Source organism: Pelecanus crispus, chromosome 5 (assembly GCF_030463565.1).
Source record: "Pelecanus crispus isolate bPelCri1 chromosome 5, bPelCri1.pri, whole genome shotgun sequence".
Lineage (NCBI taxonomy): Eukaryota > Metazoa > Chordata > Aves > Pelecaniformes > Pelecanidae > Pelecanus > Pelecanus crispus.
In genome coordinates, this window is record NC_134647.1 from 77,429,137 (window position 1) to 77,687,440 (window position 258,304).

A 258,304-nucleotide genomic window follows, 5' to 3' on the forward strand; every position below is an offset into this window, starting at 1 on the left:
CTGGGAATATTAGTTTGTTGCCAATATGCCACATTGTAAACCTGTTTCCTAATTGCTAGCCCATGTTAAAGATCCTTTCTTTTCTTCTTGGGCTTTCGAAAATTATCATAAGAGATGTTAAAATAATGGAAATTTGCTTGATTGCTGGCAGTAAGTTATGCTGCTATACTCAAGGTATTTTCAGATACTCCCTTTAGGATGCTGTGGTGCTATTTTATAGTTGTGTTTCAGCATACATTTATCTGAACAAACTCTCTTAATAAACAGCCTTTTTTCTGAATGACTTCTTAAAAATTCTTTCCCAGCTTACATGTCTACAGTCTATCTGGTGACAAGTGGAGTCCCTCGGGGTCCGTACTGGGACCAGTGTACTGGGACCACCTTCATCAATGACATAGTGGGATCGAGTGCACCCTCAGCAAGTTTGCAGATGACACCAAGCTGAGTGGTACGGTTGACACGCCAGAAGGACGAGGTGTCATCCAAAGGGACCTGGACAAGCTGGAGAGGTGGGCCTGTGTGAACCTCATGAGGTTCAGCAAGGCCAAGTGCAAGGTGCTGCACCTGGGGTGGGGCAACCCCCGATATCAGCACAGGCTGGGGGATGAAGGGATTGAGAGCAGCCCTGCAGAGAAGGACTTGGGGGTACTGGGGGATGAAAAGCTGGACATGAGCCGGCAATGTGCGCTTGCAGCCCAGAAAGCCAACCCCATCCTGGGCTGCATCCCCAGCAGCGTGGCTAGCAGGTCGAGGGAGGTGATTCTGCCCCTCTGCTCTGCTCTGGTGAGAGCTCATCTGGAGCCCTGCGTCCAGCTCTGGGGCCCTCAGCACAAGAAGGACAGGGACCTGTTGGAGTGGGGCCAGAGGAGGCCACAGAAATGATCCGAGGGCTGGAGCCCCTCTGCTGCGGGGCCAGGCGGGGGGAGCTGGGGGTGCTCAGCCTGGAGAGGAGGGGGCTGCGGGGAGGCCTGAGTGCGGCCTGGCAGTGCTGAGAGGGGCCTGTAGGGAGGGTGGGGGCAAGCTTTTTAGCAAGGCCTGTTGTGACAGGACAAGGAGTAATGGATTTAAACTAAAGAAGAAGAGATTTAGACTGGGTGTAAGGCAGAAATTTTTCACACTGAGGGTGGTGAGGCACTGGCACAGGTTGCCCAGAGAGGCGGTGGAGGCCCCATCCCTGGAAACATCCCAGGCCAGGTTGGACGGGGCTCTGAGCACCCTGGGCTGGTTAGAGCTGTCCCTGCTCGCTGCAGGGGCTGGGCTGGATGATCCCTAAAGGTCCCTTCCAACCCAAAGCATTCTGTGATTCTATGGTTCTATCTGAAAAATATTTTCCACAAAGCCCAACAAGGTTTGACGGACAAAACGGCACTCAAGAAATGGCGGGGGGCGAGAACCCGTCCTCTCAGAGCCGGGGCCGAGGGTGCCAGCCCCGGCCGGACAGGCCGGGCCGGAGCCCTCCGGGGCGGCGGCGTTTCCACGCGTCGGGTGGCGGACAAACGCACCCCGGGCGGGCCATCACCGCCCGCACAAGGGGGCTCGGCCTCTTCCTCCCGCCCGGCTAGCTGGTCTTTACGGTAAAGGCCGTGACCGGCTCCGGGGAGCCCCCCTTCCCGCACGGCCGGCCGGCGGGCCGACCCCGGCCCCGCAGACAGCGGCCGGAGCCGCCTGAAGCGGGGACGCGCCCCAGGGCCCCGCGGGGCCGCCGCCCCTCACGGCGGGGCGGGGCGGGGCGGGGCGGGGCGGACGCCGCCGCCGCCGCCGCCGCCACCTCCCCGGCCGATCCGGGCTCTGCTGCTGACGCCACGGCCGCGGCCAATCCGCTGCGGCGCCGGGCCGGGGCTGGCACCGCCCCCCCGGCGGCTCCCCACAGGGACGGGCCGGAGCGGCCGCCGCCGCCGGTGCCCGGGCTGAGCCAGCGCCAACCCCCCCCGCCGAAGATGAACATCATGGACTTCAATGTGAAGAAGCTGGCGGCCGACGCGGGCACCTTCCTCAGCCGCGCCGTGCAGGTACGCCCCGCCCGCCTCTGCGGGGGCCTCCGCTGGGCTTCGCCGCCGCGGCCCCGGCTGAGGGAGGTGGGCGAGGCCGCCGGCTGGTTCCGCGGGGCCGCCGCCGGGCCCGGCGCGGGGCGTTGGCCGGGGAGCTCGGCTCCGCCCCGGGCCGCGGGAGAGGGGCCTGGGCCGGCGGCTGGGCCCGCCGCGGGCTTCCAGCTCCGAGGGAGCGCCAGGCCCGGCCGCGCTGGCGAGCGGCGAGCCCGGACGTGTGGCCTTGGCCGGGCAGCGCCGTGCTGCTGTGCGGTGCCTCCGCCTCCGGCCAGCTCCTTCCCCCGCGGCCCCCTGCTAGCCCCGGGCTTGGCAGGAGCCGGGGATTTCGTCCGGGCTGGGTGCGGAGCTGGCGGCCTCGGGGGTGGCGGGGGGAGGCTGAGGCAGCCCAAGGTCAGGACGGGCCAAGAGGGGAGAAGGCGCCTGGGCCGGGGGGGTCGAGGTGAGGCATCAGCTGCGGGGAGATGCGCTCGGAATTTACCTCTGAAAAGGACAAAGGTGCCCCTAGCCTGGCATAAGCTGGTGTTTTTACTGGCTGCTAAAAATGCATCCCGCTGCCTGCTCGGTAAAATTCGAGCTCTGCTGTGGCACTTGAAAGTGTCTGCCTGCTTCGGCTTTTTGGTTTGGTTTTTTTTTTCGCTTTAGTATCGTTTCTAAGCTTGTTTGATAGCCCATTGTTTCTGAACCGGTCTTCCCCTTTCTTCACGCTAAGGGCACTGTAATTGGCCTTTGTTCCTTGGCTGTTGTCTTGAGCCGTAATCCCCTTTCTTTATATAATCAAACCTGAACGGATTTCCTGTCGGGAGGTGGACATCCAAGCAGTGCGTAGTAATCCACTTTGGTTTCCCATGAGTTCTCCCTGGGTCGCAGTCAGGTTTGGAACGTGAATAAAGTTGTTATCCGATGCGATCGGTCTGATGTATTGCCCTAAATCTCAATATTCAAGCAGAACCAATGATCAGCAGCACAGCAGGGCTCTGAAAGTGCAAACTCATCAGCAAACGTTGTTGTTCGAGCGTAAATGAACTTAAAGCAGCCCTTGTGGCTTCTCATTGTGATGGAGGTCTTTCCATCCGCCCCCCTCCCCCGGCTTCTTCCAGGTCTACATGTTTCCCAGACCACCTCTTCCTTTCCAGCCTCCACCCCTTTCCCTTTTCTTGCTGGACAAGGAAAAAAGAGAGATGCTGTTCACCCTTCCTTGTAAGGTCCTGTGATAGGACATTGTGATTTTTGGCTCTCTTATCTTGACTTTTTACATGAAAACCAGCTTATTGCGCTAAATCTAGTGGTTTCTGCAGTCACAGTTTAAAGGTATTGGGAACTGTGTTTTACTCCAGTATGCTCTACCTGCATTGTTGGTTTACATCTGAATAGCTACATTAGTTACATGCTTAATATAAACTAAAATTCAGTGGAAATGTGGAAGTAATAATTTTGCTCTACCCGCTGCCATTTTCCTGTAAAACGAGAAGTTTAACGAAGCCGTTGAGGGGCAGAGCAAATCCTTAACATGTTCTTATAATCTGAGTAACCCATGTTCTGTGTGCTACTGTTGCTTCCCCTGTTTTTGTATTAAGTTACCATGTAAGGCCTACAGATAATATTAAGGGGTCATAATTTTGTGGATTTTTTTTAATATCATCTGAGTGTAGATTTTGTGTCCTCCAGTAAAAATTACAGTTCTGTATATTGAGTTTGATTGATATACTCTTACGTTCAGGCATCGTTGGATGACGTGGTATGACGTGACACTAATTGCTTTGGGTTATTAGAAACAAACACACACACATCCCCCAAACCCTATGAAACAGTTCAGCAGCATAAAATGGTATGTAGGAAAACCACTTAAAATTTCCATTTTGACTCTACTTCAGCTGTTCTACAAGATGGTGAACATCTTGTTAGTGTTTCACCGGCTTATCAGACTGTTCTGTTGCAAGGGGATTGGGGCTGTTTTACCCCAAACCACCTGATATTCGTGTTCTAGGAAACCTGTTCCTTCTGTGGATGAGATTATACAGTGTTCAGACTGTCATATTCTAGTTAGTGATCTACAGAAAAATCAGGCCTACTGGCCATCTTCATCCAAAATCTACCCTTCCTTCTGGCAGGCAGAAAATGCTTTGAAGGAGTCATTCTCAGTAAGTCTTGCAGTAGTTGCAATTTGTGGAACAAAGTAGCAAATAGTTACAGTTAGTGGTATTTGAGGTGAAATAAATAATGCCATAGAGTGTAGTAATAGGAATGTGAGTCCTTCCTCTTGCCAGGCTCTGTGATCGACAAGCTGCCTGTGTAGCGGTCAGGAATGAGCTGGGCTTGTACTCTTGGGTAGCAGAAACACTTTTATTGTTCGTGACTTCTACCTGAAGTTAGAGGCTTATCTTAGTGTAATTTCTCCTTCTAGTAATTTTGCAGTGTAAACTGGAAATGTCAGTTGGGCTGTGATAACCTGGTTGTATACAGAACAGTACAATTGCCTTCTGCGTGAGCCGGTTACACTCAGGCAACTTGTGTATATATTTTGAATTTAATAAAGATAGACGTATGCATTAGATGGCTTACTGATATGATTTGTTCCAGCAAGCACTTACATTAAGTATCTCTGTATGATGTGTTTTAAGCTTTAATAAAAAGGAAAACAAAACTTTTAGAGCTCTAATCAAAGTAGAAAATCATTAGTATCTGCTTATCTTGGAACAGTTTTTCTAAGCAGAAGAAAAATTCTTCATTCGTAGCATCACCTTCCTTATTTTGTTCTTATCCTTAAGGGATGGAGTAATGTCTGAAAAAGGACGTGACACAGAAAGACCAATTAAAATTTAGATTTCAGGGTAACTGAGATGGGAAATCAGAGCGGCAGCATTGTTGCATTACATTGATGCTGGAAACCATACTCCTGTCAAACTACTCTTTACCACGCTGCTCAGTATTGCTGAAATTAACTTTTTCCTTTAAATGTATATGTGAAACCTAACATTGTGATCTTCACTAAGCAATCTTCGTACTGCTGAGAAGATTTATGGAAATATTGAGAGGAAAGCCCATTTTATATACAAATACTCTTCTCTGCAATCAGTAAAAAATAATTTCAAAACCATTAATATTGTATTATGATGAGTCTATATGAAGTTTTTGAGAACAACTTACAGTACCTGACGTCTTTTTAAAGAGCCTTATAAACAGTGTTAGTAATACATCCATAAATTCCATTCTTCCCTATGCTGCAACTGAACTTTCTCATGAAGGCAGTTTGCTTTTATGTAGAAATGCAAATGCCACAGCATTTATCTACATTTTAGATGTGCATGCTGTCAAAGTTGGTTTTATTCTACGTGTGATGGAAATGAAAACAAACTTGGATGATGCAATTTACATGTATTGTACTCTTGTTTCTTACTGCAAGTTTAAGTATCCCACCAAAGAACTTGGTAAGAATGAAGTTTGACAGTCAAAAATGCTTCCAGTCCTATTATGTTCTTAATTGGTAAGCTCGTTAGGGATTTAATCATAAGCCAGGTTCTTCTGAAAATGCCTGACTGAAGAGGCTGAGTGATGAGGTCATCGCTGTCATGAGGAAATACTGCTCTGAAGAGAGGCAGGCATAACCCTCGGTTCCGGTTTTGCTTGGTTGCCTGGTGTGAAACGCGTGGCTTCCCCCTTTCCCAGAGAACTGGGATTGAAGTACAAGCTGCCTGTGGATTAATAAGAGTTGGCTTGAATTTAATACCAAGTGAAATGAATTGTCTGCTGGATTTATTTAGCTAAATGGAGTTACATTGTATTTCATTGTCACTGAAAACACAGCTTGGAAGAGAACAGCAGAGGTCATCTGGCTGTTTCTGTAAGGTGTAACAAGATCAGTTACATCTAAACAGTTCATCAAACATTCATTTGTCCTATTCTAACAAGCAAGACGATGCCCCCCCCCCCCCCCCCCCCAAAAAAAAAATCCACAACTTCCCAGGGAAGTCTATTTTAGCTTTTAATCCTTGTCTTTAAAAGCTTTCTCTAATGTCTAATTCTAATTTAAATCTTCATGCCGAAGTTTAAACTCGCTACTTTTTGTCCTGTTTGCTGTGGACAGGATGACATTTTTTTAAACGCATTAAAGGTAGCTGCAATGAGAATCTGTTGCGTCTTCAGGTTTTACTGTGGGAGAAGGGACAAACTTCATTAGAAAATACACAAGACTGAAGTAATCTTTTAATTGCTTTTGTTACCTCTGGACTTTCTTTCCTTTTGGCTCACGTTTCAAGGAGCACTATGGTGAAATTGGACAAAATGCTTCAAGTGAGAACTCTCAGTACCTAGAGCAGAGGATTTCTTCATAATGTTGTAAATTACCTTCCTCACCTTGGTCTGATTAACACCCTCCCACCTTTTTTTTTTTTTTTTCCCCTGATAGTAAGGGTGTGTTGTTGAACTTAACTTCCAAATTCATCTTTAGGTTTTTACTGATGACTGGATAATGATTATATTTTTGAGAACATGATCTGCAACTAATATGAGTGAATAGTTACTGTCTTAAACTTGTCCTGGGAAATTATTTCTGTGAACTAACTATTTTCAACCTGTTTGACTAACTCATAGTTCACGGAAGAAAAGCTTGGTCAAGCAGAGAAGACTGAACTGGATGCTCACCTGGAGAACCTTCTCAGCAAAGCAGAATGCACTAAATTATGGACAGAAAAAATAATGAAACAAACAGAAGTATTATTGCAGCCAAATCCAAGTAAGGACCCCTTCAAGTTCTTGTTTGTAATGTTTGAATTAATAGATTTGCCAATGTAAATGTTTACTGCAATAGGTATTGCATAAGTTATGACTAAATATAGCAGTTTTAAAATTTGAAGGCTGGAGTTAGGGAAAGCATATTTTGGAGAGCTACTCAGAATGAGGGACACTGTACCAATTGCTGGTACTTCTTTAACCCTTCAAATGGGAAAAGCTTTAGCCAGAGCTCTTTAAACTCTAGCATGAGTTCCATACTCTGGTCCGTCTCAGGTTGACTGGGTTTTGAGTTGTTTCCCATTTAATTGATTTTCCCACTCTAATTCCAGAACTCTTAGGTAGCTGTAAGAACTCTGAAGTTCTTCATGGAGTAGACGGAGCAGCTCAAGAAATTTCATTACTATAAACTGTCTGCACAATACAATTCAGCTTGAAGCAGGCAAGATGAACTGAAATGCCTGTCTTGAATGGTTCTTTTACTAAAGAATGATTTTCTCCAGATGCTGAATCTTTATCATTTGCCAGCATTTTATACACCATACTTAGGCAATACAATAGAGTTTCAAATATGCTTTCATCACTGGTGAATCTCTTACTGTAACAATAAGAGAAAAAATATAGATAGAAGAAATGTAGTTTTCTGGTGTTAATCTTATTTGTTTCCAAAATTTCTGCTATGAGTAGTAATGTTGAGGATATCTCTTTCAGACTCACATCCTACAGTTATCTATGCCATTTGTAGCAGTTGTACTGGAGTTGGCAGCTATAGGAATTTGCTTAGTGTATAGATCAAGTCAAGACCTGGTCGCTAGCCACTGGGCAAACTACTATTACCAAAAAAAAAACCCCTAAACCTCCTTTAGGTTTGCTTGAATGATAAAATTATAATACCGCTAATAACTCTGCACTGAAAACATAAATATTCTCCTTGTAGTGACATACTGAGTTAGGATTTATTAGTACAGGTAAATTACATGCTGATAGCACTTCTCGAATGCCAAATAGATAAATTCTTCATAATGCTGATCCTTGAAGTATTATTTTGGAAGTCTGTTGCATCCTTTAGTTGCATAAAAGCAGTATTTAAAAAAGACATAAAACCCAAGACAAGTAATCCTGTGGGAAGGATGCAATAGAATTTACAGAATATTCCAGCTCAAATTTCTGCTATTGTCTAGGAAATAGTCATCTTGTTCATTTAATTCACTATTTGCAATATGTATTGACTTTTTCAGAAACTTGTCATTGTAGAATATTGAATAATTATCTGTAGGCTGGTAGAACTGCATGAGGAAGATTCAGTAGAAGGATAGTACATGGTAATATCAGTTATGCTGACCAGTCATTTTTCTGATGGCTAAAAATACTCAGCGTTAAGCAGCGGTCTTTGTCTGTGAATGTAACTTCAGCTGTCTGGCAGCCTACTTGGGAGAACTATCACATGCTGTAGAGAGCTGCTTTTGGTTGTTGATGGAGTCGCCCTGTCTGGGGGAGGAAGAACAACCTTCAATCACATTTTTAACTGTACCTTTAGGTCAGACCCATGTAATAGTCCAATAATTTTAGATTACTTTGCAGTTCTTTTGTCACTTAGTCAAAAATAAATATTATGGATAGAGTAAAGAAAAAACAATGAATTTGGATTATTTTTGGTTCACCCTTGGTGCCAGGGAATGCACTGGTACCCACATTTGTCTGTGTCAGGTTAATTTTTGTGGCCTTCATGAGAGAGTGGTTATTTAATCCAGTGCTGATGAAAGTTGTCTAATTAATAGTATTATTTTTGGTTGCATCAAAGCGGTGGCAGGTTTGTTCATTGGAGAGCTGCTTTGTGGCTGTCTGTACTGTTGCAGGCTGAAATTAGTTCATACTGACTCCATAAATAAAGTGAGCTAATTATGAAGCCAAAACAAGTGGTCAGAGAAGTCAGGTGTTGTACCTGAGGAGTTTGCTATTGTAATTAACAGTGTCCCTGTTTATGTCTGAGGCTTTTTCACCTAAGAGGCATACTGTGGCTTAATATTATGATAGCTGGGTATTAATGATTGTATAGTCACGACAAGTCTTTTTGATAATTTTCTTGCTCAAACTAAGGAAAGATGGGAATACAAAATGAAACACTTTCTGATATCTTCAGTGGTTTGTTTCAGAGCATTTCAAGGAAGCAGAGGGAGTGGGAAAGAGAGGATACATTTTCTGGGGCTACCAAACTTTCAAAATGTCTTATTAGGGAACCTACAGTAGCTGTTGAACTTAATTCCTATACTGCTAACTCTAATGAACAATTCTCACATTTTTTTCCTGGAGGGGGAAAAAAAAGACTGGTTTTGTTAAGGAGAAGTGTTCTATTATGCTCTTACAATGAAGACTTCTGGACAAAACTTTGAAAAACTGTATAAATGTGCTGATAGTAGGGAGAGGAAAAGTATAATTTTTCACTTTCACAGATGGCTGTAAGAAACACTTCAACATAGCATGGCAAACATGGAATACAGTCAGTTTCCAAGAACAGTATCTTCAGCTTAATGTTGTTCACTTAATGTTGAGTTTAATGTCCAGATTTGGAAATTCTTTTTTCTTTTACCTTTTTTTGTTTGTTTGTTTCTATTTCTAACTTGTGTTTTGAATGATAGTAATAATTTCAAATAAACATTTTTTTAGATGCCAGAATAGAAGAATTTGTCTATGAGAAGCTGGATCGCAAAGCACCAAGTCGCATGAATAATCCAGAGTTACTAGGCCAGTATATGATTGATGCTGGAAATGAATTTGGCCCAGGAACAGCCTATGGTAAGTAGTAGCTAAAAATGTATTGTGTTGCAGAAATAGGGGGGGGGGGGGGGGGGGGGGGGCAAAAATCATAGAATGCTTTGGGTTGGAAGGAACCTTGAGAGATCATCTAGCCCAACCCCCCTGCAGTGAGCAGGGATTGAACCTGTGAACTTGGCATTATTAGCACCACACTCTAACCAACTGAGCTAACCCGGCTGGTCAAAATGCACAGATCCAGTTTTTCTTAACAATGTAAAGTGATATTTCTTGTCTTCCTCTAGATAAAACAGTTCAATGACTTTTATATCACTTTGAGATGACCTGCTGTATAACTTTGAGCATTAGGAGATCAGTGATGAAGTTTCTATCCAAATCTAAAATAGAACCTGCTGTTGGAATGATAACAGTCTTTGTGGATGGATAATTTTCTTACCAGAATAAATAATTCTGGGATTTAGCTTCCTCCTTAAAGGAACACATTTGCACATCTGACAACACTTACACATTTTATTTATGGTGTGGAGCAAAAATGTTATACAAAATTAACTTCTTTAGTAAGAAGCCTCTCTAACTTTACAGTATTCCTGCTTTTCTTAATATATAATATTTTGCTGAAAATGAGAGTGTAGAACATAATCTAAATTTTCTTCCTTCTCCAGCAAATTTATATACCTATGACAGGAGGGTTGGGGGTGTTATATCTAATGTTTTTACACTGGCATTAATTATGAAGCCTAATTCTAGTGTTCTCTACAACTCTTAAAGTTGCTGATAACAGATTTAGCTGTTAATTTAACTTAACCAACTGAAATGCATAGGTGTCTGTATATATAATATAGTCTGCAATCAAAGTGTGATAGCTCTCTTCAGTTGCTTTCTTCAAAATTGCAGTGGGAGGGAAAACTTTTGTTCTGGGAGGAATGAGTTCTTTATATCTGGAAATAATGGGGCTCCTTTTCAAAAGAAGGAAAGTAAGACGTGGCACTCTGGGGCATGGTTTAGTGGGCATGGTGGTGTTGGGTTGATGATTGGACTGATGATCTTAGAGGTCCTTTCCAATCTTAATGATTCCTAGTTTTTACTTTCATTATAAATAGCCCAGCCACCAAGCCAGGAAACAAGAAATTGCTACTCTACCCTTAATTGGTTTAGTGGTGGACTTGGTAATGTTAGGTTAATGGTTGGACTGGATGATCTTAAAGGTCTTTTCCAACCTAAACGATTCTATGATTCTATACACCAAAAAAAAAAAAAAAAAGTAAATGTTTTACAGAAGACTTATGGATACAAAATCAGTAATGGCAAGCTTTATTCCTCTTACTTCCACATGGTTTTATGCCGTTATCTGCGGCCTTCCTTCTGATCATCAGCCTCAAGTCTTGCTTTTTAACATCAGAGTGGTACTTACAGGCACACTGTCCCTTAACTTGCAGAATTTTTAGAATTCAGGCAAGTAACAAACTATTAGCATGAAGGTAGATACACTGTTAGCTTTCATGTGGTATCACAAAATATTTTAGTTCTCTGAAAACTTACTGTCTTTTCTAATGCAGCCATGTCAGTCTGTTGAAACACAACTGTATTCTTGATACACTAACTTCAGTTTCAATACGTAACTCACAACAAAATTTCCAAGTATTGTTCAGTTAATGTACAAATGTGTATTCAGAAGTTGGAGTTGATGGGGGCGGGGAAAAGCACATGATTTTCCAGTAGTTAAGTGAGCTTTTTCCTTGGTACCAACTACGCCTGATTTAAACAAAAGTGTGGTATAAGGGAAGGAGGTTGTCGGATTAAAATAATTAGGTGTGATATCCAGCTATAAAATAGGTGATCACAATGGAGTTGTCATAGTTAGTGTCACTTCTACAATGCTGTATCTGTTCTCATTGTTATTAATAAAAATGGTTTGATTTGGTGTGTGGGTTTGTTTGGTTTGGATGGTGGGTTTTTTGGGGGTGTGTGGGGGGTTTATTTGGTTTGGTGGGGTTTTCTTGGGGTGGTTTTTTTGGTAGCTGATTTGGATTTCCTTTGAAAGCCCTTGCAATGGCATTGGATTATATTTCAAACTGCTGGCCTAAACTTTCCTGCTTGTAGAAACTTGTTTTGTTAACCACCTGCCTGAATTGCTATGAAACTAACATTTTATTTTTTAACTTTGCAGGAAATGCACTCATTAAATGTGGAGAAACACAAAAGCGAATTGGGACAGCAGACAGAGAACTAATTCAAACTTCTGCTATAAACTTTCTCACTCCCCTAAGAAACTTTATTGAAGGAGACTACAAAACTATTACTGTAAGTTGAATTGTGCATTCTTCAGCATTTCACAACAATTGTAACTGTAGATCTTCAAAATAAAGTTCTAGATAATTGTGCATTATTGCTTTCCCCAAACTAATGTAGAAAAAGTCAGGTAGAATTTGTGCCGTTGGTGTATTTTTCTTCCTTTTGACCAGGTAAAATCAAAATAATCCTGAAAACTTGCTTTTTATGACTATTGTTCTATTAAAAGTACATATTGTGAACATAAAATGTGTGAGAATAACTAACATCTAATTCTGCCTCTCTGTTCAACTGAAGAACCTTTTTGTATGTGATACTTCGTTAAAAAAAATTTCCAAGTAGACAGGCTTTTGCTTTTGAGTATGTGTACCTATTCTCACAAACAAACCTAACTCGTTTTCAGAAAGAACGTAAACTATTACAAAATAAAAGACTAGATTTGGATGCAGCAAAAACCAGATTGAAGAAGGCAAAAGTTGCAGAAGCTCGAGCTGCAGTAAGTAGATTGATTTTTTTTTTTTTTTTAATTTGTCCATAACTTTCAAACTTATTGATCTATATTTATAAACTTGACTGCTTGGTTATGTTTCCAGTCCTAGCTGCTTACCCTCACTATTTTTCTAGATACTTTGTAAGAAATGCCTTGGTACACAAGGAAAAGAAAGCAAATTGCTGATCAAGGTGTTAGTCTTCTATTTTTAGATATTCCATCAAGTTGAACTTAACTTGAACCAAGTAAATATTCTCCCCATGTTCTATACTAGATGAGCCTGTACTGCCAAAAATGACTTGCTACAATCTGCCAAGATGGTTGTAAACACAAATCATTCAGAGGTCAAGTTTTGGCATTTGAATTGCTACAAGTGTTGAAGCATATGTATAATTATTTCCAGCTGATGAACCTATCTGGACTTAACTTCTCCATATCAAAAATATTTGTAGTTTACTCTTTCTATATTGTTTACTACTTCACACCACCAAACAAGGTGAGACTGTCAAACTCTCATTTCTTAACCATTCTTATGCCCTCAGGAAATGCTTGTTCAAGATTAAAATTTTAATTTTAAACTCTTAAAATGCCTGTAAATGGAGGAATAGATAATTGAATGTATGCAATTTCAGCAGGGTATGCTTATAGTATTTTCATAGCTATCTTTTGACTGCATTCCTAAAAGTGCAGCAGTTAATCATGGATAGTGAAGTGATTTTTCCCATAAGGCTTAATGCGGTAGGGGTCATGCACACAGATGCTGAAGGCATACAGGCAATTTAAATACACCTGGACTGTGTACATGATGAAGAGGCAGAAGCGGGACTGTCAGATTTTGCTGGCTTTTCCAAATGGATCACTGTCCTGAAAGATCTTAGAAGTGTTGTCTCTGAGACTGAGCTTCGTAGATGACGCACCTCACATCTTTGGGATGGTGATCCTTCTAAAAACCAACATAATCTCTACCTGACAGTTCTGCTTCCGTGTCTCAATCTCCATGTCATGCACATGGTCCCTGTGTATTTAAATTGTCTTCATTTCTTATGTCCATGCATGCATTTCCCCTTATATTATGTAAATTTTATGCCAAAAGGTACTTCTCTACTTGTCAAACTTTCTTAATTTGTAAGACTAACAATGGAGAGCAGAGAAGGATTTTAGTCAGCTAGTAGTGGAATTTGGAAGAAATGGGTAGTATTCCTTTGCTTGGATTTGTTCAGTTAAGTTTCCAAAAAAAACCCAGAAAAAGTATTTTGGTTATTAACTTCCCTGTGGTGTGGTAGCAGGTATATATGTCACTTTCTAAAGCAATAGAAAGAACATAAGGAAATTGTTCCCCTTAAGCTTACTATTAAAAGAAAGGCTCTATACTTGAGTTTTAGTTCCATGAACAGTGTAATCATCCAGAGCTTGGTGCTTGGACAAAAGTATTGCCAGTTGCTGCTGCTACTACTTGGCCAGTCTTAAATATTCATATAGCAAGTAATACAGAGTTTTATTCACAAATAATTTAGTGCTGGTAGAGCATGAAACTTTAGGCCTGTTACTTCACTACCTTGCCAATACTTCAATTTTAATTACATTTTAACAGCAGTGTGCATATTTAAGAAGTAATGGATTGTAGAATTCCCAGAGAAGTGAAAAAATTGCATCTCTACTTTATCCTCTGCAATATAGAAGTGAAGACTAACCTAGATATAGGTGTGACGCAAATGGTTCATGTTCTGCTGGCTCACTTATTTGTGAAGGAAGATATCTGACATGGTGCTGAACTGATAGGTTAGCAAAGTGTATTGAGTTATGATGCAAACTCTTGTGTTTCACTGCTGTCTTTGACAGGCTAAAGTAATAAATTGCACCTACATTTGATTATTTTTTCCCTGTTATAAAAATATTTAATATTTGATGAAATTACATTCTCACATGTTTACTGTACAACCAAAGTAGCTGAGATCAGTATTTAAAACAGAAATCTAAACAGTTTTATTTATCTATATTCAGTTCACAGTCTTGCTTAACTTAAGCTTACAGTGCTTTGTGCCAGTAATCTGTTCACCTGCTATATTCACAGTGTTGTAACTTGCTCTTGTCTTTTATCTATGCACTTAAGCAACTAAACACCTCTCAGCCTGAAGAGAATAACATTATGGTAAATGTCTCTTACGTGCTCAACTTGCTGCATGTAAAATGGCTAAAGGTTTGTTGGCCTTCTGTGTTCATTCATTTTCCTATCAAATGTTTCCTCTTGCTATCCAGCTCATTTGGTCTTGTTTCAGATGTTTTCCATTCCAAACTGGATTGGTATAGTGTACTAAATACACGTATGTCAGTACAGCATTAGATGTTGTTTTTATCGGAATATCTCTGATAATCCAAAGTGCGCAGTATTCTAATTTCTGTGAGTTTACGAAAGGAAAGTTAAGGTGCAAAGGAGTTGATTTTTTTTATCACTTCTGAAATTAATTTCACCCATTGGAGGGAAAAGAATTATTTCATTTTCCTAATTTTTTTTTAATATGAGTAGGAGTGAATTATGTGAAATAGCCAGGAATATGTAGAAATTATTCCCTTCAAGCAATGTTTTACAAATAACTGAAACTCAATAATGTAACATAAATTAATGTCTTAACTTAGAGTACAGTATATCCTAAACTTGTTGCAAGGACTCATTAATGCAGCTGGTTTTAGCACCGTCACTGTGAAAGTGGAAAAGGAAGGGGTTAATTAATTATGTACAACATAGACTGTGCTGTTCAGCCTGTCCTGGTGTGGGTCTTGGATCTGCACAGCATAGTGGGTCTGATCTGAATTAGTGTTTCAGATTTCTCAGTCATGATCAGATAAAAGAACAAATAAACTTGTTTGTTACAACTTGCTTCTGCAACCTTTATGCACATTCTTCCTATCGAAGTCCTGATTGTGCCATCATCTTACAACTGCAGAAAATGAAGGTTAAAGAACTGCATTGCAAGAGGGAATTGGAACAGCAAGCTGAAGTAATTAACTTTCAGAGTAAATTCCTTGCAGTTCTATGATTTTGCTGTACTACTCGCTACTGCTTTAATACTCAGTTTGAGAGACCTCTGTAGCATTTTTAATTAAATTTAGGTTTCAATAAAAATGCTTGTGAAGTAGGAAACCGGTAATGGAATTAGCAAGAGGAATCATTCATTTGTCTGTTTCAGTCTTTACTTAATGTGGTGTTAAAATGAGAATAGCTTTCCATAGTTTTCCAGTATTTTAACATATTAAGGTAACTTAAATTCCTCCATGAGGTGATGTAGTTTGTCCAATTCATGTCATTTTCTAAGTAGTTATGTCTTATGTTGTAATAGCTTGTTTTAAATAGCAACATGTAAATTCCAGAAGTCATACAGTCCTCAGTATCTACTTTATTTCACAGATGTAGTGCTATCCTTACTCATTGTAGTTCCATTGTATGTGAAGGGGTTTGGGCAACCAACTTATAACACTCCTCAAATCCCTGTGAAGTTCTGAGGGCAGGAGAGTAGTTAAAAGCTGAAGTATGGTTGCATCCTGTATTAAAGTACCACCAATGTCTAAGTTTGTATGTTTTTATTCCCTCCCACCCCCCCCTTAATGCTGACTAGATATGGGCTGAGGAAGTGACAAAAGTAAGTAAACGATTTAGAAATTGCAGAATTTTGAAACTGTAACTTGTGCTGGTCTAATGTAATAAAGGATATTGCATGTTGTTGATTTCAGTCTCATGCTGGCAGCCCGGTGCATCACACCAGAAGGTACTGGTTCCCTTTAGGGCCTTTCAAACTCCAGTGGTGAAACAATGCCTGGGGCTTGTTTTATAGTAAGCTGTTCCTGGCTAACTCACTTGGTACCATATGATTCTCATGTGACAAGATACACTAGAAAAAGAACTACAGGGCTTGTCTCTCAAAATTTACTGGTATGGCATCCTGTTGAAAGTGACCTATTAAGAATGAGCTTATTTGAAAATTTTCAGAAAGGGTGGGGTCCAGTAATCTAAACTGTCCTGAAAAACACTGATCTTCAACTTTTACCCAGAACATGGAACAGGAACTAAAATGCTGGAATGCATGCAAGAATCTTAGAGAAAACTCTGTTTTGAAGGGGTGGGGTGTTTTTTTTTTGTTCCTCGCCTTTCTCCTCAGTGTCACTAGAGAATGCTGTGCAACTGAAATTAGGAGATAGGCACTTCTGAAAACTGCACCTGGGCTGAAGGCTGGTTCATAAATACGGCATGAGCCCTGGGGTGGGGGCTGCAGCCTTCTCTTGTCATGCCATCTCTTGCACAGGGACAAACTCGTCAGAGCTAACGGAGTGGTAGGAGGTAGCTGCTCCCGTGCTGTGAAAAAGGCTGTTCTTGGGCTTGCTGGCTCTGACAAAGCAGTGTTGGGAACAGTCTGTTAGAGGCTGTGCTAACAAGTAAGAAGAAATTTCTTAGGGGATTTCTGTGGAGGAGGGGAAATAAAAAATTAAGGGTAGCGATAGAAAGTAAGGGTAGTGGGAGGGCAGGGGCTTTGGAGTATGGTTTTTAAAGGGGGACTAGATAGGCGGCTGTGGGAGGTGTAGGGAGTGGCTGTTAGCTGGGATATGGAGCTTTGGGTGAAATCGTGGGGGTTTTGAGAGAAAACAAATGAAGACTTTCTCACTTTCTGTGAGTTACGGTGCAAACGGGGGAGTATATGTGTAGAGTGTAAGGTGAGAGTTTAGGAGGAAGAAGGAGTTTAGAGATTGAACTGTGAAAGGAGGGTTAGGTCAACTTTGATCCCAGAGTGTGAGAATTATTTTACCATTTAAGTAAAGTAACAATTTGGAAGCAGCCAACCTTTCTGCTGGAGTACTTGGTACTGTTTTGGGAAAAAGATGGCAGGGGAGCAGTACTGCGGTAACAAAAACTAATCTTGAAGGTATAAGACAATGATGAATAAAACAATTTGCTTTTTCAGAGACAATGACAAGGAACTTTAAGGATAGTGAAATCTAATGGATTGTGTCTAGGAGAGAAAAAGAAGTAATACAAAGTGCTTAACCATAGCATAAAGGAGAGTAAAAGCTTTAAATCTTGGAATAAATTATGTAATTCAAGGTTCCCTTTTTTTATTAAGCATATAAAAAGCAGAGACTGTTGAGAAGAAAATACAACACACGTGTTCTGGCAGAGGAATGGTAATTCATCCAGGTTTCTGAAGGCAATCCGTCCTTCTGTGCCTGAAAGCAGGAGGAGGAGATTTGTAGATGTTTTCAATTTAAGACGCTTCCCAATAAGGATTTCAGACTGTCCAGTAATCTTTAGATCAATAACAGGGGGGTTTTTTGAGTTGGGACAAAAGATCTGCATGGTGTCAATGACAAACTTTCTTCAGCTTAACTTCCCCACTGAAATGTGGAATTAGGGGATATTAAATACTGTACTATAAAACACAGGGGGTAGTTACCAATGTTACTTTATAAACTTGTTAGGAGTCTTCTGAGGTGTCCGGTGTAGTCAAGGGAAAGAGCAGAGGCTTTTAGCGTGTGTTCAGCACGTTGAGGTTAGACTGGTTTTGAGCATCAAGAGCTGCTCCTGTCTGTCTTTGACTACAAAAGAAGCAAGGAGGCCCTGCGATATTGGATAGCATGAGTATATCCATTATCACTGTTTTACTAATAGCGTGTCTAATAAAACAGCATCAAGAAGGTGATTTTCTTCCCTGTGCTCTTACGATTGTGTGTTACCCCTTAGCTGCAGGATTGCACAGTATTTCTGAGAGATCATGTATTCTTATGTGAAATGCGGGGTATGAACTTCTGAATATTCAGAAACTGCGTTCATATTCTGAACTTGGGGAGCAAATACCACTTTGAGGGATTGTCATGAGAGATCCCACGGAGGCCTTCTAATTGTTCTAAACCCAAAATATGACTGCAGCTGGCAGTCACTGGAAAGTTTAGGCTTGTATTTTGAGCTCTTCATTCTGGTCAGAAACAAAGGTGATCAGGCCATAAGCTTCCCAGATTGAAAGTCAGCTGTGTTCCACGTTTACCACAAGGTGTAGATATGCTGTCCATATCGTTCACCTAGTAGTACTGAAAATAGGGACGGGCAAATAAAAACATCATCACATAATTCAGTTTATGTAAATCTCTACAAAACCAGCACACTGGGCTTTTGTAAAGCAATGTATTTAAAGTCACTCTGTACTGTTACCACATGTTACCACATTACTTGCTTTGCCCTTTCTATAAGAAAGTAGTTGATTTGCTAATTCTGTTTGTTTCAACAATACTTTATTCTCATGGATATTTCCCCTTCTTATAAGTTCCTGTTCTCCTGGATTTACTTACCTGGTGGGAAGAAAGAAACACATTAGCTTCAGAGAAGCAAAAGACTAGACTATTTATCTCCAGATAAATGGTTTACCTATGATTTTGCTGGTTTTTTTTAAGGAAATTAAGATGTTGCTGATACAGAAGGGAGTGCTTTTCTTCCCCTCTTGGCTATCACATTTGCTTTTTTCCCCCTGTTTGTTCTTACATTTCTCTCAGGGACTGCCAGATGGATTTCACTGATATTAATACAGGTTTAATAGGAAAATTCCAAGCAAAGATTCTTGCCTCAACAAACTTTGAAAACCTAATTAGTTTGTAACTTGATACAGACACTGGTATCTCAGTTTTAAGTAAGAAACACACAGTAGTCTATAGTTGCTTCCTCACTGTTTAATTAATGTGTAAGCCTTCCCAGCTGCAGTGACTTCACATGAAAAACATTTCTTGGGTAACTGCATCGTTCTTCTGTGCTCGTTTCTGAGATTAAGATCCTTCCATGCGACTTTTCGTATTGATTAACATTAGTGGAATGCAAGAGCAGAATGTTTGCAAACACATAAAATCCTTTTGAACCCAATGTTTTATCTGTATCACCTCATTAAGTTTCCTGAAAACATATTTCCTTAGTTTTGTTGGGAACGGTAAGTGCTGTATCTTGGGTCTTCACGCAGATTTTTGCCCTTCGGTTTGTTTTTAGAAACAAGGTACTAAACGCATATAAGCATCGAGGCAAGGTAATCCAGATTCCAGGCTGAGGACATTCTGTCTTGGAACAGTAAATCTTAGATGTTACAACACATATTTTTATATATTTGTGTGTTTTGAGTAGTGTCCATTTTTTTTTCCCAAAACAAATACTCTGAAGTAATTTCAGCTTGTGCTGGAGGGGAGTTCTTTAAAACTGCTATAGCGTTGTTAACGAACGTAAAAATTGCTGATAACAATATGTAACAAGGAATAAATACGAAACTTAAATCCAATCATTTAAATAGAAATTTTACTCTAATTGAAGTTAGAACATTTGCTATAGTTTGGATTTATTTATTTTTAAACACACCTCGATTACAAGCTCCAGAAATAGTTGTAGTAGCTTGGTGGCCAGTATGAGACATTGATTTGTGAAATAGCCCATTAAAACTTACCATCAAAAGTTTATGTACGGCTGATTGCCGTGCAGTTACCTGACCAAATAATATGAGGTTTACCCTAAATTATTTGGTCAGAGCCCAGTTAACTTAAGTATGGAAAAAAATGACATTGTCCTTGGCTGCCACTGCTATGCTGGCAGAAAAATGCCTTCCTTCTGCATGCATTGACTCTATGTGTCTGATGATAAAGCTGTTTGTTGTGTATACAGGGCCTGACCATTTCTGAACCCAAAATGCAATTACTCGTGTTGCTTAGTAAAGATCTGCAAAGAAAAGTACATGTGTCAAATACCTAAGCTTGTGGTTAAGGCATTTCTATGAGTAGCTCTGAATAAAATGGAACTGTTGCAGTCGGAAGGTGTAATAGAGTGCATTGTACAAATACCTAAGGTGCATCCTTACTTTTAGTCTGAACAGGAAGTACGAATTACTCAGAGTGAATTTGACCGTCAAGCGGAGATTACCAGACTTCTGCTGGAAGGAATCAGCAGCACACATGTGAGTACCCTGACGGGGTAGAAGGGGAGTGTCAAAATCAGGGCACTTTCTAAAAATAACTACAGTAAGCTCCTTGGGAACTTTGGGCTACAAGTTTTCACTTTAATGCCTTAAAGCATCGAACAACTGTGGGGTCTTTATATTTTTTAATTCTAGTTTAGTATCCACTGAATTTAACTTTAGTTTCCTGTTAACCTTGACAATGCAGGCACTTTAATTTTTATCCTTTAAACACAACTTCCCATTCATCAGACCAACTGAGTGTTGAAACCACAAAAATGTGCTAAAATACTGATTCTGTTGTGGAAACAATATAAGTAAATGCTTATGTAAAGCATTAATTAAATGCTTAAGTAAATGCTTGTACAGCACATATTTTTTGTGCTCAAATATGTTAATTTTTGTGACATTTTATCCCAGTTACCTGGTAAATCCAGGCACTATGCCTACGTGGTATAAATCCCTATGTGCCAATATTGGCATTAGCACCTGATTAGGAGACCAGTCTTTCTAATGCAGCATAGTACTTTTACAGACTAAAAACTTGAATTCTTTGCTGTATTCTAGGCACATCATCTTCGCTGTCTGAATGATTTTGTTGAAGCTCAGATGACCTATTATGCACAATGTTACCAATATATGTTGGATCTCCAGAAACAACTTGGAAGGTAGTAACACTGTAAAAACTTCAGAAAAAAACCCCATTTTTTTCTAAGTGCTTATGAATAGTAGGAAAACTTACACCGATATAACAGTGGTGAACACACAGGCATGCTGGACTGAAAGGAAATATATCTGTTCTCAGGTAATTTATATGTAATTACCTCAGTGCAACTACTTCCCTAAGCCTACACACAGCACTAATGCCTTTTGAGGGTTGATTCACTGAGATTTTGTATATTTTGTAGTTGAGGAAGGTGAGCCAGTGGTAACCTCATTTAATGGCACAAAAAAGAATTTCTAGATGTTTACTTGTAATCATTCAGTTGTCTTATGCTTCGTGCTACAAAACTGCTGTGCAATGTGGGAAAAGCTTTTGTACTGCCCATAAATTCCTGTTACCTCATTTGCTACAGGGCACTACCTGATTTTCAATGAAACAGCATTCTCTGCTGTTAAGTGAGTTGCCAGCATAGATATTGTATCTAGGCAGAAACGTACTTCATAGTATCTATAGTCAGGAATCCAAAGCACTCACGGTGGAATGAGGAAGTTTGTCCAGTTTTACTGTTTCTTGGGTTTAGCATTTTTAAAGTAACAGAAGACACTGGCTGACATTAGTTTGTGCTCATAATCCTTTTTTTGTGATTGGTGGTGATACAAAGAGATCTACATGCTTACTTTTCATGAAGTTTCCCTATTCTAATTCTTCTTCACAAATCAGCCTTTCTTAGGGTTGTACCAGACCATGTTATTTAGGTGAGCATATGCATCGAAGGATTATCTGTACTTAGAAGTTTACAGTAGTGTCTATTCTAAATAGCTGTCTCTACAAAGTATCTCTGTTTGTTTTTCGTGACCAGGAAGTAAAAACAAAAGTGTTCTTGAGTCCTGTCCTTTTCCTGACTTGCAACTTCCTGTGGCATTTGATTTCCTTCCCTTGGTTTGTTTGAATGGGTAGTTTAAAGAATCTTTAAAAAAAGCCTTTAAACTGTGATTTTTAAAAAAAGCTACGTCTTTGAAGTTACATTCCATTGAAAGAAGTATTCAACTATAAAATTTGGTAGCACATAAATGCAAGTTGTAGAACTGAAAGCTTGAAAATAAACATTTACTGGATTAAGGACAAGCGCCTCTTAAATTAGAAATTAAGTGAAGTACATTTATACAACTATTTTGAGAGAATGTTTTTAAAATCTGTACTCTTATCCTAGTACGTTTACCAAACAGAAAGCTTTAGGCATAATACCCTCAACCTAAGGAAGAACATCTGCCTCTTTAAAAATCTTGCTTTAGGACGTATAGCATGTCCAGAACAGCTGTCACAGCTGTCTTTGTTTAAAATTTATGTAAACTACTACCAGGTATAAAAAAGTATATTTGAAGAATATACTGCCTTTAGGAAAACAGAAGGATGTATCTTTATGTGGCTATGATCTGATTAGTATTTTTGATAAGATTACTGTGACTGCCGGAAGACCAAAAGCATGGAAGCTTTGCAAAAACCTAAGTGCCTTAAACAGCCAAATGAAGTTTCTCTACCTATATGGAGTAACAGTATTAAATCTTGGGTGTGCCTTTCCTTCCTTGTGCACGGACGTCCCACTAAACTATAATGGAGAGCACTGGGACAGGGCCTCAAGCTGCACTCCATGTTTTGGAAGAGTTCCTCAGTTGATAGGCATATGGTGCATAGCACTTGCATTAAATAAACAGATGAGCAGGATATGTGTAGTGTTCTTCCTATGTTACGCATAGGCCAATAGAGACCCAAATAAATAGCTTAGGCAGCCCAACTAGGTTTTGGTTGTATTTGCCAGCGCTCTGTTGGCTAACAAGGGCTATATAGTGCTGAGTTACACATGCTCTTTTCACACATCTAAGAATGGCATTGTGCTGTATGCTGCTTGCTCTGAGGAGGTTATTTTTGTTTTGAGATCATTGGTGAACCAAAGGTCTTCAACCTCTATGGAATAGTTGGTTGCTTGAAAGAGAAACCTGGTTCTCAGAGTAGGTGCATGTTATATGTTTTATGTGGGTCAGAATCTAGGGCATAAAGCCTAACCCGGTTCACACTGAGACTTTTCAGGTTCCAAAGCTGAGCACTGATTTTCCTGATGTACTCTCCAGAGTCAGCTGCAGGGAAGGTGGCGGGAAAACTTGTGCTCAGTTCTCTTTAAATAAATAGATGTGGTTTTATGGATGTTTCTCTTCAAGGCAGTATCAGGTGCTTATCCCTCTACTGCCTCCCCCTCTTGTGGGGCTGCTGAAAGAGTCAAATCTCCCAGGTTAAAAGCAATTTCTCTTCTCTTTTTTTTTTCCTGTAGTTCCCGAGAATGAACTAAACAAATCTATTTCAAATATCCTGCTTTTTGTTTTTTCTTGCTGATAACTGCTTTTGCTTTGAATTTTCTCAGCTTCCCTGACAACCAAGCCTAAGCTTTGGCATCATTATTTTTTTCAAATTACCCACTACTAGTCCCCTACTCTACAAGCTGTGAAACTCCTACTACTCCAGTGTCCAAAAAAAATCCCAGACAGCCTCTGTACAGCTGAGGCTCTCCAGTAACAGGCCTACATATGGCTTTGCAAAAAGAGTGAGACTTAACGCTTTACTGATTGACAGAGTGGTTATAAAGCTTTGGCTTTCTTTTCCACTAGCTGTACAAACCAGTGACCCTTTGAACTGAGCAGAGTGATTTACAGGTAATTACTGTGTGTCGTGCTTTAACCCCAACTGGCAACTAAGCCCCACACAGCCTCTTGCTCGCTCCCCCTGCCCTGGTGGGATGGGGGAGAGAATCAGAAGAGTAAAAGTGAGAAAACTCGTGGGTTGAGATAAAGACAGTTTCATAGGTAAAGCAAAAGCCACTCATGCAAGCAAAGCAAAACAAGGAATTCATTCCCTGCTCCCCATGGGCAGGCAGGTGTTCAGCCATCTCCAGGAGAGCAGGGCTCCATCACGCGTAACGGTTACTTGGGAAGACAAACGCCATCGCTCCCAACATCCCTCCCTTCCTTCTTCTTCCCCCAGCTCTATATGCTGAGCATGATGTCGTATGGTGTGGAATATCCCTTGGGTCAGCTGGGGTCAGCTGTCCCAGCTGTGTCCCCTCCCAAATCCTTGTGCCTCCCCAGCCTGCTCGCTGCTGGGGTGGGGTGAGGAGCAGAAAAGGCCTTGACTCTGTGTGAGCACTGCTCAGCAGGAACGAGAACGGGCCCCTGTATTACCAACACTGTTTCCAGCACAAATCCAGACCATAGCCCCATCCTAGCTACTATGAAGAAACTTAACTGTACCCCAGCCAAAACCAGCACACTGTGTTAACAGAGAACAGGCTTAGCAGTAAACTAAACTAATTTAGCAATATTGAGAAACAGCTGATTGTCATTTAAAATTAAATCCCTCTGCCAGCTAATCAAATAATAAACACATCGTGAGGCACAGCTGAGTTATACCTAGAAAAATGTGGGGTTTTATATATATATAAATATATAAATATATATATATACCTAGAAAAAAAGCTCTTCGGAGCTATACGGAGTTGCAGTCTCTTCTTGGTGAGTTGAACCAGTTCTTTATGATCAATGAGGTCAAGGTAAGCCAGAGGGGGAAGAGGAATTTCCTCCCTTTGATGGTAGTAAACTGCTAACTAAACTCAGAACAGTTGCCTGAAAGTCTACCCAATGTTTTATATGCAATTTGGTCTAACTGTCAAGGGGCTAGTTCTGTCCTTCACAATATACTCCTGCTGTTTGCCTTCAGTCAGATGATATAACTGCAGGGTGAACATGTTTAACAAGCTGTTCTGATGGAAAGTTAGCAATCTTCTTGATGACTTTTGTTAGATCAGATTGTTGAATCAACTCAAAAGCAACAGATTGCTAGATCTGACTCAAATGACAGAGAATGAACATTCGCGCGATAAAGGGGTAGAGGAGTGGGTCCACCCTGGTTGGTGGCAGTGTAAATTTACCAGATTAAGTATAGTGTGAAACTGTAAACTTGCGTGCAGTACTGCTACAGCTGATACAGATTTGAGCTGCCTTAATTCCAGCTACGTTCATGGCCACACAATCCAAAAACTAGTCACTGTATTGATAGATTCAGTTTTCACCTGCATCAGCTCCCTAAACTAGCTCCTCTTTTGATTATATGAGCACCAACAATGCTGCAGACATAGGTGTGGGAATATACTGGTCTTGATTTATATGGTTAAAGTTGCCCCTGAACTGCATCTTCAAGAAGAACTTAACTGGGGAGCATAGGTGGGAAAGGATGAGATGAGACTGGGTTTTCTGACAGGTTCATACACAATATGAATAGATCTTCATTATGTCAAAAGAATAAGCAAAAAAAAAAAAGGGTGGTGGTAATATATCCACATCCCGATGTTAATGATAAAGCATTGCTGTAGAAGGACCGATGAGGAAAGTTATGTGTGGGAATTGACTGACTAGTTGATGTATAGACTGGTCAAAAGAATGGAAGGAAATGCAGCTACAGCTCCACGTCATTCTGACTCAGTCTGATTCCTACCTGCTGACCCTTTTTCACTGCATCAGCTCTGCCACTTTTCAAAACCTTCATTGACCTGCTTTTGAGGTAGGATCAGATGAGTGTTGGAACAAGGAAGGTGGCAAAGATGACAAGGAATGACTACATCAGCTGCTAAATAAAGAAGTTTAGTCTGCCATGGAACTGCATGCCAGGATGTAGGGCAGAATGACATCAGACAGTGACCCAGTCTCACAGCTCATCAATGCCCCCCATGCTGTCCCATTCCCCCTACCCCATTGCCCCAAAATTTCTTGCTTCTTCGGTCTCCTCTCTGGTCTTTCCACTTTTCAGCCACGTTATTCTGTCCTTTCCCTTGTATCTGCTCTGGTTCTCATCACAGTTTTTTGTGATTTGCCTCATTAACTTAGTAGAAGATTATACACCTTTTTTTTCCCTACCTTTTTTTTTCCTCCAGGCAGGTTAATGAGTTGAACTGACTTCATGGAAGGGTCTGGCAAACACTACAGCTGGCACAGAACAAGCAGCAGCCTGACTTAGAAAGGAGGGGCTTAAGATGATCTAAGTTCATCTTTAGTATAACAAATATTTTTGGTTTACAGCATGCAGTGAGCTGAATCAACAAACTGATTTAGATTACAAAAAATAGTTGTGGGGGTTTTTTTTGCTTCTTTTGGAGGGAGGCTGTGTTTTTAACCTGCATTATTTTTCCCTCATCTGGTTCACCAGCACAATCTTTTGTGTAGCCACATAATTGAGGAATGAGCTACAGGAGGTGGAGGCTACTTTCCCTGCCAGAGCTGTCAAAAGAAATGTTTATTAAAATACAGTCTGAATCAAGCCTGGCCAACAGTGCTTTCCTGGTTTTGCCTTTTTTTTTTTTTTTTTAAGACAATTATCAAGTTTTTTTAAGGTGGCAGTATTTCTTTTAAAGCATATTGGTTTGATTTATACTGCAGGTCAGGAACAAGTATCTTTATTTAGGTTTATACAAATATCAGTGCTGTTCTGTTACTGCTGTCTGCTGGTGTTTATTCTGTAGCTGATGAAAGCAAGAATGCTAATTTAGGCATGGAGGCTTGTATAAGCCCCCCTGTAGAACTGATTCACTCAGAAAGCTTTTCATTTTGTCTTCTCCCACAGCTTTCCATCTACTTTCCTCTCTAACAATAATCAGTCTTCCTCAACTCCTGTGCAGAGTGTTTCTACTCCCTCAGTCCTGGCCTCAGCCTCTGCTTCATTGCCTTCAGTAAGCAATTCAATAGTTACTTCAGGCATCAGTGAACTGAAGTCATCAAGTGGCAACAGGAAAGCTAGAGTTCTCTATGATTACGATGCTGCAAACAGCAGTGAATTATCACTACTTGCAGATGAGGTAAGAGTTTTCTATGTACCTTGATCATTTAAAAGTAAAATCAGAATGCTTGTGACTAGCCAGTTAATATGTGCTACATCAAGAAGTCTGTGTAGTTGGTTTTTTTAATTAAATGTCAGTAGTACTCTTAGAGCATTGTCCTGTGCCTATATACCCTAATATTCTATAGGGAGACTTAACGTTTGTTACACCAGCTTAGCTTGCAAGAACATTTGCTAGACAATCAAGATGCAATTCAGCTGTCTTCTTTTTACCACACCTTTAGCAGTGTTATCAATACAGTTAGTCTTTCAAACATGAAATATTGCAGTCTAGGAAGAATATGAAAATACAGCCACTTCTTATTTTGATGGTGGTGGTAGTGCTGTGTTTATTCCTGTTCCAGTTCAATTGCACTCTTAAGTCAGAGCCTATGCAGAGCAGGTGGAGACAGATAATGAAGCAGGGTGCTGGAACTGAGTTCCACCTAGTATTGTGACTGTAGTTTAACCCTGAAGAAGAGCATCCACAAAAAAAGTTTTCAGACTTTTTGGTTTTTTTAAATGTGCTTTACTTAAATACTTGTATTTGACTTTTTTCTTATCTAGACAGTGACTTAGAAGCTGTGGCCTTTTGTTGCGATGTAGTACATCATAGAATCATAGAATCTTTTAGGTTGGAAAATATCTTTAAGATCATCCAGTCCAACCATTAACCTAACATTACCAAGTCCACCACTGAACCAATTAAGGCATCAACACCATCTGTCTTTCTATCATGCACTTGAAGATCCAACGAACTTTCTTTTAGATTGCCTGTTAAAGTTGATGGCGACCTACAAGATTTATAGATAAAGAAATAATAGAAAAGAAACAGTAATGAATAGAATTTCATCAGTAGAAAGGGACTTTAAAATATGCTACTATATCTGATTCTTTTCTATGGGCCAGTAAAATAATTTTTATGAGCACTAGATTATGTTCCATGGATGCTTATATTAAATGCTCTATTTAACTTGGTTAATCTCACTTCTAAGGCCTTGGAAATCACATGAAGGTAGACTGTAATTTTTTTCCAGGCAAGGCAAGGTTATAATAATGTGTTTCTGTTTTTTAGGTGATAACAGTGTACAGTATCCCTGGCATGGATTCAGACTGGCTGATGGGTGAAAGGGGAAATCAGAAAGGCAAAGTGCCTATTACTTATTTAGAACTGCTAAACTAGATGGGTGGCCTGAATAAAGACTGTCAATTATGGTGACACCATATTTATATACAATTAATGTTATGTAAGCAGGTTTAAATGTCTTCCATGTTACTGTCTTGAGGGACAAATACCAGCCATTACAAACTGGCTTTTCTGCCAGCATGGCTGCATGGTAAATACTCTATTCAAACTTAATGTGTTTAAAGCTTTTACTTCATGTGCCAAGAACATGTTTCCTACAGATTTGTTTCTACTGAAGTTTTCACTAATACAAGCTTCTACTTTTGAGTAATCTAGATTGAAAGCAGGAGGTACTGTTTTCTACTGAAATTTTTCATTAATGGCAAGCTTTTCTTCACATAAAATAAACTTATTGTGAACTGATGCAGGTGTAGTGCACGTTATTTGAATAACCAAAACCAAACATGAAACATAAACCCCAAAGAAATCCATATGGTTCTGTTTCCAACACTTGTGGAGTACAAATGCACTGAGGCATATATGGCTATCTGCTGAGTAACTTGGCCATTTGATCACCTTTGAAAAATGAAAACAGTTGTTTTCTCTCTGTTGAAAATTTAAGGCAAATTGCTAGTATGTTGAGATTTTAAACTGCACCTAAGTTTGACTAGGATTGACACGAGCTAGTGACATATGTTCTGACTTGTTTTTAATCTTGCCTTGTATTTTCTTCTCTTTAATTGCTTTCCAGAAAAGAGGCTAATTCACTTTGATTAGTAATTACTAAGATTCTTTCAACTGCAAATCAGCCTTTATGTTAAATTAAGCACTGCATTTTGCTAACCAAATACGCAGTCTCCCTACATTTAAGTAGTTCTATAGATGAGCATACATTTGTTCAGATTATGGGTTTTAATGAAAATCTGCATTCACAATACTTATGCAACAGTTTATTGTCATGTTCTAATTGGATTCAATTAGCATTACCCTTTTTTGTTTTGCAAGAGGACCTCCTTTAAATATGTGGGAAGGAAAAAAAATGGTTTGAATCTAAAAATGGCTTTAACAAAGGTAGTATTATTTGCAAAGAACATAACTTTTTCCTAAGCATTGCACCCTTTAATAGCCGATTTTTAAGGCTGTAAAAAGACTAAAAGGATAAGTTGAGGGGATTTTTTTTTTCTTTGAAGTTCCAGTGTATTTAATTGGGTTGGACTGGTTGAAGGGAATTCCTTGTGTTGAGAAGGGAATTATTCCCCTTGCAGAAGATGCACCATTGACAGAAGTCCACTTTAGCTCTCGGGGATCACTGGTAGCAGGTGCTTAGCTAACTGCTTCTGATCAGCAAGTTTGTTTGCAATGACAGTTCTTTAAAGAATTTTTTAACATTATCATTGCAAACATGTGGTGATGAAACTTTCAGTGATACAGATTACTTCAGTGGGATGGATAAAACTGTATTCATTTAGGTGATGTGGTTGTTTAATTAAAAAGTGATGATCTTTATTTTGAATTGCACTTCCAGAAATAGTCTCTTTCATTTTTAGAGTGCAGAGGTTACATTAAAACGAATACATTGAATTGGTCCATCAGTTGCAACCTTCTTGGGGTAACTACCAAGAAAATCCTAGATTTATTCAGTCTGTTAAATGCAAAGATGAGAGGAAACAATAGTAGTAATTACTGATGAATTAGAAATAACCATGAATAATTCATGATGCATTAAATAAAATTAATAGGAAGATAAAGCGCTACAGTTTAGAAGGAAGACGACCGAACACTTCAACCACAGTGGTGGTCTTCTCCAGTCCTCTGTAATGTCAGCTGATATCAAATGTGTTTAAAGTCAAATCAATGTTATTAATTTGACTTAATTTACAGAACATTCAAGAATACATATGTAAAATAATTAAAAAATGTAATTGACTCTTTGCTATACCGGACTGTTCACTTCCTATTTAAATGCAATAAAATGTTACAGAGCAGCATTTAAAAAGATGGTGGGGATTTGGTGAAATATAAGTAGTACAGCTATGTGAAGGCAACATTTGGCAGCAGTCGAAATTACTTCTTGTTATATGTCAGCAGCTTAAGCTATGTGTGAGAGAAATTGCAATTGACCCCTCTGTCTAACAAACCTGCAAATCCATATTCTCAGTTCTCCCTGTTTCTGTTTAATTTCAAACCAAAAGTAATTTTCCTCTTAAGTAAAGAAAGTTGTTACTGTTTTCTTAAGCTCATCTATCCTGAGGTTCTCTGTTGTACCATTGAGAGGGGAAGCTGGTAGAAAAGTGCTCGTTTAACACTAGTATTAAATTGAATAGAACTTTATTGTAGGTAGTCCCAAAACTCAGCCTCTTTAAATGTCATTTGGTGGGGAACTTTCAAACAAAAATTGACTGCACTTCTTTGGTTTTGCTTTCTGACTCAATAATTTTTGCAACAAACATGAAAGTAACTGAAGTTGGCTTTGGGTGTCTCATTTCTTTGGTTAATTCCCTGTTTTCTTAGAACAAGCTGTATTGATTGAAAGAAAGGAAGAAAGCTAAACCAGACCAGAAAAACCCTATATGAAAGTTCCAGACATTTGGGAAACCAGATTTCAAACATGGAAAAAGCTGTAGAATATGCATTACCTTATATTTAATAACTGGTTTGGCAAGATAAGTGCATTCTGAATTGATACCTAAGGATGTGTGCATGGGGGGATAAATACTTCCATTGCTGTTCAATGCATACCTTTTTTTCTATATTTACTGGCATTTTACTTCATTTTTCTAATTAATGCTAAGATTTGGGGCAATTTTAACCAGAATAGCCATCCCATGTACACTCTGTAACAAACCTGAGTGAGTTTTCATCAAAGACTATCAGCTTTTGTGGCAGGTGGGATAATGTACGGCATCATTAGTGTGAGTAAATGAATGCTTTTAAAACTAAATACTAGCTTTAAATAGTTTCTACCATAATTGCTGGTTTTAATGCTTTCTTAGTCAGGCTAAGCTTGAAAAGTAACTCCTACAGATTCTTAACAGAAAACCTGTTTTGGACTTTTTGCAAACCATGAGATTCTTATAATGGTTATATAGCTTCTGTTTCTTTCTAGAGTAGTGCTGTATCTTGGAGCAGAATTCTCTACCATCTGGAAATTTTGGCTACAGGTAAAACCATCAGTATATAGTGTCTTAATTCAGGCAAATGTGTGTGGGAAAGTGGAGGAAGGAAAGAACTATATCCATGAGGTACATCACTGTGCAAAGACACCGAACTTAGCACAGGCTCTGCCCAAAGGAATTAGTCTTCTGAAATGCAAGCATAGTTAGCCCACAAACAACAGTGCGTTATTACAGCTCCACTGCCTCTGGGATTGGAGCTAGCATCTCTGGATCTCGCGTATAGGATGTGAATTAGTACGCTGCCATATTAATTCTTACATGTCACTAGCTCAGGTACCGCTATAATGTGCAATTTATGGAACATTACGGAAGTTGCAAGAAAGGATAGAGTTAAGCCCGTATATTCTTGTTGTCGGGATATCCCATACCTTTAAGGAACACCATAAGAAGAGTGTCTGTCGTGTTACAATGAAGATACTATAGCAGTAGACTAAAGCAGTAATATGAAGATTTTAAAAATAGGAAGTTTAATAACTAGGTGCTCTGCTGAAACAGAACTTGAGAGAATTACTTACAAGCTGCTTAGGCAATGACCATGAAGTCCACATCCATCAGAAGCTTCCAGAAGATGGTTTTGATGTACTTGGGGAAGAGAAGCAAAATGGGAAATGCCCAAATGTCAAACCTAAAGATATTTTGACAAAGCCATGCAAGTAATTGGAATGTATGTATATGCTTAGCATATGGCTTACAGTAAGTAACCGCTGAAAAAGTATAGGTGTATTCTGGAACAAAACACTGGCATAATGACATGGTAAGAGTGATTCAGATTAAATACTCGCATATGGTAGTTGTAGCTTGAATTTTTTGCATGTAGGTAGCTGTACAATTGGACTCTAAGCTTGGCCACAGGATGCAGCTTCATAATTGCAATTTGCTGTGTTGTTCTCAGTAGAAGAAACAGGCATGACAGTTCCACTTCTAAATCTGGCCCAGGGAAGAGGTAGCATTAAAACCATTTTGGTTCTGCTATCAATAATACATTTAATCTGGGAATGAATTGTAAGGCATCAATAGATCAAATAGAAATCAATTAATTCCTGAGTGTTTGATTATTAGCACTGAATAATGGCCTCTCAGATCTCAACTCAGTTCTTTTTGGAAGATTGTGCAAGAGTGGCCTGAGGTGTATTCTAGGAGCCTAGGTGTGATAATATATGGAAAATTAGTTAATTTGCTTCAAAATAATTAGCAATACAAAAACTTGATGTACTGTATGCAACTTCAGTGCATCTGTGTAGAATGTGGCTTTTCATATGTTACGTCTGGCCTTTCCGGTCTCCTCTTAAAAGAGAATGCTTTCTACCAAGCAGCTTCATTAAAGTTCATTCTGTGAGTTTGACAAATGTTTTCTGTCCATCCTTAATAGTTGCACTGATGCATCCATAGAGCTGCTTTTAACGCCAGTTGTCATTTTCATATCCCATGACAATGCTTTTTACTATTGTCTCAATCAGTCATGCCACAAAAAGAGCATCGGAAGTACAATGTATGTGGCTGTTTTTGCCAGGAGATTATGGTCATGATTGCTCGGTTCCAGCAACAAGTTTCTGCCGTCAGCAGTCTGTCCATCTGGCTTTTAGACTTGGCAACAACACAGACATGATAATGATGTTCCCTTTCTAGCACAGGCATCTGAGAATATATGCTGACTCCAACAAGTACCGGTAATTACATGGTACTATTAAATACAAGGTACTACGCAAGGCAGCCTAGCAGAATCTGCTGGGGATATGGGTTGCTTCATAATGATTCTGCTCTTTCTTCAGAAGTCATTATACCTTTAAATATTCAGATGTTCATGTTAAAATTTAAGGTTTAGTATGACAAGAAGTCTCCTTTATATAGAACTTTTGCAGCATGCCAGTAATCACTGGGAGAAACATTTTAAGACCTAATATATTGAACAGAACCAAATTAGTGGTGTATTTTTTAGGTTAGTAGTGCCTAAGGTCTGGGTTTCTAGGAATCTGGCCACACTATCTCATCTGTCTTTGAATAATTCTCCTGTTTTTCTCTGTATCTGGTGGTACTGAATATAGAGATGCCTTGAATTTATGTTTTGCTTTGTTTGTCTTCCTTTCTTAGCCTACTCACAGGTCTGACTCTTGCTATGAAACTGGCCATCAAGGCTTTCAGAAAACTCCCCCCCCAAACAAACTCAAGTATTTAGAAGTAAATAAGCAGCTCAAAAAGGCAGGAATTGCTAATTCCTAAAGACTGCAGTGTTGGAAGAAAGCCTGAGTGCAGTCTGTTGTGGATTTTTTACAGAGCGGTGAAGGACAGGGGGCACATGCACCGATCAGCAAGATACGTGAGAGAGAAATTCTTCCTCGCAGTGTATAGTACAAAAAGTTCCTCTAGTGTAGGATATAGTCTCCTATGTCCATACAGGTCTGTGGGTCAAACCTAGAGGAAAACTATATTTAAGACTTACTTTGCTGTACGTTAAAGGATTCCTGTCAGCTTTGGTGAGGGCTGAGCTGGTCTGGTAGCTTAACTGATAGTCTAACTGTGCTAGGCCTGATCTTTACTCATGCATGTGGCATCATAGCCAGGGCTTTATGTATGATGACTCAGGAAAACAAATTGGGCAGGATTGGCCTTCATCTGTATTTTGTACAGTGAAGATGCAGGTACTCCAGATTTTACAAGGAGCTGGCGCGGGCTTCCTGAGTGATAGAACATACCAAGACTATATTGCAATTTGGAAAACATAAGAGCAAATATAAAACTTGTTAGGACTTATGCTGGCTATGTCTGTACTGTGCAAACACCTTGTCTGGGATTTCAGACTCAAAACTATTATTCACTGTAAAGAATTTTAGTACTGGTGTCCACATAATACTGTCTGAATCGATTGGAATAGCTGAACTGTGCTTCATCTGACCTTGAAAGTGGGGAGGGCTTAAAAACTGACATTGTGAATAGATGATTGGTCTGGGGTTGAAGCCAGGTGCTGCAGTACTGGGAATGTATGGGAACAGCAACAGACTGCTCCTTCCTTTGTTTTCATTTTAAAAGCCCAAGAATTTGCCATTTCAATGTTGTACACAGAAAGGCACTCATGACAGCCCACAAACACGAAAGGCTTATGAAACGAATGCTCTCCATTCAAAAGACATCATACTACTTCTCTGACTCAAATTTCTAGCCAGAGTCCCATTAGTAATTTTTGTGCTTCCACCTGGAAGGAACAGGCAAAAATATTCCCATCTGTGTTCAGCACAAAATATTTGAGCATAAAGGGAAACAGGGTTTCAGTTCCCCAAAAATGGAGACTGAAATTGTCAGTGGAAGGTAGTGAAGCCCTGTGAAATTCTGCAGTGCAACCTGGTACCTTTTAATCCATCTTTCAGAATTTGTGGAACGTCTCCACCTAGCCATGCAAGTCCACATTAAACTTAGAGCAAAAGCATTTAAAGTTTAAATGTCTAATCAGTAGCTGATGATAATATGTTTGTGGCTTCCCTTATCCCAATTCAAAGCTAATCTTTTAGAGGGTCAGGTAGTCATCTGGTCTGAAGGAAATACTTCTGGGAAAGGGAATGGGGTTATCAAAGCCCCATCAGCCATAAATAAAGTCCAGTCCTGAATCTTGTTTAACAAAAACTGCTTGGAGAGTTTGCAGATTATGTTTGTCCCTATATGAGGTGATGAGAAGTTAGTCATTGCCTTTCTGGCACTGTGGTTACAAGTGCGTCTAATTAGTGCAGAATTAGGCCGTCTTATTTTCCACAGACTGCCAAATGTACGTATTTATTTAGGGTCAAGGTCTACCGAGCCCTGTGAGACTAGACTTGAATCCTCATATCTCAGACCTGCTTGAAACCTTTTTAGTTTTTTTTCTCCATTTTGTTCACCTTAAGAATTTATGAATCGCTGAAAATCCTTGCTGAGCTTGGCCTGCAGCCCAATCCTGATCCACTTCCTTTTTCTTTAAGTAGAATTCCTAACCGGGTATGTTCTAATATAATGGGCTGTAACCAATTAATCACACAGCTATTAACGGAAGTACAAGGCAGTACATTGCAAGCTTGTTAGCTTCACTTAGCCATGCGAATTTGTGTTTGGTGAAAATGCAAAGACATCAGTCAAGCTGACAGACACAACCTCAGTTGTCTTCTATGCTACTGCCCTTGCCATTGTTCAGTGACGTGGAGCAGTCAGCGTGGCATCTGGCAGTGAGAAACCCCTCCAAACAAATTGGGCAGCTTGGTGAGTTCTGTACCTTAGCTGAGGGAATGGCAAGAAAATGTAGCATGAATGCAAACCCTAAATTACTGTATGAATGTTATGCCTTTTATAAATAGTTTCCTGCCAGAAGTGAACGATAGGAAACACATTAGCATGGGGAGCTTGCATGCAGTTAATAATCTGAATGCTAGGAAATTTCTTCCTCCTGACAACACAGAATTGTTTTATAAATCTTTTAAAAATGTGAAATAGGTGTTTGACATGAGCGATTAAGGGAAGCTATTTAGAATTGCAAAATGAATTAAAGCTTTAAAATGTCTTTACACAGTTATAGGCAGAAGCAAAAGTACTGGAATTGGAATAATGAGCTAGGAAATTGCTTCTTCGAAAGGAGAAACATTTGAAACCAGAAATAATCTTCCAATTTTACTTCTCTGAGTTAAATTGCTTTTAATTCTAGATACTCAACAGTGATGTTGATATACATCCAAAGTCTCGCAAAGGGGGGGGGGGTTTGTATGTTAGAAGTTTTTGAAATGTTGAAATCCCCATTTTGGAGATTTTAGGGAGTTACGTTTTATGCTTCTTTGGAAAAGGGAAAGGCCGATGCCATTAAGGCTTAATTTCACATTTCCCACATCAACCTTTACATGCCTTCCAGTGGAGATAGCATTGATGTTTCTCCATTGAGAATATTAAGCATCTAGGAGAGTTTCTAGGTTTCTAATCCTGTTCCCTCTGCAGAGAAACTATTCATTATTTTCAGTGTAATGCCTCCATATTGCTGATCATAAACTTCCTTTACGAAGGTGAGTGGCGTTGTCTCTGTTTACCTGGGAGAAACTGCAGCATAGAAATGGGGGATGATTCATCCATGTTGTCTTAGTGATGTGGTGATTGAGCCCACTGTTTCCCCATGGCTTGTGCCTTAGTCATATCCTCCCGTAAAGGTTGGCTCAGAGATGACCTCTCAAGGGCTATGCTCACATTTTGTATTAATAGCAGGAGCGAAAAATACTTCAGACTGAATTCATGCTCACTCATTGTCCTGAAAGGAGACCCTGACATTATTTTATCATTTTCCCAAACTTTCATTTTGCTCTGTTTCTTTGGTTCTTGGACAACCTGTGGTTTTTTTTTTTCCAAAAGAAAAAAATTGTTCAGCACCAGTTGTGAGAAGGTCTGGCAGCCACTTGGGGAACACAGAAGTAGACAGGTTCTAACCTGGATCAGAACAGACATATTTGCCATGTGCTAATAGAATAACTGCTAGTGTCGACTTAATAGGATTTTTTTTTTTTTCCCTGTCAATGTAAAGCTTTCTAGCCTTTTTAGATCTGTAGATTTTAATATTAAGATACTTCTAGAGACAGGAGTATTTCTCTCAAAAGCAGTATACAGTGACTCTAGTCCATCAGGTGAAGATACACAAGTTACCATGGCTACCCTAAGGCTTTTCCAAGTCGCGCTTGACTGAGCTTGCACAGCTGGTAGCACTTGAGCTTGCGGCTGTGAACGACAGGAACCAAAAGACGGGCTGGGTTCTGCCTTCAGCAGACCTGCTCTGTTGCTGTACCACCGGAGTCTGAAGTTTCTCTGCACCATTTGTGCCGCAGGAGATGGCTTCTTGGAAGTGCAGATTCTTCTTCCCTCCAGCTTCCCAGACAGGCTCAAACCCTGCCATTATTGGTGAGCAAGAAGGTAAGAGGTTGTAGGGCTACAGATGGTGAGAAATGAATGATTAGAAAACCAAAATCCAAACTCCACCTGTCAGTGTCCAGTGGAAACCCCATGGTTCCAGTTGCAATCCCAGGCGGGGTCATTAGGTAGCATGTGTTTGCTCATATGCTGAGAGGCTCACAGAAACCTGTGGCAACAAGGGAGGAACATAAAGCTTTTTGGTAATTGTGTTAATCCTATTAAAAAAGTCTGTAGATCACACCCTTTTTTTTTTTTTTTTTTTTAATTTAAGACATGCTTAAGGATAAATAATGTTCAGCTAAATCTGGCATGGAATGGCTGATGGAATAAATAAGGAACCTGGTTAAGATTAGAAATGAGGGGAGTCTGGTTGAATGTGAGTTCATGGGTAGGGTGTGATGGGCTAGACTGGTAGCTTAATGTCTTTAAAGCATTGTAGAATTTGACTGCAGAGGTATTTAAGTTTTGGTGCCAGATGAATATTGAGCGGGTGTGCAGGTAGTTTCATTTAATTCTTCTGGAGACTTCAATCGCTATGTATGTGAGGCTGGTATAGATGGTAGCTCTTCCTAGACTGGACATTTCCAGACCCTTTCTGTCCCAACAAGCCCTGTAGGCTACTGCTCCCCTGACCATAGAGGACCAGAGCCTGCGGCTTTAGTTTCTGTGCTCCGCTGAACTGCTGTCAGCTTATGCAAAATCCTGCATATTTTGAATCTAACCTTTATTTGCTCTAGTTTAAAAAAAATGCTGATGTGTCTGTTCTTTGCACTTGCAAGGTATAGCATATGTATGAGTTTGAGCCCGGCAAACCTTTTAAACCTGCCTATATGAGTAGGATGGTTTGTGCATTCAGATTGTGTGTATTTGTAAGGTCTTTGCTGGATGGAATCAAATGCTAGCTGCTTTGCAGCAGTAACCATTTGGGAAAAAAAAGTGGAGAACAGTGTGTTATTTTAGCCCACTCTGTGGCACTGCTGCCAAATGCCGATTCTGTCTTGATGGTGATTACTGTAGCTATTTGTCATCCTACCAATTCTGCAGCAAAAATCAGTGTAACAAATATGCTAAATCTAATTTTTAAAACCACACAGTAGGATCATGAACAATGGTGACAGGGGTGTCCATCCTTAAATGTGTATCTGCAGGGATCGGGTGCCGTTCTTTGTCAAATGGCTGTGCTCAGGGGAAGGGAGACTTGGACTGTGGAGTTGGGAAGGGACAGATTGCCTGCAGTAGTGTTCTGGTTCACAAGGGGAGTGTGCTTCTGACGCAAATTTCCCAGTTGTCCTTGCTTAGTGTGCTTTGTTTCACATCATCATGGTCTTAGAGTATGTGGTCTGGATTCCTTTAAAGTGAAATGAAAGCAGGAGATGTTTCCTAGGAGCACACCTGGAATGTGCTATTGTGTAGGTGTTGGAGTCTCAGCACCAGCTCTCTTGCTCTGTAATCCTCTCCCTCTGTGCCATGCTAATGTACACAGAGGTGGTGAGTGGCACCAGAGCAGTCAAAACTCTCTTCAGAAAGTTTCACAGCTCTCTGAGCTTGGATGAAGGTTTTTACCTGAGTTTTTAAATCATTCTTGAGATGATACTGCTTTAAGCAAGATCACAACTTTTGCTTGTTTCACCAGCACTGGCATTCAACACAGGCAAACAGCCTCCCTTCTCCATAACTAACCATAACTAACACACTTTAAAAACCATTTAAAATGCCAGCATCTTCATACTGTGCTCCTATGTCAACAGAAGACCTGTTAGAGGTGTGCTGACAGGCTCTGCCTCTTGTTTAAGGCTCTTCCTCCTTAGGGGTGAGGCTTGTGGGTGTTGCTCCATGCCTGAACAAGAGGAGGCTGCTAACAGGCAACTTGTCACTTCACTGCAGGGCCGTTCACATATGCGCCTTTCTACATATAGAATTTAGCTGCTAATGATAGCAATTTTTACCTGGGTGGTGAACTTTAGATGAGATGAAAACCGTTGACCCTGCCACAGAAATTAATCCAGAGAGTTTCGCAGTGGCTGTTTCAGTAGCCTGTTTCAATACAGAGTTTATATACCAATACTGTCGTTACGACAAGTAACCCATGAAAGATGTCTGTAATCATGCAGCTCTGGTGCAGACACATCTGTCGTGCGCATGTGATCTTCATGGTCCAAATGGTCCTTTCCTCCATCCCTGGTTGACACTGTTAATGCTCTCAGCTTGGGGGAACTGATGATGAAGTGATGCTGTCCTTCCGATTTTGCAACCAAAGATGCAAAATTAAACCGGGGTAAAATTTCTCACTGAATACAGATACACTGTGTAAGAATCATAGAATCATAGAATGCTTTGGGTTGGAAGGGTCCTTTAGAGACCATCCAGCCCAACCCCTGCAGCGAGCAGGGACAGCTCTAACCAGCCCAGGGTGCTCAGAGCCCCGTCCAGCCTGGCCTGGGATGTTTCCAGGGATGGGGCCTCCACCGCCTCTCTGGGCAACCTGTGCCAGTGCCTCACCACCCTCAGTGTGAAAAATTTCTTCCTTATATCCAGTCTAAATCTCTTCTTCTTTAGTTTAAAACCATTACTCCTTGTCCTGTCACAACAGGCCTTGCTAAAAAAACTGCCCCCTTCCTTCCTATAAGGTGCCCTTTAAGTACTGAAAGGAAGGCAATGTTCCTTGTGAGTATATTTTAAAGGAATAATTATCTGCTAGAAAGGAAGAGGGATATGATTATGTGTGTTTTGACTTAAACCGGAGAAGTTCAGGCTCAGGAACCCTGTGAGGGGGAGAGCGGTAGCAGAGCCGGGGCACGGCCTGTGCGTACCGAGCAGCAGGTGGCAGCCAGCGTTTTGCCGAGAGCAGGGTTGCTCCTTGTCACCACGCTCCCATCCCGAGCAGGACCTGGCCGGGGCCCAGTCCCAGAAAAGGTGAGAAATGGGGGAACAAATGCTCCTGGTATTATTAAATTTTGTGGCTGCTACACGCAGGGATGGTGAACAGCAGCAATGCTCACGTTAGGCTAAGGGGCGAGTTTTGCTTTCACAGAAATAATTTATGGCAATCCCCAGCTGTTACAATGCTAAATGACGATAAATGGAATAGTTTCGCGGTGAAGAATCTGTCAGTAAACTAGGAAAAGGGTGAGCCAGGGACGCTGCAGCTGGTTAGAGCTGAAGCAGTGCACAGCTCTGAAGCCTAGGACAAGCAAACTGAATGTCCCAAAGACTTTATTTCTTTTAAATACAAAAAGATAAGAAAAGCCTGCTCTTATACCCGCTTCCTTACGTGATTGTGGCTCCGAGATCACCTTAGGAAAACATGTCAACCTGGCATTAATCGCTGCCCTCAGTTGCTGCGGAGACCTTGGCGGTGGTCAGCGCACCGGCAGGAGCCGGGGGCAGCCAAGATGGCGCCGGGCAGCCAAAATGGCGCCAGGCAGCCCACAGCGGGGCCGCAAAAGCGCAGATAAAAGTCGCTCTCTGCCTTTATACGTACACACACCTCTTCGTGTGGGCGTCAAATGTCCGCTAATATTTGTTTCATGGCAATATGTGCTTTGCCTGATGGCAGGATGTGCCTTTTGTTCCAGTGATGCAGAAATCATCAGTAAGGCTTATTTCTTGGCCTGGTAAATCTGTTTGAGGGCCAGTGACAGCTACCATGCTTTTCTTCGGGAAATCCCGAATCTTTGCAGCCAGGATTAAGTAAGAGCTCTGCTTTGATTTAGTTTCTCCGGATTTGCTGTTCTGATGGGCCTGAGGGACGGGCTGGCTCCAGAGGGAGCTGCTGCGGACGGCACAGGCCCAGGCCGAGTCGGGGGGTCATGGGGAGGCTGTCCCACAGCCGGTGACACACGTCTGCCTACTCCACACAACGGGGAAAATCAGATTATGGAGCTTCTTTGTCACAGTCCCTTCAGCGACCTTTCGGCACGACGAAGGCGGCACTTGGCCGTTCCCCCGGGGACTCGCTGCACGCCATGGCCAAGCACCCTGCCTGCGGAAAGGCTGGCCGGGCTCCCAGGGACGCGCGTGGCGTGGAGGGCAGCGGAGTTCAGAAGTGAAAAGTCATAAAACTAGATACACTGTGACCGATGCAGATAATCTAATAAAAGCATTAGTGAGACTCCCCTCTGGAGACATGGCTGCTTAGTTTGGGGCATGCATGGCTGACTAATGCTGGAGCGTGAATGCCGGTGTTTCCTCACTGCTGGGAGTGGAGGGAAGCTGCAGTTTGTCACCTTGTCACAGCTGGTTAGCTCTGCTCTGTCAGACCCAGGAGGGGAAAAAACAAGCTGGCAGCGTTAGGAGTCATACAGTCTGACTGGAAACTCTGCAGGTTGGAGCCTGGCTGCACTGAGTAAGTGCAGAGGCTCTGAGGTGTTTCGCCATGAGCCACCTAAACCCGCTAGTTAGAGATGTGTCTGTCTGTTCTCAAGTCCTCTCCTTATCACAGATCAGTGCTTTCCAGAAACAGGTAGGCTATGATCTAGGGTAACACTGGAGAAACCAAGTCATTGATTGCAGGGGGAAAAGGTAGGGTGACAACTTATTGCTAACTATCGTGTTCTCTTGCTTATCCTCCTGCACCAAAAATCTATGTTTGCCCTTGGAATTTACAGCCTAGTCAGGAACTGTAGCCTAGCTAGGAACTGTAGCCTAGAGGTAGGTTTGATAGACATCCTGCCTTAAAATTACATACATCCTACAGCAGAGAAAAGTGGACATTTTTCTCTGCCCATATTTAAGGTGAGGAATGCTTTAGTCTGTGCTTTGAGCCATTGTTCCACTGAAATTAACTACATGAAGATAATACGGATTTAAAAGAATTAAACTATACCAAAACATGAATTGCCCTCCTAACCATAGCTTGGCCCCAAGCATGCAGAAGGAAACACTAAATGATGTGCTTTCCTACCAGTCTCACTTTAAACTTGGGCGGGGGGAGTCAGAAAGGCTCCTAGCTAAGCAAATTAAATCCAACCTCAAAAGATCATCGTCAAGACAACATCTCCCAGTGTCTTTTCAGGATAGAAAACTTAGAAATAATGGTATTAAAATTACTGAGGGATGAACCTAGAAGTACTTCTAAGGAAAAATTTGGAGCTGACCTTCAAGTTTATATCCCAGAAAACAAAAGCCAGAGGTCCCTTTACAGGTCTTCCACTTTTAGGTACCACTGGGACTCTCTTCTGATAAGGTTTTACCCATCCATAGCCCTGATTTTCTGTTTCTCAGAGACCAGTTGAAGTTACCTGGGAGAGACTGTTACACTGCTCTGTGCCACAAAGCTGTGCAGTCCCAATGTCTTCCTGCTTCCTTCTTGTTTAGTGGGATTCCTGAATAACGGTGACTTCAGAAACCATTTATTTTGTGCTTGATGCACTCAGCCACAAGGGGATGTATTCCCAGCTCCAGGATATGTACTGTACTGCGGTGCCGGATGCTGGCTGAGAAGGTCAAGGTATGGAACTGCTCTAGTGAATCATTTTGGAAATGTTAAGACTTCTACACTGAAAATCCATTATCCAGTTATTCCTATATATCAAATACCAACATAGCCGCCAGTGAGGATTTCCGTTATACAGAGGCTAGGAAATATATTTGCAGATGAATTTGTGGTTTTACAGTAAGACTGATTTACTCCTTCCCATTCCATCCGGCATGACTTATAGTGGGATTTCACCACAGTAAAATTTTCTCAGTATTCTTCCGAACTGGAAAACTCTCATACTGTGCTGTTACGATGTTGACTCACTAGAGTGATTGCTTTCCTGCTGCTGCTCAGTAAATCAGGCACTTACAACTAAGACAAAGCAGAAGTACCCCAGTCTCTGGAGGTCAGTTCTGCTAGTTTGATTGTTAGCCCTTATTTTCTTGTGATATATTTTGTACGGCACATGAACATACAACTACTTTTCTTTAGAAGACCAACTTGTTGAAAGCCTATGTAATGAATATAGCAGTAATTTAAGCATGGCTTTTAAACGTAGAAATTAAGGTGCTCTATTTTGTGTACAAATCTTTGCTGGTTTATTGAAATTGAAGCCCTGAGTTATTTATGAGAAAATACTACATTGTTTCATAGCTTTGTAGTATCCATTGATTTTTACTAAACAACTTAATTCTTACTCAAATTACTGCTCGGTTGCTACTGTCCTCTGCCTTCAGTTCATACCCTTGTTCCTACTAAATATAAAACACTGTTAAGTGTTCCTATGAAAATATGAATTTTTTCTCCCCTCCACTCCATTTCTAATATGTTTTTTTTTATTTGCTGTCACTTCTCGGAGATGTTCAGAGCAAAGAGTATTGTTGTATTCCAGAAATGGATAAGGACATAACTTTATATCTAGGCAAGTGACCTGATCTTAATCTCAGTCTGAAAGCAGTGAACAGGTAACCCTCAGGGAGGCAATGCAGCAGCACTGGAGGCACAACTGCAGCACGCTGTAGCAAAGATGCCGTTTAAACTTGGATTATGTGTGCTTGGCAACTCTGGTATATACTCAAAGATCCCCTCACAATATTTATAGTTTGTAATGACACTCATACCACTGTGTCTTATTTTTTTGAAGCTAGTCAGCCTACAACTTCCCAAGGCACAACAACATGTGCTCTGACCTACCTTTGATGTGGTACAGACCTACCCAAACTTCTCATGACCACCAAAGTGCTCATTCTGGCAGGTTTCCACAAGTCTAACTAAACTCCTATGCACTAGGCTCAATTCCCTTTCTACAAAATGTTTAAACTATACTAGGCATCATATATGGCCTCTGAAGGCTGTCAGGATAAAATACTAGTATTTCTAGAAACTTCCAAATGGTACACAATTAATATGTCATTAATACAGCCTTGTACTGGGCCCCTGTAGAATATACGTGTGGTGTGTATTTTCAAGGAAGACAATTACTGTAGGAATACCCATATGAGGGTATATATGTCACCACTGTCTACTTGAAGCTTACGCATTAGGCCGTCTAGGTCATCTGCAGCCACTGCATTGCTGCAAGTGCTTTGAATCAAATATGCTTGACAACATAGCCTGAGAGCAGACAAAATGAACTATGATTCAAAAGAAGTGCTTGCTCGATGCAATGGTAAATCATGGTCAACTATTTTGATCTTGGTTGCCTTAGTAGTGGGAAGTGTTGAGAGACGCGTTCCATTTCTCAGTGTTTAGAAGCTTTGTTTAACTTGTCCATCAGTGGGCGTAAGTGCTGCTGTATGTAAGGCTTTCAGCATACAAAGGTGCAACTGAAACACATAGTTTAATACCTTGCTTCTCGGACAGCAACAAAGCTGACTGATAGGCCTCGTTCAGCCCCAGGAATCCATTTCAAAACATAACAGATAATCACGTGCTCTTTGAGACAGTCTGTGTTCACCTGGTGCCATGGTTCCTATTTAAATCAATAAATGCAGGAATACTCTGACTGCTTCTGTAGTTTGTCTCCTGTCTGAGCTCACTAGGTGAGTAATTTCATAATGCGTTTCCTCCTGTCCATCCTTTATGACAAGTGATAAGGAAAAAAAAAAGAATTACTGAAAATATTCTCCAGCTACCCTCTGCTTAGACTTTTTATGAGAGTGCATTTGGGAGGGAAGCTGGTGTTCTGAACCACCAGTGTTCAATAACATCACGTATCAGCGGGCTGTCTGTTCTTTGTCTCCTTGGCTATCTTGTCCCTTGGGCTCTTCCTCTTTTAGACGTGCCAGCAAATTTGTTTGAAAGGAATTGGGTTAGGTGTTAACAACTCAAGGAAAACCACACAAAGTCAGAAGGTGGTATTTTCTTTAGCTGCTTTTGATATAAATATTCTGTGTTTTAGCATTTGATGGACCCTTGTCAGGCACACTTGACGAATTTCAAAGTCCATTTTAAGTGGTCAAAGCATCCCTAGCAAAGACAATTTTGTGCTTTGTCTAACCTTCCTTACACACTGCAAGTACCAGCAAATGATGATGTTCCTTGCACCGCACTCTTGAAACTATCTCAAGTTAGATTTGAGCCTGTTTGCCTTTATGAGTAGGATGTAGGGACGTTCTAATGCAGCTCTAAAAATCCAGCTTCCATGCTAATGAAGTAGAATGGCAATAAAGCATTTTTTGGCTTTTTATTTCTTTTTTTTTTTTTTTTTTTTGGTGGGGGCAGGGGGGGGAAGGGAGATCTAATCTCCCTGGCTGAAGAGGAACACCAGAAGCTTTCCTTTGCTTCTGAAAGCTCAGGTTCAAAACCAGTTACATTCTCAACAGGAGCCCAGGTTTCTGAACACCCATACTTTCTTTTGTGTGCACTTTTCATTAAGTTGGCAATCTGTTCTTGTTCTATCTATGTGATGAAACAATAAAACAAAGACTGAGTTGAATGCTTCCTTTCTTTTCATGATTTTAATGTCTGCTGGAAGGTTTCCTTTAGCTCTGAAACAGATTTTTGCCTGCTACAATCATTTTGTTCCGGTTCACATTGCAGGAATCTATGACTAAGCAGGTACCCAGGAAACTTCCAAGTATCTTGTACACTATGCTTCCAAATTCATCTACATACCATATGTAGAAAATGGAATGTACAACACATTTTTTCCCTTTTTTTTTTTTTTTTGTTAAAGCATTTATACTGTCTCCTGCAAGACGAGTTGCCTTTTTTTTTCCTTCTAAAAAGACAAGAGGGGTAGATGGACACTTCGTGTTTCAACTCAGTCATGCATGCTTGCTGCTTTTATGCTTCCTTTCATTAACTCTCTCAAGGTTTGGCACAACAAGAGCATTATATAAGACTAAATAATTCTTACATAAATCTGAGTGAATGCCTTTCATGAAGTACTGGGTGCTTATCATGGCTATAAGTAAAAATGAATCACTTCCTTTTTAAACGGGAGCTTTAAACCTTGTATTTTATGTAGTTAATTGCCACAAGCCAAAATAACCTTTTGAGCTCTATGAATTTTCACAGCTGCAGACTGGAGGAAAAAAAACCCCACACTGATAAATAGAAACTTAATAATTTCCAAAAGAAATTATTCCCCACTCCAACTGCCTCTTTTAGCACAAAGCCCAGCTCATTTTTGCCAGAATGTTAAATGCTCCTAGCACGTGGTTGTAGAGCCAAGAACCAGAGTATCATCGAAAGGATAGCATGACAAAGAATAAAGCAAGGACAGTATGAATTTGACACTTCAAGAACAGCACGGAGAACAGTCGAGAGGTCAGGAAGCATACATAATTAAGCTGTTGCTAGAGGCTAACAGATCGAGTAGGTTCAGGGCACAGCAGTCCACTAACAGAATCATGGAAGACTTTTGACGTGTTCCTATATCTATAAACAAATACAGGGATGTACCTTGTGCATGCTTTTAAGTTAAGAGAATAAATATCTGTCTTACAAGGCAAGATTAGTGTTTGGAATAGGAATCAGCAAATTGGGAACCTAGTTGGAAAACTGGGAGACAAGATAATTTCCAGTCTCCTTGATGAAATAAGTGAGAACTAGTACCGGGAAAGGTCAGTGGCTGCAGAAACAGTATTGGGACTGCAGTCATAAAACCCAGTTATGCTGGAGAAGAATGCTTTGGCCTGTCACCCTCCTCCACTATGGGCTGGTTACCTCCTGGTATAAGAGTGAGTTCCTTGCTTCAGTGAAGACAAGCAAGAGCAGGAGCGAAGGACCTGGCGTTGGAAGAGGAAGTTTGCATAGGGAAGTAGTGGGCTGGCAGTAGGAAGACTTGGAAAGAAAAGCAAGGTTGAAGGTCAGAAACCCACTGGCCATCATGTTAAGGAAGAAGCAGAAGGAAATACTGCGAGAGAAGCAGAGAGAAATATTTGGTAAATATCAAATGAAGCAAACAATCTCTCCACTGACTGGTAAAGAGGACCTAAGCTGGGGAGAAAGACAAGGTTAAAATATTCTGCTAAAACAGCCCGATAAATCATCAAGACAGAAACTGGAATCCCTTGTTGGCAAACACAGGAACAAGAAGTATGGGATACAGTCAGTATATTGAAAGACCAGTGGATGGCAGCGTATTTTTACTACCAAAATACTGGGTTATCATGCCACATGTTTTGGTTGTAGCTCCTCTGCTGACTAATACATCACATGTCCCAAGAACAAACCCATGTTTGATAAGTTGACACAAGCTGCAAAGATTTGTGCAGCGTTCATATTTCTCTAAGACAGTGGCGACCGCTGTTGTAGCTGTCCCACACTGAGTCATCTGGGAGGTGAGCAGCATGTTTTACAAGGATAGGAGCAAAAGGCACAGCATAAGAGTGAGAGAGAACAATGAGGATCACATCCTGGGACCTAGCTGTATGCACCTTCTAAGAGTTTATCAGAATATTTCAGGAATAAAAACTCAGAAGGCTATGCCCAAGGAATCACCTTAGTGTATTACTTCTGATAAGCTTGGGACTGAGACCACGCTAAGTTATTGTTCTGCTGTGAAGCTGATGATTTTTTCTCAAGTTGGGAATAATTTCTCTACAACTTACAGAATTTTCCTGAGATATAAAATTATGTATGAAGAGAAAAACTGAGTACCAATGCAGGCCGTAGCATAACACCCATCCAACCAAAACCTGGTGTGCATGAAGTAGTTAAAGGGAAGACTTATTTGCTAATTAGAATTCAGAAAAAAAACACATTACTGTTGCTTACCGTATTTATTCACTCTAAGTGGAAAAAACCTGACAAGTCATAATGGATTTGACTCATTACCATACGCACTGTCTATATTCCCTGTTCACATAAATTCCAACTGAGAAAGAAAAATATACATTTTAAAAGAACAGTTTATAAATTCATTTGATAAACAGATTTCCAATAAACATGTGAAAGCTAGAAGGAAAGGTTTTTCAAGACTTCTCTCTCATGTTTTCTGAAGCAAAACACTTAACGTAAAGTACACCTGACATCGGACTTCCATACACCTCAGAGGTTTTCTATGTAGTCTTCACTAAAGTGTACTTACTAAATGTTTCACAGTACCAGAGCATGAGTTCCTCCATCAGCTTTAAAACCTGTGAACTAGATACTCACTGTAAACAATGCTTCTATAAAAAGGACAGTTCAAATACAAAAAAAGAGGGCATTAGCAGTCAAGTTTCTTTGGGAGATAGTACATTGCATTTGGTTCTGACTTTCTTACAAACAGCAGCAGACAAAAAGCATGGTAATCACTTCTATTATTTGAAGCTCTTCAGTTTTAAGAGCATTTGTAAAAACAGGTCCAATTATAACAAACTGATATTTGCATAATTAACTTTGAAACAAAGCATTTTGTTAGTGATAAATGCATTAAGAGCTGAAATGTATTAAGACAAGCTATTCTGTTTGTCAACTTGTCAGATACGTGTGCTGAAGCTTCCCCTTCTAATTACAAGATGTTTAGTACAGCACAACAGATATTTTAAAATTAATATAGAAGCTGGAATGTTTTTTCAGTTGTAGCACACCACATCTGAGAAGATTACCATGACAAAACATGAAAAGGAAAGAGGACCGAAAGTGATGATTTATAGACGTTCTAATTTTTCACTTAGAAATTCTTCCACACTATCTGTATTCCACTTGAGGATGCTCAGTTCTTCTGCAATGTTCCCACTGTCGTCCAGCAGCTTTAGTACAGGGTCAGAACCACGCACATACTGCAGGGAAAAAAAGCCAAAGCGTCAGTTACCTTGGGCTGGGAAATGCATTCTTCATATTAACACTTCTCCCCCGCCTTCCATTTGATTTAGATCAGTTAAAAAGATGTCAAAGCAAGAACAGTAAAAAGTCCAAAGAGCGACACCATGAAGTATGAATACTTAAGAACAGAGCACTAAATTAAATGAGAGTATTCTGGGCAAACTTTGGCAATACAATTTGTGCTAAGAAATCAACCTAAGCTTTGGCTTTTTAAAGCTCAGAATTCATAAAAAACAAACAGACAAGCTTGGTTGTTCCCGACAATGCTCGATGCTATAAGTATTCCAGTGCCACGTATTGTGTTCTGATTTTATGAATTTCATTACTAGAGTGTTTAACAACAATGTGTTCTACTTTTCTTGAAGAAAACAGATCTATAAAAATCAAATTAAGCTTGTGAGATCAGTCTTTCAGTGTGTTCTCTCCTATGCTGCTACCTCCTCTCCTCCAATATTTTTTCACCTACTGTCCAGACTCAAAGGAGAAGTAGTTGTTCCAAGCTAGTTTGTGTGCATGTTGTGTATGCAAAGGAAGAGCCGGTAAGAGGGGAGACACCATACTGAAGCTTTAAAGGCAGAGATATGCTGTAGGTTGCACGCTCCACCAGCAGCGGCTGGCCGGTGTTTGCAGTTCTCGATTAGATGCTTTCTTGCCTAGTCCTAAGGAACGAGGGGGCAAAGAAATGAAGGAAGCGTAAGGGACAGAGAGACCTCATTTCACAGGAAATTAAAACACATTAAGAGCAGTAAATGCTCATCTTGAGATCCAGAACAGAGTTACTTAAGTAAAACAGGTAGGAAACAGCTTCAGTTCAGGCTTCTGACTTGCATTTAATGTCAAAGAGAGGGAAGTGGAGGAACAAGTCAAATAAAGAGAGGGGGAGGTGTGTGAGAAACATCTACTGCTTGTTCTTGGCCCACTACAGAAGCTAATGCACATGCAGGGGAGCAGTGCCAGAAGCCTAGCTTTGAAAGATGGTATCCTCCTTCAACTGTTTTAAAGTTACTGAAGTTGGATTTCTGAATCAAGCAGCTGAATGATTTTTCTCATATAATCAATAGCCTTTTTAGCATTTTAGAAATTTCCAGTCACTTTAACAGCTCGAAGTTCTACTATCAATTTCTAACATAATCATATTCTTTCCTGCTGTGTTGAATCTGTGCCTACTAGGCTTTGCTGGTAACATAATACTTTAATGCTTCTAAAGACTCACTAAGGTACCAAACACGTAATGCAAATAAAAGCTTTTAACAGTATTAGAAGGCTCTAACCATTTAAGTTTATGGAAGGATTTCCCCAGGAGTGTTTTACTTTACCCTACTGAGCTAACCTAGTTTGTTTTATTTAATGAAGCTAGTAGCATCTCTAATCAGTTTTCCAAAAGTCTTATAAAATAAAAACCAGATCTATTTGCACTAATTTTTTTCTGGTAGTGCTCTGTACCAATTGTAGTCTAGACTGCTTTGATGTTCAATACAGCTATAAAGTTTAAAATAAAAATGAAACAGTCAGACATGCAGGAGGAGAGAAAGCTTTTGGAATAAATCAGAGGACACAGAGAGAGACATGAATGCATGAGACAGACAGAGGAAATCTGTTTTAGATGGAATCTGCTGCTGAGAAGACAAATCACTTATTGCAGCCATGCATAGCTATGAAGTGATTCCAGATGGTGCCATTTGGTGAATAGAGATGGGAGCACAAGATGTGAGAATCAAGATGTATATCTGTGAAGTACGCTGGAAGTTCACACAGCATTTTAAGAGGAAGGTGAAGTCAAACCAAAGAATTGTTTCAGCTTAAGGCAGTGCAGCTTATGCAGCTTTGCATATATGCAAGTCATTAGAAATACCATTCAGTATATGCATTTCTATAAAGCTGGATGTTTGAAGACTATAAAGGAAAACAGAATCATAGAACACAGCAAGGAAATTCTGAGAGGGAGTAGAAAAATCTAAGAATCACTGATGTTTGGAAATGACAGCTCCATCAGCAAATGAGGGGAGAACAGAACAGGATAAGAGGAAACTAGGGCATAATAAGCTTGAGTAAATCCAAGATATCTACAGACTAAGGACAGAACGCAAGCATTCCTCACATTCTTTTGCCATCTGCTATTACTTATGGGATCCAGTATATTTTTTTCTTGGATTAAAAACAAACAACAACAAAAAACCCCAAACCCCCAACAACAACAACAAAGAATTGGTACCAAACAGTTACTGAGCAATAACCCAATTAACATTAGCGGCAGGAACTTGTAAAGATTTATACTGGCAATGCAAATATATGTCCTCTGCTAAAGGATTACTTGATCAGCAAATACAGAACAGTCCACAGAAGGACTGCCTCCAACAAGCTTAATTCTTCTTAACATCCCAAATAAAAAAGTTAGACTACTACTCACCTTGATTTGCAGTCCCCTGAAGAGTTTTGGCTTATCGCTCCTGACAAAAGCTATGGTTTGGAGAAAAGAAAGAAAGATAATCAAACTCTTCTCCACTTCCATAAAGTAGATTTACATTCAAGCTAGTATTCCCTGAATTATTTCTTTTTGGAGTGATGCTTTAGAAGGTATTTTAATGTTAAAATTCTTAATATCCTCACAAAATCAATACTACTAAACCTGCTATGCCTAAGGAACACGCTATTTTTGCTAGTATTCCAAACAAGCTTCATACCTGCTTGGATTTTCCTCAAACACTACTGCAACTGTCTAAATCAGTTTATCTGCACGTACAACTGACAGGCTTCAGTAGACTGGCCCATATGCTGCTGCAATACACAAATGTGAAGAAGAGCGTTAGAGCAATCAAAATCTGGCTGAAGATAAGCTTTGTGAGGGAGGCTACATACAACACGCACCCCATCAGCACACTCCACACAAGCTGCCGCAGCGCGGGTGAAAGGGCACAGAGGAAACCGTGGGTAGAGGTGTTATTCTTGCAAACAAGATGGACAATCTTCTCTTGCAGAGATATCCGAGATTACATGTTGAAAAACCAGCAAGAAACCAAGAACAGAAAACAAGAAGAGAAGCTGGTATCTTCTATTCTCCTGACACTCCTAAAGGCAATCAGCATTAAGATGGACTTTATGGCCTGTCACGTAGCTACAAGGACAGAAGTTCAGGTCTGAGGTGGGCTGCTGCTGAACAATTCTTCGCTGGAAGCGCTAGTCAGCAAACAGCAAGCATTAATAGCAGCATAGTCCCTGTATCCCTACAGCACAACCCAAGCCTTGTAACATTAACTTTAAGAAGAAGAGACGATATGAATTATTTCAAGACAAAGTGTGAGCATAATCCCCTACTTCCAAACACTTTAGCCTAATGAATGTCTGAGTTCTAGAAGTATTTAAAATTTATTTAGAAAATAGCATAGTCTACATTCAGGCTATGCTGAAGGCTGATTTTGGTATCTGTACTGCCTTTAAGCGGATTCAGGACACTCCTGCAGCATGTCAGTAGAGTCTCCCCAAGGATGAACCGTCAGTACGGATTGACTCTTACAGAGGTACTAGCTGCATGTTAAAGCTGCTTTTTCAAGGTTAGACAACAATGAGTCTCTCACAAATTGCGGTGCATCCAGCTGGTGCACGGAGACGAGTGCAACCTCAGGACGAATGTTTCATTCTGCCTCACAAAGTGTAGTGTTTTCCACAGTAATTGTAAAGATGTCCCCTGGCATCTTTGTACCTAGCCTTGTATTACCGTAGATGGCTACCTTACCACTTTCTCAGTATGTATATACTCAGTGGCATTTATTTGCTTCCCTCTTCCACTGTGCTCCTGCTACAGATCAAAATCATATACTCTGCTTGCTGCACCAACCACTAAACAAGTTGAAAAAATACCAATGGCCCATGAGCGGGCTGCCAGATATACTAGACCCCTGAAGAAGAAAATAAGGCTTGTTTTCATTCTTTCTATAGAACTGTACACTAATGACATATTGTAAGCTGTACTTGTACAACAATTTCAAATAGCACTAAATAACCAGTACTTGTTCACATACTGCAGTTCAATTCTGATCTAAACTCAAAGACATCATTTTCAACTTCAGTGTTTCCCACGTCCTTGTGACCTGTCAGTTGTCTTGGCTGTCGCCAACAGTAACATGCAAAAAAAGTGGCAAAGATATTTCTTATTCTTTGTTAAGTCCACAGCACATTGAACTATTTCATGGGGAACTTTTCCACTTTTTTTTCAATTTAAATCTAAAGCTGAAATCAGTCTCTAGGGCTTTACATGAAAAGGAACTGTAAGAAGCAGTCAGTAGTACAGCGGGCAACTTTAATTGCAAAACTTAAAGAAAAACTGTAAGAGCACAGTAAAATGGATAAAGTTTCAGAAGCAAATCTGAACTGTGGAACTCCACTGTACTAAAGAATAGCCTTTGGGGGTTAACTCAGGTTACAGCACTTTAAGCTCGTAACAGGTATGAGGATTTGTTCCTTGAGTGACAGATGAAAGCTCATTTGGACATGAGTGGCTGTTCTCTGGCTGCAGCGTTGGACTGAACAGGCTCGCATAAAATGGGAACAGAATTAGGTGGAAGAAGAAAGTATTCTGTAGGCAGTATTACATTTTGTCACTTTAAAAGTAGCTATTACACACTTGTATCAATGTCAAATGTCTAAATCTTCTGAAAGCTGAAGCACTACAGAACGCTTTTCCTGAAATTTTAGACAGCTGGAACAAAATTGGTTTCTGTTAATGGCATATTTATTTCTAATGCTGATCATAGTGACTTTCTGCATTAGTCACTTGAATTTGCAATGCAGTAGAGAAAAACACTCACTGTACAAATAACTTAATTTGTACATTCTCGATTTTGGAAGCTAAAGTGAGAAACTAATATACTGACGTGCATTAAAAATACAGATTATCCCATCAAACACTTTCTTTTTTTTTTCCTTTCCATGAAATCATGCCCTAAGTTGAATAACCAGCCTTTGAATGGAATTGATGGGGTTAGGAAGTCAGATGCAGCTACAGTGCACATTTTGGGACAGGTGGCTGCTTGCTTATCATGGGATGTGGTGCACATGCTCCACCTCCAGCACTGCCCCAACAGTTTCCCCTCTATACCCTGACACCAACATTGTTGCTTCCTATGATCCTATGTCTGAAGGCTACCTGCAAGTCTTTACACCGCTATTTAATAGTTTGACATTAAATACTAAAATCCCAGCTATCTCCCCATTTTCCTCTCCCTGCAGCAGCTTTAGAAATTACACACTGAAGAGAAACAGGCATTTATATAATCTAACCATGGGTGAGCGAGGAAGGCATTTTCCACTTTGACTTCCGTAAGATGAACTCTGAGCTTGGTGCCATGACACCATGTTCTGGTGAATTAAACATCAGACTAGAAGTCAGAGCTGTTCTGCTGCCAGCTTTGCAACTGTCCTTTCACATAATGTTAAGAAAATTACTTCACCTTATGCTCTTATACAACATGTGCAATACCAAAGCATATGCCTTCCCTTTGAAGGCAACCCTGAGGTGAGCCTACAGAGCAGACTCGATTGCCATGCAATCAATGACAACTAAAAGGTCAGAGAAAAAGATCAAGTGTGTATGGGCATTTTAAAGCCTGCCCAGCGCCAAACTGTTTTGCAAAGAGAGGTAATACTGAACAGTGCTTTTAAAGACCTAAGAGCAGCCTCTGCCTGTGAACACAGTAGAATGGAGAAATTCACTGCTATCGTTACAATGTCACTTTGCTTTGATATGTAACGCCTCTTTGTTTTGAGAAAGTCTGTGAAAACTAGTCTGTTGGAATTAAAGCTTAGAGTCCTAAGTGGAGATTACTAAGGAATCTAAGAATCACTCATGCCCTCACGGCAAGTCTATGTATACACATGCACATACCTGCACTATTCTCTGAGGTACAGTAGGATATACCACAAGAAAACTTCCTGACCCAAAATGGACATGATGCCACATCTCTCCATGCGGAGTTGCAGATATGCTAGGCATAGCTTCTTTGTTAACAGAGTTGACTACCTACTGTTAATATACTAAGGGCATGATCCAGACTACCAAGGATATCTACATTCAGGAATATTCACATTACTTAGATTCCTGTTTTAGGAGCAAAGGTCTCCTGCTTGATCTGTAACTGAAAAAATACAAAATGGTGTTGAGAAAAAAAAATAAACTTACCTCTTAATACTTGAATGACAGCCAATATACAACAGCAGTAAAATCTCACACTAGTTTTCAGACGACTACGCACACAGACAAGCATTTTTTAACCTTGTCTGTCTCTACATGCATCAGAAGGATTATAATGGCCTCAAATCAGAAAGGCCTGGAGCAGATTGAAAAACGTTACTGTCTCTATTATATCAGTTTCAGATTTTAATGGCAGAAAAGCACAAGTCAGAGCTAGTCAAATCTTCAGCACAAGGTCAGCAATGAATTTTTACTGCACAATTTTTCCTCCTGGTAAGCTACAACATGTCTTTTAGCGAGAATCTAATGTGATTAAATATCTGCCAGTAATGGAAAAGTCCACTTGCTCAAACTTCTCATCCTTTTGTTATTTAAAAAGCTGTGTTTTTAGTTTAGATCTATTCCATTGCTTACTGTTGTAACACTTATGAGGACTCTGTATGCCCATGGGGATTCATCCAACTTTTTAAACTGGACCTACCCTTCTCAGTTTATGCTATTTTTCTAGTAAACAGAACCCTTTAGCTTCTTCTAAACTCTTCACAGCTTCATACTATACATAAGTCTCATCAAAAATGCCGACTGTGCACTGAAAAGCAGCAGCACACTTTTCTGATGAAGGTGACTATCCCTCCTGTCCCTCAGTACTACACCAAAAGAGCCCATTATGTGATCAGGGCAAAGAATTGTTAGTGCTCCGAGAGCAACATCAGAAAGGAATGCTTCCATCATCATTCATGAGGAAGGAGGAATGTTTCAAAATTAGTATAAAGGAGGATCTATTTTTAGAGAAATATTTAAAGTCTTTTTGTGATGTATTTAAAGGTTTCACACATTGAGTTAGCAATACGAAGCACATGAGTTACTCCTATTTTTCAGAAGACTTACATTTTATCAAACAGTAGGCATGGTACTTTGTGCAACTCAATGCAGCGCATACAACTGATTTTTAAAACTCAGAAGTAAGAAAGACTAAACGTATACAAAATATGTTATAGGAAATAACTGAAGTGATCTAATACTAACACACAAGAGGATGATTAAAGTACATCTAAGTTTATCTATAAATAGTTGTTCTGAGTTAATTTCAATATACAGAAAGCAAATGTAGTATTACTTAGCACAAACCAATGAAATAAGGGGTATTTTGCTTAACTTGGCCCTGAATTATTAGACACAAGCAGTTTGAAAGTAAAAAATAAATTACTGGAAACACAAGTTTGTGCAGAATGTCACAGATTTGTACATAAAAGGCAAAAAGGACTTGACCACACCACAGACTTGACCATTTTGTACCTGAAATGGACTCAAATAAAATAATGGTTTTATTGAGGCATTGCTAATTACCAAGTGTTAAACCTATGGAAGAGAAAAGGAACCAAAACAAAAGGAAGAGTAGCAGAGTGACATTTTATAAAGACAGGAAAACCTAACATTTAACTTACATCACAAATATCTAACCATTGCTAACACAACTGGCAATATTTGCTAAAAATGTGAACGTGTAAATCACTGGGGATACAGGCAAACCAAAAGCATTAATTTCTTTCCTCAGACTCTTTTATCATTTGTTTTGGGGACAAATACATGCTATGCAGTTTTGAAGATCACACGAGCCTGCTTCAAAAGATACCATGAGGGCCTAGGAAAAAGACAGAACTACAGCAGACATCAAACACTCATTTACATTTTAATGGCTAGAGCTCTTCACCTTTTGGGGACCCCAGTTTGAGATAAGAATTTAAGTTTCAGAATTCATATGGCACATCAGTAACTACTATTTGTAGTCTATTAATCAAGTTACAATGCAGCTGTTCATGATTTTATACAAGCACCGCATGCTTTCAAAAGCAAATCCAAGGCAGAGCTTCCATCAAGCCTGAAGGAACTGTTTCACAAAAACCCAAAAGACAGGGTACTTTGTAGAAGCAGTAGCATGACAGACATTTCTAAATCTGAAGAGAAGTATTGTTTTGGTTGGCGTATCATCTGTTTACAAAAGATTATGATAAAACGATGCATGTCTCCTACTACAATATCCTACATTTCTTAGAAAGTGTTTTACTAACATTTTTACCAATGCAAGATTTAAGGTTAATATAACTAAGTTACTTTCACCAGCATTTAAGAATTACAGATTAAAATAGACAGGAAATACGTGATCTTACCCAAAAATACAATCCCATAACAAATTACATTTCAGTAGCTAAAAGAATCCCCCTCACACTTGCAGAACTTGGGCAATATAATAGAGTGCTTACTGACTCTGAAGTCAGAGGATCTAACGTAGTTGCATACTGCATGAGTTCAAGGATTAAGGACCTTGTTTCTGTAACAGATTTGCTGGGAGCACGTCCAGTTCTTAACTAAGAGAGTCACACAGGGAGAGGTGAGAGTTATTCTATTATGGTTGGACTGGATGATCTTAAAGGTTTTTTCCAACCTAAACGATTCTATGATTCTATTGATGAACAAAAAGAATGCAGAGAAATATGAAAGAAATGTTCAATGAAAAAACCCCAGCCTAATTCAGTTTTTGTTAAACAAACTGGAAAGAACGTAGGAGTCTAGACACTGTGATCTCCTATCTCACCATGAACAGAACAAGGCTGCCACTGAGAAGTCATCTTAAAACAAATATGCTAGATTAATCACTGACCCAGCTAATTTATTATTCTATTCCAGAGCCTTAGTTTTCTGGATGTCAGCCAAAACCTGTCACATTTTCTGTGTTACCTGGTATAATAAGATACTGCTTCATCTATGAATCTTGTCACATGTTTTCAATGTTCTACTTTGATGGAGTGCTTTTAAATGATAAATATTTAAGAACAGTTTTATACAGAACAATTTCAAAACATATGTAATATAGGAATTAATTTTAAAGTACAGCATTTCTAATGGAGCAATTTATTTCTAAGGGAAACTTAGGAAAAATATTTCAGTACTGAATTTATTAAAGACACTTACAGAAATGCGGTCTGTTACCTGACTTATCACAAGAAGCTGTATTTGAAAAACACAAAAGACATCCTTGGCCATATTCACAAAAGCATTTCGTAGTTTTTTTATGATATTACAAAGAATAACATTCAGTTTCAGATTGAGATAATCTTGCTGAGGACTAGATTTTTTTCATCACTTGTCACTTCTTTGCTTTCTCAGTATCTATAAATATATTCCATATGTAATGATTCTCACATTTTAGGCACACAGGTGTATTCAGCAACTATTTGTAGCTAAAAATTACATAACCAGTAATTTTGATAGAAATTTTGATACAGAAGGAACACAGAATATTGCATTTAGTAACCATAAGCAACGCGCAGGTTTTTCCAACTGTGTAACTTCCTTACTGTGTAACTTTTACAAACCTTTATTAATTAAACAGATTTTAATCCTTAACTATTTTAAGATGTGAATCTCATTATAAAAAAAAAAAACCACTGTTCATCCTTTGGCCAAATAAAATATAATCCAGAAGTAGTCCATGACAAATCGAGCGTGTAGGCGTAAATCAAGTGACAAAACAATTTGCACAGGTACTTAAAGGTGAAGGCTTCATGGTCAGATACAGAAGTAACACATACTAGTCCAAGAAATTCTAATACATACAGTCTTGCAATTTGTGGTGCCATTTTGTGTATATACTGGGGAAAAAAAAAACCCCAACAAAATCCCAGCAGAAGCTATGGGAAAGGAATCGGAGTTATTTGCAATGAGACATTGTCAATGACAGGCTACACAGTTCAATGAAGCCTACAAAGACAATGCCTCAAAAGCAGCAGCACGACCTTCAGGCAACCTAACTTCACTTGGATGTTTGCTACAGAAAAGTGGAAATAAAAACACTTCTTGAATGTTAATGTCTTAAGATGGAGATACTAAATACTGCTTCTGGTAGAAGTTAAAATCAAAGGGAAAAATCTAAGTGTTCTGAGATTAATACTAATGTGAGGACAAATACCAGCTGGAAGAACATATTCTACTGCTTTTTAAAATTTCTAAATATTCTCTTAAAATTTATCCCATCTTCCAACCTGTTCTAATACCCTAGCAGTAAAATTGGTCAAGATAAATTTAGATTGGGTAACTGCAGAAATTGCTGATGAAAAGGCAAAAGAGATCTTTAAGTGCACTAGTCAGTCCTTTTTTCTTCTGACTGTACCAAAGAAGAACTGGTAGGCAAAATGGAGAACCTACTGAAAAACCACTGAAATTTATTCAGTCATTTTAAAAAGCAAGCCATATTGATTAATAGAATGTAAATCTTTGAGCAGGTTTAGATAACCAAGGATTGAAAGAAAAAAAAAAAAGAATCTGTAAAATTTTCAAGTTTTTCCTTTTGTACTGTGAGCTTTCGGAACATGTTTCATGGTGTGGACGCAGCAGAAATGGAGGGCCAGCCCCTTTTAGGACCTACAGATGAAGATAACTGAGGTCATAATGCAGGCTGGAGTCAGGCTAACAGGCTGACCTTTTCCTTCAAACCTGTAGCTCAAAAGAGCGCTTAACTGTTACAAATTCACAACCATAAAGAAGCTAAGTGAATGGGCAACAACAGTTGGGAATGCTTTTACATTTGCTAAATTTGAATGGTCATGGAGATAATATGGACTCCTGGGCTAACAAAGTTAATCTCCTCACGCCCCCGTAGTAGGACAAATCATTTAAACCATTCTTGTTTCGGCATTTTAAACAGTGGGAAAGAGAAAATAGCTTTGCTCTGGTCTTGCAGTCAATTAACTGAAACATGTGCGGGTAGAGGTAGCAGCAGAGGATCTAAAGCAGCAAAACATGTTAATTGTAACCTTTTTTTTTTTTTACTTGTTTGTCAGTCAGCCTTCAAACAGGGAGTTATTAATACTGGCCATGGTAGATGGAGGTGTGCTGTTTGTGCACTTTTATAAGTCTATAGCTAGTTTAGCCTTTCTTCTTTATGTCCAACTATATCCAAAGTACAGTATTAGGATCTTCATTACGGGGGGTGGGGGAGAAATCAAAGTACTGCTATCACCTAAGCTCTTCCCCCATTTATGAGAAAATTCCAGTTTTAAATTTCTCGCAGATGTTTTTTCCGCAGCTTCCTCCCACCACACCCTGATGGTACTGAATTTTGTTTTACACTACTGTATTCCATTCACTTTAGTTGACTGTCATTATCCACTGACACAACAATTACACTGCAGGATCTGTGAAAAGAAAGTATTTCCATAAGCGCACAACATAATTCCATCTATCAATTATCGGAGACCAGTTCCGTCAGTCGCAGGTCAATGCAACTTTCCTGATATAATACACGAAATTTATGACTACTTGTAGTAGTACTTAAAAGCACATTTTGTCATTCAGCTGTGACACTATTTCATATTTGAAAGAACAGTAGTGGCTTTACTTACCCTGGACTTGAGGGAACCTTCCCAATTTTCATCCACATACCTCTAGGACAGCTCCTGCATAAAGCTGTAATAAACAAACACAAGCTGTTAATGACATCAAAAATCAGAATTACTAGTTTACTTATGGTGTTTTACCTGTTGAACTATTTTTCTTTGAGGAGACAGCATGCTATTGTGTTGATGGTAACTACAGACAAGTAAGATCCTAAATAGAATCACAGTTCCAGACCTGTCTCTGATTTATGCAGCAATTGACTGTTCACTCAAGATACATGATAATTTCCATTCATTCCACTAAAAACGTAAAACCAGGAAAAAAGATCATTTGAGATCTACTGTTGCTGGAAGCAAAGCTTCATTTAAAAAAAAAAAAAAAAGGAGCAATCGGACATGTTACAATGGGAATTATGGACTAGTAATAGGAAAACTTTATTTCTCCCTCCCCAAAGATGCTAAGAAGGTCTCATTAAGTGAAATTTTTGTTTCCATGTTAAACCTAACTTGGACAGTGAAATACTGTTTATAATAAAGATAATGCAGTGACTTTGGACTTCTCATTTGGGCTAACTATTAGTAGTTTATTGTAGTTAATTATGACTGCAGAAAGAGGACAGATCACATTAATAGGCCTTAGCTGAAGTAATATATACAGGCTGGACTAACTTTGGTGCTTGCACTTAGATGTCAATCACTTCTGTCAGCTATGCAAGATACTCGGAATCAAGATACTCGGAATCAATGTTCTTAAAGCAAAGTTTAAGTTCATTTCAATTTTATGTAGTATCTAAAAAAAAAAACCTTATTGATCTTGTATACTGTCACGTTTTTAAAACTTTTTGGTTTTTTTCTGGCAACATGCAATTGATTCTATAGTTTGCTGAATCTTAAATATAAATTAACAACAGATTTTTCTGGCTACTAAAATAGAAAGAACTTCATACTGTAAAGTTAGGCATTTTAATCTTGCACATTAGTTGTCAATACTGTATACCAAATCACGTCCTTCTAACCCTGAAACCCCACTGTTTATAGAGAAGCTGACAGAGTAAGCTTCAGTTAAAAAATTTTAATTCAATTCATTGCCTTCTATAAACAATTAAGACCTCTGCTTTCATTTTCTTTTAGACTGTATTTTCATAACAAATGTGCAAGTCTGGACATGGAAAAAATATAACCTTACTGAAACGAAGCAAATTCACATTTCACTTAAAATATGAACTGTGAATACATGTAATCAAGAATAAGCTTTCGCTATGAAATTTAATGAGTACTAACCCCTCTGAAAAAGGAGTGACAAGTCACAGAAGCAAACCACAGGTAATACAACAAAAGTCTCAAAGACAATTTTATTAACCCTTTGTCACCTATCTATGTAGGCATTATGGACAGCCCGGAATACATCTTCATTTCAGAATATTAATCTTCTGAATTCAGGTCCAACTCAGTATTTGCCTAAAGACTACAAATTACAACATAAGAAATACTAATCATTTGCAGGGAAATCACAACTTCTTTCCTGATGTGAACTAATCAGTAATCATTACTTCCACAGGAAACAGAACTAAAAATGTTACATTGCATTATCTGTTCAGAACAGCATCTCAGAAGCTTGCTTAATTACATTTACATTTTCAACTAGACATTAGATTTAAGATAAAAACTAAGATTTGACTGTTAAACCCCAGAATTGCTATGAAACAATACTTGAGAGATCAAAAATACCAGATTTTTTGAAAGCTTTTTTTCACCACCCAAATAAAGATTTTAATTAAAAAAGGCACTGATAAACAGCTCAGATATTACCTTGCATAATTAAAGTTCCTCTGGACTTAAAACATGAAATAATTACAAAGATGGAGGAAACATGGAATAGTGAGATTATAAACTTCACTTACCTTGTCTCTATTCACTAGTCTTTAAAAAACATTCAGCAACAATTATATCAGCAATGCTAGATTTAGATATTAGTTTGCACGCTCACTAATACACTGAACATTTACACCGATTCTCCAATACTGACAGTTATCTGCATTTTTCTATCAAGAAGTTAATATAAAGAAGCAGACAAAGGAACAAACAGCCTTTTTCTCTCTAGTTAACTGATTATTTTATGTATGTATATAAAGAACTAAGTACACCCAAATTTAGGACAACAGTAAAATGAGTATTTTTCAATTCTCATTACTGCAAGTAATTCTTACAGTTTATTTCTTCCTTTCAAACAAGGATTTCTATGGAACAAGATCAGTGTAGGCATCTAAAATATGTAAGACATCTTGTAATTACAAACTACTCCCAGTTTGTAACTCCTAGCCAGTATCTTATAGAAGTTTAACAAAGAAAACAGCTCAATCATTGATGTCTATATTTTGAGCTTATAACTCTGCTCTAATTGAAGCCCAACTGTGCTGGCAGAAAAAAGTTGAGATTCATGCTGGGACAAACAGCTGCTCTCTAGATGGCTAGACAAGAAAAAAAGAAAAGTCAATTGGATTCATTTATAACTCTAAACAAAGGTGTCTTTTGCATGAAACACAGGTTTATTTGCATCACTTAGCCCACAACAAAAGCATACTTGTTGATATCTACTGCTGCTACCATCCCATCACGTCCAAAGCAGACGTCCTCCAAACTTCCTTGTGAAGGCATTTACTGTGCTCAAGTATTACTAAGAATGACATGTATCACTCAGTGTGGAGGCATACAAACATGACGAGCCAGTTCATTACACAACGCTTAACTCATAAGTTAGTCCATTTTAAAATAATGCTTCACTTGTTTTAGTGCTCATGAAAGTGAGTTTAGTACTATAAGCAATGAAATAAAGACTCTCTAAACTATTACTAGTGTCCATTTTAACATCCAAAACAAGCGCTCTTATGATTTCCAGGCTGATTCATGTCTGCATCTATAAAAATAACTTAGCTTCTTTTAAAACATTCTAACAGTATGCTTTCTAAGGCTATTGTGACAAAATCTGAACTTCTCCCTCATCTTTTACAAAGCACCAACTTGAGTTAAATTCCATTCAAAAGCTTTTTGTAAGCACCTGAATGTCTTGTAATAGTTCACACTGATGTAATGAAGATGGCTCTTCACATCTGAGAGGAGGAAAACCACACTATCAGTCCTGCCTGCTTTAATGATGAAGGAAAGTGGTAATTATAACAGAATAAACCACCATTTACGTAAGAATAGTTAGATAAAAATATGTATTGTAAAAATAATTGTTCCAGCAGTTAAAACCAAGGAACCTTAACTTAGGTGAAAGAAGACATTTCACCTGTTACTAGGAAGGGAACTGAAGTAATTTCTGCAAGACAAAATTCCAGCAGTGCTTCATTTATAAATGGATACGGTATTGTTACCACAATTACTGATGGTGAGAACACCAGAAGAAAAATTACATTCCTGCTATGAAGCTGCTATATAACTGTTAGTGTTTACAGCCAAGCAGGAATTCAGATCAAACCGAACTGAAAAAAAATGGTACTTAACAGTGATTGCTCCTTAATCATAATAAAATGGTGTTAGGTCAAAGGTGACAAAAAAAAGTTTTGTAAAATACAATAAATTATCCCTAATTTTACTTCTATAGTACCTATACTTCACACACTGGTTTCTTCTAACTCCTGACTAAGCCTGACCCTGCACAGGTTACAAAGTGTCACTCAAACTGGATTTGTACAGCTGTTTGCAATCAGCTGAAAACATTATAGTACCACCATGTCTTAAAACATGCAATGAAACAGGCTGTTGAGATAAAGCCACACAACGGTAAACAGCTATCTTATATTATCTGGATTTTCTCCGATATCTGCATCTTTTCCTCTCCTAATACCAAACAGTTTAAAAAATAAAGTTAAGCTCTGAGAAAAAGCAGTAAAAGACAACTTATGACTACTACTAACACTCTGGAATTTTCACTTGCCTCAGGTACAAGACAATCTTCCACTAAATATTTACCAACAACTAATCTCTTTCGAATGCAAACAAATTTTGGTTTTATGAAATTCACTGTAATTTTGATTTCATATTACTATATAAGCAGATCTGCCAAAGAAACCCCCTCATCCCCTATCAACTCATACCATTGTTTTACTTCCAAGGAAAGTCAGGAAAAATACAGGTATTATTATTCTTATTGGCCAAAGTTGCTTGCTATGTGCAAACTGGTATTGTTTTAAAATAGGGTGCATGATCTCTTTTTTTGAGAGGCATGCAAATTAATTTTTAGTGTGTCCCTCCCACCCACCCAGGAAGCAAAACAACAAGTTAATAATTGATACTTGTTCTTCTGAGAAATGATGTCACGAAGAAAAGAGATTTTGGTGCAAGTTTCTTCTGCTCTTTCCTAAACTCTTAGAACTACCAATTCATTTGTTACTTTTACTAGAAAACTAGATTAGTTAAAGGAATATACACTGAGATATAAACTATAAGATATTTTCTCTTCTATGGGGGAGAGAATGCAGGGTATTTGTAGGGACAGTGAGAAGTTTTCAAAAATCACTCTAGTCTTCCCCTTCCCTGGAGACAGAAAATGAGCAAGAATCTGTGGGTTAACAGAGGGGAGTCAGAAAGCCTCACTGCCAGGAACATTATGAATTACTGTTCTGTAATGCAGAAAGCCAATAAAGTCATGCTACACACACACATCATTCCGAACTGATGTCATCAGTAAATTTAGCAACAAAGAAACTGCTCCCATTCACAACTCATTATCCTGTGAAGGGAGATGCCTAACTCTAAATAAGAGTTTGGAAACAAAGAGTCAAACAGCCAAAAACCAGTTATCGGAATTTGTGCTATTCCTGTGATTAGTGCTGTGTATTACAGGCATATTCCTCTGAACAAAGCTGAAGCAGAATCTAAGTTCTCCCTTAATTTGCAGGGAAGGAAATTCCAACTGAATATAAGGGTGCAAAAAAAGTCACAATAGGGTGTTTAAGCACTGAACTAATTTACTAAGAAAGGCTGTAGAATCTGTACAGGTTCTAGAATCTGTATCTCTGGAGATCTTCAGAACTTTGAGTTCTGCTTTGAGTAGGAGATTCAACTTCTTTTTATTCTGTATGTACATAACATAGTTGTGCATTACTATTACAATCTTCAGCATACAGATAATGTATGATCCACCTAAGCGTTTTATTTTTGGTGTTAAACAATCTCCTCCTTGCAGTATTATGTGAACATTTTCACTCTTTAAATCCAACAACCACCAAAAAGCTCCAAAACTTCCCCTCCTGGCAGACTACTTTTTGTTAACTTTGCTCCCTGAAACAGTTCGGTGCAAGGTCACGTGAGCAGGAGAGCTGGTGCAAGATCTGAAGCTGAGCAATCATCAACTTTAGACCTCTGGAGCTGTAGCATGGATTGGGTGGTGTGAACGCCCAATTTACTTGAGTGGGGATGGGGGGCAGAGTGGAATAAGGGAGAAGGGTGGCAGAAAAAGGGCTCCTACATACAGGCTCTCACTTGGACCTAGTGAACAGAATTATGTAAGCTAAAACATACAGACAGAAAGTTAACAGTAGGTTCCAATTTTGGAATGTACTGTTCAACTAACTTTGCCATCTAACCATCTACTTACCTCTCTAAGTAGAATCCCTGAACATCTCTTTTATTCTCCAGAATCTGTGCTTTTATTAAAAAAGAAAGCATCTTAGAAGAGTTGCAAGGAAAACATTGAGAATGAAACTCATCAACTATTTAGTTGACTTTGCATACGTAAGTGATTTGGAGACTTTGTACTTTTTGAAAGTGTTTCAACAAACATAGAAACAAATGCCAGTATTTTATCCAGATGAAGGAGGTCAGACTTAGTTAGCTAAACCTATCCATTTGCCAGCACAGATGCACATCAACAACTTTAACTCACAGTTAACAAATCCACATTTATAATTTCCCTAACCTTTTCTTTTTCACTGATAAGACTAGAAAGAGGTCTTCCATAAAGTAAGGCTTGCCCTACTACAGCCAGATAACGTATTTTATCTGAGTTTATCTGACAGAGATGAACCTCTGGTGAATGTGATCCAAACAAAAGATGGTACATTTCTGTCTTAGGCATTGACTAGCTAGCTGCACCTTCCTTATCTAGGACTACTGTTTGTCAACATTAATTTTCATTGCTGATAACATCATGTACAGAAGGAAGGGAAAGAGTGTACATGGTAAAGTTCTTGAAAAGGACATCCACTTCAGCACATTTTCAGTACAAGGAATGGCTGTGCATAATAGTCTGAATTGGCAGTACTCTGATAAGAGACTTTCTCAATTAGAGAGAACACAATCATCTCAATTCCTCAACTTCCCTATCAATATTCACCATAAAATTATTCCTCTGTGAACTGTATGGGACACTTTTTAGTTAAAAACAAACTTTGAAGGGAGATCATCTGACATATTAGCCTTAATTATTTACTTGAGTGTTAAATAAAATACGCTGTCATTGAACTATGCTATTTTTAAAAAGTCACACTTGGTAAAAACAATGAACATGAAACATTTTTACGTAGTATGTTAGAAATAAGGAATACAGCTATGTAAAGGCACAAAGCAGACAAAGGATTTTATGGAACACATCAAAAGACAGAAAAAGCTACAAGTCAACTAAAATTCTAATTCATTTATACAAGTATTGATATGACTTACACTTACATTACACTACTAAGATGTCAATGAATTCTAAGTAGTTCTCTATTTTTACCCACCGAGTTAAAAACCAAGATGAGACTGCTTCATTAGAACTATTCATATTAAGAGCCTCTGGTAGAACAAGCAGGCAGCCAATAGTAATTTTTGAGTGTAGCACTTTAATTAGTGAAATGAAAAGAAAAAAAACCCTGAAAAATGAAACTAAATTGGGTCACACAAGAGTAGCCTAAAGCATTAAAAGCATTTCAAGTTATTCTAGTTTCAGTAATTATTGTAAACTACTTTTAGTTTTAAAAAGTAAGTCTGAACAACAATGTCACCTTATTCCTCCTTGTAATTCATAACAGCACATTTAAAAGGTCTGTACATGTAAAAAGGTGGAGTTTTAAAACAGCTTTCAATTTGATTTTTTATTAAAAGTAGCACACAGTCATAATTACAGTGGACATATTTATTACTACTATTACACTAAAATATTTATTTAATTTCCAGGAGGGGTCTAACACTAACTCCACCCAAAAAAGTGGTTTTAAGTTATGGTCAAACTACATCATAAGGAGAATATAAGTATTATCCAATACGATTTAAATAACGCATTCTGAGAAACAGTTTCTGCATACATGCTCATCTCCTACCCTATAATGTTTAAAGGCCTGAGTGACAATTTTGTTGTGAGTGACAGATAAGGTAGACCACAGAAAACTGAATTTGTATAGGCATATTTTTTTACCTTTCAGTGAAATTGAGAGTCATATTTTCTTCAGATTAGACCAAGCTGAATGTTAGCAGCTACTTATTCCATGGGCTAAATAGGTATGATTTACTCTTCTTTTGTATGTCGTCCCTCACCTCCATGTTTTTCACCCACAAAAACCTCTCAAATTGTGTGATAGTATCAGAAACAGGTGGCTGATGTGTAAAAAGGGGTCAGAGCCCAGGTTTCACTTTCAACAAACTAAAAGTTCTGTGGTTTTGCAGTGTTGAAACAGGCCGAATCATTCATGTCTTAAAATGACTTCCCACAATTTCAAGTACCAAGGACTTGCAAGGAGAAGAATCTCAGCTTGATGCAGCGAAAACATGATATGATCTTCCTGCAGAAGTGTCAAAGTACAGCTCCAGTTACAATGGAATAACTAGGGAACAGGTCTGCAACATGCCTACCTGCCGCATGTTTTGTCAATCTAACTGCAATGAAGACATCCCTATCCGACTGGCCAGTGGAAATCCATAATAAAACTCTAGGAAAGGTTCCTCTGCTGTGCTTTGACTTTTCTCCCCATTTTCTAGAGTGTTTTAGTATGCATTCTTAGGATTTTCTCCCCAGTTGGTTCTAGGTTTTCAGCATTTTTCAAAATGCTGAGAAAACACAATACTTAAAGGTCACTAAATACCACTATTTTCTAAATCTCATCCATTCTGTTTGCCTGCAGCTAATGGGGTTATGTCCATAGACTTGCAGTAACTTTCAAACAACAGTCATAAATACTAAAAATCATTTTAGGTCCAGGTAGCATGTAGAATGGGGATCTGAATGTAAAGCAACCTTAAGACAGGCTTTAAGATTTTTTGGAAAAAGTAATAGCCAAAGTTTAAGCTGCCCACATTTATTTCAGGTTAATATTTCACAATACTTTCATGTCAAAATGAAAGGAAACTTATATTTACTGGTGCAGGAAGAACATCAAGTTGGAAACCTCCCCTCGAACAGCACAATAATCCATTTCAAGTTTCTGAAATATTTTAGTTATTTGTATTACCACCTCTAGTACAAGTTTGGTGAAAAATAATCCTAAATTTCTCATGATCTTAGCAACGCAGAGGCCAGATATTCCAATAAATTATCAAACCATGCTTTGACAGCTTATCATATTTTGACAACCCTGAATATGTGCACAAGAAAGTTGCTAAAAATCTCAAGATTTTAGATGGTTTTGCTTAAATTTGTACAGTGGAGCATTTATTACCCATCTCTATGTAACTTTAAAAGTATGCATATAGACTTCTCTATTGCTACGTTAGCCTTGTTTTACAGTGGAATCATAAACTATTCAGAAATAGCGTACGATAGACACGTGTGATGTTACCCATGACAACTTGCCATCTAAACCATCCATTTTCATGTCTCAAATTTCCTGGCCAACTTTTGCTTACACCTGATGTCACACTACCTAATTCACCAAACAGCATAACGTTACAACATGACAAATACTTGACAACAGAAATTTAAAATGCTGAAATTCAACACATCTTAGTGAGCAAAATATATCTCAAAGCTCCATTTAGAAATATTGATGACTTTTAAGCGTTGTAGCAATCCTGCACAGTGCAACTGTGAAATTTAACGTATTACAAATTTCATCACAGAGTTGATTCTTAAAATCAATTTGGATTTTGCCACGCATATATTGTCAAGATAAATCTAAGATTATAGTATACAATTAATGGAATATGCTTATAGCTATGTCTGAAATGATCACACAGCATAAGTGAAGCTGCAGATGGAGTGCGGCTATTTTCAGCTACTGCAAAATATGGACAATCTCTCCTGCTACTACAATTTCACGCACAGTTAGCTTCACCTCCATTTCATCCTTCTACGTTTTACACACCAGCAGTACTCTGCATCTGACAGACTGAGGCTTAAAACTTGCAGCTGTCTAAAGCAATACTGTTTAAGCTAGCTTCTAAATTAGTCTGAAAGTGAATACAAAATCTCTACAAGAGGAGAAAATAACCAAAATATTTTTTTCGTTTTACCCACAGTACAATTATGAAGTAATTAAAATGTTTCACTGGACAGGTGTCAGCAGAAGTTAAGAGCAAGACAAATACTGGGTAACACGAGAACCTCACAGCTATTTTCCGCAATGTCAATTCACAGAATACTGGACCAATAACAAGACCAGGATTAATAAACATCTTTCAAGGACATGAAACAGTTGAAATCTGTAAACATCTCATTTGAGGTTGCACTGATGCTATGCAGCACAAAGTATTTTTAGGACTGGGCATATTTCACAGATCATTTGTGAAAAGTAGCAACGATACACAACAGTTCTCAGATACACATGCTATCCCCTTACCTTTCATTTTAAATTCTCATTTAAAACTCAAGCGCAAGTCATGCAATAAACTAACTCTTGCTTTCTCTATTTCTAACACTTGCCACACACTTACAAGGAGAATTAACTTAAAATCCTGAAGTCTGTCCTGGAATTCTAATAGTTTCTAAGTCTGTTTGCAGCACAGACTACCAACACACTGTCACATGATAGAAACAAATATCTGCTAACCTAATAAACAAGCTAGGTCATGTACTGGAATCATGGTTCAGGGAAAAAAAAAAAGATTCATGTACTTGGAGGATGTTCAAGCATGTAGTCACAGCATTCACAAAACCCAGAACACCACTGCTCTGGAACTCAGCAACATGTAAGGTTGCTAATCAGCAAGTCCGACATCTTACATCTAGATGCAGGTTTTTAGAGTAAGATTAAAAAATTCTTCAAGCAAGAGGGTACAACTTTTAAGATTTTCAACATCCATTCACTCTCGACTATCAAATTTTCATTAGAAAGAAGATTTCTATGGTAACCTGAAAAAAACTAGGGAAAGGGGGAAAATACAGCAAAAGGCAGCATTTAGATTTTCTATTCTGCACATATATCATGAAAATACTACTTCAGCAAGAAGCTACTATAAATTAGATTGTTAATTTTTATGTAAGAGTGAAATCAAACTACAGACACCTATTACAACCAGCACTATGTTAAAACACAAGTCAATCCAAAATGTGATGATTCTGAATACAATCTGTTGAGATAATATTCGTGGTCATTTCTCCCGACACTAATTTTCCACTGGCTAGTCTTCAAGGGAAATTACTCAGCACAAAGTTAAAAAAAAAAAATTAACAAAACCAATCAGCAAATCCAAAATATACATTTCCAAGCACTGGTAACAGCATAAAAAAATTTCCACCTTCTGAAACAGCATTCAAAAGAATATTGGAAAGGATGCTATAATTTAGCATTCAACCATATAAACACAATGTTAAAACAATCCAATATTTCCATTCATGCACACAGTACAGAAAGCCTGCATTCAAACTTGGATATGGAAATGCATGGAAATAGTATCATAATCACTCCTATAACTCAAGCTGATACTTAACATGCTAGCTCCAAATCTGAAGTATCACTTGGATTAAATTTTTTCAAAAATGCCACAGCAGAAAGAAAAGGTAATAATAATCAAGACGTACACTGAATTGTGCTATAACAGCAAATTGTTCATATATACTACAAAGCACAAGCAGAAAATGAAACTAGGTAAACCAATACAAATAGATTAAAAAACCAACAACTTATAATACATGATCTCTTCTTTCCTGTGAATATACAACAAATTCTGGTTCACTGTGAAGGGATTTGTCAAACAACTGTGAGACCCTGTCCAGCCCTATGCTATTTGTTCTACTACATTCAGCATGACTAAAATAGAAAAAGTTTTGCGACTAAAAATATTTACAATGTAAAGCCCTGACCACAAAATGGCATTTGATTAGTCTTACACAAAAAGTGTGATTATCCATACAGTGAAATCTAGGTCTGATTGGGGATAATCAGAAAAACATCTATTGATTTAAATTCTGTTCTTCAATCCAACTTTTATTAATGCAATGTTTACAACACAAACCAAGTTACATCCTTGAGTAAATTACTGATAAATTGATAAAAGAGTTTTTTTTTTTTTTTTTCCCCTCAGAAGTCACATTGACAGAAATGCAAGATAAATCCTATAGTTTATTTTACCAACAAATGAGGACAGGAAGACTTGCTGCTGCCACCACAACTGTTACTGATTGTGGTACACAACCACAGCACAGCTGGAGACCCTCTCCTATTTTGCCATTCCCTTTTAGTACATTTCATTAGATTTTATTCTGAAACTTTTCAGCTTTTGTGTGTGCACATGTAAATGTATAGATATGTACATGCATATATATGTAAGAACTGAAGCATTTTCCAGAGACAAACTTTTCCTTTTTAAGATTCATGTATCTAGCAAAGAAAAAGTCTTCAATATCAAGTCCCATTAGGACTGTACTGAAATGTTACTGCAAGCATTCTTTTGACAATATATGAAACAGCACAATTTCCAGTCTTACCTCTTACCGTAAGTGTCTCAATATTACGGAACTACTAATCATTAATTCTCTCCAAATCTCAAACACTTGCTTCTTGATATTTAATATATTGTACCTGATCAGTGATTTTGTTAAAAATTATAGGCAGACTTTTTTTTTTTTTTAATATTATGCTGAATTTAATTGACAGGAGAAACCTGTCAATTTCCTCACTAATTTTGTGTTGTCAGTTGTTTAGCTATCTCCTAGCCATTAAAAATAATTTCAGCATCTCTTCTTCTTGAAATCACTACTTTCTGGTAATTGATTGGTCTTCTACGTATTCTAGAGTACTCTTAAATCACAACATATTTGAAAGCATGTATTCTTTTCAAGAGCTCTGTAAAAACTCTTCCTTGCCGACATACCTTAAGCAAGGTAGATATCTATTTACTACAGATAAAGGAAAGGTTTTGCCTTAGGCTAACTGATTGAAGCACAGCACAGGCTCTGAGCAAGACCATTCCCAATATTTCCAGCTGTTAGAACCTAGCTGTTCTCACTGCTGCAGAATGGAGTTGAGCAACCCTGCTTCTGTCAGGTTTGTGCCACTTCAGGAGCTGACCTGACGGCTGCACCAGCCTTTTGTTCCTAGGGACTGAACTGAACTATCCTGACATTACATTATGGGTCAGTGACCAAGCAAGAACACCAGTCTCCTTAGCCTCTTTTTGCACCCTCTTCAAATCCCATACATCTTTCAATTTAAAGCTGGACATAGCTCCCATTAGTCACTTCGCACTAGAGAAGGGCTGTCACAGAACCAAAGGTTCCTCTGCTCAAAACAGGGACGTTATTTTAGAGCAGCATGGCACGCCTGTCAATCTAGATGCTATGTATATTGGACTATCAAGAAACGTTGCATTTTCCTCTTGAGATTATAATCCAGATTCTCATATGTTTTTAAAATAAAAAGTTTCATAAACGTAACATAATGTATTAAATTATTCCACATAGGATTTGGTCCAAAACCCACCTTTCTAGTTTCCAACTGAGCTTCTTCTTGGCAGCACTGCCTGCAGAACGGATCCAACTGATTCAGATTGAACTGTCCAAGAAGGTTGCAAGAACTGCACAGCAAGTTACTGGAGAAGCCCAGCTCCCTGCAAGCTTCTGATGACAACTGTGCTCCGTATACACTTATCTGAAAATCAATAAAGTGTTATACTTTAGTATTAAATTAGTTGTTTAAAAAAAGGAAGATTTTAAATGCTTTAATGATTAGGAAGAACAAATAAGTCTCTTGTGACCATTTTGCAATAACGCCTAATGGTCTGCCCGTAAGTGCAAAACACCACCTTATTTTGAACAATGGTCTCAAACTAAGAGTGAATTCTAGACACTCATAATACGTATATTTCAAGATATCAGACCTGCCAAAACTCATTTATATGTACTTCCAACAACTCTACTGCTTTCCTATTGCTAGCTCCAAATTAAGAAAAACACAAACATAATGAATCAGCTGAAATGCACATGGCTACAGCTCTCTAAAGCCTGCTCTTTCAAAAGAATTTCAGTAAATTTCATACCACTGAAACCGCACTTGGAAAATAAGTATAACACCTAAGCTTGGGAAAAGCACAACCAGGGAGTGATGAAACGGACCAAACTGCTCAACAAGGCATACAAGTAGCATTTTAATTTCACGTTTGCCTTAATGTTACAGGAAAATCGCATACTAAAAGTGGAAGTGTAGATAAAAACCTGCAATTCTGATTTACTAGTAATACATTAAAATAGGCAACTCAATTACACGCCTTCTATGTAAAATACCAGTTCTGTTTTTAACGAGCAGCAAAAACAATTTTACCAACTATCCCAGCACTTAAATGATATTTGGGTTTTAGTTTTCACATTCCCACTTCCCTACCCAGGGATTTCTCACACCCTAGCTTAAAACCTTTCCTTCCAGCTGCATGGTGGGGGGCAGGGGGAAGGGAGAAGACATTAAGCAAGCAGAGAAAGGAGACAGTTTTCCCAGATGCTTCTTAGTCTGGGTGAAAGACCTTGGGCAAAACCCACATCTAAAGCACCAACAAAACAATCAGCAAGAATCTCTGTGTTCAGAGATGATACCAGCAAACTGGACTGGATGATAACAGACCAAGAGTCAGAATTATTATGCTGGGCCAAACAGAAAAATACAGAAGAAAAAACAAGTTTGTCCTTCAGCAAATCAGACTGCTCTTCACATTCACCCATCATTTAATATATACAGCATACCCAAGTAAGGCACAGACAAAACCCACTTCCTCCCCTGAAGCGGCCAACCTATAGCCAAAGACATGTCACTGATGTGACAGATAGGAAATGTTATGGATTAGGAATTGGTAGAAAATATATTAGGTGCCTCATTATTCTGTTTCTCTGTATCTGCTAAAAAAGTTAAAGCATGAACAGAAAAGTATAATATACAGACAATTATTTTGAACTTACTAGTCTGTCATGCAGAAAGCTATTTTTCTCCTTCCTACAGCACTCTGCTAAAGGAATTTCTATATACGACAGCAGGCAAGCAAAAATGGGACCCTATTCTACTGGAAAAATCTATTATTTATTTATTATTATTTCTGAGGGATTCTGGCAATAAAAGAATATAACAAGACCACAGCAGTATGGAAAATCCAAGGAGGATGCCAAACAGTGCCAAAGCTGCATTTTAATTATTGTTCACTTATTCATGATGATGACAGTAGTTAAGACAGTTTTCTTGCACCTTGCTGCTTGCCATCCACCCCTTTTATGCTTTACTGTCATCATTGCCTCACTTTTGAATCCATTCACCTGGGAGCAAAAATGGTATTACTGGCATTGCCATTTTGCTTCCACCAGCAACACTCCTCACACCTGTCCCCAGCCCAGCTCTAGAGCATCTGTGTATATAATGCCAATACTCTCCTGTTTTTTGGGAGAGGACACACCAACCAAAAACAAACAGCGTACGAAAGCAAGTCAAGGCTCCATTACAAGAGAAATCGTCAGTGAAGAAGTTCTGGTTACATAGGAAGGTCAAAAGAGTTTGAGAATAAGACCACAGAGAGGGGGAGGAGGGAGGAAAAAAAGAAAAAAAGAAGAGGAAGAAACTGGCTCTCCCTAGGATTTTTCCTCAGTTTTTAGTACCATAACTATTGTACTATCCTGAAATAATAATACTAATTATAATAAACGTCTCTGTTTAGGATTAGGAAAGAACCCTCACATTTCTGAAGCTAGTTTCCCATCAGAACAAGATAATTCCAGCTACTTAGCCAGTGATGCGCCTCATTTCAGCAGCACGCTCTCCTTTACAGCTTTGACTACAAATACACGTTACGTGACTGCTTTGCTTTCACATTAGATAATTTAATATATTAAAACAAATGCAGCATCGCTACAAATTACTTTAGGGAGTACTTAACAGTTATTAGAGTGAAACATTGGTACGGGTCTTTTGTATAAACTCATGTCTCTGGAGCTCAGGTGGGTCAGAACTTCATCAGGGGCACTAAAATAGAGAAAGCTGACCTGTCTGGAAAACCTCGAGGGACAGCCTTTCACAGAAATCAAAAGCCACCTAGCTTCGCTTTCCAAGCCCATTCTCAACTGTGTTACCCGGGTCACGAGGTTTATAACACCACACAAATCCCATTAAGAAAATGGGCGAGGAAGCCTGTAAATTTCTTTCAACAGTCACTGCAACACCCACACCGATCGCCGCGTTTTCCGAGCTAACAGGGCAAACGGGGCCGCGGCGAGGGAGAAGGCGGAGGGGCGCTTGGGCTTCCAAACGCGGCCCTCGCAGCCTGGAGGAGTAGAGGCAGCGGCAGCAGGAGGGAAGAGGGCAGGAGCAGAGAACAGCCTCCGACAAACAGAGCAAACGAGGCGGCCACAGAGGCAGGAGGGGGACGAGGCACGGGACGACGCCTCGGGGATGGGACGGGCAGGGCAGGGCCCGCTGCCTCCGCCTCCCGCTATGGGACACGTCTCCCTCCCGCCCCAGCCCCCCGTACACCCTCTCTCTTTCTCTCAGGAAATCGCAGCCGCACTCAGCCCCAAGCGCGAATAAACCGGGAGGGCCTCTCACCGCCTGCAGCCCCATTAACAACCACAACCAGCAACGCCCCGGCGCCGCTAGCTCGGCGGCCGCCGCCATCTCGGTGTCGGAAGGCTCCTGCCAGCGTCGCCGGGAGGCCGCTCAAGGACCTCACCCACCGCGGATGCCCCACACGCTGCCTGATGCGGGAGAGGGCAGACTCGCTCCCAACCCCCGGCACCACAAGCAGAAACAGCTAACTCGGGACCTCTGCGGGAAGTCTAGAGCAAAGCTACTTTGGTCTGTTCAGAGCAGCGCTGCACAGCGCGGCTAGAGGAGCTGCCGCTCCCCAGGCACTGCAGCCACCACCCCCAGTAAGAGCCTGCCTCGTTCCGGAGAGGTGCTGCCAACCGGCAAAACGGCATCCAGGCCCCTAGACCCGGCGATTGACAACCGCTCTGAGCAATACGATTGTGTCTTTCCCAAGTGCCGCGGTGCCTGTGCCCAATGAGAGTGGGCAGATGGGCGGGACTTCAAGAAGGGTCACCCAATCACCAAGGGTCGCATGTAGGCGGGACATCGCCTCGATCCGGCAGCTGAGAGCTGAGGAGGGGAGGAGGGGGAGGTGTCAACACCCGGTGGGCGGGGCGTCGCCGGAGCGGGGCCAATCCAGTTTGCGGGAGAGGCGGGGTGGCGGTAGCACCGCCCAATGGCGGAGGGCGCGGGGGCGGGTCCCGCCGCCGGGAATCAGCGGCGGCGGCGGTGGCGGCGGGCGCGCGGCTGGGCGTTCGGTTGCTGAGCAGCGCACGCAGGCGGGGGAGGGGCGCGCCGGTGAGCCGCCGCGCGGCGGTTGGTGACGGGCGGCGGGGGCCGGTCTGTCTGTCTGTCTGTCTGTCTGCCTGCGGGGCGATGTGAGAGCGGCGGCGGCGGGCCCTGTCGCGCGCCCCCGGCCGCGCTCCCTTCGCCTCCCCTCGCTCGCGCCGTCCCTGCGGCGGCGGCGGCGGCGGCGGCGGCGGCTCCCGCCGGGCCTCGGCGGCCGGGCCCCGCGTTATGTCGTGATCCCGGGCGGGCGGCGCTGCTGCTGCTGCTCATGGGGCTGCTCAGGATTATGCTGCCGCCCAAGTTGCAGCTGCTGGCGGTGCTGGTCTTCGGGGTGGCCGTGCTCTTCCTGGAGAACCAGATCCAGAAGCTGGAGGAGTCCCGCGGCAAGCTGGGTGAGCGGCGGCGGGGCGCGGCCGGGGGGGCCTGGGGCGGAGCGGAGCGGGCCGGCGGCCGGGGCAGGGCGAGGGGAGGCCGGGGAGGCGGCAGCGCGGCGGCCGGAGCGGCGGCGGGAGCGCGGAGGTTGGGCAGCCCGGCCCGCCCCGCTCGCCGTGCCGCCCGGCCGGGGGCGGGGGCCGCGCCCCGCTGGCTGCCGCTCCCCTACGGCTCCTCGTGTTTACACGCCCGAAACGATCGGCACGGCCTGGGGACGCTGCAGGGGGGGCTGCCGGCAGCGGAAGGCAGCAGCCTTGGCCTTTGAGTTCATCTGTGTGTGTGTTTTGCGAGGTCATGAGACCCGGGAGAGGTCGGTGTTGGAAAGATAAATGTTTCTGTAGCGTGTCTAAATGGGTTTTCCTCAAAGAGCAGCGGTGCTGCAGGCTGTGAGGGGCAGCGGCTGGCCTGCCTGTGCCTCTGGCAGGCACCTGGCAAGGCAGAGGAGCAGCAGTCCTGGTGCAGAAAGTGAGTCCAGTTCTGCTGCCTGCTGCTGCAACGAGTTATCCTCTTCCTCACGTTTAATTTCTACTTTAAACGTTTTACTGATGCTTGGCATTGTAAAGGAAAGCGCAGTGTTTAAAAAAAAAAAAAAAAAAAAGCTAAAGACATTGTTCTTAATGACAAATGGGTAATTTGGTTTACTCTCATTGATCGTAAGATGTTATTTTTTGCAGTTTACTGAGTGTAGTCAGTGATCTCCTAGAGTGTCACTGAGCTGTAGTTAAACAGAGTAATGATGAACTTGGAAACTCTTGTGTAAGATTTCTTTTGCTTTTCCTGCCTTAAAAAGACCTTTTTAGAGTAATGTCTGCCTGGTAGGTAACATCTCACTACTTTGTCTCTTGTAAGGCTGCAGAACTTGTATAGCTTTTACATTACTTAATTAAGGGTCTCAGGAATGTGAAAAAATACCATTCTGAACCTAGTTTGTTCTGCCTAGGAGCTGTAAAAACAGAGCACTGAGACTTCTGGTGTATACACGTGCAGGGCTGGTTTACAGACATTGTTGATTTGTTTCATCAGATGAATTGACTGTAGTAAGATATTCAGACTATGAACCCTTCGAGTCTGTAGGAAGAAAAGCGCACTTGTCATGTTCCTACTGGCATTAAAACTAGAAGTGGACTTTGAGTGATGTGGGAAGTTTAACAGCGAGCTTCTAACAAAGCCAGAGTCGGCATAACTTAATGTGGAGCTGTATGAATGCCACTGTGATTTTACTTCTCAGCATTTCTTTTCCATTTCGCTGTCTCTGAACTGGTTATTAGAGATTAGGACCCTGGAAATGGCAGTGGTTGACTGCTTGAGTTATGGGATGCTCTTAACTCTGCATATTTTTCAACTTGAAGTTCATACCAATTATAATAGTGGCATCATTTTTGCAGGGTCTCAGTAACTGTAAATAAAATTTGAAGAAGAAAATGAAATAAATTGGAAGATAATTCAAGCAGGTGTTAACGTAGTGCTCAAGGTTCAGTGGAATTTTGTATCCACCTGCTTTAAACTGGTTGGTATCCGTGGGTTCAGTGCCTCTGTTGCTGACAGTGTATGTTACTTTAGGGAAATCTACCCCCTGGCATGAAAAGATTAACATAATGCATGTGAGAATAAAGAATTTTGCTGGTAAAACTTCCTCTTCCTCCTTAATCATGCCCATTGCATATATATTAAGTTACATATTTAGAGGATTAAAATACAGAGCTCATACTGCTTTGGGACAAGAATCTAATTACTATGTTCTGCTCATTTTATTTCTTAAGGAGAAGGGAATACTATTATAAAGTTTATTAAAAGTCTGATGGAAAGATTTGCTTTCTGAGCAACTTACTAGTGATTCTCTAAAACCTGTGTAAGGGGGGGGGAAGGGCTTTCTGCAACAGCTTTGAACTCTGGTTCTGGTTTTTTAATGTGAGACTATGTTTTATTTAAAAAGCTACTAGCTCTCTGAATGTCTCCCTTTTTACGTGTTTGGTGTGTATTTTATGGCTAGCAAATGTGAAGGTTTCATTACAGAAAATTTTTTACCATCACGGCTGGTGATATTTCTACTGAGCTGCAATATGGAGAATGGTTTTCTCTGAATCAGAGTACTTAGCTGGCCTAATGCACTTGAATTCCGATCTTTCTCCCTGCCCCCCAAAAGAATGAGGTGTGTGTGAGTGAAGAGGCAGCGATACTACAATTTGATGATAACTGATGATAGCGACAAAGTAGTTCTTTTGGTCTTTCAGTTGTGTTTCAGCGGGCGCTTTACATTAGAAGTCACACTGCGTATTGTTTGCATAGTGGGTTTTGAACAGTGCTATGCATTTGTGTTGATATATATCGTATGATAAACTATCTTGGAAAGTAGTTGTAAGAATTAGATGCTAACTAGGAAAACCGAATGACTTCAGATTTGATAGCAAATAAAATAATTCTGCGGTCTTATCAGCAGTTCTAATAATATTCAGCCATACTTTTGGGTAGAAGGGGTTTTATCCGATTTCCTCACGTATGAGCAACTCGTGATTTTGTACTGAACAATTGGGTGTGGGGGGGTTAATTTCAGTTCAACATCTTAAAATATGTTGCCTGTAACATGAAATTGGAGCATGTTTCTGGGCAAAAAAAGAACTGGAACCTCTTCCCTCCTGTAAGACTTTATACAGGTAAAACTCAGTCACCCCAGCAAACTTTTTAAAGTTGAGAAATACAGGAGATAGAAGCAAATGACCATCATAAATGCTGATGCTGCTTTTTTCCCTCTGTGATGAGATTATCATGATCCTAATATCATTTAAAAAGGTATTTGTAAACCTGTGTGTTTCTTCATCTTATGAAAGATAACTCCCTAATTAAAAAAATAAAGAAAAACAAAATATTCATTGTAACATCTCTGCAGCTGTTGGACTTCTTAAGCTCTTTACAAATAGTTCGTAGTGGTGAGATCACCAGCAGAGCCCAGTCAGAACCCAGTTTCAAGTACTTTTTTGGTGAGATTTGTACGTACAGCTATTAATCTTTCATATTATTTTCAAGTTTACATGTAGGGGCAGCTAAACTGGCATTCTCTCAAGGCTAAGCTGTCCCTAGTTGCCAGTGAGAACTTTAATGTTTTTATTTAAGCCTGGTGTGGTACTTGCCCATTAGCTCTAGGAATGTGCAGCCCTAATAGAGAATATTGCATGTGAAAGGCAAATGTTGAGGTTTGCACTATTGTTCCTGGAACAGAAATAATGTCTGACAACCCCCTTTGGTTTTTGCAAGCCTGGTGGGTGCAGCTCTGCCTCTGGTTTAAACTGACCGAGCCTTAAACACGTGCCATGCCATCAGTGGTTGTGGTGAGTTGGGTCAAAAAACTTACCCAGCTGGAAGTAACACATCCACCTCTTCTCTTCCCTCCCCAAAATTTTGTAACGCATTGGTGGGGAGAAGGAAGAGAAGAGGGAAGTTTGGATGCATTCTAGTTCTTCTGTGAAATTAATTTTATTCTACAATAGCAAGTACTAGAAGCACCTCAAGGTTGGGCAGAGGGGTGGGGGGAGACAGTGCCTCGTTCAAGGAAGAGTCTGTAGGATTGAGCAGAGGTGAGGATAGTAGATGGGGAAGGATTACTCTTTGGTGGGGTGGAAGTGAAGTAATACTGCTACTTTCTAGCTGTTTAGTGATAGTTACATACCGGATTTTGAAAATAGTCCATGTCTGAGTAACATAATAGTACCTTAGCAGGGAGAGCAAGGATCGAACAACTTTATTACCGTTTCAGATTTTTGCTTCAGATCGTGTTGAAACACTGGTTAGCTGTACTGTGGGAGTATTTCTTCTGCTAAGTGATAAACAAACTTAGGGCTCATATCTGTTAATTCAGCACCTTGAATTCAGCATACAGAATTCTGTGTTTTGAAAGAAATTCTTAATATTTCACTTTTTAATTTTTTTTTCGTTTGTTTGTTTGAAGATATATGAATTTGAAAGGCTGAGGCTCTTTTCCTAAGCCCAGGGAAGAAAATTTAATTGATGATTAACTGATTGCCAGATTTTTTTTTTTTTTTTTTTAAGGTAGTTTCCTAGCGCCTGTGGCCCTTGCTGGGGTAGTATCCTTCTAAGCACTGTGCAAGTACCTAACAAACCACTGTTCCTTTGAAGTTAAATGATTTAACTTCCCAGTGGTTAAACCTGATGCTTTCTAGAAATACAAGAGTGTCTACTTTTTGGGGATGTTGAAAAATAGGCGTCTTATGTTTCCTTCATTTAGGGGAAAAAAAAAAATGTCCCGTCAGTAGGCCTGCCAGTTGCATGTGTTTGGAAAATCCCTCAGAAAACTTCTTAAATAGTCTCTCATAATATAGCATGCATGGTTCCTTAGTATATTATTCATACTTGAACTTCATTTATAAAGAGTAGTTTGTGATTGTTGGCAGTTCTGGCTGCACAGAGCTATGCAAATAATTTACTAGCATTTCTTTTAAATATAGCTCTGTTGCCCAGTAGTTATTATTTTCCACTGAGTAGCCTGAGGCATTCTTTCAGAAGCTGTTTTCTTGTGCACTGGGTTTCCTGAAATAAGAGTTTTAATGCTGCTTCCTCAGTATATCTCCAGCCAGTGAAACATTCTTCCACTTTGCCTTGCTGGTTCTATCGTACCTTTTCATTTAGTTCCCCCTTACCGTTCCCCTTGACCATGCCCCCGGTCATTCCAGATGCTTTCAGAATAAATTTTAAACTACTCCCGTGCTATGCTTGTACTTCCCTTTGAAAAGTGTGATATAGAGCAATTATATGAATTTTATTTTATTTATTTATTATGTTATTGTTTGTGATTTTATATTTATTTATAACTTTTTTGGGAGTAAGTGTTGCAGCTGCTGCTGCTGCATTTTCTGGGAAATTGGTGATGTCTGAATTTTGACTAATACACAATTGTGCACGTTCCCAAGCACGTACCAAGACAGGTCAGACTTGCTAATGGGCTCTCAGGCTTGATCTCACCCCTTTTTGCTGGCACTCCAACATCTGTTTCTAACAGTGGAAATAAGAGGCACAACTTTTTAAAATTGCTTTCCTCTTCTGGAAGGCTGCACATGAGAAACTTCAGTATTGTTGTACCTAGTTTGCAGGCTTCATGCTTTTAGTGAAATAGGTTTGAGAATTAGTGATGTGGTGACAGCTATGCCTTCGCTTCTAATAGCAGATGCTGTTCTGAAGAGTTATCTGGCAAGGGGATATTTTTGTTAGAGGTATTTTGAGAGCAGTTCGGAGAGGTGGAATGGACTGCAGGGGATGAAGTAATCGCCAGGTAAGGCACTGCATCTTTCTAGATTCTCCATTGGAAAAGGTCAGGTTTGGGCCCGTACATATCTATGTATGTTACTTTTTAACGCACAAATTTAAGTTGAAGAGCACAAAGACTTACAGTACCATCCTCCAGGGAAATCCTGGAAAATAGCCACGATTACAGTCAGCCGTTTAGGGTAGAAAAGGCTTGTTGGACAGCCAAAGAAATGCAAGTGCCATGTTCCTCCTCTTTGTGACTTAATGCATTATTACAGATTTGGTAATGGTAGCTATGAGGTAGGGAGTCAGTTCAAGGCTGAGAACCTCAAGAGAAAGTATTTAGAGGAGTTCCAGGTCCAGTTCTTCCATATAATTGTTTTTCTACATAGGAAGGGAGATTGGGTTATTTCAATAATGAAATACCTGTCAGGTTTCAATAATGTGCTTGGCACTGTACAAGGAAAAGTGGTAGCACTACTGGAATCAGAAAAAGCTACATTTAATGCCTTTATTTACTCTCTGATAAAGCAACTAAAACAATGACATCATGGCATAATGCTGTGCCAATGCTCCCTTTCTTTTTCTTGTCTATTTTCTACTTCTGAGCATGGCAAAAGTAAGTAAAATTTTCATGTCTGCAGTGTGCCTTTGAAATTGAATGATTGGAAGTTACTATGTCTTTTTTTTTTAATTCTCACTGGAGGTCATTATCAAATTAATACTGCTGAGGTTTAAACTGCTTTTAAACTGAGGTTTAACACACAGCAAAACCCTAACAAAACCAGAGACCCCCAAATATTCCACTAAATTAAAATTGACTGGTTGTGCATTTTCTATATGTATGTGTGTATGTATGTATGTAAACACATATAAAATGTATATATATTTAAGACAAAAAAAAAAAAAAAAAAGCCTCAAACAGCCCTTGCTAAACTACTTAAAGTTTGGAGTTAGTATAACAGGTGAAATAAAAATCAGGTGAAATGAAATAAATGGTAGGGATTTTTTTTTTTCCTTATTTCAGAAAATTGACATATTTGCAGCTGGATTCTTTTTTTGCACAGCTTTGTATTGCCCCTGGCTGTTGAAGTTAGGGACACTTGAACAGTTCATGAACAAGTCATTTCCATATCTACTGACTGGCAACCATGAGTCACTCACTGTTGCACTTATTCTGGCCAAACTTGTCTTGTCTTCTAATAATGGATGCCTTCTCTCAAGTTCTTGCTCCTCTTTAGGAAATAGATGGCTTTTGCATATGGAATCCGCCATGTATTATCACTTAATTGGGTCAAAAGACAGCCTTTTTGTGTAATAGTGTGCAATCTGTAGTTTTTGTCACTTATCTTGCAGTGTATTTAAACCTTGTCAAAGCAGTATTAAAATAGTGGTAAGTGCTTTGCTTGAAATGTGGTGCTATTTATCTGTTTATATGGCTGAAATACTAGCTTAGCAAGCATAATAAAAGTGCCATGCTGTAGAAAAGTAGCTGAACTGTTACGTGTATTTACATTATTTTTTCAACCAGAAATAAAAGACTGAGTGAAGGGAGTCCAGTGTGGAGAGAGGCATCTGAAATTTGGCCAGCTGGCTGCAGCCTTTCATAAATATGTACAGACTCTTAGCTGCAATCTGTCCTGCTCGCTATCTAGATGCGGGGCAGGCAGTATCTTACTCAGACCCTTAGCTTAATGAGATGCTCAAGCCCATCAATTCTGTTGGATTTGCCCACTCCCCCTAAAAACTTGTGTCCCCGTGAAGTTGCTGTGTTCAAAGTCCAGCATCTTGAGAAAGGCGGTGTTCAGAGAAGTCTTCAGTCGCTTAGGAGAGAAAAGCCAACCTCTTTCCTTCCTGGAATTTGGTCAGCTGGTTCTCTATTCACCCCCCGACTCCCCTCCACTTGATCTTTTAAGTTTTGGAGAACTGAAGTCCCTCCATTTGGCATTCCTATCAGTAATTGCCTGTATTGAAATTACTGCTAGTGCTGATTATAGTTGGTATGCTCAGGAACTTCACTAAAGATATAAATTCTCAATACTTGTGGAGGCATTCGTGTTGCACATATGTGTATGTTTTTGTGTCAGGAATACGCTACCAGGACATCAGTGTTACTGCAGGATGTGCCCTCGCGTGTCAGGATCTGGCTTCATATTGAGTGTCTGTAGGTTCCCAAGTAATTAATTCAGTGCTGTAGTTTAGATTTTTATGGCTATGAATGAAGAGCATATTTTTACCATAGAGGTATTGTTTGCAAATGTGTCTGCAGGAAGCCCAAGTACCTCTGCATGTCTTTTTATTGTCTCTAGTATTCAGTGTGTTATTGTTGTCCTTACTTTGCAGTATCCTTGTGTCATCATGGTTCCAATAACATTACCGCTATAATAATTATTATTCAAGCTTTCCAGCAGTGATAAAATTCATCATGAATAGCTAGGAGTCTAGGGCAGTAAGAGAATTAATAAGATAATTAAATTACAAAAAGTATTTGGAAAGAAGCTGTCTATCACTTTGGCCCCATCTTTGCCTGCCTTTATGTCCATTCTCTCTCTAGATCTGGTTAGAGTTCAAAATGACAGCTGACATCCTTTTTATATCAACTTGCTGTTTAATTCTGAATACTAATTTGTGTTGAAACATATGTAAAACTTAAGTGCTGTTTTGATAAAACAGCTTTTGATGATTTTGAAGTGTTTATGCAAACCTTGTGCGTAATTGCTGTAAAACTGTAAAGAGTGTGGGGATGGGATCTTAGGTTCCTTAGATTAAAATGCAGATCTTCCCCATTTACTTCTGTAGTGTTTTTTCTCTCAGAATATCTTATTTTATTCTATTTTTAAAATATACATAAAAAAATACATAGGGGAGAGTAAGGCATATATAAATTCATAATGTATATGTTTATAATAAATAAAAATATTATGTATGTATATATTCCTCACCCTCGTTGTCTATATTTTCCAACATTGTAGTATAGGACTGATCTTTCTTGGACAACAGATTTGAAAGGCAGTAGCATTTCATTTCACTTTGAAAAAGGTGCAGAAAGGCTGTTGAGAACAGGAAGGAACTTGGAGCTATGAGAGCAACTGAACAGACATTCTGCTTGTTCCTCTCACTTTCTGCAAAGTGGAGAGGGAAATCCAGCTAATTTAATTTTTTTTTTTTCCCTCCTGAATCTTTTCTCCACGTATCTTTCCATTTTCAGTATTTCTATTATCTTCTTTTCTGGATATATATATTGTTGTTGAACATCTTCAGAAAGACTGAATAAATAGTATATCTGTGTTTTCTTTGAAATACTTTAATTTCTTTACATTGGTTCTGTGGGGGGCTTCGGAGGAGGTTTTGCAGTAGTAGAAGTCTCTTTTTGCAAAACGTGGCATTCACAATGGGTTTGAATATACAAAACATTAATCAGCAATTGATTGTATTATATTGGAGTTGGTTTTGATAATTCATGATGAGCAAGGGATTTCTGTAATTCTGAGAAGGATTTACAAATTTAGAGTAAAAGGGAATGGAATCAGAAAGTAGGGCGTGAAAATGATAGAATCTTATTCTGACACATGAAATAGACCAAAAAGTGTCTCCAGAACAAAACAAAAGCAGTCGGAGATTTTGACTCCTTTAGCATTTGAATGACAGCTGTAAATTGAGGAGAAGATAACTTTTTGGAAGATCTAATTTCAAATTTTTGATTCCTTCAAAAAATGGGATTCATTTTTACAAAAGCTGAGTCCAGCCATGTCCTTCCATTGTCTGTGGTAATAGTGTCGCACAGGGTTTTATTCCCATGCCGAAGGACAAAAATACTGCATCTTGTCTATTGACCAAAGCACTCTTGAGCACAAGTGTATGATCACTTTCTGAAGATGTGGTTTTGCACCCGGTACATAAAATATCTTGTGTGAGGATTCATGTTCTCGGAAACCAAGTTTGATTTCTTTGTATCCTGGTGTTGTATGAAGTGTTTCATAGGTAGAATCCTATTCCAGCTGCACTCCCACTGACAACTTCAGAGCCAAGATTTTTCAGCATCTCATTTGTCAGTAAACCTTCGGCAGTGTGTGCTCTTAAAAGTGAGAAAAGTCAAAATATCTGTAATTGCATGCTATTCTTGATGTGTTACCCTATGAGCTGTGCTGAGATGACCAGAGCACTAAAATGCTTTCCCTTAATCAAGTTAGTGGCTTTGGGAATATTGAATGTCTTATGGTTTGCCCCTCTTATTTTTGTATTTATTTAAAAAAAAAAAAAAGCTAAACAAAAGCTTACAAAAGCCCTCCCCTTATCTGAGAATAATTTAGTCTGTTTTAATTGGGGTTTAGGCAAATTAACTATTTTGTATTAACTTCGGCGATGCTGCCAACAAGGCAAGCTTTTGAAGATAAGTACCTAATAAATAGTTTGCTGTCTTATGATGAAGCAATTAGATCTTGCTGTCCAATTTGATGACTTCAAAGTGTGTAAAGTGGGATTGGACTGAGTGTGTTTTTGAACTTCATTTCACTTAAAAAGACAGCATTTCAAGACTAGATGTATATTTGCTTTTTGGAGAATGTTCTTGTCTACAAAATGATCTTTTGGAGTATGATCATTTAGTAGGAGTTGGAATGTTTTAAATTTTTACTATCTTCCTACTTTTATTAAAACAAATTTTATTTTTTAAATACTTCTGGGCTTCCCTCCCTGTGCTCTCTAAATTGTTAATCCTAATGTGCTACTCGTACAGCTGCTGTTGGTTTGAGTGAAGACAAAACTTGCAGTAGCTCCGATGTTTTAGCAGGACTTGTTTAAGGTTTAAAGTTATCTTCAACGGGAGTGCACATCATGTTTTTGTTTGATCAAGCTGTAAAAAAACAAACAAAAACCAAAAAGCCCCCCAAAACCCTAGAAAATTTCTGGCATACTTCTTGATTTATATTTTCAAATTGGAGTTTATAGTCTGTGTTTAATGTATACACAGTAGTCTAGGTGTTTTCTGCCGTGAGAAGTACCAGAACGCCTTACTACTTAGTAGGCTAGTAGTATTTATTCTAGTCCTTGAACTGCCTCACAAACATGCTTTCTGAGCCAAAAGCAAAGCTGAATGACCAGAAATACCTGTCTAAGCTTACAGTTAAACATAGCAGGGTTCATAACCTCTCATGTCTGGTACAAATGTGAATTTTATCTTTGAAACTATTCAATGGCCAAAGCAGTTAGGGTTACATAAAAACTTTTCCACGGAATTCAGTTGGAGCAACTTTTATTCCAAAGGTTTGAATTTTGAGGAGAGATTTTTGGAGGGGTTGATGAAGTAAAATTGCTGCCAGTCACGGAGGCGCGCAAGAGGGCTTGAGAAGTCACAAGGGCCAACAGATGAGCTGTCAAAGTTAGCAGCGGGCGCATAAAACGTTGTTCCCCGAGGACTGTGCCCGGCGCTCTCGTGGGAGAGCATCACCCCATTGCTAGCCAGGGTGGTAACCAGAGGTGTGCCCAGCTCCTCCGCCAGCAGAGATCAAAGCATGGAGCATGAAGTTAAAGCACTCTTGATTTCAGTTTAGTTCAATGCTTTGGGCTTTGAGCTGCAGAGATGGCGTATGTTTGCTTCTGGACAGGAAAGGATAGCCACCCCTTCATCCAACTCAAAAAAAAATTGGTAGAGGATATTTTTCAGGCTTCTTAGTTATTCATGGGGCATGTTAAATGCATTTGACCTGAAGGCAAATTTATCTTGTAAGCGCGTGGTCAAGCTCAGAGGAGAATATTAAAGATGAACTTTTGAAGAGGGGAAATGAGTAGAAAGCATGTGTATGTGAGGATCAGTGCAACTTTTGGATGTGTGAGCTATCCACAGTCTGTCTGATCGCAAGAAAAAGGCAGAAAGTACTGGAGAATGCGCTTATTTTCAAGGCTGGGTTCGCTCTAGCTTAACAGTCTGAAAATATACTTGCTTCTGATTCCTATTGCTTTGTCATTTACCCTCTACAATACTATTGAACCCTCCTCTCCTTTCTGATGTGAAAAAACAACATAAAACTGAGGTGGTGGTTTAGCAGAAAGAAACGATAAGTCAAAGAGTAAAAAATTTATATGTATCCTCTTCTGGTTTTCCTGTCTGTGCTTTCCAAACCATACTCTGAAAAACATGGTCTTGCTAACATGTTTGTGGGAGCATTTTTCTAAACATTTGTGGTCACTGGAGCAACCCAAAGCGTTGTTTCTAGTGATTTTTATGTGCCTACTTATGTGTGATTGCATAGTGCAGGTGGCAAGGCAGTCTTAATAGGAGAATTAGGAAAGAGAAATAGATGACACATTATTTACATATCAAGTTTAAAGAAAAAAACACATGTGAAGCAGGAATGAAGTTATTGAAAGAAGTTTTCTTTTTTTTTTTTTCTTTGTTCTAAGCTACAGAAAAAAAGCCCTTAGAAAGTGAATGACCATTTTTATGTTTTCCAAGAGCATTAGTGGTGATTATGTGTAAGTTTTAAATATGTGCACTCTTTGACTGGTGGAAGCTTGCATTAAGGTTGCAGTTAAAAGCACATACAGTTTTGTGATAAGTAATGGGATGTAATAAACTTAAATTTTGTAAACTGGTGCTATAAAATTTACATACAAAATACTTGTTTAGCTGGAGATGATGAGAAAAGGTTTTAAATGTTAACTGAGACTGAAATACTAGTTTTCAAGAATGAATGTTGGAAAACAGGGTCAACTTTTTTTGGACTTGCTTCTTCTCATTGTTATGCCATCTTAAAACAATATGGAAATAAAAATAGCACTTACATCATGTGCTTTTCAAGTATAAAATAACCTACTAAATGTCTGACAACACGACACTTAACAAAATCTGTCTAGTCATATTGCTATATATATATAATATATATATATATAAATATATATATATATATATATATATTGCATATATATATATACTAGACAGGAACGTGAAATACAGTGATTGTTCCTACATCTCTTTTACTTTATTTAATATATATTAAGTATGTGCATGTAAATGTAAACATGAGATGGCACTCTAGAGACTACTAGTATGCAAGAGAAACCAGTATGAAAATCTTCTCAGATATCCAGGAATTAATTTGGATGAGTTTTCTGCCCTTGGTGGAATTGCGTATCTACGAACTCCCCGCAAATTCTGTTAATCCTTCAACTTTTGCTGTATCAGGTTCCACAATTAAATAGTGACCTAGATTGGCAAGGATATTTGGCTTCTCGATAGAAAAATGTCTAGACCTCGTAAGTACATATCAGGCAGAACTACCAGGTAGTTTAAAGCTTTACCAACTGGTAAGGATTAACCAAGTACAGATGTAAAACCGTAAAAAAGGATTGTTCTTTTTCAGTTGTTCAGAACTTTGTTGCAAGGAATTTGAGGAGCTAAAAAACCTGTAATATTTAAGGATTAGAGATGCATTGATTTCAAACTTGACTAAACTTGTTGTCTTACGTAATTTCAGTAGCACCCTTCATAATTTTCCTGCAGTATTTAATATACGGCATTTTGTGGTGACAAGATTTTAAGCAACTGCATGGTGTACAAGGCGGAATATGGGAACGTAGTGAATGCTACTGGGTTGTGTGTGTGTCCTCGTCTTGTCCCAGGGAGACTCTCATACAGGTTTTGTGTGTTTGGTTTGGTTTCAGAGGAAAGAATCCTTGGTTTAGGCAGTTTGTAGACAGAAAGAACTTAATGATTTGAAGGTAATTATTTTCTTAAGTTTATCACTGCTTCCTGTTTGATCTAAATGCAAGGTCAAAATTAGCTAAAAATATCCCAATGTTCCTTGAAAAGTATGGCGCTTAAATTATTACCAAATGTGAAGTTTTTAGGAGGTGTATCATTCAAGAACTGTTAACGTATGTCAAAGAGCATATGAATGAGTTACCCAAAGTATTCTTGGATAATGGTGGCTGTTTTTCACTAACAATTTCTTTAGAAAACAAGTAACAGTTGACAGACACTTTTCCAAACTATGACTGGGCTTACTGCAATAATTACACATTTTAGTACTATTGTTTTATTGTAGTCTGCTGCCTTGACAGCAGTACCGATTTTATAAATGTAAAAATTAGTTATGTTTTGATTCCTTTTTTTTTGAATAAAAGATAGTCTGATCTAAAGCAAACTTCCTAAATTGCACTTTAGTACTTATCAATCATTCTGTGACTGTAACCTCCAGTAGGCATCACAGAATGCTTGTTAAATGTAGCAGTTGTGTTTCCAAACTAGAATCAGACACAATTTTGTGTAGGGTAGTGGTTAAAGCATTAACTAGATGCTTAGCAGTCTAAATTTTATTTTTGAGGGGTTTTTTTTTGTTTTGTTAACTGCAGGCTTATTTTAGGTGAATTTAGAGTGCTTTGGATTTTTTTTTTTTAAAGGGATTGCTTTGACCAGAAAATTTCAGTGTAACTTGTACTTGAGAATTTTATGCAGTAGACTCACATATTAATAATCCTGGTGGCAGTCTTATGACTAGTATTTTTTATTTTATAATAGTTGGAATAAAACTATGCAGTGACGCTCTCTTTCATGATTGTTTGCTAAAGAGCTAAACGTTGTTTTGGCATAGAAGTGACTATTGGGTTTGGAGAGGTTTTTTTTGGGGGGGGGTTGTTTGGGTTTTTTTAAAGTGAACATCAAAGAACATTTACTAATGCCAGCTGCTGGAGTGGCATTTTCTAATGAAAATTTAAGGTCTTGAGTGGTCTAGCAACCACTGGATCAACAAAGTGCATGTGGCTTTCCTTGTTTGTGTGTTTTGTGGAGATTTTCCCTTTTATGCTCTGTGAGCCTTGGCTACGACGTTAGAATGAAGAACATTTTTTATTGAGCTTTTTGCCATTTTACAGGTTAATTTGTCAACCACTGACTGAACAGAACAACTTTTACAGACTATAAAGTGCAGCCTTGTAACATGGAGTAACAATCAAATAAAACAGAGTCTGTTGGGGAAAGTAATTTTCCGCCATCTTTTAAAGAGTCCGTACTTGAAGCAGGGGGAAGGTTGGGGCTGTAGGGTCTTGTGATGATTCCTAGATTCATCCCGTCTCCATAGATGACAGGGTGGGAGAAGGTTAGTACTAATGGTGTGGGCCACTAATGGCCATCGAGCTTGGAAACATTCAGTAACACTTCTGCCTCTGCTCCCCCTACCCCCAGGGATACAGCTTGGTTTATATGAGGGGGAAAAAAATAAATGAGAAAGTCTTCATATTTCAGATGGAAAATATTTTTTAAAATATCCATAGGGACCACCCTAATACAGAAATGATACAGTCTGTCGGTCTGATCCATGTCCTTCACAGGTGTATTGCAGGTATGTGACATTATAAACTTCTACATGCACAAAAAGCCACTGTTTGTATTTATACTCGCGTTTAAACTTGGTGTTCCTTCATACAAATTTGAGAAATACTGCTATGGATAGAAAACTGTGTTGGTATCCTTGTGTCGCCTGACAGAGAACCACTTGGGCTACGTGAGTTAGGTTTGAACGAGCCAGGATGTTGACTCGGGCTACTGCAGCCTCTGGAAGATCTGAACTTGGCTTCTCTAAGCATGTTTCTGCCCAGGTATTTTTTTCCACAGCTCGCTTGCGTGTTTCTGAGGTGCTGCATTGACGATGTAGATTTAAGCATCAGTCTGTTCATGATGCGTGTTGCCCTGATGTTAATACAAAATAGAGGTTTATGGGTCTTCTCTTCTCTCTATGCCATTTGTTCCGTTGTGCATCACACCAAATACAGAGCGATTTCTTCCCTTGGAGTCCTGCACCCATCTTAGAGCCGAGAGACTCTTTATAGTTGGGGTTAAAGGATTTCCTGAAATATTTTTAGTTAGTAGTCCGTGTGGATTGTTAATTATTGGAGTAACTATGTTCAGTAGGCATTAAAATAAAACCTTTATAGAGTTAGTTACTTTTTAGATTAATTGGAATTAAGCTCATTAAACTAACGTTTCAGAGGAGAGAGCGTATGTTTACAAGACTGATGACTGTTTCAGGGACACTATATAATTTCTGTGCAGTACCTCATAATGAAATCGTGCTATTAAATACTTTCCTATGTTTAACGTGTATACGGACAAATGTGTTATGCTTATTATTCTATTCCTTAAATAAGCAGTAGTCTGTCGGCCTTGGGAGCTCACTGGCTATTTCAAGAATTTAACCTGCTTTGACACTTCCATGGTTTCTTCCTGTGAGCAGCTTGAATACCACTTACTCAGCAGTAAGTTAAATAAAATCAGCTAAGGAGAGCAGCATACTGTAAATGATGCTGGTAACAGAAAAGACATGTAAAATTGCTTGTAAGATGATAACATTTCATAACATTCTGGAAAACAACCTCTCGTGTATTGATCCCCCCCTGTTTTTTTTGTCCCCCCCCCCGTCTGCAAAGATGAAATGTAGTCTTTCAAGGAGTCTTATTCCTTCCTTGAAGACTTGCTATATTGATCTGAAACCACAGAGCTGAGATTGGCCGTATTTTAACAGTGTTCCTTCTCTAATGACAATATATGGCCCTGCTGTTTAAGTGGAAAACTTGCTGCAGTATTTCTGTTACTGGAATTTGTGGAACAGTCAGTGAGGGACTTCTCTAAAAATCCCTTATGAGATACTGCAAATGGAATACGTCACTGACATCTGTGTGAATGGATAGCAGACCTCTGCAGACGTGGTTCCTTAGTCGTGCTTCTTGGAAGCATGCCACCAACTTGCTCTAGAATAAAGTAGTGTGAGAGAAGAGATGTTGAGTAGCCACTGTGTGAATATAGATTTTTGTGTCTTCTTTTTGGCCTGGTGCTCCACTTATCGCAGGCCAGCTAATGGACACGCTTCTTCTTAGTGCAACTTCAGGTTTCTCAATTAGTGATAAATACAAGAAAACTTATCATCTCCCTCAGAGCAAGGGACAAGACAATTTCTCCTCCTCTTCTACCCCCTGTGCCAGATGATGAATTTAAAAGCTGCTGCATATTAATTATTCGCCACGATAACTATGTTAGCTGTTGTTGCAAGGCCTTGCTATTACTCTAAATATGTGGTAAGTTTAAAAAAGTATAGGACTTACCATTAATGAGAGAGCTTTTCCCTCTCTCTGGAAAAAAAGGGGAGAAAAAATTAATAACTAAGCATACACAAAGGCTTGTGGTGATTTTTTTGAAGTCTGGTTCTGGAAACGAAAGTAGTACAGATGGTCAGACAGTATAGAATTTTTGGTGCTTTCCAGCCTCACCGGTTATTTTACCTCTGCTGTCATGAACCTCTTGCTTCAGAACATGACAATACGTAATCTCTCAGTGGAACTAAAGATAACTTAATGTAAGTTTGAGAGAAACAAATACCCTCTTAAGCTAATTTAGCTGGGCCATTCAAACTTACGGCACTGCATATGCAAGAATAGAATGACTGTGTTTTTTAGACATAACAATCTGCAGGGTGAGGATAAACAACTGAAGGGTGTCAAAAGTCTGTGCAAGCTTGGCTTTAGGGAAGAATAGGAACTCAGTAGGTCTCAGTAACTTAGAATCATAGAATCATGGAATCGTTTAGGTTGGAAAAGACCTTTAAGATCATCCAGTCCAACCATTAACCTACACTACCAAGTCTACTCTAAGCCAATCAAGGGTAGACTAGACTAAACCATGTCCCCAAGTGCCACATCTACCCGTTTTCACTTTTTAACTTAAACCAAGCCTGTTAAATTTACAGTCTCTGAACAGATTTTTCTATTTTGGAAACCACGCAATATAAAATTAACATTAAATCAACAAATAATTTAACTGTAGACATGTCTGCATGAACCATGTTTTTAAATCCTACTGTAGTGAAATTTATGCCAGGAAAATGGGCCTCAAATGAAACAACCAAACAAAGAGAACCATTATAAAACACACAGTTTGAAGTTTTGAAAACTTTAAATGTCCAAAATGTTTGTTCTTATCCAATGCACAGGAAAACCAGTTGGTTAATAATGTCACAAATGGTTGGGAACAAAATGAATTCGGGATGATGCACTCTGGTGTAATATAAACTCTTGCAGAAAGTGGTGTTATCAAGAGAACATAAAGCACTAAGCAGATGTATTGTTGCACAGAAATTATAAAGGCATGTTAGGCACAGATTTACTGAAATGAGACAGGAGCTAGACAGTGAATTTGATATTCCTCCCCTCCCCTATTGCCATTGTGCTGTTCTCATGTTGATCACAGGAGAAATTGTTACTGGGTGGTTTCACAGCCCTTTCACTTAGGGAGGACAGTGTTACCTCGACACTAACTGAAACTGTACGGTCTCATTATTTGCATATTAAATAGTAAAAGTTTTTGAAGCTAAAGTTTCAACAGCAAAAAAACCCAATTGCCCTGCCAGTCTTTAATAAAGCCACATGGTAGGGTTGGTTTAAATCTAGGAGTTTTGGTGTCTTGTGAGGAGTAGACAGTTGTTAATAGTAAAATTGATTAATCTGGAATGTTCTTCTGCAATTAGATTTCTTAAGTTTCTAATACAGTCACAGTGGATACAGTAGTATTTAGGGAATGCTTTTGCTACTTATTTGAGTGTATATGCGTATGTATCTTTAAACTTAAATTCTCATGAAATCTGTTTAAAAAAAACCCTGAAAATAAAAAACCCTCTATTGCTGGGAAACTGCTTTAATGTATTTTGGAATAGTGCAGTTTAAGTCATCGAGTGTTGGGGCCTCTGGGGGCTTTTAAAAAATAACCACATGGTGTGACCTCTGCAGGTATCTCCTCCTTTACATCTGATTCCTGCTCCTTCTAATGCTTTGGAGAGAGGGCTGAATGGTAGTTGAGTGAGATTTGTAATGTTTTTTAAAAGCCTTTCTGTACTGTTAATTACCTGAAAAAAATCTGAATCTTTTGAGGATTGTGATTAGAATTGTTACTTGTATTTTTTACCGAGCATTAATTCATGGTTTGAACTTGTGATATGCACTTTTCTGTTTGTTTTAGAGATTATTGTGCGTTGTGGGATGACAGCATTATGACAACAAGCTGTTCAGGGGAAGAATCCTTAATACAAGGTGACTGGGTAGTGGCAGGTGAAACCCAATTTTGTCAAATCTAAATGTATTTGGAGAAAAACAACCCCGAATATACGTATGTTAGATTCTGAATTGGCTGTCCTGACTGAGGAAGGCAGTTTTGGAGTTACAGAAGTTAGCTTTATGAAAACATCAGATCAATTCTCAACAGTCGTCAAAAATGCATGTAGCATGCTGGAAGCCATTAAAAACTAATGAAGAACCATATGAGGATTTTTTTTTTTTTTAATCCATTGGATACAGCAATTCTGCCCTTTCTTGCCCTTCATATCAGAAAAGGTTATAGCAGAGTTGGAAAAGATACATGAGTGGTGAGGATAATCAAAGGAACAAAGCATCTCCCATGTAGGGAATGATTAAGTAGACCAAGGCTCGTCAGACGTGAGAAAACATGTTAGGAAATGAAAAGTAGTAGCCTGTAAATCAGGAGTAGTATGGCAAAAGTGAGCAAGGAATGCTTATTATACAAGTGTAGGAAACTATCAGAAATAAACTATTGGTTGATAGCTTCAAAAATACTGAAACAAACTGGTGAACTGTAGAGCACAATGCCACAGCATATAGCGATTATTGAAATGCTTAGACAAAGTAGGGGTGGAAAAATTGTTGATCTAAAAATTCATTAATCTACTAAGTTGCGAGTAGGTAGACAATGGTAAATATGTCAGGGAGATATGAGTGTGCTTGACCTGTTTTTATGTCTTCTCCAGACACTGTTGGCCTTTGTCAGGAACAGGACATTGGAGCTTTGGTGTGAACCAGTAAAGCCCGTTAGGTAATGTATGCACCAGGCCACTTCCCTGAAGTACCACGTGTCCCGTGATGGAGCCTATTCATCCTTTTCATGCGAGGTCTTGCCTGACAGTTCTTCAGCATTGTGTAGATTCATAGCTTTTGCCTCTTCAGAAGGCAATTAAAGACTTAGACTGACCTTTTTTTTGTCATTAGTCACTTAAATTTCAAGTGGTACCTAGCAAAAGTTTTGCTAATCTGTTTCTTCCAGCAGAGCAACCAATCTTGCTTTGAAGATACCATCAAGAAATGGAGCATTTCCTTTGTTCATTTATGAATGACCTTTGGAGCCTTTCACTATTTCAAAATAAGGCCTCAATTTCTTAAAATCTGGACATGGTTGGTCTCGTGTTACAGCTACTGGATCGTGTTATTATGTTCTCTGTACTCCCCTCCCCACCACCCTGCAGTATTTTGCCCTGTGAAGGTACTTACACCCTGTAATCATCTCACTTCTCAATCTCTCTGAAAAACTAAATACACTGAATTCCCTAAGCCTCTCATTGTAAGGTAGCTTTCTGATCCTCGAATCATTTTTATGGCACTTCTGCACCCTCTCTAGTTTTCCACTATCCACTTTAAAGTGTGGACCAAAATACAACGCAGTGTGTCAGCAGCAGCCTCCTCGCTGCCGTGCACTCCTTTGGTTTTCCTCCGTTCTGCCCTCCTGACCCATCTGTGGATGCCGTTTGCGTGTGCGCTTGATTGGCAGCGTTACGCAGATGCAGATACGGCTGAAGTGGCTGGTTGTGTTAACCAGATGCCATGCGCCGACATTTCTCAATTTTTTTTCTGGAATCAAATAGTAGACAGAACTCTGGTAACAGCAGCGTTGTATGAAATGGAAAGCAGAGAATTTATCATATTCTCTCCAAACTAAAAATGCCAACAAATACTCAGTTTCAATTTATTTGCTAGATGCTAGCGACTTAGTTTGTAAATCAAAATACAGAGCTTTTATAGTATAAAGTGTAGCTAAAACTTCCCCAAACTCCTTTGAAGTGTTGATACTGGTAGTATTTAATGATTTATTTTACCAATAGCAAAACCTGTCATCTACCATCTACCAAATACTGTGAATATGTGTAATGCGGAGTTTCTAGTTCCAGTCCAAAACCCCTGTAGCTGAGCGTGCATGGAGACATATTTGTGCAACTGGGCTGCTTTTATTTTTGAGCTGGTTTCAGGTTTGTCCACATGATACTCAGGGATTCAGTAGGATTTCTTTATAGAAAGCAAAACAGGAAAAAACCCCAGATCTTAATTTTAAAGGTCTAAGTAGCATTTGGAGAGTGTTTAAATGTGTGTGAATTTAGTAATTATTTGAAACACTGCATAGATTTTCAGTGTTAGAACAGTATGAAACATGATGGAACACGTTTACGGATGAGTGATGGATTATATTCTGAGTGCGTTGGTGGAATAAATAACAGATCTTAAGATAACATGTTTCTTCTTTATTGCTTGTAATAGTACAGTGAAAGAGAAAGCAGCTCACTTACACTTTTATCCCTCAGGTATTTTTTTTTTATTTATTTATTTGTATTTCCTGGAGGAAAACTGTTTCTCTGTTTTTTCCTTGAGAAAGTACTTAGGCTTTTGTAATTGACAATTGGTATTTCTGCTGTTTGACTACCTTAAATATTTGAAATTTCATTTCTTCTGGTTGGGAGGAGAGCACCAGTTACTTTCCTCCCTAAGTGTTCTGATTTCTGGTTTTGATGTGCTTAAGCTGGAGATAAAGTGGCTTCAAGCTTGTATTTCTGTCCTGTAGCTGATATTGTCACACATTAGAGGTTGGAAGCCCTTGCAGTAGTAGCTCTACATTGCGAACGTGTCATTCATTGTAGCAGCTGCTTTACACTGCATTTATATTTACATAGGAGAAAGTGATCTATTTTGAATTTTAAGAGTTGTTCCCATGGCAAAGTAACTTGCTGTCTTGTCTTTTTCTTCACCATTGATTGATCCATTTGCTTACTTATCCCCCGGAGTGGGGAGGAAGAAATCTAGAGTGAAAAAGCCTTCATTTAGGAGCCTGCTGAATGCTTCCTAATAGCATTTGAGTTCAAAAGACCAGGGTCCTCTGGGTCTGGTTGATTTAGATAGTTTTAATTAGAACTGAGCCTCATTAATGAAAATGTGCAAAATAAAACAAGAGCATCTCTTTAAAGTTCAAATTTATACATTGTGAGAGTGGGATTTCTGTTTAATCTAGGAAGCTGTGAGTTAGCTGCAGTACAGTGTTCAACTGTTGCAAGGGATCTTACCCATCCTGACCATTAGTATCCACCTGCTTCTCAATTATCCTAAATTAATTCTTGTTTCTTCAGATGTAAACTTTCAGAATCATTGGTCAGGTATCTATGTTCCTGGCTTCTGAAGTGAAGAGTTTGAATGTAGCTGAGAAAATGCTTGCCAACTTGCTATAAAGTGATCTCTGTTTTATGAAGAAATAGAGCGCTCTTTGCTCGGACTGAGGTTGGGACTCTGTATTGAGCACCCTGAGTGATAGAAGAGTGGGCACTCTTTGTCTCTCTCGTTCCCTATCAAGATTTTTTGGATGGCGAAGGAATACAGCAGCTATAATAGTTCTGTTCTTTTTTTTTTTTTTTTAAAGCTGAAATACGGAAACACAGGCAATCATGGTTGTAACGCCAAGTGTGTGAGCGGTTGCACTATTTTATTTAATTGCTTTTTAAAAGTTAAGCAGTATTTTGCTGTCTTGGGTGTTTGTTTTGTTCTTTTTTTTTTTTTTTTTTTTTCCTGGAATCAAGACCGTAGCTCAATCATGTATGTCACTGGATATTGGGGGTATTTTTTAGAAGAGCGTGTGTATATGATGCTTACTATATAGCATCAACATGGCATCAGGCCAAGACTGTATTTACTGTGCCTCCTAAGGTGCTGGGAAGTACCACGCTGGTCCCAGTTTGGAAGGAGACAGGCAAACCAACTGGGATATCGGAGAGTTTTTCTGCCCAGCAGTACCCCTTGTGTGATTGGTGTTGGAACCTCTCAGGCATTGTCAATGCAGGAGTAATGCATAACAAGCAGGTTGCGGTGTTAAGAGGCAAGCTTAAGGCCATCTCATGCCTTTATCAGAAAAACAGAGTTAATTTTTCAAGCGCAGTCTTGTCACAAACTGTTTGGGATAGAGGAAAAAACATGGAACTGACAATCAGGTATGTTCATAGTAGCTTAAATTTGTGATTATTCTGGATTGCAAGCATGTTTCTCCACATTCTCCACGATGAGAAGTACATTGCGTGCATTTACTTGACATTGGAATCATTCAGCTTCCCTTACTTCCCTTGGTTTTAAAGAGGAAGAATATGTAGAGAACTTCATGCAACATATGGCTGAAATATCACGTATACCAAAGATCTAAAAATCAAAGTTGCTGTTTCCATGACAACCGTAGCTGAGCCAAAGACTTCTTTTCATAAAGACAGCAGCCGTGCACAGCTAAAGTTCAGGAGTCTGGGAACCTGATTCCTAGGATGCTTTAGGGTCCACATATAGATCTCCAAGGAGGTGCTATTTATGTTTATATCCACTTGTAACGCAGAGTGTCACTTGTTCCCAGCTACTGCCTACAAAACACTGATGGGAGTAGAGCGTTCTTAAGGTATCTAATTGATATGTCTGACATGTTGCAGATGGGAATAACAAACTAAGAAGTAATACAACCTTGGCAAAGAGGAGTTTTAAATGGAAACCAGAAGCATTTCTATCTTTAATTTTGGGGGTGGGGAATGATGAGGGCTTCGATCTGCAGCTTTTGCTAAGCTGAATTGTTTATACGAATACCCATAACCAGATTCTTTTTGTGCAAAGACTCTCTGATCTTTATTACAGGAAAAATTAGGCTATTCAACTTTTCTCCTGTCGTGCCACTATATTTCAGTCACGTCAGGTGGAAATTTAATTTTTCTTCCCTCTGATGCTAATTGTTCGTTTCTTCACAAAATAGGAAAAGTGAGTCTTGGCTACAATCAGTCCAAGATAGCGAAGCAGATGAACCAATAGCTTAAGTACGGTCAGTTCTCTGTAACCGTAGGGTTGCATTGGTGTATTTACTGTCTTCAACTCCAGTTTAATTTAGATTTTAGATTGATACTGGAACTGAAATGTTATGGTATCGGTTACCATTTACCTTTTTTGAGTATCCAGACACAGAGATAAATCAAGGGTGGATTAACCAAATCTGCAAGTCATTTTCCTTTGTCCAGGCTACCCAGCAGAGAAGCTTTATTTTACTCAACTGAAGCAAATATTGCAAGTCATTTTTTTGTGTCTAGTCACCAGTTTCATCTAAAAACCTTCAGTTTAAAATTATAAAATGGGTAATCTGGACGTCTTAATTTTGGTAAACAAAAGCCCTGTAACTTAAAAAGGGAGGAAATATTGGTAAACAAAAGCCCTGTAACTTAAAAAGGGAGGAAATAATAATAATATGCTGTAATTTTTTCCCAATTAAGTAACACTTTTAATTCATGGAAAGTCTTAAAAATGTAATTGAACTTTCAATAGCCCCATTACTGTAACTGGTTGATATTACTTTGATTTGAACAGTTCAAACCTTTCCTACTGGGACAGCCTGTATAATAATAGAATTGTTCCTTCTGCTCTGGCTCCTCCATATTAATGTATTTCAGTGGCAGTAATCCAGTTTGATCATCATATTTCTGGAATAGTAATTCAAGAAAATTTAATCCCCTGGTGATAAGTTAGCCTTTCCAAATGTGCTGTTATAAATCCACGTGAGAACTGAGTTGGTGGTGGTTGGCAATCAATGTTAGCACAGTACACGGAATCTGAGTGTTTAGAAATCCGGTGCCCCTCCTTCATAAAAGAGCTCTGATTGATATTGCCAGATGGATTTTGCAACCCTGGTTTAAGTGATTCTCTTGCCCCGTGGGCCCGACCCACCCATCTGCCAAAGGCAGTGCTTCTTGGCAGAGACGGTGGAAGGGGCTTTGCACCAGCTCATGGACCCATTTACACTGATATCCCTCAAGGTTTGACATGAACTCCAGGCTGGACCAGAAGCAGTCTCTTGGCTGAAGGAACAGCATAGTACACGCGTGTTGGGCTTTGGATTGGATGCTCAGATACATTCAGGCAATTTCATCACTAACTACTTATTTGAGGGGATTGGGGGTGAGGGTAGAGAATGGCTTCACCGTCAGGGCGTGGGCATGTGAAGTGTCTGACTAGATTCACTGGTCAGAAATTTCCAACTGCTGTATGTATTCATGAATAAAGCTCTATTAATAAATAAAAGGAAAAGCATTAAAAATATTAGCAAATGCCTAGCAACAGATTATCTCCTGCTTTCCACAGTTTGGAAGAGATTTGCAGACAATGCCACTTACCCCCATTCTCCTTTAGTCAGTGCTTTGTCCTACCAGTGAGGGCACCCTCTTGACTTAATATGTTACAGATGAAGATTGCAATAGGAGTTTTAAGTTGGCTTTTTAAGTGACATTGATTTTTGGGGGACATATTTAGAAATGGAGCTGTATTTCCTGACAAATGGTTTTACGGTTAAATTTTTTGTTATTACTTGAATAACTGAATATGCTTTAACTTCTGTCATTGAAGTCTTGGCTCATACATCAGGTTTTGAAATTGAATTTGTAGATGGCATTCTTGGAAAAAATGCCACCCAAATGAAACATTTTTCTTCTGGTTCTTTAAGTGCTACAGATGTATCACAGACTGAACATGGATGTCACTGAACCAAAATTCTTAAATACTATTTTCAGAACCAGTACCCTGGAAAATATGGCCTTTCACTTCAATTTTTCTTTGCCTCCAAGCTCAGGTGACGTTCCTGAATTTCTATAAAGTACATGAGACCACATCACAGCACAGTTGCAGATTTTCTGAGCAACGTAGGGTTTTAGATTGTGTGAGCTCTGTCATCTGTCACGATTCTGCAGATACTTGTCTAGAAGAGCATCATTTTTTCTCTTCTTTGTTTTCATTTAATGGCAAAAATTACATTGTGCTAGATTTCAAGATGGACTTTTCATGACTGGTTTCCCAGACTCCATTTTGTAGATCAAAAGTCTTTTGAGAATGGCTTATGATCTTTTGTTTTAGCAAAGTGCATATAATTGATAAACTTCCTTTGAAAGTAATCTTTAAACATAGAATTCAAGTGTCTCTGTTAAAATGGTTAAACATTGATTAGCAAGAGACAAATCCTATCTTACCCAGCCTAATCCACAAGCGAGAAGGGTTGATGAGAGAGAAGTAATTGCCATTGACAAGACTGTTAGCATTACGTTTTGAGTACTGGAAGCAGAGATGAGCTTGAGTTACTGTATCAGGTTGAACCTACTATCCCTGAAGTTCTGTACATGTAGCGTTTTCCCTTTTCTGAGGTCTGTCTTAACAAACCACTACTCTGGCATATCAGATTTTCTCCCCTGAGAAAATTTTCTTTATGTATCACATGTCCCTTTGTACTTTTAAGGCTTCCATATCCTCCTATTATTTTTGTTTTGGTTTTTGATTATGGAAATACAACTGTTCAGCAACTCCAGTGTTGTATTACAGTTGCTGTGAGGCATTTCCTAAAGAGTGATTTTTGCCTGGGGGAGAATGTAAATGAGAATGGCTCTTAAACCTTGCACATCCTCATTCGGGGTGTTACTAAACACATGAGGAATCATTTTACAATTCAGAATCTGTATCTTTCTAATTGGCGTTACTGAAGTCTGGCCAAAATATTTAAAATCAAACTATGTTTTTGCTTGTTAGAGGTTTAAAAGTGCATAATGTCTGGATTCTAAACATGTCTTCTACATTATAAACTGAAAGAGAACTAGAATACAAAAGCTTTCTCTTCCATAGTTTTAAATTGTAATACAGACATATTTGTTGGCTAGCTAAGTAACTTAAATCAACTTAAAATTTTATTTAGAACTGATATATACACAGCAAGTTGCTGGTATTGACATAGTTCTGCCGACCACCACATTGTACAGTGGGATCACAGTGCTTGGTAGTTTGCTGCTAGGAATAGAAATTTTTGTATCATGTAGGACTTTATATTTACAAGAGTTCTTTCAATAAGTCCACCAAACATCAGTCCTGAGCAGAAATCCGGTGATAATGTGATTCATTACTTTTAAAGCAAGTCAAGGTTAGGTGAATCACTGAGAAATAAATTACTAAAACAGAGACTTAAATAGTGAATGCTACATGTTGATGCAAGTTGGTGGAAAAAAAATAAATGGATGTAATCTTCGGGTTTTTGCTAAATAGAATTCTTTCTACGGACATAGGTTAACTGCTTCGTTATTGTCTGGTATAATCGGTATAAGCTTGCTGGTTTTGTTTTGGAATTTGGAAGCCTGCGTGGGACAGATACTTTGAAATATCTTAGAATACTTATATGATCTAATGCTAGTTTTACATAGCAATTTGATCTTGGCAAGATTAGCCTGGGGCTTCCTCTAGCTGAGGTTGAATAATGAAATATTTAATGCAGTGACAAGTTGTGAGGTTTCTAATAACGGTCTGGGTCGATCAAGATCAACTTTATGCTTTGTGAGTTGTTTTTGAATGGTGATCACCATCTAAATGATGCACTAACTTGACTGTACCCTTCGCCCAGCTGAGCTTATATCCTGGGGGAGGACACCGAATGAAGGTTCCTACTTTCTGGGCAGAGGCTCAAACTACTAGTTGTTGTAACTAATTGCTCTATGTGTTATGTTAGGATCACGTAAGAACACATTGTGCTGTGACTTAGGATCGCCTTTATAAAAAACGTAATGCTCCACAGCTCTGATACTATGTTGTATCAGTTTAAATAAGGATTGTCCACGGAAGAAACAGGAGAAAGGGATGAAGTGAAGATGATCGCAGTTGAGCTCAAAAGTGTTTAAGCATCCCTGACTAGTCTAGAAAGTGGTTTTAATTAGTACAGGAAAGAAAGACTTGTGAGCAAAGAACAAGTATTTATTAATGGTATTTGGAAAGGAGGATAGTGCAAAATAGTTACCCTGAAAACCCTTTGCCAGATTATTTTCCCTTTTCTTTTAAGAGCAGAAATTGAAAATGCGAAGTGTGCTTTTCAGATCTTTGAAAATGACTTTACTATATTTCATACTACTCCATGGTGTCTTATTTTGTGTTATATGTCTCTTTTACTTCTGTTTTAGGACTTTACAAATCTGTGCTTTTAGTAGCAAGGAGATGAGGAAAACAGGCATTTAAGTCTGCCTGCAGACCAGACAGATTCATTAACAAAAACAATTTTGTGTATTTCTTACTAGTACAAAAAACCCCAAACCCATCCACCCCACCCCCTCCCAAAAAAACCCCACAAACCCACCAAAAAAACCCCCAAACAAACAAACAAAAAAACCTAACCAAAAAAACAACTTGTCCTTTCACCTCAACTTCTGTGCTCTTCCTTTGTTGTTACATTTCTGACTTTTAAGTTTACAGCAGACTTGTGAATTTCAGCTTTTTAAAATATGTACTATCCACATAAATACAAGCACGAATTTACTAAGCGGTAATAGCAATGATCTAGCCACTTTATCCCTTCTCACAGTCATGTATATTTGAAATAATCTGCTATAGTAAGGCATTAAATGTGCACTCATGACTCCTGGTTTTTTTGGTGATAATTCCACTAAAGATATAAAAAAAAAGTGTAACTTGCATTACCTGTGGAATATTGCTTAACATTTGCATAAACATACATTTACCAAATTGTACCAAGAGGGAAAACGCAACATAATCATATCATAATTGCATAATCAATTCACTGTGATTATATTTTCTCCCTCGATGCAATTTAGTAAATGGGAGTTCGGGTGAATATGAAACAGAGTTTCTTGCTTACTGTGATTTCTTCAGTTAGTTTTGGGTGACTTTTTTACTTTAGAAATAGTAAGAAATATCTTCTTCACTTAATTCAGTTCAGTATGTATTTCCCTAATGACCTTTTCAGATTGCGCAGGTGTTTTAGCAGAGGTTAGATCTGTTTTTCATGGTTTAAGTGTCTAGGTTCTGTATAGTCTGGATCTAAACCAGAATAATATACATAACAATGCCCTAATGTAAATGTTTTTTCCATTGGTATTAGTTTGATTACTCAACAATTTCTAATGCTCCTTTACAGTAGCTAGAGATATAGCAAGTCTCATGACCAAAAAAGGTGACAAAATAAAAGGAGTTTGAGATTGGAACTTACTTTTAGTGTGCGGAGGAGAAACTATTTCCTAGTTAATACAGAATAAATACAAGAAAATATTGGGAGTGTTAGTGTAACATAAAAGTAGTTGTCAGGTAGATTTTGTAAGTCTGGTTTAAAGCTTAGTGTAATTTCTTAATTGTGCATGACATGACTGAATGGTAAGCAACATGTGGAGTATCACTGACATGTTGATTCATACACATTGTACTGTATTTAAGACTTCGTGGTGTGTTTGTATAGGACAGAGCATATTTTCTACTTGCAGTTACTGAAAAAGGGATGGATGTTCTTGGGTGGGCAACTAGTCAAAAGAGCTAGAACCCTGTCATGACAGTGGTTTTCCTATTTCAATGAGGTGCAGTGATGTGGAGGAGAGGAAGCAATAGGAAATGTATAGGTATGTGGTCCTCACAAGTGCCTTACACATATAAATTAACCAGATGCTATTTACTTTAAACTGTATTGCTATTTTAAATTCTCAGTGTTTTCACACAGGGTTAGAGTCCAGGGCTTTGTGTATGTCAGTAGGTGTCACTGAGAAGCTCTACCATAAAAAGTCAAATACAAAACCTGCTGGAATAGAGTGTTCATCACAAGGCAGTCATAACGTATAGCCCTGATTTAGAAAAAAGGGAATGTAAGCTCTGCCCCGAGAAAGGTAGCAGCGAAATACATGTGATGAATAGCCATGCTCAGAAGGAATAGATGAGTCCTGAAAAGATGCACTCTTCTTTAAGCAGGGACACACGTTGCTTCTCTTCATGAACCTTGACAGCCTTCAAACTTTTTTATCAGTACTGAGACTCCCAGCCAGGACTTTTTGCGCTGTAAAACTAAACAGTCTTGGGTGCTTGTAGCTAACGGAGAAGATGCCTAAGGCCTGGGACAGACGTCCTTCTCTGGATCTAGCTGTGGTTACAGAAGATGTTGCTCCTGCCTAGCTGGAGGTTGCTGCCCTCATTGTTTTGCTGAAAAAAAGGGGATTCTGTACATGCTTCCTCACCTGCTTTAGGCTTTAAACAGATGATAAAGGCTGATATGAGCCAACTCATCTGACCTTGCCTGAGGTTGTTCTAGGAGAGCTCACGTAATCCTTAAACATGATTTTTCCAGAGGAAAGGAAGTGAGTAACGGCTGATAGAGGTCAGCAGTCAAGAACTGTAAGGTACAGGGGTTTTTAGGTCAACAGCAGTCTATGACCTGAGGAAAACAACCCTGAGAAATTTCTGTAGAAATAAGTGCTTGCATATTAGGATTGTGCGCATACAACTTGATGATTTCTTTAATTAGATAGGAATTAAGTTACACAATTTCTCAAGTCTAGAATTGTTCTAACTTCAGTGAGTCAGTAGGTGCTGGCCCACATGTTTAATAGACAAAGGCATAGCACTTCTGGGTTTTATGTTTGTGAATTTTGGCCTTGCTCTTTACATAAGCAATATTTACGACAGCAAATTGATGGTTTTGTTTGTTTTGGACAAACACATCAAATACCAGTCTCTGCTGTGGTGGTGATGGACAAAATGATACTGATTTTACAAGCAAAGTGTTTATACGGTGTATTCATAAAGTGTTTATATGGTGTATTCATAAAGTGTTTATACGGTGTATTCATAGAGATGTCTTAAAACATTTTCGGTGTTATTATGAACACTTTTTTGATGCACAGGATATGTGAGTAACTCCATCATACAAGAATTAAAAAAAAAAATAATAGTGCCCCCTAAACAAATGAAAAAGAAAGCCCCAGAAAGCTAAGATTTCTAGTAACAAATCATTTAAATGTGACTAGTCCTGTACAAGTGAGTGGAAAAACTCATGTGCTCAATTATCTTGTTGAACTGGAAACAGAGCTATTAGCAGTGTCTTCAACCAGTACAGGATTAGATGTTTATCTCGCTTACATGCAGAGGTCCAAGAATTAAACTCCTGGGGCATATTGTTGGTGAACGTGCTGTCTAACTGGGCTCTCCTCCCGTTCTGGAACACTGAGCAGAGCTTTTTTTCTATTAGGATAAGTAAGTGTAGCTTGCAAAATTGCTTTAGCTATGTTACTGGTTTAGAATTTCTAATTTTAGGAAGTAACGCTACAGACATCTTGAAATACACAAATCTGCTTACTTTTCCATTAAAATGTTTGTCACTTATATCATGAAATAGTTGTTAGTTTTTGGTAAGGCTTTTTCCTGAAAGCTGAGTCATATTACACTGAAATGTAGAAGATCGTGTTCAAAAATCATGTGGTTTCATTTTTTTGGTGGTTTGTTTTTGTTTGTTTTAATTAGCTTTTTTAAGGCATCTTTACTGTTGTTATATTCTGTTTTCAGGTATCCCGTAAATTATATTTAATACTACACTGAGGGCGAAGAGGCTCTGAGAAGAACGTTGCTTTTCTGAAAGGCAGTCTGGAATCCAGACATATTATTTATTCATTCCTCAATGTTCTAGATGTCTCAGGGATGTACTTTGACATGCATTATTTCTGGCAGCAATGCTGACTTAGGCATACCCCACTCCTCCTTCCCTTGACGCTTGTTCCAAATTCTGTATAATCTTGTGGGACAGAGAGGTAAACTGAATCAGGGACTTGGTTTATTATGTAGCAAAAGTGGTACTGGGAGGCATAAGGACAGATAGAGCAGTGGAGAATGTGGATATTGCTTACATATGTATATATTGGTGGGGTTTTTTTCTGTTTCTCTCCTTTATTTCTCTGAAAATAGATACTTTGATGTAGAGAGAAGGTAACTTCTGAGGCGTTGCTGCCCAATGTTGGAATGGGAAATTACAAAGTTGATCTCACAGTAAGGGTCTCAGGAAGATGGTGAAAAAAATATACCCTGAAAGTAACTTAGTTTAAGTATGTATGCTCTCTAAGATTAGATTCCCCCTCACCACTGTGTACAATTAAACTAATAATGAAAGCATAGTTGAAGGTGTGTTTTATCCCATTGTATGGGAGCTCTGATGAAGATTAAAGAATGGGAGGTAAAGGTGACAGAAAACTAACAAGGATTGATGTTTATTTCTAGTTTTCCTTTGTCTCAAGTTGGCATGTTGGAAGTCCCTGGAATCAAGATTTCATAAAAGATGGAAGATTGCAGTTCAGGACTAAGGAAAGACTCTTAATTGTTCTACTGCATTTTCACTTCAGCATTAGATGTAGGTTATTCCATAGTCCCTGTTTCATCATTTATGGAATGGTTTTGTACATTTCTCTGCATTATCACAGACATTTGTATCTTCCATGGCAACTGTTCCTTGGGAAGTCAGTAGAGATGCATTACTAATACTTTCTTCTCCATCTATTCGTTGACCATTCTTTGTCTTCCTAGTATCTAGAAAAGATAGGGAGCCAGAAAGCTAGCTGACACGCACTTTAGTTTCGGTAAAGACAATGATGGTTTTGGGCAGAAGGTGCGGCGGTTTTAGAAATTAGCTGGATTGGTAAATGCAGTTGGATTTGAAGGCATAAGGCTTTCCGTTGTGAAGGTGAACTGCAGTCTGAGTTATGAGAGATTTACTGCTTGTTCTTTGGATAGCCTGGGTAGCCAGGAAAATATATTTGTCTCCAGCTGGCCAAGTGATTGCAGCTTTTCTTTGAGGCTTTGAACAAAACTGCAGGTATTCATCTTTGTCATCTTTAGACTTGATTACTATAGCACACATTTTCTTTACGTACTTTATGCCTGACATTTTGCTCTGATCAGCATTTCCAAGTGAAACTGCTTGTAATTGGCCTTGCTAGCCTAACATGCTCTATATTTTTGCATTATTTACAAGTTTATTCTTGGAATTGCTTAGTATTTGATTACCTGACATTTCATATAACCAAAGACTGACTTTATGGGGCATATATTGATATATATCTGGACACACTAGCAGCCTGCTCAATTAAAGCCATTCTGGTTTACATGAGAGCCTGAATCTTACCATTTCCAAGTCTTGATACATTGATCTAAGCTGTCTATGTGGATTAGTAATTTTTTAGCCTTCTTGCTTACTGAGATCCCTCCCATCTTACATTTTTCTCACTTGAACAGATTTTCCTTAGTTCTTGATTTGCATGGTGCAACTGGTAGTGTTTCTCACATTTACTTATGATTAGAATTGTACTATTTTTAAGCCTCTGAAAATATTTAAAGTTCTGCACTTATTAATAAATAAGGCTTCAGTTATGACAGCAGTAAAAATAGAAGAGTATAGGGATTGTATCTGGAATTTGCAGCTGCTGCAAATGGTATTCATGGATTCTTTATGCACATACTTAATATTCACCCCCCCCCCCCCCACCACCACCACCACCCCCCCCCCCGACCCTCAAACCAAGCATCAATCTTTTCTCAGGCTTTAAAACTTCATAAGGTCTATGAATACTGTGACTGCCATTAAAAGAAGAAAACAGCCAATTTAACTGTTGATACTTTGAATAGTATTTCCTTACATACATAACCTGAAATACCTTTACAGATACAGCACTTTGAAAGGAAATGCAACAGTATAAACAGTGTCTGAGGAAATAAATAAATAGCTTGCCAAATAGTCTGCTTTATTTATGGCCTGACAGCTTACTTGTGCGGTTGGACATACAGACTTAGACAAGCGTATTTGAGAAGGTACTTAAGAAATATTTCTCAGCAGTAGCTCTATAGAAAACCCATTGACCTGTAAAAGTATGCTGCTGAGTGGTGTATGTTCATCTGGGTAGTAAATGTATTTTGTTATTCATTACTGGTGCTAGTGATCCTGAGGATGTTCTAATGCATACTTTGCTTAACTCAGGTTTTCCTCTCTACTTGCAATCAAATGTTACTCTGTTTTAATTTGATTTAGTGTAACAATAGCAAAGAATGGCCCTCAACACTTGGTTACTAGAATAGAGATACAAAAATTCTGGAAATAGCCTGATGCAAGTAGTGTCTGCATTTGCAGGACAATGCTTTTGTTTTCATCTTCACCTTAAATATATTAGTAATGAGAATGTCCCTGACCTAAGGACAATCTACCTCCCTTGGAGGAAGCTCGCTAAATTTTTTTAATTGTTTCTCTGCATTTCCTTTAGATACCACACTACTGACTATTGGTTTTAGTATCATATGAACTGATTCCCTTGGTCTCCAGGGAAAGTTTCTTGAAAAAAGTACCCCCGTGCCATCTTGTAACACAAGAATGTCTCTGATGCAGCTATTGGTAAAAAACAATATGCCACAAGGGAAACAAAACAACTCTTGAAAGAAATAATTGATGTTATCTCTGAGAAAAAAAAAAAAAGAAAACAACCTTAATGGAAAATAAGGAAGAGAGAAACAACTCCAATCTGTGGCTATAAATACTGTTTTATTGCAATGGTGAACAGGAAATCCCTGGTAGGGAGCTAAGTGTCTAAGTTGCTTGGGTTTGAATGTATTTATGAAACAGATACTCTGGATGTTTGCTGCAAATAGATGAGTAGCCTATTACCCCTGACTCCTATTGCAACTTTCATTTTCTTCCTGTGGCTTATATAAAATCTAGAATTCCTTTCAATTTAAGAGGTAGAATGTCAGCTTTTCCTGCCGACACATTCACAATTGATTCACCCAGGAAAAGTGCAAAAAATTACAGTTCTTTTAAAAATGTGTTATAGAATATAAATGGAAATATTTACCCTTGTTTCCATCCACGTGAGGGAAGAAGAGATGAATAAGAACATTCAGATCACATTTGATACATAGTAATACTTAAATTCTTAATAGAGTTTTGGATTATAAAGTTAAATTAGGTGGCTATCTTTCTTGCACAAAATGAGATGAGAAGAGAGAGACCTTTTGTTTTACTATAAATTTTAATGAAATTCCAGAATACATTGACAATGTCTTCAGTGCATCAATAGGGCTGCACTAAAATGCTTGCTGTTTTCCTTGGGGTATCTTCTGTTACTTTAAAACATACAGCAAACTAGTCATAACAATATTTTCTCCTGAGCATAGTGGTGAATTAAGGCCTGTTTTTTACATTGACATTACCAGCTCAGCTTCTTTTTGCTGCCAGAAAAAATTCAGTACAGTTTATAGTGCTATTTCCAACTTATATTAGTTGTGCTGGCTTGTTGGTATAGTGCGTTATAAATACCATTAAATCCTTAATTAAAAAATTAAAAAAAAAAAAAGTCTATAATATGTAGAAGTCAACTGGGGCTGATTTGCATAGACAGAGGTTGCGTGCTGATTGATGACATCCATTACAGTAAGGCTGTATTTGTTTTAAACAACAAATAGGTAATTATGTGCAGGCTGCCAGGTATAGAAGGTAGTTCGCAGGCAGATAAATTATAGCTCTTGATCTCATTGATTGGGTCTGCTGTGGGACTATTGATTCCTATTTGTAAATGTTTCTTATCAGGATTGTAGAAAAACCTGAAAATAGGGAAACCTGTCATAATAGGGAAACCATGTCCATTCGACATCCCTCTAAATATTAGGATATTAGGAGAAAAACCCACTTTTGGAGCATGTAGTTTCAAACCAGTTATTTAGATTATCAAGTTCGTAGAGCAGTAATTGAGCTATAAGAAGTTATACAGCTCTTCAGGCACTGAAGGGAACGTGGAAGCTGGGAACAGGTGGAGCGGGCTATCTTCCCGAGTTCTGTCAGTAGGCTTTGGAGTATCTGGAATGCTAAAATGTGTAGTGTGAGAGAGATCATGTATTTCCAGAACCTTAAACTTCTATGATTTCACTTTCTAAAACTCTGATTAGTTAATATTGTATAATTTATTGGATAGATTAGATTATGGATTGATGGTTTCTTATTCTAGCCAGCAAGTGAAACCTACTGATTGATGATAAACTGTGGTCAGTATTAGATACGTTTTAAAATTTTTATTAAAGCTCTTAATTCAGTTTTTAATTCTGTAAAGGGTGAATGTACAATGGTATATAAGGTTTGGTTTTTGTTTTTGTTTTTGTTTTTTTTTAAAGAATCTAATGCTTAATGCTTACAATATGAGTTTACCCAATGCCTCCAAGAAAAAAAAAAACATCACAATGTGTATGTAAGAGGAAACGACAGATAATAATATCAGTCGTGGAAACTGCAAGATGCAAAGAATTGTTTTCATCTCCAGAAGCACAAAGAAATGATTGAAGTGTTTTTAAGATCAGTTTTAACATTGAGTATCAAAGTAGAAAAACAAAGCAGTAATGAGCTCAGTCTAAGAAGTGGGATCCTTAAAAAGGCCGGCAAGCCTACCTGTGCAAAACTAGCTGCCATCCACAAAGCAAGCCAGGTTCTTATGTAGCACTGCGTCTGTTTTTGAGGCTAATGCTGCTGACATTCTCCTTTGCAACTTTGGCACAACTTTTGCTTAAACAAGGACTTCTTCTAGGGAAATAAAGCTCCCTTTTTTAACAAGCTAAATAAATGTTGTGTACAAATTTACTATCAAAGAGAAAGATGCCCTTTCCCCAAGTATTCATCTCTGATAGTCACATACTCCCTAATTAATAATCTCTTCAAAAAATCATTACACAATTACTACTTGTATTGGGGGGGAGGAGGAACATGTATCTTGAATGAATTTGCCAGAACTTCTTTCATCTAGCTTTCAAACAGCTTGACCACTGTACTAAATCACTACTGATAGCGAGCAACAAACATCACATGGTACCAGACCTTGCTAGAGCAATAACTGTAAAGCTTGCAAGTCTCAAGGGACACTCAGAAAAATACATCAAAATACATGAATTTTGTGTATGTACAGTCGCAACGGTGTATTTTATTTAGTCTGATACTCTCTTTGTCCACGTGGAAACCGCGTTGGTGGAACTAAAATATGAGGACACATTCTCAAATAATTGATGGATTAAGCATCTAATTGCAATGTAGTACCGTATCACTAATATCTTGGGCCTTATTCTCAGGGAAAACTACAAGATGTCTAGATAAGGTAAGTCAGGTAACTAAAATTTAAAATTTGGTTGAATAAACCTTGTACTTTATAATAGAGACACTGATTTTTATCACTTTTTTTCTTTTCCCCCTGCTAACCCTTCACTAACAGGTATGCAGCAATCTTTCTGTCTCTCTATACAGGTACTAACAACTTGGTCCCATGCTAATAAACTCTTTGAAAGCTAGCTATCCTTTTTGTCTCAAGGGGCCTAATTAGTATAGTTAAGTTTAACTAAGCACAATTCTCTAAAACTGTAATTAGTTTGGAAAGTGTCACTTCTTGTCAGACCTGACACTTCAGGGACTGAACACTTGCCCACCTGGCTTTTTTTTCCTCAAGTATATAATTTTGTGTAATTTGAAGTGCACTGGAGAAATGAGTGGGGAAAGGTAAACTTTTGATGACAGAATTTTTTTTCGATAGTTGTGTGATGTCTATTGTCATCCTCAAAGGACCCCTGTGAGTTAACTGATTTTGATAAGATATTGCACTTCATGTATTAATGTAATTGAATTATCTGTACTGAGTGTCAGCTTCATTGCTATTTTGACTCTGCAATATGCAAGATTCAAACCTAGCACAGTATGTCCTTTTAATCCAGCTACTTCAGTGTCAAGTGCCCAAACGGGTAATTTTATGCATATTAGAGAAATGCATTAGTAGCAAAATAGGGCGTAAGGTGATTCTGCAGCAAAATAAATCCTATCTAGCTATTTGACAAAACATTCTGGTGAAGAAGTAGAAAATAAAACAGGCATTCTGGTGTGCAGCTGACGTTTTTGTTCTGAGAAACAAACTTGAGTAAGATTTCAAGATGCCCTTCTTGAAATATCAGCTGCTCTTTTGGATCAGTCAGGGCTGCAGAGAGCTATGACAAGTCAAGCTGATACAACGATTAAGGTCTGAGCCCAGGATTCATGCAGTCTAGCTTTAAATTCTGGTGTGGGTGTGTGCGCATGTGCAAATGGCTTCCTTGTGCTATGCTTCCTTGCTTATAAAAAGGAAAGATACATCTTGGACCTACTTGGAGGAATCCCATGGGTTAGGGCTCAAGAAGGTAGGGGGGTCCACGAGAGCTGGTTAATATTCAAGCATCACTTCCTCCAAGCTCAAGATCAATGCATCCCTGTGAGTAAGAAATCAAGCAAAGGGGGCAGGAGAGCTGCATGGATGAGCAAGGAGCTTCTGGCAAAACTCTAATGGAAGAAGGAAGTTTACGGAATGTGGAAAGAGGGACAGGCCACTTGGGAGGAATATGGGAATGCTGTCAGAAGATGCAGGGATGCAGTGAGGAAGGCTGTGGTCCAGCTGGAATTAAATCTGGCAAGGGATGTCAAGGACAACAAGGAGGGCTTCTTCAAGTACATCAGTAGCAAAAGGAAGACTAGGGAAAATGTGGATCTGTTGCTGAATGAGGTGAGTGCCCTGGTGATGGAGGATACAGAAAAGGCGGGGTTACTGAATGCCGCCTTTGCTTCATTCTTTACTGCTAAGGCTGGCCCTCAGGAACCCCAGACCCTGGCGGTAGGAGAGAAAGGAAGACTTTCGCTTGGTTAAGGAGGAATGGGTTAGAGATCATTTAGGCAAACTGGACATTCACAAATCCATGGGCCCTGATGGGATGCACCCATGAGTGCTGAGGGAGCTGGCAGGTGTTATTGCTAAGCCACTCTCCATCATCTTTGAAAGGTCATGAAGAACAGGAGAGGTGCCTGAGGACTGGAGGAAAGCTAGTGTCACTCCAATCTTCAAAAAGGGCAAGAAGGAGGATCCAGGAAACTACAGGCCAGTCAGCCTCACCTCCATCCCTGGAAAGGTGATGAACAGCTCATTCTGGATGTCATCTATAAGCATGTGGAGGAAAAGAAGGTTATCAGGAGTAGTCAACATGGATTCACCAAGGGGAAATCATGCTTGACCAATCTGATAGCCCTCTATGATGGCATGACTGGCTGGGTAGATGAGGGGAGAGCAGTGGATGTTGTCTACCTTGACTTCAGCAAGGCTTCTGATGCTGTCTCCCACAACATCCTCACGCTAAGCTCAGGAACTGTGGGTTAGACGAGTGGACAGTGAGATGGATTGAGAGCTGGTGGAATGGCTGAGCTCAGAGGCTTGTGATGAGCGGCGCAGAGTCCAGCTGGAGGCCAGTAGCCAGCGGTGTTCCCCAGGGGTCAGTACTGGGTCCAGTCTTGTTCACCTTATTCATCAGTGACCTGGATGAAGGGACAGCGTGTACCCTCAGCAAGTTTGCTGATGATACAGAACTGGGAGGAGTGGCTGATACACCAGAAGGCTGTGGTGCCGTTCAGCAAGACCTGGACAGGCTAGAGAGTTGGGAGGAGAGGAACCTAATGAAGGTTAGCAACAGGATAAGGGGCACAAACTGAAACACAGGAAGTTCATCTGCATATGAGGAAAAACTTCATTACTTGAGGGTGGCAGAGCACTGGAACAGGCTGCCCAGAGAGGCTGTAGAGTCTCCTTCTCTGAGATACTCAAAACCCACCTGGACATAATCCTGTACAACCTGCTCCAGGTGAAGCTGCTTTAGCAGGGTGGTTGGACCAGCTGATCTCCAGAGGTCCCTTCCAACCCCAGCCATTCTGCGATCTTCCAATCTCAAAGGAGTTTTGGGAGATTAAATCCATAAATTCTGGAGGCATGCGGATTTCGTGGCAGATGTGGCCATCATGGTCCTTTCAGAAGATCCTAAGATACAAGAAAGCACCACCCTGCACTAAAACACTCTAGACACAATGGTCAAGTTAAGGACCATTGTATACTAGTTAGGTTCTTTTTAGAAATATTTCCTTCTCTACTTTTAAAAATCTTTTATACAGAAGATCCTTCATTTTAAGTTATACCAGCTTGGAACCGAATGGCCATAGATAAATGCAATGAAATTTTCTTGGCATCAGCTATATTATTCTTTCTCACTCCTTCTATGAAACAATCCCTGTTCAACATTAAAAACACTCTCCTTAATAGGAATTTAAGCTTTGATGCCAATATTCTCTTAGTAAATAGTTGCACTTATTTCTAAAATTGGTTAATTACACTGTGGTGGGTTGTTCCCCTCTCACCAGAAGTGAAAGAGAAGAAACTAAAGAAGATTCTAGGGAGGAAAGAACAGCTATGTTGCAACATTCCAGCCATTTGTGGTACTCCAAAGGGGGAGAAAAAAATCACTGGAGATTTGAAGAGACCTTTTTAGGAACAGAGTTGGGCAGTCGAACACTGTGGGCTATCAGAAGCTCAGATGGGAATTAGTTTTGCAAGGAGTAGAGTTCTTGCCAGGTACATTCCCTCTCACTACTCTCCCACTTGTGGAATCTGGGAGGGTAGCTGGAGGAAGGAGCGGGGGGGAATCTGTTCTGTATGTTGAGTCGATACGAGGCTCAACCAAACACGAAAACTTAGTGCCATCCTTGTGGAGCTGCTTTTAAAAGCATATGTGTAGATTCCTTTCACGTGGTAAATGGCTTCTGTGATCACACCTATGAAGACTTCTACGAGAAAAAACTTCAAACCAGAAACTGTATTAATTTTTCTGTTACTTTGAAATACCTGTTCTGTGACCGGCATTTATACTCTTTTAATATTCATTTAAAGCTATGAAAAAGCACATCGTCTATTTAATCCTTATAAGCTTATTTTTGAAAAATACAAAGCTTTAAAAAGCTTAATTTTGATTTCTGTTTTCTGGCGCAGTGTAAACATCAGACTAAAACTCTAACTGTAGCAGTAGTAGTTTATTGTTTATGGTATAAAAAATTGTAAATATGCAGCAGTTTTTATTGAAATAAGTTTTACAAACTTTTGACTAAATTAATAGCACTCCTGGGGAAGAGCCAAAAAATTCTATCTAATATGGTGTTTCATAAAATGTAAATCAGACCATCACCAGTCATGAAACTTTATGTAGCAGTATATTAAAGTTGGTCTCAAAATGCGAGTGTTCCCATCATTTCATCCCGCATTAAGCTTCAGACCTATGTGTATTTATTGTCGTGGAAATTTAATTGTGTTAATGTAGTGCCTGACTCCTAATGAATAATTTGCAAAAGAAGTGGACTGACACTTTCTCAGCATATTGTGTTTGCATCTTAATGAACATTTTCTGCTTGGTCATGATCAAAATAGGAATACATTTACATAATGTTAATCAAGCACTTGTTCTTAGCATTTGGAAAAGGGCAGGACTTAAATTTAATTTTTAGTGTGTGCATGTCTCTAACACAAGTTTAACAACTAGTTTAAAATACAAGTTGCTGTCACAGTGAAAACTGATATTAACTATCCCTTCTACAAGCTCTATATTAAATGTTCTTTTAAGATGTTTTATAGATTGATATTTTATAACTCATCCCTATTGCTTGCTCTCTAGACATAAATCTTATCTGAACTTTCCCTAATCTTTCTCAACCTTTTTAATTTAGATGATCACTTTCCATTTTTAGCCATTCATGGAGTGATAATTCTTTTCTGGTACTTTGGTGCCACTTCATCTTTGGAACCAGAGAATAACAAGTGCTTAAAAACATCTTTAAAGATGTTTGTCTGGGAACCTAAAGGAAGCAGTCTTTTTTCACTTTTTTATTTTTCTTTTTTTTTCTTTTTTATTTCTCCAATTTTAAAGTGGAAATCTAGTCAGCTTAAAATTAAGAGAAACAGAGAAATAGATACAGAGTTAGAAATAGTTATTTTTAGACAAGGTATTACCTGTTTTCGTTTGTTTGCTGCTTCTGTTCCTGGTAATAGTATTTGGTATAAAAGATGATGAAAGGGAGCATAAGAAAATAATTTGTGACACTTTAGTTGAAAAAGAAAATGGCAGTCATAGGCAGCCTGTTTTGACTATGTAATATTTTTTCCCCCTCCTTCTTGTTTTTGTTTGTTTGGTTTTTGGGTTAGAGGTTTTTTGTTGGGTATTTTTGCTTCCTATTCCGAGAGCGTCATGTGTTTCATTTTTTTTTTTATTAATTGACAACCCAAAAGTTAGCATTCACTTTTCTGGAATCAGGGGCAAAAGAAGCTTCTGCCAGGAGGAGATTTTGAGGTAAGAGAAAGGTGTGTTGGCTCCCATTGTGAGGATGGAATCTTTTGGCCAAAAGATGATGTTGCAGTGCACAGAGAAGTAGAATGGAAAGGTGAGAGATATGAAGGGTAAGAATACAGAAAAAAGAAGTGAGGCTAAAAAAAAAAAAAAAAAAGGCCGCTTTGTTGCTTTGCTTTCTTCAGTACTGTTTGTTTAAAAAAGAGCAAAGCATACTATGGATCTCCCCCATCTCTCAGAAACAGCTAAAACGTGCTTTTCTCATTTTTCAGTGGCAAACAAAGCAAGCCTACAGGGACTTGACAGGGACTTGTCATATACTTTCAGGCATATTGTAAGAATTGGATTGTGAGGGAAATGATCAGCAGTGCAAACACACTGTGTAATCTGTTGCATTTTATGCCAGGGATTCCTGAATGGTGTTTAGCAAGGCATTTGAAGCACAGGCTTGGGCGTTAGTGCTTCTGTGACAGCATCTTTCATCCGTTAGCACTAATTGCGCCCATAATGGTTCTTTTGGGCTTGCTTTGAAATGTCAGTGCAGTTCCAATGTGACTAGAATCGGGTTACATTTAATGCGGTAGTCCAACTGTCTCCCAGTTTTTAATTGTCATAAAAATCATATGCAGACTGTATGAAGCAGCTCTGTTCCTGATCTTGGTTCTCACAGGTAGAAACCAGTGTTTTCTATCAGCTTCTCACTGAGATAAATCATCCATTATCGGTGTTAAAACGTAGAGCTTCAGGCTGCACCTTTTACTCTGCGGTAAGCTCGCACAACTTGTTTTCTTTTGGAAAAATAGCATGTCTCTGTGTGTACAGGTGTAGGACGACAGCAGGAAAGAAGAGCAACTAATACTGCATAATAACAAAACAAAGACAATTTACTTTCTCTTGATGATAGTAATCTATAGGTGGTGACTTTATCCTTGTGAATTGTTTGATTAAAGCCTGTGGATTTACTGAGAAACCCTCAGTAAAACCCTAGCGTTGCTTCACAGATAAAGCAAAAATCGTAAGAGGATCAAATTGAGACTCATTTCTTGGTCCCGGGAGATTAATTTTGTTGTATTTCGATGCGGCTGTTGAAAAAGTACATCTGTCCTCAGTTTCCCTCATCTCTCTGCTGTGTCTTCATTGAAAGTTATGTCACTTATTTGTGGTTTCTCACACTGGCTTAAGCCACCGATGGAGACAGGTTTGTGGTAAGGGGCTAAGATGGGAAGTAGAGCTGAGGAGGAGGAGCCACCACACGGCCCATTCCTCGTCCCTGATACGGAATGGTGCTTCCAACCTGCACTGTGTCTGAGCTCTTCTGTACAGCAGTTCAGAGTTCAAAGGAGCTGGCTAATACTGCGCTGGCATCTGGATTTTTAGGAAAGCCAAGCAAAAGCATGTGATGTCTGCCACCACTGTTACTACAAATACTTGATAGAAGCAGACACTCTGGTAGTAAAGCACATGTTTAATGACCAGCCTTGTAAAGACAATTACCGGTTTTGATTTTACAGAGAGTTTGACTGTTTTATGAAGTGTACATAGTAGCTGAAGTTGTATAATGAGAGTATGGTGGTGTATAATGTGGAGCTTTTGTTTTGAGGAGGAACTGCAATGTTTTGATATTCCAGGTTCCTTCTGAAAGGCAATTAATTAGCAATTCACTGTGGTGAACCTTTGAAGGGTCTGAGTCATCTTTAAACTCATTCAGTGCTGGGAAGAGCATCGCAAGCTGATGCGTAATGGCTGCTTCCAAAATAGATATTGACAATGGACTCTCATGCGAGAGAAGGAAGAGTGAGTGAGTACTTTCACTATGAAATCAGAAGTCTAGTGTCTTTAACCCGTTCTTTCAAATATACATGAGCGTTATTTAATTCTTTTACTGGCAAATTTTTTTTCCACTCAGAGGAAGTTCTGATTTTTGGTGTCATTAGATATTCCACTGGGTCTCTGCACTTCAGGGATGGAGAAATTGATCCCTTAGCATAAGTTTCATTTGCATAAGTATGCTATATCTGTGCTGCATAATTATAGACCACCAGTACAAGCAGCAGAATATTACATGTCTGGAACTTGAAAAATTCTTTTAATTTGACATTTTCGTATTTTTTGTCAGTCAAGGGTTGGTTTCATTTCAGGGAGTTGTTGAATAGAGAAACTATGATTGAAGTACCAGTTTCAAACATCTGATCTATATGTTAGTCATCAGCATGCTTACTATATCAATGTTTTATTCTGTATAGTGCAAGAATTTTGCATTCTTTTCCATGTTTTTTAGCAAAATATAGACATAAAAATGCCTATGACTAACTTGGATTGGGAGATAAATCTCTAAAAGTATAGCATGGAGCAGAAAACAAAAACAAAACTGAAAAAAACCCACATAGTTCATTTGTCACAGTGCAGTGATTATCCAGATCTTGACATATGTAAAGGAGCTTAAGAATAAGCATTTCCAAATGATTTTTGTTTGTCTACTGTTCACAGCTTCTTCAGGGTGAAGGTGAAATTGTTCCAGGAAGCATCCATGTTATTACCGAAAATAAACACCTAATGAAACATTTAAAAATTAAAGTTGAGGTAGCAAATGTTGGCTATGGGGTAGGATCTGTCAAATGCAAAGTAGAACAAGGCTCTTCTTTTAAATGCAAAAAAAAAAAAAAATCATAATTTGGTTTTTTTTCTGGTGTAGGTGTCTTTGTCTTGGGGGAGCTATCTTAAAACTGCCATTATCTTAATATGGGGACTGTTTCTGCATCGATAGATGAAATGTGGATTTTCTTAGATAAGAAGAATAATGCTTCCATCTGTAAGTGTTTAGCTTCTTTATTCCTGTTGCTTTGTTTTTAAGTGTAAATGGAAACTAGGCAACAGCAACTTGGATGTAGGCTCCTTAGCGTTTGGGAGTATTTAACAGGAGTAGGGCTTCAGTGTGCTGAATAAGCAGCAGGACAGTTTAGGGAAAACTGGGGAGATTTGACAGTGGAAGCTGAAGAGCTAGAGGCTTGGTGCTTAAAATGAAGCCAGAGAAGGGTGGCAAGGTGTGTTTGAGAAGACACTAATAGCTGTGAACAGAATACAAACAGGGCCATCGTAGCTGAAACCTCACAATTGTGGACTGTATTACAAAGTAGTTGGCATAATTGTGTACTTGTAAGCAGTTTTTGATGTTGGTGGCAGGGAATTATTTTGGGTGGGTTTTTTTTTTGGTTGGTTTGGGGTTTTTGGGTTTGGGGGTTTTTTTTAGGAGGTACTATAACTGAGTACTAGATCTTTTTCCCCCAAAAAAAGAAGTAAATGCCCTGTCTTCCCACTGGCAGAGCGTGAGAAGAAAGGAGTTGGATGATATATTCCTCTCCTTTAGTTTGGGGGCCTGCAATCAAAAAACTTGTTTACTGTGGTCTGCCAGCACAAATACCAAGTGTATTGAAAGGTCCTCTGGTTCCTCACTTTGATACATGGCTGAATACTAGTATACTCTCTCTGAACAGATCAGTGGCTCTGTATACTTGGTTCTTTTTTTCAGTCTCTAATAAATGGGCAAAGAAATGTCTTGATTATTTTTATAGAAATAGGTACACTCTGTAGAGCAGAAGTTTGTGCTTGGAGGGAGTTTAAGGGGAGCTGAAGCGACGTCCCCAGTGTTTTCAGCCTGCTTCACGAGCCTTTTGTATGTCATGTTGTATTACCTCTGAGTTGGAAGATACTAAAACAAAATCCATTAAGACAAGACCTAATGTTATCTCAGTTGCCTTACATATAAAAAGGTAGATGAAGACTATCGTTTCTATATAGAAAGCCAAATGTCCATTCCCCCTCAAATTCCCGAGGCTTTATAAACAAGCATTTGTGCTCATTCTTTGATAAAGCAACCACAGAAAAAAGGCTGAGGCAGTTGATTGCATAAGCCTGATGGTTGGAAGATGGGATCCTCAGGCCTCTCGCTGCTTCCTGGCCTCAGCCTGTTCTCATTCACGTCTGTTAAAAGCTATCTAAAAAACTTTAAAAGCTACTGAAACTGCTGCTTTTATTTTGTACGGAACTAGCACCATTTCTTTGCCTCCAGTGCACCTGGTTAGACCTCAAGGGTGTCTGGTGTTCTTTCGTTGTACTATACTGGGGTATATTTTTCTGCTCTCTGAGATGATTTCCCACCTTTTTTTAGTTGTTTTCTGACTGTTTGTTTCTTTAACTTTACTTGCTAGAACTACAGTTGTGTTTTAATGGTGGTTTTCAATGAAGCCTACGACGACTCCTCTCCAGTTTGGGTTACCAGGAGAGTTGTTATTCAGCTGCATAATGTAAAATAAAAGGAGAACATTGTTAATTATAAATGACTAGCCTTATTAACTCTGTCCAGACATATATTGCAGAATTCTGATTCCCTTCCCAAGGGTAAGCTTGAGATAGCTGTGAGCTGCCAGGTTTACTTTCTGTATAGACTCTATTCCCAGCTCTCACTAAAATAACCTAGACTTTTTGAACTTTTATGCAGCTCTATGTGTCTGTATGTACAAATAAGAAATTCTGGATACAAACTTTGCTCTTTAGTGGAGTGTGGAATAATACAGCATATTCTAATTTATAACCAACTTGTATATTTTTTTTTCTTTCCAATTCCTTTCCTTCCTCACCATGTTTAATGTACTTTGACCTCCTGAATTCACCACATTGGTTGGGGAATTAAGAATGTTATCTTGGATGTGCTTGAAGCCCTAACTGTTGTTAGCTTGGAGTAACTAATAGTAAGGCCCTCTGTTATTTAAATCCTTTTGGAGGTCATCAGTGATCCTGAAGGTTGGCTTGTCTTCAAGACCATTGAAGCAGAAGAGAGTCTGTATGTTCCTTTGCTTGTATTGCATTTGTGCAGGAAGAGAAGTGAAATGAAAGAAGCTGAATGTATGGAAAAAATAATGTTAAAAGCTTTCATTGGTGACTCTAGGAAGAAAATAGAAAATTCAGTCTTAAGTACAGACTAAAAATTTATGCTACTATTACATGCTAAAGGAAACATTTGTGTAGTACTTAACGTGTTCTGAAGTCTGGATGAAGTAATATTTTGGAGATTTGCTAGTTTTCAGGTAGCTTTATCAATTTGTCAGTTGTTCAGTATAAATCAGTCATCAGAGTTGTATTTCACAATAAACTGAACACAATCTATTTAATAAGGTATGCGAAGTATTTCAAGGAGTGCCTCATCCTTCACGTCTGTATCTTACCTCCTTTACCCCCACATTTCTCTTGCATGGCATATTCAGCAACTGTTATACTGACATTGGATTTTTACTATAACCTTTCTATAATGATTTTTGTATGGTGCTTTAATAGCATTAATATTTGCTTTTTTTAAAAGTCTTGGCAAGCAAAAGGTTCTGTTTAAGTGTAATCCAAGACAAGACTGTATTTCAAAATAGTTGCATTGATTGCAACAGCTGATAAAACTTTGCCCTTAAACTAAGGGATGAGTTTCTTTTCATACTAAGTTGATGTTACACACCTTGATCTTTGCAACTTGAGTAACTTTCATATCTAAACAAAATAAACAATGGATTTGCTATCCTAGCCAAGGCTGTTCATTACCGCTTATAACAGGGAAGTTTAATACGTTTCTTGCCATGATCCTATAATCAGCTCCTCCTGACAAAGTCTGTGAAGCTCTGTAGAGCTTCACTGACTTCCACTGATGTTCGGCCAAAAGTAAGAATTCAAACCTGAGAAATCTTAATTTTTAACTGCAACTGAAACACATGTATGTGTGTGTTCTTTGGTGGATAGTTTATTGGTTTTGATCCTATATTGTGTGCTTAAAGGTGAATACATAGTCTTATTTATGCCTATCTTATATGCAAGGGACTTGGGAAAAAAACATGGATTAAAAATAGGTTGCTGTGTCATAGGCATTACTTGGATTCCTCTGATTTTTTTCAGTGATTTGATGTTGGCTAATGGATAATGTTGAGCATATTCCCCCCCCCTTCTTTATATATAAGTTTCTGACAGGAAATCTGTAGCTAAATATCATTTCATGATATCCATCTGTTCATGTATAATAGTGTTTTATAACGCAGTCCAGATTGCTGCCCAATAGAAATGTCTTATACCAGGAGATAGGTTTTCAAGTGATTGTTGTACATACTAATTATTTTTTTAATGAGTGCTTCGTTTAATTTTGAAGAAAAGTAACTCATTTTAAAGACAACTTCCTTGATGCAAAAATTGCCACTAATTAACTAAAATACCGCCTCATTTTTCTAGTGCCAATATTTTTTAAAAGAAAGGTTTGAATAGTTGTACTACCATGGTAAAATAAGAAAATAAAATGCATCCTTGGATTCAGAGGGAAAGAAAAAGGAGGCAGCAGAAACAGAAAACTGCTGAAATGTTTCTTAGTAGCTCAATTTTGTGATCTCTGCAGTGTGTTTCCCAGCTAGTGAGGACTAGATTAAAGAGCATTTACAATAACAGATACAATTTTAATTTTGACAACTCAGGTGACTTCCTCAAGTATTAAGAGTAATTGATAAAACTGGTAAAACACTAGCTCTTGAAAGATGTATGTCAGCATATGTTTTTAAAATGAAAGTTTCCATCCTTCGCAGCTGGGAAGAAAGGCTTGGTAATGGGAACCAGGTGTATCCGTATGGTGGGAAAACAAGAAGGCAAATTAAAAAAACCTACCTGTGTTATTCATGCTCTTCATCACATGTCAGTCCTGATTTTTGTACAACTGACTGTAAATCATTGCGGGGGGGAGGTGTTGGACTAGATGACCTTTAAAGGTCCCTTCCAACCCAAACTATACTATGATTCTATGATAAATGGCAAATTATTGTTGCCTTTCTTTATAAGCTTTGCAACCAAGTTGCCTTTAAATATCTTTACTGCCTGGGAGTTTCCATCTTTCACATTTAATGAGAATCTGAATAATAAAATTAACATGAAAATAATTTTGATATTTATCAGCTTAGGACTAACTTAGGGACAACTGTATTGTGTGTTAAATGAGCCAGGATGCTGTCTGTGACTTCTAAATCAGGCTGAAAGTGCCTCTGAGAGGGAGAGCTGTCCTCCCCTGGTGGGGATTAACTTTATAATAGCCTAAATAATTATTATAAAGAGCTCTCACTTCCTAAAAGAAATGTGTTTTGTATCCATGTTGGATTTCCTTTCACCGAGGCAGTCTGTTGCAGACGTTTTAATGGCATGAACATGAATTTTTGTGGGATTTGCAGCACAGTTGTTATCAATTCAAAATTGTTCTCTATAGATAAGCTGACTTCCTATGGTTTGTTTCCCGTGGCTGTGTGCTTTGCACAGGGTGACCCTTTGCAGAGGAGGAGGTAGCAATCCATCTGAAGTTCAGAAGTTGGAACTATTCATGTATGTGGTCATGAGGGAGTATGGATCTATCATTTTGTAAAATGAAAGCCATTGGCTTCAACTGCTTTTTTGATGAATATACTGAATGCGTTAGTATCCGGGCTGAAAGCAGGGATTGTTCTCCAATGCTTATATCCACACCAGATGTGCAGAGACAGCTAGTCTGACTCCCACAGCTCTGTTGGGCTAGACAGCCCCATTAAACTTCTGTCAATTACTCCATTGCCAGTCACATCACAGCAGCTTGCGACATCTTTCCTCTGATGTCAGGAGAGACGTCTGTTGTGTTCTGATGCAGAGTCATGTTTTCCTACTCGGAGAGAAGCAGCGTGAAGCTCCTTTGCTTCAAAGATGTTGAGAGCCATGATTTAAAACCAAAACAAAACCCCACAACACTTAAAACAACTTCTTTCCCCCTCTGAGCAGTTGGAAGACACAAAAGCAGAACAAAGCTGCGGCAGCTCAGCTTTTGTGTTCAACAGGAACCTGCTGTTTGGAAACATGTTGTATTTTGAAAGAAACCTTACTATGTACACTTGTAAATATAGTTTTTAGAAATTAATATATTGCAAAAATCATACCTTAGTTGAAGAACAGGTTAAAAACAGTCGAGTGAAATTTCTGCTACCTGTTGAATTTGCAGGCTTGTAACATTGACTACAGAGGGGAGCCTTGTCTATAGGCTCTGGAAGACCACACCACTGTTTTAACCAAAGTATCATTGGGATAACTTGTCCACGTTTGGGAACATAGAGGGGAGGCCACTTGGACAGAATAACCTCTTTTAAGTTTAAACATAGTTTTGCTGAAAAAAACATATGTACTGAAGTACAGCTCCGCATCTTGCTTGAGAGTTCTCTTATCTTCTCAGTTGGCCATAGGCTAGTAGTGCACAGAGATGTGAAGTCCTGATCTATAACAATTTCGACACAGGATTTTCTTTTGATGAAAAGTGACCCATTTTCTCATTTATATGGTGATGTTGTGAAACATAGTGAGAATTTTTACCCTGAGTCAGTTTTAATCCTGGAAATGGATGTCAGCCCATGATACCCTCTCCTTCCTGAGAAGAAGATAGCATGGTATGAACTAGGTGTCAAAAGAGGTGTGAAAACATTCTGAGGAGGCTTCTCGGAAACTAAGAGAAGTTATTTTTATCTGGGAACGTAAAAGTAATAAGACTTCAGAAGTTATTTTAGTATGAGCAAGGAAGGTATTTGTTTACAACTTAAATGCAGCCAAAGTCTTTCCTCCTTTTGAAGGATAAATTGTGTATTGAAACAAAACAAAACAAACCCAAAAACAACTGCCAAAAAACCTGTGCTTGAATCAAAAGGCCAAGTGACTTTGCACTTTAAAAATGTGCAGAGGCAATGCGGCTGTCATGTATGTCTTCAAAAAACGTTTGTAGATGTCAGGATTTGGGAGAAGTGCATCAACACTAGCCTTCCAAGGCGGCAGTAGAAATGCGATTCTTGCTGTATCCTAACAGGTCGTTATAAGTCTAGATGATTCATGGGAAGGCGTGAGCAGAGGTGTAGGATTATTAGCAGGGTGCAGGAGTGTATGAGGAGAGACTATAGCTATCTGAAAGGTTCAGATGAAGAAGATGTGGCAAAAAACCTGAAAGGTTTAAGAAGACAGGAGATAATGCAATTGAAGGAGACTGGTATGCAGATGCTATTCTGTAATGGGCATACTGTACTGCTAAACTATTTGTTACCAAACAGTATAAGTTTGTCTCTTACTTATTTGTAAGTACCATTTTACTGAACTCCTTGCGTGGGAGCTGTCATTCTTTTTACCCTACACAGCTGCTTGCTGTTGTAGAAGGGATCATAGACTCATAGAATTGTTTAGGTTGGAAAAGACCTTTAAGATCATCCAGTCCAACCATTAACCTACACTACCAAGTCTACTCTAAGCCAATCAAGGGTAGACTGGACTAAACCATGTCCCCAAGTGCCACATCTACCCGATGTTCTTGCTTCCTTCAGGAAAAGTCCAATGAAGAGAATGGGGCACGAAGAGATGAGGATAACCTTAAAGCTTGACAAGAATTGTAGATGGGGTGGATCTAGAGCAGTGACTTTGAGGGGATGAAGGGTGGGGGTATGCGCATTCTCACTATTACTCATCCCGCAGCTTCCCTGGAACCAGCTGGTACGGTAAAGGACTATTGCCTCTTGGCTTTCCCCCCTCTTTTCTGCCCAAACTTGTGTCTGAATAGTTCCTACCATGGTATGATGTCTTTAGAGCTCTGCTGATACATGGGTAGTTCCCTCTCTCATCACTGCAGCTACATTTGCTAAGGATCATGAGTCAAAGTTCCTTGTATCTCATTTTATTTTTACTTTATTTTATTCCTTATGTAACAATATTGCCAGAGAGTCTGTGTCGTGGCAAAGAAGTTTTCATGTTTTTCTCTGCTCACTCAATCTGAAGAATAACTTAAGTGTGACATGTTTCTGGAAGGTAATATGTCATCTCCCTGGAAACAGAATTCACCAGTGGTATTTTTTGCTTTGAAGTATCCCAGATAAATAAGCTATTTCTTACAAAAAATGTATCAATTGGTATATCCTCCCACAGAAGTTTATGATAGTCCCACCCCCCACAGAGTAATGGCTTGGGTTGAAATACCTTCCCAATTTAACACTCTGAAGAAGTAACTTCCATTTCACACAGCAAAAAGGAAAGCTTGTGTGTTTTTCCACACATGCTTTATTTGAATTACCAACAGATATTAATACATATGTCCTTATATGATTACAGCTTGTTAATATAAAAATGAACTTTTCAACCTTACTATTCATATACACAAAAATAGTAATTGAGACTAATGGAATTTGAAGATGATGACTTAATGCAACAGCAAGGCAAATTTAATTTATACATATGGAAACCATCTGTAGTCACTGGAGACTTAAACCAAGAGCATCTCAGGAAATTTGGGGTTCATGTACGGAGATGTGAAGAACAGAGGGTAAAAGCTTGTTTTAGATGACTCTTCAGTAGCTCTAATACTGGCATAGAAAGGAAGCGTTACGGCTGTGCACCTTTTCTGGAGAAAGCTGAGCTGAGACCCATACCCGCATCTCTGGTGAGAGCGCATAGTTCTCAGTGTCACACACCTTTCTTTGGGAACGTGGGCCATGAAATGTCAACAAATCTTTGCTTCAGAACATAAGTTTTAGCACTGATACTCTTATCTTGGCTGACCATGTAATATATTATTTAAATTCAAGTTAAAATATTTTAAGTGGCTTGGTATTGACAGTTCAAAATGCTTTCTGAATGATAGCAAAAGCATTATTCCCTTACAGAGCTCTACAGGTTCCAGCCATATTAGAAATGGGTTAATGCTAGATTTTAGGCTATTGATTATTGTTGGAAGCAGATTATTTTGCTTGTATAAAATAAAATCTGACAATTTAAAGTCTTAATGTCTGCAAAAGATAATCTGACCAAATATGTGGGCGTTCCTGGTGGTTGGTTTGGCCTCTCCCCCCCACCTCCCCCTCCCCAAGACCAGTCAGCTCTTTATATACTGTGCAATTCTACATCAAATGCCAACAACATGACACGTAAAGCTAAATTAACTTTCTTGTCATTCCAGGGGCCTTCATAAAGTGAATATTTTAATTAATTTGAAATACTAAAAAGAGAATCTTGATTCCTTTTTCTCTGGTCTTACTGGGGAGTATCTGTAGGAATTCTTTTTAACTTATATTTCAATGGCATTTCTGCAGTTCTGACTTCTAGTAAGCTCAGTGATGATGTACCTTCTGATAGTGAATAATTATGTTATATTATAGTCAGGATGGATTGTTATAGATTGAAGAATACAGATCTATTGTATCCCTTACTGCTGTGGGACCAAGGTCTGAGCAAGGGGCTGGAGTTGGTTTTGCTCTTTTGCAACAGCTACCGAAGATGCAGTGAGGGGATTGCTTCCCCTTTTGTTCTGGTCAAATTTTCATCACGTAGTCCTCCTTGTTCAAAAAACAACTGCTTTGGGGGGGGAACAAAATAGTTCTCATGCGTGTAGGAAAAGAATTCTTTTTAATTAAAAAGCTTAATCCAATCTAAATCAGGATTAACACCCAGAGGCTTTCAGTGAGCAGCTGGCTCTGCTACCAGTGGGAAGGTTTTTGTACAAAACCACCTTGCTGCACACCTCAGCAATCCTGGACTGTTCCTGTTTTTACCGAGGACAGGGAGCTTTGTATCGCGCTGACATGACACTAGATAAAGCTCTGGTTTGTGCAGTTTTGATTTTGCTGATCAATGTCTGCTGCAAAGAGGTTTTATAGTAGTGTTGTTGGCATGCAAGTGTTTTGGAACTGAATATGGCTGCCACCGTTTCTTAGCACGGAGAGGATGAATGCGGAAGGCTTGCAGTAGCTGGCTAGTTGTCACAAGTGTTCTCTAATGCATGATTTCAAGCCGTTCCTGAGGATTTCATCTGGGCTTCTGTTGTGAAAGCCGAACTGAACTTCCAGGGTAGGGCCAGGGAGAGTCCATGTTGCGAGGACTTGCAAGCTGTCCGCTGTAATATTCCCTCTACTGGCTCCTTGAGTCCGCTGGGCCTCTGCTCCTTGTAATCCTCTGAAAGTCGGAGGGGAAGGGCGATCTTTAAAGCAGGTGATATTTTATTCAGAAAGGAACCAGGGAGATGCTGCATGTATTTGTTTTCCTAATTCTGAGTATAGCTTGGACCCCCAGGTGTGAAGAGGCATAGGACATAGCAAGAAGAGTTTTCCAGAGGTAGTTTAAAAACTATTTAATTTAGTGTTTGTTGTAGTTCTAGTATTTAATTAAAAAAAGAGCTGCTCTTGTACTTTCATTTACTTAAAATGGCTTTGAGGTTCCTGAAGTGTAATTTTTGAGTGGTCTATGTGTTGTTAGAGCTTATCTTTAGTCATGCTTATCTTTTTCATTTCCATCTCAGATGAGGTCTTTAGGCTGCAAGCCTAAGATTGGAATAAAAGATAAGGCGGTATTTTTTAAATATATGTTGTTATTTAAGCTACATGAGCTAGCAAATCTCTCAATTAACAATTTGCAGGTTTTTTGGAAAAATAAGCATACTTTTGATTTGTATGTAAAGCAACCAGGGTATAGAATTAAATTGAAGTTCTTAAATTGAAGCTAAAATGAAGCTAAGAGCAAGATAAATGGTTTTCACAAAGAAAACAAAAAATATAATCAAGCGCTTATCTAGTCAGTATTTAAAAATGTAATTAAAATGAATTGTTACGACTTAACAACAGTGGGGCTCATTCAGCATGCAGAGTCATTTCTGTTTTTTCAAAGAACTTTACACAAGCTCCTGTAACTATATTAAGGTTAGAAATCATGTTTATCACTGTAAATGCTTACTCTGTACACAGCCAGTGTTAATTAAGCAAATATGCTGTGTCTGTTGGTACTACATAGAGTTATCCTGAGATTATTGTTGGTACTCTACCTTCCTAAGATTCCATTGCCGTTCTGATCAGAAGGCAATGCTGTTTGCTGTTTTCCTTTTTTTTTTGGCTGCTAGAGCAGCTGGCAGTAGTTCGTTTTCCAGATTAGTTAGTTTAGCCAAGAAGTGTGAAGACAAGCTGGGGTATAAGTGTAAAATGTTGGAAATAACAGTGTATCTTACCGATTAGTTTTATTAAATGTGATGGTGACTTACTGTAATACAGCACTGTCTATACATACAGGTCTTTCAATGATTTTAACAGACGGTTTAGTGATCCTTTTTGCTTTTATGCTAGCCAGTACCCTTTTAGAAAAAGTAAATGATTGTCTGTCTGGAGAAAGCTTGTATAAAATAACAAAACAGTCTCCAGGCTGCCTTACTAAGTGGAGTCAGATGATCTATATTGATCTTGCTTTCTTTCATTATTTGAATTGGATTTTGCTTGAAGGAGTGACATGCACATTTGTATAGTGGAACGCTTGTGACAACTGTATCCGTGTGTAAAACGGTTCCATTAACTTTTGCTAACACTGAAGACCTGCATTACAATATTAAGGCACTATAAATAAGAGCAAGCCCTGCTGTTACCTACTCAGCTGTAGAGAACAAATCCCGGATTTGGAAGTATTTTTCATTGCTGTTATCATAGCTGCAGTGCTTCATAACAGTTTCCTGACAGTTTTGGGGTCCTGAAAAGCCACAACCTTTTCCTTGTGCGATTACATCCTTCTCTTTACAGCTATCTGTTATTGAAGTTTTCTTGTCCTAAAGAAACCTGAAATTGCAAGGGACTGGGAAGAAGAAAAGTTGAATAGTGTCTGTTGTGTTTGCTCTCATGCTAGTTCATTAACTTGAATTCAACGCCTGTGTCAAGCAAAACAGTTCTGTCTGAACTTGGAGAGTTTATGGAGCTGTTTGACGTATGCTTATTTTTAAATCTTACTACTACACCATGCTGCCTTAAATCTTTCTGTAAATTTTTATGTAACTTTGTGGTTAGTATTATTTGCAATATTCAGGAGTCATAGTAGTGATGTTATAGTCAAAACCGAAGATGTGCTTTTAGTATGCACCTTTTCAAGCATTTACAAATTTTTCAACATTTCATATTTGGTGGGATGAAACCTCCTTTTTTTCTGTTTTATTGGATGTTATTACACAAAAATGTCTGCTATAAGCCATATTTTTTCTGGGAGTAACTATGCTTGTTGGGGTACCTAAGCCTTGATCTATCAGTGCAATTCATCTGGTCTGTGACTTTTCATGGGTTTTTGTTTAGTTTTGCCCGTCTTGGGGCAACTTGCGATGTAGGCCCTTAGCTGTCCTATGTATCATGTAACTAAAACACAGATTGACTTTATAGTCCATGGATGGTGTGTCTGGTCTTGTATCAAAACAGGGCCGCAACATAGTCTTTCATTAAAATGCTGCCCAATGGAATGCTGGAGGAAAAGTGTGTAAGGCTGTATGTTAACAGTATTTTAAAAAAAAAAAAAAAAAAAAAAAAGACAAGAAAAAGATAAAAAAGGAAATACCTGGTCAGAGCTTAATCTTTAAATATGCTCTTCCTTACAAATGCAGTTGATCAACTAAAAAAATTTGCAGAAAAATGAGAAATGCAAGCTCTGATGTTAAAACCATCTTGGATGTATATGTGGGATAGTGATTTTACTGTTGGGTAAACATTTTTATTTTTTAGTTTAATATCAAACCCTTAACAATATCACACACTAATCAATATGCTTCTACTTACGTGTTCAAAATAAAGCCCTGGCAAAATGCTGTCTTGAAATTAAATGACGAGTATGAAAGCTAATGAAACCGTAGCAGGTTTTTCAGCATCACTACTTCTAATTTTCAGACAGCTGCTGCATTAGATTTTAGTTAACGATCTCAGTGCCTAGCTGGAGGTGCCTCCTTGCTGGTCCATGTTGGGGGTTTTGGGGGGATTATTTTTGCTTTTTAACCAGTTCCAATGTGCATTTGTTGAAGTTTGAAAACAGTTCTCTTCTGTTCTGAAAATGCATTAACCACTATTAAAGAAAATGTTTTGACAATGTTAGTGAGTTTTAATTGTTCACTAAACTACTGGGTTTTATTACAGAAGATCTTTTATACCTGTTTCTTTTCATGCCTTACTGGAAAAAACCAAGCTGGAACAAAATTTCTAAAATTATTCATTAGAATCTCTTGACACTAAGGCAACTGAATTTTTAGAAGGGGAAGAAAAAGATGGGGTTTTTTTGTCCTGACTGAGAAAAAAAAAAACCTTTTCTGGTACTATTTTAAGTTTTGTGCTCTGTTTTGGTCCTTGAATGTGCTTTGCACGTGATCTTCACTAGCCGTAGTTCAGAACTGGGCTCAGAGCACATATGTGCTGAGACTGGCCTGGAATTTGAGGACTTCTTAAAGGCAAACATTAAATTAAAGGGTTTAGTAGATATTTCATAGGCTGATTAAAGATAGCTAGATTTGCAAATGAGACCAATGGTCTTTTTTGTCTAAAATGCAAATAGCTAAAATGTTGTAAGGGTTAAGACATTTTTAATTAGGTAAGTTGTTCTGAGCTGCACAGATAAATATCTAAGAAAAGAAGAAAGTGAAAATGCCCAAGTTATTCTTTTTTTAACTAGAATAAATTATGGCTATTGCATATGGCATTAGCAGTGATTTCTACCAGTGTGGTTCCCGGAATGGTATCTTTGTTAACCAAAATTTATGAAGATGTGCAGTGATTGGCAGTGGTGTGCGTGTGGGGCCAGGAACGCAGTAGGACCGTCCAGCCTCTGTCCAAGGGCAGTGGTCTCCTGCTTGGGTGCCAATGTTCTCGCTAGCGTCGTGTTTCAGTGGTGACTGAAAAAACGTCACTGAAATGGCGGGTTTGTTTCTTAGCAATCCTTTTTTTTTTTTTTTTTTTTTTAAATAAAAATTTGGTAAGATGGGGGTAAGTGTGTGTGTGCTGTGTCGCTTCACACTTAAGTTGTATTTGCTTTACTGGTGGAAAGTCACTCAGCCCTGATAAGCAGGGGCACTTTGCAAGACTAGCAGTTTGTACTTTTATCAAATAGCAAGCGTTTTGCTTTCCTTGTTTCTTAATGTTGATTGTAATAGCTATATTTACCCCTGCTAATGGGGATCAGAACAGTTAATTATGGTTTTAAGGATGGTCACTTAGAGATAGTTGTAAGGAGTCACACTTGAGAGAATCTGAAGTCCCCCGGGCTGGTTTTCAGAGCGCTGTGGTTACCGGAGCCAGAAGAGTTTGCTGCACTTTACTGACAACCCCTCCGCAATGGCTGACCCAGAATTGCCTTTGAAAGTAGTAAACATTCATTAATCAGCAATAAAGAGACAGCAGGCTTCATGGAATACTTTTACAGAGGAAAAGAAAGTAGGAGAAACCAAAGGCTTGCCCAAAATACACATTGGTCTTTAAGTCATGAAGTTGCTAAAGAACCAATGTAGTAGTTCTGCTGTTAGTAAGACTTAAAACTAGAGCTGGATAGAGTTGTTATTCTTAAAGGTCTTTGAAAGAGTTTGTGTGTTAATGCTGATACCATGAACAAATTTAACTTTAGGTGTCTTTTATAAATTCGGTCTATATTTTTCCTGCCGTTTTAATTGGGTATGGTGACAGAAATCCTCCATGGCCGTAAATTGTCATAGCACCATTGATTCTTTCTCTCCTCCTCTCCATCCCCAAGTATTGATGTCCACGTACAGCAGCACCGCGCTGGTTTATAAGCAGTATGCTGCTAAACAGCTCCCAGAGGAGGCTGCATTTCAGTGAAGGATGAAGGCTATGTGTATATGGTGGGTGTATATAATTTGAAAATGAATCAGGACATTAACTTTGCCACATAATTATGGTTCATTTTTAAGCTGCCGTTCAGTTTTCATTCTTCATCAGAGGAGAATGGAGTCAATAGTGAGTAGGTTTTCGGTCCTGCTCCGGTTCAGTATTTAGGCCAATCGTGTTTAATGCAGCTTTTGGGCAGGAAAACAGCTTGAGAGCTGCTCAGTGCCTCAGGCTACCAGCTGCTTGCCTAATTGGCCTGGGAGCACAGTGGAAAGGAAGCTGAGACACCAAGTCAGCTGGCTTCAGTATTGCTCCCAACTGGAAGAAACCTGCTTATTGGTTTGAAGCAGCGTCCAGTGTCGTAGATACACAGCAACTGTTTGCTCAGGGATGGTGCTATCAATACTAGCTGTCCAGTTCCTTTGCATCAAGTCAGTGTGAGTGAAGTTTGAATCCACATCTTTTTCTTCTGTTGGGCAACACTTGAAGGCTGCTGAGCTAAAATTTATTTTAAGACTGAGCCTTTCCTCCTCTGAGTGGGAGGTTTCGCAAGGAAGCATGGCAGGCACATAAAACATACTGACGAGAGAGCCTAAGATAATATCCATAGATACTTTAGAGAAGGAAAATAGACATAGAGGACAAAGAGCATAGTTTGGGGAAGTCGGGGGGTATGCTTTGAATCATTCTTCCAGGTACTTGGGTAACTGGACTTTGACAGTCGGCGAGGCTCAAAATGTATCCCTCATCAAGAGTAATAAGTGCTAAGCCGTAGGGTAAAGCAGAGTTTCTGGTTTTGGTAGATTTTCTTTATGAGAAATCCCAGGAGGTACTTGTGCTTTTGTGAAAAATGTAAGGAATTTGAAATATCTGGTTTTGTTAACCTTTAAGTTGTTAAAATCCATGCCACTCTATTTTGTTTGGGAAGATAATATTTCGTACGCAGTTAACACTTGGATTTGAAGTTAATGCTAATAAACTCGTTTTAAGACATTCATCTGTTTGAATGTGCAAGGAGTGTAGACAAATAACTGCTTGTGATCACAGTGATTTGTTTCTGTAATTATTTAAATATTGTTCAGTTGGGCGATTTGTTTCTATAATTACGTAAATATTGTTCAGTTGGGTTTTCAAATATTTTTTATGGGTATGTATGTGTCTAGTGCATTTTCACAGGTGATTTTATTAATTGAGACCCTAACAAAATAGGACTAAGCAATCAAACTTGGTCTGTCCATTTCTCTCCAAGTTGATAAATGGCTTTGACTTGAAAGGGCAGCGATCTTGAAGATAAATAATTCCAAATTTTTCCATAATCAGTAGTGGCATACAGATCGATGCTGCTGTTAGTGCTTCTGCTGAAGGAGGAGACATAACTTGCCCATTATATGTTATTTTCTGGTAGCATCTGACTGGCAAGCCAACTTGTTGCTAGCCATGGTATTTCCCAGTTTTTTGTTACAAGAGGATGGCTCAAGAAACATAAGTCATGGGAAAATGCTGACAGTTACAGAAATGGGATAAAGGAGGGTTTCAAAGAACATGTAGACAAATGGGTGAGAAAATAAGCTTGTCCTGTTGTTTACAAAACAACTGCTTTTGCCAACTGAAGACTTTCTGCAAATAATTTATCTGCTAGTAAATAACCAGTGCAGCAACCTTTATTTCACTGATCATCATATATGGTAGTGCCTGTGTGCAAACTGTCCTTGCAGTTGGTGAAAGTTTGCATGTAGGACAACTGCAGGTGACAGAACAGCATTTTTCCCAACTGTACAGTAATTATATTATGCATTACAGTGAACCTAAACAGGCATTAATAAAAAAGCGCGAGACAGAATATTTTATGCCTTAAAATTATCATGTGTTATATTACCACGAAAAACTGTCTTGTATTCAAAGTACCACTTGCTTAAATGCTGCTTAGCTTTTTTAATTGATATAGTTAATTAGTGTAAAACTTAGTGTGGACAGTCTTAACCCAGACATTCGGCTCTTAATAAATTTGCCTAGATGTTTTTCTTACAAAATCAAGTTTAAATAGAATGCAATGAAAGCAATGAGACTGTGGGACATCATTTTGTCCACAGGATCTCTGATAGGAAAGAAATGACCTAACCTGATTTTTTTTTTTTTTAATTAATTTCAGTGAATCCAATCCAACCTTACGTAGGCAAGTTCTCATAATCAAAGTTAAATTCACAAGGCTGTCATCTAAGGAGATTTTTGCTAAACAAAATATACTTAATAAATATGTAGCATCTTCTTCCTCCTCATCTTCCACATGTAAAAAGTCATTAAAGCATACATTGCATTTTCTAATGTACTTCTAAAAACTTATAAACAATATTCATTTTTTCAACCAATACAGGACTTTTACTTCCAGGATGATTTAAATTTTATGGAAGAGCAAATGAAGTATTTTACCAAATGCTCATCAACTCCTCAAATTCTCTCATTCCTGTTTAACACGGTTATCCCAAAGCCTAGTCAGAGTTGCATGTTACCATTACTGGACCTCTTCCCTCTCCCCCAATAAATAAATAAATAAAATTCATATGGATCCAATCACGTGCTATTTAACAGTTAAACTGAATTTTCAGAAAGTAACAAAAAAGCCTCCTGACTTCACAGGAAGAACTGCAAACCGTTCATGACTGGGAAAAAATGTGTGTTTTTACAAAGCTTGCAATTTTTCTTGTTGTCCTATCAATAGACTACGATGAAATAGGCCATTAGGGTGGCTGACCAGGTGAGACACTTTCAGGTGCTTCATCTGCTTCTCACTAGCTTTAGCTTCCCTTGCACTTCGGCACTTTATATCCTGCACTTCATCACACCTTTTGGTTTTTAACTATTGCAGTTCTTTCCAAAAGGTGATTTCAGTTCTTCATCATAATGATTAGTTTTCATTTTAATTTGAAGTTTAAAGCCTCCTTATTCTTTGATAATGCAACTGGCTGTGTACTTCACACTTGTGAAGGTTCTCCTCCTTGCATGAGTTCTTGCTTTCCCCTCTCACCATAGGAAGTTGAAGGTGATTGTATGCAATAGCCTTTCTGCTAATTGCATCTAATCATACATCTTTTATGTCTTATGCATAGCCTTTAAAGTGCACTTATCTCGCTAATTCTTGAATCATCATGGTTTCAAATGCCTCGTTAGAGGAACACTTCTCATCATTCCTGTTTCTCACAAATGGTTACTTCTTCCGCGTAAAAGGGGAAGCTTCCCTCTACGCCAGCCAGCCTCATCAGCCCTGGAGTTCTCTGCAATTAGGATTCAGAACTAGCTGAGACCTACTGCTCCAGGGTAGAAAATACAAATTAAATTTGTTTCGTTTCAGCCTCTCTAGGTGCTATTCAGTATCCATGTAGCCTTGGGCAGCCATGTGGTTAACTATGTCCCCTACCAAATGCTTCCCCTAATCTGTTATGGGCAGGAAGGGGAGAGTTGCCAGTGCCGTTTTGTTGTAGCCATCTCCAGATAGACGAAACCTGAGTCTGTTGCCTCATCTCTTTCCAAAATAGGACGTTTGCCAGCAGTGATGGGAGAGGTAGCAAATGAGAAAGGAAGAGCAAAAACTGTGACTGATGTAGTGGGGAGCAACAGATGTCATGTGGAAAATTGAGATATACTCAATAAGCATTTTCTACAAACATTTTCATACTGATGTAACTTAGTTATGGGGTGTGAGATACGAGCATATGAGAAAGTGAGTGAGTTTAAGCTTTGAAGCGTTTCAGACAGATGGAAGTTTGTGGTTGAAGACAATTTATGTGGAATTACAGGCTAGTGGTGTTCACAGCTTAATGATTCTGCTTTAAAAGTGATTTTATGTTATAATTAAAGAGATGTGGTGAAAGAGAATAGAAGGAGCTGGGTTACAGGAAGCAAGGGAAGTAAAGGCCAAGAGCTGCTGCTGTTAAAAGCGTGTCATCCAGAAAGAGCTATACCCTGTGTAAGAATATAATATGGAGAATTACAGGTTACTTTTGTGGTACTGACTTCAGCTTGCACTGTTGGCCAACGCAAATTTCTTTGAACATAATATTAAAGGCAATATCACAGTAAATGAATCGGAAAAGATGCTTTGACATCTGTATTACAAATCATATTAAAGTATATACTTACCTAGAACAGAACAAAGCTGTGTCTGAATCAGCACAAAGTATTTGGTATTCAGCAGCAGCAGCAAAAAAAACCCAAAACTCTAATACTGTGGTTTTGATTTTCCAAATGGGCTTTTACCACTTGAAGCAGAGTTCAATTACTCAGAGCATTGCCCTTTGTATAAAAGGAAAACCAGTTTATTTGCAATGTACTCACCTTGCCAAAATGTCTTGTTCATAGCTTGCTTTTCCATGTTTCTTTCTTTTTGATGTATTTGACATATTTCAGTATTCAGAGATCTCTCTTCATGTTAATGTTAACTGTTTCATAAGCAGCTCTTTCTTCTGTTCTTGTCAAACTTGAAATTAATAAATCTAATTGAATTTTTGCAAACCCATTTATTGTAATGCTTTATGCTTGGGCTTGTGTCCATTGAAATAACAAAACAATGGTTTCATCTGAATTTCAGTGCCTCTACACAGTTAACTTACTAAATCTCTGGTGTTAGTATTTGTACTGTTTTCAGAAAATTCATATTCTCCAAATTGCTTGAGTTATTAATTTTATTATAATTTTTAAATAGTTGTTTTATAGAAATTATTTGGGATATTTTGGGGATGGCACCATTTTCATAGCACTTTATAGACGTTTTTCTTTAGAGAGGATGGCTTTCAGTAACATTAGCATGAGTCATAGAGTACAGTATGTGTTCCCTAAGTATATTGTTTTCTAGGCTTTGTGTTCCGTGTCAGACTAACTCACCTTTTATCATTCATACATTTTATAGATTAAATTTTCCTTCAGATGTGTCAGAAATATGTGTGACAGCAAGTGTTTCCTTTATTGCTGAGGTGTTACTGCTTTTCACCAGGTTATTTGCATTCTGTCATTTGAACTTCAAAATTGGTGATACTTACATCTAAATTTTGTATTCGTTATCCTTAACAGAAAGGGCTATTGCAAGGCATGAAGTCAGAGAAATAGAACAACGTCATACAGTAGATGGCCCCCGACAAGATGTGGCACTGGATGAAGAAGATGATGTGGTGATTATTTACAACAGAGTACCTAAGACTGCCAGCACATCCTTCACAAATATTGCCTATGATCTTTGTGCGAAGAACAAATATCATGTTCTACATATCAATACAACCAAAAATAATCCTGTTATGTCCCTGCAAGATCAGGTAAGGTGCTGCATTTGGGATGCCCTTATTAAACAAGGGGAAAGTATAGAAAACTTTTTTGCTAGTGCAAACTTACATGGTCTGATGGAATTGGTTTTTATGTCACACTTTCCAATATAAATGAATTCTAATGTGTTTATGTTTTCTTTGTAGAGAATTACTGTTATTTATTAAATAATAGGTTTAGGTTTTTGCTGGGCTACTGGAGGTGGTAAGTATCTGTTTATCAGACAAAAACAAAGCTAAAAAGGGATACAGCTAGGGCAGAAATGACCTTTGTTGTTACAACTGTAGAAGTTTATTGTATTGTCAACTGTCTCCCTTTTGGCTGTGTAATAATATTTGCCTGTCATCTCCATCTGCAGTGAATGCAGTCTTAGGTGCTTTCCTCTCCGAGTAGCACGGGCACTGTGCCATGCTATCAGGGCTGTACTTCTGTCTTTGGTACTAGGTCTGGTCAGGTCTCATAGGTGATAAAAAAAAAAAAGGAGAGAGAAGTGGTTGTAAATAGCTTGCATTCCAAAGGATGGGTCACTTTGCACCCAACTCAAAGTTTTCACTAAAATCTGTGTAGTCCCAGGCTAGAAATGATGATGGCTACCACTGCATCAGATGACGAATATTGAAATGATGGAGGATCAGTGCTCTGTTTTTCTTGGGGTGGGGTGTGGTGAGGGAGTAGGTTTTTTATTTTATTTTTTTAAAATAGTATTTCTTTCTTGTCGTGAGTGCATATGCAAAGAACTGAGGTCAGAGGTCTGAAGCATCACTATGTCATCATCCTTTCTATAAAACAAATGTTTCCAAACTCTCGGGTCTGTACTACCGGTTGTATGCTGATCGTCTTAAGTTGATATGCAGTAGAGGCAGGAGCTGTGCTGCATTGCAGCATGTCAGCACTGAGGCTTCCAGCTCCTTTAAGTGCATGCCTACAAGCAGAAGCAGCTCAGCACAGCCGCCGGAGTGGGGCGAGAGGAAGCAGATGGTAACAGGCCCTCCACTTTCAGTTCTGTATGTGGGAGAAGGATTGAGGTAGGGATCTCGGTGCAGGGGACATGGAGGGTACTTGGGGTGGGACTGGGAACCTGTTTCGTTATAATGGGGTTGCGTTACTGTTGGGTTTTTGCTGTTGTGAAATCTTCTCCTAAATATATAGGTGATATCATCATACATCATTACAGAGATTACTAAGAGTAAATCTGGTAGCCATCTCTATAGTCCTGACCACTGCGTAGAACAAGTACTAAAGACCTATGCACCAACAGCAGAGTGATTTCTCAAAAGAATGAACAAGCCTGTATCTGTTAATTAAAAATCCTGCTCAAGTCAGTCATACTTCGTGCTGCACTTCCAAACACAGATTCTGTTTCTGTCACGGTGTCTCTTTGAATTGTAGTGGTCTGTCCTGAAGGATAGGAGAGCTAGTAATTGATGGTATAAATTAAACATAGGCAACCTTGTCTTAAATTTCTACTTTTGCTTGAATTTCATTCAAATAAAATTTGTTCTTTACTGGCTTAGTTTTGTCTAAGAGAACCTCTCCTCCCCACCTTCTCTCTAATAATTAGTTACTGAAAAATGAAAATGCTGGGCATGTATACAATACCAGCAGTCCTACATTGACGTGATCCTATGCTATTGTCCAAGGTGGTAAATTATGTTGTTTAATTAGACAATTGATACTCCTCTTCTATAGTGGCCATTAACTGGGAGATGCTGACAATGGAAAACTTTATATATTGCATAGTTGTCCAAAGAAGAAGAAATAACTATTCATCTTTAGTGTATTGAGATGGCAGCTTGCCATTGTAAGTCATATAACACAATTCTGGAGGTGGTGAGGGTGCTGAGTAGTAGCTGATGTAGGTTTACTCTTTGTGGGCTTGGATGTGCATGAAATATTCACATGCCACCTTCATCAGTAGAGCTGACTTGAGTGCATTAGGTGTAGATGCACCAGTAGTAAAATACATAAATGCTCCACAAGGCAAAATTGTTTCGTCAGTGATACTGTTTGCTAAAACAAATCTCCCTAAGCAAAGTGAAGATTGTCTTTGGGCCTGACATAAATTTGTAAGCTCTCTCTTATGCACTGTTTCTGCTGTACTATTGATATGTAGAACATTCTAATTCTGTAACAGATTTTAAGTTCTCTGCCCATGTGTGAAACCTCTACTTCTTGAATGCAATCTGAAAAAAAAAAAAACCAAACCTACTTAAAGTCCACTCCAAATATAATCTATACCTGATTTGAGATAATCTGATAAGAGTTCCTAACGCATCCATTTTAGTTTCAGATGGAACTTGTCCCAGCAGCCCTCCTTTCTTTTGCAGCTTCTCTGACAGCAGGATCCTGGGAACTGCCCCTGTTTCCACAGGTCGGGCCTTTTCTTCGCAGCAAGCTGAGTGCCATGTTGCCCATGTTGCATTTCTGACCTGTGTGGTCCGTAACAAAAATACGTGCTTTCATTAAATCGGAGTAGCTGTTTGGTTGGATTTTATTTGTTGCTTGCATGTTTCAATACTGATACTTGCTGTCCATACAAGTATGCCTGTGTTATGGGTAGTTGGATGGCATACCAGCCACACAAACTTTAGCCTTTTTGTTACATGGTGAAATTGTAATCTAAAACATTTAAAACTAAATTATTGTTCTATCTTGCAGCATGTATTCTTGATATATTATTAGAAAAAGGGGTACAAGAACACGTTCTCTGTGCTGTTGTGAACATAGAAAAGCCATGGTACAATTATCCAGCATTTCAGTACCGTGGCTTGCTGTTTTCTGTTCCTTGTTCTTTTTTCTCCCACAGTTTCTCTCTCCTTTTTTCTCAAAAGAGCAACCTGAAAATATATAATCTTGCTTCCAAATGTATTCTAAAACAGTGGCCTCTCAGAAGGTAGCACGCTCTTACTGACTTTAGTAGTAGTACTTATTTCCTCTGGGTGAAGGTTTCAATGGCTGTCAGAAGTGGAACAAGTAAAAGGTTGCAGCACTTCGTTAGAAGTGGAAGTGCTGTCATGCGCTCCTGAACATTTAAGAATTTTTCTCTTGGAATTAGATGGCCTAGTGAGTGCTAGTGTCCACTGCTCTACATGTGCCAATTGTATTTTTCCTTCTGAGAAAGAGCTGTTCATGCGAGGCAGGTATCCTGGCTGTACCGTGGCTGAACTGGTGAACTCTTGCCTTTTCACCATCTCACAAAATTGCTTCTCAGCTGCCCTTGCCTTGAGCTTGTTTGTGGTTTCTCGTGGCATGCAGCCAAAGGTGTGCTGCTAGCCTGTTTCCAGCGTTCCTGACCCTCTGGTTTAGAGCTAACCATAAGTTATTAGCTTGTATGACAATTTGGAGAGCTAAGCTACCAGTGCCTTCCTGCAGAGGAATTCTGGTTCAGTCATCCCATCATGATTGATCTTTAAATCTGAATCTGAGATTTCCTTTAATGGGGAAACTGTGTTGGTCTTCAGTCTTACTTGAGAGCCCTTTTTTTGTAGTTCAAATGGAAAATCCTCATGTGTCCTCACCAGGCTGGGCTTGTGATATTCATCCCCCCAGTCATTTGTAATTTTAAGTCAGTTATTCAGCAGTTGACAAATAAAAGTAGAATATAATGACATGAAAAGCTGGGGCTTTTTTGGTATCCAACAGTCTATGTGATACCAGGCCACAGGGTAATGACCATACCACCTTTTGGGGACAGAGGGTGTGTACGTGTGTGTTCAGACTGCAGAGAAGAGGGATTGATGGAAGGGGTTAGTGGACAGAGATGACAGCTTACAACATCACTTTGGTTTGCACGCACAGATTTCACAGGGCTTTTTGTTTAGACCAAGTATGCTGTGTTTTCTTTTTTTTTTTTTTTTTTTTTCCTTTTGGCTCACTGGGACTTGTTTTAAATTCTTATCGTCCTAGAAACTGAATGTATTTAACTTACCTTTCAGGACATCTTACGCCCCCAGAGTACGTTTGATCTGGCTTTTTAATTCAGTGAAGCTCAGCTGATCTCTCACTTACTAAAGGCTGTGAAGCAACTTTGTAGCTGATTATATAAAAGCACCATGAAACGACTTCACAGGAATTCCATTCACGTCTGTCTGAACTTTTAAAGTAACCTCAAATTTTATTCAGTTGGGTTCAGATGGAGAAGTTTGCTCGGTCTCTTGAAAGCTCCAGTATCTGCTAAGCCCTGAAAAGAAAGGTAGAATTGATCATATTTAACAGTATGAAGCAGCAAGCAATATTCATCTGCCCTAAAATGTGTGAATCCAGACTCATTAGGCTGTCTGTGTCCTGGAACAATTCTGATTTTTGGAGTGCTGCAAATTTTGGGGGGGCTAATACTCTCTTGCCTGTAGGCTCATTACAAGTGTTAAAAACTTAAATTCTCAGGGGCACCGTGCGTTTCTGGTCCATCTTAAGGCAGATGTAAATGTCACATCTGTCTTATAAAACCTTCCTAGCCTTCTCTTAGCTTGCCTGGTGTTAAAGTTAATAAAAGGCTAGAACATCCATCCTGTGTTCATAAAAATTATTTCCTTAGCAGACAATGACATTGTAAGACAAAGACAATAAAGGATTTTTTTAACTATTACTGGAACATCTAAGGTTTGATGCCAGATGGTGGTGTGGGGATCTAAGACAGAACTGACTCTTGGGATTTTGCACTTAACCTTTCCCTGTGTCTAGTCCTAGTCTATTAGAAACTGAAATCTAGCTGGTGCATCAGAAAGCTTGTTCATGGAAACGTAACTGAAATGTACGCTTTAATATGCATGCTGCACTACACACAGTAGATAGCAAAACTGGTTTACTTGCGGAGTTGTATCAACTGACTGTGACATTTTGGGGGTTTGGGGGTGAGTGAAGAGAGGATAGTATATACTTTGCATTTAGGAAACTTCTTTCCCAGGTATAGAAATATTCATAGCTGAGGCTCTCCACTGAAAATATCTTGTCATTAATCTTTGAAAGGTCCAGTCAATGAAAGTGTGGTTTGTTTCATAGAATTACAGAATTGTTTAGGTTGGAAAAGACCTTTAAGATCATCAAGTCCAACCATTAACCTAGCACTGCCAAGTCCACCACTAAACCATGTCCTTAACCACCACATCTACACATCTATTAAATATCTCCAGGGTTGGAGACCCAATGACCTCTCTGGGCAGCCTGCTCCAGTGCTTGACAACCCTTTCCATGAAGAAATTTTTCCTAATATCCAATCTAAACCTCCCCTGGTGCAACTTGAGGCCATTTCCTCTCATCCTATCACTTGTTACTTGGGAGAAGAGACCGACCCCCACCTCACTACAATCTCCTTTCAGATAGTTGTAGGCAGCGGTAAGATCCATTCGTGACCGGCCGCCAACTGGATTTAACTCCATTCACAACTCTTTCGGCCTGGCCATCCAGCCAGATTTTTGCCCGGCAAAGAGTATGCCTATCCAAGCCACGAGCAGCCAGTTTCTCCAGGAGAACACTGTGGGAAACAGCATCAAAGGCTTTACTAAAGTCCAGGTAGACAACATCCACAGCCTTTCCCTCATCCACTAAGCAGGTCACCTTGTCATAGGAGGAGATCAGGTTAGTCAAGCAGGACCTGCCTTTCATAAACCCGTGCTGGCTGGGCCTGATCACCTGGTTGTCCTGTATGTGCCACATGTTGGCACTCAAGATGATCTGCTCCATAACCTTCCCCGGCACCAAGGTCAGACTGACCTGTAGTTCCCCAGATCCTCCTTCCCGCCCCTCTTGTAGATGGGCGTCACATTTGCTAACCTCATAGCAGTAGCACTAAAGGTAGTTCCACTGGATTCAAAGTGTCATAGATATATTATCATTTTGTGCTGTGGACAAAACCAGACAGAAAGCCAATGCAGTTTATGAAACACCATCGTATAACATTGTGCAGTGCTTTTCAGCTAGATTTGCCACAATTTTCATGTGCAGTATGTGGTTTAAATTGTGAAATGCCGCAGACTGTGAAACTCGTACACTGAAAAAAATGAGTGCTGCCTGTTTATTAAAAAGTAATATCCATTTCTTTTAGCTGAGAGTCCAAGAGCCAGTGTTTGAAGAAATAAGTAAAGGTTATCAACCTCTTAAATCCTAGACTGCAAGTTTTGCACATCTGAAGAAACAGCAGCAGGCCAGTCTTGCCTCTTAAAATCCTCAATTGGTTGGTTATAATAAACAATAAATGTTTCAGGACTGTCTTAATCTATTAGACCTTACAGAATGTTAGTGTGTTGTCCTGAGCTCTCAAACTTTCCTTTTTTGATTCTCTTGTCTCACCTCAGTATCTTCGTGATTATCTATGTCACTGTATAACAGAAAAGATATTACAGATGTGCAAGGAACGCTATCTTCTAATTCGCGGCTTCAGAAATGGCATATCATTGTCAGACAGCTCAGGCAGTACAAATTTATCATCTTTTCTTTATTATCCAATTCACTAGTTTTGAAATAACTTTCAGAGTTAAATGCTTTGATGTTAAAATATTCTGTTCATCTAATAAAGCTGAGCTATATCAGGATTTGCATGTCCCACTTAATTTGATCATACTTTCTGGTTTGGGGCATGTATCTTATTTTGTTTTTATCTTTGAAATGTAAAACTTCTCCTATTTTTGTGAAATTTGCCGATAACTGCTTTATCAGACCTTGTTTAAGGGCTACTTCATGCTTTAACATGGAAGTTTCACTGAAATGTTAGGCTTAAGGTAACCTTTCAAAATGGTAAACTATAGATCTAATTTATGCTGTATACATTTATAAAATTTCTGGATTACTCATGCATTGCATTTTGGGATGGGGGGGCAAATGAACCATCAGATTTGTTTCTTATGTCCTAGTAAAATAGCTCTAAGAACATGCTTGTAAATCTGGTACGCTTTTATTTGAGGGCCTACATACAGATCAGATGATTCCATCAAAGGTGTACTTTCATTTCTACTTATTGCTGAGGGAATTCCGCATTCCTTTCAAGTTACAAATAAAATGGACTGACAAAAATGTAAAGGTTTGTCTTGCTAATGTTTTTGTGGTAGCTTTCCTTGAATTGCCCTTCTGATTGCTGTATTCTGCTTTCATTTAGTGTCTGATCACTAAATTGTGATGATCTAAAATGAGTCATCTGTATGCTTGCAGAACAGTCTATTTTAGCTGGCACAAATTCTTTGGTGATATTCAAAATAGACTTTTTTCTAATGCATTATAAGTTTTTACTTACAAACCAGAAAACACCGTGTATGGGGAAGCTTAATGTGTTCCAGCTGTACAGAAAGACTTTCTGCTCTCTGCTTTTACAGGTCCGATTTGTGAAGAACGTGACTTCCTGGAAGGAAATGAAACCAGGATTTTACCATGGACATATATCTTATTTGGACTTTGCAAAGTATGTTACCCTTGGATTTATCTGTTGAGTAGCATAGTAGTTTAAGTTGCTTGGCTCCAGCTGGGATATTAGTGCCCTCTAGTGATGAAAGTCCTTCAGCTGCAGTTTTGAAAAATTCACACGCTGAATTCCTAAGATGAGCAATCTTTGGGTTTGATTTTCAGTTTTCTCTTGTCTTTTTGCATGATAAAATGTAGCCAAGTCTCATTTCAAAACTGTTTATATGCTAGGTTTAGTATTCCTTGTCTGAATTACAAGCTTTTTATACTGAAAATCCTGGTTTTTCTCTGGAACACTGGCAGTTCAGCCTTAGAATTGGCTTCCCATTCTGGGAAGTCTGAGATACCTGTTGTCGTGGTTTAACTGTAGCTGGCAACTAAGCTCCACATAGCCACTTGCTCACCCTGCCCCCCATGGGGGAGAGAGTTGGAAGGGTAAAAACGAGAAAACTCGTGGGTTGAGATAAAGACAGTTTCATAGGTAAAGCAAAACCTGCACATGCAAGCAAAGCAAAACAAGGAATTCATTCCCTGCTCCCCATGGGCAGGCAGGTGTTCAGCCATCTCCAGGAGAGCAGGGCTCCATCACGCGTAACGGTTACTTGGGAAGACAAACGCCATCGCTCCCAACATCCCTCCCTTCCTTCTTCTTCCCCCAGCTCTATATGCTGAGCATGATGTCGTATGGTGTGGAATATCCCTTGGGTCAGCTGGGGTCAGCTGTCCCAGCTGTGTCCCCTCCCAACTCCTTGTGCCCCCCAGCCTGCTCGCTGCTGGGGTGGGGTGAGGAGCAGAAAAGGCCTTGACTCTCTGTAAGCACTGCTCAGCAGTAACAAAAACATCCCTGTGTTATCATCACTGTTTCCAGCACAAATCCAAACCATAGCCCCACACTAGCTGCTATGAAGAAAATTAACTGTACCCCAGCCAAAACCAGCACACCTGTTCTCAAACATGTTTCCTATAACAAGTAATACCACCTGCCTCTTACGTTATGCAGTTCTTCTCTATCGGAGTATCCCTTTACAGTTTATCAATTTTGCCCCGAGGGCTGGAGCCCCTCTGCTGCGGGGCCAGGCGGGGGGAGCTGGGGGTGCTCAGCCTGGAGAGGAGGGGGCTGCGGGGAGGCCTGAGTGCGGCCTGGCAGTGCTGAGAGGGGCCTGCAGGGAGGGTGGGGGCAAGCTTTTTAGCAAGGCCTGTTGTGACAGGACAAGGAGTAATGGATTTAAACTAAAGAAGAAGAGATTTAGACTGGGTGTAAGGCAGAAATGTTTCACACTGAGGGTGGTGAGGCACTGGCACAGGTTGCCCAGAGAGGCGGTGGAGGCCCCATCCCTGGCACCATCCCAGGCCAGGCTGGACGGGGCTCTGAGCACCCTGGGCTGGTTAGAGCTGTCCCTGCTCGCTGCAGGGGTTGGGCTGGATGATCCCTAAAGGTCCCTTCCAACCCAAAGCATTCTGTGATTCTATGAAAATATGAAAAGTTAGACTGTAAAGCAGTTTTCTGGCCTATAGTAATTTGACTTGCTGTAAAAAGCATTGAAGTAATTCTTGTGGAGTTAAGTCCTGCTACTTCTAAAATTAATTTAGAAGAAAATGAGGTAAAAATCCTTCCAGTGACTTCAAAGTTTCAGGATCATATCTGTATTCCCACTTCCATATGTTTCTTTTCTTGTCTTATTTTTGCTTCTGGATCTAAAACAGTGGTCCTCAGTAGCTGAGCCTTGTGAAATCTCCCTTTGAACTGGCAAGTCACTTTTGCTTAAGATGCTTACTAGGCAGTGCTTCATCTTGCACTTGCAGCATGTGGAAAATGGTTTAAAATTGAAAGTGGATTTTTCAGATCTCAGCATATTTGACTGCACAAACAATAGTAACCGCTGCTTTTACCTCTTGCTGCTGGTAATGTTCTGTTTCTGTGTATTAAAACACTTATTTAATGAAATGAGTTTTTTGTATATAAGAATTTCTTTTGTTTAGTCATTGCTTTTAATTATTCATTCCATTATGTACACTGGTTTTTAATTCTAGCTTTTTATTACAAAGAATGAGAAGGGGAAGTAACAGCTTCATAGATTCCCAGTACAGTATATTATATAAAAGAAAATTATATTCCAGCTACAGTGGTAGCTGGAAATTACCAATGGCACCAAGTAAAAGCTCGACGTTTACAAAAAGTAACAGGCAAGAAGTCTTAATTGCAAATCAATCAATAAAATAAAATGCATCAAATTTCATTAGCTTCCTTTCTGCCTTTTTAAAGATAAAATGCTTTGAACTGAATAACAGCTTTCTGGAACAGCAAAGGTGAATGTTATTTTATATGTTACTCACTTCATAAAGCTGAAAACATTTTCAGATACTGGAACTTTTTAAACTAAAACAATTATTTTACATCTAGAAAGCATCTAAGCAATTCCACAGATTCCTTTCATCTGCATCTTCCCTCCAGGACTGTGTTATCCTTGTGTTTGTTGTTTGCTATCCTTTCACCTAAAGGATTTATTTTTTTCCCCACAACAGCTTGCTATCTCATACTTTGGGATTTCATTATTAAAATAATATCTTGAATACTCTGGTTGTGCTTGGCAAGGCCCACACTTCTATGAGGTATGAGGTATGCTCTTATAGTGAACATTCCTGTAGTTGAGAAGTGTAAAATATTTCAGAAAAGTCTATGCCTGCTTATACACAGACGTCAGACTTAGGTCAACTGTCAAATATCAGAAGTACCTCTTAAATTGTGCTGAAGCTTAAAGTACTGGATTCAGTTGATGACTTACAGTATTGAGGACAGGTTATCATAAGCCATCCATGTAGAAATTACGGTAATAAAAGGTTAATTTTTTTCCCTCTTTTTTTTTTAATTTCTGATCCACCTTTTTTCCCCTATTTTCTCTGGTAAATGATTGGAAAAAAAAAGTTCTTTGACAATGCAGTTGCCAAATCATTATAATTATTAATAGAGTTACAATAGTAAGTGGCTTATGTTACCGTAACTGAAGCTAGTTTTGCGAGGTCATGTGCAAATCCATATGAATGTACAATCCAGCACAAACTTTTCCAAGGGTTTTGACACCTTCCTTTAACCCACAGATACATATTATTGGTTGCGGCTGCTACTATATCAAAATGGTTTGTTACAGCCTTCTACAGTACTTGCAGTAGAGTCTGTAGAAGGGGACACACGCGCATGTCTCGGGCGCTGCAGTGGACCTGAAAGAGGGTGCGGTTCAACGTCTGGACTTTGCATCAAAATGGTTGAAACATTCACACGCTCCTATTTTGCGGACTTAGGGAGTAAGAGCTGGCATACAGACGGGTGTCAGCAATGCTGCCTTTAACTGCTACAATCTGATTCATTGGCACTGTGCTGGCAACGTCTGAAGAGTCAGTTGCTCTTTCTGTAGCCTTTAACAATTTCTGTATCCGTAGGGCTGGTCTTTTGCCAAAGTAATGCCTTTTAATTGGGGTTTTTTTTCTGACTTCTCTTTTCTGCTGCTTATTGTATGTTTCTGTTCTTCAGCTTTTCAACTTAAGATTCCTCGTATGAGCAGTATCTGGTATTATAATTTACAGAGTACCACCTTAACAAGAATGGTACTGCATCTTAAAACTATGAGCACTCTCTGTTTTAGCCAAGCTAGGAGCCTTGAATGGCCCTCTCTCAATGCAGAATACTCCCGGTTTGCATGGGAACAGCAGAGAAACTTTTTTCCAGCTCCTAGCTTTACTTCAGGGCACTTGACACACTTGCAATTTCCATTGTGATATAACCTCTTTAATGTTTGGATACCGTATTTATTTGCCACAGTAATGTCTCAAATGGAAAAGAAAGTAAAACTGAGAAACATATTGTAAAAGCTATCTTGAACGTAGATCATTGAAAGGTAACATTTGCACAAAACAGTTTTGGTGGTTTAAATCTTTCTCATGTGTCCCGTGAGCTTACCACCTCATTTCATCAAGCTTCCTGTTTGTGCCACAGTAAATCAAAATTTGCTTAGGGTAAATGTCTAAGGAAAAATTTTATATCTTTAGATAGAGAAGTTAGTATGGTTACAGATACTACCTTACACTTATATTTAATAAGCATAGCCATATAGATTCAGCCCAGGTAATGGATGGCCTCTGAGCTCTGTCTTCCTTCTGGTAGAGTTCATGTCTCTGACAGCTGGAGACCTGCCAGGAAAACACTTGCAGCATCGCATAGCACAGTTCAGGAGGGCAGGAGCTCAACATCAAACCTCCTTGCACTTACTATAAACACATACGTGGGTGCTAAACTAATTCAGGCATTTCTAGAGTTGGGATGGTTGCATAAGCATTTTTAGTATCTATTGTATGAGAATATTTCAGATTTGTTTGTTTCTCTAATACAAAAACCTCAAATCACAGTCCTAGGAAAACTGAAATTGAACTGACTTTCACATCCATGTGATGGACTGGATATGAGGATGAGAGGAAGTGATCATTAATCTTCCTCTTGCCATCATCTTCTCTGTCTATAGATTTCAGTTGTGTCGAGACAGCCCTGTAAGTATTAGATGAGAAGCTTTGATTTGGCCTTTAAAAGACATTTTTTTCTTCTTTTACTTTAGATTTGGTGTTAAAAAGAAACCAATTTACATAAATGTCATAAGAGATCCTATAGAACGACTAGTTTCTTATTATTACTTTCTGCGCTTTGGAGATGACTACAGACCAGGGCTACGGAGGCGAAAGCAGGGGGATAAAAAGGTAAAGTACACTTTATTATGTATGTTGTTCTTACTAAAGTTAATGAGAAGACAATTTTTAAAAATGTCCTGATAAAAGCTGAATAGTTCTTGTATCAGCCTTGGTGATGACTGTGGCTTTGTAAGTTACATTCTGCCCTTCGTGTCTGTACTGGACCAGAGTGTAACATTAAGTATGTTCTTCGTAACTTTATAAATTCACTTGATGTTGCAATTTGTTAAAAAAATTAAATAAAATTTTAAAATGTTTTCAGGTGTCCAGAATTGTAAGTATCAAGTTAAGCTTATGCTCCTGTGTCAGAAATCTGTATCTCTTCTTGTTGAAGACTGAGAGATAATTTTTTTTTTTTTTTAACTAAAAGCTGTAAAACTGCTGATGCTTTGGCTTTGTTTATTTTTTATTATTAGCAAGCCTAATTTTTTTTTTAATGTAAATATTGCAATGGAATTGTAAAAAGAATCTGCTTGAAAACTGTGGAGTATGAATCATACGTTTCTATACTTCCTCCATCTGTCTTAGGTGGCTATAGGAGTAGTTCAGGTTGGCATATTCAAACCTTGATTGCTAATACAGTTTCAGAAAGGCAAGATCATTTAGGCTCCATAATATATTTATTCCAGAAAGAATTTATACATCCACTGTCATGGTTTGCAGTAAGCCATTTGTTGGAGCATGTTGCTTTGGACTTTTCTTAAATCAGGAAGAAAAGTAGGGTATTAAGTATATGAATATAATTAGAACAGTGTGGAAGCTTTTGTAAAACGTAAGGGGTTTTTGTACTTTACGGAGCCAAATGCTTTTTAAAATTTCAGTGGCAGTATTTTCTTAAACTGATGAAATTTTTCTGTAACGTTGACAATTTAGTGTAGCACTGTGTGAATACCAAGAGACACTGAAAAAATAACTAAGCAAAAATCACACTGAATACAGCTTGGTGTATAAACACCATAAAACTAATAAATGTGAATAATCATTTTGTGTGTTCCCCCCCATCCAAATAATGTTTTTTAGATACTGGGAGCAGACTGTTCCTCTTTTCTTTCCAGCTGATAACTAACTGCTCCTCTGTTATTTAGGGTTTGGCGCCATCTTCTGCTACTGCATTTCAGTTTATCCAGACATGCTGCAGCATAGGTAGAGGAAAGCTTCAAGCAGAACAAATTGAAATTAAGCTTTAAAAAATGTATCTTCAGAGAACTGGCTACAGAGATGATTTGGTGATATGGTATCATAAAGGCATTTTTAAAAAGAGAGATAGGATCTCATATTTTGTAACCTACTCTGTTCCTTTTCATGAGGAGCATGATTTGGCCAGTGGAATTCCTTCCTGATGGGGATCAATGAGTTGGAAAGCTGAGCATGCCACCAAGTCCAAGCTGTTTATAGGACTTAAATTTCACTCTTTTTAACAAGTATTAACAGCGTTGTTTTAGTTTTGAAATATAATCCAAACAGCCTTGTTAGGTAGTCGCTGGGAACATTAAGCCAAAATCCCTAATGCTACTGCTTGGTGGACTGCACTGTAAGCTCTGGTTTGCTGGAAGAAGTTGAAATGCATTCCTGTTTATAATGTTCATAATGCTTTGCATTAATAATTTTATGTTTTTCTATTAAAGATGCTTTTTTCTCATTTTGTTGCTATCATACTACTTTATTTAGGTCTGAGATTTAGTTATTGCCGTTCAGATTTAACTTGTCCTGTAAGCACCTCTAGTTCATTTGAGGTTAAATTGTTTTGCTATGCCAAGTTTTAGGATTTCTTTCATTTAAATCAGATAATACTATTCTTCCGTGGTGTTTCCAAGAAAACTGTATGTATATAGATGGTGTCTGTTTTACATACATTAGATAGTAAATTCAGTAAGCTCAACAATGGATTGACCCAATTGCAGTGTCTATAACACTGATATCTATTCTAATGTGTGTTACAGTAGATTCACTAAGAGCTCTTCAAATGAAAAGTAGGGAAGGTCAAAAATGCAATCTTTCTAATGGAAGTCAATTGTTCCTTTATTAAGTGGAAAGAAATCTCAACGTACTTTACACCCTCGCCCCCTCCCAGTTCATACCACAGCATTTGTACGGAAGAGTTCTTCATTCATTTTCTTTCTATATTCCTGTGCTTCCAAAGTTATAGATAGCTTGGCTCCAAGAACACAGTCTGTAAAGACAAGTGTTTCTTACAATAAAATCTCTGGATGGAGTAGTCAGGGTAAGTATATAAGAGGAAGTGGTGAAGGAGGCCTGTCCTATTTCATCTCACTTAGAAAATTGCTAGCTTTTGCGTACCAGCTATAAAATAATCTGCAGGTATAAGCAAAGAAGTCTTTCTTTTGTCAGATGCCAGTTCATATTTAGTATGTACATTCATAAGTCAGGAGGTGCATTTAAACAATTTAGTTTTTAGGTAATGTTGGTGTTGTGAAGTACTCATGATAGATCAGTGCAGAATTTCGTTAGAGAATTGTGCTAGAGAAAGCATACCAGTATCTTGTTTTCCTAGTTAAGCTGCATTTTTATCTGTGATATGTGACATGCACGAGCTATTCTAAACTCAAAGTGCAGTGTGGACCAAGACACCACAGGTTAATCCCTGCTTTGGCCTGATATCAGTAAGTTTTTCAGATTATCTCAGGAACTTCACCTCACAACAGAAGCAAAGGATGTTGTCCTAACACCAAATAGTTAAGCAAATGTATTTTTACATAGCTGTTTTGAACAGAAACTTGTCATTTTACAGAAGAAACAGTCTAAAAAGTTGTCTATGTGATCACTTATTTGTTATTAAATAATTTTAAAAAAAAATCTATCCTAGATACATGGTTTATATTTCGATTAGAAATATCATAAATGCTTACTTTATGGTGACTGGGTAAAATATTTACAAATTCTTTCCAATGCTAGTGGAGTTCTTACTGTAACTGTGTTACTGCAGTTGAAACTCTGTCGTTACAGCTGTCTGTCCATGCAGAGCGATGTTGTATGGAATATTCTGTTATTGCTGAACAACTTGCTTTTACTTCTTCTGATTGCCAAAACCAAATTGGCCTCTGAAATGGCAGTTATTTGTCATAATATTTAAAATGTAAAACCCACAAAATCCACCATGTTCTACGGTATAAAGATGCAGCTGTTCCAGCATCACACGAATACTGATGGCATTTGACGCTGTATCTTTAGTGACTTCTTTTGTAAAAATAATACCAACAGTTACTGACTGGTTTTGCTTGTTTTGACATCTAGCCTTTTTCAAGGTTATATCAAAGGTATATCAAATATATCAGGTAAGATCAAATTGTTCATTAGTTGTAATAATAAAAGACTGTCCAAATACTATTTTGAGACAAATAAGTCCTCCTAATAAGACTGTGAAAGCAAGACTTGAAAAAATCCCTTTTTTCTTTCACATCATATGTTGTGTTTTTCTGTCCACACTACATTTAGCAACTAACCAGGTTGGTTGATACACACACTAGATTTTACAGCTCAGCTCAATTTTGTCTTTGTTCCAGACCTTTGATGAATGTGTGGCAGCTGGAGGTTCAGACTGTGCTCCAGAGAAACTTTGGCTTCAAATTCCGTTCTTCTGTGGCCACAGCTCCGAATGCTGGTAGGGAGATAAATGTAGCTTAAGTTGTTAGTCAAGTATATCAGCGCTGAAATCTAAACTTAACAAATTTGAATGTTGTGGTGGGTTGACCCTGGCTGGATGCCAAGTGCCCACCAAAGCTGCTCTATCACTCCTCAACTGGACAGGGGAGAGAAAATATAACGAAAAGCTCGTGGGGTGAGATAAGGACAGGGAGATCACTCACCAATTACAGTCACGGGCAAAACAGACTTGACTTGGGGAAAATCAGTTTAATTTATTACCAATCAAAACTGAGTAGGAGAGAGGAGTGAGAACATGTGTAGGGTAATGAGAAATAAAACCAAATCTTAAAACACCTTCCCGCCACCCCTCCCTTCTTCCCAGGCTCAACTTCACTCCCGATTTCTCTACCTCCTCCCCCTGAGCAGTGCAGGGGGACGGGGAATGGGGGTTGGGGTCAGTTCCTCACATGTTGTCTCTGCTGCTCCTTCCTCTCCATGGGAGGACTCCTCACACTCTTCCCCTGCTCCAGCATGGGGTCCTTCCCACGGCAGACAGTCCTCCATGAACTTCTCCAACGTGGCTCCTTCCCACAGGCTGCAGTTCTTCACCAACTGCCCCAGCGTGGGTCCCTCCCACGGGATGCAGCCCTTCAGGAGCAGCCTGCTCCAGTGTGGGTCCCCTGTGGGGTCCCCAGCCCTGCCAGCAAACCTGCTCCAGCCTGGGCTCCTCTCTCCATGGGTCTGCAGGTCCTGCCAGGAGCCTGCTCCAGCGTGGGCTTCCCACGGGGTCACAGCCTCCTTGGGGCACATCCCCCTGCTCTGGCGTGGGCTCCTCCCCGGCTGCAGGTGGATCTCTGCTCCCCTGTGGGCCTCCATGGGTGCAGGGCACAGCTGCCTCGCCATGGGCTGCACCAGGGGTGCCGGGGAATCTCTGCTTTGGTGCCTGGAGCACCTCCTGCCCTCCTTCTGCACTGACCTTGGGGTCTGCAGAGTTGTTCCTCTCACATGTTCTCGCTCCTCGCTCCAGCTGCAGTTTGTGTCCTGGTGTTTTGGGGTTGTTTTGGGCTTTGTTTGTATTTTTTTTTTTTCCCCCCTTCTTAACTATGTTATCCCAGAGTTGCTACCACCGTCGCTGATGGGCTCGGCCTTGGCCAGCAGCAGGTCCGTCTTGGAGCCAGCTAGCATTGGCTCTATCGGACACAGGGGAAGCTTCTAGCAGCTTCTCACAGAAGTCACCCCTATAGCCCCCCCCCCCTACCAAAACCTTGCCATGCAAACCCAATACAAATATGTAGCACAGTTGGGGAAAATGTGAGGGACTGGACAGAGTGAAGCAGCAGGTACTTATCTTTTGAAGATGCATTTTAGTGAAACAGCCTTGAGTTCTTTAAACAAGCAATATGTTAGGATAGTGTATTAGCAGTGCTATGAGGGAAAACAGATGTTTTCAATTTTAAAAATAATTTTTGTAGATTTGGAGTCTTGACGTTTTTCTCTTATGTCAGGCTACAATATCTGTCTTTCTGAATGGAGATATTTTGTTCAAGCTCCTAGAGTTTCTGGGGAGAATAAAATAATTGAGATCAGGATAAATTTTTCTTGAACCTTTACCCCAGACATGCAGTAGTCAATGCTACTTAGTAGAAACCAAAACAAAAGCAAATAGTGTTCATCTGTCAATGCAGCATGTTTTACAACAATGGCACAGACTTTAAAAAAACTCTTTAGCAAACTAAAAAAACAAAAAAAGAAGGACATAGATGATTTGAAGGATTCTGAGTGAATAACATAAGCAAAGTAAATGGCCACTTGGGAGCTCCTCTTTCAGTGGCTGTTGGTCAGACCTATCCACACCTGGGCCAGGTGGAGAAGCAAAGAACGAACTCTGAACCTATCTTTTCACCCTGTCTAGAGCTGTGAAAAGGAGGAAAAAATGTCAGTTTAATTTCTGTCTGTAGTTCAGTAGGGAAGTCCTCCCATTAAGTGCAATGACTTTCTAGTTCAGAATTATGCTTGTAGGATGCAAAAGGGAAGGTGTGTTCTTACCAGAACCATTTCTGGTATCTAATGTGAAAGTGGAGACTGAGTATTGACATTGAGAAAATGTAAATCTTCCAAAAATTGCATTAACGGAGACAGTAACCATATACACACATGGGGTTTTTTGGAGATGAGTTGTTAGTCAAAATAACTACAGAGGAGTCAAATTTTTAGATAAGAACACAGATGAGAGGAAAGGGAAATGAAGTTAGGAATGGTTATAACTTGAAATGAGTCTTGCCTTTCCTATACAAATGTCCTGTTATGAAGTAATCTCTATCTAGGGACCAAGGATTGTTGGCTGACATCAGAACTTGCTGTAATTGTTCTCTGTCATTTTAGGAATGTGGGAAGCAGATGGGCTTTGGAACAAGCCAAATACAATCTGATTAATGAATACTTCCTAGTGGGAGTTACTGAAGAGCTTGAAGACTTTATCATGTTATTGGAGGCAGCTTTGCCCCGGTTCTTCAGGGGTGCTACAGAACTGTACCGGACAGGTATTTCAATGGTTGATTTCCATGGATTTTTCATCCTCTTATCACTTTTTTTTTAATGTTAATTCTTTAGACAGAGATGAATACTTTTGAGTCTCTGCCAGGTTTGCCTCTCATTTGGATGATGTTCCTACAGAAGAGACAAACTCCTAAAAAGGCTTTCAGTACAAGTTTTTGGGGGCAGCCCAACTATCTCCCTGCCTTACGCAAATTGTAAATATTTAAGGTTGGGGTGAAGGCAGTTGTGTAGGTATACCGCACGTAAAAAATTGTGACGTGTGTTTATCAGAACAGTTTTGAAAGGTCTTGTAGGGGCTTCAGTTTTGTAAAATGGCTGGTAGTGGCAGATTTCCATTTCCTCAGAAGCCCTGCTGAAATTAACTGTGACTGATGCAACCTGGTGGGCTGTGCAGAAAGGTCCAAGGGATACAAAGGCCTGGGCCTGGGTACATGTTTATCTTCCTGGGATTGCAATAAGACATTTGTTATGTAGCTAATAGTTTCTAGGAGCTGGCCATGCAACTTATGATGAAGAAAAGGTCCATCTTAGCAGGGCTTCTGTCTGCAAATAGAGGGAGAAAAGGGTCCGAGGTACAGAGCCTAGATGTGTAGCATTAAGTTTGTTACAAAGCAACAGATAGCACTACTTAGGGAAAACGCTATCATCATTTTGGTCATCTTTGTCTCATGAAAGAAGTCTCTTTCTCTGCAGTTTGTAAAATTCTTGACATGTGATACCAGATTAACATCTAAATAATTAATTTTGAAAGACCAATCTTGCTCCAAGTACATTATGTACAGTAATCGTGTTCCTTAAATGAAGTGTTCATTCCCTGGGTTTATTAGAGTAAGGAGAAAGAATTGAAAGAACTGATGCAAAATTCATTAACATTTAGTGAGAGAGACTGCAATTTTCCAACCCTGCATGTTATGTTAATAAATTCTGGATTAAATTCTGTCACTTCTAATGCAGTTTATCAACATGCTGAGAGTATAAAACTCTGTAAATAAAAGGACTGTAAACACTTTTTAATCACGTGAACTTTAAAGTGAAGTTACTGCTTTCATTTTGCATTTAGGAAAGAAGTCTCATCTTAGGAAAACGACTGAGAAAAAACTTCCCACAAAAGAAACTATTGCCAAGCTACAACAGTCTGAAATCTGGAAAATGGAGAATGAGTTCTATGAATTTGCACTGGAGCAATTTCAGTTTGTCAGAGCACATGCAGTTCGGGAAAAAGATGGAGAATTATATATTCTGGCTCAAAACTTTTTCTATGAAAAGATTTACCCTAAGTCAAACTAAGAACACTATACTGTTAGATTTATGGACCTAAATCTTTGGTCACATCGTCATCTTAGTCCTCAGCCATGGAAACTATATTGCTTGTAGACCTCCAAGACGTTTCCTTATAGATCTGAGAAAAGTGGGCTGTGGATCACCTCCAGGGCGTTGGATACTGGCTTATTATGTTGGTAATCCAGAAGCAAAGGCTTCATTTCTTTTATCTAATACTTTCAGTGGGAGTTAATATCCATTACCTGAAGAAATCTACACTTTAATTCGGAGCAATTAATACACAGCAGTTCTAGTTGAAAATATAAACAAACAAAAAGTGCTTCTGTTGATGCTCCTCTTAATTTTCAGAGCAATTTATTTTCATTTATACTTCTGTGAAGAGGAAATCATTTTTCCCAGCTTTCAACATGGAAATTTTGGTTGTATACAAAATGAGTAGTGTTAATAACTGGTTGACATCTGTGCTTTGTTTTTGTGAATCATGTCACATGATACTAATTGGGATGGTTAATCATGTTCTGCTGAGAAATGCTGCTGCTGCTGAAATTGCCCTTATTTATATATGTGGTTTTATTAAAAAAATTACAACTTATCATTAGTATTAAAACATCATTTCCACGTTAATATTGTAAAAAGTTAAAGAATCAGAGCAGTGGGGTTTTTGTTTTGTTTTTTATCCCCACCACCACTGGCTGAGGTTGGGAAAACTACAAAGAAAGTTGGTATTGTCTGCAGTTCTAGTTGATCCTTACACAGTGGTATAAAAATCGTAAATTCAGTATTAAGTTTCTCCATGGATTCTTTGTAATAATTGTAAACTGAGGTATTGGTGAATCCATATTATGACTCCATTAGTGAGCTGTGGTATGGTTAGGGTTTTCCTACTACTTCGATACTTTTACCTGTAGAATATTTTTACTAAGGTGCTTTATAATGTGTTTTAAAGCATTGCATTTACAAAAGGAGTAAAATGCTGTACATACTGCTTATTTTATGTATTTGGACCAAAAGGTTTAAAGTAACTAGTTTAAAGTGGGTTTTTTGCACCAGTTCTGTTATGTGTGAAGTGAAAAACATCACATCTGCTTCCTGGTTGAGTTAACTGTTGGACATTGCTCAAATGCACTTCAGTGACCTCTCTGACTTCAATACCAGAATGTTGTCCAGGGATTCTCTTTACAGAAATGTAGTAGTCTTCATCCTTTTAGTATGGTAAGAGGAAAAGAAGAAACATGTCATGTGTAGTCTGGTTGAGAAAGATGCGGTGAACTTGATTGACATAATTGTATTTATGTAACTGCCGTATGTGACTATTGTAAATTTGTGAGTTGCCATTATTAACAATGTGGAACACCTGGTAGATGAAGTAAATTGAAATTTGAGAACAGATGTTTGGGGCCACTGCGTTACAGCAAATGGCAGTGGAGAACTACAAGAATTTGTTTCCTATTCAATTTTCTTAAAGATTTCTTAAAGATGAGTATTTACACATCTTACACCTGCCTTTTCTTAAAGTGCTTTTCACGGGGTTTAACGGGGGAAGGCACTGAGAAGACAAAGTAAGGAATGGTGGTAAAGGTTTAAATTCCTAAGGGATGATGCTGAAAGGTTAGTTTAAAATTACCAAGTGGGGTTTCTTTAACCAGCTTGTTCTTGTAATGAAAACAAAGGAAATGGAAAATAGTCTGTGAACTGGATGTCTGCAGCCAAAAGCAACAGCCCAATTACAGAGAGGATAATGAGAGACTATCAAGTACATCTTGCATTTTCTTTGTTTTCTTGGATTTTTCCCTTTGAATTTTAAAAATAGATCTCTCTTTGTTCTTCCCAAATCATCAGGGAAGTTCCTTCTGATAGCTTACCATTTATACAGCATGAACCATGCATAAGATTTCCTGTTCTAGTTCTTGTCCATTGATGTCATTAAAAATGCCAACATGTTTGGGAATAGGATGTGTTCGTTCACACATGAAGACATGTTTCCTAGCTAAAGAAAGGAACTGAGGAGTCATACACAAGAAGTAGCTAATGGAGATCTAAAAATTTCTGTAACAAAGCAGTAACTTTTTTGAAATAAAATGAATATTTATAATCCCAGGAAAGATTATCCACTCAGTGATAGTTTTATGTTAGACATTATTTTGACTATGTTGTTTTCCTTCAGAATAATTTGGATCAGTTTACCTTCTTGAGTCTCCTTCGGAATTTTTAGAAGAGCACCTCTAAGAGAGCAGAAGAGTTTACTAAGTGAAAACATAAAATATTCATCTAAGTAATGAAATAGGCGTGCAGACAAATGCTTCTGTATTGACAAGAAAAACATAGGCAAAACTTCTACTGATTTCAGTGGGGTCTACAGAAACCTCTTCTATTCTGTAAGCAATTTTAAAAGTTGTGTTTCTTTTTTTTTTTTCTTCCTTCCAGGATTTAGAATTTCTTAATTATGCATCTTCAGTAGCAGAAATAATAGAACAATGCAATTGTTTTACTTTTAAGAGAGCAATATATTTTTCATAGTTCATATAAGAAAACACATTTTATTTAATCAGATATCACTTCCTGTTCTTTGCTGTGAACTGACAGGGTTGAGACAAACAAGAGTTTTAGGAATATTTTTTAAAAATGCTAGCTACAGTTGGAGAGGTATTCATTCCAGACGTACTCTGAAAATACTCTGAAAATGTTATTGTCTGTGGAACACAGAAGGAATCAAGACTGTCTACTTTTATATCTAGTGCAACCATTAAGTCAACTGTGAACTTTTTAGAATCCTTTGAATTCCGAACTATCAAACTTGGATTTCCTAAAAGACAGTTTAGGAAAAGGAGCTTTACAGATTTTTAATAACCTGCTCTTTTCATCTTCTATTCAGAAATGGAAACAATCCAAATTGTTGGTATTAAAAATATTTTACAGTATATAAATTGAATGTATCTTGTGTATTTTCCCTTACTGACTTAGAGTGAAAGGCAGCAATACATGGATTTTTGTTGTTGCAGGTTGTATGATCAGTAAACTTACTATGCAGCCTCCTGAGCACGGATCTTTTAACTGAAGTCACCGTAGTCTCTGCACGGGAGCGAGATTGGCTTTTTGCAGGGCTAAGTTCATTTGAAAGGTGCTGAAATGCTCGTATATATATACATAGGTGAGAGTAGTTTTTGTTACGCTGTTCTGTACTTTTTGTACAAAATTAACGCCCGGATTTTGTGCAAAACTGTAGCCCTGTTGAAACTCTTGGTGTCAGCGTAATGGCGGTAAGCCCAGCTGCGCTGGTAACTACACAGCCATAACCACGGCATGCCTGGAGCACTTGCGATACACTGGGCAGCGTTGACAGGAGAGCAACAGTGTTTTCAGCTCCTTCCCGTAATAATTCTGCAGCCATGCAACAAGAATTTCACTCCTATTTTTTTAGTGCGTCTATAAGCAGACACAGGCCTAGGGTGCAGAATGTCCTACGTGCGCATTCCCGCTTGCTCTGGGTTGAGTTTTCAAGCAGCCTCTCTATTAATGGTACGTGGATCGTGGCTTCATTTTCAAACAGGCATGAAAATTTAGAGCTATACAACATGGGAGAGGAAGATGTAGCCCATCCTGGTCATTTGAAATGCCTTTTCTAGGTACTTAGTTTTTCTGAAGATACCTAGCTATTCTTACTTTCAAGGAATAAACATTTGCTTATTTATGGTCTCAGAGCAGTTCTATTTTATATCAGGGAAAATTCAGTTATTTTCTGTTAGAATTCTAAATAAAACTTTCCATTAAGCTTACCTGGCGTTGCTAAATGCGTATATGACAAAAAGGGATACGGACGATGCTGTCTGAGCTCTGCTGCTTAAGCGGTCAGTGGAAAAGCCCGATTTGAGTGCACTGCCAATTTAGCTCTTCAAAATTAGAGCGTATTTTATGACTACTAGAGATTATACTTAAGGAAACTGTACGGCTGCTTAGTTGCATGGATGCTTCCTTTACTGTAAGCCTATGCAACTATGTAACCATTGCAGCAGTATTTATAGAAAGAGCCCTCTTCCTGAGACTTTTCTGGAGCAGAATTATAAATGTTCGTACACTTGTACTGTCTGATATTTACATCAGCAGTTTTCTGTAGCTTCTGTAAAAAGAGACAGGTTTGTGAGCATTTCTAAAGCAGTACTGAATGTAATTTTGAAAAACATGGATTGTGCTTCATGACTTTTTTCTTTTTAAACACACACACAGAGCTAAATAGTGCCTTTTTTCCTCACAATCCATGTTGAAGATGCTCGCTCCCACTCACCCTCCGTAAATTGATTCATTTGTGCAATACTATTCCAACTTGAAACCATTTTGTCACAGCTGTTTGAGAAATAATCGCCATTTTTCCTTACTATGCTGCCAGCTTTCTGTTGTTGAAGTGTTTCAGTTGATTACCTAATGCAAATGCTATAAAATAAAACACCCAGTGGGAAGGGGAAAGAAAAGAAGTCTGGTGTCCTGTCTTAATATTTGCATGTCACATTCACATCAAATGTTTTTTTTCTAGAAGTTGTTGTTATGCAGTATTGTGAACTTCGTCTGCAGCTATTGCAATTTGGGAGGGGAGGGGTGAGCTGGGATGTAGCTCATCTGTAGTAATTTCGTACAGCTATAACTAAATACATTTATAGGCCTTTAGAACGTGCATTGGGCTTTCTGGCCAGAAATGTAATAAATTTTCAGAGGGTATACGCTGTGCTGAAAGCATCAGTGAAAATTTCTTAATATTAAAACAGAGATTTGTGAGAACAGAAAACTGGCGTTAAAGCAATGCCTTGATACATACGTGCTTCCCTGCCTGAGGGAACAAATGACCCGACCGATGACTGTGGTATGGAAGACGCTCAGTTACTGCAGCGATGAGTACGGTATAAGAACTTGAGCAGAACAGAAATGTCATTTGCGTTTGTAAGCAGGCACTTAAAACACGAAAATACAGTGAGCACGGGTAGGCTGCTCCGTTTAGGATTTCCGATGTGTCCGGTAACCGTTGCCCTATAAACATTCCTCGCTGCATGGCTAGGGAGCTGAGCAGTCATCTGACCCAGCCAAGTTTCTTAATGCGATAGTTCCTAAATACTTACTTGTCAGCCTTGATGATTAAGAACCATCCTGCAGTTACTCAGCAGCTTCCACTCGAGGATTTTGATGGCTTTTAAATCCCCCTTTCGTTGCAAGTAGACTTTTCCTTACTTCCATCAGTGGAAGCGATAGGTGTAGTTGTGCACAGGAAACAAAGTCTCTCTGCTTATATCAGCCAGGGGGAAGCGGAGTTAAAAATTGCCTATATAAAGGTACAGGACTTCCTAAGGTCACTGCACCTCTTTCTGAAATGGTATAGTAAACAAAATGACAGCCAAAAAAAGTTACAATACAAAAAGTGCTGTCTTTAAAATGACAGTAGCTTCTCCTGTGAAAGACAGAGTGGCTGTAGTGTTACAGATATGTGTTAAATACTGGTTGAACTTTTCTTTTTTAACTGATGCTGCCTTTTGCACAGGTAATTAATCTCATCAGTTGGAATTCATGGGAGGGGAGTGGAAGAAGGGAAGGGGTTTTTTTGTTCAAAGCTAGATTTACTTTTTTTTCCCCAGGTCCTGTATTTTCATTTTATTTATTGTTTGAATCTTGCATTTGATTTCAGTATAATTTCCTTACTTCTTAATAAAATACAAGAAGTCGCTAGTGAATGTCAAAGCGATGTCCAGATGTTTTCTTCAAGCACAAGTCCCCTGCTATGACCTCCCCCCGGCTTCATTACCGCATAACGCAGATGTGGTAACTTTCAATAAGAGCTAATTTAAAGGACTAATAATACTCTTTATTAAAAAAAACCTCTACAAAGAACACCTGTGGCCTAAAAATGAAGGCTTTGAGACCTTTCACCTTGTCATAATAACCAACTGCATCCTCATAAAAATGGAAAATACTGTGATAAACATTCTCTGCCCGTTTTCTGCATGTTTACAAGGCTGGTCCTGAATCCACTCTCAGATCTGCTGCACGCAGACATTAACTTCCCATAATAAACATGACTGTCAAAAGAATTACACAAAGAACAATTACCCATCTTCCCATTGAAAAAAAAATGGTATCTTGGAACAAAATAGATTAAAATGGTGATTCATGGGAATTGTGGTTATAGTTCAAGTATACAGGTATTGCATTCCTCTGATGCTTTAAGAAATGGTTCACTACCTTGCTGTAGACATGCAGGTGGTGTTTCACCCTGCTACTGATACGAACTCATCTGTGTTTCTCAACTAAAAAAGCATTGTATTTCAAACATAAATTCAGTATTAGTAAGGAAAAACACTGTTCTATTTTGAGAGAGAAGCATACCTAATTTGGTATGGTAATTTAAATGCTCTAACTCAACCAGAACTCTGGGCTTGATGCAGCAGTTACTGGAAAATATTATGAACTGTCTCTACCCAAAAAAGAAAAAAATGAGTCTAGAGAATAATGGTCTTCTGGCCCTAAAGATATTATTGTCTTGACAAATATTGATTGCCATTTTTAGCACAGAATAGAATTTGGCATCCTTAATCTCTTTTTTTTTTTTTTTTTTAGAATTTAATAACTTTTAAAATGTTGTGTGACTTGGAGAATTGGCAAGGGGAAAAGGAATGCTTAACTGCTAGAGACTTGTGCAGTTACAGGCTGGCCTTGTCAAGACTGCCTCGGCGCAGTGTGTAACGATGAGTGAATATAAGGGCAAACGTTGCGTAAAGCAGTTGATACGGTAATAAAGGGTACACGTGAATCTGTGAAGACAGTACGTAAAGAACACAGAGGAAAGCGCAGGCAGAAATAAAAGCCACTATATGAGATTGCAGCAATTCCTTAAGGTAACAGCTACGACGGCTATCTTTGGCCTAATTATCTGCTTTGGATCTTCAGTGCCTTCCTTTGACTGAATTAATGAATTCAAAGTTGCAGCCATCAAGGCTGCTGCTATTACAAGCAAGGCCTGTACACCGACAAATGAAATCTCTCTTTATAACACCAAGCCAAGTACGTACTTCTAGCACTTTGCTCCAGCACTACTTATAGCTAAGCTATAGATCTGGAAAAGCAGATTACATTGACTGGGAGACTCGTCTGCTCTGCATTTGAGATTCTTGCTTCTTGAAGGTAAAGTAGTCAGTAACTGCATGATAGAAGTCAAATCCATGAAGTCTGAGAGAAAGCATCTTATGCTCAGATTATGTGGAGCAAAAACTGCACTTTTTTTGGTGTCCATTCAGAATGAATTCACTGGCTCAGGCAGATTCCAACCAGACATCTGCTAATACTAAAGGCTACTTCAGAGAAATGGTTGGAAACCTGAGGTTTACTTTTAGCAAAAATTGCCGTAACCATTGTTTTTCCACAAAACCTTTCAACAAAGGTTTGTGGGTGTATTTCTTAAGATAAACAGGGATTTTTCTCCCTTAAAAACAGAGCAAAACAGGAAAACATCAGTGCCCCCGCCCCAGCAAACTTTCTTTGTCACTGCCCCCTTTTTTTTTTTTCCCCCCCAAGTGGATGGAAAAATGTGTGAGCGTGTATGACATCTCTGTTCAGCCTCTTCCTTTTCTCAGCTGGCTCCGTGAGATAGCATAAAAGGTTTCATTCCTTCACAAACCTTCCAAAGGACGAGTCTTATCTTGCAGGTATTGTTGTAGGACATGAGATCATGCTCCAGTGTGGAGTTTATCAAACGTGGTGTTTACTCAGGATCACCTTTGAGAGTCTGGGGGCAATTGAGGTCCCTGTCCTGTGTGTCTGCGGTAGCACTTGCGTATTGTGCTGAATTAGCTCGTGCACGCTGGTGACTCTGCATACTACAGTTTGGATATATTTACCGAATGTATCTGACAGTCGCTTAATCCAGCAAGGCTATTTAACTTGTGAATTTTTTTTTTTTTTAATCAAGTGCCTGACAAGATGAGAATCAGGCTGCAATCAACAGGTTTTATTAACAAAAACTTTGCCACTGGCTCATGTAACTTTGGTTCCGTACCCCTCCTGCCCAACTCACCCATCTAGGAATGTCCTCTTACATACGTATGTGTGTGTGAGTCTACACATATCTAGTCATAGTTCTCAACACTCGATCATACTGAGATAAACTGAGAATGAATTACAAAGCCAAAAAGTCATTCAAAGACAGCTTTGGAAGTTTGAAAACCTTGTCAGTAGTCAGAGGGAGCAAAGCATGCCCAGGCAGACACTCGAAGGCGCTTTCAAAACCCAGTTTCTCTGTGTGTCTGAAATGGCCTCTCAGCATCTGTTGCAGTTCTGTTTGGGTTTTACTTGGTTCCAGTATCTAGGAAACAAATTTAAAAGAGCTTTCTGCAATGAAAGATCGTGATATTAAAGCTTATTGCTCCTTTAACAGTGGTGTTTTCCAAGACAGTCATGTACCTTGTGACTGAGAGAGGAGGGAGAAACCCTAATGTCATGGTTTATCATAGACATTGAGATGGTTGTTCAGATGTATTCCAGCATTTTATGTTCTGCTCATGCATGTTGATTTAAACTCATTCTTGTGTTTTCTCATATGCATGAAAAAGATGTGTTCAAATCCGAAAGAATGTGCTTTTCTCTATGCTGTGTTGGTAGACTCTCCCCCATGCCAATCTCATTTTGTTTATCCAAATTCAGGTGATTGGTAACTGCAGTTCCAAAGATACTGCAGAAGACTAGGAAATGGGGACTCAGGTACTGCAGCCATATAGGATATTCTAAAATTTCTTGGAGTTTGTGGTATTCCATAGCTAAAAGCAATGCAAACTGAGTGGTGTTGGGATAACGCTATCTGTCAGCTTTTCAAATGTGGAGCCTGAATTTAGGTATTTATGTTAATATGTAGTTATCTAATAAATTGTTCATGGGTTGTTTTTTTTCAGGTTGAGCAAGTATCAATAACTTTCTAGGAAAGCAGAGTATCTAGTTTTGGTGCCAAGGTGTTAACATCCATCTACAGTTTGGCATCTGAGTTTGTAATTGTTGGCTTTATTCTTTTAAAACCACCCAGGAAATTGTTTTCTGTTGCTCCTTGTTATGAAAATACATTTCTAACAATTTTTTAAAAAAAAGATCGTTTCCTCTTCATATTCTCTTCTGTAATCACATCTGCAAGAAAAATGTGAGTTAGGAACATTAATCATTTGGGAGTCTTGTGTCTAAGTCTTTGAAGACAAAGTGCTGCTTCTGCTGACTGTAGACTTTTTGCCCAGGGTGGTTTCCTCTTTCCATATAAATCAAAAAAAACCCCATACTGCTGTTCTGCCCGAATCAGGCTGGGGGAAGGGGAGCCCTCAAGGAATAAATAGCTGTTTTTCATTTGATGTCACTGCCATAAAAGACAGGATGGGAACAAAATCTTAAAAGATTTTTGAGAAACAATATTTAAACAACAGAAATGAAAAACAAAGCCAAATTCTCCACCTGCCCAAAGCTGGGGCAAAAACTCACCCCCATCTCCTCAAAACCAGTAGGATACCGGTCTCTGAACGTCCCTTCAGATCAGGAGTGTTTCTTAGGGTTCTGCAGATTGGTTTCTAGGCTTCAACTGCCAATACATCAGCTGTCTATAAATGCATCAAATAATAAGATTTATTAGCAATAATTGTTCATGTCCTCAGTTTCTGTGAAGAACATGCAGGTGATGGCCAAAACTGCCTGCTGGGCAAAGACTTGCCTATTGAAAGGCAGGAGGAAGGTTAGCTGTGGAATATTGGTGTCCGGTTTTAGGAATGATTATTTTCCAGTCTGTCAGACGACACAGAGCATAACTGAGAAGTTTAAGCAGCTTCCCCGCAGTTACTCATTAAGACAGATGTTTCACCCTGCACGTGCGAAGTAGACTAACGTAGATGGAGGAGATGAATTCCTGCATCTTGCACTTCTTGTCTTCCTAGCCATCTCTGGGCATCTGTCATCGTCGTCATCTATCCGGTAGAGAAAGTCTCTCCATCAGGTAAGAATTTTCTTTTCCTACTTGGGAGCAGTATAGATGCTTGTTGTTTGTAGGTAACTTGGTATAAGAGCTGTGTTAGTATTATTGCACGTAAATATTTTTATTGGCACATAAAGCAATAGTGCTGCAGATCAAAAGGAAGCCTGCGTTGGTAAGCAGTACTGGCATGTGGCTGCTATAACATCTGATTATTAGCAGATAGTATTGAATAGAGTCCTCTTATCCTTTGCAATGTTTTTGTTAGAAAATCTGGTACTGTTATCCTGTGTCAGAGGTAAAGCACTGAAACACAGGTGGGATTTATCTGTCCTGAGAAACTGCATCTTCCCATCCTTCCTGCTGTGCAGGGGAGAGAATGGCCCAGCTGGATTCCTGTTTCTGCCCATAGCGAGAACGCTGCTGCCAGCTGCCGGGTGAGGCAAACGGGAACAATTTTGAGGAACGGGGCCTTGACCTGGTGGGTGTGCCTGCTGAGGTGTTTTGATATTTACTCACACTGAGATAACAGCAAGATTGTGCTTTTCATTGCACTCCTAATCCAGGAGTGTGGTGCCTGCAAATATAGCAGGGATGTTGGTATAGGTGAGCTGCCTATAGCTATGCAAGAACCTTGTGGAGGAGCCAGGAATTCAGCTGAGACCTCCTGAGCCCTGCAAGGGCTCCTCCTATGTCTCTTCGCTAATCTTCTTCCCATATAACTTTCTACCTTGGCATGACTAATGCTCCTAGTTAATGTGTACTAACCTCTAGCATTTTAATGTAATAAAATAATAATTTATGTCTTAATATGGAATTTAATTTTTGTACTTGCCTGTCATGTTTCAGGCACCGGGAAGGGTCAAAGAACAGGTGCGGGTGTCTGGGGAGCGCTGTATTTGCAGTGCTGGTCATGAGTTATGAATCCCTCAAACTTGCTGTTGTTGGCTGAAGCCGTATCAGGGTACAAGATGTTCTTTCAGACTCCAAAATGAATCCTAGCCCTTGAAAAGGGAAATAAAGCAACATACAACAACTTTCTGAAAGTTGGAACTAACTCCTTTGACTCATTTGCAAAAATGGTCAGAAGAGGAACAAGCAGTCTGTGCTGGCAGCGTTAGGGGATGAGAGTGCAGCGATTGCACTGGCTTTTCTCCCCCTAAGTCTGATTCTTGCTTCTGAGGGTTTGTGTGATAGGAGAAAAGAAATGCCACGATTACCTTCGTTTGTCCGCTATATGAACCACTTTAAAAACCAAGGAGAAAAAGATCAGAGAAGGTGATCTGATCCTTTTAGACATCTGTAGCCGCTGAGAACACTGGTGTTTCAGAGTCCTGTCCAGCGAATGCTTCAGACAGCCTCCTGGTGAAGTATGCTGCCAGTGGGAAGAACCGGGGAGACGTCAAAAACATCGTATTATATAGAACCTGCCCACTTGTGTTCCCAGACTAACATCCTTCTTGCCCAAACTGTACTAGTCTTTACTTAACAGGGTAAATGCTTCATTTTGAAAAAGAAAGCAAGCATCTTCCCCTGCCCCAGCAAGGACTCATCGTACAAAATAAAAGCATGAGGATATTGGACTGAGATCATGCCAAAAAAAAAACTTTAATTTTTTGCTATACATTCAGGCTTATGTTTAACTAAAAACATGCCCAAGAGCACCTGTGCCTTTGCCACGCAGTAACGCTGTCAAAAGGAATATTACCTTCCCCTACGCTCTAAAGAAATACTGTTGGGCCATAAATATGTGCCTGTGCAAGCTGAGGGCTGTAGCATCACGTCTGCTTTAGAGAGCGATGCCCCCAGGGCCGTCCAGGCCCACTGGACCGCCACACGCTTTTTGGGGCTCTGGGCAAGCAACAGATTTAAACTCTGCCCAACCATTGCTGCAAAGGCTGTCGTACTGTCCTCCCTGTGCCTGGTCATCCACTCCACGGTTTGGTTTTTGAAGGCGAGACTTGCTCTCGCGGCCTCTGAAAGCTCTCCCCGTCTCCAGGGGGGCTGGGGGTAGGCGCCCTTCGCAGGGCAATAACTGCTTTAAAATTAACACGCGTCTCTTTGCACTTGCTGCAATTATTTAGAAACCTGCATGTCAAATGACCCACGTTAAGCCAAAGAGCATATTACTAGGGGTGTGCTAACAGCACCAGTGCACTAAACCACAACTGACAGCCTGACCCAGCGCTGTGCTTTAAAAGGGCAGGGCCGCAGCGTCGGAGTTGGAATTCTGCTTTAATTAGGCCATTACCTGACCTTCAAAGCTGTATTTTCTTCCTCCTCTGCATGCTATGCTGGAGGAAGGGCTGCTGGAGAAGACAGGAAGAGCCCTATCTGATCGTTATCGGGAGCGGACAAAAGCCATGCGTTGCCTTTTCCTTTTGACGTGTGCAATTAGTTTGGCTTGTGTGGAAGAAACATGTCAAGGTAAATGGCCATCTCTGTCTTTCCCCCTGCTGATCCCTGGCAAGGTCCGTCATTTGCTTCTTCTGTGAAAGGCTATTCAATCACCTGTTGACAGCGCTAGCCCGCTCATAAAACTTGCAGCATATCCTGATTATACCCCACCATGAGATACCTTTGCCCAAGCCGTGCATCACGCAGTGGCCTGCCACTACCGTTAGGCTCTTTTACAGGCTGAGTGCACTCCGACTCTCCTCATAAAACTTTGTTTGAACCCGGGTGTTTCTACATCTCTTCACACACCCCCCTTCAAAAGAAGCTTTTCCATTTTAATGGGGATACAAGGATCTTTCTGTCTAGGGCACGTGACATCCATGGTGCTCACCAGGAGCATGCTGTTGCACCCGCATCCAAGCAATCCCCTCCTGCCAGCCCAGCAGCGTCTCATGGCTCTGCTGCCTGCTTTGGCTTCCTTGTTGGAGATGTTGCGTGTCTCCTGCGTTTGCTCTGACTGCTCGGTCTTCTCAGGCAGGGATCTATGCTAATGCACTTACCTTCAGAAAATCAGTGAAATCTGTTCCTACCTGGAACAGCTGCTGGCCGCTGCCAGCACTCAGCACGCGCTGGGGACAGGCCCTCCGTGGCTGTGTGTTGCAGGTGACTCTCATGGAAGGCAAAAAACCTGTTTTGTGGTTTTTTTTTTAATAAATAGATATAAGAATTTATTTTCTTCTTAAAGTTCCACTCACTGGATTTAAGTAATGCTCTGCTTATGAGAAACAGAGTCAAAAGCAAAGCAATCCAATGCAAATGCTGAGAGGGAGTTCACTTTCAATTCACCTTTTAGGCCAACTGCAACCGCGTTGCTGATAGGTTATGCCGAGGAAAGGCATTAAGCTTGCTCCATATTCCCATCTTGGAAGCGTGTGCGTGGGCCCTTGCACCGCTGCTGGAGGGGTGGCCCCTTGCCATTCCCGGCGTGAGCCATGGTCACAAGCCTCCGGTCATACCCTCCGCCTCGCTGCAGATTTCCTGTGTGACCACGGGAAAGCCGTTTTAAACTCGTGCTATCATCTCCGTTGCTTTGACCAGAAGTGCTGCTAATCCTTTTCCTTCTTCTCAAGTTGAATGTGCATGAATACTGACGGTGTGGTGGGCCGGCGGCTGCGAGAGCTCTGTCTGTCCCAGGACTGCGCGGATGGTTTGTGTTTGTCCCTGTTTAGGTGCTGTACCGCAGCGGATGGGGATGCCAGCGCTCCCCAGTGTCACTTAGGACGCAGTTCTGGGGAAAGGTTTGCAAAAAGCTTCTCTCTTTAATCACAGACATTTTGTTTTTTTCTCTAAGCGATATTGGAAGGGTGATGGAGTAGCAGTTGAGCCCATCAGGGGACAGAAAACAGATAATGTGTTAGAAAAGGAGGGATATTCAGAGGGGAGGATAGTGGAAACAACACTGGATTTTTGCGGTGCAATTATACAGTTAAAAAATACTTATATAGTTCTATAAAGGGGAAAATTGAGGCATGGCAAGATCCAGTGGCTTCCCCCAGGGCATAGAGGAATTTTTTTTTTTTGTTGGCACTAACATACAGAGTGATCTGGCCAACAAATAACCAAAATCCTGCGCTGCCGGAGAGCCCTGGGAGCGCGGTGTCCGAGGGGGACACGGCCCTGTCCTCACCCACTCTTTGCCAAGACCCCGCTCTGCAAACAGGGGCCTCCGTGCGGCTGCCCAAGCCCAGGGGCTGTGACGGGACCCCTGCCCGTGCCGAGCTGCTGCCGGAGCTTGGCGGGGAGGAGGCTGCGGGCAGCCGGGGTGCTGCCTGCGCTCGGGTTTGTGTGCAGGCCGCTCGCCTGGCCCCCTCCCCTTTTTAGGAGGTGGCGATTGTACGGTTACAGGGACATGACTGGTAATCAGAAAGATCATTTGTGCTTTTTATCACTCTTAACTATTGCCAAAGGGCCTGCTCTTTAATCTGATGGTGTTCAGAGCTGAGCCTGGGGACAGATAAACCATTAGCTGCTAAGTTCAGTCTTTATCAAGCTGGCGGGAGGCAGCTACGGGGCTGCAAACTCAGGAACTGGGTGAGCTCAGCAGGGCCAAACTCCTTGCTTTTACCCCGCGCCCGGCGCGCTACCCTTTACCCTTCGCTTCTGAGAGCGGACTGAAGCCTTAAGGAAATGAACAACCTGGTCTTAACAGTTTCGCGTCCTTTCATAGAATCACAGAATGCTTTGGGTTGGAAGGGACCTTTAGGGATCATCCAGCCCAGCCCCTGCAGTGCCAGGGACAGCTCTAACCAGCCCAGGGTGCTCAGAGCCCCGTCCAGCCTGGCCTGGGATGTTTCCAGGGATGGGGCCTCCACCGCCTCTCTGGGCAACCTGTGCCAGTGCCTCACCACCCTCAGTGTGAAAAATTTCTGCCTTACACCCAGTCTAAATCTATTCTTCTTTAGTTTAAATCCATCACTCCTTGCCCTGTCACAACAGGCCTTGCTAAAAAGCTTGCCCCCACCCTCCCTGCAGGCCCCTCTCAGCACTGCCAGGCCGCACTCAGGCCTCCCCGCAGCCCCCTCCTCTCCAGGCTGAGCACCCCCAGCTCCCCCCGCCTGGCCCCGCAGCAGAGGGGCTCCAGCCCTCGGATCATTTCTGTGGCCTCCCCCGGCCCCGCTCCAGCAGCTCCACGTCCCCCTTGTGCCGAGGCCCCAGAGCTGGGCGCCGGGCTCCAGCTGAGCTCTCACCAGCGCGGAGCAGAGGGGCAGGGTCCCCTTCGGAGGCTGCCGCACAGCAGCCCCTGCCCCAGGCCGCTTCCCGTGTTCCGTGTACAGCGGCGGCTGCCCCGGAGCCGCGGCGGGGGAGCGGCACGGTGTCCCCCTCCCCAAATCCCCGGGCCTGCGGCCGCTGCGGAGCCGCCGAGCCCTCGCTAGGTGGAGCGCGAGGAGCGGCTCGGCGGGGCCGCGGAGGCGGGTGGGGGCGGCGGGGCCGGCGGGGCCCTGGTGCTCGCAGCGAGGGGCAGCGGGGGACTCCCCCGGGGGAGAGACGGGGCTGTGTTGTCAGCCCGGGCTTTAGCCCTGGTCTGACGGGAGGCGGGCGCTCTGGGGGCTCATGGCAGCGCTCAGGGGAGGCCGATTCCCGTCACGGAGCGAAGGGCTGCTCGGCGTGAGGCGGCGGCCCTGGCGCTGTGTTTGTATGAAGGATGAACCTTAAAAGGTCGCCCCGCTCGCGAGAACGGATCGCACGCTCGGTTCTCCCTATCGATTAGCTTAGGTATTTAAAGCGCTGCATTTTATCTCACCGGCCTGCCCGGTAAATTTGTCATGATGATACTTAAAGGAGCAAATTGACGTTGTTTATTTTTCCCAGCCCTTTTTGGCGTATTTCTCGGCTTCTTATTGCACCTTTGAGCTATATACTATTGTACAAAGGAACAGTGATAACCCTTCTGCTTAAATAAGCGTGACAGTGGAACGTCTCTCTTCAGCTGCAACGCCAACGAAAGGGATGCTGCAGTGCGAAATGTATATTACATTGCAGCTGACGGAGTGAGGTTAGCAATCCTGAAGAGGTTTTTCAAGAGGACTAGACTCTTCCCATATCAAATGAACGATGGGAGGGTTTGTCAGAATTTCTGTTTGCTCCAAAAATTGGAGTTCACTTCTCCTTGGAGCTGCCAGATAACGGGAGCCATCCTAGTAATCGCAAAGGACTTCAAGACCGGGTAACATTACAGATTTTGAATGTGGCATGTGCAACTAAGCAGAAAGAGACGGGGCACGTGCATGCATTCCTGTATTACAGATTTCTCAGGAAGTCATAGGATGACGCCAAGTTTTTAAGTCAAATGCGGGCATCTGCTTTTCCTACTGAAGTTTTTAAACCTTTTTAAATTTTCCCAAAAAAAAGTATTGGGGCACGGGGGGAATTTTGTGCCCTGATGCTAACAACAGCTGACAATTGCTCCTCTGCGTGCTGCAGCAGACAGCACCGCTGGCCGTGGTTGTGCCCCCAGAGATGGGGTGTTTTCCCCACTGCTGCCCGGGCAGCAGCCTGGGCATCGCTTGCCCCAGGTCCTCAGTTTCGGGGGGGTGGGTGAAGGCCGTGCCATGCCTCAGTATCCCCTGCAGGCTGACCCCACCGGTGCCTGCCATGGGGGGGCCGGGAAGCGCGGCTGTGGGTGCAGGTGCCCCATGTTGGGGAGGTTTGCAGGCACCTGCCGTGGGCGAGCCACAGCAGCGTCCCCGCTCCCCACGTGGGGCCGGGGCCCAGCCACCCCGTCAGGCTGCACTGCCCGACGCGGGTGAAGCACAGCGAGCCTCCGCCGGGGCGGCTGTTTCCACAGCTGACAGGCTCTGGCGTGCTCCTTCAGTTACCCTCTCTGGTTTCTCAAGTTTACAGATCCGCTTTCGGTCCCTTGCGTGAGCAATTGCCACCCGTTTCCTAACCCCGTATCCCGGCCGGCGGTAGGAATACACGCACCGCTTAAATTCCCCAAACAAAATGGAAATGGAAAGTCTTCGGTTTAGTTGAAAAGAACAGCGCATTCTGCTCGCAATCTGTAATGCAATTAGCGTTATTTGACTTGGCAGCCTTCGGAGGGCCTGCGTGGGCGGCGGGCTGCGAGGGCCTGGAGTCAGCCTCCGTCTAGGAAGCAGGACTCGGGAGGAATTCTCGGTAATTTTTACATCTGAAGTGTCTTGGTGGTTTTTCTCCCCCATCTCCTCTTCCCTCCACCCTCGGCGTTCGGATGCTGCAGCCGGTCCTTCTTCCCAGCTGGGAAGGGGCGAAGTCGGCCGGTGCTCCAGCCCCTGCCCTCCTCTGCACCCCCGCCAGCTCCACGGGTGTCTGCGTCCCCCCGCCCGGCCACAGGAAAATATTCGGGGTCCGAACTCGCTGAGCCATCTGTGTTTCTGAGGCTAAATTATGTCTTGCAAGGGAAATAGCATTAGGTCGGTGTATCTGGCCTGCTAATTGCTTTAACTGGCTGCAAAGATTTCGATCTGTTCTAGAACTCTTTGTGCAAACTTAACAAAATAGCGTAACCTTCAGATCCTGCCCCGTCCACAGCCAGAACGTATAAACAAGTCTTTTGGTAAGAAAAGCAGCACAAAGTTTCAAGCTATGCTAGCAGAGGTTATGAGAGACAGGAAGTTATGGGCAAATTGATTTCACCACTGGGAAACTAGGGATTTTTCCCCCCCCCCAAGTAATGACTGTAAAGCATGCTAATGCTATTCAACATTAGTGCATTAAAGTGTGGCCTTATTAATTCAAGACATAAAGGCAACAAAATAAGCTGTTAAATTTAAAATATAATACATATATAATGAGAAAAAATCTGTGAAAGCTTTATTCAAATGAAAATGCAGAATTGTTTGAGCTAGCGAAGTATCTTTTGTGCTGAGTTATGAGCATATGTAATAGATTTAATTATTAATTTCTCCATTGTTCTATGCACACAGACAGGGTTCAAGGCACAGTCATTCTCTGGCTTTCATGGATCTAATTTGTATAATCATTGCCTGAATAAAGAATTGCTCCGATTCCTAGCTCACTTTTTTCCTCTCCCAAGTACTACCTCACTGCTGCTTTCCAAAAGGAGAGCACCTGCCAGTTCTTCAGGAATCAGCTGATCACTTCCAGTGATGAGGCACGCTCCCGGTGACGTTCCTTTTCAAGCCTTTTTGTCTAAATGAATTATTGTGCATCCTTTTTAATTTTATTGAACAAATTACATTTGTCAAGGTCTAGCTTTGTAAATAAATAGCTAGAGACACATGGATGCATATTGCTGCTGTTCAAGGTCTCCTGTTCTATTTATGGAAGCCAGATGAATGTGAAACAAAAGAGAAACTTTTCTCTAAAAGCAATTATCTTTCTGCATTCCCATCAGTATAATTATATTGCAGGGAATTTTAAGAAGTCATACAAGTAGAATTGAATACTTAAAATCATGGCTGAATCGTTATGCAAAAGCTGAGCAGAGCATCTTGCCTCATGCTAACAAAACACACCGTGGCTGGCTGTTCTCTTACACCTTTACACCTGAAATGTATGTGTGTATTTGTCATAAAATAAGAACCTGAGACGCATGCTATACATATGACAAGTATTTGTGGGAATAACTCTCAATTTTGAAGTGCTAATATGAATGGGTTGAAATGTTTTATCACTCAGGCATTTAAAAAGTCATGGCCCTGCTCTGTGAGTATCTTTAATTATGAGTATTTTCTTTGACTTTGGAGACACATTGTGCTATTAGAACAGGGCACCTTCTTCGTTAATGGGAAGGTCTTTCCAGATGGTAAAAGGAGTAAGGCCCAAGAACACGTAGCAAGGTCCAGACTGCGTTGGTAGGGGAGTCTGGTAAAAATCCTAACGTTGACCGTGCTTAGAGAAAAACCACTACAACTTTTTAGGAAGCTGCAGTTCAGGCATGGTTTGTAAAAAGTCACATCATTCTTGGGGGGGGAGTAGAGAAAGTCTGCCAGGAGAGTAAATTTTTTTTTGTCCATTTTCCCATCACATTGTGAGAACTTTTCTTGAAAATACAGTTGTCTTTTCCCTTTAATTCGTTGGGAAGATGCTGTCAGACCACCAAAATAAAAATTATGGGGATGTTCTACAGGTGCTTTTACACTCCGACCAGAGCAGAAAGCTCAGCAGAAGCAGCTGCAGGGGTACTTCTTGAGGAGAAGCAAGACCAGGCCAGGCTGAAAGCCTTCTTGCAAAGCAAAGGAGCCCGAGGTCCTGCAGCAAGGATCTGCTACACCACGGTTAATCTCTCAGCTACCGCCTTCCTTTGCAGGGAGGTGCCATGGAAATATGGGAATATGATAGTGCAATTAAAAACCATTAAACAGTCCTTGTATGAGGAAGTGAAATAAAAGTGGCTCTCTACAACTACCTGAAAGGAGGTTGTAGTGAGGTGGGTGTTGGTCTCTTCTCCCACGTAGCTAGCGATAGGACAAGAGGAAATGGGCTCAAGCTGCGCCAGGGGAGGTTTAGGTTGGATATTAGGAAAAATTTATTCACAGAAAGGGTAGTCAAGCATTGGAACAGGCTGCCCAGAGAGCTGGTGTAGTCACCATCCCTGGAAGCGTTCAAAAAACGGGTAGATGTGGCACTTTGGGACGTGGTTTAGTCTAGTCTACCCTTAATTGGTTTAGTGTGGACTTGGTAGTGTAGGTTAATGGTTGGACTGGATGATCTTAAAGGTCTTTTCCAACCTAAACGATTCTATGATTCTGTTCTATGATTCTAAGTATATCATGATTCCAGATTTGAATTTGTAACCTATATGTTTAAGTGTGTATTTGCATTTAATACTAGAAGTAGACAGATGTGTTCTTTCCAGCTAGATTTTTCCTCTTACCTCCCTCCACTCCTGTTGTATCCAGGGTTGCTGTCTTTTTCCTTTGCTCTGCTGCCCCTTTTTCCCTCTTCCAGCCTTTCTCATGTCAAACAGGACCATGCAAATTAAACATTTAAAACCCAGCTATGAAGAAATGAGGTATTTAGCCCAACCTTGGCAAGCAGCTTTAGCAAGTCAGGAAATGTTTGCAACTCCCCGTGCCATGGCAGATGGCTGTGCAAAGCTGTGTGCTGAGAGGTGCCTGTCCCACACGGGACCGACTCCGTGCTGCACACCTACACCAGCTCAAGCCCAATGTTTTCTTTCCTGTGAAAGCCATTTTGGCTGCCATGTGTTTGCATTTATTTCCTTTCCGGCTCTGTACATGACTCATCCGCAGCAGGATGGAGGAGCCAGGGCAGAGCTGGGCCGCCCGGGAGCTCCTTTCCCCACTTCCCAGCCCTGTTCTGGGCAGCTTTCTGGAAAGCAGTCCCACGGTGAGGATCTGTTCGCCAGGCTGCAGGAATTAACTCACCGTGCTCATGGCGGCTGGGTTCAGCGTCGCTTTGCAGGGCAGGCACGCGAGGGCTATCCTCTTCCCGTGCCTTGATACAAGAGACTGAGGTGCTTCTCCCTCTGTAAAGCGATAGAAGCAGCTTTTATTCACTCTGGCTTTGAACCTTGCCGTTCTCTATGGGTTACCCACAAAGCATACTGCCACAGGTCTGCAGTTTCTAGATTCTAGTTCAATCCAAACCTAATCTTTTCTTCTTTTTCCAGAAGTCCCATTGGCGCCAGAGTTTTCTTGCGTTAGCCATGGGCAGGGTTACAGTAAACCGTTTCCTCTCGCTTCCTTCTGGGATCCCGTGCCAGGGCAGGAGGTATGTTTCCATCTGAGGATCCTCCTTGGGAAAGACTCTTATTTCATGGTGGGGGGGTCATGCCTGAACCATAATGGTATTTTAACTGACTTTTGGTTTTTAGTAATTTCTCCTCCCCCCTCCAATAATCTGCAAATCTGTTACCAATCAGAATATGATACGTATCCTCAGCCAGTTTCAGTGGGGCTTATTTCTATTACATCTGGCAGTGTGTCCAGCGGGGGAGAAGAAAACCTCAACCAGAATTAGCTGCACTGAAATCAGCTGAATTTTGGATGTGTTCAACCTTTTTGGCCAGACTCATTCCGGTTCATGAGAAGTAATTATCTCTTGAGCATCACATTAATATTAAAGATCCATAGGCATTAGCGTTTAGGCAATATACCTTCTTTCCAGCTCCAAAAAAAAAGATGTGGGATAATTGATCTGAACATGCTCCAAATGTGCATATGTCTTTATTTATGAATTCCAATGTGGATTGTTTGGGAGGATAAGGCGGAATAAGGAAAAGCAGGCAAAAATGTTGAGACCTCTCGTATCCCTGGCCATTTCTGTTAGGAATAGTTATAATCCCCTGAAAATGAGTTGTGAAAGCTAACAGCATGTTAATAGCATAAGTTACAAACACTAAATCCCTTCAACTGGTATTTCTGATTTACGCCTTTCCCTATTTCTTAGATCAGGGAATTCGTGGTAGCTGGAACTTGCGGCTGCCTGCGGCAAGGCCGGGCGCTGGAGAGCCAGGTTTGGGCACTGATGGCTCCTCTTCCTAAGGTGGGTGTGAAATTGCACCCCAGCTTCTGCCTGCTGAAGGAGAAATTGCCCTTGGATCACCCAAAATGCTGTCTCCTGCAGGGTGTCCATCAGCTGGTATGCATCGGCTGCGGGGATGCTGGGGTGGCCCGTCCCAGACGTGGAGGTGACGATGGCCGTGCTGTGTCCCAGGACACAGTGGCCGTACGCGGAGGAAACTGAGGCCTCAAGGCATTCGGGTGCTGCCCGCAGCCAAAGTGTGGCAGGACCCCGCAAATTCTGCCGTGCTGCTGGCTTAGGGCTGGGCTCGAGCCAGCGGGCAGCCCCACGCTGACGCGCTCCCACGCCTTCTGTCATGACTGTGACGCGTGCATCTGTGCTCAGGTATGCTTATGGATATGTAGATGGTATTGCGTCGCTCATCCTTCCACCAGCAGAAAATTCGATTACTCCACGCTAGCCAGCAATGTCATTACATTAAATATGAGGGGAACTTTTTCCTTCCTTACTCAATCTTTTATTGTGTTCAGCTTCACTCCGTAGGGGAAAACAAGTCTATAAAAGTGCCGCTAGCTTGTTTCAACTTCTGCACGTGCACCCACCTCATTTTCACGCCGTGGCGAGGGGTGTCAGACACAGCCTGGCCACCCGAGCGGTCGTGGACTGGCCCAATTTCCTGCAGAGCACAGCAAAGGCTGTAGATATCAACTTCAAAGGTAAACAATTACCTTTTATTATCACACATGGCTTTAGCTCTACCAGTTTCAAATAGCACATAATCACAAGTCTGTGATAACATTTACTCCTGATGAGAGAAAATTTACCAAGTACTAAATTGCTGCTGAGATGACGGGAACATGAGCCAGGCAGGAATTAACTCCGATGATGAGTCAGCAGACGTTAATGTCTTGCACCATGCTGGAGACATCTGCCGAGCCGTCCACTGTTGAATCATCTTAAATATTTCTGTGTTATTACCCCTCCAGGAACAAGCATCAGAGAACTTTTGTGTCTCTGTGTTATATATGCATAAGCTATTTTAAAACAAATATATGCAGGCACATAACAAGTGTATGCGTTTAGGTATGTAGGTAATTTTCAGCTACGGGAAGGATGAGCAACCAGCAACTATTTAAAGTAAAACATGCATGGAAATGCTAATAGCAATTGCCTACATTTGGTGCTTGGAAAGTGATAGCTTTGCTCAGTCGTGGCTCTGATGAGCCTGGGAGGGTAACCTCGCGTCCATGCCGTATGCCCCGAGCCTTTGTACAGACCAGCCTGGCCAAGCTCTTGGAGTAGGAGCTAGAAGTTCACTAAAGGCTCCCCATGTTTTGAAAATTAATCCCTCAAGAACAGCTTCAGGGTGCTGTGTTCAAGTGTATCATCACTTTGGCTTTTTCCAGTTTTTTTCCATATGCCCAGAATATCAATATGTAGTTAGATAAATGCAGTAGCTAGGCGCAATCAAGAGCGTCAGATGAATTCAGTGGAGAGGGGCAAACGACTTCTTAAATGAGATCCTTTTTCACTGAAGGCCCTGCAACTGTGCCATCATCCGCTGTCCTCCTTCTGCAGCGGATCTTCGGCAGGTGCTAAGACAGTGGCGTGTTAACTGTGGATGCCAAAGGACTTTACTGTGGACAACGTGACCATTGCACAAAGGAAGAGGCTGAGCTTTTATTTAGTAAATTCTGTGTTGCATTCAGCTTAGCTCACTGCAGCAAAACAGCTCAGGTTGTTTTAAAGTATGTTGTCTTTTCTGGCCTTAATTAATTTAAACTCTTGTGTACATAATTAGCCAATTGTACGCACACGAGAACTGCAGTAATTCAGCATGCATCATGCAAAGCTGTGTTTTTTGAGACTCCAACTCTCTGAGGTCTGGAGGTCAAAAGTTAATTCTAGTGAGATATGTGAGAGTTGACCATGTTTGCCAAAAAAAATTGTTGTTTCAGGCATTCTGCAGTCTGAGTGTTACTGCTCCAACTCATGCTCTTAAGGTTTCCCCACCCCCTGAATTTTCAGATGCAACTTAAAAGAAAACACCACCCAACCCACCCCATGTTTTGGAAAGCAGAGCGAGAGCAGGCTTGGCTGTTGCACAGGGGGCATGGGAAGCACAGGCTGACAGCGGAGCTGGGCCCCATGGGCGCAGCCGTGGGGCGGTGGGGCTGGACAGCCTCATGGTGCCCATCCTCCCTCTGCTGTTCTCCTCGCTGCCGCTGATCCCGGGCTTAGCCTCTGCTCAAGGCAAGCCTATGGCTGCCTGCCATCCGATGGAGGTGCTCGGAGCCTGTGTCCCCCTCTCCCAGGGCCTGGTGCCCACCAGTCCCCACTCGTGGGCCTGAGCACCTCAGGACTTCTGAACAGGTTCGATGTTAGATGCTTAAAATAGCTCAAAGGAAATGACGTGAACATCCCCTGCACGCTGGGTTTTGCACTCAAACACTGCTTTTTCCAAAAATTAGCTCTAGCAACTCATCTTGAGGTGCCCTAAAATAACAACTTAGTATTTAATGAACATTAAGGGGGAATTAAATTAATCTAAACAGTAGCTTGGTTTCAGACTTCTCAGTAGTGGCTGCACAAAAGTAAGGCAGTGTTTTTAGACCAAATAAAAAATCCATCCTTTGAGGATTGGTTTACAGTCCTCCAGAATTTTCCACGAGGTTAATAACCAAGTGAAACGTCCTGGCGGGAACGATCACATTCTCGCTACTGCCCAGTCATTGGAGTGGTGCATCAGGAGGTTTCGAGTAAGTCGCAGTATTTTTCTTCTACCGTGGAAGATGATGCGTCTCCGTATTTATTTGAAAAGCTTTCTCCCATTTTCCTTTGCATGCTGAACTTCTTGGGCACAGTGCATTAACTCTTCTTGAAGTACAAAATGGAGAATACAAGTGCCAGAACATTTTTGTCAATGGTTTCCAAAAACTATGGAATTTCCTGCCCAGCTACATCAGATCAGCCAACAACTTTGTAATTGCTAAAAACAGCCTGTTGATTTTCCTCCCAAGTGTTTCAGTTGGCCTGGCTGAGCTTTCTCTTTTCCACTGTCTTGAGATGTTTCTCTCATTGTGCACTGTGCTGTATTTTTATGGTCAACATATCCTATAGCAAACAATTTCAGGCTGATGGTGGAAGGGAGATTGGGTTCAGGTTAGAGATTTGAGCCCGGGACGGGGAGCCAGGAATGCCTCAGTTCCTGGACCAGATCTGCCACTAAATCAGGAATCCACATAAAGCAAAGCCACATGATGAGCAATTGTACGATGATTTGATTTTCTGTGCAGAGGAGGAAGTGAGTGTTTGAATGCGGTTCTCTCCTTGGCGTGCCCGCTGCAACTGAAGCCGCGGCTACAGGTGGGCCGTGAGCAGGGGGCAGGGAGCAGGTTCCCTCCAAGGGGAGGCTGAGATTCGGGAGGCTGCTGTCTAATTGGGGACCAAGCATTTTCACCAGAGTGGTGCTTGGACTGACATCTCGGTGGTAAATGCAAATAAATTAGTTAAGTACGCCCGTATGAAATTTTCCTGCTGAAAAATTCATTCTATAAAAACATTTATACTGTATTCTTTATTGTCAGCTAATCCTGACCAAACTCATTAAATGGCAGTGTGTGGGTTACTCGCTGTCAGTGAAATTATCAAAGGCATTTTTCAGCTGGTGCACCGGGAAAGCATGTGCTTCAATGCCAACTAAAACAATAACGAGGAAATGTTATGATCAGACTTGACCAAATGACCTTTCCCATTTTAGATTGGTTCTTAATTTCAGCGCAAGGGTCATCCTGTGAGAATACTTACAATAAGTCACTGCTCACCTCTCACATGAAAAAGAAGTGACTTATTAGAAATCTCACTGTACTCATTGCAGTTAATGAGATGTGGAAAGCTTTGTAATTTGATTTGCTGGACCATATGCTGTAAAGGGATACTGCTGATTTCATTCCTCCACATTTAATTTAAGCAGTATGCAATGGCTTCTTCGTATGGCTACTTATATAATAAAAATTAACTTGAAGTATAAAAAAAATACACCATTGTGGGGTTTATTACTCTATGTGGTTGAGTTTCAAGTGTTTTTCATTGAAACATCTGTAAGTAATGTGTAGGTCTAATTTTAAATCCTGGCAAATATTTTCCATTTAACATTTGGTTTTACTGACAGGCTTGGAGTGGTGGTTTTCAGAGCTTGTCAGTAACAGATACGTATTTTCAAAGACAAACATTTTTTTAATTGAAGATAACTGAAACTCAATACCTGCTTTTCCTACCCCTCTTGTCCTTTAGCAGTTGCAAGCAGCAACGCAGACACTCGTCCCCTCCGCCCTGCAGACCCCTGCCATGGCGGCAGTGCTGCGGCGGTTTGGGCTGTCCCTCACGGGCGGTCCCAGAGGTGTGGGGATGCTGCGTGGGGCCGCTGCGTGGGACCGCTGCGTGGGGCCGCTGCGTGGGACCGCTGCGTGGGGATGCTGCGTGGGGCCGCTGCGTGGGGCCGCTGCGTGGGACCGCTGCGTGGGGCCGCTGCGTGGGACCGCTGCGTGGGGATGCTGCGTGGGGCCGCTGCGTGGGGCCACTGCGTGGGGATGCTGCGTGGGGCCGCTGCGTGGGACCGCTGCGTGGGGATGCTGCGTGGGACCGCTGCGTGGGGCCGCTGCGTGGGGATGCTGCGTGGGGATGCTGCGTGGGGCCGCTGCGTGGGGCCGCTGCGTGGGGATGCTGCGTGGGGATGCTGCGTGGGGCCGCTGCGTGGGACCGCTGCGTGGGGATGCTGCGTGGGGATGCTGCGTGGGGCCGCTGCGTGGGGATGCTGCGTGGGGCCGCTGCGTGGGGATGCTGCGTGGGGATGCTGCGTGGGGCCGCTGCGTGGGGATGCTGCGTGGGGATGCTGCGTGGGGCCGCTGCGTGGGGATGCTGCGTGGGGATGCTGCGTGGGGCCGCTGCGTGGGGATGCTGCGTGGGGATGCTGCGTGGGGCCGCTGCGTGGGGATGCTGCGTGGGGATGCTGCGTGGGGCCGCACGGCGTTTGGTGGAGCGGGTGCAGCCGCGCGCGTGGGCTCGCCCTCTGAGGGAAGAAGGTGACAGCGTCGGGAGATCGTGAACTCCCCGAGGATGTCTCCTTCCGAGACGTCCCTTCGGACATTTTGCAGGGGACCGTTCCCTCCGGAGGGTGGATTTGGGCCTCAGCCCGGGCGGAGCTTGGCCGTGCGCCGCGACTCGGCAGCACGCGCTCCGCTCTCGGGGCCAAGTGCGCTCGCTTGCACCACAGTGGCTCACCGTCAAGGCTTTATTTCAGGTTATTTGATTTTCGGCTGCAGACAAAATGAAACAGCTCGAACAGGCAGGCTGGCCTGCATAGCCCATAAAAGTGAAAACCAAGCTGACTTGTCAGCGCGCGTCGCGCTGCCCGGCGAGGGCTTGTACGCTCTTCTGGTCGTGGTGCTTCGTGTGAGAGCCTGAACTGCGGGCCGGGCTAAAGGCGGTGCTAGAAATACCTGCTGTGAGGCAATGAAAGGTCAGTTTGGCAGTCTAGTATTAAGATTGTTTTCAAAAAGAAGTCCTGGAAGGCTAGAAATGTGTGAGACTCGCTGGTTTCACCGGAAAGAAATGCCACAGCATTATTTGCAATTCATGCCACAGTGTCCACGAGCTCTAAATACGAGTCCTGTGTGTGTTTTAATCGAACCCGTTGGTTAAATTTGAGATCAGGCCAAGAATCTTGTGAAGTTGCTGCCTGTGGGGGAGCGTGGCGAGGGAGGCCGTGGCCCCGCACCGCAGCAGGGCTGCGGCAGTGGCCATTTTGTGAGGTGCGTGGCCAGGGGACGGCGCTTGTTTGCATTCCCCTCGCTCTGTCTCTCCCTCCCTCTGCGCCTTACTGTTTCCTCACCGCAATTTTACAAACAAGTTTAACTTTGCTTTCAGTGAGAAATAATAATAGCAAATTATTTCTCTCAGACCCAGACTGTCATCTTGTTGAACCCTGAACTGCAGCAGCAGAGAATTGGGTTTTGGCGCGGGGGGATTAGCCGCGGCGAGGAGCCATGGCCGGAGGATGCCGGAGGGAGGCCGGTGCTGGGCAGTGCGGCGGCCGGCGGCAGCACAGGGACCTCTGCTCTCCCGCAGCGCCGTGCCGAGCTCCCAGGAAAGCACGTCAGCGTTAGCCAAATTTCACGGCTTTAGATTTAGAGGCAAATACGCCTTTGCTACCAAAGATGACCCGTTTCTTTTCCATTTGGAGACTGCCTTTAGTGCTTCGTGATGGGCTGCGGTGTGGGTTCGGCAGCTGAGCCGAAGGTGCGGGCTCAAGCAAGCTCTCTGCGCTTCCCGGGTCTGAGTCCTCCTTGGTGGGGACCCCACCAGGGATTGAAACACGGGCCCTTCACGCGTGGACCTCCGGATTAAAAAAGTAATAACAAAATCAGGTTTCAATTTCAATACGTCCCTGTTTTCTTTCATGAGAAGTTTTGCAGTGCTTCTGAGGAGGCTGGTGATAGTGATAATCTCAGCTACAGTGATTTCTCATAAACACTGAGAGAAACTGCAGCTTTACTGAATATAGCGTCTGTTTTAAATGGCTGGTGGTTCACTTGTTTTTAATATGAGTACAAGCACAGAGGCAAGTAAAAACTAATGAAAGTGCTTAGAAGATTTTGTTTTGATACCCCACAGCAGCCCGGCTTTATACTGAAGGGGGAAAAGATTTCTTTATAGCCAGGCCTGCAGAAGCCAGAAATTTAATCTTGCTCCACAACTTATTTTATTGCATTTTTAATTTTCTCTTGCATTACCCTGACCCTTTTCTATAGCTTTTGACGCCTGGTGCTTAATTACTTATCATTAGCAATGTACATGGGGGCCTTCCTGCATATTTATAAATGTGATCATTAGTACATGGGAAGACAAAGACTTCTTTAAGACCATCATTAGTTATTCTGTTTTCATAGAAATGTTCATTAGAGAAACTACCCACCTGGTTAAATAATTATAATTAAGAATTGGTAATCTCCTTTGCATTTTTAACTTGATCTTCAGGACGTGTGTGCATAGCTAAAGGAACCTTGTTTGGCCATCTTTCTATCTTTTCTTTTTGATGTGAATCGTCAAGCAGATTTAAATGCTGTGTTTTGGAACTGTATACTCTAAGAATGATTTATGGAAAGATAGGTTATTAAAAAAAAAAAAAAAGAAAGAAAGAAAGAAATCAACCCAGCAATTATCTCTGAATTCATTAACTGCGCACTGGCAGCAAGAGGTTATATAAGCCATTTACTGTAATGCACGGTATGGAGTTAAAACAAAATGTCACCAGAGCCTGGTTTCTCTGCCCTATCTGTGGTACTCACTGCAGACACCCAGACTGCAGGAGAACACTTGCAGAAAGGTATCGTTTCCATGTCACGGTATGGTATTACTTGGAAATGCCAACAATGAACGCCACCGTGTGAGTACTCCTGCTCCCAGCCATCGTGGGGAGCTGGTGGGAAACCCATCCGAAATGCGTGCGTGTGCCCGTCTGCTGCGAGGCTGCGGGGAAGGGCGAGCAGCATCACCTCTCCGTGCCCGCCGCGGCTGGCATGGGGATGCCTCACCTCTGATAAACCACAGCGATGGGAAGAGCTTGTCGGTGGCATAAATATCATCTGTAAACAATTAAGCAGCTACTGCTCATTCAGGGCAGTTTTGAGAAGCAAAGGAAGTCTGCAATCAGTTATATCTCCAATTACCATAAAAATATATTAGCCATTCATTCATTTATTAATGATTCATCAGTTAACCACACATAATGAGCAAATAATTAGCAATGCTGTACGGTTGCCAAAATTGAAGAAGTGTTGGCATTTTAAAGATGAAAGGTTGCATTTATGTAAAAAGTCGGGTGGTGATAAAGTTAATACAGAAGATAATTATAAAAGTGGCTGTCCTATTTTAGAGGCTGAGGTCCCGCAAAACTTGCCTAATTGAACTGAAATTAATATTCTTCAAAAGCACGCATGTTACTGCATACTAGCTGCTGCATTTACTCAGAGATCTCCCTTCAGTAAGGTACGTCGCACAATACAAGTTAATAAAATGCCAGACAGCAAGACTGCGTTCTTTGTTTGCTCGGTTCAGGGCCTTGTGGAAAACAATAAATTGCATTCATGTCAGCCGAGGCCCATCCCTTTGCTAATTACCGTTTGGTGCTGAAATGACTTCTGTGAAATTGGGAGCATGAAGAAACACACAGCCGTACAAGGGAGGCTTTTCAGACTACGGCAGTAAATGTGAGATAGGCCTTAGGCGCACAGATGTTAAAACAGTGAATTCCCCTACAGATTACACTAATGGAAACCCTGTCAGGGTAAGTCAAATCCGGGGTCTGTGGTCAAAATCTAATTAATGTTCCTGTACTTAAAAAGAATATGAATGCCTGGAGGTGATGAAGAACGTATAAGAAACTCGCTTGTTTGTAAAATTGCTCGTGCGGATGGCAAGCGCCGCTGAGCCCTTCCTGACGAGGTAACACCTGCTGGAGGAGCTGCTTACGGCACTCGCTGCAGCGCTGCGGGTGCCGGGCTCGACCCCTCTTGGAAGTCCTGCACGAAAACGGTTGCTCACGCCTGGGCAGCCTCCCCCGTGGACAGTCATCGCCGTCATTAAACGCCCCTTCTTCGTTTGGCTCAACCGAGCGGTGTCAGCGTCGCTGTTTAGGAATTGTTTGTAGCTGAAGATGTAAGAAAGGCCAGCTCGTCTTTGTGTGAAAACAAAGGCTCGCCCGTCTAGGTTGAGCTTGAGGACACTGCTGGGGCTCTTACGGCGCTTTCACAGCTGCACCGTGCATGGCCTGTGCAATAACAGAGGAAATGAATTTATAATGCAACAATCTCTTCATTTTCACAAGCACAAAAATTCCCCTAAATACTTAAAATAACACTCAGAGTGGGACAGACCTTAAATTTTGAATAAATGAAACCCTAATCCAGTGTGTTGCTGAAACAAGCTTGTTATTAAAGAAATAAATTTGAAACAGCAAGCGGTTTGAGAATTTTGGATTTAATTATTTAAATCTACTTAAGATAACTCTCTAGCACTGTGTTTGGATTTCCTGTTGAGAGCATGTTTTCCAGGAAAGGTATCCCACCCAGTGCCTTGGAAATATTAACTTTCTCATGCAACAGTGGTTTAAGCAGTAGAGACAAATAATTATTATTATAATAAGGGAGGATATTGTATGGCAACTTGGTGATATTTCCTGGATACATCCTGTCATGAAAACTGCACAGAGCCGTTCAGGGGTTTGGGGAGACCACTGCTCTCCTTGGCTAAATGGCGCATGTAATGCGGCTCCAAATGCTCGTCAGGTAAGAGAGAGAGTAGTGCCCTTAGCAGTGTTACAGAACCAGCCACGATCAACAGTACCTGAACCAGCAGGTTTGCAATTGTAAGCTATGTTGAGGTAATTTATGTTATTTAATAGATAAATATTGGGAATCGGACTTTGTTCATTGCTGATTGCTATGCTTTAGTTAAAATCTACTATTTCATCTTTAGGATGTAAGATTGTCTCCTAATGCGGCATAGATCAAGAAGGCAATAAATCTGTCTTTTTTTTTGTAGGGCCATAACAGGAGCTTCCTGGATCCTGGGTCTGCGTTTAGGGTAAGAATCAGACAAATGTATTCAAGATGTCCCTGATCCGCACAAAACCCAGGAGAGGGACAAGAACCGGGCAGGCATTACTTGTCCCCAGCCACAACCCAGGCGCGGGGGAAGTCGACTTCCCCTGCAGCCAGGAGTGAGCAGGGGAGAAAACTCCGGCTCTGAGTCACGTTTCCTTCCCCCAGGCTCATGCTGGGACAGAGGGACACGGCTGTGCTGCAGGGCAAGCACGCTATACGTACGCTGTGAAGAACAGGGATGATGTTTTTGCATTTGAATATCCTCGCAAGTAATCATTTACGTCTTCAAGGCAGGATGCTCATCTTAACCATTTTCTTTCAATATGTTCTCTCTGTGTTGTCTGTGTTTGCAATACAGCTCTTGCAGGGGGGTTGCATGCTATTTTGGGGGCCAGACTCTGTTGCTGAGTATTGCCCACACTCATTCTGTCAGTCCTGTTGGCCACTGTGGCTCAAGTGCCACCCTCCGTCACCAGGATGAAGCTTTCCTGATGCTACTGAGGTTGCATTGACGTAACTGAATTTGTCCCTTCTGTCATGCGTAAGGGTCGCATCTTCAGGAGCATTCGGCTTTCTAGCCAAAGTTTGTGGGGACAAAAAAAGGCAAATCCAGACTTTCAATTAATCTAGTTGAATGGTTCAATTACTACTCACAGGTCTGATGATCAACAGAGCTGTGTCATTGTCCGAATCCAACACCACCAACTGACTCAAGAGCTGGTGCTCTGTTCAGCACTGGGTTCTCTAAAATTCACAACATGCATAAGGGTGGTGTTCAACCAAAACCCAAAAGATTTGCCTGGTTGTCCTCATTCAAGCATGCTCACTGACTTACCTTGTGATTATTAGCCATATTGCCTTTTATAAATAGTTTTTTATTTTTAAGAAAAGGTAGTCCTACAAATATTTTTTTTCTTAAGAAATAATGTCTATGTTTATGTGTTACATGAGGCAGATGTTGGTTTAAAGCTTAGTTCTTCCTTAAGAGATATCTTTCAGTCCACTGAAAGGGGTTGATTAGTGTCCCCTAGCTGAACCATTTTTTTCCCTTTGTTGCTTTGACCCGTTGATTTAATTAAGGTCTAATAAAGAGAGGGCTGAAAGATTGTTAAAAATCTTATTTTTTTTTTTTCATGGATCTGACCTATGCTGGTCTGTCAGTGCATTTTTGACTCGCTCATGCCCTCTTTAATATGTAAGCACACTGATACAGAGGTTGTCTTCCTTAGAGTCAGTTGTTTTTTTCCCTCTGTGGTAGATCAGATTTAATTTTGGTTTTAACCAAAACAAATGCTTTTCTGGAGACCTTTTATTTTAGTGAAAATAAGTGATGAAAAAATAACCAAAGCAAGTCACAGTATCAAGAGGAAAGACCTTAGAAAGCTTAGTGGTGACCCTTTCTTTCTCTGTTTCCTTTCCCATCTTGCCAGCGGAGAAAGAGGAAGAGAAATGAAAACTCCAGTTTTGCTTTCCACTTAAGTAACAAGAACTAATGGAAGTTTATGAAACACGGAGGGTTTTTCATTGAAAATGCTTGCTACTTTTCAACTTTGTGTCTTGCCTAGGTCAGTGTTAATGCTCAAAAAAATACTTCACGCTATTTGTCATATTGCCAACCTCCCCTTTTCCTTTCCCTTCTCCTCCCACCAGCTCTGCAGTTTGCTACTCTCGGGTGAGAAGAGCTTTTCTCAGCATGCTAATTTTGCCACTGAGCAGGCTCATCTGTATCTTGTAAAAGGGAGATTACCGCAAATGTGCCCCCTCTCCACACTCTGCTTCTGTGGTAGGAGAGGACTTCTGGCACTGAGGCTCCCGGTGCTATCCCAGCTGCGCCAGGACCACGATGACGGTCTTCAGAAGAATAAAAAAGGGAAAAAAGCCCCAGCTGCAGCTTCAAGGAATGGCTCTAATGTGCTATTCGTGGCTTGAAAGAACAGCATTGCTATCCACAGTGGCAGTTTGTGACTGTGAACCTTTTTAGGTGGCTCTCACGCTCAGATTTCTGTGCTGCAGCTCGTTAGCAGGAGAGCTGCCTGCAGGGCTGCAGCAGGTTTGCAGTATGGCAGGATGTGCACTAAAATAAAAATCTGGTTAGTGGTGGTGTGATCCCAGTGCTGGCTGGGCACTGGCAATTAAACCTGGATGAGAATAAGCCACCTGGACTTTGGGACTCCTGGGATGTGACATACCACTTGCTGAGGGCCATCCCTGCCCAGGAAAGCACTAAACCAGGTGTGTAAATCCTGCTGTGTTCAATGGGATTTAGGTACCTGCTTAAAGTTAAGCACTTGTTTAGAGAGTTTCCTGAAAGAAAGCCTGACAATTGTGCCCAAGAGTAACTTTGAAATTAGTTTTAATTTGCTCATCATAACCAGCTGTCATGAGTCTGTGTGAAAAGGGTTTGATTTTGGATAGATGAAAGACTTCCCAGGCACTTGGCTTTCGTGTAAGTGCCCTTCCTGGATGCCCAGCACCCCGCTGAGCTGAAGCAGCCCTGCTCAGCCCTGCTTTTATTCCAGGTTGCTCCGTGGCCCTGCTGGGGCTGCAGTGCCAGCCTGGCACTCTGCAAAGCCAGCTGCCCTGCCAGCAACTGAAACCGCGCCTTGCCAGCCATATCCCATCTGAGGCAACCTCCGCAGGCTACAACAGAGGAGGAGAAAGTCCACGCTATATTTAGTAGGTGAGTGCAAAGTAAAGTTAGGGGAGCAAGAAAGGGGGAGAAGAGATTTGTGTCCAAGTGGAAGAGTCAGCTGGACCTCCCACTCAGAAACATAGCAGGCATCAAGTCCTTTTGTGTCACAGGAGTCAGAAAGCTTCAAGAGCTTTTTCTTTGAGGATATTTTTTTCCTTTATAACCCTTTCTTTCTTACAACAGAGTTTGAAGGTAAACTTGAAAATAAATCTAACGTTACACTTAGAACAACCAGTCTCAAAGGAAAAACAAAATCCAACAAACTCAAATTACTACTTAATTCTGTATGTGCACGTGTTTACATGCATCATCTGCTTAAGGCAAGCAGGACTGTGTCCACGTAGCTGAGAGTTATTTTATTTTTTTGCTCAAATACATGGTTAATTTGTCAATGGGTGATACCACTGTTGTGTAGCTCTTGGAAAGACTACATTTCCAATTAAAACATTTTAAAGGCTTTCTTTTGTAGAGTCCTTAGGTAATTAAGCTGAAGTGCATGTACATTTCTATATATAAATGTACTGGAGCAGTGGTAGCTGATGTAGTAGCTAAGGTCAGGTAGAAACCAGCCTTGCATTTAGAGTCTTTTTTCCAGTACCTCACTCAAAACCTCCCTAAATCTAAATTAATCTTCCAGAAATGTATGGGAAATTTGGTTTATGAGGGGAAAAAAGGTCTTGCATTATTACCATGGTCTATCAGTCTTCCCTCAGCGTGATTCTATTCATTTTGCGATGCGTGGCTGTTCAGCATTGCCACAACTGAACTTCAGAAGACTTTTGCTAGAACAAAGCATATTACGGTCATGTTGGGGTGCCCCCACCGAGGCAGGAGCAGGGGCTCAGCCCTGTGTGGCTGCAGCCCGGGGGGCTGGGGGCAGATGTAGGTGAAGCCTTTGCCTGGCCCACAAGAAAGGACTTGGGGACAGCACGGTGCTCAAGGAGGCTGCAACAAACCTGGGAGCAAACCTGGCTCTGCTGCTGTGTCCTGCTGCAGCGCTGCTGTGGCCCGCTCCCCTTCCCCGAAAACCCCCTCTCCGGGCTGCAGCTTCCCTCTCCACTTCCCGAAGCCGTTCCCTCCCTTGCAGTCTTGGTTCCTCTCCTCCTTGCCAAGAACACTGACTCCAGCCTGATCTGAAAGTTAATTTTAACAAATAACATCTTGGGCCGAGCCAAGTTAGGATCTGGAGATAGGACACACTGCGGGAAGGGAGTGGGGTGGGGGGGTGTAAGAGAGCATGAACGCTCAGCCTTGTAATATGTGTGAGAGCTGATGCTCTCTGAGCAATCGAGTGCTTATTATTATTTCTCTTGGATAGGTCACCTGGGAGTGGAGGAATTTTTCATTTTAAATTAAAAAGAAATCTTTTATAATGCTCATTTCTGAAAGGAAAAAAAACCCTCACCTCATCATGGAAGCAATTAGATGGAGGACACAGTGAAAGGAGTGATTAGTTGTTAATTTTTGAGCTGTTGGCCCTGACAGAGGGGTTTTTTGTCAAGGATTTTTTTTAAAGGTGTCTTTCATATGCCTATAGTCCAAGGTTACTTCTCATTCAATAGCAATTACCATATGTCCATTACATGCTAGAGACTGCTTGAGGTGGATGCAGTGGTCCCCATCAGAGCGTGTGCCAAGTTGAAATGCCAGCAGCTGTGTGAGCCATGGGATAATTGTTCCTATCTGCTTCTTCTCTTTTCCAAGTCCCAGTAAACGTTCTAGCAAGTAACTTCCTCCTTCCTTGATGCGACCTGAAAGTACAGCCCTCCGGTTTGCATTTCAGGTTCCAAGTCAGCCGTGTCAAGATTTGAACAAGAATCAAGGATGATAATGGGTCAGATGTAATTAAGAGGTAAAACTACTGGTGAAAGAGCTGCACATTTCGGTTTTCTTTCTTTCTGCCCATCAGATTACAAACCTCAGTCCCACCACCACTTAAAAAACCTAATCTGTAACTGCAAACCCTGTATAACTGCTCTATTGTATCAGATGGAAACCTACTAACCAGACACCACAATACAAAAAAATAAGCACATTGTACCTCAGAAAAATATGGGGCTGAAAACACAGAAAAAATGCAGTCTTGTTAACATATGGACATGGTCCAGTAATGGAATGAGTAGGGAAACTTGAATGGATCAGAGTCAAAAAACACTCTGCTTAATTCTTGGGGTTTTTTATTTGCCATTCAGCTTACATCAGTGTTAACATCTACTGAGAAATGCAGCCATTTACAATTTGCAGTTCAATGTGTTACTTTAATTAGTATGAAAATTAAAGGGCAACTATAGGCCAATGTGAATGATTATGGAAATACATGTGCATCACATGCAATGCTCTCATTTAATTAATCGTCTTGTAAACTATATCGAGCACTTTAAGTCAGTTGCTGAGTATAACAACTCTATTTTAAATAACCACTTAATACTTAACAGGATGTGGAGAAAACACTATAGCACACGACTACTTCTCAAGTTTCAGTGTCTGAGATTTTTTAAAGCTGACCCAAGTCAACCCAAAGAATGTTTAACACCCCGTGTCTGAACACAAGAAACTCTGTGATGTACAGACATTCAATTACATTTTTTAAAAAGTGAGAAACATTTTGTAAAATAGCGACTTTAGAAAACTAATTGGCAGCAGCAAACTTGAGAGTGAAGGCCAAACCTAGAGGGGACCTTTTACTACAGTAACTCTAGTCAAGGAAAATGAAAATAAAGGCATCTTTGTTTCTCAGTCAAATTAGCTGATTAAGAAATAAAACATTTTAACATGCTTTAAATGCAGCATTAATTATTTATATGAAAAAAATTAAAGCCAGGTTCCATGAATTACACTTTGTGTGTGTGAACTGAACGTTACGGGAATAGTAATCCTTTTACATTCATGCCTTACTTCATTAGGCAAAACTAAATATTAAGGGCTCTATTCATTCAAAAAATTCTTATGCATTCAGGTCACACCTTTTCTATGGCCTTTTTTTTTAAAAAAAAAGTACAATTCAAAGCACTGATTTTCAAATATGATTCAGAAAAAGCAGTCTACTACAGAATGGGCTCCAGTAAATGGATGTGTTTAGAAAAGGACAAAGATAAGTGGTGGGTCTTGCTTGTCATCAGTGAGAAGGCCCAGAGTAAGTCGTATTGTATGGTCTCAGAGCTGGTGTAATAACATAGAAAATCAGATGCATTACTGGTAGGGAAGCTCTGAACTCTGTGAACCCTTTTTCCTATAGATTGATTAGTAAACAATTTATCCCCCCGCCCCGATTGTTTCCAATGACTAGGCAGGGCTTTATTCAGGTGAATGAAGAACATAGGTTATTTACTCAGGCAGGTGTGTTCAGGGATGTACTTTTCCATTTGCCGTACATGCCCATTTTAGCAATGGTGTGTCCTATGCTTGGCTCCCCGGGAGGGGCGTCCATCCCCTGAAGCTGCACTGACCTGTGGGATGTGGTGAAACATCTGCTGGGACCAAGGCTGGGATCATCAAAGTCACTTGGCTGCTCTTCTTTGAATGCAGACCCATGAGGTAAGGAGTTGGTCAATTAATTAATTGTTTTGCTAACACATATGTGAAAAGAAATAAGAATTGAACTCTGGTTTGTTTCACCTTCTTTCCTTGGGTGTTTTGTTGTTGTTTTTTACTGACTGAGGAGAGGAACAGCTAGAACTGTGCAATGATGATCATCTTAACTTTCAAAATAATTAAAAGATTCACTTAACATTAAAATAATACCTTTGAAAGAGGGAGAGAGAGAAGGAAAAAACCCAAACCCAAGCAAGAAATTACAAAAAAGGGGTTACCCAGAAGCTTGCAAATTGTCAGCTGGCTGAATTTAAAAAAACTTTTGGGAAACAAAATATTGGGAAATGGGACAAGGCGTCAGATGGTTGGGTAAGATTGATGTATTTAATAGTTTAGTTAATATGGATCAACATCTGCCTTTAGTTACATCTGCACAACCCCCTGACTTCAGCGGAGTTGTACTTTTGGAACCAAGTTTGGACCAATGTTTTTAAATAGGCCCCAGTGCAGAATATCTGCAGAGAGCCTGCGCTGCTCAGTGCCGGTGTAACCAGGCAGCTCTGGAGAGAATGGGTAATACAATATGTTATTGTTTCTCGTGTAATTTTTAAAATACATTGAGGAGTAATATATTTTTTTGTAATAGGGTGCTCCCTGTCTCTTTAAGTAACTGTCAGATGTAGGATGTCCTCGTGCCAAAATGCTACGGTCTGCTCCCTCTGTGCAATTGTTAATTAAATCCATCCCTTATTGTAGAGCCTGCCTAGTCTCTTACCCATTCTGCTTATCTGTGATACCAGATGATGCTCAGTAATTCATGACCAACCTGCTCCCACCTTCAACAGGGCCTCCTGTGCACTGACCTTAACCAGCTTCACCTTTTCGTTATTCCCAAGGAGAACAGAGCCCCAGAGGCAACAGTTTTATCAACTTTTCCTGTTGACCAGATGATGGTTCAGTGATAAGTAAATGGAGTGTGCTTGAGCTGGAGGCCTCCCACACGCTGTCACTCCCTGCCCTTCTCCACCTCCCGCTGCCTGCCTGGACACAGAGTTGTGTGGGGAAAGGGACTGTCCTCAAAGGGCACTGCTGGCTGCACCACCGCTGGCAGGCAAGAACTGCTTTTGCCTATCTCAGGTAATGTTACTCTGCCAGTCTTCATGTCGGCTGAAAGCTTTCTCTGCTTGGTACTGAGCTATGCCACCTGCAAATCTCTTTACCCCACCGGTAAAGCTGATACACAGGAGCTGGTAGGAATATTTTCGTAGTTGACAAGCTGTTTCCCATGAACAGTGTCAAAGATTTAAAAGCCACTTCTGCAAATGGGACTTTCTGGCAAATATAGACTAAGCAAATCTTTTATTATTACCATATGGCTAGAAATACTCCTGGAGTTCTCCTGGAAATGGGTACTGTACCAGCAGAAAGCAATATTCTGTTGGCCTGTGCATTGCCTCAAGGGTATTTACTATGGTAATAAGATCAGTAATTCATCTCCTAAAATCACTGGGAGTAAAAATGCTTATTTAAGTAGATGGTATCTTGATTGCAACTGAGTCAGGAGAGCTCTTAAAGCTGCCTGTTTAGGCTAGAGATCTTCTGTTAAAGGCAAAGGGCTGGTGGTTCTTGGTAAACACAAGAACATCATGTTTGAAGGCTACTTTACATTTTCAGCAATTCACAGTAGATGCATAGCACATCCCTTGGCAAAATGGGCGTGTACAAATATGTCAGGAAATTATACCTATTGGGGTTTTGGGTTTTTTTTTGTTTTGTTTTGTTTTTTTCTTCTTTTTTTTTTTTTTCTTTTTGCTTTCCATATCAATGTAATGGAAAAAGATACAAACCTCTCTCCATCTCCAAATGGTTGGTTAGAACAAAAGAGACAGAAAGCAAGCCATACTCCAGCAGCACATGGAGCCATCTGAACCCCGTTGTGCTGGGAGATGCACCACCAACATAAATTAAGAGACAGCCTTGGCCCAGAAAAACAAAAAGGGAAAGAGCTGGCGGTAAAATGATTTGTTTCACCACAGAGTAGGCCAGTGTCAGAAAAGTACCTATGTTCTTGAGACTCTTGCAGCCTCCCATCTGCTAGCTCGCAAACTCAGTGGGCCTCTTCTCAGGAAGTCCTGGAGGCAGAAGCCTCCAGTCTTGCTCAACTGCTTTCTTTTTTGTTTACAAAGCTCATCAAGAGAAACCATGGTTTTATGGCAAAGGCATAGAAATGGGAGTTTAAAGACCTAGTTTCTAATCCTAAAGTCTGCTGCAGGAAGTCTTCACAGAACGGATGCTACAATCTAGAAATACAGAGATTCATCAAATGGTTTGATTTGAGGAAAACCATAGCTTGACCTCTGAGAATCCAAAATCAGTGCCCATAGCCTTGTGCCATGAAAGTCTCAGGTGGTCTATAGAGTTTCACGTTGGTGATGTGGCATCGAAGGTGAATCACAGAAAAACTGAGCTAGAAGTGCCTAAAACAGATGTTCTTTAGTTTGCCAAGAAGCCTGAGCCCTTAATGAGGACATGTGGCTGAAACGGAAAGCATTAGCAGTTTTCCTGCAGAATGCTGTTCTGTACTTTAACTTCATCAATACTGTTCCTTCTTTGCACAGTTATTAAGCTAAATATCACTGAGGCATGTGCAAATTTGACAAGAGAAATATTTGTTTGTGCTGTCTCTATATTTCAGAAATTTAAGATTTTTCAGCAGGCACAATTCTGCCTTGTGAGCCAGAATTTTCACTCTATTTTTTTCTGCAGTCATGGAGCATAACAAACATTTGAAATAACTTTCACCAGCATGATCACTGTTGTCAGACAGAGTATATATGCAAATGAAACTAATAAATTTTGCTCAAGTTCTCTGGATTCCACCAGAATGTATGGAATTGTCTTTCGTTAGTTAACAACGCTTAACACTTATGTAGCAATTTCCATCCTCGGTGACAAGCTTATTAATCAATGCAACACCTCTGAAAGGAGCATTGCTATGTATTCCTATTAGAGTGTGAAATTTAAAATGTATGGATGTGCTCTGAAGTGTTGGTCAAATAGCCGAAGAAACCTGGGTTTTGAATTTGGGAGTTTGTGGTTTCTGTCCCATGATTAGGCCAGACTCCTTTGACACACAGACCCCTTTATGTGTTTAATAGATCAAACTCTGCTGGGTTTAGAGCCACACATTAGCGTGGCCATGCTCTGCCTTTGACATGTGGCGATAACACAACCGTTTTTTATAATTGCTGCCTAGAGGACCTGAGACGGGGCTACAGCACACTGCTGCAATTTGCTCTTTGCAGCTTTGTTAAGACTCGCAGGAGCTGGAAGGTGTGTTTCCAGTGCACGGTAAATAGGGTTGTGCTAAATGACCCCTGCCTTTTTTCATGCTAATAGGTGTGACAGTGTTGGGTTAGCAAAGAAGTCAATCCTGACATAGCAATGCTAATTTTGTCTAGAGTGAAATCCTTTGAGTTCCCTCACCTCTTTTCTGTGCCTCCTATTGCAGGACACCAATGGTACCACTGATCTGCTCTCCTTGCAGCCAAGAAAATGTCAGGTGAGAGTGTTTTCTGCCTGCTGCATCCCAGGAAAAAAAGGTATATTCTATCCAATAAGCTTGGTTTGGGAAATGAGTTTTGTTCACTGTTACCAGGTCTGCAGAAGCCACCAGGCAAGTGCAGTGAAAAAGGCGTCCTATAAAGGGTATAATGAAAGACAAACCATTTCACTTGGTGACTAGAGGCATATCAATAAAGATCACCTCCTGCATATATCAAGTGATTGATAGCAAGTTTGAAAGCTTTTTCAGTTCCCTGGTAGTGCCATTCAACTGCAATAAAACACATGGATTTCTCTGCTACCCTTCTAGATAAAACACCCTCATGCTCCATGTAAGAAGAGCTTCAAGAATAAAAAAAAAAAAAAGGTACAGGGAGTTATTACTTTTAAGTAGCTCAGTCCATTGCTTTTAAGGCTGACAATATCTAAACTATAGCAGGAGGGGAACTGTTAAACATCTCGTTGCTTTGCTCTGTTGGTAGGCAGCTTCTGAGACTTTCAGCAGACATAAATCTGCCTGCTCAGGGGTAACAGCCCAGGATGTGCCCTGTGAGCCAGGAGAGGAGGTTTTGGGATGCCTGGAGGGGAGATTTCAGATGAGAACAACTACCTAAAAAAATCATACCCCTCTGGCAAGCTCAGCAAGCATAGTCCCTGTGCTGGGTACCTCGACGGGACAGGCCAGGGCCACGGGCCAAGTGGCGATGGCTCCCACATACCTGCCTGCAAGGCATAGGCTGCAGGCCCATTCTCACTGCCTGTCTCCTCGATAGCTAAGTTGCTGGTACTGCCCGTGATTTGGGGTGGGGGCTTGTAGGTGCTCCTCTCCCTTGTGGATGCTGAGTCTGGCCCCTCAGTGCATCTGGTGCTTGGTCTCGTGCTATTAATAGGAACCGATTGCTCCTGTTGAAAAGGACTCCGTGTTTTGAGGATTTGGGCATCTAGACACTATGAAACATTCATACCTAAAAGCTATGGAAACATTATATGAGTTTTTATGGCCAAATCTGTATGTTTCATTGCCTCATGCTCATGGAAGTCTTGTGTCTGCCGTTGGGAGCCCACAAACCTTGGAGAAGTCAAGGGGCTTCTGGGAAACTGTTACTGAGATGAATTTTGTAGTTAGATGCTGTTCCCTTCTCACCAGAGAAGGAAATCCAAGTTCATGAGACTCCAAGACCTGGGAAAGCACCTTGAAAATACCAAGGTTGATCTGCTTCATCCACACACAGCCTGTTTAAAAATTGCTTCTGGCTACAAGGCTTGGGTTTAGATCTGGGTCCAAATATCCCTTAAAGGTGAGATCTTTATCCTGATGATGTCAATGTGATTTCTATCACTGGCTTAACTGACAAGGGTCTACACTGTGTTTTAAACCACAGAGTTTTAGTTTGACCTATATGTAATGTAAATATGGGTATTAACTGTGAAGTCTAAATTTCTGGAAGTCTCTCTCTCAGTAGTTGTTATTAAATTCACTACTCCAGCATAATGTAGCTTTCTGTTCTAATCATAGCATTGCTGTACTTGGGCATGGCACATCAAAGGGGTTACCTTGCTCTCATAGCAGAATCCTCCTTAGGTTCGCTCACTCTGGGGACCCACACCAGATTTCCCCAGTTCTGCGCGCAGGCCAGATTTTCAGCTCCCTTTTAATCTTTGGCAATTTGAATTTATATAGAAAACTTACAGGTGACAGTCTGGCTACATTGAGACAAGTAGGATAGAAACCATGTCAGAACAGCCCCTGAAAGTCCTACGATGTGCTTAAAGCATTTCAAGAGAACCCTTGATCCAAAGTATCAAAGGGTTACAGTAAGATCAAGAAGAATTAAAACTGATGGTGTGCCAGAAATCACGTGCAGCACAAGGTCATTACTCACCCTCGTTAAAGCGGTCTCAGTACTGTGGCCTGATCTGAAGCTTAATTGAAAAGTTTCAAATGATGCATTATAACGAAGACATGACAGCCACTGCCCATTCCACGACCTCTGCTAAAAAAGGCAGATTGGTAATAGGGCAGAAATCTAAGCAATTGCTTGAGGATAATCAAGGCCTAATGAGGTATCCACTTCAGTCTTTCAAAGGTGGAGGGACCTCTCCCTGGAAAGCCAGGGCTGATGTGAGCATGTTCCTGCAACCAGGGAACCGGCCACTTGGCCAGGGTAGTCACGGTCCTTAGCAGCGGAGGGGATACAAAGGGCAACACCCTATCTGTAGTGCGGGTTTTCGGTTGTGCCAAAGGTTAGTGCCGTGGCCTAGGACAGCATCCTCTCAGTTGTCTTCTTTTGCAATCATTTTCTGTTACCCCAGACCTTGACCCAAAATGATTATAAGGAGCCCATCGGGTCTGAATTATTAGTTGTGTTAGGAACCAAGACAGTGGCAATGGGAGATAGCTGACTGCTGATGTTATCAGTTTTCCCTAAAAATTCACAAAAAACCCAAAAGCTGTTGATGTTCCACTTGAGCCTGATAACAAACTGCAAGTCACAATTACCCAAAGAAATCAAGTATCTCCTTGGCATCTTCCTCTTTTTTTGTTCTATTATCTGTTCTAGCAGAGAGGTCAGTGCCCATATCCACACGATTATCTCCACATCCAGCTGCCAAATTGTGAAAGCTGCTCTTCCTGGGCTACGCCTGGGGCAGCCATATCAAAGGGTTTGCCCGTGCCCCTGCCCAATGAGCAGTTACAGTGTGGAATCACCTTTCAGTCTGCAGAAGCCAAATGGTTTTTCATCTTTTTGAAATAGTCAGCTCACCCATTTTAACCCATATCTGTAGGCTCTGCTTTTGTGAGGAGAGGGTGTCTCTTCAGATTCCTATCTGTTTGCTGAGCAGGTTTGCTTGCTGTTCCTAATCTCTCCTGTTTTGATAAGATCTCCCTCCTGTCTTGAGATACACTAGCCATGGGAAGCTAGACCAGACAAAAACATTGTATAGGGTTTCAGGTTCAGTGACAGAGTACAGCCTTCAGTGATGGACTTGCTTAAAGGCGTTGTGCACAACGACAAGTTACAAAAACTGTTTAGCACTGTGGGCCATTTTCTTTGGCATTCAAGTTCCTCCCTAATTTTCAGTACAGTTAAAATCAAAGCACCTGCTTTCTTTGCTATGAATCCTACTTTAATTATCTTCTGCTTTTTCATTGAATTTCCTTCAACTTTAAACGCAGAGAGTGAACAAGAAGGCTAATATAAAGAAAAAATTATAGTAAAATAACTAAAACCCCATTTATGCAGCTCTTCAGATCACCATCTTGAAGACCATGAGAGGTGCAACTGGCTTCACAGGGACACCTTTGGGCTTAGCATTAAACCATGTGTTTTTCTGAAGAAAGACCTTTAATATATGACATATGGCATCAGCTCTACAAAATATTACTGGTTGGCTGACAGCCCTGCTTCTGTCCGTGGCTTGCAAATTAATACTGTAAGTCTGTGTGGGTAAACAGGTTGTCATCACCAGTGCCCGTGGTCACTGCAGCCTGTACCCGCGAGCCTAAGGACTGCGCCCATACTCTCCTCGAGAGGGATTTGTATGTGAACCCATGAAAGCAGCAGCTGAGCAGTCCTGCCTGGGGAGGAACCACTGCCACTGCGTTTTCAGGTCTCTGAGGAGCTCTGGGACAGCACGGGAGGACGGGGCACTGCCAGCTGCTGCGTGAGAGCTGCCACAGCGACCGGCTGGGCTCTGCATGAGTTGGGGCCAGCCACAGCGTCAGCGGGGCAAGCAGTGAGAAACGGGCTGCCTGTACCTGCCCGGAGGTACAGTGTCAAGAGGCATTTCTTGATACATTGTTTCTTCTTAAGAATCATTGATTGATTTAGCCAGTTACAGGATTTTTTTAAATTATTTTAGTTGTATATGAATAGGGACAAAATGCAGATGGAGGGATGCCTAGTGTGTCTTGGGAACGGGTACTAGTCTGCTCTTCTCAGGTGTCTCCAAATCTCAGCTAGGGCTGGTCTTTTTGACTTCAGGGTTGCATTTCCCTCCTCTGTTGCAGGGAGTACAATTACCCACACTTTCCCTGGGTCACTGCAGCATTTGGGCAACTCAGTGGGTCTCCCTGCTCACCTTGCAGTATCTTGGGCTAGGAAAAGTTAAGGCCAGCCTTAATGTGTCTATTCTACAGGAGTTGTAGGCATGTGTGCATGCGGTGTGTGTGATGGGCCATGGGTCGTGAACTGGCCACTGCTGGTTTGGCTATGAAGGATAAGAAAAACTTCTGAAGAACTTAAATGTGCTGTGGGAGGCTGGAGGGAGTGAGAGCGGCCAGTGAGAAAATGTTCTACCTATATGCAACCAACTAGCTTTGCTGAGTTTTAAGTCGTGAGAGGGGGAAAAAAAACTCTGACATTTAAAAAAAAAAAAAGTAGATCCTGGAGTTCATGTGGCAAAAAATAGGGCAGTTGAGTTATCAGTAGCTGATGAGGATATGAGGAGAATAATTACTGTATAGTCCTGTTAATGAAACTGTACTGCAGCTCAAAAGAAACAAGAAAGAAAAGTCACCAAAGAGAGCCCAGTGAGTTACTTCAGGGAAAAAATAGCTTCTATTATATGAATAGAAATATCAGCTTGTTAGCTTAGCAGAGCGCTCTGGACACTTATGGAAATTCAAAACATTTCCATATATCCCAGGCCAGGATGGAATTAAAGTGTTGTAAAGCTTCCCTGGAAGCCAACATTTATCTAATATGTAAGCATATTTAGATTTCATTTTGAAATGGTTGTTAAAGGCTATCCTTTGGCTGCACTCTATCCTTCGTTCTAACTTTTTTTTTCAATTGTTGAACTCTGAGATTTTTATGCTAAGAAAAATGTACTTTCAGAACGAAATGCCTGTATGACCAGTTACAGCATGTACTAACCCTGAGAGTTATCCATTGAATCTGCTCTCCTCCTCCAATTTACTTGCTGTTTTTCCAATCATGCCTTGCATTAATGTTCTACACTTAGCTAAACTGTATGTGTTATATTTTAGATCTATTTTTGTTTTGTCTAAAAAATTTCCAAATTGACATTAAGTATTCAAGATGTAATCTCTGTAGCAGGAAACTAGTTATCAGATTCATATAAAATAACTGGGCAATAGAAATAACTGAGCAGAATGCTTTTTTTTTTTTCTTAGAATTAATTTAGAGGGAATTTAATGCCTGTGAAAGGTGCTGGATTGCAACATCAGAGAACTTAAGCTGCTATTTAACCACAGAACGGTTACAGGATGGGAGATGGCTTTACAAGATTCCCCATGAGGGTTGACAAAATATTTGTCTCAGGTTTGGTGCCTTTCATCTAGCTGGAACAACCAAGCTTTCATGTGTCAGTAACAGTCGCTCTCAGGTTGTTAGCTTTCACCTGGGTGATGGAGAGAGCCCTTCTGTAAAAAGGGGGGGATTTTGCTTTTGTGATTACTGGCTAACATAATATGGTTAAACCTAAACCACTCAATTTACTACAGCTGAGTTGGCACGACGCTGTAAGGGACAGTGCTGGGTCAGAAATACAAAGCACAAGGTGTGTCCATGCTGTCCCTGTCCCGTGCCACAGAGGCAGGTAGAGCTGGAAGGGGAGGAAAGGGCGGACGCTGTGACCTGCACCCCACCGCACGATCTGCCACCACCCTTCCCATGCCCCCGGGCACGGCACCGCTGTGCTCAGAGCCATTCTCAGGCCCAAGGTTTCCATCTTTTGCTTTCTGTTGCCACCTGTTTATCAGAGGAAAGATGAGAGTGGCAGGCTGTAAGATGCTGTTGTCGGAGCTATGCCAGGTTCAGGGTCCGATTCTCATCTTTTCCCTTTTTTTCCCCAACATTTCCAGAATAGTTTTCTCTGAAGGCCACATACGGTCTGCATGGTTTGAGTCTCAGGTCTTGGTAGTGAGGTGCCTATTGGGCGGGTATGGACAACATCATGTGTGCTAACTGGTAGTCTTGCCAGCCACAGGAGACACTGAAAAGCATTTTTCATGATACATGTTAAGCTTCAATTTATATTTGCTGCTTAGTTAAATTAGTATGTTTGGTGTTGATGGGTTTTACTGACTTCATGAGGAGGGGGAGAAGTGAGTAGCCTCAGGGTAGTTTTTACTAATTTCTCTCAAAGGGAGAGACTTTCACAGTACTGCCTGCCTCCCCACAAGCTCATCGGGAAAAGAAAATCACTCTTTCCATGTTTCGAATGTGCCTGGTCTCGCAGGTGAAGGGCGGCCTGCCCACACGGGACGCCCAGTAGGCTGTCCACCGTGGCTCTGCTGCTCTCACGGCAAGGCCAGCAGAAATACATCCACAACTGAATAGATCAATAGGCTTGTTACTGTAATGCAAAGTTGACTTATGGACAAGCCCACTAGGAACAAGTTAAAAGGTTTTTTTTCCTCTGAAGCCACATTCTTCTGCTGGTTGTGGTATGTTGGACAGAGGCTGCGTTCCCTCACACTGGAATTTCCTGTATTAGCACTGTACGGGAGTGGATTTATTTTGTAGTCCTTGAGATTTCTGAGCTTCATGGATTTCACAGCCTTTATGCACCATCAGACAAAGATCTGGTTTCTACTGAGGCATTGCAGAAAGGATGAGCATCTGCTGACTTGCTGGTCTTCCAAAGATTGACACCCTCTAAGACCAGAGGTGACCCAGTCTGGGATTATCTCACTGAAGACTGAGGTATTAGTGACACGGCTCTCGTATAGCTCACATATGCTTTTTGCACTCATTTTTGGAGCTAAAAGAAACGTTTCCTTGTTTGTTGTCAGTTTACGCCCTAATGTACTGCTGAGGGAGCTCATGTTGCTTCTGTTGTAGCAGGAATATGGTGGTTACAATCTGTGAAACACTAAATTAGGCCGGGGCACGGGCATCCTGCTTCAACATCTCCCACCCTAAACAAGTCTGTCGTCCTCTGGGCTTGCGGGCTCAGTACCATAAAGGCAATGTTATAGGTTCGTTTTGTGTTGAGGGCTTTTTTAGAGAGGCCTGTGGACTCTTTCTCTTTTCTCAGACTCACCTGACTCCAGCCCAGCTGTGGTTTTCCCACTTCTTAATCAAAATTGCATTTCAGATATCCGACCCCCAAATTTACAGCTCCATTGAAATGGAGATAGGTTATGTAAGACTTTCTGCATAGAAATGTGTAATGTATTATACTATATTGAGTTTTGTGGAAGAGTGGAAAATATCTGTTTGGTTTTGGAAATACATTATAGAGTTATTTAGATGCCAAGTTTTTCATTGTTCTACTAATGTCTTCCTGATCTGCAAGTTTTTAAAAGTAAATGATTAGACTGTTGCAAATTTTAAAATGATATAGCAAAGAAATTTTGCACTGTGCTGTTGAGTCAGGTCTCAGACCTTCACAGGAAACCAAGTGGCAGCTGTGATTCTGTGGGACAGGATTCCCAAAATTGCCCCGGTCCATGTCTTCACCCACTCTCCTTTATGCACTTCCCCACCTTCAACTGCTCTTATTGAGCCAGTTTGCCAGGGGCTCCGAGTGCCTGGTGAAGTGGCCTGAAATGTTCAATTTTCCCAATATTTGTACTTTATGTCTAAGGGTATTTGTACTTTATGACGTTATTGGTTTAGGTTTTTTTTTAATCTAAGTAACGATACTTTCTACCTTAATTGCATGCTAATTAACATTTTGCTTTGCAGAGGATTAATATTATATAAACTGTAGCCCTACCCCAGCCACCTCTCTGCTATACCTGCAATCCAGAAAACTGTTTTCTTTTTTCCCAAGGTGACTGTTGTGCTTCCCAGCAGGCCAACACGGATTTTCAGACTTGTCGCAGAGCTCCACAAATAACTAGTCAAACCTCCCCCACCCAAACCTTCCTGACAGAGTCTTTCTTTCATATCCTTACATTCTTTTTTATTAAATTTGCCTCAGTAATCAATATGTCCCAAACCTGTGGAGTGTCTTAGGTGGGAAATTTCATCAGGCCCGCCTTAGAGGAACACCGCTGTCATGTCCCTGCTGCAGCTCCCGCTCGCCTGTGCAAAAGGATGTCAGAGCACAGGCTGATCTCATCTCTCCCAAGCAGTAATTTCATTTGCAAAACATTGTGGTTTTTTCTAAAGTGTGTGAACTTTCCTTACTCTGTGTTCTTGAAACATGAATTAACGCTCTGCTTTCATCTCTATGGCCTCGGTATGTATCCTGCCTTTGCACACAAGCCTTCCAAGCTGTGTGGCAAGGATGCTATGAAAACAAATCACCAGTAAAGCAATGAACTTAAATTTTCTGTGAGTCCCACTGATAAGAATTTTGCAGCGGTCCTTGCCGTTGACACCCTGATTGGTGCTCAGCTAAATGGGAAAGCCACCACACTTGGGTGGACGTCTCGAAGCACTAATGTGATCACTGAAAATTAACTGGAGGTAAAGGAGGAACCAGCTGAACCATGGTGTACCCTTCCCTATGGATACAGAGGCAGGCCATGTACGTTCAGGTGGTGTGCTGGTGAGGTCCTGCTACAAAGACAACCATGGTAACGTTTCTAATTTTCATTGGCTTCTTAGTTTTTCCTCTCCAAACTTCATTCTTATCATTTATATTTGAAACCATCTAGCCTTTAAATCAAGAGTTAGTATTGCTCCACGCAGCATCCAGGCCGAGCTCTGGTTTGAACTACCTGTTTAAAATTCCCCTTGTTTTCTAATTTCAGCTGAATAGTTTTAATCACTTCTTGTTGTGAGCCGTGGTGCTGTACAGTGGGCTGCACATCGCTGAGATGCTTCAGTCTAGAGGCAGTTGCACTTCAGTGCCAAGGGAAATAAGAACTGGATGGATGGAAAGTGTCTGGGATTGATGTGGTTTAAAGGTGCTGTTCGTGCAAGCTATTATCAAGGAAGGAGTTAGGGAAGAGATTCACTCTTAAAATGCAGGTGCTCTCGTGCTTTCTCTGACAGATGTGTTCCAACAGTGTTTTGAATTCTGTTTAAAATTTGAAAGAGCTAAACCTTCAGGCTCTTCTCTTCCTTTCTTAAATTCATTTCTCTGTTTAGATGAAAAAGAAACATTTTGCAACTTACTTTAAACTTTCTTCAAAAGAACTGCTGGAAAAGGAACGTTCATGTGAAGCACATAAGCTGTAAACGAATGTTAAGCACAGCAGATGGAGCGATTTTAAATGTACTAATGGACAGACATTAGACTGTCGGAATTTACCTAAGAGAAAACCTCAGATGTGGAGGGACTACCAGGTGGGGATAAAACCCCAATGAACGAGCCAAATGATAGAAAAGTGTTACCAGAGTAAAGAGCTGTACATGCGAAATAAATACCGAAATGGGGAAATAGCACCAGCAAAGATAATGAAAGACAGAGAACATTTTGGCCAAGTAACTGATGCAGGAGCATGTACACGCAGCCCGTACCGAAAATGCAAGCTCTTAGGGTGGATCTCTCTCTCTCTTTTTCTCTCTCCCCGCCTCATTTTGGCATTTTTTCCCCTGCTAATGAAGGTAGCTTAACAGAGTTAACAGCGTTAATGGGCAAAGCTCCTTCCATCTAAATGTGCAACAGACTTTTTCGCAGTGCTCTGTTGGATGTTTTCAGGTATGTACTTGCCTTGAAATTTCCAACAAACTTTTTTCCTCAGATAATTTGGATTAATTTTGTTAGGCCTCCTGGCTGGTGGTTACTTTCTCTGGCTGTGTGGAAGTAGCAAAGCAAGTGAGTTGAGGTTTGCATGATTTGTGAATATGAGGGGGGAAAAAAAGAGCAGGCTAAAAAAAAAAAAATACCCCACAGGAAAGAAATAATGGGCAATATGTTTCCTTTTGAACTTTTTCAAATCAACCTCTGGAAAAGGTGTCATAAAGCCCCCAGAAATGAGTAACAGCACAGGGACAAAGAAAACTCTGTTACAGATGTCCCTGCAAGTCTATGAGCAAATTGTTTTTTTCTAAATAACTCCAGAACATTACATGGCCTTAACAAGTTTCCCAGGACAGGAACTCCTAGTTTATTACTTGCTCACATTGTCATCAGAAATTAATTTTGTCCCTGAAAGACAAATTGGCTGGTAGCTTATGAAGTTAAATGGAAAGAACAAGTGAGCATCTGTTTCTTCTGCATTTTGTCTCCTTGGTGTCTTACATATAAATGAATCAGAGTGTTCAAACTTAAATTAAGATCTTTGGCTAGATAAACAGTTAAAACTGGTTCCCATAGCTACCTCTCACACATAGCTGTGATTGCATTATAATCCCCTAGTAATCAGGTCTAAATGAAAGAAAGATGATAAGGGTGCTATTTTCAGTTTTCAGTACTGATTTTTATTAGCTCTCAATCAGATCAGGACTGCTTTGCCTTTCATCACATTGTGGCAGTGTTTGTAGAATCATTAGAGTAATAAAGTGTAAATCTTACTGAGGTGCATTTTTCTTGAGGTGTTTTATATAACGAAAACTCTGAAGATTACATTGGCGGGTACAGGAAAGATTTGTTTCTGCAACTAAAGTGAGGATGTAATGCATGCTATATTCATTTATTTTTTACCCAGGCGAATACCTAATGAATTACCTTGCCGAGGTACAACAAAAAATAAAAATATCCAAAGAATCAGCCTGTCTGAACATGGTCCTAATATACTGTATATTGCAAGTACTGAGTTTAGTCGTTTTTTTAATTTGCCTTATTATCTTGTATCATATCTCTCCCTGTGCATTACCATGCACAAATGAATTACAGGCAAAACCACAAGCACTGCTATTACCAGCCTGCTGTTTTTAGTAAACTAGTGCAGCCCAATAAAACATCATGTTGCAGCAATATATAAGTATTTATTGTGGAGTAAATTTCAGCTAAACAAAAGCACACAGGGAGGCCTGATCCTGCTCGTAGGAGAGGCAGTGGCAAAGCTCGAGTTTGGCTCATATATCATTTGTGTCTCACCTGCACCCTTGATTTGCAGGATCCTTTGAGGTGAATTTTACTTAATAGCTTTACTTCTAAAAGGTTCCTGACTGCCAAATTTAGAGGAGACTTCACCCAAGCCTCAGAGGTGTTCCTGGGTGTTTCTGCAGGCAGAACTATCCTTTAGCACAGAAATCGCTTTGTGTAGTGTTGCAGGATTGTTCACAGAGTTTGCAGGTGTGCCCCACATTTGCAATTAACTCCCAGTTTAATACTGGAGTGATTTTACTTTCCCATAGCCCTTTTTTTTTAGTATCTGGTGAACGTTACAATGTATCATACTATAGCATGGCTATTAAAATGCCTCCCCATTTTAAATATTTGAATTTTATGTATGCTATATTTAAATGAGGAGTAAACTGTCCCAGTAATTCAGTGTTAGATATTTACAGTCATCCGCACAACTGCAGGAGTATTAGCTAGCAATAGAAATTAGTCAAAAAGTTGAAAAAGAGAAAGCAAACAAACAACTTTCTGGTTTTCTGTTTGATTTTAATGTACTTGATGTAGGAACTATGCCTGATATTAACATTAAGAAGTTATACGTACTTTCTGTTCTATAAAAGATGAACCTGTTCAGCCATCAAACAGCGGTGTTTGCATAGGTAGCAAAGTCTAAGATACCGTCTGATGTTAGGACATGGAATACTTTAGGACAGGGACCATTTAATTTAAATTTATACCTGAGATAATTAGATATTGGCATTCACATCAGGCAAAAAAAGAATAAATCAGTTCATACGATGTTGTAGAAAAGGAAACAAAATTTATGTTTCAAATTTTAATCTGTTAAGACTTCGAAGATGCAGAAAGGTTCTCAGTCTAAAATGATTAATTTGCTACTAATATTTTAAACTACAAAAAGCTCAAAATCAAACCCTGTTTCAAGGCAAATAGGCAAAGAGGGTATTTTGGTCAGAAAGGTTTTGTGTGTGTTTGTATGTTGACACGCAAATGTAATATGTCTGGAAGATGTTGCTATGTCTAATGACACAAAAGAGAGTAAATTGTAGAGCCTGATTATCAACAGATAACAAGACATACTGTATATAAATAAATGCTCAGCATCAAAACCCATTATTGGATTAGCTATATAATCATGTTTCAGGCTGTAAGTCTGTGCTGACAAATGAACACTTTTCATTTGGCTCAAGGTCCTCATCAGCAACGGAACTAATTTTACATTCTCACCCATTAAGTGAATAAGATGTGGAAAAAGCTGTCTGCTTTTTGAAGTGTAAATTTGCTGCTACAGGCTGTGCAGACCAAAGCTCTTTTGAAGCAGTGAAATGAGATCATCTCTAGGGACATGTGAACCTGACAAAGTTTAGGTCATTTCTGTGGAAGGTATGGCGGGGGGGGAGCCATTTGGATATGGTTTCAGTAGTGACTTATATGGGGCAATTTGGAAGACGCTGAACTTTACAAGCTTTTTGTTCAAATTTGTGAGAGAACTTGAACTGGAAGCACAGATGCAAGCTTTCAGCCCTTGGAAAGAAACCTCCATAAACATCTGAGCTGGGTGCTTGGCCAGCACAGTTTGGGAGCGCAGAGCAGGCTGTGTGCTGAGCCTTTCCTGCTCAGCAGAACTTCACCAAGTCATTTTCAGGGGCTGGATACTTCCTCTGCTTTCCCCTCCATGCACGCACACACAACTGGAGATCCAGGAACTAACTTGGGCCTCTTTCTGGAAAAGGCGCTGGAGGTGGAGGAACTAGACCATCACATCTCACTTTTCACCCCTGGGAAGTCCCCCAGGAGAGAGGAAAATTGCAGCTCTCTACCTCGTCTGGCTGCCAGCCCCCTAAATTGCAGCATGGCACCAGCTTTCGCTCATCCTCTGGAAGCCCCTGGCTGCAGGGGAGCACGTCCTGCCCGTGCCTGCGGGAGAGAGGCATGGAGGGCAGCACGGACAGAAGGCCAAGGGGAGAGGACTCCTGAGAGGGCTCAGTTAGGAACCCCTTGGTCAGCTAGTGTAAGGGCAGCGTCACAACAAGCTCTAGGCCCTCCGTGCTAGGGAGCAGTGTTGTGATGCACCACAGTTCAAGCAAGGGTGATGAAGATGTTGCTGACACCAGCTCAGAAGAAAAGAGTCTCGTGAAAATCATTAAACTTTTTAGATTTCCGGACATGCAAAGCAGTGTTTAACCACTGGTTAGGATCATGAAAAAAAAAATATCCCCAGGCTGTGTCGCGCATCTAACCACAATGCTCTTTATTTGCAAACCAACTGAAAATTAAGATAGGCTTTGATTGTTCATTTGTTAATTTGATTTCACCCCCTTCTCTTTGTGTGCTCACTGGAACATGCCTGTACGGCTTTGGCTTTTGGTCTTCCTTGGAAAATGTGCAGTTGTTTCATTCACCACTTCCTGCTGTCTTGTAGGCCACCAGTGGTCCACGGACCACAAACTAAGAGTCCTGTATAGTGCTGTGTGGCTATAACAAAACTAAAGAAAATTTCAGGAAGCCCAGGCTGGTGTATTTGCATGAGAATATACATCCTTGATATGCCCCTGTGTAAACGGGGCTAGTTAAATCTTAGTTCAAGCACCTTGAGCATATGGTTTTGAAATTGTTTTTTCTAAGAGTAATGGCTATCAAAGAGTAAAGATGTTTGTCAGGCACTTGTATAAAGCGACAACAGGTTTTTAAAAATATCCTCTAGGCAAACAATTGCGCTGCTTTCTCCCACAGCGTTTTTAACCAGATGTATTAATATCATGTAGAAACATCTGACTGGCAGAACTGAACAGAAACCTAGGTGGGTAACCTCTGTGGAGTCTTCCCCTGAAAAATAAACTTAAGTAAAGGCAGCTGAAAGAGAGATTTTGCACACCCTTCTCTGAGCTCAGCTTTCCGACTTCACTGACAATGATGTTGTGCCCACTAGCAGTCTTAGGTTGTCTACTTGCCTGAGCACACAGACGGGGTTTTTGCCCTTTGGAGCAGCCCCTCTGCAGTCAGCATCGATTATTCAGCCAGCAATGTGCGCTTGCAGCCCAGAAAGCCAGCCATATCCTGGGCTGCATCCCCAGCAGTGTGGCCAGCGGGGCGAGGGAGGTGATTCTGCCCCTCTGCTCCGCTCTGGTGAGAGCTCACCTGGAGCACTGTGTCCAGCTCTGGGGCCCTCAGCACAAGAAGGACATGGAGCTGTTGGAGCGGGGCCAGAGAAGGCCACAGAAATGCCCCGAGGGCTGGAGCCCCTCTGCTGCGGGGCCAGGCGGGGGGAGCTGGGGGTGCTCAGCCTGGAGAGGAGGGGGCTGCGGGGAGGCCTGAGTGCGGCCTGGCAGTGCTGAGAGGGGCCTGCAGGGAGGGTGGGGGCAAGCTTTTTAGCAAGGCCTGTTGTGACAGGACAAGGAGTAATGGATTTAAACTAAAGAAGAATAGATTTAGACTGGGTGTAAGGAAGAAATGTTTCACACTGAGGGTGGTGAGGCACTGGCACAGGTTGCCCAGAGAGGCGGTGGAGGCCCCATCCCTGGCAACATCCCAGGCCAGGCTGGACGGGGCTCTGAGCACCCTGGGCTGGTTAGAGCTGTCCCTGCTCGCTGCAGGGGTTGGGCTGGATGATCCCTAAAGGTCCCTTCCAACCCGAAGCATTCTATGATTTTATGATTCAGGACCTCCCCTTCACTTTCCTCATCAAAATAAAGCTATTAATAATACTTCTCTACCTCACTGGCATGTTAGGAAAGTTAATGAGTTGATGTCTGCAAAAGACTTTGAAAGATGGTGTGGAAGTTCTAAGCGCTGTGTTGTGAAGGTCTCCCTTTCCCCAGCTTAAGGCAGAACGAGTTAATGTTAGCCAAAGGGGATAAGAGAAACAAGAGGGACTTTATGAGTGTATCAGGGGAAAAGGAAATACTGGAGAGAAAATAGACCCATTAGCAAATAAGGAAGGAGATGAAGTTAATTATGATTTTAAAATGGATGAGCAATAGAACTGCTTTTTCTTAAAGAAAAAAATCAGTCTTTAACAACAATAATAAGGACTGACAATTAGGAAGAAGCAAAGGCCTTGTGAAAACAGGTGTTTGATTAAAAAGCGAGGGGGAGAAAACTTGTAAAACATGATTATATGTAAATGAGCAAGTCTAGATGAAACTCGTCTTAAGAGCAATGTGAAACTAATGCAGTTTTTCCAAATATTTACAAAGAGTTTGGAAAAAACATGGCAAAATTCTTATCAGAAAAGAAAAAGCAACAACAGCCACAAGAAAGCTAATGATGTTTGGAAAAACGATGCTAGTAGTTACTGGGCAGTAAGTATTCATTTGTTCTAAAAGTGAGAAGCACAACTGGAGTGAGCAGGCAAGCGTCACGTCTGTTGGGTTGCGAAGCCATGCTACGCAAATGAGGTTTTGTTATAGAGTTACCAAACACAGCAATGAGAAACCCAAGACGTGTTGGGCCAGATCCAGAGTTGCTGTTCTGCCTCTTTACACCAGCGGGTCTATTTGTAACATCTGAACTTGAGTAAATCATTTGACAAAAATACCTTGCAAACTTGTGTCTGAGGAAAGAAATCCAAATTGGCTTTGATAGGAAGGGTGTCATTTGGGCTGGAAATGGCAGTATGAGGCCACACAGAAAGTGATCTGAAGACAAAAATTAAAATAGAGTCTGGTTGTAAATATGTTATGATTATTTCAGCATCAAGAATGATTAAGACATAATTATAAAAAGAAAAACAAGTTACTGAGTGAGCAGCAGAACTAGGGCACCCTGGTTCCTGGTGTGTTTAGATGCTGTGGTTAGAGTCTCTGGTGTCTAATAGGTTTCTGCTGTAACAGCCCCTCCGAGGTGGGGATGGGCCGGCGCCTTGATGAGGGCATTGGTAGGGGTGAGCTTTGTGACACCTGTGATAGCCCTGTGTGTTTGAGACCGACACAATCTCCAAATGCAACTGGGGTCAAAATAGCCAACCTTTCCAAAAGTTACGAGGAGGGGACTCGGAGAGGGTGATCACATTTTCCACATCCATTTACCGGGAGTTCAGATTTAAAAATCTTGCAAAAGATAAATTCTGAGTGCAAATTGGAATGTCACAAAGGAACAAAACACTCTGAATTTTGAGACACTGTCCCTCTCCTTTCTCCTGTTTCCAAAATACTGTGTCTACACGGATGGACTGCATACAGATAATAGCTGTAATGATCTTATTTTCGTACCCACTTCTTAGCTATTTTAGAAGCTCCCCCCCTCACCAAAAGGACAAAGTATTTTTCCAAGGAGCTATTTATTCCCTTTTAGTGTAAAGTATTAAGGAAATGGGGAGTTTCTATACTGATTATTTTGAGATCTATTATTTTGTAAACCCACTGTTCTGAGTCTCTGACTGTCGAACATGTACACCCAGCTATGATCAATAAAATTGCTTCTTGCAGAGAATGATGCATACAGAACTCCAGACAGGTTAAATTTGCCTATTGTAGGGAGGGGATCAAAGCTAACTTGCAGTTTATGATATTCAACCTTCAGTATAAAGCTAGATCTGCAGAACCTGCTGAATATCAGGGCTATGTCTCTGTTGCTGTACTGGGAACTGGAGTGAGGACGAGGGCACTACTTCTTGTCTGTAATCAAGAAGTATCACTGAGTTACATGGGGCATCCAGTAGCTTCTTATATGAGAACAGAAGGATGCAACTCTTTTTAAGGACATGGGAATAATGTTATCCGGCTTCCTTTTCATGTCCAATTACTATTCTTCTCTACTCATTAATACCAGAATTTTTAAAAGCTTCTAACCCTATTAGATTTCACATTAAAAAAAAAACAACGGTGTCCAACATGGTTTCACACCCGTTGAGAGGTCACAGCACACATGGACTGAGAAGCAGAAATCCCCTTAAACAGCAGGAACTGTGTGAGTAACACCTTGAATACAGTTTTGAGAAAAGTGACTTAGCAGTTTTCATAGCTTACAGATGCGTGGAAAGCTACGTAGAAATATACTGCCCTGTTTACCATCAGGATTACAAAGCCCAGAATGGAAAATGTAGAAGGAATGGTATGAAAATGCAGCCAGCATATGTTTTGTAAGAGCAGCAAGGCTCAGAGAGCCCAGCTCCCACCTGTAACCACTCCTCTTCCCATGGCTCCAGCACCAAGTAACGTTTGGAGTGGCAGCTTTATGGTGGGGAGGATTAGCGCACCTACAGAGCCCTCCTCCTTCTCTCCTCCCTTTGGGTCACATATCTGGGGAGCACCCATGCACCTTTGCTTGCTGCTGGGGTAGCATTGAGTGTGAGGGTGTGGTTTGCACCCCCTGATTCCTTCTGCGTTCCTCAGGGCCCTGGTTCCCCTCTTCCCCTGGTTTCCATTTCAGATTTGCGTATTTCTTAATAGTGCAACATAGTATATTGTGCATTCGCTGGGAGCCTAAAAAAGCAAGACAGATTTTATCATTTCGACTGTAGATATCTAATGCCCATTATGAGCTGACTAAATTTAGTAGAGTGGCAATTCACCAGACTACTAAATTTAGTTAGGCCATCCGGTCATATCATTTTACTTAGCTTAATATTGTGTATCATAAGATAGGGCCTATCAAACAGTATGGCTCCAGCTTCCCTAGCTGCAGATTATATTATCATTATAGCTTTTCAAAACATTCATGCTGACTTCTTTAAAACCTTCACATTTTTTAGTTTGTATGTTTTGTTACAAGTTTGTAAAGATGGTCAAAATTAATTTGGTGTTCACTGAAAAGATCACTGTTAAAAAAAAAAAAGACAGACGCTGCTGTTTTCATTTTAAGCAAAACCTTTGACTTTCCTTGTTAAACTGTAACTTCAATTAGAATAAGATGAATTTTATCATCAAAGCTAGGTAGACAAGGTGGAGTCCAGTTTGGAGAGAAATTTTGCACAATGTTTTTCATTGTCTTCATGTGTTTCTAGTTGCCATCGAATCTCAGTTCTGTTCCAGACAGAAAAAAAGCCTAATGAAAATCCAGACAACCTGGACTGTGACAGCCAGAAGGAGTTCTCAGAGCTGTAAATTCAAACGTCTTGTGCAGAGTAAACTGGAAAGAGATCTTGGTAAGGATCCCATGCACAACAGCTGGAGTTATGGCGATGGGATCAAATATGACTAACAGAATGGCATGTACAAACTCATCAGCTGTGCTATAATTCTTCCTTAGTATACGGAAAGAAAATTGCAGTAGCAATATTCAGGGAGTCCGTAGACTTAATCTTTTTTGGTAGGCCTTGAAAGGGAGCCAGTGTCTCTCCATCCCGAGTCAATCACTCCCTATCCAAGTAAACTGAACTGAGATCATCTAGATGCTGGTCTTCGTTTCTAATGAGCTTTCACAGTAAAACAGGAAATAATAATCTTGAAAGGGGAAAAAAATGGTCAAAAATCAGCCAGAGAACATTTAAAGGTTTGTTCTGAACAAGCAGGGCTAAGAAAAAGGCCTGAGAAAAGCGTGTCCTGGGATCACTCACAGTTAAAGCACTGATTAATTAAGCAGAGGGTCATTCTTCAGAAAGACTCAAGGGCAGTTTTGGCCCTGGGGCTGTAATTTGGACACTTCTGGAGTTCTAGATACACTGAGCTATTCTGTGCCAGGCCTGTGAATATGTGCATTCTTCTGGCTGAACAATGGCATCTTTATTCAAATGGGAGTGACTAAGTAAGTGGCTGTCTCCTAATATGGGTGGTATTTCTTCCTGCTCTGCCTCAATCTCTGCTGCTTTCCCCTTGCCTTATCAGTGCTTTGTAGCACAACTTACAAAATGAAATCTATTCATAATGCTAAAAACCTCCCCCTTTTATAGACACAGGGAAAAAAAGCTCCAAACACTTACATATCCTCCAATTCTGTGGCAGGGTGTTTACTTTTTTAAATGCAATTCTGCTTATCTGACACTGGTTTGGAAATTAATAAAATGGTGCCTGCCTTTTATTGTTTTGACTATGGGAAGGAAATTAATCCACAACTATTACAAGTGTTTGATCCAAACGAGCAGAGATAAAACTAGGGTTTCAAGAAATGTCGTTCCCTGTTTGTCAGGTGTCCTAGTGCACCGACATGTCTGATTTATTCCTCCCATGTTTAGCAGGAACACTGTCCAGGTAGATGATGCCCATTCATCTTGCTTTGTGTAGGCATTTCTTCAGGGTGGCTTTATTTATTACGCCTTAACTACTGTTTCTTCTTACTCAGTAGGTTTAGCTCTGCCAGAGGTTAGAAAAGAGGTTGTTTGTCTGAAGAGACAAGGGTGTGGTGAAAATACGCCGTGCCAGCCAAGTGAACCAAAACACTATCTGAATTACAAAGCAGGATGGAAAATAAAATTTAACTGACAGAAGATCTGGACCCCACCTATGCTGAGAGACAGAGAGAAAAGGAGTCCCAGGAACTGGCTGTATACAGCTGCCTGGAGGTAGGTCTAGAGAGGCGGGGCCGTGCCCCCCAAAATGCTCTCAGCAACTCACAGCGGCAGGGCAGGAAAACTAATGTCAATGTTTATGCAATATTGCTTGGTATTGTTAACAGTTAATTTGGTGAGAGCAGGCTCGCTGTGAAACCATACTGCAGAAATCTGCGACTTTGCTTATTGTGGGGACTGGGCTGTGGCACCAGGCGCACACCAGACCTGTCCCAAAGCCCGCTGCAACTCACTGACGGCTGCCGGAGTCGCGGGGATTGGTGCGGTGCGGCAGACGCATTACTTGTTTCCACCAAAGCCAAAGCCCAGGCACCTTCCAGCTGCGTGTGCGTCCACAAATAGTACTTCCTGAAATACTTCAGAACATCCTGGATCTGTATAACCGCCAAAAGTCACTGTACAGAGCACTGATGTGGTATTTCATACAACTGCAATGTAATATAAAATAGACCATCCTTGGAGTGGAGACCGCCTTCCTCTTCCCCTGTGAGAGCCCAGCCATGAGTGTAGGCAGCCACTGTCCCTCTTCGCAGAGGCTTCTCCTGCTCCACTGTCCCTCTTCGCAGAGGCTTCTCCTGCTCCACTGTCCCTCTTCCCAGAGGCTTCCGCGCCTCTCCAGCACCCCACGAGCGCCAGGCAGACCAGCGGCCACGCTGGAGGTGCCCCCGTCCCAGCCCCCAGCGCAGCCTGGCAGCTGTGGCCCCCGGCGTGAGTTTTCACAAACCATGTGGCTATCATCTAAAGCTCCGCCGAAACACCTGGCAGTCTTTGGGATGGGGACAAAACGGGAGGAAAAATGACTGCCGTTATTCTTAGCTGCTGACTGTTAGGTCCCTCGGACCTGCTAAGCAGTGTGTACCACAGCAGCGGGCACCGAGTGGATCTGCCTCCCCGTGCCTGCATGGGGAAGGAAGCCACGAGCGGAGCCCTGAAGGAGTCCTGAGAACAGAAGTTTTGCATTAGCAATAAGCCAGAGTCAGTTACTCGTATTTAAACAATGCCGGGCTCTGGGGAAATTCAGACGCAGACCTGAAATACTTGGCTTGGCAAAAAGACTGTTGTTACTGTCACATGTCTGACCTCTTGAAAATAACATTAATTCAAAAGTTAAATGTGTTCAGCTGACAGTGATGGAGTATTTGTGTTAAGGAGGAGATTTTTCAAAGGCACAAAATCAACTTAGTGGTGTGCTACAATTGCCTCACTGACGTCCTACAGAAGGCCTGAGTGCAGCAGGTTTTGGGGGGCTTTCAGCTGAAGTCAGGTGCTCGTTGCACTGAGGCAGGGTGGTTGTGAGCCCCCACTAAAAGGGCTGCGTTTCCAAAGGGGGTTCTGAAGATTCATGATCTTTCTGGGCGCTTTAAATACAATTACTTAGGAAATTATTTCTCCTGGTTTAGTTTCCAAGTAGGCAGTTAGACCTGGCAACCACAGACATAGATCTTGTAACTGGCTTTGATGCGAGAAAGCAGCATTGCCATAATTCTGGAGATATCCCTTTCTTTGCTGAACTACATTGGCAGCTCATGATACCAGCATGTTAAAATGACATTCACTCTATATTACACAGAGCGTATAAAAGCTTGTGTTTACATTTTGTCTCCTTTGCCCTTTTCAATTTTGTTTTATTTTTTTATAGTTTTATAATTTAAGCAGTACATATTTGGGGATGTTTTTTTCCATGCCTTGTCTAGCTTTATGGCTTGTTCTGGCTGAGGCATCCTTACATGATTTGATTTTACAAGAAATATAGGCTAGCACATATGTATGTAATTGTTCCACAGTGAACCAATCTGTCTGGAGCACTGGGGGAAGATATACATTAATACTTTCTTTCATGCTATTTACAAACTAAATTGCTAGATCTACAAATGATGCAAAATATTAGGAACTGCAACAATAAGGCTTGCGCTAGTTAGCAGGAAGCATAAAAGTACGGTGGAGCCTGAGAAACACTCTTCAGAGTAGTATTTTCATCAGAAACAGAATGTATTGTAACCAGGGGAGATAAGCATGAGTAGGCAAAACCGACTATGCTTAGAGTCAGCACGCGGCAGCAGCTACAAATCACACACTGCTGAGTGAGATCTGAAAAATCAAAGCCTGGTTCTTCGATACTTCGAGGGGAAGAGCTCCTCCCTGCTCTGAGTAGGTGTGGAGCAGGGGGCAGGTAGCGGGGACCGCCAAAGCATGCCAAAATGCATCAGCACTGAAAACACAGAGCAGCCTGTGACACTGGCTAGGAGGAGAGGCCGCGCCGTGCCCAGCCACTGGAGACCCGCCACTTGGTCCTTATGCCGGTGGCAAGCGGCCCTCTGATACCCGAGTGTTTAAGGAAGCGGCACAAAGCCAAGTGGATCGAGAGCAAGGAGCCACCGTGGAGGAGCTGGTCAGCCTTTGCCACACAAAGAACTCTTGGAGGACTTTGGTGTTTCCAAGTAGGAGAGCAGTGGAGAAAACAGCCAAGAATTGATGCTGAGGTAGAGTAGCAAACCTTGTTTAATAGAGGGTGCATTGCAGTGGTATCAGCAATGTGGAGTCAGTGCTGCAAGTGCCGCATGCTAGGACTTATTTAAAGAGGCTATTGTAAAAGTCTTCGAGCCAGTTAATTACCAGTTTTTGTTATGTCAGGAACTCCTTGAGTTAAAGCAGAAAGAAACTATTCATGAATATGTTCCAGTTCTGTAGTTTAATGGGACAAATTTAAAAAAAAAAAAAAGAAAGAAAGAAAGAGAGAGAAACTGATAAAATGATTTAGTTCATGGAAGGATTGAAAACCCTCACAAAAAAAGCTGAAATTACATATTGTGCCCCATCTACTCTTGCATAAGCCATTGAAATTGCTGGAGACTTAATTGGACTAATCGTCCATTACAGTTATGCATGAGCCTTAGGGAGCGCACAGGGTGCGTACGGGCCAAAGCACCAGCCTGTGAAAGAGAGAGAAATTACCCAATAGCATTTTAAAAAAAGTAGATGTCCAGGTATTAAAAGCCAAGAGGCTTGGCTTGCATTTAAAAAGTATTAAGGGCAAGTGAGGAATTTCATTTAATTTATTCACCAAGTGGACTTGAACAGGTGTGAAAAAAGGACAGAAGTGACTTTAGGCATGAGAAAACTTTCAATGGAAAACAAAAATCAATAGAGGACATTAATGTAGACTCATTCCCTTCCTGCTTGCTTCAGTTTTTTCCTCTGCACTTCCCTGTTTGCTGTGAAGTTACTGAGGGCCCATGGTTGTTGCAAGCAGATTCAAGCCTAGAAGCTCCATCTGATCAGAATAAAAATCATATTGCATGCCGAATATTGAATCGAACTGCAGATATTGGAGTAAATGACAGTTTAGAGCCTGTCTCATATTATCAGTATTCTTCAGACATTTACTTTGCTGCCTTCCACTGTTCAGAATACGCTGAAAATCACCAACACGCTTACTGAATTGAGGTTTAAAAGCAACTCAGAAACAGGAACAAATCTTAGTTCTTAGCCCTGCTGAAGGTTAGAAGAATACTGTTGCGGAAGGGGTGCTTCGTGGGTGCCTGTGTACCTCCAAAATGACCTGTCGTGTATACAGGTGTCCTAGTTTCTCTTTTACAAACAGTTTGTTAGGAATTAAACCCAACTCTTGGGAGAAAAAATTAGTCCAGTGTACCAGAATACCCATGTTCCTAATTCTTACCATGCCACAGACTGAAATCCCAGACCTGCTCCTATATTATGAAGCATCTCAGAGAAAGGTTTTACGATTTTGTGCCTATAAACAACATAATCTTTCAGGATATAGAGACAGTGCAGAGGGTATCAAACACAGTCTGTTAGATCTTTTCCCTTTGCATTATTTGCATCTTCTCATCCCTGGTAAAATTCTCTGTGCTTGGCTTTTCAGAAGTCCCCCAAAGTCCTACACCAAACACCTTGGGTGATGATACAACTGTAACGTAGAGCTGACCACACCGTAGAGGTTGTCAGCCTTTCAATGGTGCCCCTCTTCCCAGGGCCGGTCTCCCATTTGCGTGCTGCTTCCCACTCCTCCCCTGCCCAAGGGCTTTGCTCTGGGTGCGAGCACCCTTCTGCTGCGTGCTGAACTCCCGGAGTTCAAGACGTGAGGCTTTTGCTGTGTTGTTCTTTAAAGTGCTAGCTTGGCCTTACTAATATACTTTCAAGGGTTGGGATTAGCCGAGCTTGTAAGAACATATCAGACCTGTCAGGTTTACAAGTCCGCTCACCACCTCCACCCTCTTACATATATTTTTAAATAGCTAATTAGGAGATAATGCCAGTGGAACCAAATACTGTCGCAAGATAATGATCTCGCACTGCTACAGAAACGGTAAGTAGAAATGTTTATTTTCAAAGGGAAGAAACAGTGATCATGTGCCTAATCCTATAATTCTTAAACAAGTAAAATTCCTGTAGATTTCAGCAGAGCCTGAGGTGACAACATCCTATTACTGTGGTAGTATTTCTGGATACCAAATGGCCGTAAGTGATGGAGTCATTTTCTCCAAATGATACTGGTGCAGTATTGGAACAGATGTTTCCCTTACCTTTATTAGCCTGTTGTAACTTCTAACTTGGAGGACAAATTTTGCATGTGCTTCATTGCACCAGTTTAGATGATTTTTTTTTTTTTTTAAGATGTGCTTTAGGAAGCAGTGAGCTGTGGTGTGGATGAAGTTACGCTTATTTTTAACCTACTGACAGTTCATAATGGTGATACACGAGTCTGCGTTGCTACTGCAGGCTCCCTTTGGTACACTAAGGATCATCTCTGTTTCAATCAAAGATGGCCTCAATCAAAGATGGCCTTTCCTCTGTCCTTCAGGAATTTTGGAAACAAGGGTTGTCTTAAATTCACCTTTCAGGAATAAACCACCTTATGTTTCCAGTGGGGTGAAGGAGTACACACGGGCAACAGGTACAAGTTCATTAGCTGCTCTGGCGTAACTGCTCCTGTGCTGCTCTTCCCCAGTCATCGATGTGAGACAATTTGGGGCAGCTTTACCTGTTGCTCAGGCTCATCCTTGTGGTCGTATTCTGCGCCGTGCAAATCCACCCCCAGATCACCTGCCGGGGAGCCTCTCGCTCTGCTACGAGGCAGCGTTAATGGGGTGGGTGCATTCACCTGTACTGCCTCCCCCCAGGGAAGCCGCCTTCCTGCTGCAGCTCTGGACTCGCTTTAGATGCAGGGTTGTCTTACAGACAGGTGAATACTGCAGTGGAAACTGGAGGCAGATGCAGAGCTGCTTTCAGAGAAAAGCCTGTCAATGAAGGCATGAAGGTTTATCCTAGCCAGAATTAACTTGCACAAGTTGTTAGTGCTTCATCGTGGAAGGTGGCCAGTGGTTTTTAGAAATTACTGCTGCTTTCACGCTCATTCCATTAGATCATCTCTAACCTGCTCTAATTGTTCTGATTTTTATTTTTTACCTTGTTCGCCAGTTCATGTCTAAATACAAGAAGATGTTTATATTGCATACATTCAGCTTTAATTGGCCCTTAAAAGAAGGTGTTGATTAGAATCTTCTTAACATCAACAGCTCGCTCGCACAACATTCTCTAATTACTGTTTATTAATTTAGTTCAAGTGGCATAGTTGAAAGCCCTGCTCAGATGGGAGAAGTAAATTGTCACTGGTATTGAATATGTAAATTATGTGCCGTGTAAGTTTCCATGAAGAATGTTTAAAGTTAAATGCTACGCACATAAAGCCTTCCAGTTTCATCTAACCCAGCCATACGACAGCTTTGCAAAAAGTGTCATGAAAATTTACCAGCCCTGGCAAAAAAACTACTTGCCTATCCTTTACTTTTTTTCTATTAACATAATCATGACGATAATAATAATTTATTTGCCAGCCAAAAAAAAATAATCATTCATGCTGGCTGGCTGGAGATTTGCAAGGCTGCCAACTGAATCTGAACTATGCGTTGCTGTAGTACAGACATTCAGCAGCCTGGATTTGTTGCCCTAGTGCAGTAACCCTTCCTTCTCTTTAATTAGCTTATAAAGTCAGAATTTCTTAAACAAAGTACTCATTAAACATTGCCTTGTTACATTACTTTAAAATGCAATTAAAAGTTTTAAGAGTGCCGCGGAGTTTGTGTACCATTGTCAGCGGCCGTGTCACTCACTATCAATTTCCACCCACTCACATAGATCAGAGGCCTCCCGTTAAATATAGATGGCACTTCATAGCTTTTGTATGTAGACTAGGCATAAAACAATGTGCTGATGAGGACGACCTGACTGCAGCTTATACTTCAAGGAATAGGAGAGGAACGGAGGGGAGGATATTCTAGAGGAAGGAGGACCCGGGAGTCTTCGTTGTCCTTCCACCTCTGCAGTTGTCTCTGTGACCTTGTGCGTGGGAGTAGCTGCACGCTGCTGGTGCGTGCGCTGCTTCAAAGTCTTCCCAGACACAGCTACGTGGGAATACCACGCAGTTATTGTGTTATGCATCCGAAACAATGAGACCAGACATTGCGTTAAAAGGGAAAGAAAAATATCCAACGCCTGAATGCTGCCTGGGCCTTCACCCAGTCCTCACACTCTCGCTGGCTGTTGTTATCATGAATGGCACTAATCAATTCCAGGAAATCTCTACACCAAGCATTATGTCACATGTGGTTACATCATTCCCTCTAACCTCTAGGGCTTCCTGTTGACATCTTTGGACCTCTTCTACTACCAACTGGTATTGGAAGAAATGCCAAACGGTATTTTTAGCCCTTTCTGTCTGCCAAAAGGAATCCAAATGTTTCCATTTTGCAGCTTTCACCTGCTGGATCTCATCTTTGCTCCTTAAAACAAGCAAACCTTTGTGGGTCTGCTCGGGGTTTCCCCAGGTGTTTGCATAAAGGATGGTGGGAGCGTGTGAGGGGTTTATTGAGACAGAAGGGTCTAATGCCTCTGCAGAATTTATTTATTCTTAATGTCTACCAGATTGCTAATCCAGGCTGTCAGTTGTGTAACTTCTGTTATAACTTCCACCCCAGGAAGCTGTTTCTCTTTTTCTCTCTGAATTCTTCCCTAGGAGATGCTGCTTCCCAGTGTGGGCTATGTTTCACTTCATGGTTGATTTCCAAGCATCGTCCAGCGGGGCATTCCCCTCTCTGCTTGCAGGGCCATCCCCACAGGTACGTAGGAGCCATTTCTCTCTTGGAACGGACGGTGACACCCCATCAGCTTCCCCTTGCAAGCCCCAGTTTTCCAGCTGCTCAGCTGAAAGAAGCAGAGCTCAAAGTCTTTCCAGGTCTAACTTGAAAGAGTATTCCTTCTTGAAAACACTAAGTTTCTTGGTTTGAGTCTTTTTTTATTATTATTATTTGTCTGCTTTATACCTTCCTTTCATTCTAACGGTTTGATTTTTGTGGCTGTTTCTGTGTTTGTTCACTGCTGCAGTAGATATCAACAACATGATTAAATTCCAGCTCTGACTGTTGCAACATAAGCGCTCTGCCTTCATTATCCGCAGTGCCTAAAACTATTTGATCTCTAATAAGTTTGCTTGCAAGTGTGCCTCATTTGCATGATGAGGCTAACTGGTGCAGCCTGGTTGCATATTGGTCTGTGATTTCAGTTTCTCTTCGGTCAGATGCATCAAACAGAAGGAACTATTAGAATTGCCAGCAACTGTATTTTTTTCTGTTAATCATGCCAGAATACTAGGAATCCCAGGCAGCCTTACTAGGCTGGAGAAATCCGCTGATAAAAGGCATGAGAGCGCTGCTCATGTCAGGTCACATACAACCCAGCGCTGTGCTGGGGATAGTTGTTCTGGTTTGATGGCACAAGCTGTTAAGATCACATCCAGCTCCTGAGCTGGCTGCTCGGTAGCCTCCTTTGGTGAGCTCCACTTCCCATGGCCACCAGCCCCAAGCCCGTGAGGGGGCTGTGCCACCCAGCAAGGACCTCTCCCCTGGCCCATGAGGCTCAGAGCTGGAGGTGTCCTTCAGCCTCTCTGAGGGTCTCTGCCTGACTCTGCCCCCAGCTCACCTCCATCCTCTCAGCTCCTGCACTTAGACTCAGTTGACATTCATTCGGCAGTAGTGCCTTCTTGGGCTTTACTACCCAAAGTTTGCAGGGAGAGAAGAATATGTTTTCTTACACCAAGCTTTTAGGAACCTGAACCACTCTTTGTGTCTGAAATGGAAGCAGCAAACTTCAAAGCTAAATGTAAGTAGAGAACAGCAACTCAATCATTGCGAGATTCAGAGCAATAGTTCTGAAAACGGGTCAAGTTGCCTTTTTCCTTTCTGGATCATGTTCAGGATAGACCTGTGGGGTTTTCTGTGTTCAGTATCATTTTAAGAAATGTGATTTGCCCCGTTGCAGCATTCCTTACTTCTCTGATTTCAGAATTCAGCTTCTTACATTGTAATGTGTACCAAATACCTGCATTTTCATTTGAGACAATTTTTAATTGAGCTGAATGACCTCTGAGAACATGGAAATGTCTCTCGTTGATCCAGATGGGTCCTAGACTGAGTTCTCATTTCATACACAAATGCCACTGTTTTCTTTTGTTCTTGGGCTCACACAGAAAATAAAAAACTAAACCAAGCAGAACCAAACAAAAGAACTCCGAGGATCTCATCAGCAGTACTTGCTTTGCACATGAACAGTAATTTTTCCCTAGCACATACTTCCAAGAATTTTTTAAAATGTCATTCATACATCATCTGCCCTAGCAGACAATAGTTGTTCCAGAGAAGCTGTTGCTCTCTATTAGGTCAATGATCAGTGAACTAAACATTTTCTACTTAGGCCTTCATATGATAAAAGCCTAAGAGCTTTGAAGGAGCCATTACAGACTATTGCCTAGAAGAAATATCCATTTGAAAATTCAGCAATTATGTACTTCTATAATAGCGTGTAAAAGGAGCTCTGGACCCATTATGGGTTATTGAGTAAATAATGTATTTTTAAAAGTGTCTAAGTAATTTATATGATAGCCTGTATTGGCAGCAAAGAGTGATTGTAGACTAAACATTCTGTCTTTCTTTCTTTTTAAAAATCTCATTTAAATCCCTAAATAGCAATTAAAAAAAGAAATCCCTGATGCAGTTTCAGTATTTCTATAGTAGTCAATAGCTAATGGCTCTTACTTTACTCCACCGAGGCTGCCATATTGTGCTGAGCCAGTTTCCTCTGGTCCAACTTACTTTTGTTGTCTTGATTGGATAAGACAGGAGGCTTCATTATCAAATATAATACAAAAGTGTCCAGAGGCCTCCTGGAGGTCAGGCTCACAGTCATCAGACCTTCCCATAATCAGGAACAGCCACTAGCCAGAAAAGCCACAAGTCCAGAGAGAGAAGACAGGAAGCTGTCAGTCCCTATTTCAGGAAGAAACTGAGGCTTGGAGAGAGGAAATATGTTGCCTGAGATCATGCAGGGGACAAAGAACCTCTGCCTCGCAAGACCAAGTTCAGTTTCCCTGCTTTATTTTCGGACCTTCTATGGGAAGGCACAGTCTGAGATCCCATTGCTGTGGATCCTCAGTGCTAATGAAAACAGCTCCTTTATCAGATGCCCGCAATAGTCTTGCTTCAGACCACTGCCCTCAGCCCTTTCAAGCACAGACCCTGGTCAAAGCAGATAGGAAAATACTGCAGTTCAAAAAATGTCTACTGCAGCAACAATGCACCATGAAACAGATGTGCTGGAAAACAAACTTGTTTTCTGCTCTTAAGTGTGGAGTAAGCTTTCCTTAGTCCTCCCCTTTATTTATCATACTGCTTCCTTCCATGGCAGAGGTAGTTGCCTCTGATAATTTTCTGTAAAAAAATTGAAAGAGTAAGTTGAAACAGTTGGTTTTTAAGAAACACTGGTCTTTGAGCTGCACTGACTTTTGGTGATTATCTTGACATCCCCAAATACCTGTTAGGCCAAGCAGCCTGGAGCACCACAGGGACACTACCATACTTACGTATTACATGTACATTAAAATAATTGCAATGGGCCTGACTTGGGGGGACAAAAGTAAAACAATTCTCTGCCTATGGTGATGCTCCACCTTAACTCTTTTTGATGGTACTTTTCCTGGCATAAGCTACAGACAAAGTCACTTAATCTGGCGTCCTTGAACCTGTAGGTCCAGACCTGTGTTGTATCTAATTTTGTACATGAAATACCCTAACAGTCAGCAGGAAGCAGACACCTGTTAACATGACTGTCAGGAGTTCTGATTTCCTTTTTTAGAGGCTGTGTAATGCCTACCCCTGCATGTGCGTGGTCAGAGCAGATTGTGTGCTATGCTTTTCAGTCACAGCTCAAGAACATCATCTTTAGACCTGAATTTGAACACAGCTGTATAATTTCTCGTTGTTTAAGAAAAGTGGTTTTGATGCAATGAATGAAAATGTGGCATTTTGGCTTCCCTCTGGGGAGATGACGAGATGGGTCTTTGTAGGGAGGCCACTGGCATATGAGAGTCTGTTTTTCATGGTTTTGGAAAGACACAAAGAAGAGAGGAAATACAGGGGTGCCAAGAGCACATAGCTCAAAAGACAAAAAAGAAAGGGAGTGACAACAAAAAAATAGTAAGGGAGTAGGGAGAAAGATGAAGTTAAAAAAATGGTGAAGGAGAGGTAACAGAGACAAATAAATGGAGAAGAAACAAGGTGAAAGGCATAAATACATTTAAGTTGTATCTGAGCAAAACATATAATGTCTAAGAAAGCAATCAGTCTCTCTCACTGTTAGACTGTTTTTGTCACTTAGGAAAGGACAGTTATCTGTTGGGATAATTGACTGGAGCGGTGATGAAGTCTCCATCACTGGAGGAGATGACAGTATGTAGTCAAAAATCTGGGAAATACTGTCAGGTATTGGACTTTTTACAATCCCTTCCAGCTCTGTTTTCCATGACCTCAGCATCCCAAAGCGTATGAGTGGGAGCAGTACCTCAGTTGTGTGATTATGGGAGACCTGCTTCTGGCCTGGTCACCTCCTGGCTGAAATTCTGTAAGATCTCACAGAGTAAACAAGGCACGTACTTGGAGATGAAGTCTGTAGGGGAAGATGAACACACAGGCGGAAAAGAAGAAAAGAAACTAGTTGATCTGAAGACAACATTTTCTTCTAAGCTATGGACCCAAGGCCACAACCCTTACATCTTACTTCTTAGACTGAAGAGCCCCATTCTGCAACAAATGCATAGTTTGGCTTAGATGCAAAACCAAAGCCCTCACAACTTGAGATAAAAGATCCTGGGGCCTTTCTTCCAAGAACAGAGTTATTAATTGCTCTGCTGTGCTTCAACCCTGAATAATTCTGTTCTCCCTTTCAAAGAAAATTACTCCTAGTTTCAGCCAAAATAATTCTTCACTTCCTTTCCTGGCTTCTCTTGAATGGTGGGTGATGAGAGGACACAGGTATGGAGTGGTCTGGGATTCTTCCAGACTGATGATTATTTCTATGCAAACCACCAGTTAACATTGCAGTACAAAACAAAGTGTAAAACAGGCTTTTAAAAGAAAAGTCTGGAGAGGCATCACAATGAGATGAAAGAAAGCTTCATTCTCCCATCTTACTGAGTTTTTCAAGTGTTCCTAGGAGATCTAGCAAAACCCAGTGTGATAATGTCAGTGGTCCTCCCCTGAAAGTAGAAGGCTTGGGTTGCTCTATTACTGCCATAGGAAGGCACAAGCCTTTAAAGTGCCCGCTCTTTCCCCATGCAAATCTGCTGTGTATTCTCTGTTTTTCCATTCTGGGCCACCAAGTGCAATGCTGGTAACTGGAGGAAACTGCTTTTTTTTCCCTGACATTGCTTTAGAGGCATTAGATTCATTATTTGAGGGTGTGTATGAGATTCTGGAAGTACAATTTACGTCTGCTATGCTGTGAGATCTTTGGTATGATATTGACTCATTCATTGGCACCTGAGAGAGGTTTGGGGAATTCAGCAAGCTTTCAACAATCCAGTTTGAGAGATTAAACAGAATTATGGCTCACTCAGGTTTGTCCTAATTTTATTAGATTTTCACCATTTCTAATTACATAAACGTATGCAGCCAAGTATACAGATGGGGACTGGGAAGATGTACAAGGACACTCAGGCTCCATAGTCAGCTAATTGGTGGACTAAGTAATAGGGCACTTGGAAAGATTGATAATTTTTTTTACATTTCAGGGTAAAATCCTTTCCCCATTAAAACTGAAGCAATCGAGAAGATTTTAGTCGTAGATTTTTTTGGAACTGGAGAAAGAGACGAGAGGAACTATGTGATGCAGAAAATGTCCAGGATGAAGGATGTCGTTTAGGGCAAGATTTGCTACGTATTTGTCTTAGCCATAGGAAAAAGACAGAATGTCTCAAAACCACAGAACAACTGGCCTGATCCATATGGTGACATCAGAAGGCTTTTGATCAGGGCTAAACACAAGATAAGCAATGGTTAACAATTTCAGATATTGCCAGGGCAAATGAGAAGTCATTTTGTGTGAACATTGTTATTGGTAGCAAATGCCAAGCTGTAATGTTTTCAGAAATATTTTTTTATTTTCTTTTGGAAAATAAATCTGGTTTTGCCACGGCTAGGAGAGCTCTTGGGCCACAAGCCAAAGTATGCTATGGCTATTTCTGGTCGAATGATACCAGCTGAGGTACTGGCATGGCTGTTTATACCAGTACTTTTGCATGAAATAATATTGCTGTCCATATTTGTTAGGGGAATACTGCTGTTGACTTATTTTCTACAAGCAAGCCAGAAGGGGGCAGGAGGGAAAAGTCTACACTCAGGTTTTTGCTATTGGACATACTTCATCCCTGATATGGCATCTGCGCTACGAAAGTCACCCTGAATGAATGGGCATTCAGGTGTCTTCACCTCCAGGAGACAGAACACAACTCTCAGGCTGATTTAGCCCCAGTTGAGTAAGCTTTTTTAACTCTCCATGGGTAACAGACCCGGAAGACTTTTCCCTTACACTGGCCTGGGCTGAACACTTGGTGGGTGAGTAAACTTTTTTTTTTTTCCTTATGAAAAGTAAAATAAACCAAACAAGTTGGTCACTTATTTGGACCTGGACTTCTCAGCAAAGTTTTGCAAAGTCCTCTAAAAAGTCAGAATAATTAGTAAATAGATTGTGAAATATTTTCCAACAAAAAAATACAAGAGGGATTTGATAATGTTGGGACATAGTTTTCTGTTAATGACTTCATTTTCTTCTTCCTCCTGTTCAGGCAGTAACATGCAAACTCTGACCACATCACCAGTGTGAAATTGCTGATTAACCTTTTGACTCTGACAATTGGGACTTCTCTCAACACCAACTGGTAATGCAAAAGACCATTAGTAGTTGATATTGGGACATCCCAGCTCCAGATGTCAAAAGGTTAATGAAAAAATCAAGTATCTTGCTTTTACTGGGCAACCTGGAAACCTTCCCCCCCAAAATTTCATTTTTTGTGATAAATAAGCCAGACTGCTTGAGCTGAGAAAGACAAGTGTTTTGCTAATGTGTACAGCTGTTAATTGAAAAGATTTTTGTTATGCTTGTTCTTCTGGATGTAGATAAAAGAGAGATTTGTTGGCGAACTTTAGTTGGTCTTGAACACCCCTTTGTCCAAATACACTACTTAATAATAACGCTTTGTTCTTTCTATAACAGCCATAGAGGGATTTTGAGTGGAATACTCATTTTCTTTAAGTCATATCTGCCAGTAATCATTCCTGGCTTAAGACCAGCTGCCATTTATGTGTTTTATGAAAATATAACACCAGTTTTAAGCTCAAAACTATTCTCTTTTAGGTAAAAGCTTCAGCACAAGCTGGTTCCCCATATCTACCATAAATGCTATTTATCACAGATTTTGGTCTTTAAAACTGGAAGATGATGTTAAAACATTTTGATTACCCTTTCCTTACCACTATCATTCACAACCCATCTTTTCTAATTATGGTATTAGGACATTTACATAACCGGGAAAAGGGTCCTTTAACTACATTTCTATTATGTTTGGCACTTGTGTGAAAGGATATTATATTCATGTGCATTAGAGATTGCTTATAAAAGATCAAGACAATAATAGCAGATCAGAGGATAAAGGTTCCCTTTTCTCCTCCCAGACAGGCTGTCTCTGACAGAAGAATACAGTTCATCAAAAGTGTCTGCAGGTTGTCAAACTCAGTGAGATTTGGGGACACTCGGAGGCTGTCATGGCCAACAAGAAGATTTTCTGTAGGGTTCTGCCATCATTCACCCTCAGGAAATAATCACTCACTACATTCTGCATGCTCTCATGATAGAGCTCTATTTGAGAGAAAAGAGCCATTTTATCAAAGGACAATATATCCCTTCTCTTGGTCCATGCAGCTTCCATTATCAGACCATAATAAATCATATTTATGTTCTCAGTTAATAAGACTGATTACAATGCAGGTTACAGGCACGGGAAAAGCAAAGCAGGTGAAAAGATGTTTTAATGAAAATATGATAAGCAAACAGCTTCTTGTGAACATTTCAGGCTGTTATTTGTAATGATCACAGGCAATTTTTGATACATCTTCTTTAGCAATGGTTTAAGCTGCATAAATGGCTTGCCACTTTATACGTTGAAATAGGAAGAATCCCAGTGTCCTTCTTATGTTGTCTAGAATCATTATATACATTATAAGCATAAAATGAGTTTAATGTATGTGCTTTGAAAAGAAGGGGAAAACAGAACATCAGGGAAGACTGATTTTAATGCTGCTCAAAATGATTTTGAAATTTTCTACTCATCTTTGTTACTAACGGTGCATTTTCCATGAAATTTAGGAATGACATGTACTGCTTTCATCTCATTAAAATTAATATACTGCTCACTCTGTTTTTCTCAATTTCTTCAAAGTTCTTTTTAGAGCACTGTGCAAAGAGACAGAGAGAAATTCTCCACTCGATGTGTGAGCATATCTGCTATTAATGCTGAGGGGAGTTAAGTGTGTGCTTCTATGGGAGAGTATACCCCAGTGTTCAATACTGAAAGGTACCCTATTAAAAAGGTGTGAGCATGTTTAGCTCCAGCACATGTGATGCATTCAAGGGCCAACTTCCTTAGAATTTTTCTAAGTGATTAAGATCTTTTTTGGTCAGGTAAGAGTTCTGATATGATTTCGGCATATAACTGCATGGAGGGAAGTGGCTGATGGACTGTCTTGCTCTCATCTTGTGAAAAGTCTTCTTTTGTTATTGTGATGTTCAGCATCATGCTTTCAAGATGAAGTTAGACATTTAAGCAATAATTTCCTCCTGATGATATATAATTTTGACCAAGTCGCTGAAATTCTGCAGCACTTGCAGAACACTAGTGGCAAAGACTCCTTGGTGTTGTGTGTCTGCAGGACCTATTCTGGTCACTGATGTTTCCCCAAAATCACTCTTAAACACATTTTAAAGCTTTGTAATTGGCCTGGCCCTGGAGAATGACCACGAAATTCCCTTAACCCTTTTAGGGCGCTTCAACAAGAGAAGCGCCAACACAAGAAACGGCAAACTGCTCTTCAAAGGCAATACCCTGATATGACAACAGACGTAGATAATGTACTTCATGATGGAACTGCTTGATACAGAGCAAAACATGTTGTAACTGCCTTCACCGTGAAAGGGGTTTAAAAATGCTGCCTGCCAACTCCACAAAAACCAGAGCTGCTATTTCAGTTAAAGGCCAGTGGATTGTATTTTTCACGTCAGTTTTCACTAACCTCAAACATCACTGTTATGACAGACTGTCATCCAACCAAACCAGCACTCTGGTGCCATTCAAGCAGGCAGGAAGAAAGCAAACATGAAGGAAACTTAAAAGTCCAATTAGTAAGTGGGGGGTGCATGTGAGCGAACTACTTCTGTGTAATGATACTGATTACTGAAAATGAAACACTTAAAAGAAAATAAACAAAAAGCAGTGCTTTCTGAGCCAGTGGTGTTTTCTTGGCTGGCAATTTCTCTTTGTTCTGTTTCATGACACCAGCCTCAATGGTTGAAGGGGTGTTCTGGGCCAGATGTCAATCATGATGTCTGACATAAACAAAAATAGCTAGAAAGGCATGCCAGCATCTTCCTTTTGTTTTCCCATTAGTTCCATTTTTCTTTTCATAGGCTGACAAAAAATTACTGCCTCCAAGTGAATTCAGTAATGTCACTATATATCTAATATCTAGGAGACCTTTTGTTTTAGCTTTACTGGGCTTAACCACAAAAGACACTTGACATTGACAAAGAATCTGTCAAACATACAATGATCAGTGCAATGAAATCTCTCATGACAGAAGGGCACTATTCTGCCTCCCCCCTGCCTCCAGCAGCAGCCTGTCTGAGCAAAATATGCTGGAGCACATGTAGCAGCTGAACCATTACAGAGCAGGCCAGAAGCTGAGATGTGTCTTGTTTAAATTGTCATAGCATATTAGTATAATTAAAACCGCCAAAAGAGTAGAAAAGATAGATGGAAATGTTACATTACTTGTTTCTAGAGATTAACCTCAAGCCAGAACTGAAAGAGAGAGACACGTTTTGGATTTATTAAAGCTCTGATACGGAAGAAAACAAGCCCAAGAGTACATCTCTTGAAGTGTGAGACATGAAGTCATAGTTCCTGTATTTACACAATAAAGCAGAAATAGTGTTTCAGACAGACACTGTTTTCTCTGTGATTACAGCTCCCGTTGTGGCTGTACTCTGCAAAGCACTTGCATCATCCCCCAGCTACCTCCTTTTCACTCTCCTTTGCCTTCATGCCTGCAAGGTCTTGACAGCCCGCGGGCCTGCTGATGAGCTGGTGTCATCGCTCTCCGCTCCCTCTCCATCTGTGAGCTTGGCTGGTGCTCCAGGTGCCCAGCCCCGAAGCAGTGCATGGTGTCCCGGCTGGTGGCTGCAGAGGCCACAGCTCGGGCTCCGGGGCTCAGCAATGCCCAGCAGCTACGGTCAGGAAGTCCTCCTGCACAGGCTTCATCCCTGGGGCATGTCTGTGCCTGGGGAAGAGAAACAAACACCTACTGGGGGCAGGCACAGGTAGACCAGTCCTGAGATCACTCTTGAATTGCACAAGGGAGCCAGACAGGGAGCTGGGAGTCAGACTAAGATTGTCTTCGCCTAGGCTGTTTCTGCTTCTCATTGCAAAGGAAGATGTTTGAACAACGGCTTCAATTTAAAATCTGACCTTTCAAATGCCAAGCTCCATGCTTGCTTCTGTGTTGCATGTACAGATAAAAACATACGGCTTACCTAAAATTGACCCTGAAAATGATGTTCTCTTCATCGGATGAGATGTTTTCCTTCCCATGCACTTCTCATAACTATTCAGGACTAACTAGTTACGATCCCAATTCTTAATTACGCTCCAAATTGTGTCTGGTGGTGAGAAACCCATGGAGAACTTTCTGTGGATCTGTCCAGTTGTAGAAGTTGGAACCTGATTTATCCAGAAGCTGGGGAGGACCTGAACTGGCTCCGGCAGTTCTGAAAGACAACAAAAGCAGCGCGTCTTTCCTCTAACAAAAGTGGAGAAGATGCAGGAATCAGGTAGGTTTCATGTTCATTTCTTCTGGTACAAATGAACTTCACAGCCTTGGCCCCATTTGCTGATTTGCTTGAAGTAGAGAGATGTTAAACGTGGGCCTTAAATTTTAGGTTTTCCTGTATTTCCTGTATTTCCCAAATTTAAATCTTAGTTAATGACTTCTCCATATAGTGCTTCTCTTAAATTTCTGTAGTTATGCCTGTAAATGTGCATAACTAGTCAAAAATATGTTATCTGCATTTAGTGTTGGCTTTTGGAACCCTCACCGCCAAGTCACCTCACCGCCGCGTCTCACCTCACATGTGTTTCTGTGTAGTGCCAGGAGAAGAATGGAAAATAGCTATGAAGTAAAAGCAGATTCTGCTCCCATTAAAGGCAATGAAAACTATGCTTTTACTTCTACTTACTCATAATAGCAGGGAAAAATGAAGTGGAAACAAGCACAACAAAACACCTCTGCCAGCTATCTACAAGCTAACCAAGGCTTCCACTAATGAGGTGCTCTGGCATTTTGAGAAAGACAGGTTCTTCCAGAAACGGAAAAAATATGCCGAGTTTTTCCTTCAGCTCTGAAAGGCTAGTGAGAGAGTAACAAATTGTATTTCAAAAAAGGGACAGCAGTCAAACTTTTAATGCTGTCTGTGATATTAAATACCTACAGATGCCAGTATAGTTTCTTGTCAATCAAATGCTTTTACGTGTGTGTTTAGCAGATTATTAAATACTGATTCTTATATACATATCCTAATTATCTGCTGTATTTACAGGTTCATCTAAGCATCCATAAAATTCTTGAGAGATTTATTAATTTCAAATCGCAACAACAGAGTAATTTCCAGGTCAGGTCTTCTAGAAGACGATTCAATACCATGGACAATCGCACAGTCTATTAAACAGAACAGTATGGTTTGTGGAAAAGATAATAGTCCAGATCATGAGATAGCACCAGATTTTACATTATGATCTCCAGATGTCTTTGGGAACTTAATGCGTCCAGCATTGGTTCAAGTCTAATCTGCATGGCAGAAATGCGAGTTGTTCCAATTTTCTCCTCGCTGGGGCTCTGTGGAGAAACTGTCTCCCCAAGGGCTGAAGAGGACAGGCTGGGGTAGTTTGGTCATGCTTTGGTAAGAATATTCACCGCATTGCCAACTTCTCCTGGCATGCCCAGTGGTATCACGTGCAGAAAAGAAAAGGTGTCACCTTTGCTTAGCGGGACAGCGTTGTGCCCAGGTCTTTCTGATACGTGCCCATCAGAGCTGGCTCTACACATTGCCCAAGCAGGCAATTATTTAGGGCAGCAAAGTGATTGCGGCCTCATTGCCTGTTTGATATGTGCTTCCAGAGTGCTGGAGAAGTAGGTGGGCTTTGTGCTGCTGCTTTGGAGAGAGGAGTTTGGCCAAAGGCCAGGGGAAAGTTCCACCTATCAGCGGCCTTTGTCCACGCTCCCGTCTGGCTGCAGAAAGCTATCGAGTCCACCCCCAACTTGCCAGCTTCCCATCTCAGCTGCCCTTTCCCTGCATGCTTGCCTCCGCACGGACGGAACAGACCTGCCTGTCCTGTCCCCAGCCCTAACCTCTGGAGCACCAACGTGCCCTTTTGCCTGCAGTGCCAAAAAGCTCTGAATTACAGCAGTCTGTCACAACTGCCGGGCTTCTGTGACAGCCTTGTTGTATTATTTTAAGCAGTGTGTGTTGATTCACTGGAGAGAGGGTGGACTTTGCCAAGCTGAGGCATCATTTACTTGCTCAGAAGCTCCTGGAGTGAGTGTCTCTGTGATGGGAAGGCAGCTCCACTGCTGTTTCCAGAGTGCAATTTTGGAGTTCAATATGTTCCCCTGAGTGTCTGCTGTAAACCAATATATTGCATCAGTTCCCTGAACCAGGGACTTGGTGAAGTCCAGAGTATAGTGGTGTTGAGTGAGGGATGAAATCCTCCCTCCTGGCAGCGCGGGGGATTTACAGCACCTTGCAGGTGTCGTGGTTTAGCCACGACACAGGGCAGCCCAGTACCCTCCTGTGCCCAGAGGGACCACGGATGTCCAGGAGTTTCTGGTGGGTCACGTGTATCTATACACATGACACAGTATTTACTCCGTTGCATTCCTAGTGGATAGGAGTTTGTGCTGGTACAGGTAGATGGTGATGGATAACAATGCAAGGATCTGCCAGTGCATTTGCTTTTCCATTTCAGCACCGTTGGGCCACGCAGTGAAAAAGAGCTCCCCAAACGTGACATGACACTGCAACACAAAAAAACCTTATGGCTAGTCTCCCTCCATGGAAATCTGTACAAAAATCATCAGTTTGGGACTTTGTGAGTTTCTCTCTGGAGTCAAAAATTCAGTGTAAGTGCACAAAAGAGTGAAGAGAGAGCATTTTGGTTCCTTCAACCCCGTGCACAAAACCTCCCAGGGTTTCAGATAGGATTTCAGCATTTCTCTCAGTCTTCAAATGTTGTGCTGTGCAAGGATGTGCTTATACATAATTTTGTAATTGAAATGGCATGTTTACTGTTCTATTTCATGCTTGATTGTGTTTTTTAAACACCTTTACTCACGCTGTTAGAAGTGGGATTATAATTAAAATGTCCTGTTGAACACCTTGTTCAGTTCAATGAAGGCATAATAGAAGTATAAATACTTGTTCTCGTTGACTCTATGATGTCAGCAAAACAAATGCAGTAAATGTCAGAAAACAAATCTCTCTTTTGCCAAAAGCATCCGTCAGAAAGGAAGGGGAAACAGAATATGCAGCTGGGCAAAGAGGGGACCTCTTTTTTTGGTAATAGGAAATATTTTGAGATATTATGATACCTGTGATATGGATGTTAACTAAGGCATGGAATGATTGGTTGAGCCAGTTACAAGCAAAAATCAGAGTAGAATTTGCTTCTCTACTCACAAGTACCTTGGCCTAAAGACTAGGCAGTACTTTCTCCTTCTACAGTTACCATTAGGAAATGCTAAGTATGGTTGTAAAGTGTGAGAGAGTAACTTACATTTCTTATTATTCCTGTTTCCTTAAAATGTGTACAGATATGCAGACTTCATGTCTATATGGTGGGGTTGAACTACAACACAAAGTCCAAATGTTTCTAAGTTGACATCCAGTGGTTACAGCGCTTTTGCGTGGCAACAATGGTTTAATTTTCTCTGTGTTTTCTCTTGTACTCTAAGTTACCACTGATGATGAGATTCCTACCCATCCTGGCAGGCAATTGTTCAGTCTTAAGGAGCTTTAAATTACTTCACAGCTTGAAATTCCAGGTAAGGATGTTCCAAAATTTAGCCTAATGTTTGATGCTTACTTGGGCAGTTTACTTGGATACCTTGGCTCGGTTTCCTCCTCTGAAAAATGGGGAGACCAATGTCTGTGTTCCTTGTGCTCTTTGACTGATGGAATAGTATTTTTAATATACTGAGTACTAGGCTCTACACTGCACATAAACAGTGAGGTTTTCGGTTTGTGTCCTTTCACTGGCTGAAAGAGGGCTCTCAAAACCAGTCCCAGGTTGATAATATATCTGTGCCAGAGCAGGACTTGCCAGTCAGTAGCTGCCTTATAGGGGAAGCCTATATGATCTTTATGAAGCAGGCAACTAAGCAGACCCAAGTGGAGTGCAAATTGCCTTCTGTGCCCAGTTTCAGTTCCAGCAACTTTAAGCTCAGCAGAAGTTGTGCAGGCAGATGGTTCACAGGATTTGGTCTTTAGAATGAAAGCAGTGAGGAAGTGACAAAGTAGGAGGTTTTCTTTCTGGGATGGGGGAGGGAGATGGGTACATCGGGCAGTCCAGAGAAAGATTCAGCAGCAGGGAAAGGCTACGGAACATGCAGGACAAAACGTACAAGAACCTTGTCAAGTGGGACTGCAACAAAACTTAGTGGATTTCTTTGAATGCCTCATCATATGTACAGGTGCAGCTCTACACACCCACACACGCTGCATTTATTTCAGTGCGATCATATAAATACCTGCAGGTGCGACACTGAAGAGATACCCGTGCTGAGGCATGAATATGGAGTTCCACATCTGTATTTACTGCCTGGTTCACACAATGAACTAGTGCAGTCAGTGGGTTCTCTTCCCACCTCCCACATGCACTTTAAAACACCAAAGGAAATCCCATCCTGGTAACTGCATTTAACAGGATGTTGAGGCATAGAACCAAAAAACAAGAAGGGGAAGGAGTATGGAACAGCCATCATTACTTCACTGTGTTGCGCCTGTGTATACAAAATTAGGAAGAAACTAATTTGAGATAAAGATGGCCACATCAGTTTAGTGTATGGTAATAAACCCATGAAGTTGGAATTTAATGTGCCTTTTGGAGCACCTAAAACTTCAGTTGGCCTTCAGTACAGTGGCTGGTTTCTCTCTTCTGGCACACACAGAGATGTCTCCTTGTCTATAATACCGTCAGATAGTCTATAATACATGGGGGGCAAACCACGGCCACTGCATAAAACATGGTTTTGAATTCACTGATGTACATGCATGTAAAAATCCCAGTCACAGCACTGCACTCATGCAGCTGATTGTATTAAATATTAATCTGATGCTAACTACCTGACTACAAATGCCCTCCTCCGAGTGTCAAAAATGTAAACCAGCTAAAGGATATAAACTGGGAACAATATTTTGCATGTAATCGCTGCCTGTAGAGACTCAAGGTTGTGAAAGTTTCTTACTTTTTATAAGGCCTTTAGTGATAACTTTTGTTTTCCAAAGAGAAAAATAAACCTACCAAAGTTCCTTTGAACATTTCAGCAGCCTTTCATAGCGTTAGCTGTGAAAGTAATGGTGTCACATTCCTAATAAGGATGTATGGGAACTGTGTTTTAGGAGTCCCTGCTGCTCTCTTTGTGGAAACTATCTCAGATGCTTTGGGATTATTTGGCAGTAACTTCTTTTGGCACCATGATTTCACAGGGATCTTCTCTGTTATCTTCTGTTCAGTATATTCCTTTGAAGATCTAGGGAGAAAATGTGGAACACAAAAGCATTCAGTGAAACCCTGTTCGCATCTCCATCTAGCTAAAGACAGGGAATGAGTTCTCCTCTGACAGAAAATGTGGAGGAACCCAAAATTCTGCAAAAATTTTAGGTAGTGCCATCCAGGCAAAGGAATAATGAGAGTATGATCAGTGGTGACTTCATAGGAAGCCAAGGAGGAAAGAAAGCACAAATTTTTGTTTCTGATCTGAATGTCACCGCTTTGTCCAGAGGGACAATGGCTGCCATCCGTGGCTCACGATAGCGAATGTGCTCTGTGCAGTGCCACGGAGAAAGGGACCGGGAATGGCTGGAGCAGTGGAAGAAATAACACTGTGCTAACGAGGAGTTTCACCCAGGCAAATTTACCTCCCTAAGAATTAGCCTGGGTACCTCTCCATGACACACTTATTTTAGAATCACAGCATGTTGCAGTTATTAGGCTCTGGCAGGCTCCTAGGTAGGAACTGTGTCCAAGAGCCTTTATTTCATCTGCTCCAATTGAGAAGAGTGTGGCAGTTTCTTTTGGTTGAGACTTCGCTATAACGATCCGAGCTTTAGTTGCTGTGAGGCTAGCCCACTGCAAAGCATTCAGTCGGTGTTACAACCAGAGACAACCGAGCTCCAAAAGTGAGTGCGGACCGTGTCTACTTATTAAGTAAAGGGGCATGTGGAGAGCCCGTTACTCAGTAATTGGTGCTAGCTGCCAGTTAGCATTCAGCAGGACTTGCAGCATTTGTATAGACCTTACAGTCCAGAATGGCCTGGGATTGTTCTTGTCTTATTTGCTGCCACTGTAATCAGATGGTGGCTCCCTGCTTTGCAGAGCTACCAAAAGCAGCTTTATCGGACTGAAAGGCACCTGGAAGTACAGGATGTTCCCGAGGGATTCAGCCGGAGGGACACGCAGGTCCGAGAGACTTTGTGGCTACGGTTGTGCTCCAGTGACTGCTCCTTCTGTGGGCTTGCAGGTCGCTTCCCTTGCCACAGGAGAGGAAAATGATGCCTGGAATTTGCGGTAGACGCTACAAATGACTGCCTGATTGTGTAAAACCTTAAATAGGTCTTTAGAGATGAGACCCTCAAGTGTTGTGTGACTCTAGGGATCACACAAACAGCACTTAGGTACGGCGAGCCCGGAGAGACAGCGTGGGAAGTCCGTACAGAAAAGACTGCGCAGACATTTAGACAAAAACATAGCTACGTGAGGTACATGCCACTTGCAGCTTTGACCTGGGGAAACCTTTTGTTCTCCCGCTACCAACCGCTGCTGTTATTCACAAGGATGCAAAATGACAAGCAGGCGGCTCGGTGGGGTTCAGACGGGTGCACACAGACCCCCGGGCCGGGCCTGCGGGGCCCCTGGGCCCAAGCGGCAGCAGCGGCCCCGCTCCGCTGCGCGGGGGGCAGGTGGGACTCGGCGTACGCAGGCGGGCAGAGAGGGGCTCTTTTCACATGATTATTCCCTGCAATATTCTATTTTTGTAAGAAATTTACAGCATAGCGCAGCACTGTCCCCAGAAGGCTGACAGGGGGGTTCAATGTGTGCAGGCAGGGCGCTCGCTCCGAGCAAGAGGGCTTTGTTTAACACCTGTAAAGCCAAAGCCCTGTCCTGAGGCTGCACTTGAGACAGGGCGGGGAGCAACACCACAGCGCGGCGGCCCACCCGCAGCGGGGCTGCCCCAGCCACGTCCGCCGCCCCCAGCGACGGCGGCCCGAGGTCCCCCGGGCTCGGGCAGGGCCCCCCGGGTTCGGGCAGAGTCGCCGGTCCCCCGGGTTCGGGCAGGGTCGCCGGTCCCCCGGGTTCGGGCAGAGCCCCCCGCCCCGGCAGGTCCCTCCCCCCCCCGCGGCCGGGCGGGCGGCGGCCCTGCGCCAGGGAGCGGCGGCGGCGGGCGCGCTTCGCCGCGGCGCCCGGCAGGTGGCGCCCTTGATCGGCGAGTGGCGGGCGGGCGGGCGGGCCCGAGAAACGCGTCGCGTGGTGCGTGCGCGCGCGTGGTGCGTGCGCGCGCGCGCGTCCCGCCCTTTAATTTAGGCAGTAGTATAACTAAAGTGTTTTCAACTTATTATTATGCATGAGTAAAAATCCCATGAATGTGTAACATTTTCGCCCGTATTTCCCTCTTTTATAACATCATTTAAATTCCTCATTAATAATTTAGAAATGTTCTGGATTTTAATCACTTTTCTCGTCACGGCGGTGTCTATCCGAGGGAGAGCTCTCCTCCTCTACCTGAAGGTGACATGGAGGAAGGGCCTGCCGGGCCAGGGGCAGGGGGAAAGGCCGGGTGCCGCCCTGCCCCGCCGCCCAGCCCGGCTGCGGGGTATTTTGTTCCTTAATTAAATATCCCAAGTTTACCAAACCCGAGGTTTGAGTAGGTCACTGTTAATAAAAATTTAAAAATATCTTTTTTTTTTTTTTTTTTGCATCTGAGTTTAATTATGGTGGTATTTGTTTGATAGCTTGTTACTGTAAATAAAAGAGATAAAAGCAGCCCTTCACTCGAGTAGCTCTAGAGCTGTGAAATATGTACCTAATTAAAACTATTGGTGTAAGAGGCTAATAAAGTACATGTGCCTACTAGATGTCTTATTCTAATGAATCTCGGTTAATTTGCTTTGACTGATGAATTTCGGTGTTGGTAGTAAGGGCTGAATAATTATGAAATTCATCACGAGGTGCGGGGACTCGTGAAGGCCCGCGGGGGTTTGGGGAGGGAGCGGGGAGGGAAGGGCCTGGTGGCCATGGCCGGGTGCGGGCCCTGCCCCGGGCTGCGGGAGGCCAGGCTCCAGCCTCACCGGGCTCCAGCCTCACCAGGCTCCAGCCAAAATTCGGGGGCCGCCGGCACCCAGCCTGGCACCCCCAGGCCGGCCGGGGGGCCCCCGGGCCAGGCCAGGCCGGCAGACAGGCGGCACGAAGGGCTCCCTGCGAGGCGTTTGCGTGCGGGCCTGGCTGTGGAGGAAAGGACGCTCCCCCTGAGAGCGTGGGGGCCCGGGAGCGCTCCTCCCCGCCCAGCTCCTCACCCCCTTCTTTCCCCCTTCTTTCCTCCTGGCACCGGTGAGGAGTGGGCCACGGCACGCGCTCCTCAGACTCCCAAACCGAGCGCAGATGGGTTGTCTAAAGCATTTCAGATGGAGTTCTGGTCTTGCGCCAGCAGCTAATCAAAGTCTTAATTCTGGAGAATAAAAAAGGCCCGGGCTTTCCAAGTTTCCTCCGGCTGGTTTCTGCTGGGGACGTGGACAGCCGGCACTCCCAAAAAACCTTTTTTGCCCTGCGTGCTTCCAGCGCAAGGGGCTGGGCGGCGGGGCTGCCTGCGGGGCTGGCGTGGCTCGCGCCCCGTGCAGCCGCGCGCTGCACAAGGGTTACCGCTCCCAGCTAAAGGGGTCAGCTTCGTACGGGCCTGCGGGTGGACACCCTCAAATCCATCCCCGTTTGACCTGTAGCGGAAAGAAGTCGGGCAAGTGAAAAAGCGTGCGTCGACAACGCCTGCCTGCGACCTGAGCTTTGCCCTTTGGAGCTGTGCAGGCTTGCCGGGAGAAAGGGGATGTTCGGAGAGAAGCTGGTTAATAATAAAGGGGCTGGTTAAGCAGAGAAAGAGCCCTCAGAGTAGCACATATTTTTATTGCTTTTTTGCAACAGAGTAGAGAAAACATCCCAAGGCGAAACGTCTATCGTAGGCTTTCCTGCAGTCCCCAACGACGAGTATTTAAACACTTGCACGTGCGTACGTCCTGTCAGCATCCTCCATTTACCGGCACTGTGGGCCTGTGCAAATCTGTGGGGCCCCAACCTCGCGTTGCTTCACCCCACGTGAGGCACGAGGGCTTTATGTACAACCAAGCCATCTGGGCTTTGCTGTTGTCCTGGTTTCAGCGGGGGTAGAGTTAATTTTCTTCCTAGCAGCTGGTATAGTGCTGTGTTTTGGATTTTGGATGAGAATAGTGTTGATAACACACTGATGTTTTAGCTGTTGCTGAGCAGTGCTTACACTAAGTCAAGGGCTTTTCAGCTTCTCATGGTGGCCTGCCAGCGAGGAGGCTGGGGGTGCACAACAAGCTGGGAGGGGACACAGCCGGGACAGCTGACCCAAACTGGCCAAAGGGCTATTCCAACCATATGACATCACGCTGAACAAAAAACTGGGAAGGGATGGCAGGGGTGGCACAGCCACTGCTCAGGAACCGGCAGCGGTTGGTGAGCAATTGCCTTGTGCATCACTTGTTTTGTATACTCTTTTATCATTGTTATTTTCCCTTCCTTTTCTGTCCTATCAAATTGCCTTTATCTCAACCCACGAGTTTTACCTTTTTTCAGAATCTCTCCCCCATCCCGCTGGAGGGGAGTGAGCGAGCGGCTGTGGGGTGTTTAGCTGCCTGCCGGGTTAAACCACGACAGCTGTCTATCCCAGAGTCAGATCTGATGAGTTCAAATGACTCTCTGAAAGTGTGTGGTAGTTGCAGCTGTTGAAAGCGCGTCGGCAATTTCTGATCTGCACATGAATTTGGAGGGTTTTTTACAAGTGCTGCATCGGCAGTTTTTCTGCAGAATGAAATTTTCACTATTGCTAATATCAGCTGGAGAGACAGGTGGAACTTGTTATTTTCCTCGCAAAACCTACCTTTTCACAGGGAAGAGATCATTTTTCATGGCTGTACAATCTGTTAATGGGATAGATTGAGAATAAGATTGGGGAGAACTAGACTGTTTCTGTCTTTGCCCCTGACTTCCTGTTTGACCTCAGGAAAATCTCTTAGTCATTCTGGAAACCTGGTTTCTCTATCTGTAAAAAAAAGCAGTAATAGCTATATCAAAAGAGACAGTCATCAATATCCAGAAGTGGCTGTAAAATTTCAGGTGGAAGTGTTAAGTATCGTCACAAAAATGGCGTCTGTTGTGCTGTCTCAGAGACCTGCGAAAATCTGTTTTTTCCTGCTGAGAGGATTCTTTCCATGTTGCTCAATCAATGATCATCTTAATATATTTTTCTGCCTCTCAGTTACATCTCAAATATTTGTGTCTGTGCAATTTTCATGGTCTCATATCTTGTCTCTTTCTGTATAAAATGTATGTTGTCAGCTTGAGGGAACGCTTTTCCTTTCAGCTTTTTTGTAATTACCAAAAATAGTTTTAACCTGTTAAAACATTTCTGAGTTGTCGACATGGCATGGTATGGTATTAAAACCTCGTTTGTCCATAGCAAGCCTTCCTGTGTGTTGTGTTTACCTTCTGATAACATTTCTAATAAGAAGCCAAACACCAGCAGAATGAAGGGGATACTTGCACTGCTGGGTCCAGTGAGACTTTGCATAATGAAAATATGCAAAAAAAAATGACACTCACATATAGCTAAGAGAGAGAGAGAAAGAAATATAATCAAATTGTTTCTGCTGGCTTTTCTTCAAGGAAGAAAACGTGTGTGTGTGTGTGAGTTTTCTGGACAAGCTTTATTTATACTGTCATCTGGGACCTGACAGACGGGATTCCTGTGCCTGTGCAAAGTTCTTTTGATTTCAGCATGACTCCACCAAGAGACCCCAGCATAGAGGACTAACCCCTTTTAGAGGATGATAGTATGCTAAGGGCCTCGGCAAGGCCTAGATTTGAGGTGCTCTGAACTAGAGTTACAGATAGAACAAGAGCTTAAGAGCTAAACTCAGTTACTATAACAAAGCCTGAGGCTGCAAGGAAGCTTTCCACCCAACGTATGTTTCCTAAATGTTGATAGCAGATGGCCCTCCCAACCCACAGGCTGGGGATGTGCTGACTTTTCACTCTCAGTGTCACTTGTTCTCACATCACAGGACTTCTGATTTTGATTTTTTAATAAGCTTGATCTGATAAGCTAAGCTAAACACAATTTATTTTAAAATAAATTTCAAGTGTAAAGATCATTACTAATTTTGTTGTTCAGATTCACAGAGATGGCTGCTGTAATTTCCTTTTTCCTTTGGCACCCAAGCAAAATCTGGCCTCGATTTAATTCTTCTGGTAGTAGATAGGGAGGAGTCGAACCAGAGGTGACTATCTGAATATGTCTTGCAATCTCTGCTTTTATAGTGAATGATGAATTAATGTTCCAGCAGTGTTTTGTTTTTCTATGTCCTACCCCTATTCATAAGCTTTATTCTGCTTTTTCCCAGCTTTTCCTCAACCTCCTCCGTGAAGCCAAAGACCTGGTGATCATGTTTTTGAGATTACCTGCTCAAGAATAGAACAGAATCATAGAATCATTTAGGTTGGAAAAGACCTTTAAGATCATCGAGTCCAGCTGTTAACCTAGCACTGCCAAGTCCACCACTAAACCATGTCCCTAAGCACCACAGCTACATGTCTTTTAAATACCTCCAGGGATGGGGACCCAACCACCTCTCTGGGCAGCCTCTTCCAATGCTTGACAACCCTTTCCGTGAAGAAATTTTTCCTAATATCCAATCTAAACCGCCCCTGGTGCAACTTGAGGCTGTTTCCTCTTGTCCTATCACTTGTTACCTGGGAAAAGAAACCGACCCCCACCTCGCTACAACCTCCTTTCAGGTAGTTGTAGGAAGCAATAAGGTCTCCCCTCAGCCTCCTTTCCTCCAGACTAAACAACCCCAGCTCCCTCAGCCGCTCCTCATAAGGCCTGTGCTCCAGACCCTTCACCACCTTCGTTGCCCTTCTCTGGACACGCTCCAGCACCGCAATGTCCTTCTTGTAGTGAGGGACCCAAAACTGGACACAGTATTCGACGTGCGGCCTCACCAGTGCCAAGTACAGGGGGATGGATGATCGCTTCCCTGCTCCTGCTGGCCACGCTATTGCTGACACAAGCCAGGATGCTGTTGGCCTTCTTGGCCACCTGGGCACACTGCTGGCTCATGTTCAGCCAGCTGTCGACCAACACCCCCAGGTCCTTTTCCACCAGGCAGCCTTCCAGCCACTCTTCCCCAAGCCTGTAGCCTTGCGTGGGGTTGTTGTGACCCGAGTGCAGGACCTGGCACTTGCCCTCATTGAACCTCATACAGTTGGCCTCAGCCCATCGATGCAGCCTGTCCAGATCCCTCTGTAGAGCCTTCCTACCCTCAAGCACATCAACGCTCCTGCCCAAATTGGTTTCATCTGCAAACTTACTGAGGGTGCACTCAATCCCCTTATCCAGATCATTGATAAAGATATTAAACAGAACTGGCCCCAATATTGAGCCCTAGGGAACACCAGTTGTGACTGGCCACCAACTGGATTTAACTCCATTCACCACAGCTCTTTGGGCCCAGCCATCCAGACAGTTTTTTTACCCAGCGAACAGTACACCTGTCCAAGCCATTCTCCAGGAGAATGCTGTGGGAAACGGTGTCAAAGGCTTTACTAAAGTCCAGGTAGACAATGTTCACAGCCTTTCCCTCATCCACTAAGCAGGTCACCTTGTCATAGAAGGAGATCTGGTTAGTCAAGCAGGACCTGCCTTTCATAAACCCGTGCTGACTGGGCCTGACCAGCCTTGTTTAACATCTTTATCAACGATCTGGATGAGGGGATTGAGTGCGCCCTCAGTAAGTTTGCAGATGACACCAAACTGGGTGGGAGTGTCGATCTGCTCGAGGGTAGGATGGCCCTGCAGAGGGACCTGGACAGGCTGGACCGATGGGCTGAGGCGAACTGTGAGGTTTAACAAGGCCAAGTGTTGGGTCCTGCACTTCGGGCACAACAACCCCACGCAAGACTACAGGCTTGGGGAAGAGTGGCTGGAAAGCTGCCTGGCCGAAAAGGACCTGGGGTGTTGGTAGACAGACAGCTAAACATGAGCCAGCAGTGTGCCCAGGTGGCCAAGAAGGCCAACAGCATCCTGGCTTGTGTCAGGAATAGTGTGGCCAGCAGGAGCAGGGAAGCGATCGTCCCCCTGTACTCGGCACTGGTGAGGCCGCACCTCGAATACTGTGTCCAGTTTTGGGCCCCTCAGTACAAGAAGGACATTGAGGTGCTGGAGCGTGTCCAGAGAAGGGCAACAAAGCTGGTGAATGGTTGGAGCACAGGTCTGATGAGGAGCGGCTGAGGGAACTGGGGTTGTTTAGCCTGGAGAAGAGGAGGCTGAGGTGAGACCTTATCGCTCTCTACAACTACCTGAAAGGAGGGTGTAGTGAGGTGGGTGTTGGTCTCTTCTCCCAAGTAGTTAGCGATAGGATGAGAGGAAATGGGCTCAAGCTGCGCCAGGGGAGATTTAGATTAGATATTAGGAAAAATTTCTTCACAGAAAGGGTGGTCAAGCATTGGAACAGGCTGCCCAGAGAGGTAGTGGAGTCACCATCCCTGGAAGTGTTCAAAAAATGGGTAGACGTGGCACTTTGGGACACGGTTTAGTGGACACGGTGGTGTTGAGTTGATGGTTGGACTGATCTTAGAGATCCTTTCCAATCTTAATGATTCCTAGTTTTTACTTTCATTAAAAATAATCCAGCCATCAAGCCAGTAAACATGAAATTGCTACTCTCCCCTTAATTGGTTTAGTGGTGAACTTGGTAATGTTAGGTTAATGGTTGGACTGGATGATCTTAAAGGTCTTTTCCAACCTAAATGATTCTATGATTCTTTGATCACCTGGTTGTCCTGTATGTGCCACATGATGGCACTCAAGATGATCTGCTCCATAACCTTCCCTGTCATCAAGGTCAGACTGACAGGCCTGTAGTTCCCCAGATCCTCCTTCCCGCCCCTCTTGTAGATGGGCGTCACATTTGCTAACCTCCAGTCAACTGGGACCTCCGCGGTTAGCCAGGACTCCTGATAAAGGATTGAAAGTGGCTTGGTGAGCCTGTCCGCCCGCTCCCTCAGTACCCTTGGGTGTATCCCATCCAGCCCCACAGGCTTGTGTGTGTCTAAGTGCTGTAGCAGGTCGCTAACCATTTCCCCTTGGATTATGGGGCCTTCATTCTGCTCCCCAACCCTGCCTTCCAGCTCACGGGGCTGGGTACCCCGAGAACAACTGGTCTGACTATCAAATGCCTTCTTTGCCTCAGCCTTAAGCACTTCAGCCTTTTCCTCATCCTTTGTCACTACATTTCCCCCTGCACCCAATGAAGGATGGAGATTCTCCTTAGTCCTGCTTTTGTTGCTAGTGTATTTATAGAAACATTTTTATTGTTTTTTACGGCAGTAGCCAGATTAAGTTCTAGTTGAGCTTTGGCCCTTCTAATTTTCTCCCTGCATAACATCATGACATCCTTGTAGTCCTCCTGAGTGGCCTGCCCCTCCCTCCAAAGGTCATAAACTCTCCTTTTTTTCCTGAGTTCCAGCCAAAGCTCTCTGTTCAGCCAGGCCGGTCTTCCCTAATGGCTCATCTTTTGGCACATGAGGACGGCCTGCTCCTGAGCCTTCGAGATTTCCTTCCTGAAGCATGTCCAGCCTTCCTGGACTCCTTTGCCCTTCAGGACCACCTCTCAAGGGACTCTGTCAACCAGGCTTCTAAACAGGCCAAAGTCTGCCCTCTGGAAGTCCAAGGCAGCAGTTCTGCTGACCCCCCTCCTTACTTCTCCAAGAATCAAAAACTGATCGCTATGCCCAAGGCGGCCTCCAACCATCACATCGCCTACAGGTCCTTCTCTGTTCGCAAACAACAGGTCCAGCGGGCGCCTTCCCTAGTTGGCTCACTCGCCAGCTGTGTCAGGATGTTATCTTCCACACACTCCAGGAACCTCCTAGACTGTTTCCTCTCTGCTGTATTGTCTTTCCAGCAGCCATCTGGTAAGTTGAAGTCCCCCATGAGAACAAGGGCTAGTGATTGTGAGACTTCTCCCAGCTGCTTATAAAATATTTTGTCTGCCTCTTCATCCTGGTTGGGTGGTCTATAACAGACTCCCACCATGACATCTGCCTTGTTGGCCTTCCCCCTGATTCTTGCCCATAAACATGCAACCCTGTCATCACCATCATTAAGCTCTAGACAATCAAAATACTCCCTAACGTACAGGGCTACCCCACCGCTTCTCCATCTGAAGAGTTTGTAGCCACCCATTGCAGCACTCCAGTTGTGCGAGTTATCCCACCATGTTTCTGTGATGGCAATTATATCATAGTTTTCCAGCTGCACAATGGCTTCCAGCTCCTCCTGTTTGTTGCCCATGCCGTGCGCATTGGTGTAGATGCACTTCAGTTGGGCTATTGATCCCACCACCTTTCTGGGGGAAGAAGCCCTAATTCCTATGTGATCATTCTCAGGTACTTCCATGGTTTCTAACACATCCATAACCCTCGCATCTTTGCTGCCGCATGGATCTCCACCCCCTACCTCCACTGAGATGGCAGACCAAAGGACCTCGCTAGCACACCGTCCCTCAAACATTGGCGTGCTGCCCCCAGGCTTATCTCTAGCAAGCCTGGTTTTATCCCTTTCCCCCTTCAAATCTAGTTTAAGGCTCTTTCAATGAGCCCTGTTAACTCATGTGTGAAGATCCTTTTCCCCCTTTGAGACAGGTGTACCTCGTCTGTCACCAGCAGGCTTGGTGTCATGTAGACCGACCCATGATCAAAAAAACCCAAAATTCTGCCAGTGACACCAGGCTCAGAGCCAGGTATTGATCTGCTGGCTCTTCCTGTTTCTTCCCTCATAATTCCCTGCAACTGGAAGGACAGAGAAGACTACTTCTGCTCCTGATCCCTTAACCAGTTGTCCCAAGGCCCTGAAGTCTTTCTTGTTTGCTCTCAGACTTCTTGTTGCAACTTCATTGCTGCCTACCTGAAAGATCAATAATGGATAGTAATCTGAGGGCTGTACCAGTGTAGGAAGCTTTCTCTTCACATCTTTAACCCAGGCCCCAGGGAGGCAGCAGACTTCCCCAAAAAGTGGGTGCAGTCTGCATATTGGGCCTTCTTTTCCCCTCAGAAGGGAGTCTCCTATGACAATGACCTGCCTCTTTTTCTTTATGGAAGTGGTTTTGACACAGGGCGTAGGCCAACTTAACCTCAGCGAATCCTCTGTATCATGCATCCTGTCTGCCTGTTGGGCCTGTCTCAGGGAAGGTAGGGTGCGATTCCAGTAGTCTATCTCTCTCTCGCTCTCCCTGATACTCCTCAACCTACTCACCTCCTCCCAGAGCTCTGTCACTAAGTGGAGTGGTTCCTCTACCTGGGTGCACCTCCCACAGGTGTGCTCACTGGTGCTGTCCGATACTGGTGTAGGAGCAGGGCACGCCCTGCAGCCTGGCACCTGGGTGGCAGCGTGTTCCCACCGGAGCATCTGCCCGAAGAAGTCTGTTTTCACTATTTCGCACAACTGAAACAACAACTTGGTATTTCATATGCTGTTACCTGGACAAGTGTATGAAGAGAATTTGTTTAGTTCAGCAGAAGGGAGTATATGAATGGATTCAGACACATGGAGAAGTCTGAGAATGGTAAGTGCAAGACTTCATCCCCCTGGGTCAATGGTCTTTGGGACAAGGCAAAGAGGAGACACAAGTTGAGGAGACAGTGCTGTTTTGGAGTCTGTATTTCAGGTCACACTCTTGTCAGGTCAACAAAAGTCATGCAATGTGAATGGCACCAAAGCACACCTGATGGTTGTGCATGAGTGTTTATCCTCTGTCTTTTTATTATCAACTTCATTTTGCATTCTGACAGACTTGTCATTACACACCTTCTTTGAAGACCTACTAGACAAGACCCCCAAATGTGCTTTGTTTTGTAGCACACCAAGCAATGAGCCAAAACGTAGATCTTAGGAGGCTTTTGTGTCACCCTCTTCTTGGAGCTGTCTTCCAGGAGATCATCCGTGTTGTACTGGATTCCTTCCTAACTGAGGGAAGGGGTGGAAAAGCCCTTCCAGCTGAGCAGTGGTGACCCCAGACATTGCCCTGGGACGTTTTGGGGCTGCTGTCCAGGCTGTGGTGCTGCAGCACAGGCATTTCTTTGACTGGTCATCAGTTGGAGGGTATGGGTGGCATTTGACCCTTGACCTGTGGCTCATACCCTTGTTCTAGACCCTGGTGCTAACTGGTGGGCCAAACTGCCTTTCCCTCCTCCCTTTACCTTGTAGATAGTTCTTTGGCATGCATCCAAACCCAATGCAGTATGGAGGGAAAGGTCTTCAGGTTCCCAGAGCGTACATACACATGTGGTCAAATCCCCAGCTCATTAAATTAGTATGTGTAGTGGAGACCAGCTACTGATTTATGTTTTCATCTATGCAAGGTAAATTGGATTGAAACTTCACACTGTTCAAAAAGGAGAGGTGAGATTCTTGCTTACATTTGGGTTCTAAATCAGCAGGCACATGACTAAGCTTCATGGACCTGAAAAAGCTGTGTCTGAGTTAATATGATGCCTATACCATTGATTTCACTGGAGCCGCTTGTATCAGAAACCACAAGTACACAGCCTCACATTGTGAAGCAAGATTAATTTAGCTGTTGGCAAATTATGTGCTGTATAAGAATGTTCTGTGAATGACTTGGATTGCAAATTCCACTTCTTAATATTTGCAATGCAAAGTACCAGTAACATGAACAGGGCACTACTGGTTTCAGCTGAACTTTGCAGAAATGTGAATGACAGGCACCCAAAATAAGGAGATAAATGGTGGAGAACTAAACAACATAAGGCCTACTGAGTCAGATATTAAAAGCCTCAATTTAAATGATAACATAGAAGATAGATACAAAAGTGATTGCAAAGGTTTTAGAGCTGCAGTCCCTCTAAAAACACAGAAGGGGTGGCCTCTCTTTTACAAAAAGTTGATTTGTGCTTATTCTCAGCTATAATTACAGGGAGGACCCCAGAGGGGGCTACCAAGAATATTTCTGTGTTTCAGTTTAAGACATTATTTTAATGTTTCTAAAATGTATCCACTTTTAGAACAAAAATTGTTCCCTCTCTTTGAATTGTTATAGCAATAGCTGAAGGAAAACAGACTTCCCGTGATCTACCTACCTTGGAGAAAAGAACCACTCTAGATAATACAAGTAAAATGAAGGGTATGCAAGCTCAGGTTTTGGTGTGTTTCCTAACAGTACCACTTCATGCAAGTCCCTAAAGGAACATGGGTATTAAGCTATTACCCTGAAGTGAAAGCCACCGTATATTGTCCTAGTGATCCCTTATGTGCAGTTGCTCCTCAACTTTGCTTGCTTTTATGTTGGTAAAAATTTTGATTACTCAGCATTTGCAAATGCTGAGTATATGAAGCTTCAGTAGCATAGATTACAGTTTTCTATTGGACCAGAGACAGTAAAATCATGAGTCTCTTCTGTTACGGGTCCTGTTAGTTACTAACCAACCAGTAACTGTTATTTTTCCCAAGCACATAGATATACCTCTGCAGAGATTATCCTTACACCAGTAGCAAATTAGCTAAACTAGTAGCAAAAAGTATTAAAAGTGTTCCTTACTCCTATCAGTAGGATGTAGAGAGATGAACTTTTCTTGCACTCTGTACTGCTGATGATAACTTTTTCCTTGAGTCTTTTCAACCTTAAGACATTTGCATCCTTCCACATGTCTGGATTGGTTCCAGTCTTACATGTTCATGTGTTCTCCTAGACCACACAAATTTCCTCCCCAGTGCCTAGCCACCATTTACTAGCTGAAAACTACACCACATTTTCCTGCTTGCCCCTGATCCCTCCCCATAGCTCTGCCATCAGAAGAGGCCAAGTAAGTGTTCCCTAATGCACTACAAGTAAAGCCAGCCTGGTTAGCTCATATCCATGTTCATCACCAGGTGAAATGAATGGCTGACTTAGCTTAAACAGATTAGGAGGTAATTTGTGATCCTTTTCGCTAATGGAGCAGTATGTTGGGCACTTGGAAGGCAGCAACAAGCACTAAAGACAGTGCTGTTATCACTCAGAAGAGCTTCTCTGCAGCCTCAGGTTTTCTCCATACTCCCATCCTTGAACCCAATCTTGCACCCCTCAACTTTCATGCTTTTTCTACATACCTTGGCTTTATTTTTACTTTAGTGGCCACACAACTAAAGATATGTTTTGACATTTTAAATGAGTCTTCTCTGTTCAGCTTGCTCTGCCTGTCTTTAATTAACTAAACTTGTGTCTTCATATTAGGTTCCTTCAGCTCATCGCTTTTGGTTTCAGCTCTTACTTTCCATTTGCCTTCATTATACTTTGCCATCCTTGAACTGCACTGAACCCTTCCTCATTTCACATCTTCCCGTACAATATTCAGATCTGCTATTTCTCTGCCTAATTTTACCACGGCTGATGTGAAAATCTTCTTTGCTACAGAACCAGCAGTGAGGAGACAGACCTTTCTTCTCTTTGCCACATTCCATCTTACTCTTACATAAACTCTCAGCTGAAAAAAAAAAAAGACAGGCATTCTCTTCTGTGATTATAACTTCTCGTTCCTCTTGTTCCTGCTACTCTTCCCTTTAGGATACATTTTAATACGTCATCATCCATGGAAGCTGCACTGTTTATGTTTGCAATTTTCAATGTGCTTGAAGTTGGAGTTTTCCAGATGAACGGTATATTAAGATTTAATCTGAACCTAGTCAGATAATATTGACCTGCAATGAAAAAGCTGTATGAATGAGATAGTAGCAGACAGCTTAAAGTGCTGAATGCCAAATGCCGACTGAAAAATGATACCCCAGAAGTTTGGTGGTAGAGACCAGATGGGACATTTATGAATGGAAAAGCTTTCTGGTTATTTAAATATTGTGATATATTTTTTAAAATTTTCCCATTTTTTTCCAATATTTGCCAGAATTTGCCTGCCCCTGTAGGGTGGTACAGCAGGGAGCTTCCAGGAGCTGCTTATCCCTCTGTAAGCTACCATATCTTGATGCCAACTTTAAGGCCTCTCTGTTTTGCCACAGTAGACTTCCCCAAAAGTGAAACAAATAAGAACCGAACCCAAGACTTTGGATTCCTGATGCTCCTGTCTATGCCCATTTCAGCTATACTTCCCACTGTTCAGTGTTAGCAGTCATCAGGAAACATGTATTTCATTTCCAAAATCAGGGTCTCCTGAAACAAATCCCTAGGCATTACAGCATTGCCACAGCTTGCAAGCCGCATTGTGTTAGAGCCACAAACAATGAGTTGGCCCTTGCCCAAAGCAGCTTTTAATCCAGGTCATGTATATGGAAGATAGGCAAGGGAAGCTGTTTCCGCATATATCTGAGTTGCCTGGGTTAAATGTGATGAATTATTTCAGCAAATATATTCCAAACCTTCCCCTTCAGTTTTTCACAAGTTCCAAATTTGGATGCTGCTCTAAATGAAAAGGAACAATTCAAATGCCTTTCTGAATGCATTTGAAATGAAATAACTTACTGTAATTTCCCTGGGCAAGCCAGCTCTTTGGAGGGGGCAAAAGTTGCAAATGGAAAAACAAACAAACAAATGAGTGAGTAACTGTGGGAGGTG

At 41.1% G+C, this 258,304-nt stretch overlaps 3 protein-coding genes across 9 annotated transcripts; 2 read left to right on the forward strand and 1 right to left on the reverse strand.

The window, feature by feature from the left end:
- Window positions 1-1,920: 1,920 nt before the first annotated feature.
- On the forward strand, window positions 1,921-28,356 carry SH3GLB1 (SH3 domain containing GRB2 like, endophilin B1). 6 transcript variants are annotated; one of them, XM_075710265.1, is made up of 11 exons: window positions 1,921-2,009; window positions 6,633-6,774; window positions 9,435-9,563; window positions 11,710-11,843; window positions 12,235-12,327; window positions 14,432-14,518; window positions 15,933-15,956; window positions 20,190-20,279; window positions 20,847-20,947; window positions 26,602-26,833; window positions 27,929-28,356. In XM_075710265.1, the coding sequence occupies exons 1-11, from the start codon at window positions 1,938-1,940 to the stop codon at window positions 28,034-28,036; spliced, it is 1,212 nt and encodes a 403-aa protein (XP_075566380.1). In that variant the 5' UTR covers window positions 1,921-1,937; the 3' UTR covers window positions 28,037-28,356. The 6 variants fall into 6 exon arrangements, with proteins under 6 accessions (XP_075566380.1, XP_075566382.1, XP_075566381.1 ...); XM_075710267.1 differs by having other exon boundaries at window positions 14,432-14,470; XM_075710266.1 differs by lacking the exon at window positions 15,933-15,956.
- A 19,332-nt stretch (window positions 28,357-47,688) lies between these two features.
- On the reverse strand, window positions 47,689-76,303 carry SELENOF (selenoprotein F). Of its 2 annotated transcripts, none has more exons than XM_075710764.1 (5): window positions 76,234-76,303; window positions 73,141-73,308; window positions 60,314-60,377; window positions 51,138-51,187; window positions 47,689-48,687 (listed from the first exon to the last, which is right to left on the reverse strand). In XM_075710764.1, exons 1-5 carry the CDS (start codon window positions 76,297-76,299, stop codon window positions 48,556-48,558), a joined length of 480 nt encoding a protein of 159 aa, XP_075566879.1. In that variant the 5' UTR covers window positions 76,300-76,303; the 3' UTR covers window positions 47,689-48,555. The 2 variants fall into 2 exon arrangements, with proteins under 2 accessions (XP_075566879.1, XP_075566878.1); XM_075710763.1 differs by having other exon boundaries at window positions 76,231-76,303.
- A 966-nt stretch (window positions 76,304-77,269) lies between these two features.
- On the forward strand, window positions 77,270-160,313 carry HS2ST1 (heparan sulfate 2-O-sulfotransferase 1). The gene is made up of 7 exons (XM_075711161.1): window positions 77,270-77,393; window positions 140,505-140,743; window positions 148,052-148,137; window positions 152,738-152,876; window positions 156,389-156,486; window positions 158,853-159,010; window positions 160,087-160,313. The coding sequence occupies exons 1-7, from the start codon at window positions 77,270-77,272 to the stop codon at window positions 160,311-160,313; spliced, it is 1,071 nt and encodes a 356-aa protein (XP_075567276.1).
- Window positions 160,314-258,304: the final 97,991 nt, after the last annotated feature.

Bases quoted from the DNA above. Each gene is read 5' to 3' on its own strand.
- HS2ST1 (XM_075711161.1), top strand. From the start codon at position 77,270: ATGGGGCTGCTCAGGATTATGCTGCCGCCCAAGTTGCAGCTGCTGGCG. The intron at 140,744-148,051 runs GTAAGGTGCTGC...CTGCTTTTACAG, and splicing joins TTATGTCCCTGCAAGATCAG to GTCCGATTTGTGAAGAACGT. The intron at 156,487-158,852 runs GTAGGGAGATAA...CTGTCATTTTAG, and splicing joins GGCCACAGCTCCGAATGCTG to GAATGTGGGAAGCAGATGGG.
- SH3GLB1 (XM_075710265.1), top strand. From the start codon at position 1,938: ATGAACATCATGGACTTCAATGTGAAGAAGCTGGCGGCCGACGCGGGC. The intron at 14,519-15,932 runs GTTTGTTGGCCT...AATGCTGACTAG, and splicing joins TGCATGTAAAATGGCTAAAG to ATATGGGCTGAGGAAGTGAC. The intron at 20,948-26,601 runs GTAGTAACACTG...CTTCTCCCACAG, and splicing joins CTCCAGAAACAACTTGGAAG to CTTTCCATCTACTTTCCTCT.